The sequence below is a fragment of the Condylostylus longicornis genome, unplaced genomic scaffold (assembly GCF_029603195.1).
Source record: "Condylostylus longicornis isolate FDR11 unplaced genomic scaffold, ASM2960319v2 ptg000045l, whole genome shotgun sequence".
NCBI lineage: Eukaryota > Metazoa > Arthropoda > Insecta > Diptera > Dolichopodidae > Condylostylus > Condylostylus longicornis.
The window spans coordinates 1,471,502-1,723,242 of NW_026578014.1; the positions used below are offsets into that span (position 1 = coordinate 1,471,502).

Sequence of the window (251,741 nt, forward strand, 5' to 3'; positions counted from 1 at the left end):
AAATTTTAAGTTGCATTTTCAGAAATCAAATCAGACTTCTCGTGATTAGATTTCGTTGTCAATTAAATAAATCCGGTACTTGTAAATTATGCGTATGGATTTTCAAGTTTTCTATTTCTACATCTACATATATTGCAGTTTAAGTGAAGTACTTGTTTTACAGTTATTTATCACGTCATCTCGAAATTTCTCTACAAATACTTTATAAAATAAATACTAAAAGTGTTTTTTTTTTTAAATAATATGTCAAACTTACCGGGAATAATTTAAATAATTGAAAACGTGTAACAACTAAACCTTGATTTTTTCGATAAGTAATTGTTGGAACACTAACATTAACTAACACTTGTGAAAATAATGTTAACATAGCTGTCGTACCAGCTGCAATACCCCAATGCTTTGAAGCCGTTTCAGCTGCATGCTCAAATAATGTTAATCCAACTAAAGATACAGTTGGTACTATGGTTAATGGAGTAACAAATTTTAAAATTTTTCCAACTAATCCAGTGTATCCAATAAAAACTTGAAAGAGGGATGATACCGCTATAGCGCCTGATAGTTCTCTCATTCTAATTTGCCATAATTCTAATTTTTCATCATCATTCATTTTTGAAATTTCTTCTTCTGGTGGACATTTCCATTGTGGTAAATTTAGTATAGCTAATGTTGGTACTAAAAATGATATTGTACCTCCTTGTACAATAGGGAGTCGGCAACCCCATGTTGCCTGAAAATATGTTACAATACCTGTAACAAATATCATTGTTGATATAATAACACCACGGTTTGGGTCTTCATCTGCCATACATAGTGCTGGTGTTAAAATAAAGGGAATTGATACAATAGCACCAATCATTGTTAAATAATGCTGGAATGCTAATGGAATACTAAGATACCATGGGGGTGCGTCATTTATACCATAAAGAAGTTTAGATTCTTTTTTCGGTTCATTCTGATTATTGGAATTTACTTGAGAGTTTTGTTTATTTGAATCAACAATTTCTACGTTTTGCTTAACATCTTCCATCTGAAATCAAGAAAGTATAAATTTAGTTTCAAAATTATTCAAGAGCTTGTTTATGCTATACTTATTATTATAAGGTTAATATAGTTTTGAGTATCAAAAAAGGCATTTGTAATCTTGAAAAGTGAGCTTTCACATACATAATAACTCAACGAGTTTTTTTATAAAATTCTAGGCTACTGTGGTCGCAGTTCCTATCAGTTTATATTGAGAGTTACAAGGGTTTTTAAAAGTTTTATGAACATTTTCAGCTCGTTGAATCTGCACAAAATAACAGTCCTTTTGTAGTGCAACTATGTCGTATACGTATTTTTATTAAAGTTTTAGCAATCTGAGAAAATTTTAATGTACGGTTATGTAAAATTTGAAAGAAAACGCGAAATAAAGTTTTAAATTCAAATAAATTTAGTTGCAGCTTTATAATTAACGTACATGCAAACAAAACAATATTTTTAAGATCCTATATTAAACGGGCACATTTTTAATAAGCAATTAAGATATCATAAAAATATTTCTCAAATATAAGTTAATAAATTTTAAGTAGGCGTAAATGGAAATTTTTCACAAAAAAGTTTAAAACTTGAAAGAGAAAGCTTATACAGCATCGTACAAAAGATATTTTAAAATTATACCAACTTAATCATATCATTAATAGTATAATTGTTTTATTGGTTTGTATGATTAATATGTAAGATTAAATATGAATAAATTTATTACAGTTATGAAAAAAGGCCGCTTTTTATATAATTTGAAAAATTTTCCATTGTATTATTGAAAATTATTATAAAATAAAATTCATATTTATTTAAATGAGATATTTTTCCAAATATAAGTATACAAACATATTTTCATTAAGGTTTATTGACTTAAAAGCTGTGAAGCAAATATAGAATTAAAGAAACGAGCTTTTTGGAAATTTTGTTTATTTCGCAAATTTTAAGCAAAGTTTACGCAAAATTATGATATTTAAACTCGCAAGCAAGTATATACAACACGTCATTATGCAACTTGAAAATTAACTTCCCCTTATAATAATATTCATTAAAATGTATAAAATGCTCGTCGATATTATTTCGTTTAACATCAAATTTTGTAGTTCTTATTATTGTTTGTGCACGATTCATTACTACTTTTAAGATTTTAAGGAATCAATAAAATTTTATTTGGATACTTCATAAATAATTATTTTTGTACCAAATATATAAAGTGATTTATATAATGAGAATTAATTCATCTAATCATGTATCACCAATACCTAAAATATTTTTCAATTCTTCTTCCAACAAAAATGTTTATCATAGCAATATGTTTTAACCTTAACATACATAATATGTACGCAATGTAACTTACAAGCAGACTACTATAACTTGTTGCCGCCTTCATTTTGATGCTGTTATATTTTGCAGTATATTTTGCCGACAAAAGTATTTAAAAACTTTGAAAATCACAAATCAGTTAAAATACTTAATATTTATTTCATATTTATTTTATGAAAACATTTAAAACCCATAAGCAAAATATTTTCATAAATTTTGTTCAATTTTATGAAAATAAACTCAATCAACATAATTTTTAATAAAAATTTAAAAGAAAAAAAAAAACTCTCAATAGAGTTGAATCCTCTTATTGTTACAATTTTTAATTAATTTAAGAACCTTGACAAACGCTTGCTTAAAATAAACTAATTTTGTTAAATAATTTATTCTGTAATAGTTGCAATTTTCTTGAAGTGCTCTAATGCAATTTGATATGATAATTTTTATTGTACACTTTTAATATTTAATATTTAGACATTTATTCAATTTTACTTTATGTGCAAAATTTTCATTTTTAAAAAAATATTATAAAGAAGTTCTATATAATAGTTCTTTATCAGAACTACTATAGGAAAATATGAAGCTAATTTTATGATTTGAGTGTTATCGAAGGTTCCATTTTCACATTTTTCTAGTAACAAAAATGATGATAGTGGAAAATGTTCATATTGGTTTCACTCTGCTGGTTGGTCTGTTTATAAAACTGCAACACCAAGTTAAAAATATAAAATTTTCTGCACAAATGGATCTTAGTGAAAGTATAATTTGTATCTTTTCTTCACAATTTGTTTGTATCTCCCCTCGCCAGTATGTTATAACTTTCCAAAGTCTTGAAAAAGTAATTGTTTAACAAACAACTGCTTTAGAACCAGAGCTAGCCAGCCATGAATGCCATGTATTAAATTGTTGTTTAAATTAAAGTGAAATGTGCTATCGACTACATTTTCTAACAAGATTTCGACACAATATGTTAATAATATAAAGGCAAAAATTGAGAAATGTGAGAGTAATCATTCCAATATTACAAGTGTATGAAAAAGGTTAATTTTTTTTTGTATAAAAAAGTGAGGAAGAATTTTTTAATTATAAAAATATAATCTCATACAAAATCTCATACAAATAAAAGACTGCAAAGACAATTATTAACATGCTTTGTTTTGTAAACTTTTTTACAATAATGAACATAGAACACATTAAGTTTAAGGCGTTCGAAAGAAAGTATTACACTTTCCATTAAAAAAATTAAAAAAGCATGAACAGCAAATTTTTATTACCCTTTCAAAGCAAAAAAAAAAATTAAATTATAGACATTTTTATATTTTACTTTACAATTTATTGTAAAAATCACACCTGTTACATATATATTGTGTAAAAAAAAAAGTAAACCAATAAAAACTTAAATTAATTAGATGATTTTTTAAGTTTGAATGCTTTATTATTAGAATAAACTGCTGGCTAGAAACTATGGGATATAAAAGAGATGTGATTTTAGTACGTTTTATTTTTCGGTGAAAATCATATATTAAACCAAATTAAACAAAATTTAGGAAACTAATTTTATTAAAAATTATTTTTAAAAAATGGCAAATAAAACAATGAAAAGCTGCGCTATAATCAATGGAAGATATTGCTGATTTGAAAAACATTTTTTTATGTAAATTATTATAAACGAAATTAGTGCTGCTGCACTTATTTAGGAATAAAATTTTATATTTTAGCCTTATTTACTAAAGAATTAAGATAAGTAATAATGTTTTTTTAAATGACATTATCAATCAAAACATAATTATATCGCGCTTAATATATTTTTAAACGGTTATTTAAGAAATGAAAAATATTAAATAATAATGACAGCAAGTTTAGTTTCAATAATTGCTTATATTTACATTTTTAACACATTTCATTTTGATTCATTAAATTGTCATTTTATCGCAATTATCGTGATTTATATTGAATCAAATATTTTTATGCATACTCGTATACATATACATATAATTTTCAATATAAAAGTTTAATATAGTGATGGAAAATTTATTTCTTTAGCAATAATGTGTTATCGTTTGGATGTAATTAAATAAAATCGCAGTAGATATTTTCTTGAAGCAAATATCTACTGCAATTACTGTATTTAAAATATTTGTCAAACAAATAATGTGCACACTAAAAATTTTAGCGAGTGAATTCCAACTAGACAAATTCTAGTGACGAAATTCACGTGAATTCAAGGAAAATTAATTAGTTTTCTTGCAATTTCAATTTTTTGAATTAGAAATCTAGTATTTTACAACTAGATGCTCTAGGAAATTTATTTTGCCATAGAATTCTGGTAAACAACAATTACTGTCTAGTAATATAGAAAAACAGGAAATAGAATAGAAGTAATTTTTACTTGAAAACTCTATAAATAAATAGATTCCATTAATGCATTTGAAGCATGTTAGACGTCTAGAAAAATTAAATAGAATAAAGAGAAAAATAATAGATTCCATTTACGTACAGAACAACTAGAAATCTAGGGAGTTTTGGACGAATCTGGGCGAAAAGAACGGAATCCGATTTTATAATTTCCAGTTTGCAATTTTACAAAAATGCGAAATAGAATAGAAGCAATTTTTACTGGAAAACTATGAAAATCAATAGATTCCATTAATGCATTTGAAGCATGTCAGATGGCTAGTAAAATTAATCAGAATAAAGAGAAAAATAATAGATTCCATTTACGTACAGAATAACTAGAAATCTAGGGAGTTTTGAACGAATCTGGGTGAAAAGAACGGAATCCGATTTTATACTTTCCAGTTTGCAATTTTGCAAAAATGCGAAATAGAATAGAATTAATTTTTACTGGAAAACTGTGAAAATCAATAAATTCCATTAATGCATTTGAAGCATGTGAGATGTCTAGCAAAATTAAATAGAATAAAGAGAAAAATAATAGATTCCATTCACGTACAGAATAACTAGGAATCTAGGGAGCTTTGAGGGAGAATCTGGGCTAAAAATACAGAATTTGGATTTACACTTTCGAGTTGACATGTTTTCAGAAACGGGGAATAGAATATACATACTAGTAATTTTTGCTAGAAAACTACAAAGATAAATAGATTCCACTAATGCTCTTAAAGCATGTGAGACGTCTAGCAAAATTAAATGGAATAAACAGAATAATAATAGACTCCATCCACGGACAGGATAGCTTGACATCTAGAGAATTTTAGTCGAATCTGGAAGAAAAAGACGGAGTTCGGTTTCGTGCTTTCGATTTTTTAGCGGTTGTCCGGAGATCTAGTAAATTTAAAAGGAATCTAAACAAAACAAACCGAACTATATACTATATATTACCCATACAAAGAAACCATGCAGCATCGAAAAAAATAACACGTGGTTTTTTAAACTTTGCCTTGTAATTGATCCAATGAGCTAACTTTTAGCAAAAGTTATAAGCTCATTGGGTAAAATAAATTGTTTTGATAAAATTATAAATAGAATAATACACATTAATTAGAATTAAAATTTGATAGTACTTAGAAATATGCATGCAACTACAAAATTATTTTAAATTACATTGCAATTTCCTCTGTCCTTTTTTGATTTTTGTACGTCTTTTGGTTTTGTTTTCAATATTTTGTTAAAAATCGCGGCTTTGTACAAAAAAGATAACTTTGTCAAAAATTGCTACACATATGATTCAATTTTGCGTTTCGTAAAAACTGACATTTGTAAAAAAAATCTGTTATTACTATTGTGAAATAGCTATAGAACTATTTCTTGAACATAATAATTCATACTTTATTCATAATTAATACTTTCTTCGTTCAAATACATATTACTATAAATAGTAACTTAAAATGAACATCGAAACCCTTTTTGTCTTACTATGTTTTTTAAAGTCAAATAAAGGATTCAAACTAGTAAATGCGTCAAAATTTAGTAAAATAGAATTTAATATAAGATCTATGACTTTTCTGAAAATTTAACAAGTCTTAACATTACATTTAAATTATTTCTTGCTTCATTGCATAATTGCAAAAAAAGTTTAAATATGAAGATTATAGTTTTAAGAAATTTTGAGAAGAATGTAATATTAAATCACAAAAACAGGCTAATAGATTGGGGGATTATTAGTCGAAGCTTCATAAGGACTGAGGACTTGTTATATTTTGAGCACGATATGGACGTACATATGAACGTATATAAATACATAATATTTGTGATATTATAAATGATAACTATATAAGTCTAACTAAGAAAACTAAGAAAATATACTTATGTATATGAAAATTTGAAATTTTTGGCATTACTATTACAGCTACTTTTCATTTTAACTTTCCAAAACCAATGAAATGTGGTCACACTATTCTAATTATTCTATTTCTACATTTGTTTACGTATGGCTTTACGCTTTTTTAAAAGTGTGACCACGTGTACATTTTTTAAATTATAAATTTTACATGGAAAACTAAAAATTTCCACATTACAAAAGATTTAAATTTTCAAATTTGATTTATGTACATAAACTTTTAGTTAATAGTATGTGTATGTAATGCATTTTTATGTATATTTTACTTATGCATGTATACATAAAAATTTATACATTTTATATAAGTAATTCAAAAATTTAAACATAATATAATAAAAAATTTTTTTGAAATCTTATTATAATAATTAATTGAATATCAACTTCAGTGCATTTATACTTATTATTTATTCCCTCATACTTCGGTGCATTTATATTTGTACAAATTTAAAAATGTACAATATTTAGCTTTTAGCAAAGCTAAGTGAACAAGCACATTTGTTACCCACTAATTTAAATAAGATATTTTTGGCAATTTTTAAAAAGAAAAATGCTTAGAATATGTTTATTATTTTAGTTTTATGGTACATATTCCAGATATAAAAACATAAATTCATATAATAAAATAGTTGGGCCAGTAATTATTAACTTAGATTTGCAAAAAAATATGCTATTAATATTTTAATAATAGATTAACAAATAATATACTATTATCGTGATATGGTCACACTTTGCGCAACATGTAACAGCATGTTGAAATATTTTTCACATAAACAATACGCGCATAAAATGTACATATACAATTCTACATTATTACAATAATTAGGTAGCCATGAAATCAAAATTCAACAAAATGTATAAAATTTGTACATATACATACATACATAGTTCTGTATATTGTATTTAAAATATTTGGTTTAAATTTTACAGTTATTTAAGAACATGCTAAAAAAACAATGAACAGAAAAGTAAAATTTTTTTGATTTTCGTTTCATTTTTTTTTAAGTCCAGACGTACATATGTATGTATACCAAATAAAAAAAGTTTGATGGTGAAAAGAATAACGCAATAAAGCGTCTAAAGAAGAACACTCGATTTTGTTTTAAATCTTTCTCTTTTAAAATTTATAAATATACAAAGCTTCATATTTTTGTTAACATTTTTATGCCAAATGAGTTGCAAATTTTTTTTAACCATTTATTAAATCCCAGGTATTTTCATTAAGCATGTTCAAAAGATTTTTCTTAAATATTTATTTTCAGAAAGGTTTCTCAATTTTACTCCTTTGTTATTTAATATTTTCTTAAAACTAAAGAAATTTTCAATTTATTTTGCTTAATAATGTATATAATAATTCTTTGGATTTTATTTGTTGCATTACTCCTTGCACCACCAAGTTTTTTTTGCGCCTTAATATTATTTAAACGTATACAGCATACTAATATTAGCATAAATATAAACTTAACATATACATACATGTATATTTAAACTACAAATCTAGTAATATTTTCTAAAAAATAGTAAATATCAATAGACTTCTTGCAAATTTTAATATTTTTTAGGAGGTTCTAGCATAATTAAATGAGAAATAGTAAAATACACATGATTTCAGTTGAAATTTCAGCAAAATCGGCGAGATTTTTAAAAAATATTGAATAACGTGGCAGTATTGAACGGAACTTCGAAGAGTGAACTTTAATTGTGAGTTTAGTTAGTTGCAGTTAATGTAAATCAAAAATTAGCAACAATAAAAATAACGCAAAAAAATTAAAAAATAGTGCAAACAAATTAAAACAAGTGCAAATAAATTATAAAACAATGTAAACAATTTCAAAAGAAATAAAGAAAATTGTTACAAAAATTAAAAAACATATTTTAGAGGTACATATGTTCATATACATACATATGTATATACATCAAAGCATATATAAATACATACATACGAGTATATGCATGCTGTTTATCCGCATAAAGCATAAATATTTTATTTTTTGTAATTTTAAGGTTTGTAATTCTCAAAATATGGACGTTGGGGCTTCTTTTGTCTATTTGGTGGAAAAAGGTATTACGAGTAATAAGGATGTTGCAGAAATTTTGAGAAGTAAGCAAAATATTATTTTTAAAAAATATTAATTATTTTTTATCTTTTTTTTATTTTAACTGTAATTTTTCCGCGTCATTTTACGTACGCCCTAATCGACGTTTATATGTATGCGTGTAATTTTTTTTTTTTTATTTTAAATTTAGATTGCAAAACTGAAAACATTGATTCCTCCAGAACAAAACTTCAATCGTATAAAATATTTAATGAACGAGACATTTTAAAATCGTAGATTTGAAGTTGGATATTTAAACATATTGGATACTTACCTAACATTTCTTTCCTACAAGGGCACAGTTGTAAAAATCGCAAACTAATTTATGAGTGCTTTTTAAAAGTTGCTTTTAATTTCTAGATTGAAAATGGATTGGAGCTCTTAAAAGGTAAAAGATTTAACATTCAAGTATTGGAAAACCTTAACTTAGAACCATTTTATAGGAAGGAAACAGAATTTCTCCAATATGGTGAGTTTCGATATAAATTTAGCTAAAAAACTCAATTAACTTATTATTTTTCAATTTTTTAAGAATCTTGCTGCCAAGAAGAAATTTGAAAAAAAACTAATGTTTTGATTGCGATAAATTTAGATGATTGGGAAAAACTTGTTGCAGAGGAAGATTTAATATCCCTCGTTTTAGAAATTTATGTGAGATATAAGAACTGCTTTGTCTTTTTTTAGATTTTTTTTTTTTTAATTTAAGTAATATATTTGTTTACAGATTAATGCTAATATAAAAAATGTTTTAGATAACGAGAATAAGCAACCGTATCTCGTTTACAGATGTACTGAAAAATTTTCACGCCTGACTGAAAACATTTATTTAGTAATTGACCGAAAAATTATGGAGTGCACAAACGATTTTCTTACAGTAAACATTATCTTTTTCTTGTAATTTAAAATTTGATAAAAAAATTTTGAAGTTGTTAAATTTTTTCGAAGTTTATATATACAAAATGAAAAATGTAAAATGGTACTGTTTCGGTGTTATATTAAAAAATTATCAATTAATGTTATTTAGTGTTTGGTTATATTATAAAATTTTTATAATTTTATGTATGTAAATGTTGCAAAATGATATAGATGACAAATCATTTAAATACACCTTATAATAATATTATAACAAATACACAGAAATGTACCACTCTTTATACATATACATATTTTATCTTTAAGAAGTAGGAATGTTAATTATTTATTATTGCTTTTCTTTTTTGAAAAATATTATACCTGATTATGTATGTAGATAAATATGAATACTAATACTAAAAATGTATTATGACCAAATAATTATATATTTTTTATTATTGGTTAAATTTAGAAGTGCTGTAGCACGTTTCATATTCTTTTTCTATAAATAACCCTACTAAATAAAACAGTTTGTTTATGAAAGGATATACACGTATGCGTAGCATTGATTTCTAATTTTTTGAATTAACTTAAGTGTGCAACATGTAATACTGATATCACAACTTCAAAAATAAAAAAATGTATTTAAAAAAATATATTGCTATGTTAAATTTAAATGAAAAAACGTAAGAACATTATCATAAAACATTTTGTCAAACGCTATAAAAGTTAAAAATAAAAACCATAATTTGTTATGTAAGACACAAAAATTGTTATTTTTCTATGAAATGTCATTTATATTGCTTGAAATTTTTTGTGATGAGTTTCCTAAAATAACTTTAAAAATTTGTTATGAAATTAGAAATATTACAACTACAAAAGTTTTAACATTAGAATTTTCGAAAATTTTGGTTTAGCCAAACCGTAGTTAGGTAGGATATAAATCTGCTTAATATATCTATCCAATGCCATAGGATAGATGTATTTCACAGATTTTCTATAATTATCCTATAGAAATTGACCATCTTTTTTAATTAGAAATCTGTTCCTAATTACTAGAAACAGGTTATTTAAAAAACTGGAAATCCAAAGTTTCTCTTCAGGAAATCTATTTGAAAAAACTAGAACTATGATGAAAAATGAAATAGTTGTCTAGTTTTATTCAATAGTAATATATTGACATTTACTGGAAAGTGATTACTATTGTTATGGAAATTCTAGTCTTTATTATGGAAAATCTAGTTAAACTGCCAAGAATACCGTAAGAAATCTAAAAGATTTTCTTGCTTATTTCACTAGGCATTTTCTTAATTTCTCTAGTAATCCTCTTATTTTCACTAGAAGGTAGTCTCTCAAATTGTTGGGAATTCTAGCATTTATCATTGGAAGTCAGGTAAAACAAGCAAGTGGTTCTAGAAAAAATTAATGTGCTTTCTAGTTTTTTTTATCACTGTAACTCTGTGTGTTTTCACTCGAAATCAGGTAACTCTCATAATGGAAATTCTGGTAATTTTTCACAGGGAATCTAATTAAGTTATCTAGAATACCGCAAAAATATTGAACCGATTTTCCAGCATTTTTTATCAATATACTGTTTTTTTTCACTAGAAACTGGTTACTTAAAATACTGTTAATTCTAGTGTGCTTCATTGAAAATGCAGTTAAGTTATATGAAATACTAGTGAAAATAAAGAGATTTTCTACTAGAAATAGTTTTCGGATTCTTATTAAACGTAGTTGTCCAGATAACTAGAACTCTAGCTTTTTCAATGGCAATTCTAATTAAACCTACTAGAATATCAGTTAAATATTAAACTAGACAATCTATTGATTTTTTTTTCACTAGAAAAATCTAGGAGCGCAACTCTAGTTGTATTTTACTTGAATCTAGTTGAAAAAAATTTAGTGTGTGCTACATACAATCTTTTAAAGTTTATTTATTAATGTTGTTAATTTCGAAAAACTTTAACAGCAACGTTTTTTATTAAAGAACACTAGAATTTCTTAATATAAATAGATTTTTTTAAAAACAGCTTCTTAAACAAAACTGTAAAGAAAATATGCTTGTTGTTTTAAAACACTGACTTTCTCAACAGCTTCTTTGATAGGATAATTACCTTGATTTAGATTTTGCTTTAATAGCCTAATTTTGTGCTCCTCTTTTTCAGTCATCTTTTCAAAATTCAGTCATGAAAATATCGCAACTGAGCTTAACGCCTTGAAATAAAATGAACGGTGACTGGATTTTGTATATATATTTTTTTAATAAACGTGATGTTATACAAAAATACTCTTCTCATTAAAAATTACATTGTACGAGTATGTGTTGCTCACTCACTTTCTTCTCACCAGATGAGCAAAAAGAGATAAATCAGATTATTAATAAATATTCACAATGCTCTATGTAAATTTTAAGATTTAAAAAATGTGCTAACTCATTATTTTTTTTTGAAGACGTCAATGAAACCTAAGTATTTGTTTTTCAATCAAAATAAGTAAAACGTGTCTAAATATTATTAGATTATTTATTTCACATTTAATGATGCAAGAAAATAGTAACCTTTTCTAGATGTTGCTTGTGTCCCAAATATATGTATGTATGTAATTTAATGAAATAAAATGCATACGCGCCAAAAATTGAGCTGTAAAATCTCAATTTAAATATAAGAATACTTACATAGATACTATACAATATTATAGTATCTATGTAAGTATTCTTATATTTATAATCTATAAAAAGGTTAAAATTAAATTTAGAAATCTTCAATTTATCACAATAATTTTTTAGTTATATATTTTTTGTAAGAATTAGTGGTAGTTAATTAGATAATTAAATTATAAAAAATAAATTAGATTTTTTCTTCTGAATAATTACTACATTATATATGAGTGGAAAATACTTTTATTAATTTATAATTACATTGAATCATCTACATAACATTTTTTTTATTTAATTGAATTAAATAAGATATTCTAAAAAAATTTGAGTTTTGTAATAAAGTTATTATTTAAGAACGAACTTAGATAATTTTAGAATTAAACTATAGGAAAAAATTCTAGTTTCAAAATTAGTTTGCATAAAATGCGATTTTTATTTACAAAAAGTATATTGTTACCTTTTATAACAAAACCATTATATAACGGAAATAAATACTTGGTTGTTAATGAATCAATTTTTATTAGCGCTGAAAAGTTGATACCAAAATTGCTGAATTCCAAATCTTGCTTAAAGATTTTTTTCATTTCAAAATTTTATTCTATATTATTTTGATAAAAGTGCTACAATTTCTAAAGCATAATTTTATGGGTTCATTGCCAAACGTTTATTGCCTATTCCGAAAAGTTTAATAACTAAATGATTGTTGTTAGTGCTGAAGTTTATAACATTATCAAATTAATTAATATGAATAAAAAAATTTTTAAGCTTAATTACAATTTTTGTCAACAATTACATTTTTTATTAAATAATGAATATGTATAACAGAAAAAACCCTGTTTTATAATATTTGTTCATAAAAGTTATTTTTCAGAAAGTAAACTTTTATTTTGAAGCTATAACTTTATCATAATTTGACAGAACAGAAATCAAATATTAAGCTAAGAAGAAACCTTCAAAAATGGTCGCTTTGCGTAATTACCCTTATAAGATTTGTGTCGCATATTTACTGTCATTGGGCAATTACTCTCGCTGCGGAATTACCCTTATTGCATAATTACCAGCATTGCTATCTCTAGCCTATTCTTATACTACTACAAGAAAACTTTAAATATTCAATAATTTTAAAGGCATATAAATATATAGATACATATATGTATGTGCATGATATTTTTTATTTCGTATTGAAAGAAAATTTTCTTCCAAGCATTTTAATTATCGTCATTACGCTAGTCACACGACTTTAATAAGTGTATTTTTAACTAAATATAATTTACATTGTATACATACATATATAAATACGTATGTAAAAATATAATATAAATGCATGCCATGCTTATCATTGAAAAATCTATCTGTATCATAAATGAGTTATGCTATACGTGATCAGCTGTAATATTGTGTGCTTTACGGTTATATATACACATTTATAATGTATATGCGTTCTATGTACCTATATAATAAAATACTAAAATCAATGCAACATACATAAGTATGCATGTATTTATGTGCATTATATATACTATATGACGTTTTTATTAATATACTTTTATACTATTTATATAGATAAAAATATTGCATTGGGCTTGTATTTTCTTATTTGTTTCTCATTTTCTATAATGTTTTAAAATGCTTTATTTTTTCTCTTAAATCAATTTTCTATAACAAACGATTTAATAATAATTAACATATGTATAATATGTTAGAGGGAGAAGAAAAATTTTGTGAACAATTTATTTTTAAATGATTTGAATTAATTCAAAAAACAGATCGAAACAATATTATGATTAATAATACGATTGATTGAAGATTTGAGAATTGGGATATTAAGCTTACCATGCTGTGACAAGAAATTTGCAATGACTAATAACAAACTATCAAATTTGTTTTTGCTCAAAAATAATTTTTTTTTAATTGTTAAGCCTTTTGCAATAGAAGAGTATAGAAGCATACTTTCAATTTCAACTGTAAATATAAATATTGAGCTGGGTAAAGAAACTTAAATTAAAATACTACCGTTCTTTTAGGTGAATGACTTTTTAAGCCATTAAAATTTATAACAAAATTAAAGAAAAGTTTTCAAAATTAATTAAATTTTGGGCTAAACTTACTTTATTTGCTAAATGATATAAAACATTTAGTATAAAAACTAATAATTTAAAGTATAGGTTAGTAGTGCCTTTAACTGCTTGCATATGAGAATGTACATACAATATACATATACATACACTCTATGCAATGATTATGTTATTATATTATATTTAAAATCCAGTTGATTAATTAATGTACCGCTGATTTACATACAATGGACTACAATTGACAAGTAATAAATATGAAAAATGTTGACAAATTATAACAGTTATTGTTCGATGAAACACTACTTGTGTGCGCATATAAATCATCTAGAAACATATTTAACATTTCTGGGATTTTACAAGAAATTATTTAAAATTATTTTTATAATTAGAAAAAAAACTTATTGAAGATAATAATAAAAAAAAATTAAATGTAAAATAGCTATAGAGTTTTCATACATACATATATACAGTATAATCTAAATATGTATGTCGTGTACACAATTTGTTTAAGTGTGTATATTCAAGGGTTGAGTAAATTTTAAAACATATTCGCAAACTTATTGCTAATTTCGTAAATTTGTACTTACGAAATAATATCTTTCATACATGTATGCATCTTTAATTAATGTACGCGTTTTTATACTAGCAATGCTGCCTCGGATTATATATGAAAATTATAATAATAATTACAATTTTGATATTACTTTTATCTACTGTTATATAATTATTCAAAAAGATGAAAAAAAAATTGAAATCAATTTACTTAAAGAATAAATTAATTTAAAACTTAGAAAGCTTTAATTTTTCCGTCATATTTTACTTATAGATTGAGAAAATGAAAAAATTTCCTTAATAAATGATATATTTGATAAATTGTTCAGATAAAAATTTATACGTTAAAAGTTTTATTAATTTTCTTTGATAACATTTAGGAGAAAACTACAATAACAATAATTAAAGAAACTAATTTGCTTTCCCGTCTTTTAAAATTACGTGAATTAAAATTGAAGAAAACTCAACGGACTAATATTGGGTGCATATTCATATACATACTTATATTTAGAAAGAAACTGACTTTCTAATTCAAACCTCTTCGCTTTCGGACTGTTAAAAATAATTACAGAAATATTTAATATTTTTATACTTAAATAAATAAGGTTAGTCTATTATTATTTTCTTATGCAAAATTTGTAATTATCATAATTATGGGGAATATAATTTCGTTTATTGAGGCATTTTAAATAGCTTTAATAACAATTTTTTTTACAATATTTTTGTTAGTGGGTAGTATGACATGTTTATCATGCATCGTATAAATTAACTTTTCATTAAAAGGTTAACAGAAAAGATGAAAAATCTATATATGAATTTCGTAATTTAAGATACCCTGCAATGATTTTTGCAATTTAGATTTATAGTAGAAAGTTTATCATGTTTATTTTTTTTATTTTATTATCATATTATTAATGAATATTCATATATTTAGTTTAACTATTTTCAGAATTTATATCTAAGGAAATTAATACTAATTTAAATACAGAATTTTAATAAATATGAGTGAGTATTGACGTTATATATTTTTTATCATATTTGTAGTTTAAAAATTTAATGGATTTGCAATGGAACAATTTTGTAATTTAAAAATAGATATTAATTTAAATTAAATTATAATGTATAGTAGTTAAAAAGATATAATATTCGTAATAAATGCTTAATACTAAAGCTAATAAGGGCTTAAGTTGAATTTTATAAATTTTTACTTGAATTTTCAATTTATGACTGTAAAACACAATGTATGTATATTTATTTATATTTGAATACCTTTTGGGTATAGGAATAATAAATTTTTCATATTAATTCTACAGTTAATGCCATACTTCGGAAACTCTTACTAAAAGTCGTTGCACGTTATGGAACTGTTAAAAAGTTGAACAATTAAATAGCAAGACCAAAATTAATGTAATTAACAAGCAACTTATAAATATAATTTAATTATTATAATTAATGAATATTGTTCATACATAATCTATATACACACACATAGGCACTGTATGGATTATATTTACCTATATTAGAGTATAATATTTGGAAAAGTACTGTGTTTTTCTTACTGTGTTTGGGTTTTTCAAACTGTAATTAAAACGAATTATTTTACACTGTAAAAAGGAAATTAATAATTCATAAAGCTATTCAGATTGAATTTTAAATGAATTTTAGCATCTTTCATTAAATTCTATATTAATTTTTATTTTGTATCTGACTATTTGATATTTGAGGGACGAATAATTTTGTATTCAATATTTTGATGCAGTTTATATTGATTATACCATTACGAAAACAATTAAGTATACCAACGAAAGTTAAAATTAAGTGATGAAACACTTAAGTATACAAATGAAAGTTAACAATAACATCGAAAAGTTTAATGTATCTGGGGATCCGGAAGGTCGTCTTCGCCTGGAAGCGAAATTTTCTCTCTTGATTAGAATGAGAATGGTGTTTCTTGTATTCCGTTATAGCTACATATGGAATATGAGCTACACATGGAAACTGCGGCCTTCATTCTAAAAGTTTCTTTGCTCTAGTTGGAAGGGATAGGGGCATAAAGGACTGTATAGTAGCTTTCATTTCCTATATGACGTTGAAAATTTCAGTTGGCATTAATCCACAAATCTTTACACGTATAATTATTGATAATTTTATATATAAGAATTTTGATTGCGGGATTCAATCTTAATATTATTATGTTCAAATTTCTTGTACATTGTTAAAAAAGTATTTTATTTATAGTCTACATAATTTGAAACAAGCAAAATTAACAAGGTCTTGCTAATTTCAAAGCAAATTTTTTTTGATCTTTTGTAATATTTGCTTTGTGTTAATTGACTGCAAAAATAACTCAAATTAAAGTGTATTTTTATCGTTTGTTAAATATTTTGCTTCTATTAATAGCCTTATTGTTATTTTCCATTTGAAGCAATATTATAATATTAAAATAAACGTTTTTTGCTACAGGCAGTCATCATAAATGTGCATAGAAGGAGCTTAGAACTAAATATTGAAAGACAAATACCTTAAAAAAACAAATTTTTAAAAATTTTTTTATAGGTAATGGAATAGAATTTTGTTTTTCTGGAAATTGGAAATTGTAGAAATAGAAGCAATTATAGTGATACTTTAAAAATTAAGGCATTATTTGACTAAGTCCAATTGTTTACTTACTGGAGTTAAATTAGAAAAACAATAGTTATACTATAAGTTTATTGCAATATTTTTATGTACATAGTTGTGTACTTTTTTAGTGTTTAAATTCATGACATTATTAAAATTTTCTATTTGTTTTCTTCTATTCAATACTTACTGGTATTGTTGTTTCCGAAGAAATAACCATTTTGGAAGATTTTTTGATCACTACTTTATTCTTTGAAAATTAGTTGTGCACTATTATATAAAAAACTCTTATACTCTTTAATGTAGGTATATAATTATGTACATGTATTTAAAAAATATTATCACTTTCCAAAAATTTATTTGAAGCTATAAAATTTTTATCTATTCAAACATTAGTAGAAAACATTAAGAATATTAAAATTCAAGGACTAAAATTTTATTCATTTAGATATTATGAAAATTATTTAATTTTGCTTTACAAGTTATACTTATTTTTTTTATATAATAATTAATTAATTGGATGATGAATTTTTAAAAACTATAAATGAATTCCTGTAAATAAAACACACAATATTAATTATTATTGTATATAAAATATAATAATATATATCAATTTTCAATATAATTATAATATTTTAATTAATCCAGACATAAGATTTTGTATAATACGTAACCGTGTATACAATATGTAACCGACATAAAATTTTTCACTAAATTACTATTATTATATTAAATTAAAATTATTATAATATTTTTATAATAAAATTCTATAAATTTTTTTAAATAAGAAACTATTTTTTCTTTTACTACAATTAATTTTATTATTTAATAAACTATTAGGAATTGACATCGCTGGCAACAGTTAAAATACGACTAAAGTCATTGAAAAAAAAAAATTAAATGGAAGATTTTCCTATATAAAAAAATCTTGGCAATAAAAAACAAAAAAAAAAATCAAATTTTTTTTTTATTGTTCTTATTTTTTGTATCTTTCTTTTCGTATTACTTGTCGCTTTAACGCTTTACTTTCTAATTGTTTCATATAAAATTTAAAATGACGTTGTTATGTTATTGCTATTGTTATTTTCGTTATTATTTGCATTGATGTTTGAGTCTTTATAGAATTAAAATTCAAAGTGATTTTAAATTGAGTGAGATATTCAAAATAAATGGCCAAGAGATAATTTGCTCTAATAAATGATGTAAAAAAAATATTAAAAGGAACTGACTAGACAGTAATATTGTTAGAAGGAACATTCAAGTTTATAAAAAATGTATAACTTCTAAAATATTAATTATGTACATTCATGTTTATAATTTTTCTTTAAGGATAAATTTAATGATTGTTTTGCTTCTTTTAGTATTTATTTTATGATTTCCACAATATGAATTTCATTCTTATTATAATACAGGGAACCTTATATGTTCTAAAAACAATACATACAGTTTTTCATAAACGCAAAAATAATTAAAGAAAGAGGATAAAATTTTTATAAAAACTTTGAGTATAATTGTGATCTACCATATTGTAAAATTAATTTACACATAATTAACTTGATTTTTCACTACTTGAATTATTTTTATCTTCTCTCATCACTACTCTTGCAAATTCTTAAATATATATGCATGTGTCTATACATTATCTACTGTATTTATTTAATTATCTAATTTATTTTCTTTTTTACTGCCTGGAAGCACACTACAATCAATAGTTCACAAGTTTTTTGTTAAATATGGTTTTCAATAATCTTAACGTGCACTTTCATTATTAAAATCAATAGTGTTTTTTCGTTAGTTTTGTCAAAGTTAGAACGAATAATGAATTCAATTAAAATTTCTGGTTAATAGTTGGTTTTTTCTCGATTTTTTTTATATCAGAAATATCACGAGAATTCAGACTATATATAAATTTGAATTTCAAATTATTTGCTAATGGTGGTAAGCACTGAATAATTGAATATTTCAATAAATTTTTTCATGTGAAAATTTGTTGCTGGCTGAATTAATTTTATTAAGTTCTCTCAAATATTATTCTATTCCCTTCCACTATTGTTTCAAATATTAATTAGTTGTCAAGATTCATTACTTTGTATCATAATTGAATATTTTTTCTTCGTACTATCTTGCATAAATTTAAATTAACGTTTAATGTCGGTGTCCGAATAGCTGGTATGTTCAAAAACTTCAAAATATGTTAGTCTTGTGTTCAAAATTTCTGTCTAATATTTGGTTTATAAATGAAGGTTTGAACGTCGAATTTCAATTTGAAAAATAAGTTGGTGTAATTATGATCAAATAACTTTTACTGGAAAAATTTTTAAAAAATAATTTTTAAATTTGAATTTTGCACTTAAATATTTTGTAAACTGAAATTATAATTTACATCGATTATAAGTTATAACAAATAAGGCAATAATATTTTTCTCCTACAACTTTAAATTATTTTTTATCAAATAAAAAAACACTGTTAAAATCCAAAGTAAACTTTTGCCAAATATTCATAAATTCGTAAAAGTTAAATGCATTCAACAGGTTTTTTTTTTGCAAGATGGAGAAAGAAGAAACTCAAATAACAACCCAAACCTAAATTTAGTTTTTAGTCGCATATATCTGTCTATATTATGTACTTAATCAATTTGTATTATAGTTTCGAAAAGTACTTAAAATGTGTGAAATATTCAGAAAATTTAATAATTAATATTGTGAGAAAATTTATTTACATATAAACCATCATTGTTAAAAGGTGTATTATGTATACTTTTGAGGTTGTACAATAAAGTAAAGATATAATATTGTATAGTAAATTGAGGTTCTTATGTAAGTTCATGAGGTTCTATATGTAAAATGGGAGAAAGCACGAAAAGAAGACGTGATAGAAACCATTTTATGAAAGAAAATTCTAAAATATTAAAAGTTTTTTGCTGTTGATGTTTTATGTACATAAAAGATAAGTGTGCATCGGCACATACCCGTACATATATTCATATATCAATATTAGACCATCGAAGGAGTCAAACTTTAATTATCGAGAAAACAATGGAATTTACGGTCATTAGATCTTTTAAAAACAAAAAACAATTAGATTTTACTTTAAATGTTTACTTTTCTTATAAATTCGAAACTAAAATTTCTTCGGCAAAGTTGCAAACCATAATCTATTGTAAATCATTAAAAGGTTCATATTTGTACAAAAATATATTTTTATAATAAAAATAGATGCCTCGAACTAACAATATATAAATGTCTAAAATATCTAAGAATAACAAAAGTTATGTTGAGTAAAAACCTTTATTTTAGTTTCAAGTTCAAGGTTGATTGACATTAAATTATACAGAAGAATGATTTTTGAAAGGTATATTTAAAATTAAATATTAATTACTCTTTGTTTAAAAACCATATCCTGGGTAAAATTAGGAAAATAACTTTTATATAAAATAAATACTTGAAAAAGTTTTGGGATAATGTTTATAGTTTAGGTATATGAAACTTTTTTAGTATTTATATACTGTAAGCAAATATCCTTAAAGTAATTGTTTGAAAAAAAAAATATTTTAAACTTGAAAATTAGGAAGAAAAACACACATTCATGCTAATGTGTAATATTAATGAATTTTAGTAAAATATTCAAGGTGGGATATCACTAAATTAGAGTAAATATTTTTAATTAATATGAATAATTTAATAGATATACAACCATTTTTTTTTTAATTTGAATTAAATATAAAATTTATTACAAATTATTATTACCAAAACTTATTTAAAATTATTTAAATTTTAATAGCTCATGACAGTGACGAGTTTTGCGAGTTAATTTCAAAAACAGTAACACTCTCATTAATTTTTCTACTAAAAAATTAAGATTAAATTATTTTATTAAAATATTGGTCTAAAAATGGTAATAATCAGGCAATTAAATTGTGCTTTATTTAAATTGTTCTAGTATCTATAATAATAATCACAATTTGAATAAATTTTAAGTGTACCGGTTTAAGTGTAATTTTAATTTCATTAAAAAAATTTTCTTTTGCATTTTATTTAAAAACATTAAATTTTGGGTTAAAAATATTAATGTTTTTTTTTCGGTTCTATTTAAGACATGGAATATAAATTAGCTGACCTAATTATAAGATATCATTGTGTTAAAGTAAATTAGTATATAACATTATTTCTTCGAAAATCAATTGTACAATAGGAAAGTTACGAGCATCAAGAAAAATGCTCAATTAATGCGGTCTGGAATTTGGAAATTCAAAATGATGAATTTAAAAGAAATTTTATGCTTTCAAAATTTTTAAAAAACTCCGACTTTGTATTTTGAAATATAGAATTTATTAGGTCTTTGTCTAAATTGCTCCAATCAAATAGAAATTACACAGAATTCCTTAAGTGATGATGTAATATTATACCAATGTAAGAGTTTCTCAACATGAACACAAAATATGTATTTGTTTCTTAATTAAATTAAATGTAAGAATTATAAACACTAGCTTGACATTACAAATGTATAAATGATTTTTTTATTCATTACCATATCTAGCAGAACCTTGTAATATGCAAGAAAATATTCTTAACTTATACTTAATAATCAGTTTAAAAAGATCCTAAGAATAGAAGAAAAAAATTTAATTAACTTTTGAGTTATAATGCAAGAATTTTATTTTGTAAAACAAAAAAAAAACTCGTATAAGACCGACTGGTTGCTATAATTATTTTAAAGAAGATAAAAAATTATTATTTTCAAATGGAATAAGTACAGAAATGGCTAGCGAATATCATATAACATTCTTAATCGAGTTTTTTCTTCCCAATTATGTATTTTTAAAACTTATTATCACAGTCTATCCTTTCGGCAACATTTCCGTTTTTCGGTAAAAATTTCCCTTTTACTCAGATTTTTTTTTATTTTATTACAAAGTAATTGAAATTTTCATTTAATCGTTTCACAAGAATATGAAAAAATTCGCTTAAGACTTAAAATGATACAAGATTGTAAAATGGAAAAAAGAAAAGAAAGTAGAAAAGGGTGTTTTAATTCTCAATTAAATGTCATTAATTCTAGCTCTGTCTCATTACAGAAAAATAATATTCTTTTTATTTTAATTTTTGTTTTTCATTTTTATTTCCAGCTTATATTTCACATGAAAAATTTCTAACATTTTTCGTAATTGTTTCTTTTTCTTTCTCTTATTTCTTTTTTTGCAGCTAAATCTATTCCTTTCTTTCCCGTTTAAAATATTCTTTTTCTAGTATAAGTATTCAATTAGTTTTTTTCTCAGATATTCAACTAACCTACCGCATTGTGCAACTATATAAGCGCATTTAAATTACAATAAAAATTTTATAATAAAAAAAAAATTATAGAACTGAACAATAATAGTGATCATAGTATGTCAAAGAATTACAGAAAAATGCATGAAATAGACGTTACAATACAAGGTAGCAGTGAAATTGATAAAAATTAAAATGCACTAAAAAATTTGATAGCATTTGAAGGGTTACGAATTCCATCTAATTCAATTTTTAAAATTATAATACTTAATTGGTGAATAAAAAATGGTTTTGATTTTGCCGTGGTGTGATTCCCAAAACAACGAATCAATTAAAGAAGTTTGCTGTACTAACGAAATTCACATGGGTGCGCTAAATCAATAATTTAAGATAATTAAGGTACTGTATCGAAATTTCGTGCAATTCTTTGACTTTCATGTAGTCATTGGGCAAAAGACTAATCCATTAAGAGTAACACACTCTTGTTATTTGTGTAATTTGTAACACTCAGAAAAAGTGTTTTTATGTGTTAAATGAGTGCATGGCCCAAATTTCGTATTTTAACTGCAGCTTTTAAATGAAGTTTTTTTTGCTTTTTCCTGAAAAATAAAAAGCAATTCTATAAAGTGTTAAGATGCCGGAAGAACGTGCCGGATGTATCCTTTTAAATTACATAACTTTTTGTGGTTTTGATAATTTTCATTTTTTTTTTTCTGTATAAATTTAAGATTTTTATAAAAACTGATATTTTTTCTCATTTTAAATAATTTTTTATACTTGCGCTTATGGGAACGATTTAATTTCATATTTAAGTTTTTAGAACATAAAATATGTATAGATTATATAACAACGACAATATAATATGCTGCATTTATTTTTCTTCGCTTCTCGGTTTCTCATCAGATTACATTATGTTTTATTTTATTATATTTTATTTTTTCTTTCTGACTTGAAATCCTGCATCCTTTTTAAAATTCATATTAAATCCTGTTGTTCATTTTATTTTTTATTCTACACTTTGTCTATGAAATAATTCAAAACTATTAGAAAGTAAAGAAAGGGCTACTACATAGTGTTTATCAGAGATTAAAATTTAGCTTAAGAGAATTTTAAAGTTTGGTTTTCATCTAACTGTGTATATGTGTAAAGATAAAATTACAACGAAAAGTATGTGCAAGAAGTATGTACAATGGACTTATGCAACTTTATATTTTTATTGTTTTTCAGGTAATGCTGTATTTGTGTGTATTAAGTAAAATAAGATTTTATTTTTCATAATATAAGAACACTGCAGAAAAAAAATAATAAACATAAATTTCTCGGTTATCTTATCTCTATTTACTCCATCATGATGCATTACTTTTTTCATTTCAATTAATTGTTATTTTTTCTGAATCAGCTTGTAGCAGCTTTGATCTTGTAGCATTGATAACCAACATTAAAGATCTTGATGACTATGAGGGTTTTTGAACAAAATAACTCTAAATAAAATGCACACCGTTGCTTGACTTAATATCAATTAGCAAAAATATAGCAGCTACATGCAAGAATATAACAATAATATACTGAAGTATCAATATTTAGATACTTCAGTATATTATTTAGATTTCTCTAATTATTGCTCTACCAATGGATAAAAATTAATGAATTTGTAAAGTAAATTCTTAATGGTTTTACATAGTAAAAAATATGAAATAAATGTTTAGTAAAGATCCAGTATTGGAAGCTCACTTAATATACTAAAGCTTAAAACCTTTGGAAATATTGAATGTACATAGCATTGCAAAATCTACTTTATAAATTAAATAACTCCTTTTTTTATATATTTATATATAAAAATATTTCATCCTTATTTTATATCAGTACTTATACATTAGTAATTAGAAAAACAGTTACATAAAATATTTAAGAATCATTGGTTTTAATAATCGCTTAAAAAACATATAATCATCGGTATCTTCAAGTATATCAATATTTAAAAAAGTGTATTACAGTTATAGTTTGGAATACAATATAAATATTTGATTGTAGGTAAATATTATAACTATATAGTCCATGATATAAGTTTTTAAATTTATATTCTTAGATAGGTCATACGTATACGAGTGCATTCTATATATACACGTATCCGTTTAAGTTTTCCATTCTATACGAATTTCCGACTATTCCAAATTCACATATGGAATAATCTGGCTCTTAATATATACGATATAGCATACAACCATTAATATGTGTGAATAAGGTTTAAAGGAATTCATAGATAAATATATCTATGTGTGTATAGATAAAAAAAACCATTACATTGTATAATCGTCTAAAGAGCTGAGAAAATGATTTTGTTCTCATAAAATAAATCTGGACGAGGATTATTTTTTACTCGACAATAAATTAAGTGTATAATACTATCGTTGATTACAAACAATAGATATAGAGTAAATAATATTCTTATATAAAATATATTAGTTTAAATTCGAATTTAAATTTGGTTTTAAATTTGATAAAAATATTTAAATTTGAATATTAAAACTTTAATTAGAGTAGTAAATCATTATGATTTTAAATATTGCGAGAAATATTCTAAATTATTATATTAAGTGCACACTGTATGAACAAGCCCTACATCATATTAATTCCGTAACTTGAAGTAACTTGAGATCTTGCAAAATTGTCTTTTATTTTATTCGTTTTATAATTCATGTATCCAAAAATCTTTCGTTTGTATTACAATACAAAGGTCATGTCTTAGCTTTAATAATTTCTTTTACAAATCTTAAATTTTACTGTTTTAAAGAAGCTTCATTAAACAATATTGCTTAAATTTCAACCAATTATTATTTGTGACTGATGATTAACTTCTAAAAATAATTGAAATAGTGAACCCCTTTGTATAACAAATTTTGTTTAGGTTGAAAAAATTACATATTTTTAGGTGAAAACAAAAAAAAAGAATTTTTTTAACCCTTGTCTCTTTGGTACTATTTGTTAGTCTTGTTTTTGTTTTTTTTGTTTCTTATTTAGGTTAAAATTTTTGACCATTGCTTTGACACTTTTTAATAATAAAAAATTCGATTGAATTTTCTAACTACAATAGCCATTTTTTTCTTGCGTTCATAAAAAGAAATTGTTTTTACCATCCGTACCCAAAGATAGGTACTTAAACTATACGAAGTTCCATTTCGTTCGGTTTCCTTTTTTCCCGTAACAACCGTAACATACAAAGATACAAAAATTACAGAACTTTTCCTATTTTTGTTTTCCAATTTGTTTTCCAAATAAAAAAAATGGTTTTTCGTTTTAGTATAGATATATGTATGTATATATATGTTTTTGTGTATGTTTTTAATTTGAATAGAATACACGAAAATTCTAGAAATTTTTTAACCGGGGGAAAAAAAATCTAATCAAGACAAGAAAAGAAAGTGTACAATTTATTAGGTATTAGGCATTCTTTTCAAAAAGTAAAAAAATCTTAAAATTAAGAGTTTATCGTTCTTACTTTAGGATATTTTAAATTTCTAAAAATATTTTTAATTTTTTAATTTAAGACTAAAGTAGCTAATAAAATCTTCTTATCTATCTATGTACCTATAGTCTGTAAATAAATGATGACTGAGATTCTGCAATAAGTCATAAGTGATTGATATACAAGAGCAAAGTTTTGTTTTTATTTGGAATTATAATTATAGCAAAATTTAATAATTCCAGCTATAAAATAAGGCTTACAAATTCAATTACTAGAATATACTTAACAATAGAGTAATTTAGTATAAAATGGAATATAGGACTGTTATTGTGTAGAGTAATATAGAATTTGAACCTGTTCTTAATGCTTTTATTCCATTGATATTAACTAATGCTTTTGATGTCATTGACGTAATCACCTAAATGGCGTCACTTTTATTTAGGCGGCTAAATATTCTAATTAAATGAATATTCTAATATTCTTCATCACAGAGTAGCACCATCGGACTTATTCGTATTCAGATACTTTATTTAAGAATACCATCGCAAGTGGAACAACAATTTTGACAATAGTATCATAATGGCTGGCAGAATTTCTATATGCACGTATAAATACCAAAATTGTATAAAATGTCCAAAAAATTTAAACATAAACTTTCGACTCCTTCATCCATTTAGTCATTACTATGGGTATTATAGTGTAGTGTAGTGAAAAAAATAAAAAAGAAAAAAAAAATTAAGGTAGAGTAATTCCACTTTTTTCTTTCATTTTTGTTTGTTTGCCTCTTTTTGTGCCGAATTTTTGTTGTTGCAATTTGGTTTTTAAATAAAGTTTAACTGTATTTGTAAAAATTCAGTCAACTCCTGCTGTTGTTTTAATTAAAATGAAAGTGGAAGCTTAAAAAAAAAGTAAAAACTTTTTTCTCTTTGAATTTTTGCCTACTGTTCTCATTTTTCTTTATTTTTTTTTTGTATATTTTCTGGACCTAAAATATTATTATGTTCTCGTTGAAAATAGCTTAAAGGCTTTAATAAGGAAAACAAAAAGAAGAAGAAGGAAACAAACTTTTTTTTTTCCTGGGCTAACTTCTATTTAGAATTATAACGAACATTTCCGTTATATTATTGGTCTATCAAAATCTTCTTTCATATATGATTTTTAACTTTCTTCAAATTTTTTGCAATACATTTATAATATCAACTTAAAAATTGTGGAAATAAATACAGTCATGATCTAAAGTTTTGATTTGAAATTTAATTTTATATTTTATCATAGAATTTCAAAATTGGCGGGGTTAAAAAAAATTCGCAACCGTATTCGATTTTACCACCATAAAAATTAAGAGATAGTAGTGTAAGGGCTGAAACAAAAAATAGTTTTGAAAATATTGGGCAACTATTGCATAATTTTTTAATTTAAATTATTACATGTGTTTCGTTAACATTACATTATTATAACATATTGTTATATCTATATGTATAATATACTGCATACATACATAATTATTATAAGTATTTTAATGAAATCAGGATATTAGTTATTAAAATATGGATAATTGCAAACCACAAGTTTTCAACATAAAATTTATGTAAATATGAAACATAAGTGCATAAATTTTAAAAGCAAATCATGCATTAAAAGTATTCAACACTTCAAACAAAAAATTTAAAAAAAATTATAGTTAATTAAAATAACATTGTTAATTAGAATCTCAGAGCATTAACGTATAAACTTTTCTGTTAAGTTAAAATCAACATGTAGATGAGATCGACAGTATTATTATTATTATGTTATTGATGACTGTATGTTAAGCTGTTTATGAGACATTTATCGGATAACGCGACAAAACTTTTAAAGAGACATATATATGACTTGTTAACAAGTTTTAATATATTTTTAATATTATACAAAACCTATTTTACATTAAATCATTCAAAAAATATGCTTTATCTCATATTCTGAGTAAGCCTGCCTCATTAATGGTAATAAAAGCGTTCACACTTCACATGTACAAATATGGAACAATCTAGAGCTACCATCAGGCTAAGCTATTTTGCTTAACGAAAATTCACATGAAATGAAAGCGTAGCTAATGTGGGCAGACTCACGGTCCAACAAAGAGTAATGTATTAGTAGACTTGTGCCTTATTGATTTGTATGTCGCAAAATAAGCATAGTATCAAATTGTTTAACTTATTTAATTTTTTTTAAATTTCTTATGATTTGGAAGGATAACAATTAGGTATACATATATATATTAATAATGTAGGTTAACTATACATATTAATAGTTCAAAATTTAGTTTATTTTTAATATTTAGTATGGAGGATATATAGGGAAAAAAATCGCTTGATTGAAATAATTGTAATAAAAAGTCGGGGGGTATCTTATTATTGTTAAAGTTAACTTCGTAAAAACCTTAAAACAAAAACAGAAAAATCAAAACTTTGTTTTGCTATTGTTGTTACTGTAATTCTTTTTGTTGTAATAGGATATTGGGATGAATTACATGGTCCTAATTTAGATGTTTTCCTTGTTGCTTAGTTTATGTTCTCCTTTTTTCATGTGCTTTTTTGTTTTTTTTTTTAATTTTTAGAGGCGAAAAGTTCCAACATCGAAAATTAAATAGAGTTTTTTTTTATTGTATATTTTGTTTTTTGTTTTTTCTTATTTTTTTATGCTTTTGTATTAAAGTTTTCAAAGGCCATATTTGTATGTATGGAAAAAGTGTATAAGGATATTTTTGTATATATATGTAGGAGTGTATGTGCAATGAATTGTAATTTAAAACTAAGGGTGTTCTGAGGGATGAGATAAATACTTTATTAGAATTCGTATGCCTTTCGTTTTCCTGTTTTTGGTAAATTTTTCTTTTTTTTAATTTTCCTCAGAAATGTTTAAATTTGTCTTGTATAGGATAAAAATGTTATCCTATATATAACAAAGTTACATACGTATTAATATATGTAGGTATGTAGTTAAATAGAATTTAAAATCGAATCAATTTTAATTTTATTTTTTTTTAATTGAGTTTAAATGAAATTTAACGCTTTTTTTAGCAGAGAAATTCTAATTAAAAACTTGCATTTCATATGTATGAATGTATGTAATTGCACACTTGAAATTTCATTATAAGATCGGTTAAATTTGTTTTAGCTACATATACATGCATGCGTTGGGATTGCTACTATAGGATACGATATATACCTTTATAACGGTGTTTTTTTTAAATTAAAAAATATTAGATGGATAAGTCTTTTAAAAAAGCAAGGTTTTCCATACTTGAGGCAGCAAAAACATTCGCTTTTAAATAAATTTGTTTGCCAACAGCTACGGTTTGTTACGTTTTAAGTGTTATATTAGATTTTTGTTGTGTATATTGTGAAATCTTATTTTCGTTCTTAAAATTGGTGTATTTTCTTCAACATTTGTGAAATTAATAAATTTTTATGAGTTTAAGAGAAAATTTGCTCTTAAATAATTTGATATACTTAGTCCAATAAAATATTAGCTTAAATTTAAAAGATTAAAATTAAAACATTATTCTCTGTATTAAAACTTTTAGTTTTCTATTATATATCCATTTAGCCCTATCCATTTATTGAATATAATAATACGCATTAACATTAAAGAGACTCATTGATTTACATACACGAATGTTTAATTAATTCAATTATAATTCTAAATTGCATGAGGTCTGTAAGTATTTAGATTAACTATACTTAGTATACATAACGCTGTTTTTAGCAGGTGCAGTTTAATTCTATTTCGGTTAACTTAGTTATTATTATTTAAAATCATATTATTTATTTTTTATGTATTCAAACTCTGCAAGTAGTCCTTAAAATTAGAAAAAAGAAATATTTTTATATTTCTTCTTATGAATACATACAAATAAGAAAGCCCACTATGTATAGCTGGTGATAATATAATAAATTCTTAATTCCGAATGCATAACAAAATATATGTATGTACATATATATTTAATAATTTTTTACAATAATTTTAGGATGATGACCTTTCTTTAAAAAGTTTTGTCAACTTAAATAATAATTTTAAAAGATTTGTTTTATTAAGAAATGTTATAAAATATGTACATACATATAAAGGGACAGGCATAATACCCTTACGAATAAATTTTAATACAAAATTATAATGAAAATTTTTGTTTTCTTGTTTTTTTTTTACTTTTTTTTTTGGGGGGTAGCTATATGCTAATATTTGGAATATTATATAATATTATTTTCACTAGAAATTTGAAAATATTCCGCCAGTTTATTTAATTTTAAATTGAGTGACTTGTTTGGTAATGGGCTTCAAATGTTTCGAATGGTTATTGGACGAACACAAAATAGACATCATACGACTGAACTAAGGCATTTTCAATAACTTTGAATTAGTCTATTAAGAAGTAATAGAAATTTTTTTATTCGAAAATTAGTGAGTGCATTTATTTCTTATTTTCATAGTTTTAGTTGTAAGATTGCTGCTGTAATTAAGTTTTTGGTAAGCCCTGCAATTCTTTAATAACTGTATAAAAAAAATTTGAATATTAAATTGAGTTTATAGAATTATGTTTTAGGAACATGTCATTTATTGATTTGGAGTTGTATTAGAGAATTTATTCCAGGTTTCGCTTCAGAAATTACAGGTATTTTAGATTTGAACTGAATTTTTTTGAACCTATATAGTTAAAATATTTTCACAGGCAATCCACATTGTGGAAATATTTTAAACTTTAAATTATGGCATAAGTTAAAAACAACGATGTAAAATAAAAGTTATTTTTTCCTCTTTACTTTATAGAATTTATAATTTCATTAAAAATGTTAGCAGTTGTCCAATGTTCATGGATGGTATCATATAAATTTTGTTTTACTTAGAAAAAAAAAGGAAGAAATAAGTAAAAATAGGACAAAAATAATCACAATTTACTCTGTTTATAGTTAGGAATTATTATATTAATATTAAGAAAATATTTCCGTCATTTAATTTTTTTTTTCGTATTACACAAAAATACAACGAAATAATTTTCTTTTTTCTTAATTCTCATTCCAAGCATCACCAAAAATTCCAAATTCATTAGAATATAATAGTAAAAGAAAGAAAAAGATACGAAGGGGAAAATAAATTAAACAAAAAAGACTAACAAAAGTTTACGAAGGTTTTCAAGGAAAAAATTATATATTAAGTAAAATGAATGTTAAAATAATTTATACAATATGAAATTCTTCGTTTTTTCTACCTTTTAACTAGTCAGCAACATTTTATTTATTTTGAGACACTGAAACAGGCAAAGTATAAGTTTTGAATGCTTCAAGGATTCTAAAAAGGTATAGGTGTTGTTTTTTCTAATATTTTTTTGTTTTTAAATATGAACAATAAAAGGTGATTTTAATATTAGTATGTTCATTTAGCTATCATTTTAATTTGTGTTATAACAAAAACTAAAATGTTCCTGTACCTATACTACTAAGAATATTAAAAAATTTTCACTACAAATTTTAAAGGGTAATTACTTTGATATAAAACATTGATACTAGCAGAACTCTTTCTGTTTTTCGAAACAAAGTAGTTTGAATCATAAATTCTATAAAATATAATTATGAAAAGAACATATTTTAAATAAGACTCCCATTTTAAAATTTTTAAATATTATAAATAGTGAAATCAAAAGTATGACATATTTTATAAAAAATTATAAAATTAATTCATTGCATATATTTAGGATTGAAAATAAAACAAATAATAATGTTGATTTAAAAGCGAAATATTATTGCATATATTTTGGATGGTGGGAATAAAATTTTTATATTAAATATTGTATTTCCACATAGATGGCGCATTAAACGGATTATGGTCAAAAGAATGTATAATTTGGAATATACTGTAATATAATAATTATTATCGTATCGTAACTGGTTCAAATAAGTGTGGTTAGTAATTAAATTCATTCAATAATTCACATATCGTATATTGCTACGTTTATAAACATTACATTGAATATTGACCATTAATAAATCCCCATTTTCAATACGTATTTCAGTATTTTATAGAAAAAAAATACTTAATTTTGAAAGCGTTATAGCGATAGAAGTATTGCAAATTTTCAATTAAAATCCTTTGAAATAGTGTCAATTCGCTTGCCCCAGCGATAACTCAAAAAATAATTCAACTGTAATTCTCGTTTAATTGTGTGCTATATTTCTGGCTCTCAATTTTTTTTTCTATTTTGTGTTTTAACTTCAAAAATAAATGCAAACTATATAAATTAAATGTATTCTTGTGAATTATGTCGGTGATACTCTTTCATGTTCGGAACCATGTTTGTAAAATTTTTATTGAATAAAAAAAAGTAACTAATAAAGAAAATGAAATTATGTAGAATCAAAATAAAAAACCTGCAAATACTAAAAAAAAATAAAGCATAAACAATAAAAAAAAAATCTTCTTTTTTATGCTATAAGGAGCTCCGTTTTCCTTTATTTCATTTACTTTCTTACTAATAATACATATAAGTATACGAGTATATTATATTATATCATACATAAACAGTTATAAGAATAATATAAAATAATATTTGAAAATAAAACATAGAATTTTTTCCGATATTTTCATTTTCCACCAGAAAACCTATAATAGTTCAATTTTTTACAACTTTTTCAATTCTTTTATTACACAACAAACATTTAATATTGAAAGGATTTCTTTTATATATTCAACTAAAAACAAAAAAAAAAATACAAAGAAAAAACGGAAAAAAATATAACCAAAGAATTTATAAGTTAGCACATAAATTAAGATTTTCGAATGATTGTCTTTCTAATGAACATTTCTGATTGTGATTGATGAAAATTTCTGTATGTGCAGTTTAGTTAATAGTTTTCTGTTATACAGTGAATATGACCGAAGACTATTCGACTTTGGGTCATTGGAAAATGCAATACTAAATTCGAGCAAAATATTCTTCTCGCAGTTTTTTTCAGAAAATCATTTTCTTCTGCAATTTTCTATACGTCGTTCCATGTAAACGATAACCATGCGAAACTAGACTAAATAAATGTTTTATTAAGGTATAACACTAACTAAAAGTTTTAATTGAACTTTATCCTATTAAAAGATTTCCATATTCAATAATAAAGTGAATTGAAAATGAAAAATTCTTAACTCTTTCAAAATAATTTTCTTTATGTATTAAGGACGATCAAAACTAATGTATAAGAAAACAATCTTTGACTTATTTCACAAAATACCAAATTGGCTAATAAATATACAAAAAAAAGGAAAAAAAAAGAAAAGAAGAAATTATAAAAAAAAGAAATATTCTATTCTGTATTTTATTTTTACGAAAACAAAATGTAAAAGAATAAAAATTGAAATTGTGAAATAAAATCGCTCTTTATGTCGTAGCTATTTTTTTAGGATCTTTGATAGAATGCTCAAACGAAAGTTGTTTCTTATTTTTTTTTTTTGTGATCGGGAGTGGGGGATAAGGAGAATTAAATAAAGATAAATACGTATTCCGAAAGTATTTGCAGTTGTTTTCTAAAATTAAAGAGTTGAAAAAATTCGAAGAATAAACATTAAAGATTTGTTTTTTTAAAGATTTCATTTGAAATGGAAATTTTTCTTTTTTTTTCCAGTTGAAATTTTCAAATTATATTTCTTTTGCTTTTATAATGATTAATTAATTGACATGCTTTTCAATGAAATTCTTTGAAATTTTCTTTTTTCTTGCTCTACTTTATCTTCTTTCAGGTCTCTAATTTATCTAACCTTATTTCGAATATTGTTTTACATAATTGCTTCTCTTGAATTAATTTTATCTTGAAGAAAGTATATTATGATGAAAAATTCATAAAAGATTTTTACTTGTGCATAAATGATGAATATTTATACAATAATTTTTAAATAGAATATGTATTAAAATAATTTTATTCAAAAAAATTGGAATTGAAATTGAAATTCGCTATTTTCTAACAGAGTTTTGATTTTTTAAAATGGCCGAATTCTTCGGTATATAAAACAGTTAAATATATTTTCTTATGAGGATATTTATTTAAAATTTTTGGGACACTAAGAAGTAGGACCAGTTTAAAGAACGAAACAATCTTTATTGGAATTAATATTTACCGAATTTTACAAACTAGTTTTAAAAGCACTTAAAAAATTATTAAATGAAAATTAATTTAAGGTTATTGTGGAGCGAAAATAACAGAGTCCAGATTAGTGGTTTGTGATAATGTTATCATTTAAATGGGTCGGAAAAAAAAAAATTTTATACAAATATACGACAATACTCTAAACTTTCTAATATTATGTTTTTTTGGCCACTACATTTCCTGGTAGCTAAAACGTAAGTACAAGATGTCATAAAACTAAATTTGAGATGAAACTCTATCATGCTTTTGAAAATCATTGTAAATATATTTAGTAAAATTTTTAAAAAGCTTTTTGGTTGTAATAAAACAAATCTTTCATATTATGTCATGTAACTTAAATTGTTTAATATTATTGCAGATCTAAGTGGAAAAAGAAATAAATCATGAGGAATAATGGAATAAAAAATATAGTAACAAATTTTTGCTACTGTTATTCCCCCTTTTTTTTTAGGTTAAGTGATAGTTTATATAAGAAATGTAACTGTACTTAAAAGAAAAAGAACATCAAAATTTCATTATCATAAAAAAAAAATTTATTTTGTCACGTTTTTCACAAAAAAAAATTCTTTGACATTCAGATTACGATGAACGCGACCTTGATATTCATCACAATGCTATACTGTTTTTTTATTTATTTTTTCCTGAAAATGTTGAAAAAACATCGACGTTACAAGCATTTTGCCATTACCCTTTAGTTTATTTAAGGGTTCTACGTAAATTCATTTTAGATATAAAATGCAATAGTTTATAGAGTTTTTCTGTTATAACGAATATTTTTTTAAGAAATAAAGCAGGAAACTGTTAAGGAAGAGATAAAGGAATAACAGCGCAATAAGGAAAATAATACTAAAAAAAAGTTGTATTATGAAATAAGTATTCCGTGAAATATAAAATTATTTGTATAAATTAAAAAATAATATATATGAAATTGTTATTATTGCTTTACTAATTTAGAAAAAAAATCTTCAAAATAAAAAATGATATGTAACTGTCGAGATGATCTGCAATTTCGTTATTTCAGCATGAGCTGCGAGCTATTTCAAATGTAACCATTCTCTGATTCAGAACTTCGACTTTGAATTTGACTCTCATTCCGATTGCTTCTTAGATCCCAAAGCCAGATCCGATTTCTTCATCGAAAAATTCAAATAAATAAATTTTGTTCGATTTAATAACTTCAATAATTGTAAAATCTGAAATTTGTTATCCACATCCTTGTAATTAATAATAGAGAAAAAATGTATAATGAGCAATTTAAGTAGAAATTTCAAATAATATTATTCTCTAAGCATTTATTAGAAACCTGACTAGAATCTCTTAGAGTCATTGTATAGGTTACTTAATAGGTTTATATATTTCAAAAATTATGGAGTGAGAACAAGAGGGAGGCCCCTAATTAAAATTTATTCTGAACCACACTTCAATTATTCATAAACAATACGTTTGACACGAGATAAAAATAATTTTGAAAAATTGATCGGTAAGCCACTTTAGTTCCCATCCTCATAAAATTAATACAAACTATTTTAATTACGAATTAAATATTAACAAAATGGAATATTAAAGCAATTTTTGCAATATTTGAGACTTGTACAATAACACTAAAGAAATATTGAATTTCATCTTTTTAACTTTTGTATACCTTGTATTAAAATAATGGTTCTGCTAAGGGACAGTAAATATGTACACTGAAATTTAATATTTAATAATATTGAAATGTTCAAGTAATTATTATATTTCTGTTTTAAAAATAAAAATCTGAAAATTCTTGGGAAGAAAATTAATTATGCAGAAAAGATGTTCTTCTTCAAAATTCAATTTGAAAAGTAATGTGTAATAATGGGTACATGTCCATTAATTCAATTGTATAGCAAGCATAAATAGTTGCAATTAACAAAAAATATTATTTGAAAAAGATTTTACATATAAAATTTTACACTGAAAGTCAAAGAAATTTTTTATTATAGTTTTTAAGTAAAAATTTTTAAATTATAATAAAATTTTTCTCAGAATGCCATGGCAACTGAGCATTTTCTATTCAAAACTATAAAGCACAATTAAATAGAATTTTTTATAAGTCTTCATACTTTTGTTATTCAATGATTTCATTGTGTGAGTAGAACCTGTAGCTGATTCTAAAAAAGTATGCGTTTCAGAAACCTTTCAGTTTATATAATAGTAATAATATAAGTTATTTATTGTAATATGCACTATCATATATAGTATAATACATATACGAACAGAATATTATGTTCAACAAAATTATATTATTTGTAGTTTATTATGCAGCTAGCAAGTTGATATACGGAATTATTACCGCGTATAGTGGTACAGCATGATATAAAGCGCCTATATTTATGCCAGGTGAGATGAATATGCCAGAGTACAAAATTTATACGAAATTTCTGATAATTAAATATCAAAGCTCGAGTATACGCAGTTATTAAGAAATTGGCTGTTATGAAAATTAAAAATAAGCTGTTATAAAAATTTAGTTTAAAAATTGTGTTATAATGAGAAATAAAATATTATATAAGTTATCACGATTTCAAGTAACACATTCAAGAGGCATCGAATTACATCTTTAGTACAATACTAATTTCTGTTCACATGTAAATTGCTGGCACAGAGTCTGCAATCGAACATGTATAACCATGAAGAAATTATGAAATTATCGTTATCATCAAAAGTGCTGACGTAACGTCTACAATTTTGCACGAGACCGGAAATTAAGTTAATTTTAATTAGTATAAATACCGCTAGATTTTAAGATATCGGTTAGAATCTCGATTAAATTTAGAATCTATTTTTTAAGTAATAATTTTAATTGTGAGAAATAAATTTTATTTTTTTAAAATCGAGTGAACGCAGTTTAATAACTTATATATACATTGTTCTCTTTATATACAAAGGTAATATATGAAATATATACTTGAATTAATGCTTAAATTGTGACAACCTATAATAACTTTTGAAAAAAAAAAAACGAAAAATTAAAATTTCTGGTATTCGCTTTTTCCTATAATTTTCATTGATAAAAATAAGGTTTTTTTTTTATACAGATTGATATGGCCTTAAAAATTTTCTGTTCATTAAACCAAAAAAAAAAAAAGAATTTTTTTTTTCTAATTGATTATCGATTTGAGTCTTAATCGGTTATCCCCTAAATCATTGAATTGAGAAAAATGTAAAGCAGAACTAAAATAAAAATATGAAGGATAGGGTAATGTGAAATACCGAAATCAACTATCAAAAATTTACAGTTATGTGTGGAGGAAAGCATTCAAGCATTGAAAAATATTAATTCTCAGGAAATATATGTATGTGGGCGCACATATGTTCAAAAAGATTATTTTAAGGATATTAAAAATAACACTCTTTCTCTTTTTTTTTTTTCTTTTTTTTCTAATTTGAAATTATATGCTTAAAAGATCGAATAAATTACAATAAAATGAAGGGTTCATATAAGAAATTTAATAAATTTTTACAAAATATTGGACACAATAGATAATATACAAATTGGTCTAGTATTGTGATAATATGACTTTTTAATTTATTAATTAGCTTTCATTTTTAATAAAAATAATAGTAATTTTATGAGATAATTTAAAAATTCCGTAAACGTTTTGTAAATTGCAAACATTTTCGTCAGAGTTTTGTCAGACAATAGTGGAAGTGCTTTTATAAAAATTTTTGTAAACAAGAATAATCGAGGATAAAATTAAATAAAAAGGATTTTTTAACACAATATAGAAAAATATAATTAATGAACATCTATTAAATTATGTGAACCTAAGAAAATAACCTTAAATTCAATTAAGTTTTAAAACCAAATACAGAGTTTTTTATTTAATCTATCAACGGAAATAAAATTCTTACAAAATATAGTGTAATTAATTTAAACTTTTGGTTTCTATTCTGAAAACGCTTCTAAAACGTACTTTATAATATATGTGTATAGACCAATTCATTTAATGCAAAATTTTATTAATTTCTACATAAATTACACAATTATTTACTTATTTGCATAATATTCTTTGTATGAAAATTTCTAAATTATTATTATTGCATTTAAATATAAGACAAATATTCTTTTCTCAAAGCTGTTGTTAGGAAAATTCATATAATTTTTTATTTTAAAATAAAGAAAAAATAAATATAATTTTAAAATAATTTTTACAATATAATGTACAATTATTCTCCTTTTATTATTCAAATGAAAACTTTTTTATTGTTGAAAAACAAAAAAAAAGTTTTCATCTTTTGTCTTCCGAAAATTTTAATTTTCATAATATGAACTCACTATGTGCAATATAGTGAACACTTAACTTCATTTAACAACATTCAGAGTTCTACGATGTTAGAAAATAATAAGTTCCTTTAGAATGTTAAAAATAAAAAATAAAAACAAAGACTGGTTTTTGTATTTTGAATAACCTTCATTTTATATTTCTAGAAGTGTATACATGTGTATATAGAGTACAATATTTCCCATTGCCACATTATCAAAATAAAATCAAAATTTTCTAGAAATTATTTTAAAGGAAGAACTATATTATTAAAAGTAATTTTATAACAATGTATGTGTGTGTAATGGTACAATCGTTCCAAAAATAAATACTCTTTTCAAGTTGTTCTCTTTACAAAAAAAAAGTTTTTTTTTTTTGAATTTTATCTTTAAATAAAAATTTCCCTTTTTTGTGGTTTCTTCCTATTCTTTGTTGTATTCCGATTCTACAGAATATTGTAGTGCACTGTGGCTACTGTCATATACCTATAGTAAGTTTGTTTTATTTCAGTATTTCAATTCTACTACCACTGTGAGAACGAACTTCAATAACATAATAAAACTATATAAATTTTTTCTGAATGCAATTAGACTATATAGATTGTTATTATTAATGTAACGGTATAAGCAAATACAATACCATATAATATACTAACTATATTATGATTATTATTTTATTTCAAAAAAATTCTTACTTATGAAAACGATATTATTACAATGCACATGCAATTTACTTATGTCTATTTAAAATATTTGAACAAATGTGCGAAATGAATGATTTTTTTTCCAAGTAAATAAGTAAAGTATATAAGCAATACTTCGCTATATTCTGAAAATATGAACATTTTTTTATCTATATTAATGTTAAATAATAAAATTTGAATTTTCTTTTTTCTTTCATTTTGGTTTAGTTTAAACGGAATTGTTCTTTTCCTGTTATAATAGAAGAGTAAAAAATTTTGTTCTTCTGTTTTCGAGGAGAAATTTTTTGTTGCAATTTATATTATTATGCGCCTCGTGAGAGGCAATAAAAATATTTTTTTTTTGTTTCATTCTTCGAAAAAAACAATAAGAAGAAAAAAGAGTAAAATCGTTGAAATTTTAGAGGGCAATGTTATTCATTTTTTTTATGGTTTAGATGAAAATCTAAAAAAAAATTGTAGTAAGAATTTCAATATCAAAAAATATATTTTAAATGGCAAGTAGCCAGATAATCGAGACTAATAACTTTAAGTAGTTGTTTTATAAAGAATATATTTTATATATACTACAATTTGTAGTAGTATGTATATGTATTTGTAAATAGCGGGACTACTATTTCGGAATTCTGCACTTTTGAATACAATTATAGAACACTTGTACATGTTATAATATAATACACAATATATATTATGTCATACTACTATTATAACGCTATTGTGTTATATTATAACATTTTGTCTCTGTATCTCTTTCGGAATAAAATGCATATACATACAGATACGAGTATACTGCAGCCTAAAATTTTTATTTGATATTACGTTTTTTGGTCGTTTTCAGTGGTTTAATTGCATTATATTTAATTCAAATATTAGATAATATACAATACACACATATATGTGTGTACATAGTTGTGTAAATATTTATATTCAAAAACTTTTGTTATATTTTCGCTGTTGAAAATTTTTCACAAATGATGTATACAATTTAAATTCACTGAAATATGAACAATTTATTAAGAGAAACAGCTATGACTGAATTATTTTTGTCGGTTTTTTTTATAATACACAACAATTGTTTTACTCTAAAAATTTCTACGTATAATCTCTTATTTCTAATAAATTCAATGTTTATACGGAAATTGATGAATTTCTCACAGAATTTCATTTATAGAAATTTTTCGGCCAATAAATACAAATCTAATAGTTTTAAATTAGCCATTATTTATATGCTTAAATTTTTACATTGATGAAAATTGGAAACTTTAGAAGAGCAACTATTTTTAAGTATTTTGATCACCGAATTTTTTGAATCATTTTTATAGGGAATATTAAATGGAATATATTATACAAATTGCAGTGAATAAACTCATAAAATAGGTGATCATTATTCAACACCTTATTTGCCTTTTTCGCAAAAATTTAAGGTTCATTTGTTGAATTGGTCTTATTTCACATGAAAATTAAAGCAAATTTTAAAATTTTTCAAATTCAATTATTTAATCAAATAGAATAAAATAATTATTTATTTGTGTAAAATAATTAAATAGGAATGTGCTTATAAATTTAAAAGTGTATGTATTCTATTGTATAACTCAGTTCTGTGACTAAAAAATACTATTTTGTTTCTATAATTTTTAATATACTTTTATTTTTGTTTTAATCTATAAAACTTTTTTTTAATTACTATTAACATTATTTATACAAAGAAAGCATGTATGTTATGTACTTCATAAATTGTAGATATTATGAGAATGTATATATATATACATATATGTATATGATTAGATATGGTGGTACTTTTGAAAAAGTTTTGATTATTTTTAATTAAAAAGTCCTATATTACAATATAGTAGAAACACAAAGGAAAAGTATGGAAACCATCATTTTGGGGTGAAAAAATTTATACTAGTGATGAAAATATAAAATTAAAAATTACACTATAAAATGATCCTAAGAGCAAATTCTATACTAAATCCTTAACTTTGTTTTTTAAATACAACCAGTATGCACTGAATTTGTTTATGGTTAGGTGCATAATATACATTTAAGAAAAATCATTTCCTCTTTTATAAAATATCTGAATGTATTTCAAAAGAAATGCAAAGAAACAATAGTTTTGATGAGAAAAAGTTGCTTTAGAATTCATATTGCATATAGAAAAGGTTTCTTTTTTTTTCAATTACCTTAAGTGCTACAATATGAATGATGCGGTTATTTACTTTTAGTCAATGTTTTTAAAAAGTTTTTAAGGTTTTAAAAGTATTCTAACTTTTTAATACAGCATCCTAAATTTAAGAAATATTTATGCATATAGTTCATTTTTGAAAATTTTTATATAATTGCAGTTTGAGTTTAGAAAGTATAACACTTTGGATTTATTTTTTTTTTAGTTCTTTATAAATAATTTATCATATGTTTTTTTTTTTTGCATTTGAAAAGTTGAGAAAATTAATTTTTTTGGATTTAATAAACATTTTTTATGATTTAACTGCTAATAATTTATGATTTGGGATAAGTTTTTGTAAATGCTGCATGATCTGTCCAGCAACAAGGCTCCCAAAGCATATTGATTTCATATTTATGCCCCACTTCTAAATTTATTTTCAAACAAATTTCTATTGTACGTATTTCAGCCTGAAATGGAGCTTTTGGTCACAAGCTTACCATATTATACACCCACAACACAAACAATAATCAGTTTTCCCCAAAACAATAATTATTTTCAACAATTATATCCAAAATGATTGGAAATAATTGTTGAAATATTTTTGTATTAAATGTTTGATTTTTCTAATTGAAATTTTTAATTTAAAATTTGAAATGAAATTGTGAAATTTTTCAATATTAAATTACGTAATTTTAAACTCAAGGATTTCCAAAAATTTAAAAAAAAAAAAAATTATTTTTACTTTAAGTGCTATTTTTTTCTTCTTCAAATTTATATTTACATTTTATGTATTATATATATATATATATACATAACACATATATACTTATATGCATATTGTTGGTATGTATATGCATTTGCCCTTCTAATTTTATATATCTGTCAGTAAAGTCAATGTTCAGCACTTGTACACGTATTTTTGTGTATTAAAAAAATAAAGTATTTTCCGGAAAATTTTCGAAAATGGTTTTTTTTTTTAAATTGTACAGGTATGTGCCTACATATATATATTTTTGCTAGTTTATGTGTATTATATAACTTCTTGCATTTTATGTATATAATTTCAAATTATTAACACATTTCCATTCAAATATTTGAATAATATTATGTGGAAAAATAAATTTTTTTCTAGCGCATATATGTAAACACGTATGCACACATTGTGTATTATATATATATATATACTTATATATAGAATTTATTTATTTGTGTAATACCATAATATTTTAATTCAATTGGCCCCAATTCATCCAACCAAGTATATTTAGGAAAAGCTTTTAAATATTCTTTTTAAAGCCGACAAAAATATAATTTTTTTTTTGAATGTTGGTTCTGTACAATTATTTTACGATATTAAGGTATTTGATTTCACAAATAATATTGTTCGTATATACATATAGGTTATTGAATTTGATATAAGTTTCATTTAATATATTCATATATAAAAATACGTTCGTATTTTAAATTGCCTACTTACATGAGCTATTTATATTTCATATCTGTATATTTACGGTTTTCTTCCTGGAATATTTTGATGTAAAATATTTGAAAATTTGTTCAATAGTTCATTTTTACTTTTGTTTAAAAAAGTAAAAATTTTGGTTTTTTTGCCAAGGTAGGGGTTCGTGAAAATTTTTAAAAATTTTTGAAATATTTTGATTTTTTTGTCAAGGTAGGGGTTTCCGAAAATTTTTTAAAAGTTTCGATTTTTTTGCCAAGGTAGGCAAAAAATTAAAAATTTTTAACATTTTGCACGACCCCCTACCTTGGCAAAAAATTGAAATTTTTTTAAAATTTTGCACGACCCCCTACCTTGGCAAAAATTGAAATTTTTTTAAAATTTTGCACGACCCCCTACCTTGGCAAAAAATTGAAATTTTTTAAAAATTTGCACGACCCCCTACCTTGGCAAAAAATTGAAAATTTTTTAAAATTTTGCACGACCCCCTACCTTGGCAAAAAATTAAATTTTTTTTTAAAATTTTGCACGACCCCCTACCTTGGCAAAAAATTGAAAATTTTTTAAAATTTTGCACGACTCCGTACCTTTTCAAAAAATTGAAATTTTTTTTAAAATTTTGCACGACCCCCTACCTTGGCAAAAAATTGAAATTTTTTAAAAATTTGCACGACCCCCTACCTTGGCAAAAAATTGAAAATTTTTTAAAATTTTGCACGACCTTGGCAAAAAATTAAAATTTTTTTAAAATTTTGCACGACCCCCTACCTTGGCGAAAAATTGAAATTTTTTAAAAATTTTGCACGACCCCCTACCTTGGCAAAAAATTAAAATTTTTTTAAAATTTTTTAAAAATTTGCCCGACCTTGGCAAAAAATTTAAATTTTTTTAAAATTTTGCACGACCCCCTACCTTGGCAAAAAATTTAAATTTTTTTAAAATTTTGCACGACCCCCTACCTTGGCAAAAAATTGAATTTTTTTTTAAAATTTTGCACGACCCCCTACCTTGGCAAAAAATTGAAATTTTTTAGAAATTTGCACGACCCCCTACCTTGTCAAAAAATTGAAAATTTTTTAAAATTTTGCACGACCCCCTACCTTGGCAAAAAATTGAAAATTTTTTTAAATTTTGTACGACCCCCTACCTTGGCAAAAAATGGAAATTTTTTTAAAATTTTGCCCAACCCCCTACCTTGGCAAAAAATTTAAATTTTTTTAAAATTTTGCACGACCCCCTACCTTGGCAAAAAATTTAAATTTTTTTAAAATTTTGCACGACCCTCTACCTTGGCAAAAAATTTAAATTTTTTTAAAATTTTGCACGACCCCCTACCTTGGCAAAAAATTGAAATATTTTTAAAATTTTGCACGACCCCCTACCTTGGCAAAAAATTGAAATTTTTTTTAAAATTTTGCACGACCCCCTACCTTGGCAAAAAATTGAAATTTTTTAAAAATTTGCACGACACCCTACCTTGGCAAAAAATTGAAATTTTTTAAAAATTTGCACGACCCCCTACCTTGGCAAAAAATTGAAAATTTTTTAAAATTTTGCACGACCCCCTACCTTGGCAAAAAAATTGAAATTTTTTTAAAATTTTGCACGACCCCCTACCTTGGCAAAAAAATTGAAATTTTTTTAAAAATTTGCACGACCCCCTACCTTGGCAAAAAATTGAAAATTTTTTAAAATTTTGCACGACCCCCTACCTTGGCAAAAAAATTTAAATTTTTTTAAAATTTTGCACGACCCCCTACCTTGGCAAAAAATTAAAATTTTTTTAAAATTTTTTAAAAATTTGCCCGACCTTGGCAAAAAATTTAAATTTTTTTTTGAACGACTCCCTACCTTGGCAAAAAATTGAAATTTTTTTAAAATTTTGCCCAACTCCCTACCTTGGCAAAAAATTGAAATTTTTTTAAAATTTTGCACGACCCCCTACCTTGGCAAAAAATTGAAATTTTTTCAAAATTTTGCACGACCCCCTACCTTGGCAAAAAATTAAATTTTTTTTTAAAATTTTGCACGACTCCGTACCTTGGCAAAAAATTGAAATTTTTTTAAAATTTTGCCCAACCCCCTACCTTGGCAAGAAATTGAAATTTTTTTTAAATTTTGCACGACCCCCTACCTTGGCAAAAAATTGAAATATTTTTAAAATTTTGCACGACCCCCTACCTTGGCAAAAAAATTGATATTTTTTTTTAAATTTTGCACGACCCCCTACCTTGGCAAAAAATTGAAATTTTTTAAAAATTTGCACGACCCCCTACCTTGGCAAAAAATTGAAAATTTTTTAAAATTTTGCACGACCTTGGCAAAAAATTAAAATTTTTTTAAAATTTTGCACGACCCCCTACCTTGGCGAAAAATTGAAATTTTTTAAAAATTTTGCACGACCCCCTACCTTGGCAAAAAATTAAAATTTTTTTAAAATTTTTTAAAAATTTGCCCGACCTTGGCAAAAAATTTAAATTTTTTTAAAATTTTGCACGACCCCCTACCTTGGCAAAAAATTTAAATTTTTTTAAAATTTTGCACGACCCCCTACCTTGGCAAAAAATTGAATTTTTTTTTAAAATTTTGCACGACCCCCTACCTTGGCAAAAAATTGAAATTTTTTAGAAATTTGCACGACCCCCTACCTTGTCAAAAAATTGAAAATTTTTTAAAATTTTGCACGACCCCCTACCTTGGCAAAAAATTGAAAATTTTTTTAAATTTTGTACGACCCCCTACCTTGGCAAAAAATGGAAATTTTTTTAAAATTTTGCCCAACCCCCTACCTTGGCAAAAAATTTAAATTTTTTTAAAATTTTGCACGACCCCCTACCTTGGCAAAAAATTTAAATTTTTTTAAAATTTTGCACGACCCTCTACCTTGGCAAAAAATTTAAATTTTTTTAAAATTTTGCACGACCCCCTACCTTGGCAAAAAATTGAAATATTTTTAAAATTTTGCACGACCCTCTACCTTGGCAAAAAATTGAAATTTTTTTTAAAATTTTGCACGACCCCCTACCTTGGCAAAAAATTGAAATTTTTTAAAAATTTGCACGACACCCTACCTTGGCAAAAAATTGAAATTTTTTAAAAATTTGCACGACCCCCTACCTTGGCAAAAAATTGAAAATTTTTTAAAATTTTGCACGACCCCCTACCTTGGCAAAAAAATTGAAATTTTTTTAAAATTTTGCACGACCCCCTACCTTGGCAAAAAAATTGAAATTTTTTTAAAAATTTGCACGACCCCCTACCTTGGCAAAAAATTGAAAATTTTTTAAAATTTTGCACGAACCTCTACCTTGGCAAAAAATTCAAATTTTTTTAAAATTTTGCACGACCCCCTACCTTGGCAAAAAATTGAAATTTTTTTTAAAATTTTGCACGACCCCCTACCTTGGCAAAAAATTGAAATTTTTTAAAAATTTGCACGACCCCCTACCTTGCCAAAAAATTAAAATTTTTTTAAAATTTTTTAAAATTTTGCACGACCCCCTACCTTGGCAAAAAAATTGATATTTTTTTTTAAATTTTGCACGACCCCCTACCTTGGCAAAAAATTTAAATTTTTTAAAATTTTGCACGACCCCCTACCTTGGCAAAAAATTAAAATTTTTTTAAAATTTTTTAAAAATTTGCCCGACCTTGGCAAAAAATTTAAATTTTTTTTTGAACGACTCCCTACCTTGGCAAAAAATTGAAATTTTTTTAAAATTTTGCCCAACTCCCTACCTTGGCAAAAAATTGAAATTTTTTTAAAATTTTGCACGACCCCCTACCTTGGCAAAAAATTGAAATTTTTTCAAAATTTTGCACGACCCCCTACCTTGGCAAAAAATTAAATTTTTTTTTAAAATTTTGCACGACTCCGTACCTTGGCAAAAAATTGAAATTTTTTTAAAATTTTGCCCAACCCCCTACCTTGGCAAGAAATTGAAATTTTTTTTAAATTTTGCACGACCCCCTACCTTGGCAAAAAATTGAAATATTTTTTAAATTTTGCACGACCCCCTACCTTGGCAAAAAAATTGATATTTTTTTTTAAATTTTGCACGACCCCCTACCTTGGCAAAAAATTTAAATTTTTTAAAATTTTGCACGACCCCCTACCTTGCCAAAAAATTAAAATTTTTTTAAAATTTTTTAAAATTTTGCACGACCCCCTACCTTGGCAAAAAATTGAAATATTTTTAAAATTTTGCACGACCCCCTACCTTGGCAAAAAATTGAAATTTTTTAAAATTTTGCACGAACCTCTACCTTGGCAAAAAATTCAAATTTTTTTAAAATTTTGCACGACCCCCTACCTTGGCAAAAAATTGAAATATTTTTAAAATTTTGCACGACCCCCTACCTTGGCAAAAAATTGAAATTTTTTAAAATTTTGCACGAACCTCTACCTTGGCAAAAAATTCAAATTTTTTTAAAATTTTGCACGACCCCCTACCTTGGCAAAAAATTGAAATTTTTTTTAAAATTTTGCACGACCCCCTACCTTGGCAAAAAATTGAAATTTTTTAAAAATTTGCACGACCCCCTACCTTGCCAAAAAATTAAAATTTTTTTAAAATTTTTTAAAATTTTGCACGACCCCCTACCTTGGCAAAAAATTGAAATATTTTTAAAATTTTGCACGACCCCCTACCTTGGCAAAAAAATTGATATTTTTTTTAAATTTTGCACGACCCCCTACCTTGGCAAAAAATTGAAATTTTTTTAAAATTTTGCACGACCCCCTACCTTGGCAAAAAATTTAAATTTTTTTAAAATTTTGCACGACCCCCTACCTTGGCAAAAAATTGAAATTTTTTCAAAATTTTGCACGACCCCCTACCTTGGCAAAAAATTAAATTTTTTTTTAAAATTTTGCACGACTCCGTACCTTGGCAAAAAATTGAAATTTTTTTAAAATTTTGCCCAACCCCCTACCTTGGCAAGAAATTGAAATTTTTTTTAAATTTTGCACGACCCCCTACCTTGGCAAAAAATTGAAATATTTTTTAAATTTTGCACGACCCCCTACCTTGGCAAAAAAATTGATATTTTTTTTTAAATTTTGCACGACCCCCTACCTTGGCAAAAAATTTAAATTTTTTAAAATTTTGCACGACCCCCTACCTTGCCAAAAAATTAAAATTTTTTTAAAATTTTTTAAAATTTTGCACGACCCCCTACCTTGGCAAAAAATTGAAATATTTTTAAAATTTTGCACGACCCCCTACCTTGGCAAAAAATTGAAATTTTTTAAAATTTTGCACGAACCCCTACCTTGGCAAAAAATGGAAATTTTTTTAAAATTTTGCCCAACCCCCTACCTTGGCAAAAAATTTAAATTTTTTTAAAATTTTGCACGACCCCCTACCTTGGCAAAAAATTTAAATTTTTTTAAAATTTTGCACGACCCTCTACCTTGGCAAAAAATTTAAATTTTTTTAAAATTTTGCACGACCCCCTACCTTGGCAAAAAATTGAAATATTTTTAAAATTTTGCACGACCCTCTACCTTGGCAAAAAATTGAAATTTTTTTTAAAATTTTGCACGACCCCCTACCTTGGCAAAAAATTGAAATTTTTTAAAAATTTGCACGACACCCTACCTTGGCAAAAAATTGAAATTTTTTAAAAATTTGCACGACCCCCTACCTTGGCAAAAAATTGAAAATTTTTTAAAATTTTGCACGACCCCCTACCTTGGCAAAAAAATTGAAATTTTTTTAAAATTTTGCACGACCCCCTACCTTGGCAAAAAAATTGAAATTTTTTTAAAAATTTGCACGACCCCCTACCTTGGCAAAAAATTGAAAATTTTTTAAAATTTTGCACGACCCCCTACCTTGGCAAAAAAATTTAAATTTTTTTAAAATTTTGCACGACCCCCTACCTTGGCAAAAAATTAAAATTTTTTTAAAATTTTTTAAAAATTTGCCCGACCTTGGCAAAAAATTTAAATTTTTTTTTGAACGACTCCCTACCTTGGCAAAAAATTGAAATTTTTTTAAAATTTTGCCCAACTCCCTACCTTGGCAAAAAATTGAAATTTTTTTAAAATTTTGCACGACCCCCAACCTTGGCAAAAAATTGAAATTTTTTCAAAATTTTGCACGACCCCCTACCTTGGCAAAAAATTAAATTTTTTTTTTAAATTTTGCACGACTCCGTACCTTGGCAAAAAATTGAAATTTTTTTAAAATTTTGCCCAACCCCCTACCTTGGCAAGAAATTGAAATTTTTTTTAAATTTTGCACGACCCCCTACCTTGGCAAAAAATTGAAATATTTTTTAAATTTTGCACGACCCCCTACCTTGGCAAAAAAATTGATATTTTTTTTTAAATTTTGCACGACCCCCTACCTTGGCAAAAAATTGAAATTTTTTAAAATTTTGCACGACCCCCTACCTTGCCAAAAAATTAAAATTTTTTTAAAATTTTTTAAAATTTTGCACGACCCCCTACCTTGGCAAAAAATTGAAATATTTTTAAAATTTTGCACGACCCCCTACCTTGGCAAAAAAATTGATATTTTTTTTAAATTTTGCACGACCCCCTACCTTGGCAAAAAATTGAAATTTTTTTAAAATTTTGCACGACCCCCTACCTTGGCAAAAAATTGAAATTTTTTTTAAAATTTTGCACGACCCCCTACCTTGGCAAAAAATTGAAATTTTTTCAAAATTTTGCACGACCCCCTACCTTGGCAAAAAATTAAATTTTTTTTTAAAATTTTGCACGACCCCCTACCTTGGCAAAAAATTGAAAATTTTTTAAAATTTTGCACGACTCCGTACCTTGGCAAAAAATTGAAATTTTTTTTAAATTTTGCACGACCCCCTACCTTGGCAAAAAAATTGATATTCTTTTTAAATTTTGCACGACCCCCTACCTTGGCAAAAAATTGAAATTTTTTTAAAATTTTGCACGACCCCCTACCTTGGCAAAAAATTTAAATTTTTTGAAAATTTTGCACGACCCCCTACCTTGGCAAAAATTGAAATTTTTTTAAAATTTTGCACGACCCCATACCTTGGTAAAAATTGAAAATTTTTTAAAATTTTGCACGACCCCCTACCTTGGCAAAAAATTGAAATATTTTTAAAATTTTGCACGACCCCCTACCTTGACAAAAAATTGAAATTTTTTAAAAATTTGCACGACCCCCTACCTTGCCAAAAAATTAAAATTTTTTAAAATTTTGCACGACCCCCTACCTTGGCAAAAAATTGAAATTTTTTTTAAAATTTTGCACGACCCCCTACCTTGGCAAAAAATTGAAATTTTTTTTAAAATTTTGCACGACCCCCTACCTTGGCAAAAAATTAAAATTTTTTAAAATTTTGCACGACCCCCTACCTTGGCAAAATATTGAAATTTTTTTTAAAATTTTGCACGACCCCCTACCTTGGCAAAAAATTGAAAATTTTTTAAAATTTTGCACGACCCCCTACCTTGGCAAAAAATTGAAATATTTTTAAAATTTTGCACGACCCCCTACCTTGACAAAAAATTGAAATTTTTTAAAAATTTGCACGACCCCCTACCTTGCCAAAAAATTAAAATTTTTTAAAATTTTGCACGACCCCCTACCTTGGCAAAAAATTGAAATTTTTTTTAAAATTTTGCACGACCCCCTACCTTGGCAAAAAATTGAAATTTTTTTTAAAATTTTGCACGACCCCCTACCTTGGCAAAAAATTGAAATTTTTTTTAAAATTTGCACGACCCCCTACCTTGGCAAAAAATTGAAATTTTTTTTAAATTTTGCACGACCCCCTACCTTGGCAAAAAATTGAAATTTTTTTTAAATTTTGCACGACCCCCTACCTTGGCAAAAAATTGAAATTTTTTTTAAAATTTTGCACGACCCCCTACCTTGGAAAAAATTGAAATTTTTTAAAATTTTGCACGACCCCCTACCTTGGCAAAATATTGAAATTTTTTTTAAAATTTTGCACGACCCCCTTACCTTGGCAAAAAATTAAATTTTTTTTAAATTTTGCACGACCTACCTTGGCAAAAAATTGAAATATTTTTAAAATTTTGCACGACCCCCTACCTTGGCAAAAAAATTTATATTGTTTTTAAATTTTGCACGACCCCCTACCTTGGCAAAAAATTGAAATATTTTTAAAATTTTGCACGACCCCCTACCTTGGCAAAAAAATTGATATTTTTTTTAAATTTTGCACGACCCCCTACCTTGGCAAAAAATTGAAATTTTTTTAATATTTTGCACGGCCCTACCTTGGCAAAAAATTTAAAATTTTTTAAAATTTTGCACGACCCCCTACCTTGGCAAAAAATTGAAATATTTTTAAAATTTTGCACGACCCCCTACCTTGGCAAAAAAATTTATATTGTTTTTAAATTTTGCACGACCCCCTACCTTGGCAAAAAATTGAAATTTTTTTTAAATTTTGCACGACCCCCTACCTTGGCAAAAAATTGAAATTTTTTTTAAAATTTTGCACGACCCCCTACCTTGGCAAAAAATTGAAATTTTTTAAAAATTTGCACGACCCCCTACCTTGGCAAAAAATTGAAAATTTTTTAAAATTTTGCACGACCCCCTACCTTGGCAAAAAATTGAAATTTTTTAAAAATTTGCACGACCTTGGCAAAAAATTGAAAATTTTTTAAAATTTTGCACGACCCCCTACCTTGGCAAAAAATTGAAATTTTTTTTAAATTTTGCACGACCCCCTACCTTGGCAAAAAATTGAAATATTTTTAAAATTTTGCACGACCCCCTACCTTGGCAAAAAATTGAAATATTTTTAAAATTTTGCACGACCCCCTACCTTGGCAAAAAAATTGATATTTTTTTTAAATTTTGCACGACCCCCTACCTTGGCAAAAAATTGAAATTTTTTTAATATTTTGCACGGCCCTACCTTGGCAAAAAATTTAAAATTTTTTAAAATTTTGCACGACCCCCTACCTTGCTACCTTGGGGTTTGTGAAAATTTTTAAAAATTTTGATTTTTTTTGTCAAGGTAAGGGTCTGTGACAATTTTTAAAAATTTTAAAAAAATTTTGTTTTTTTTTGCAAAGGCAGGGGTTCGTAAAAATTTTTTAAAAATTTTGAATTTATTAACAAGAATTATTATTATAATTACCGACCGTATTGTGTAAACAATAGGTAGGTTATGTGATGGCAACAAATTTTGCATATCGAGTTTTCGGTGGGAATGCACGTCTGCATAGTAGACAAAACTAATTTGCGGGCCGATTTTACCTTTTTCACCATTTTGAAGAAAATATTCAACCAATTTACTTGAAATTTCATATATGACCTTTGCTCGACCGTCCGCGAAAATTCCTAGCTTTTGGAACAAATCAGGCATCAGCAACTGGACGTTTACTTCGGGCCAAATATACATTTTTGTGTATATAAAGAGAAATAATCAACCAATTTCATTGAAATTTAACATTTGAATTCCTCGAATTAAAACAATGAACATGTAAATTTTTCGGAAAGATCAGGCATCGGCAACCAGACGTTTACTACGGGCCAAATATACATTTTCGTGTATATAAAGAGAAATAATCAACCGATTTCATTGATATTTAATATGTGAATTCCTCGTGTTAAAACAATGAACATATAAATTTTTTGGAAAGATCAGGGCTCGAAAACTGATTTGCGGGCCGATTTTACATTTTTCACCATATCTACGGAACGAATTGATGAAATTTCTTGAAATTTGATATTTGAGTTCTGGTTGTTGCCGAAACTAACTGGCGAGCATTTCAGGGAATTCGGGTAGCATAAAGCGAAACTCTACTAAGAGCCAAATTTACATTTTTCTAGGTATGTTAACTATAAGCTTACTAATGTCCTCAAAATTGGAAAGAAGTATTTAACAGACATTTTTATAATATTTTGTAACACTTTCACTTAACTAGACAATACACATTGCGGTCGGTTATGTGCTGACCACATCAGATTTTTTTTTTTAATCTTTTGCAAAGTTTTGTGAAAATTTTTAAAAAATTTTGTTTAATTTTGTTTAGAAAATTTTAAATATAAAATATACAAAATTATACCTTATGCACTTAAAAATGGTTTTCAATTACTATTTAAATAATATTATAGATAGCAAGTTTAAATGGTAGTATTAATATATAATAGTAATAGAGGAATTTTATTTCTCTTTAACGTAAAATTATACATATTTATAAAGAAAATATGTATAATTAGAAGATATACATAAAGAAAATCTTCGAACTCGACAACTTTTCTTTGGACACGAGTTTAATGATTCGTATATACACAAAAATATAGAAGTTGTGTTAATCAGATATGCGTTTTATTAAGCACTTAAATTTTCTTCCCCATCAAACTAATTTAATATTATTCGTGGAAAAAAATAAGTGCTTCAGTTATTTTAATAACAGGAAAATTATACATATATAATATGCATATGAAATTTTTTTCCCAATTCTCTTATTGGCACAAAATAACAATTTTTAGAGGCTAAAATAATTTAGCGTTACTACTGTATATATATATATATATATATGTATATTCAAAAAGTTCGCGACAATTTTTCGAAAACTTTTATCTTTTAAGATATAATAAAAAACTTTAATCGTTTTTTTAAAATTATTTATATGAATGTTAATTTTTATTTAAAAATCACAAATAAATTAAATATGAAATGGAAATTTCATTCATTTAGATCGGAATTTTCAAATAAAATTTAAAATAGTTTTAAAAAATGTCCTTGTTAATAAACAGAATTTCCTTTCTATATCCTTTTATTTAAAAAGTATTTAATTAAAAACTTATATGTTTCTATCCCTACAATATTTTAATGACATTATAATATACATATAAAATTATAAAAGCATAACATGTTATACAAATACTTGTTATATAATTGTATAATTTATATACATACTTACATACAAACATATTCAAATATCTCCACAAAAAAGAATACGGTTTATATTATTACATTTGTAATGTTATAATTGGAACATTAAAATATACGGTATCTAGACAGTCGAATATTAAAACATTTTTGGGATTTTAGTTGCTCATATTGTATAATGTTCGGATTACATTACAAGATGAACATTTAAGAAAGAAGGAAAGTAAAAATGAAAAACATAATTTTTTTTGTGTTTTCATTTTTTTTTTTCATTTTAGAGGTTCATAAAATATTGAGGGATTTTAATGATTAGTTATTCACCATAAATGAATATATAGCGAATACACACATACACATAATTGTTATATGTATGTGTGGGTAGAAATGTTCATATAATTATAAATTAAACAATGAAAACATTCTATATAATTAACAATAAAAGGGATATAAAATAACATATAAAGATAAAATATAATATTTGAAAGATGTTAACATGAAACTTTTTGGTTTTATTAATGATTCATTCAAGACATTAATTTAAGAGCGATTAGCGTTTAAGTTTACATAATATAATATCTGAGTAATGTAATATTAAATTCATTATTCGGTAAAACATTTTAAAAAGAACACTAGCATATTTTTTATGTTTAAATTGATGTATTTTTTACCACAAAACTAATTTGGGAATAAAGATAGAAATATTTTTTAAAATATAAAAAAAATGCCAATATTTAACAACAAAGTCAATTTTTAACATATTCCAAATGAAATTTGAATGAGATTATTTTGTTAGTTTTACTCTATCTTTCCGTTTTTGCTACACAATTTAAGAGTTCAGGCAAACATGCCATTTTTATCGACCACATTGTGAATACAATAAGGTAGGTTATGTAATGGCAACAAATTTTGCATATCGAGTATGGGAACGCACTTCTCTATGGGAAAGATCATTGTTTGGATTCTGATCTGTGAGCGGATTTTACATTTTTTACCATATCTACAAAACAAATTGATGTAATTTCTTGAAATTTAATATTTGAACTCTGGTGGTTACCAGAAGTTACTAACGAACTTTTCGTATAATTTGAACGGCACATAACGAAACTCTACTAAGAGCCAAATTCACATTTTTCTAAGTATAAAAGCTTATAAGTGTCCTTAAAATTGTACGCAAGTGGTTAAACGCATTTTCTGCATAACCTTCTGGAATACTTTTACTAATCTAGACAATATATATTGCAGTCGGTCATGTGCGTATCACATCAGATTTTTTGTTTTGCAATTACTGCTTGATTGTAAAATCGTTACGTATACATCTAAACAACTAAACTGTTGCGTCAATGTAAATCGATTGCGTTAACTAAAAATTGTATTCAATTTATAAAAATTTACAAAAATTGTTTGATTCTTTAATAGCATATATGCGCATTTAAATTAAAACCTATGAAATACAAATAAGCATTTAAACAGTTGCAACTAGAAATTGCATGTCTGCTTCCACCCTTAATGTCTCTTTCAATTTTGGTTATTATTCAAATCTACCATCGTATTTTCCAGTTCGATTTACGAATAAATTTTGGGTGTAAATGTAAAAAATTAAACTCAAACCTGCACCTAAAATAAAGAAATAAAAGACAATGGTAATTAATTTTTTTATAACCTTTTTTATTACAGATCACAGCAAATAATTTTATAGCAGAAAAAACAACACTGATTTTTTGAATTTTTATTAAATTTAAATTTTAAAAACAAAAAAAAAAAAAATTAAATATTTTAAATTTTCATTTTTTATCCTTTTTTTTATTTTATTTGTTTTTCTTTTTTATGATATTAAACCGAGATAATTTGGCAAAATAATTCGATTGAATATAATTATGTATGTATAAATTAATATATTATAATAATTATGTAGAGAAGAATATATAATGAGGCTAACCAATTAGATAATATGAAATCAAATTAACCAAAAAGTGAAATGCAATCAAATTTTTAATATAATATAAAAAAAAAATAAAGTTGTATAATATTAAAAATATTTCATTAAACCTTTTAAAGACTTTTTTTAGCACATTCAATTTACATTATTCAATATTCGAGTGTTTTGATACGAAATCCAGTAAACTGCTTCCAGGGACAAAATATTAATCAAATTTATTTGTAATTGTAAACCTTCGTCTTTATGAATATTTTCCAATATTGTGTTACTATTATAATAATTATACCACAATATTAAATTCGAAATTATTCATAATTGTAATTCCAAAAACTACATAATGCATTTTAATCAATTTGATTTAGATTTTATGTAATCACATGGATTCAAAATTAAATTGCCTATTATGCAGTTTAAAAATTTATTTATTATGACTTCGATGCTTTTATTAATTTTAAAATTTTTTTGTAAATTTAAATCTTGACTTATCTTTAGTGGCGAAAATCAAATGCTACTTAAAGCAATGATTGGAGAATCCAACATTCATTCAATTTATTCAACTGACAAAATGAAATGTTTACCGACAATACTAGTTGATTTTCTAACTTTTTACAAATTGCAGCACTACAGCTGCTAGGAAATTTCGAATAATTGCTGTTTAGAATTGACAAGCTCATAAATTTTAAATGAGTTGAAAGATAAATTGAATATGCTTAGCCCATTTTATCATTTATTTCCTCCGCGTTTTTGTGTATTTTTTTTTTTTGTTTTTGTTTTAATTTCTCATTTAAATTAAAATTTCTACAGTTATATAAGCTTGACACCTTGTTTCACGTTTTTTTTGTTTATTTTTATGTTATTTGATTCTTTTTGTGTTTTTGTTTTTGTTTTTTTTTCTTTTTATATATTAAATCTTCTTACCTTTCTAATTAATTATTTTATTTTTGTTTTTTTTTTTTTCATTATTGATAAAAAATCATGCATATATAATTACGTAGCTCAAAAAAAGAAAAAAGAAACAAAAAAAAAGAAAAAAAAACATAAATGAAACAATTTTTTTTTTTTAATTATTTTTTAACCTTTATATAATTATTAAATTTTATTTAATTAACAGAAATTCATGTTAATTATAATTTTTTTAATATTTTACAAAATAGTTCATTGTTTTTTTTTTATTTATTTAATTTATTTATTTTATATTTTAAATATGTATTAAATTTTTTACACAATTTTTTTTCTGTAATTTTTTTTTTTATTTTTATTTAATTATTAATATTTAATAGTTATCCTTAATTTCCAATTACCTAAAAATTTAGGAAGTATTTTTGTATTTTTTTTTTTTAATTCTAGAAATATTTTAACAGTTTTTTTTTTTTGTATTTTTTTATGAATTTATCTTTTTTTTTTTTTAAATATTATATAAATTTTATTTTTGTATTTTTTTTTTTAATTTTTCATTAATATTATATATACAATTTTCTTTTTTGGTTTTATGTTTAAAAATTTACTTAAAAATTAGTTATACATATAGTTTTCATAATGTACACAAGATAATATATTAAATATATTATTTAATATGTTCATTATTATATATTTATTGCATTATATAAACTAAGTTTATATAAATAAAATTAAAAAAAAATATTATTTGTATGTATTATAAAATAAATTTTTAATTACAAAGTTTTTATAAAATTTTACCACTTTAGATTTGTTGCTTTATTTAATACTTGATAATATTATTAAATATGCAAAGAAATAAAATAAATAGAATACATAAAATATGAAACTACACGAAGATAAGGAGTAAATTTGAGATAAATATTAGTTAAACAAATTACAATTGATTTATTTATATGCGTTTAGCAACACAATTCTTCAAATAATTGAAACTGTCTCTAGACTAACATTACAAGCATAATGGAAGGCCTTTATGGGCACACAAGAATGTGTATTCGTAATTGCTGATCTAAATACCGAATTCCAAATGTATACAAGTGGTTAGAGTTTTTTATTTTGAAGATTAAATCTATAAAGAAGCAGCATACAAAAAAATTACCCTTTAAAAACGAAACATAATTTCTTCAAAGATATTTTTAAAAAATTAAAATTTAAAATTGCTTTAACAGAATCATTATACATGTATACAATTATCTGTTAATATTGCGGATAATCCATAACAATTGGGATATACCAATTCAATAAACCTTTTTATATTATAAAAAAGAAAATATAAATATTTCAGAAGTTTTAAGAATACTCAAAATTCATAAAAATTTTATTTCATATGTAAATAATTAAATTTACATAATATTTTATTTTTCAATTGCATGTTGACATTATTTAATTCTTTAAATTGAAATAGTTTCGAAATTTTAGACAGAGAAGAAGAATATGTATGAAAAACGTACTATGGTTACCTTTAATTGTATAAAAGAATTATTAAAATTACATACGTGTTACATTGTATTATTTGTAATTTTAAATTTATATAAGTTTAATGAAATTGGCAAGTGGCACACGTACAAAGTAATAAACTTTTATGAATTTCAATGAATCTTATTTTTTTTTCTTTTCTCATTATTTAAATATAATTAATTTTAATAATATTTATGTATTTTTATACATTTAAAATTTATTCGAAAAGAAATAATATTATTGAATTAATTATTATTCAATATGATCAAAATTTTAATATGAATATGAATATTATTGTATAACACTATTTTACATACATATTTAAATTCAATTTGAATAACAGTTCAAAACATAAAAGTATGTATATGTATACAGTAGTGAATATTCAATAAAATTCATTTCATGAATGAATTTAATTTGGAAAATAACCTTTAATTTTATTTAAAATAAAAAAGAAGCTATTTTACATGATACCATAATATTTTAAACATAGGAATTAAATCCAAAAAAATTGATGTTATACAAATGGTCTGTAAAAGGAATTTTTTTTTTGTTTGTTATTGAATGCTGAGTTTTTTAAATTAATTTTATTATAAATTATATTATAAATTTAAATTGTAATTACAAATTGTATTAATTATAATAACAATATAGTTAAGGTAGGCTCGTCACCTACCTAGTATACTCAATGACGTAAGAAACTGGTGTTCATGGTTATCTACAATAACATGGCCCAGCCTTATGTTCTTCCAAGGAGCGAAGTAGAATTAAAAAAAAAATAGTAACAACATAAATCTGGTATCAATGTAATACTAAAACTTTTCATACAAATTAAATCAAAATATATTGTTTAAATCGATGTGCCTCAAATCTTTTAGAAATCTCGGAATAGAGTTTTGTTTTGTATTATTTAGAGTGCAATATTTATTGCTATTTATCAATATTCCATACTTCTTGTGGCGAAATTTTGAAATTCTAAAATCTTACAAAACTTAGATCAGCAATTATAAATGAATAATTTAATAATTTTTTTTAAATAATTTCATTTTCTTTAAATTACTTTCAATCATCTTTATTTTTTTGAATTATTTTAAGTTTGAAATTTGCCAAAATATTGTTTTGAATTTATTTTTATTCCTAGATATATGCAATTTTTTGATTTACTTAATAAAAATTTTGTTTCTCTCATTTATTTTATAGTACACACAAATAATTATAAAAAAAAAAACAAAATAAAATAAAATAAATGATAACTGAAAACAATATTTATATTTTTTATTATATTTTTATTTATTTACATACAAATATATTTCATATAATGTGTATATACATACATATATTTTACAAGTTTAAAAAGAATTTATTACAATTGTTTTTTTTTTCGTACCTTCTTATCCTTTTTAGCAATTTTACGAATATGCTTTTTTTTTCATTAAAATCTGAACATAAAAAAAAAAATAATTAAGAAAATTATTTTGACATTTGACATATTATACATAAGAGTATATGTATGCATTTGTGTTTGTGTACAATTTAATTGATTTTATTGGATTTGTGTTTTATTTGACAATAATATTGAGATTCCCGAAAACATGTCTTACGGACAACAACAAACAATAAAACGAAAATTTTAAAAACAATTTTGGTTTTGGTATTTTTTTTTTTTTTTTTTGAGCAGTAGAAAAGATTTTATTGAGCAGCCAGCTGTCTTCTGAATGGTAGTTTTGATATTGTGATGTTTTGACTAAATTTTGTATGATCAACATGTTTGATTCTATTGCATTTGTGATGTTATTCGGATGTGTTGAAAAGATTTGTGTTGGTTGTTTTGTTAATTTCAATTTAGTTTTTTTTTTTTTTTGTATACTGTTGATGTTGAATCCATTCTTTTATTATCTTATTTATTTTTTTTCATTTTTATTTGTATAAAAATATTTATTACAATAATTATTGTATATAAATGTGTGTGAAATGATTTTCATTAATAATCACTTGGTTTTCATTTTTAAATAGATGTGTATGTTTTTTTTTTTAATTTTTTTTTTAATTATGATTGTGTAAAGTAAATAATATGTTGTAGGTGTATATGTGGTATATGCGATGGTTTATGGTATGATTAAAAATTTTTTATACGCATTCTGTTCCTGTTTTTGTGAGCGGCTCTATTGTCTGAAATTTGAAAGAAAAAATATAATATTTTAATATATTTTTTTTTTAAATTGGTATACATATACTATGCTTATATTTCAATTCTGTTATGAAAATCAATATAATATAATTATCATAAAATATTTTGTGGACTTAATTAAGATAATTTTACAAATTTAAACTATTTGCTTTTGAGTGCGATACATGTCAAAATTCATAGTAATTATAATTTTTAATACTTAATTAATATCTTATGTGATTCGCTTTACAATACAAGTGGTTTAAAATAAGTGTTCGTGTTTTCAAAGTTCTTTGTCTCTAGTAAGAATCTTGTATTATAATCGTAAAATATCGTAAAAATCTAATGTTTTATTGGAAGTAGAATATTTTTTATTGTTATTTATATTATAGAGTTCAGACTGTTTGCAAGGAGTTTTGAAAACCTGATCATTTCTATTTAAAAAATTTTATTAAAGGCACAAATGATTTTGTATGAATTGTCTTGTGTTCTACAGTAATAACATTTAACCTCATTTATGAAATAATATTCACAAAAAATTTAAGATTTTAACTAACTTTTATATGAAAAACGATAAACATTGAAAAAAATTCGTATATAATTTGTACATACAAATAAAGATCCATTTTGAAACGAAACAAAATTTTGTAAAACTTTATGTTGTATGAAAGGCTATTAATTTTAATTCATTTAATTTTCGCATTCTCTAGATCAGTATTACAACAATATTACCTCTGAGAATTACTAGTCAAATTATCCATCGTATTTTTTTTTTTTGTTTTTTCTTAAATAAAATATTCATATTTTGGGAATTTTTATATTTTATGCGTGTCTACAGAATAAATTTTTTTTTATTATTAACTTTTAAGCACATATGTGAAAGTACAAATTCATTGATTAAAAAAAGTTTCCATCTGTTGGAAAATTTCATGTTGAAGAGAATGACAATTGTAACTTTAAATATAATTTTATAATTTTGAAATAGAAATTTGCAACATTTTCAGAAATAAAGCATGACGCTGTAAATGTGAGGTTTTATCAAGTTTAATTTAAATTTGTTTCTAAAATTAGTATGAAAAGAACAAAATACTGTCCATTTACTTATGTTTTTTTAAGCCTACTTCGCTCCTGGAAGGAAAATAGAGCTGGCGCATAATATTATAGATACCCACAAAACGAGTTTCTTGTAGTATATGTAATTATAGTTATATGTAATTCATTTAAATGAATATAACCTTTGTGCACATAATTACAAACTCTAATAGAAAATGTCTATAATAAAAATTTCTTAGATTGCTGATAGTACTAAACGTTTATTTAAATCCAATTTAACAAAAAATTTGGCAACCTTGTTATGGATGCGTTTTTATATGAAATATAGATGAATATAAAAAATAACAAAACATATGCACTCTGTACGGGCTATCATTTTGTTGAGCTCATTTTGAGAAATTTTTCGAAATAAATAAAATAAAATTAAAATTATTGTTTCAATTTAGAACATCAAATTCCCTTGATCATTTTCGACATAACTCTTCAAAATATCTCAGTTGATGTAGATTTAAAAATGTCGGACTATTATTTTTTGTATATTATTATAAACAGGGTGTTACATAACATATAAACTAAAATCATTAGAATAGGGTAATTTCAAATTAATTTTTATTGAACACTTTTGATTTAATTTTAGAATAATAAGGAATTAAATTAAAAATTTTTAATATTAATCAAATTACAAAAATTAATTGAAAAAATAAATATTAATTAAACAGAAGTGTCGTCTTTATTTCTTTAACGAATTACTAAATTTTATTATTCTTTTTATATGAATAGATTTTTTTAGTATCTACTTAATATTAAAGAGTACAAAGTTTTGATTTGGCACAACTTGTATGGTTATAAGTAAGAATGTATGGAAATATACATTGTATAATCATACACGAATATGTGTGTGTATGATATATGTACTCAATATTACAAAAAAACAAAACAAATAAATTTCTTTTAAGATTTGACAAGAATACAATATTTTTCAAATTATACATACATCGTATGTACTTTTGTATATATGTATATTGGTTTCTGTTTTTGCTAATGTTATTATACATCATTTGGAATGGTTTCATGAAAAACCCCCCCTTAATAGAAAATTTCCTTTTTTTTTGGCTATTTTTTATTTTTTCTTCATTTTTATAGCCAGTTTTGTTATGTTTTTTTTCTCTCCTTTCATTTATGCGATTTTTCCTTTTATTTTGAATTATGTCTGGAAATTTGGTTTGGTATTTCATAGAATCATCATCATCAGTTAACTTGACTTAATATAAGTTTAACAACAAACAAGAAAAAAAGCTTATAACAACGCTATGTCAAAAAAAATAAGTATAAAGAAAATTTTTATATAAACGTGTAGTCATGAGAACTTTGAAGAAAAAACAGAGGCAATGTAGAATGAAATTCTCACCATCTCTTATTTAATATTGCCATCATAGATACGCAACAAATTCAAATTGCGAATTTCATCCTTCATGAATATAAAACAAAATATACAACCAAGAAAATAAAAATCATAAGAAATAGAATAAAAAAAAAAGAAAAAACAAAATGTTTTTACTAATGAAATTTTATGACTTTTGGTATTGGGATTTGAGTGGTTTATTTATACCCTGTCAGATGGCAATATATATACATACTAAAAATTCATATAATAGAAATATATAATTTATATAATAAATTACATGCATGTATGTATATATATACATACGTATTGTGCTTAAAAAAAAAAGGAAGAAAAATCGCAATAATATAAATTAGTTTCAGGAGGTTCATTTTCATTTTCTATATACATACATACATGTACTTATATGTTTTGGATACATAAACGCATCTACATATATACATATATAATTTAACTCTATTTATATACTTGCAGGAATGGTTACAGTGTTTGTTATAACTATATTGAATCCTCAAATTTACGAGTGAAATAAATATAAAAAATAAAATAAATAAAATAAAAAAAATCTAATAAAACAAAAGTGAGAAATGACAATTCATGTTTTTTTTTCTCCTTTTCTCCTTTCTTGCCCCTTTTTTTCCGAAGGAAATTAGTTAAGAATGATTTAAGATGTCAATATTAAAATAAATTTATGGCAGAAAACTCACCAACAACTTAATAAATGAATATATACAAAATATTATTATTTTCTTTTCTCTTTTTTTTGTTTTTTTTGGAAATACAAGAAGTACCTAAATTTCGAAATATAAATTACTTTTCTTTTTTACCTAAACTTATATAGTGTTAATATAAAGTCCCTAGTCAATTTAATTGCCATGTTGTTAATAAAATATATCAAGGTAATTAATAAATTCAAAGATTTTCTATATTTAACAATGTGTTCAATGAATAAGAAAAATTACATAAACTTAATAGACGCGTATGTTGGTATATATAAACTATACATACATAAATTTAATACTATAATATACGCGATGAACATGAATATTGCATACTTTAGGGCGATGTAATTTCTAATATTATCCGTTTTTTAATAATATTATCTTTAAATTATTAAAATTTTATATTCTAAAATTTTTGACTATGTACACATTATTCTTGCGTGTATATCTTTAGCATTTGAATCGGCTTTTAAAGTTTTGTCTTAATCAGAAAAAAAACCGAACATGTACCCACTCAAATCTTCAATTCTAACTTAATATTACATAATAAAATTTATTTATAACCTATACATATTTGCTTTAATTATTAAGTACTTGAATTAAAAATGCTATACTATTAATTTATTTATTATGTAATTAAAAATAATTTTGTTAGAAGAGAAATATATACACATATACTTACCATTGAAAATAAATCTATGAATTTTTTAAAAGGATATTTCTTTACCATTAGTATGTTAAATTATATAAAAGCTCGCAGCGTGTAAGTAAAATAGATTTTTTTTTTTGTCATATGTTAGCAATAATATTTTTAATAAAATTCTATGTTAAGCATTTTAATTTAATTAATTGTTAATTATACATATATATATTTTTATAAATAAAAAATTTATTTTAATTTTATTAAAAATTAATGATTATAAAATAAAATTGTTTTATTTTTTACTTTTTTTTTAATAAAGCTTTAATTGCAAATCCATCATTACCATTACAAAATGAGGCATAAAAAAAATTAAAAATTAGAATAAAGAAAAAATAATAAATTCACAAAAATTAAATTATAAGGATCTCTTGTGCCAAATAAAACGAATATAATGTTTTATGTATTTCAAAGGAGAAATTCCTTTGTTGTCTTAATTTTTTTTTTGTTTTTTTTTCGATTCCCTTATATTTTCTTTGTGTTTTTTGTTCGCTGATATAAAAATTAAAACGATATAATAAATAATTTTAATCTTTGGCCCTTATTTTAAAATTTTTATCTTTTTATTAATATTAACTTGAATTATGTATAAAAATTTTATTTTTATTGAAATTCTAGAAGAAAAATGCATCAGTTGCAGTTAATATTGTAGAAAATTATAAAATATATTATTAAGCTATCGTAATAATTGAAATGAATTTTTAATACCTTTTACCGATATTTGTAGATTTAAAAAGAGAGATTAGCAGGAGCACTTTTCGATCAAACTCATTTGGTCTGATCATATTGAAAAATGAGTATGTAATTTAATAATTGTTATTGACGTGAGAACATGAAATTATTTTAGTACGGATATTGTAATATCAGAAACTAGTTTATATAAAAAATTTTTTTATAGAATTTATTTCTGTCGAAAATTTTTTGATACAAATATTTTTAATGTAGATATAAAACATTTATGACATGAAATTATTCCAATACGATTAATGATGAATGTTTATGAACTTGTTTTTACGTTTGCTATACAACGAAGTGATTTTGTTCGAAATTTTTTGAATAATAATTATTAATTATTAAAAATTCACATACATAATTCAAGTTTTTACTCATATTTTTGTATTATTTTTTGTTAATTTATATTTTATATGTAAATATTTTGTAATATTAAATAATTTTTATAACTATTTACTTATATATTATTTAAATTATTTTTATAAATTAAGGTATTTTAAAATGAATTTTAATTTTTTTACTCTTGTTTCATTTTTTTTTTTTTTGTCTTCTTTTTTTTTTCAATTATTCACTTGTTTAATAAGTAAATTATTTATTTTAAAGTATTCTTATACGTAGTAAAATTATTATTAAATTTTTTTTTAATATTTTTGTAGCCTATGTTAAAAATTATGTTTTTTTTTGTTTTTTGGAATTTCCATATATCAATTTAATTTAATTTAATAATTATTAAATTTCTAATTAATTATATTTAGTTTAATTTATTTTTAAACAATGAATTATAATTAATATTCAATTTTCATTTTTTTTCTATATTATAATTAATTATCTGTTTTCTTTGTTTTGTTTTTTTTTTTTTTTAAATTCTATATTTATACTTTCTATATATAGTTATTATTTTTAAATTTAATTAATAAATATTTGTGGTTTGTTTTTATTTTAATTTTAATTTTTATTACAAATAAAATATTTTATTTTATTAATTTAATACTGTGCAAAAAGTCTTCTCTGTGATGAATGTCGCATTAGCTAAAAAACAAATAACAAACGTTAAAAAATAAATTGAAAACTCGGAACTATTTTAATTATTTTTAATTTGTTTTTTGACTTTTTGAAAACTTTATTTAATCGATTAAAATTTTTTTTTTTAATTAGTTCGCTGATAAGTTGAAAATGGTTGATTTTTTTTTAAATTTTTTTTGTTTTTTTTTTTTTTTCGTAAAATTCTAGGATCAATTTCGAATTTTGGTTTGTTTTTTTAAATTTTTGTAATTAAAATTTATTTACATATTAAGTGGGTTTGATTTTTTCATTAAATTTCTCTTTTTCTTTATTAAATTTTATTATTTCTTTTGTTTTTTTTTTTTTTTTGAGGGGATATACATATTTTTTATATACATCTATTAATTTTTTTTTATATAGGTTTTTTGTTTAATTAATACGAATTCGCGATTAGTCTTTGTTTTCTTAATTATAAAATAAAAATATTCTAATTTAACTTAAATGTTATAAAACATAAAATTAAATTTAATAATGCAATTTCTTATAATTATAATTATTATTATATAAGTAGCATTAAATTAATTTTTTGTTATTGTGTTAGTACAATAATTAATATACATTCAATACATAATAATTATATAAGGATAATTTATGAATAAACTTTTATTAATTATGACTAATTTTAATTATATATGTAATATATATGTAAAATTATACATAAATATGAAATAAAAATTTTTTCCAAAAAAAAAAAGAAAAAATAATAATAAAAAAGGACTAATTTAATTATAATTAAAAAAAATATATTTTCAGCTATTTAATTTTATTAAAATTATTTTCTAATAAAATAATAAAATCAATTAATTTTATTAATTGTACTGACTAGACTAATAAAAAATAATAGGTTTTCTTTTGTTAGCTTATTTTAATAATTTTTTCATATTTTTGCAATAATTTTTTAAATAAATATAAATTTTTCTTTTAAAAAATAAATTAAATAATTAAATTAAATACATATTCGTTACGCGTTAATGCTCTTACCTCATCATCAACTGTACTTGGGTACATTCGTGTTGGCATATTTTTTTCCAAACTGAATTGATCTTCAGTTGTTTTACGATAAACAGGATTATCGAAATTGATTGATGTAAGTGTTCTTCGACTGCAGTGACGATAACCGAAATATGAAAGCTAAATAGAATTCAAACAAAAATAGAAAATTAAAAATAAATTATTGACAAATTATGAAGAATCTGTTAAAAACAAGGTTATAACAGTTTAAAGTATGATGACGTCATAGAGTAATTGATTTTTTTTTTTATTTATTAAGAATTTAAAGCTTAATTTTTGAAAAATTTATTGAGTTGAGGTAAGCTTTTATAAAGTTTTAGTGTGTTCTAATTTAATTTAGCAATTAAATTAGAACACTAATTAAATCCACCTAGCGGTGGATGAAAGAAATATAGAATCTGAAGAGTTAAAAATCGAATGTTATGAAAAATATAATAGAAATTTATATTGTAATTTTTGTAATTTCTTTAAATTTTGTAAATATATTAAAATCAGTTGAGATCATGATAAAAATTACAACTTTATGTTCAATCAGGTTAAAATATTAAAAAAACACTATATCATCTTTTACAAATATAGATCATTTATTTAGACCTTAAACCTTTGTGACAATTTTATATAAAATGAATTTATAAAGTATTTCTAACAAGCTTTATTTATTTTGTTAAATTTTTATTCCTATAAAGAAATTCAATTTCCGGATTATTATGATAAGCAATTGTTATTTTCATTTTATAATGTAGATCATCTAATTTCCATTTTGTTTTAATTTCATACTCTTTGATTATGTGAACCAATAAAATTTGCATTGAAAACATTGCATATCGCCAACCAACACAATTTCGTATTCCTTTTGTAAATGGTATAAAGCTGTAAGGATTTTTATTTTTCATATTTGTACTTAAAAAATTATCAGGATTGAATTCCATTACATTCGGACCCCAAATTTTTTTGCTACGATGCAAATGAAATAAATCAAGAACAATATTAGTTCCTTCAGCTAAAAACAAACCATCTTTTAAAATCATATCTTTTCTAAGTTTACGACCAACTAATGCTACTGTCGAAATAAGACGCATTGTTTCATTTAAAACCATTTCAAGATAAGGCATTTGACGAATGTGATCATATGTTACATCGATATCATCCTCTGGGCAAATAGACATAATTTCTTCATACAATATATCCTGATATTTTGGATTCATAGCTAACAATAATAGGCAATTGTAAAATGTATAAGCTGTTGTTTCATATGCCTTTATATAATTATATTATATTAAATAAAATTAATATTACGAACTTAATTTAATAAAAACAAATATTTAATACCGCAGCAATCATTGTTCCAGCCTCAGAATGAACATCATCCCATGTAAAATCTTTATTGTTATAAAACTCATAAAGTTGATCAATTAAAATATTTCTTCGTTTAGTAATATTCTCATCTTCCATTTTAGAGTTTTTATGAACATCAAGATCGAAACCATTTTCCTTTTTGGCAAGTTTAACAAATCTTGATTTAATAGTCTTTTAATAAAAATAATGCATTAAAGCATTATCAGTTTAATTATTTGACGAAACACAATTCCAAATTACCTCATCGATAAAGCCGTAATAGTCATTTCTAAGTGCTTCAAAATTCTTTCTTATTGGATGAATTGGAAAGGTAAAATCCAAAATTGGATCAAACATTCTTTTAACAATTAAATCTTGTACACTAAATTTCTCAAAAAATAGGATCGAAATTTTAATACTATTTTTTTAATTTGATTAATTGAACAATAAAACTTACGTTCTAACCAAATTAACAAACCATAGGGTAGTTTCACTTTCAAAACTAAGTTGATCATTTCCCATTGTTGTAACTAAAAAATAAATGTAAATTCGAACCGACATTTGAATAAAAAATTTCTGTTACATTTCGAAAAGTTTGAACTTATGTTTTACTTAAAATCCCAAGTATTTAAAAAAAAAAATTGAAAATTATATTTCTGTTCAAAATACTTACTCATTGTAGTATACAAGGTACAAGTTGAAATTTCATCAAAAATGTTACATTCACCTTTTCCAACATACTTTTTAATAATTTTATTTTTAACAATTCTTCCTTGATTATTGAAAACTGGGAAAAAACTTATTAAAGTTTTATGTGTAAATGCTTTATTTATAAATTTTCGATTATGCATCCATTTCTCATCTGAATTTTGAAAATAATATTAACAAAATTATTTTATGCAAATAATTTAATTCTTTTCATTTATTAATAACTTACTTTTCGAAACAAATAATGAATCACCAAGGAAATATTTAAGTGGAATATAAGTGTCCATTTTGGATATTGCATTCTCTGAGCTTAAGATTTGTTCAATTATTTCAGGATCAACCACAAATAGATAAGGTTGTAATCCCAAGAAGAAGAAAAAACAACTTCCATATTCATTTATTAATTTTCCCATAGTGTACAAGAGTTCTAATAAAATTTCCCAATTTGAAAATGTTTAAAAAACGAATCACCATTTTTCAATTTTAACAAATAATCCTAATAAGTATTTTACCATTTTTATTTGTAAAATGTCTTGCTATACCAATAAATGGTAAACCGATAGGACCAGCAATTTTCCATGACATATAATAATATTTTCTACGACTCCACAACCAAGATATAAATATTAATCCAAATGCAGTCCAAAATATGTATGACAAATGCATTTTTTATAATTAATAATTAAAATTTTTCCGACTGTTAATATTTAAAGAACTACGTTTAACAAATGTTAAGATTATTATGAGAGTTTTAATTGCTTTTTCTTAAAAGGTAAACTTTTTAATTTGAATTTTATACACTTTTCTAGATCAAGTTAATAAAATATTATTTTCAATGACAAAAACGCGTGTACGAAAATATTTAAGAAATAAAATTTGAGTTCAGAGATCTAAATTTAATTATTTTGTTTTTTAAAAACAAAAAATTTAATTTCTGTTTTGGACCCCTTTATTAATTTTGCTTAAATTTGATTTTGCTGGTAACTACAAAATTTAGAGCAAACATTTGTACAGTTAAATGAATGAATTTTTCGGAATTCTGCTTTCTAATAAAAATGAATTTTTTAGATATTTTAGGTAAATTAATATGCAAATTATATGGGCTCTTAAATGATCCCAAAAAGAGTTTTAATATTTTCAATGTTATTAAGAGACATTTTATGAGAAAAGGTTATTCCGTTTATTTTAGAAAATTATTAATTTAAACATCTTTCCGTTCTCCATAAAAATTTTTCTTTATACCTCGAATTTTAAATTTATTAACATTAAAATTAATGGTGAAAATTAAATTAACATAAAATAGCAAGTGAAAGCCAAAATATGAAGTTTCCTTTTGCAGAAAATAATTTTTGAACTGCATAAAGGCGAGAATATCTCTACGTTTAACATATACGCAATATTTAATTTTGAAAATATATTTTGAAATTTTTATTAAAAATGAGTATTACATTTAAAATATTTCTGGTAATTCTTGGAATTATTTTTATAAGATGGTTATGGTCTCGAAGAAAATTTTATTATATGGCATATAAATTGTCGGGTCCTATTGGTTTGCCGTTCATTGGTGTTGCGAGACATTTTAAAAATAAAGAAGGTAGTTTGCGATATTTTCTGATTTTAATATCAAGTAAATTTTCTTTTATATATGTAGATATATTGGATGTTATGGGAAATTGGAAAAATATTTTTGGAGATTGTTATTTCTTTTTCTTAGGTACAAAACCATATTTTTCTTTAACTGATCCGGAAATAATTGAACAAATTTTTAATTCTCATGATGCAATACAAAGAACGGAGGATTATAATTCAACAAGAGAATTTCTGGGTGATTCTTTGTTTGTTTCAAAAAGTTAGTCTGTTTTTTTTTTTTTGCTTAATTTTTGGTATTTTAAAATGTTGACAGCGGCTTATAAACTTTTTTTTAGCTAAGAAGTGGACGCACAATCGAAAATTTATTAATAGAGCATTTACGCACAAAACTTTGTTGGGTTTATTTCCAATTTTTAACGATCAAGGGAGAATTGTAACAAATAAAATTATAAAAAAATATGTTGGCAAAGGTGAATGTTGTGTTCTTGATGAAATTTCAACTTGTACCTTGTATACTACAATGAGTAAGTAATTAATATTAATAAAAAAAATTTAAATTGTAATTAAATTGTGATTATTTCTTAGGAATAGTCAATTTATTTGAAAATTCTTAAATAATATTGTTGTGAATCTAAGAAGAAGATTGAAAAGAAAAAATTCTAACGTGTTTATTAAACTAATTTATTTTTTCGATTTTTGAATAAATAGAAACCACAATGGGAAATGAAAATGTTACTTTTGAAAGTGAGACAACCCTCTGGTTTGTTAATTTGGCAAAAACGTAAGATAATTTCAAAATAGCAATAAGTTTTCAATATTTTTTTGATTTTTCAATTATATATTCCAATTTTATATTTGTTCCAATTAAGCATTCAAAACTTGGTTGTTCAAAGGATATTTGATCCAATTTTAGATTTATTTTATCCGATTCATCCAATGAAAAAGAAATTTAATTTTCTTAAAAATGAGTTTTGGTCATTTGCAGATCAGGTTTGAATTCACTTAAGTGTTTAATAACCATACATTTTGAATTATTTAATATTTTTTCAAAAAACTTTAAGGTAATCAAAAACAGATTTGATATACTTGCAAATATAGATAGTAAATTCGATAATGTAACAAAAAGCGAAGACAATAACATTACTAAAAGACATAACATTTTCATTGATCATTTATATGAATTCTACAACAACAATGATTTCACAATGGATGATGTTAGAGCTGAGGCTGCAACAACCATGTTTGCGGTACGTATATTTTTAAGTTTACTTTTGTCATATATTGATTATAGTATTGAATTGAAAAAAAAAACATTTTTCTTATTAGGCATTTGAAACCACTTCTTATACGCTTTACAATTGCCTATTATTGTTAGCTATGAATCCAAAATATCAGGATATATTGTATGAAGAAATAATGTCAGTTTGCCCAGAAAATGATATCGATGTAACATATGATCACATTCGTCAAATGCCTTATCTTGAAATGGTTTTAAATGAAACAATGCGTGTTATTTCAACAGTAGCGTTAGTTGCCCGTGAAGTAACAAATGATATAATATTAAAAGATGGATTTTGTATTCCAAAAGGAACCAATATTGTTGTTGATTTATTTCATTTGCATCGTGATGAAAATATTTGGGGACCAGATTCACTGAAATTTAATCCAGATAATTTTTTGAAAGAAAATATTAAAAATAAAAATTCTTTTAGTTTTATACCATTTACAAAGGGAATACGAAATTGTGTTGGTTGGCGATATGCAATGTTTTCATTGGAAATTTTATTAATACATATTATCAAGAAGTTTAAAGTTAAAACAATGTGGAAATTTGAAGACCTTAAATGTATAATGTCTATAACAATTACTTATAAAAAATATCCGACATTGGAATTTATTAACAGAAACAATAAATAAGCATATGCGTATGTTTAATTATAATAACATTGTAGATTTAATTTTTTAAATGGATTAATAAAGAAAAATTTCTACATGTAAAAAAACAACAGCTCTTAATATTTCATAAACCTTACATTCGTATTTTTCCTAATGAAAAGTGATAAAAGACATTATTGTTAGCACATTTGTAAAATTTGTAAATTTTCTTTAACATATCTCGTTTGTGCGAATAGAGTCAATGAAAAATAAAAATTTTCTATAAAAAGACTACATATTTGTACTTCAATTCTTGATATTAATATGGTGTATGTGCAAATAATCTGTGAATTTAAGTGTATAAAGAGTTAAAGAACTCATGAACTAATTTATGCTCATAAATTGTTTTGAATGTTACGTTTATTATTTCACTGCTATTTTCTTATATTTTATATCGTATGCAAAGTAAACATTAAACTACACAATATTATCTTATAGGTATCTATTATTAACCCGTAGGTCACACGATTTGCCATATATATCATTGAAAACTTTAGAAAGGTTATTCTTTATTATCACATTAATGTGTAATGTATAAAAAATTTACTTGGTTATAGTTTTATTAAAAATAGTTAAATACTATTTTAATATAAGATACTAAAAATATACTTTGTTATATATCAGAATTAGTTATCAGAATTGTGCTCTGCAGTTCCTAAAATTTAATAAAGAATATTTTTAAAATACTCAAGTTATACACACTCAGCATACTTTATATTTTTAACATTATGAAAATTCCCAAATTATTCATTAAAATTGTAAAATAATTTCAAAATTATAAATGAAAAATTCATATTTAAAGCGTTTTGTAATAATTTATGTGTACACGTTGAATTTTAAGCACATAATTAAATTTACATTTAGAATTGTTCAAATACTTGAATTATAGAAAGTACGTGTAAAATGTCCACTTTAACAATTATTTTAGAACAATAAATCACGTTCTGCACACATATACAATAATATACATAAGGAGTATGTATAAAATATACATTTTATACACCATATACACATGATATTCAAATTCCCTCACAAATATTATTTAATCTAATATTATGTTGAAAGAACTTTATTTCATTTATTCAATTTAATGTTAAAATATTTACAATTACCCATACAATTACCCACTAGAGTGTAAAATTCATTGGAAAATTTAATTTCATTATAAATTGTGGAGATATATTGATTATATAATGTGTATACTTACCAATCCTAGGATTAAAAATCCGATTAATAATACGGCTATAACAACTAGTGCTACATATCCTGAATCTGGTTGTTGTGGATGTATAGTTGTACCATCAGGACGTGTACCATTTCCATTTGTATGTAATTCGGCTATTTTGTGATTTGATTAATGTTTTGTTTTTTTATTATTTTATTAGAAAAGGAAAAAAACAAGAAAAAAAATTTAATTCAATTAGTTTTTTTTTTTTTTTTCAGAAAAATTTTTTTTTTAATTTTTGATATTAGTTTTTTATACATTGTTAATAATTGATGCAAATAAGTATTTTGTGATCTAATTTCTAATTTCAAACTACGACAAATTTAGAAGATATTATGTGGAGACTTCAAATACAAAAGGAATTTCATGATACAATAATTACGTATGTAAGTACAATAGTACGATAAAATGTTCCTACGGATTAAAATTCAAACTACTCTAAATTTCAATTTTACATATAATCATACACGTTAATATATAAAGTTATGAGATTTGTACAAAATATCTATTTCATTTATGTTTATTCCATCGCAAAAACCGTCCACTTACAAAGCAAATTTTTTCTAAAACAAACCCATACTTTAATTGTTATTCATTACAGTTGCGTTATTATTTTTCATATATAGCAATGAATATGTAAATAATATATTTCAACAGCATTTATAGTTGAAGTAGATGTATGTATGTAAACAAAAAAGTGTGAATATTCAAAATAATCGTACACAAAATGTAAATATTGTAAATTATTTCAATATTATTGGGAAAACTACTTTAGACAACACAAATATGTATAACCATAAGTGCAAACAACGCAAGCTATTAATAGATGAAATTATTGAAGTTTGCAACTCAAATCTATAAGATGACTTTAGCAATTATTTTTCCACTTGTTCTTTCATTATCTATCATACTCTTCATTATCAAACTCGGTTACTAATTGGAAGAAGTATAATACTGAAATAAAATATGTAATGCAGTAAATTGATTGTTGATCAATGCAGTAATCAACATATCTCAATAAATTTGCCAGCGATCAATTTATCTGAATCCGTTGATCTCGTATAAGAAAGGATGCGATTCATTCAAAATTCATTCAAAATTATTTCTATTCTTAGTTCTCTTCTTTCAAGCATTGAAAAAGATATACCCAGGATCTATCTATTTGTTAAGCCCTTAGCTTTTTTCCATTTTTTAATTCCAAAATATAAATTAATTTTTTACATTATGTAAAATTATGACAATATTTACATTATAAAAGAAAATTTGAAATAATTTTTCAGATATATAATTAAAATGTGCCAACGCTGTATGTCATATAAAACTTTTATACAAAATATGACATACAAAACCTACACGTTTATTGAAAATTTAAAATATGTCAATTGTTTTATAAATACTTAATAAAATTTTAAAATGTATTTTTAGTCAAACAATAAATTAATTATATAGAAAAATGTTAAACAATCTATTTTATAACTTGTTAAAAAATCTACAAAAAGAAAATTCTTCAATACACGTTGTACGAAATTATTTGGATTGCATCTATATAAAAGTAAATAATGTAGTTTAATAACTTACAATGTGTTTATTGGTTTCGATATTGTGGAGTGTTTTAGATGCAATTGAAAATTTATATTAAATGTTGTATAATAACTACGACGGCATTTACACTAAATTGACAAAATTTTGTTAACTATGCTTGAACAATATATTTACTTTAAATTTACAATACTTTGCAAGTTTGAAAGGATATAAGATTTAAACTGTACTAACATTATTCTATTAGAATTAATATTAATAAATGTAAAGTATATAAAATCTAAATATCTTCATAGTTTTCCTTAATAAGTCAGAAAGGAATATGTTATGAGTATATATTAAATCTTGTTTGTTTGTTTTTTAATTCTTTCTTCAAATTAATTAATTAATTACTAGTTTTCATGAATTAAAAGTTTAAATTTGTTCTGTTGGTATAAGCCGAATCCTAACATATCTCGTCTCAAATTCGTTTAAATTTTAAAATGCAAAACAAAGAAACTGTAAACAGCTTTTTATTTAATACGAACTATTTACCCACCCATGTAAATAATTTAACCATAACGTTAATACCGCTTTCATTAATTTCTACTGTTCCCCTAAATGTAAGCAACAAAAGGACATTATGATATTAAAAACTAAATCCTTATTTTTAATGAAGGCGTTTTTGATTAATTACGAGTACAAAATAGATAAAATTTGCTGCTGCTTTGGTCAGACTTCATTAAATTTTAAAGCTCTACCTACATAATATCAGCATTTTTCAACTGACGATTTTCTTAATCTTAAAATTAACTGACGAATTTAGTGAATAATTTTTTGGAATTTATTTTTATTTATGCTATTTCATCAAATTTTATTTTTTCCTATAATTGAACTCATCAGGATTACTTTTTAAAATCAATCACTAATTTGGTGAAAAGCAAAAAACCAAAAAAAAAAAGTAACGTCAGCGATTTTTCAGCTTATAAAAGAAAAATAAGAAAATGTTTCTACATATTTATAAAATGTATAATGCCACATTTTATTTATAAATAAAAAAATATAAGAATAAATTGATTTGAAAATCAAAAATTTATATAATCTTACATGTTGTCACAATACATACATACATAATTAATATACATTTTCAGTTTACGCATATATGCGTATACTAAAGTAAATGCTGGACGTTAACCTGGTTATATCATTGTTATACATTATATATGTACATTCGTAAACATGTTTTGTTTTATTAACCTATTACTATATAGTAGTAAAAATAAATATGTATACATATATATAAATTCATATGTGACTTTCATAAATAATGTTTTTGTCTTACTAATTTTGTAAGTAATAACAGTGTTGCCATTTCAGAAAATCAAATAAAAATTTTAACCAAGAATTTTTAAGAATAATATAAAAAAAGTTTTGGTTTGGAAATCAAATTGATGAAATTATGTGATTTGTCAGGTTATTGTAAACAATTTACTATATTTTCTGACAAAAAGATTAAGAGTTACTTTACAGAAATTCATTAAAAAAAAAAAATTAGAACTGGCATTGTTATAGAAATTTGATAAAACTTTTAATTTCAAAAAAAAAAAAATGAGCTGCCAAAATTGTAAAACCTTTCTTGCTTCCGTTTTCACTCTAATCAAAGTAACGCAACAACACTAGTTGTAATTAAGCTACGTGTGCACATATACGCCCATATATAATGTAAGTTTTAGATATATAAATGTTTTTACATCTAGTATATAATTATAACAATATATGTACATAGATACATACATTATAATATGTATATGTATATTTAGAGTCATCAAATTTATTTTGTCATTTATTGGTGTTTTATTTTATTATTACATATTTTTTTTTTAAGGATATTATAATAAAAATAATAATAATAAGAATAAATGGAAAGTAAATTATTAGAGCTTTATTGTAAAAATACACATACACAAACATATTAGAAATATTACAAGTATACAAATAAAAGAATGAAATCTTATTGAATTTATATATTAAAATATAGACTTAATACAGCTATAAATAAGAAGAATTAATATCATAATATTGTTGTATATAACGTGAAAGTTATTTTTATAAAAAAAAAAATATAAAATTTATTTTCTTAATTTCGATCTATTAGTTTTGTTATATTTTGCCATATTATATTGTATTTGTACATTATTTAAAAGATTTATATAATTTAATAAGAGAAACAGAAATTCTCCTATAATTTTAAGTTGAAATTTATTTGAAAAAATGTGGGATGTAAGAAAATCAATTTGTGTTTTAATATCATAATTATTAATAAAACTTAATTTTATTCGTATATTTTAATATTACTTGATTTTTAAAATATTTTAAAATTCTGAATAGCTTAGAAGTTACAATTTTATTAATTAAAATCAATTTCGACTTTCTCATATTTTGATTCCAATTAACCAATAGCCAAATTTTGGCTCGTTAAATATAGGGCTGGATTTATTATGTTCGAATACGAAAATATAAAAGCATTTAGAGATACGTTTTTATAATTTCTGCAATTTTGCCTTATTTAATATTTTTTTTATAAACACATTTACATATAAAATGTGCACTATAATACAAACGTTCTGATATAGAATAAAAAATTTTAACTTGGAAAAAAAAAATATTTAAAATATACAAAATAAAATGTTGGTAATAAAAGCAAAATAAAACCATAATTCTGATTTTTTCCAAAGGAAACCAAAAATCGATACAAAATTTATTTAAAAAGACTATTCATTCCTGCTTTATATAGGAACATATATACATAGCACATATATATAGCATCTATAGAATTTCATTATAAAAAAACGTTGATAAAATTTTTTTTTTTTTTTCAACATTTTCCACCGAAATTTTAATAATCTATACAATAAATTTTTAAATAGAATTTAAAGCGTATTTTGTTTTTTTTTTATTCAAATTTTATTCACGTTTTAAATGTTGTAATGGTATTTCGATTCCCGAGGCTATAAAAAATTATTTGCATTTTTTCCTTTTTCAATTCTTGTAAATTACTCTAGAATGAATTTTTTTTTTATAATTTATGTATATAAAGCAAAAAAATGTAAAATATTATAAAAAAGAAAAAAAAACCTGTCGGAAAATACCGATTAAAATTGCATATTTTTAGTGTCGAATTGAAATAATTTTACGAAAAATAAAATTGTAAATTGATCACTTTTTAAAGTCAAATATGTAAAATATTTGATTTTATTGATGATGTTATAAAATTCAAAAGTGAAACTTTTTCGAATTCGGAAATTTTTTCTTACCAATTTCAAATTGAAAACTAAATTCATTTAATTATAATTATAAGAACGCATATTTTTCTAAATTGCAAGTTTTCGCCAATTTTAATAATTGGAGAATATAGTACGCATATTTGGGGTATACTTATATGTACAAAGTACGAGTACCTATGTATAATATTGTTCTTTAATATTTTCTCAAATTGTTCTATTAGATTCTTCATCTTTATACGAGTATATAATAAATAATACGATAAAACTTCTGTTATAAGAGCATTGCAATTTAAATTCTCATTTTATCTTTGCATATTAGAAACTCTTTTGATTAAAAGAAAATCAAATACAATTTATTTATTTTTCAATTCCTCTTCCTATTTTTCATTAACATTATTTAACGTTTACAATTTCTATTTCCAACGGATAATATCGTGCAATTTTTCTTACATGAACCTATACTTTAATCTTCTAGTTCAAATCTTAATAAAAATATTTAAAATAATTTGCCTATAAAAATGAAAATGTTTGTGTGTATACTTCATTTTGATTAGCTAAATAGAATCTACGAATATGATTTTCGATATGAAGAATTTACAAAATCCGTAAATTTTCAATCTCATTAGTTTTAAAGGTTAATCAAAATTATTTTCTGCCGTGAAAATGTTTTACTACTCAGATTTTTATTGTCCTTTCAACTCTTAACAAAAAAAAAAAACTGAATGAATGGTTTTCAGCTCTTATTTTTTTGGAAATCAAATAGTATAACACTTCACTGTGTATTCTCGGTTTTTTTCTTTCGTATAACTAGAAATTCATTACAGGTTTTTGCCTAAATTTATATTTTATTATTTGATTTTCACTTGAAAATTGAAAACATGTTATCATAGTTAACTTTTTTGTACTTCGGTTAGAAAAAAAAAAGAATTATTTTTCATTTATCTACTAAATTTATAGAATATTATGTATGTTTGTGTATATGTGAAAATGCAAAAGTACATGTGTATTGTGTAAACTGTAATGTATTTACATTATTCTTTTGTTTTTTTGAGTGTTTTTTTTCCTGCTCTTTCATTCTTTTAAGAGTCATTCTGGCAGAACACGACAAGCATTTTAAATACACAATATTATTCATTTGAAAAAAGGAATTTTTTTTTTATAACCAATTATTTTATATTATCTTTTTTCTACTTTATATATACACAAACATACATATATAAATTTTTTTAAGGAAATAATTTTTTTTTTTTTTGTGCTTGTTGTTGTTATTATTATTACTTTTGTATGCTACGAATTAGTGTTAATCTTTATAATTTTTGTATGTTTTTTTTTTTGTTTGGATTTTATTTGTTGTTTTGCTCTTCTTTTTCCATATTCATGCTGTCTATCTGGATAGCGGACAACCTTTTTTAATATTCTTTTGGTTTTCGGCGGCCAGTTTTTTACTCTATTGTTTTATTCTATCTTTTTGTTTTCCTAAATTTCTCTTTATTTTTCTAATTTTCCTTGTTATTTCAGTAGATATACTCTTATACTCGTATATATATACATAAATATATGTATATTTTTTGGAGGAGTTGTTATTTTGAACCGCGTACAATATATACCTACTTGCAAAATATTTCTGTTAATCTGCATGCTGGTTGTGTTTTTTATATTTTCTATTTTTTTTTCCTATTCACGTTATTGTTGTTCATGTAAATTATTCAGAGGAGTAGAAAAACATTAAAAAAAAAATTGTTTTTCCTATACCGTTAACATTATTTGTGAATACTGTTCTTTGCGAAAATCGTAGTCGAAACAAAGACATTTTGATAGACCATAGAAAAACAAACAAAAGAAAAAAAAGTATCAAGATAGAATGGTGGAATTTTAAAACAACCTTGCACAGACTTTTTGTAGGTTTTTTTTTCTGGTTTTTTATTATTTTTACATCTGTAATATTTATAGACAACAGTAAATTTTGTTTTCCTTTTGGTTTGTTAGTTAATTTCTTTTTTTTTTTTGCTTGCTTTCTGTTGGCTTTTGGTTTACCGTCATTTAACATTTATTTCAGCGAAGTTAAAAATAGAAAAGTAAAACAACGTTAAAAATAAATAAAATGAGTAGGAGAAAAAGGAAAAGCACAATGCAAGAAAAGAAAAAAAAGAAATAAGGATAATTTAAGTTTCCTTTTTTACTTTCTGCCTTTTTTTGTTTTTTGGTTTTTCAATTTTTTTTTTTTGTATCAATTTGAGATAAAAATGATAAGAAAAAATCCTTCTCTCAGAAAATAATTTACTAGTATAATTTAAAAGGATTTGCTTCTTCTTGTTTTTCTTTTTCTTATTACTTTTTATACGTATATTGTGTGTGTTTTTTTTTATATTATAGATTATTACCGCCATCATCTATTTGACATGGCAATGAAATTTTAAGAGGGAATTTTGTGCTCATTTAATTTGATTCTGCTTTGTTATACGTTTTTTTTTTTTGTTTTGTTATACTTTTTTGTTTTTTAATAGAAAGTCAAAAATTATTATTCTTAACGTGTTTTTAATTTATAAAAAGTAAGAAGAGAAAAGAAAAGTTTTTCTTTTGTTTTGTTCTCCTTTTGATAATTTTGCTTTCTTCAATCTTGTTGAACATACGAGAAATAAGATGGTATTAAATTTTATTATTTTTTTTTTCTCTTTTCTGATGAAAGATGAAAATTAAAACACTAAATAAGAAACGAAACAAAAATGAAAATAAGAGGAAAAAAAACAAGAATATCTGGTTTTATTATTTTTTAATAATTTAAACGGAAATTGAAGGATAAAACCATCTTTAGTAAAAAGCATTCTATAGAAAAAAATAATAAAAACTTTACTTCAAAAAATGTTAAAGTTGAAATTAAACGATTATGTAAAACATGTTACTTGGGTACGAAAAATCTTTATTTAGACACATATGAATAAAGATTTCCGGAAATGTATTTAAATATTCTTGAGTGATTTACTCAAATTAGTTATCATTTTGCTTTCATAAACTTGTAATTCCAAATAAATTATTGTTAAAATATAAAGTCCTATAATCTTATTTGATATTTTATTTCTTTATTATAACGAGCTTCAACACTACCCAATTTAAAAAAAATCAAATTTCTATAAGTAACTATTTCGTGTCGAATAGCTAATCTTCTAAAAACCGTCATATTAATCATAAAAAATCATAGAGATGAGGCTGTTTCTTGTTCCAGGTATTACTGGAACAGAAAAAAGCAATATGTAATTTATTACACAAATATAAAAGACAAAACAGAATAGAGTTCAAAACGCAAAACAAAAAAAATCCACGAGAATAATTTAATAATGAACTATTTTTTTTTTATTTTCATAGCCGTATGAGTGAATTTTTATAATTACCTGTTTTAAAAATAGCTTTTAAGTCTTTATTATAACTTGCTATTATACAACATTAAAATTTCATCGACAAAAGTTATGATGTAATTTGAAATTTTTATTTAACCTACAATAAAGACATAAAATTTATTTTATATGTAATATTTTAAAATTATTTCAAATTCTAATATAGAGGTCAGAACCTAGAATACTAAATTCATATAAAAGTAATGTTTACCGGTCAAGAATTCTATATAAAATTATAAAAGCATAAAGCATGAAAATTCTAGTGCTGTATATATTTAATTATATTATTTATGAATATAAAGGGCTTATTGTGTGGTATAGAAATATGATCAAGTATCTGAAAACAAAAAACTCTTTATGTTTTCATTCGTAATAATTCAAACCTACTTTTTTTTTTTTAATATTAAAGAGCTCCTTCTTTTGTATATGATGACAATATGAATTGTATAATGTAGCACTTGATTTTATATTAAACATAAAAGGAAACATAGAGTTGAAAAATCAACACAATTTATACAATGAACACTTAACCTTATTTCATTTTTCAAAATTTTTAAAATAATTTTCCTTTTATTGTAAAAATATTTGTCAAAATGTCAAAAAAATAAATCACTATAGCGTCAAATGCATTTTCTTTTAGCAAAAATAATATACAAAAGTTAAACATTTAAATATAATTTTTAAAATCTTTATATAAGAAAAAAATAAAATCTTAAAACATTTTCTTTCTCATCCCTAATTTGTTATGAGTCCTTATTGTTTTTTGTTTTGAGTTTATATTATCATTATGGTTTTTATTTTTGTAATGCTACGGGTACGATTATTTTATACAATTCAACTTTTCTGTCTTTTACGTACATAAATATTATATTTATATATATATACACAAGCTAGGATATTTGTGAAAAAAATAAAAAGGCTTTTGAACAACGAGATTCGAAATACGAAAAAGTTTTTATCACTTGCAAATGACATTGAAAAAAATAATATTTCACTCGATGAGTAAAAATCACATGTGGTTAGTCATAACTACATCAGATTTTTACTCAAAATGTATGAGTTCGTAACTTTAACACCGTGAATTTTTATATAAAAATTCAAGAAAACCGGTTGATTTATGTACATGTGCCCTATATGTGCCCAAAAGTATAAAATCGGCCCATTAAAAACTATATTTTCCGAGGCCTGACATATTGCACATGTATATTAATCTGTGGCATAGCGAAAACAAGCCCATACATAAAATTTCATCAAAATCGGTTCAGCCGATGCCGAAATACATGCCTGTACACACAATTCGACAGACAGACATCTCTCTAAAAATAGTTTATTTCCACTTCTTTACACTGTGTGTTTCCATCGAAAACACGATTTTTGAAATACGGTGTGATCACATAACCCACCTTATTGCATGCAATGCGGTCGTCAAAAAGACAACATAAATAATCAAACTTTTAATATCTAAGTAATGAAAAATTACAGATTCTTGTTTTGTAAATGTGAACTAAGTAAACAAAATGAGATGCTTTCCTCGGTATAATTTTGATATAAAGGAAAAATAAAGTTATAATTTGTATGCAAATATAATTTTGTAAATATGTAAGCAAAATTGAATTTTAAACTTCAAAGAATTATACAAATTTATATAAAAAAATTATGAATTTTTTTTCTTTCATATAGCTACTTCACTTAAAAAAGAACGAAAACGTACGAAAAATCTTAACAAGAATGGATAAAAAAAAATTAGGCACAAAAATACCAAATAAGTCGAGTACCAACTATAAATTATTGCATTCAATTAGGCGCAAAAATATTTAAATGTTAATGTCATGTAATTTTCCAATACGCAAAAGGCTGTATCTAAAGTTAAATTTAATAGCTTTCTAAACTTTTATCTATTATTTCATCCAAAAGGCCATTATGAAACTTATTAAGTTTCAGAAGAGTTATTTCTTTTATTCCAAATCAAGAATTGATTTAATTTCAAAAATTCTAAGAAAAATACGCCTAGCCGTATGCAAAAATTCAATTTTATGCTTTCATTAAAAATCACAACCTTTCATACAGGTAGCCTTGTTCTTTAGGTCAATGAAAGCATTTCGTTATTAAAGAAATAAGTGATTATTTTAAAGATTATGAAAATAATTTGGGTAAGTAAATTCATGGGAATGTTAATAATTTTTATTTTTCTAGGTACGTGCTTAAATCAACGTGCTTAAGCGTTTTTAAAATTTTATTCTTTTATAAATAAAAATTCTAGAACGAATAATAATACAAAATTTAAAACAGTGAAACCGAAGGCAACTTTATATTTTACAATTTATTTATCCATCATCAGAAACACCGAAAATTACACTAGTTAAAGAAACAGATATTTTATCTCTTTCTTTCTTTACTTTAAATTTCCATAAAGATTTTAATTTTCTTTTTTGTTTTCTTTTTTTTATATTTTTATTAAATTATGAAAGTTTTTCTTTGTTAGCTTCATTTTTACGGTTATTACAATTTTTTTTTTCATAACCATAATTCAATGGATTTTTCCAGATTAGATGAGTAAACCATCAAAAGAAAAATGGGAGGAAAAAAAATTGAAAAGTATTTAATTTTATTTGGAAAAACCAGTTCAGAAGTGAAAAAAAAAATGTAAATTAATATAAGATTCACCAATGTACAATAAATATAAATTTACAACAGAGTAAAAAAAAAAATAAAAAAAAAAGTTTTTATTTAAGATTATTAGGATTAAAATTAAATTTAAAAGAAATCTTTAAAATTTACAAGTTTGTAAGCTAATAGCATTTTGGTCCAATCTTATGGTAGCTGCCATATCACTTCAATAATAAAAATTTCTAATTAAATTCATAATTAATTTTCTAATTAAATATTAAAATTGCAATGATTTAATTTGTAAATAAATTTAACAATAATTATTTTGTGAGACTCCAATAATTATAGAATCAATATTATTCGTACGTATATTACAGGATTAATTTAATATATTCTTGTTATACTTCAATACATATGTCTTTAAATTTTAATGTTTCAATTTCAGAGAAATATTTATAACGGATGGTGTAATTTTGATTAAATTATATACACAGTATAAAAATATTATACTTGTAAGCAAACATAATTTGTTTAATAGATTCTTAGAAAGGAAATAATTACATATTGTAGATCAAAGAAACGTGTGTTTTCTTATTTAATAATAGCTACTGCTTATTTGGATAAGATAAGGATAAGCTTCAATTAATTTTGTGCAGTATATATACACTTCCATACATATATTAAATGTATATTAATAATAATTATTTTCACAATATTATTTTAGCTTTTACGAAATATGAAAAAAAAAGGATTCCATAGAAATAAATTTAACAACATACAAAATTAAAAGAAATAATAAATAAATAAACATTATGTATTTTATTATTTTCAATGTGTTAGTTGGGTAACAGTTTAGCTTTACGAGGCATACCTTCAAAAATACTGATAGAAACAAGAAGATTTTTTTTAAATATTTCAATTTTTCTTATATGACGGAAAAAAGTTTTTCATTTTCATTAAGTCACTTCGTTTAGAAGTTTTATGCTATTTGATTTCACTGAAGCATTTATATGAAGGGAATTTTGAATTTGAATTTATTGTACTATAAAAAAAAATTCACTATACTCAGCACACGATTTAAATCACTTGGTTCATTTCCATTTAATGGTCTAAAAACATTGATAAAATGTATACGAGATAGCGTTGTGAAAACAATACGATAATTAGAATGCAATAACAAGACATTCACTATTCCTGCCTAACTCATTGTAATACGAACATGTGAATAAATAAAATACTAAATTTTATTTTTATATCAAAGCAGTTCTGCTAATAAATATTTAAAACTTCGATAATATTTTATTCTAAATCTCCAAATTCTCCATTCTAGTATTCATTTAAATCATTTAAATCATATAGCGCATATAATATGGACATATTGCACTGCACACATATTATTGGTATCCATTTTTTTTCAGCATATACTTTCATAAATATAATTTTTTGAAATAATACAAAAAATACATTATTTTAAATCCTAAGGAAAACATACAAAATAAAATTAAATATATTCCTAAATAAATATTACAAATAACAAAAAATAATAAATATAATTTTTTATATTTTGTTTTGTTATTCTCCCTTTAGTCAAAAACATTTTTTTTTTTTTCGTATGTGTCCTTCAGAGTCACATTACTTTGAAAACAAGGACAAAGAACACAAAACAAACGAAACAAGAACAGAAACCAAATAATATACATGTGTGTAATGTATATGTTTATATGTATATATATATATAATAAATTTAAACCTATAAACGAAAAATCTATTTAAAGTTGGGATAAAATACAAAATAACTACAAAACATTCATTTGCCATGTTATGTTACGAAAAACAGAGAAAAATAAAAAAAAAACCTGGTATGTCTACATTTGTGTGAAAATAAAACATATTAGTATTAATATTGAAAATTTTGTCTCAAGTATACAATATTGTCCCAAAGTACAAACACACATTATAATATACTGCACATATATATAATAATACAGGAGAGTTATACGTGTTAACAGACTATACGAGTATTATTTAAGTTAATTTTTTTTGTTGTATGATTTTTATTTATTTTTTTTTTTTTTTTTTGGTATTTTCTACATAAATAATATTGAGTTTATTGTACAACCTCTAGCTTTAAGCTTTTTACAAAGCCATTTCAAATATATTTTGTCCTCATTTTGAGTAGTCCTTTTCATGTCAGTAAAATTATTTGATTGATTTTTGTTGCCATTAGCTTGATTAGACCTCTTCTTTCTACTCATTTTATACTTTATCCCATTCATTTTATTTTGTTTTTTCAATTTCATTTGTTTTCTTTTATAATATTTTTTTGGTTGTTTTATTTTTTTTAACTTATTGCTTTCTTCTTCTATTTTACGTAAAGTAGTAGTTTTATTACTTTTCCATTTATTTTCAATATGATTTTTTTTAACACCAAAATCTTTAGAATTTTTTTCTTTTATATTTTCATCAATGACATTACGGTCAAGAAATTTTAGTATATTTTTTGTATTTTTTAATACATCAATAATATTGATGTTGTTATTAGTAGTAATAGTAATAGTATTATTAATAAAAGTATCATTATTTCGAAAATTTGAAATTGGTATTGGAATATGACTAGTACTACTTGTATTTAAAGATGATGAAAATTGTATAATTGAAGTATTCGGATTTTTAAGAGAAAACTTATTATGATTATGATATTGATGATGATCATGTTGTTTAATATGAAAGTCATTATATTTATTACTATCATTATTCATATTATCATTTCTACTTTTAATATTATTATCATTATCATTAGCACCGTGACCATCATCAATATTATCAATATCATAATAATATATTACATCGTTCATGTTTCTATCATTGAATTCTTCATCATTATAATATTGTAAAGATTCATTTTGATTTTTTTTATTAGTGTAAGTAGAATTTTTACTAGAACTATTCAAAAGTGTAACAATATTATGTTTTAAGTCTGAAGATGATAATGATAATGATGATGATATTTTATTGATTTTATCATTTCTTAAAATATTTTTCACCTGTGAAGGTATCGTATAATAAATTTTTTTATCAAATTTAAATTTGAAAATATCTGAAATGATATTTTCATTTTTTTTTTTAGAAAATGAAGAACTATTAATTTTTTTAGATGATGATTGAGAATGCATTTTTGAATGTTTTATATGTAATGTATTTCTTTTGTTTGTTGGTCTGAAGGTTGAGTAATTTTTTCTTCTTTCAATTTGATACTCTTTAGAATTTTCTTTATAAAAATTATTTCTAATTTTCATTTCTGATGATACAATTTCATTCGGAATTGTGTTAGTAATCTCATTATGCTCATCAATAGTATTTTTTGCTAATTTCATCGAATTATTCAAAAAGTATTCTTTATTGAATTGAAAAGGTTTATTTTTATCATCTTTAGAATAGGATGTGCTACTACTGTTAATTAAAGGTGATATTGTATTGCTTAATGCTATAATATTTTGTAATGAGTAATAGGACAAGTTGATTCCTGTAATATTCTTATTTTTTCCTTCAATATAATTATCCTTGTAGAGAATTGAAGAATTTGAATAAATATCATAATTATTTGTTTCATTATTGAAAATTTTATCAGAATCATTAATGTAATATTTCCAAGTTTTATAAAAATTTATTGAGTAAATCCAGGAAATAAAGTTTTTTAGAAAATCTTTAATAATTTTTAAATTAAAAACTTTTCTTTGTTTATATTTTGAATGAAGTTTAGGTTGAAGTAGGTTACTATTTTGAATTATGTTTTCTATATTTTTTGTATCTGAATTAAATTGCATATTTTTAGGGAAACGGATTTCCAATTGTTCACTATTATGCTTTAAATTTATGATAGGTACGTCTTTATACTTGGAATTATGTTGATTTCTGATGAATTTCATCTCATCAAAATTTTTATTTTTAATTTTTATTTGGTTACCATGTGATACATCACTATTTTCATTTATTAAAATAGTGTGATCTGATCCACTATCATTTATTTTGTTTTTACGTTTTAAATCATAAGAATTTCCATGTAATTGTGAATTTCTTTCAAGATGATGATTTGAATTATTAGTATAGTTAGTTTTTTCGAAATGCGAAAAATTCGATATCATATTATTATTTTGATTTTGCAAGTCATTTTCTAATATAGCATTTCTTTTTTTAATATTCTTTTTAAAATCTTTTGTATTTTCATATTTGTTGTAAGAATTTCTTAAATTTTCATTATTCATAAGGTAAATATCTTCTGTTTTATCTACCTTTGATTGAATATCTTTATTTTTTAAAGGATTATATTCATCCGTTTTTACTTTTGAATTTTTTTCATCATATTTATTTATATCAATATCATAGGTAATCATATTTTCATCATTACTATTGAGTTCATTATCACTGAATATTTGTGAACAAATCGTATAAAAATATAGATCTGAATATAAATCGTAATATGGAGAGTAATAACTAGATGCCTCTGCAGTATTATTTTAAAGATGTGTTGTTATTATTATTATTATTTTTTTCGAATTTAACAACCATGTCAAAAACAATCGTGAGGAACAAACATATAAGGATTTATATGCACATGTGTATTGGTGTGTGTTCATGGAAAATTGTATGAAATGCGATAAGTAGAACAATACGTGTTTATGTGAATAATTTTAAAATACCGTTTTTTGTTCGTATTATATTTTTTTTTTGTGAAAAAGAGGTATAATAAACCAAATAAAAAGAAAACGGCATATAAAGCAGAATCGATGAAAAAAATTTACGATGCAGATGAATTGCCCAGTAAAATTTATGATGAAATGTACATGTATAAAAATAAAAAAAATAAAAAAAAAATTAAAGTAATTTACCATTAGTTTATGCGTACACATTCATACACATATATGAATTTTAAAATTTCATATGTATATGCATGAATATGCTCTTACATATAAATAATAAAATAAAATTTGGCAAAATAAATAATAATTTACAAATAAAAAAAAAAATATAAAAATTGACCAACCAAAGTGTAAATATAAATAATAAATATAAAACTTGTTTGTTTAAAAAATAAAAAAGGACGAACAAGACGAAACCAAAATATTTTTGTAAAGAAGAAATGGAATTAAATAAGGAAAATTATTTAAAGTATTTTATAATTTTATAGAAATCCTTTACCACAATTGTGGTTCCGAATCGAGTGAGTAGAGTTTTACGCTCAAATTCGTTGTGTGACAATTTAAAAATTACGGTTTCTTTATTTCACTGAATATGTATGTATTTACAATCCGCTAGAGATTACTTATTTTCGAAGCTGATAGTTGTAATTCGAAAATATTTAAACTGGTATCGGATTTGAATATTTAAATTTCATAGAGTTGTTTTTGTTATTTTAAAATGCTTGAATTTCTTATAAAAACAAACGCTCGATAAATTCATAATTTTTTTAAAAAAATTATATTAAAAAGATTTTTGGAGACTAGCAGCAAATGCTTTAACACTAGACTATAGTTATAAGCAGGAAAATCTTTCATAATGATTGATTTCACTTTTAAGTTATGCTTAAATAGCTAAAGTTTTCATTGTTATAATGAGGCATAAAATTAAGAGGAATTTCAAGAAACCAAGATATTTTCATTCATACACATATATCTCATTTATTTATTGTCATTGATAATTCTAGTTCTGCTAGAACATATAAAATAAGACATACTCTCGCGAAAATAATTTTAAAGGTAGTATTTATAGGCTGAAAACTTTCACGATATGAAACCAACTTAGCACCAACTTAGAAGTAAAAGTTATTAAACAAGTTATGAAGAAGATGTTGATACAAAAGATGTTGCAAATAGAGGAAAAACTTTGTTTTCTACGAATTTAGCAATCACACTTCAACTACATCTTTGACACTGATCTAAATATTAAATTAAATTTTTTATTCTTTATAACAAAATATGAATGTTTTGTTATTAAAAAAAAAAAAAAATTCATTTTTATTATTTTGTGTTTATTTTCTTTATTGCTTGAATACTTTTATATTTTACTCTAAAATATTATTTAAGTATAAAAATTTATTATGCATGAATTGGGAAATTAGTAATTGAGTTGAGATTTGAAATGTTGTCATATTTTATTTTTAAATTGTTTTTTTTTTCTTCTTTCTTTTCATTTTTTATGTTTATTTTTGCTATTATTTTTTTGTACTATGATTGTATGCGTTCATAAATTTACTCATGATTAATATTCATGATAGAGGGTTTAAATAAAGGTCCTTATTAATGAAATTACGGTGATATTTAAATATGATTCATGGAATAAAATTATTAAACTATGTACAGGTATATAGGTAAATATTATTATATAAGAGTTTTTATTGAAATGGACTGAGAAAAAAATTGAATTTTATATTATTATTATTCGAAATTTTAAATGAAAACCGAGGTGACAATCATAACAATTTACAAATTGTACTTACATATATAAATATACATACATTTATCATTAAATATTTTAATATGTACATAATTTATACATTTATAGATGGCAGTAAAATATTTTATAATTTTTTATTAGCACAATAATAATTATTATTCCGTATAGCGAATATGACGGTCATCAGAGAATTAATTTGAGAAAAATTTTTACATTTTTTGTGTTTTTTGATAATTTATCACTTTGTCCTTATTATAACCAGCACGTTATAGTTTTATGTTAATTTCATATTGCAAGTTTTTATTATAATTTATTAAATATACGTAAAAATTAATGTGTATGTCCGTTTTTAAAAATTTTCTTGCTCAAAACTAATGGAAAATGTAAATATCTCCGTTAGTGTTAGTTATTGAGAAGTCAAGTGCCTATTTTGTATTAATCAAGTACGCTAAAGTTATATAAGAAGAATTTATTGAAGAAAAAGATTTTGAAGAATAGAAAATTTACTAAAAAACATTATACACTACACTTATTATATACTAGAAATATTTCCAGACACCTGGTTGAAAAATTGCAAATTAGAAATTCAATTCAATTTTATGACATATTTTCTTTTTTAAAATAGCTACAACACCACCAATTTTTTTACAAAAAAAAAAAAACAAATTAAAAAGTATCAAATTAATAAACTGAAAAAAATATTCTAAATCGAAAAGTAGGAAAATATCGAAACCAAAATTTGTTTTTTTGTAGAAACATACAATGCCACTTCCTATTTCGGTCAAATATTAATACCAGTGCCAGAAATTTAAATATTTGTAATCACTATATTGTATAAATTTTGGATAGTACCTGAAAACCTTAAACCTATATAATTTATTTAAATTTTTACAATTACTACTTTTATGTTTCAAAAGATTAAATTTACATGGTTAATGTTCCATCTCAGTTGTGTTATGTATCTATTTCAAGTTTACTTAGTCATATTAGTAAACAAAATTCACCTATCTATAGGGAACAATTTCGACTTAAAAAATTCAAAACGCGTAAGGGTGGGCAATATTTTATCACAATTATGTATATGTGGAACAGGGTAAAAATTATATGATTTTCCACAATTTAAAAGACGTAAAATTGAGAAACAACGTAATTTTAATTTTGTATAACTAACTTATATTATTGAACTTTCCTCTCTTTTTTTTTTAAGTCAATCTGAAAATTTTTAAATTTTTCATTTATTCAAATCTTAAAGATTCTAAAATAAATTAAAGATTAGTAAATTCGTGACTATTGAGTATTTTTTTACTGAAGCTATTATTAAATAAAAAAAAAGAGTACTTGCAGTAAAGAGTAATTGCAGGACCTAATTCCATGATTATATTTAAAATTTATTGCGATATTTTAGTTATTTTAAGTAATTTTAATTAAAATAAATGGAAAATTACAATTAGATATTTACTAAAAGCAAGGTAGTCATAATCAAAGTTATTAAACAATTTTTTATATGAAGTGAAAGTTAGAAAATAGAATGTTGTACATTTTTTTTTTTTGGTGAATAATCCAGCACCAATTAACTCCACTTATACAGAGAATGAGTTTAGAGAGAGTAAGTATAATGAATTTTAGTTTTTAAGCTGATATTGAAAAAAAAAAATTTTTTTTTTTTTCTAGTATATTTCTTAGCGATATCATACCATTGTTAAGTTCTGTTGAAGTTTTAGTTTTATCACTTGATGTTCCTGAATTTTTATTGGCATTAGCTTGCGTCGCAGTTTTATTTGTTACCAATACATTAGGTGAAACTGTAGTTCTTCTTCGATATGGCGATATTGTTGTTGGTTTTACTAATTTCATAATATTCATTCATAACATCGTAACAAATGTATGTAAAATTTTTTTTATATTGATTTTTTTTTGTCCATTGCCAAATTTTGATTTTGATAATATTGTGTTAATGTTTTCAAAAACAAAAAAAAAAGTGTTTGTTGGAACAAAAATAAAAAAGAACAAAAATATAGTTAAAAATTTAGAAAAAAAGAAAGCCAAAACATATAATAAAATTTAATTAAAAAAAAAAATTTAAAATTAATAAACAATTTTGTTACATGAAAAGCAAACACAAAAATTTAAAATAAAAAAAAAAACCAATATTAAAAAAAAAAATTTAAAGAAAAAATAGAAAACCGACAAAGTATTAAAATAAAAATTATTTCAAAAATTATTGAACTTTTAGTTACAAAATAAAAAGTAGAAAACACTCTATGTATAGTTATGGTGTTATTTAAAGAATCAAGAAAATAAATTCCAAAAATATTTTTACACAATAAAATTTCTCGGACATATAGTAGCCCCAAAAAAACCCAAAACCTTTATTGACTTTAATATTTTATTGAATAAGTAAGAGTGTTCGTGTCCTGCTCTTATACGATTGTGTTTTTGCTCATTTGAAAATTTTAGATTTTGAAAATTTCTGTTCTAAATTCAAACTGCAAAGTTTTTGTAAGTGTTTTGTCTTTCTTTAAAATCTATAATATCAACTAGATACTCTGATATTGTTCACTGGAATATTTTTTTATTCAAATGTATTCTAAGGCATTTATCGTTTTAATGAACAAAACTACTAAATGCAACGCAAAGCAATTATTATCCACATACTCTTATAAATTTTGGAATTACATAAAAAAATATGCTTATTATGTAACAATTTTCGAATTTCCAATATTAAAAATTTTATTGTGCAAAAAATTCATACAATTTCTTATACGAAATTCTAGTAAGTTCGGAACTTTTTTTTTTGCAAGATTATCCTGTCTCATGAGAACACTTATGTTTTTTTTTTCAATAATTACAAATAAGTGACGAAAATTTTAAACGCCAATATGCAAATTTTATAAATTTTCTTTAATATTAATAAAAAAAGCAATGTTATTATAAAATCTTTAATGTAAAATCTGTGACTAACAAATTATTTGCTTTTTTTTTGATTGAAACTTAATACTGTATTTCATACTATAAAACATTCAAAAACAACAAAGAAAATAAAATGCATATAAATTTTGTATTATTTTACTTACTGTCTTCAACACACATCAGTCTATCTTCCATTAATTTTAATCCTGTTGGACATGCACAGGATATACGTGGGCTACGTTCATTTATTTTTGGTGCTGGTAGACACAAATGTGAACAATGACCATTCACTGATTGACAGTGATTTGTGCCATCTGGTTGACGATATGGATGATATACATGAATTGTCATCGGATGTTGAACCTATTTGTTAATATACGAAAAAGAAATATGTATAAAAGATGATATCAAATACCTATGTATATATAAATGAGAATTACATAAAAAAAATGTATTAAATGAAAAAGTAATTAATTAATAGAATGTAGGATAGAAATGATAATTAAATAAAATCTAATATTTATTTTAAGGTTAAATCGTAAGAATTTTCATTTTTATTTGGAAATTATTTCTTAATTTTAAATCTGATCTGTTTGCTGATTTTTGTTTGCTTATGGATTCTTGAATTTCAATTTTATTTTGAAATTTTTATAAGATTTTTTTCCCCTTAACGTAATCTTAGTAATTACAGTCTTTGGTTAAGTCCAATCAAAAAATGTTTTTTAAATATTGGATTATGAATTTTATTTCATTCTTAATTCTTAATTCTATGGTTATATTAATTAAGATTGTAATGAAATCATTACTAGCTTAAATTTCTTTAATAAAATCATTGAATATTTGTACTTTCATAGTCAGTTCCATTACCAACCTATTCAACCATTTTTACTTATTACAGGGAAAATGTAAGAAATTATTCTTAGAAATACCTACATATGTCATTATATAATATTCTAAAAAATTAATTTGGACATTTGAAGTCTAGACTAAGACCACTTTAGAAATAACATTTCTAAAAGATCAATACTGTGGTAACAAAGTGTTTTTACATTTGATACAATTCAAAAAGAAATTTATTTACTTATATTATTGAATATATTTTATATTGCAATCTTTTATTTTATAAAATTTCAGCAGAACTGTCATAAACACATATACATACTAACAAATTTTCAATTGAATTTTAAAAATTGCATTCAGACAAATATTTGGAAAAGAAAATTTTGAGAATTGTTTTTTTGTTAAGCAAAAATTTTTCAATTCTGTCTTTTCAAAAATATTAAAAATTTTTCTTGAAATAGAATATGGCATTAATGAAGAACATGTTTTCCAAGTTATTAAATTCGTAATAAATTTTCACCATACGTGATTTTCTGAGAACCTCATGTCAAACATACATTTGGGATAATTATTGAAATTCACTAACGATTATGGCATTAAAACTTCATAATTTTTCATTTAAATGATAAATCTCCTTAGATTATCCAAAAATATTTTGATATCTTTCATATGTATGTAGGTATAATATTGAATTTACGCCGGAAAACCAAAACCAAAAACATCATACTGAAATTTCAGAAAAAAACATAAATATCCTTTTGATAAATTATTCAAACATTAAGTTTTTTTACTTTTCTCCAAACACCTTTTTGCTGATAATTCACCCACATCGTATCAGTATTGCAGTCATCTCAGAGAATATGTTTAAAATTATACAAAGGTTTTGCAATAAATTTTTAATTCGCTATGTAGATTATTTTTGAGTTTCGTATCTCAACATTTTAAAACCAATAGTATTAGCGTTTAAATGGTATTTTTATTAAGTCAAAATATTTTTTTTATTTTCAAATAATAATTAAATTCAAATAACGCCTTTTATTTCGTATAATTGCAACAAGTTAATAAATTTTTATATAAATGACATTGTGTTTAACAAAAAATTTCGGATTTTTCTTTCTTTTTTTTCTGTCGGACTAAAAGGAAAATTGAAAATTTTCTAAATGACGGAAAAAAAACCACAACCATTTGTATAATTAATTTTAATTTTACCACTAAGATTAATATGATCCCTTATATTTTGTGATCCTTTTTTTCTCTCTCTTTCTCTCTGTGTTTTTAAAGTAATCTATAATGAATGCTTGTATGTAAATTTTATAACCATTTGTTGTTATACACCTTTGCATATAACGTATATCAATTTTCAATCCCACATACTTAAATAATACTTAAATTCAATATTATTTTTTCACAAAAAAAAAAAAAAAAAAACGAAAAACGGATGAAGGTCACACGCAATCAAATCATAATCAAAAATACACAAAATACAAATACAAACATAAATAAATATGAAAAAAAAAAAAGAAATCTTTTTTACCATATGAAGTGCTGTAATTGCTTCGACACCTTCACCATTAAATTTGTTTGCTTTAAATACAGTTTGTTTATCCCAATCAGTCCAATACATATAATCCTCGAATGTTGTAATTGAAAATGGATGTCTTAGTGATTCAGATGAATATAATATTAAACGTCTATCAGTACCATCATAATTACATGATGAAATCACATTTAGTTTAGCATCAACCCAATAAACACGTTTCTTAACTAAATCTAATGTTATACCATTTGGCCATTTAACATCATATGTAACAATTGCTTGACGATGTGTACCATCCATACCGGCACGTTCAATTTTTGGATTTGCACCCCAATCTGTCCAATACATCCAACTATATCAATATAGAAAAAAAAATATTATTTTCATATGCTTATATAAAAACAAAATAAATAAACAAAATATTTACTTAGTTAATAATATATTAATGCACATGTAGTTTCATTTATACATCTATATTCAAATACATACATACATATATTGAATATGTATATCTGAAGTTTGCATTAGACAAGCAATTTTAAAAAAACACGAACAAGGTAATTGGAATTGATAATATAGTTAGCTTTTTCTTTTAAGGATGAAAACAATATGGTACAACAAGGGTATTGAATTTTTTGGAAAAAAAAGATACCATGTATACATAAATAGTTAAAATAGGTCAAAAATAAACGTGTTTAGCTTACAATTCAAGATAAAGAACTGTCAAGGAATTATATACAATATTTTGTTGTCTTTTTAGGGTTATAACTTAAATATAAATGACCCAGGTTAAAAAAATATCAAGTTTTAATAATCAAAAATTTACTTTATATTTTATAAATTTAAAAACTTATTTTTTGAAGGTTTGGGAAACATAAAAAACTTAGAAAAGTTTTGTTGAGAGAAATTTAAACTTTTTATTGAAAAAGTTAAAAAAATAAATGTTTTTTTTTTTCGATGATAAAATTTATACTTTGTTACTTTGTTGAATTAAAACATTTATTATAATTTTTTCAAATAAAAATTATCACAAAATTTCGTATAAAAAATATAAGAAATTCCGACATACTAAGTGTATTTTGAGTTGCCAGCGTAAATTTTTTTAGCGTTCCATTTAACCATATATAAGACTCTATAAATAATACGTGCATCATACAAAAGAAACTAGTATGTAATTATTTATAAGATTTTTGAGGATGTAGTTACATATCTTCCGGTACATGGTTTCACAATTTTGTATAAAAAATAAATGTGAAATCTTGAATATGAAGTTTAGTTCTTAGTCCACTATAAGACGATTTTCAATTCAGTTCAAAACAATGCTTCAGTTACAAATAATATCAATTACTCTGTAGTAGTCTGGACGGTCATGTGTGAGGAATACAAGCATTAATAAAAAAGTTAAAATATATGTAGATAATATTGACGGAGTGAAATATTTTAAGGCATTTTCGATTCCCTTGAAAAAATCAAATTCAATTAAAGTGAGGGTGAAGTCACAATTAAGTTTTCTTTTGAACAATAAATATTGTTAAAATTAAACTAGCTGTTAATAATCATAATCTACAGCTTGTTTTTAAGTAGTTTAAATGATATAATCCAAACATGATTAATTTTATCTGCAATCTTTCAACGATAACTATCTGTATAATTATTATATCGTATATTTTTTTCGGTTTTTGAAAACTAAAACTAAATATTAACTTCATACAAATCATCATATGCAATAAAACATTTTGAAAACTATAATATTCAAGGTAGCAATTTTAAAGAATTTCAAAAAATCATGTGCGCTACTCCTTCAATAAGTCCTTGTAAATTCTTTATTTTTAAATTTGAATAGCTTTTTTACTATTACGTAGCATATTCCAATATAAAAGGATCATATTTTTTAAAATTATATTTTGAAGTGTTTTCAAAATTTTTTATGCATTATGTTTATCTTTTTCAAAAAAATAATATTAAAAAATAAAACAATGCAATTCTTCAAATGGAAAATTCAATTATTTTTTATAAAATTTCATAAAACTTTATTCACATATTATAAGCTCTTTGTGAAAAATCAATTTTGATATTAAATATCGTATATTTATAATATACTAAAAAAATCTGATGTGGTCAACTCATAGTCGACGGAAAAGTCAATTTTTTGTTTTGATGAAAGTATTGAACAGGATTTTGAAAATGTATTTTACACATTTTTGAATTTACATTTACATAGTTACATTCAATAACCTTAAGCTTACATGTCTAGAAAAACTAAAATTTCGTTCTTAGTAGAGGTTCACTTCCTGCTATCCGAATTCTCTGAAAAGTTAATCTATTATTTCGGAAAAGAAATTTGTCTTATTTAGTAAACCGAACTCAAATAACAAAATTCAAGAAATTCCGTCAATTGGTTTTTTATATATATGGCAAAAAATTTAAAAATTGCCCGAAATAAAGACTCAATTCCCAAGACCTGTCATACGTCAAAAGTTTATTAATCCGTGATATAACCAAAATAAACTCAGATATACATTAACATCAAAATTAATTTAATTGAAATTAAGACATGTATGCGGGCTATTTGTGCACGCGCAAATAATTTCAGAGAAACCAAAAACCTGATATCTCGCTAAAAATAGTTTATTTTCGCTTTCCTACTATGTAGAAATGCGTTTCTACAGAAAACTTGATATGGAAATTTTTTGCGCCACCACCCATAACCCCCTATTTTATGCAATGAGATCGGTAATAATATATCAAATGCATATATTTCATATTAAATATTTTAGCATATACAAAGGATTTAAAACACAGAAATCAATTAAAATTAAGTATGTCAATATAATTTATATTATATAGATACTTGTAAAATAATATTTGAATATTGTTTTTGTCTTTATTATTATGATTAACTTACCCGTCAATTGGATCTAAAGCAATTGCTCTTGGTATATCCATATCATCTTCAATAAGGACTTTACCCATATTACCATCAAAATTTATTAATTCAATTGTGCTCTTATGTGTATCTGTAAAGTAAATATGACTATAAACCCAATCAACAGCTAAACCATCAGATGTCACAGAACGATCTTTTAATACAATTGTTTTGTCATTGCCTTCATCAATAGGAGCTCTATATTAAAATATAAAATAAAATATTTTTTTTTTTTAATTTCCTCTGTTTTAGTTATGTATAGCTGAATGATAATGAATTTTTCATATTGAGTTTTTTGAATAGCTTTAACAATAAATAAAATATAAAATAATAAAAAAAAAATAAATGAATATTCAAAAACTTTAGTATTAATTATGATATTTTGTAAATTAAGATAAAAGTCAAAATCAGAATCAAAAAAAATTTTAAAATATTTTTAATACTTAAATTGATTTTTGATTGTACTTAATGTCAGTTCTATTTTAACAGAATTTATAGTACATTATTCGATTTATGGAATAAGAGACAATAAATTGTATGCTCTGTGTGTGAGAGTGTGTTTGTTTTATTTCCAGTACTTAATATATTCTTTCATGACATATCCAGAGATTTTATGTCATAGCAAATAATACTTGAATTATTCAGAATCGAAGACAAACAAAAAAAACTAAATTTCAAAAGGATTCTTTTGAAATTATTGAAATTTGCTTTTTTTTTACTGTACATTTTGTTAAAGTATTTTTCCCTATGATTACAATCAATATTTTACGTAATCAAAGTCCTTAAGAATAAATATTCTTTGATCATGAATAGAAAATTTTATGTTTTTAATTTCTCCATGGACAGAATTTATGTGCATATGTGTATTTAGTTATCTACATGAAATTATTAATTATAGGTGATATTTGAATTATCTAATAATTCTTTGCAAATATTTTTAAATAAATTCTGTAAAATAATTTATATAAATAACACAAACTAACATTAATTTTTTTAATTTTTAAATGGAATTGAGTTCAGTTTCTGCCAAAAAATTTGATTTTGTATTAAAAGATCAAAAGCTTGTTAAATTGTTAAAGGGATTGCTTAAAATCAACTTAACATTTTATAAGTTAATTTTAAAGAATCCCTTTAACAATTTGATTTGAATAAACATTATTTGAATCTTCTTTTCTAATAGACGAGAATCAACTTAAGAAAAACAATCTTAGAACCATAAATGTACAATTACAAAAATAAATTAAGAAACTGGATTTACTAATGTAATAAATTAGCAATGGATGAATTAAAAAATTTTCCTTTTTACTTATTTTAAATTAAATTTCAAAAAATTTAAAATTCAAAAGAGATTATTTTGCATTAAAATTGAAGCAAACTTTGTAAATAATTTTCATGTATGTATGTTTGTGTTTTCTTACATTCTCATTCAATAATAAATTATTTTATAAGATGAATGTATATTCATATATGTATATATATAGTATAGTATGTATGTACAGTACATAAACTTCTTTTATTAAATTTTTTGCATATAAACGTGAAAATTTATTTAATACTAAATTTACCCTTTATTTTCTACATTCATTCTTTAAAGTTATTCAATTATAAAATTTTATGTTCTTGGCTTTGTAAAACATTATATATAATTAAATTTAATTATATATATATATACACACACATACATTTTAATTAATTCGATTTTTGAACTATACAATTTATGTAGAAAGCAAGTCTACATGTTTATGAACTTTGATTTATTTTTTAATAATTAAAATTTCAGTAGTTTTCATCATAAATATGCTACAAAGTTTCTAATCTATATCAAAGGACAATTATTTGTAATAATTATGATGTGAATATGTAAATAATCAAAAAATTAATATTAATAAAATAATAATCATTCCTGCATATACGATCAGTATTCTTTGAGATTGAAAGAATTTTCCAGATGCAATTATTTAATTAACAAAATTTTAATCATAACATAATTTAATTTAATTTTTTTTTCAAAAAGAACTTACTTATATATCCTTTGAGTTGAAACATCACTCCAAAATATCATACCAGTTCTAAATACAAAATCTAATGCTGTTGCTGATTTTGTATCATTTACAATTGATGTCATTTCAGCATGATCTAATGCTATTTTACGTATATCCTGACGTCTTGCAAATAATAGTGATGCATGACCTTCAGTTGCTTTACATCTTGTATGATTACGTGGATCACGCATATAACCGGTCTCACATTCACACTTAAATGTACCAATTTCATTAATACAGATTTGAGAACATGACCCCGGTATAGAACATTCATCAATGTCAACACATGTTTTATTATTTTCAAGTTTATATCTGTAATGTTAGAAGAATATATTTGTATTAATGTACATAGAGGGTTAATAAGTGGAAAATAAATGAGAAATATAGAAAATATATACTTAAATATATAAGGAAATACCAAAGTATTTTAATCATTTTTGTTACTATCCATGTGTATGTATAAATAGAAACATTAATATATTCGAGGTATATAAAAGATTGTAAAGATAAATCTTAAATATCAAAATGAAAATGTGCTTATAATAGATAGCTTAATAATATTTTAGATATTTCTGGCTGGATACATATATATGTATATATATATATATATTTCAGTTATACGGGGGAAGAAAGAAATAAAATAAAAATGACTTAATATCTTTAAAAGGATTTTCCTTTTTTTTTTCATTTTGTTTTTCCTAATCATCATCATCATCATCATCATCATTACTTACCCTTTTTCGCAATCACAATAATATCCATTTGGTGTATCAACACATTTATGTGAGCAACCACCATTATTTTTAGAACATTCGTTAATATTACATTTATCTAACGGTTCATCTTCACCATCAGGACAATCTTTCTTTTTATCACAAACTTTTGATAGTGGTATACATAATCCAGCACCACAATCAAATTGCGTTTTTTTATCGCATGATATTGGTTTAACTATATCTGGAAAAATGAAAAATAACAGTAATTTAATATAAGGATATATGAATTCATATTTAAATATGCATATACGTGCACACACACATACTTTATTATAGAATATTTTAATGTCGTATCTACCAACATATATTTGCATAAATTTATTTATTAATGGAAAAAAATACATATCCATTTTTAAAAAGTTGTTAAATTAAAATGTGCATAATATGATATATAAATACATACGAATATTTATACATGGATGTGTGTAGTGTGGTAATGCATAACAATATTTACGTTACTTAAATGATTTTTATAGAATTATAGTCGATTTTACAGTCTAATGCTTCTTAATTTCCAAGCAATTAATTCATTATTTATTTTAATGTTATATTGGCGTATATATACGACGAAAAATGGTTAAATATTTGAACGACATAATAGTTATTACATTGTAATAAATTGCTTTCTATAGATATTACTGTTATATAAGCATGTATATATAAACCCAGGGAACAAAAGGAGATTTTCCGGTTAAAATTATTAAGTTTCAATTAATTCAAAATTTGAATTATTTGTTAAGAATAATTTTGCTTCTTTCATTGTAGCTACACGTGTATTGAGTAATAAAAATTTTAAATTAACAGGATCATAAAAGTAAATTCGTCGTTCAATCTCTAAAGTTCTAACGCAGTTTAAATTCTACACAAAAACTCTTTAAGTATTTGAAATTCTTGGAGAATAATAATTTAATATTGTTCTGCAATTGCGGAAATACATGTGTACAAATCTAAAATTTTAAGAAATAATTTATATAACTAAAAATAACAAAACCTAAGTATCAGAACTACCATTATTGATTACTTTTATCTATAAATCTATATAGATGTTCTTTAGAATACCATGTTATTTTAACAATCTTCCTTGGAAAATCCTATTACTTTAATTACAGTTTGAGATTCCAAGAATAATTAATAATTAAAATAGAATTAGTTACAGAATTAAAATGAAAGAGTTCATGGGAGTGTATAGAAAAAAATAGAATTATATTCCATTAACGATGTTAATATTTAACAAAAATAATGCATATTAAATTTTTAATTAAGAATAGTTGTAACGATTTAATTTTAAGTTCTTGGCATATTTTTTCACATTGTTTTATAAAACTTTCAATTTTCCAAGTCAAAGTTTCATGTTTTAGAAACTACACGCAAAAACGGAAAGACAACCTGGTAATGTTAATGGTTATTTCTATATACAAATTATTTGCAATTCTCTTCGCAAAAAATACCTCATATAGGTAAATAAAAATACTATCCAGGATTTCAAAAATTAAACGAAAAAAAAAAAAAAAACGAATTACAATTTTTATTTTTTATTTTTAAATACTTACGGCAATTTAATTCATCACTTTTATCAGCACAATCCGATTGGCCATTGCACATTAAATATCCTGGTATACATGTATTGTCAGCACATTGAAATTGGTCAGCTCTACATGTTACATTTAAACAGTTGGGCGCCATTTCATCATCACCATCCGGACAATCTTTTTCTCCATCGCATAACCAACTTTTATGTAAACATGTTACATGATCACGACATTGATATTCTTTGAAAACACATGGTGATGGTATAAGAGTTACATTACCACAATTCTAAAATAATACAAAATATAAAATTACATAATAACTATTACGGATGCATATGCAGATGATTAAATTGTGCTTCTATTAATAAAATAATAATATTTTTTATAAAATGTACTATGAATAATTTTAAAATATTTTATTTCAATTGCAATTTATTAAAATCCATATGATATTATACAAGTGCGAGTAGTCCTTGATTTAGTAAATTAAAATTTTGTGTAATTATTATTTTATTCAAACTATAGTGATTTACGACAAAAAGGATATTAAATGTGTCAGAGATATTGTAAAAATATATTTTTTTTTCAAATTTAATAATTTAAATTAAAAAGCTTTAATAAATGATTATTTTACTAGTTTATGAGGGGCAGAATTATTCATCAACGTTAACAGTCTATTTTTTGTGAACAATAATGGACAAATATTTTTGTTTTGTTACTCAAAAATTTTGCCATCTTAAAATCTTTAACATTTCTTAAAACACCAGCCCACTTTTATGCGATAAGTTTTAAGAAAATTAAACAAAAAATGCCGCAAATAATGTGAAAATCTTATTAAAAAAATAATTTTAATAAGACGAAAGTTTTTTCGAACGAATTTCTCTAAAAACAAATGCTTCATCCGAGCCATGTCAAGTTTTTTGTTTTTTAATTTTAAGGTTCTTTTAAAATTCTTTTGGGAAATTCTATGGAGAAAATCATTTTCATTTTAAAAATTCTTATGAAATTTTTCAAAATGTCTACCTAATTTCCTCTTAATTTCAATATAATAACATAAAATATTAAAGTTATTGTCATGGCTACATATAACATATTAAAATAAGATCATTGAAACAAACCTTAATCAAATTTTATTTTTCTTTGAAATTTTCACTAAAAACCAACTTAATATTTAAATATTGCAAATTTAAATTTCTATGTACTCTTTTGACATCATATGATATGTAAGTCACTCTATTATAATTTAACAATAAAGTTAACAAATTTCCAAATCGTTTTAACATTAAAAGAATTTTAAAGTCGGTCTAATACAATTATTAATTTACGTATTATCCTTTTTTTAAATGAAATCATTACAATTCGAAATTGGAATTTAAGATTTAAGAATACAAAATAATTGAAAGCTTAATTTACTAGAACCCTTTTGAAATTTAAGAAATTTTCCATATGATTCTTGCTGTCTTCTTTCCAAGAAATGCTGTTATGTTTTCCAAAATTAATGGACATATTTTAATTTAATTAACAAAAATTTATTAAAAAAAAAAATAGGATTTTAAAACAAAAATTTCTTATTTTAAAAAAAAATTTTTAAGTCCTGTTTAATTATGTCCTTGAACAAGTAATTAAGTAAAAAGATAAAAATTAAATTTATCAAATTGATATTTTGTATTTGAGTAAAATATGATCGTCCTTTTTTTTTGTTTTTGCAAAAAAAAATCTCATGAGAAATGAAAAAAAAGAAATGGAAAATTTTTTTCTTTATAATTTTATCCTTTTGCAATTTTATTCCGTTTTTAGTTCTTTTAAATTGCTGTGACGATGTCAATTGTTTAGTTTGACATTCTTTTACAAAATTTCAACCACAACATTTTTCCCATTTATGTTTAAGTCAGTATTAAAAAAATTTTTATGATTGACATTTGACTCTGGTAAATTATTAAAAGAAAAATTATTTTAATTAATCTTAAATCGTGTAACAATTTAGGTTTATATTATAGGAATCAATTGTTCCAATATTTCGAAGTTATAATCGTATACTCTCAAAATATTAAATGTTCGCAACACTTGTCGCTAATACTTAGTTTTTATATAATTAATTTAGGTATTCGCAGATCTATATTAATTCAAAATTACTCTTTCCATATAAGCTTTCTATACACACCTGTTTGCAGACTGAATTGCAATTTAAAAAACAAATTTATTATAGGCCTCAAAAGGTATTTGAATTATAATAATGAAATTTCCATCAAGTGAGTTATAGGTAAAATGAGTACAACATTCTAAATAAAATTATAAAATATAATCTTAATTGTTTGAAATTTTATGGTAGCTGCCCTATAGCTTTTAATCATAATCTAATATCTTAGAAAATATTTAAACTGCATTGGTCAAATTTAAAATGAAACTGTTTTGCAATCAGGGCCATTTTATATACACACAACTGTATAATACAATTATTAATTCGATTACAGAGTGCATATGTATAGACAACTCATATTCTTGTATCTTGTTTTACAACATAGAATTTAGAACATTTAGAAGGGACATTGTGAACATTATGATTTTTTTCTCCTTATTCTTAAAACCACTTAAAAAATTGGAAATAAAAGAAAAAAGAAAGAAAGGGTTTGCAATAAAGATGAGTTGGGATTTGGGTTGATTAAAAGCATAATTGATTTGATTTTTTTCTTTTTTTTTTTGAAGGACAAATTAATAATGGAAGTAAACAAAATAAAAATCTCAAAACAGGATATAAATAAGAGAAAAAAAAAGGATAAGAACTGTTTTGTATTTCTATTCTTTTTTGTACCTGTTTTATTTCCGTTTTTCTTTGTTTTTATTCTTTTTTTATGTGTATATATTGTTTTGCGACATTTCGAAATTGAATAAATGGTAAAAATGATTCAAATCGATTACTCTTTATTTTGATCCTTTTTTTATTTTTTTGTTAGAACTGAAAATGAATAGGGCAATATTTATTCCTTCCTTCTCTTTATGAGTTTAATATTTGAGTTTCGCTTTTATTCAATTTTCCATTATTTTTTCATTGTTGTTTTTTTTTTTTTGTGTTTGTTTTTATATTTTTTTTATTCCATAAATATTTCTTTCTTTATTATATTTTATTATTTAAATTCAAGGACGCTATTCATTAATTCATTTTTATATAAGGAAGATTTTATAAATATATTCATGGAATACTTTACTAGATCTATGTTTATATACAACTACGAAAATATGTCTATATTTATATATGTTTCTTGTATAAGTTTAGATAAGGTGTCACATAATATCCTGCTTCAAGTCATATAGAAGACTTGAGGAAATGTTTCGAGATTTATGAATTAATATATTGGATAATATCGAATTGCATCAATTAATATTTTTAAACGAATACTGTTAATACTCTCTCTGAAAGCTCTGTTAATACTCTATCAAGATACTATATAAATATGTGAATTCAGTATATGAAATGCACCTAATTACAATAACAATATTTAAAATTTTAAGTAGTATCTTACGAAAGAGAAAAATACTGCATAAAAGTTATAAAATAAAATTACTCAAGATTCAAGAATAACACGAGTTTCAAGAAAGTTCAGCTATAAGATATCTTAACCTATTTGAGTTATTTTTAAATGTCATTTATAAAACGCTTAAAATTTAAATCTTAAATTAGAAAAAAGCTAAAAAAAAAAAAATTGGAATGGAAAGCTTACCATCGGTCGAAAATAAATGTTTTCTCTTGCGGGGGGGCACTTTATGTGTAAATATAAAAGAATATGCTCGCGATTCTGTTTTGAGTTTTGTTTTGTTGTCGTTACGGAATTACAATATTGAATAAATTTGCTTGAAGAAAATTTTTCAATTACTAAGAGAATTTAATTTTTGTTTTTATTTTTTTTTGTTCTTCTTCTTTTATTTGCAATTTTTCCTTTTTTTTCTTATTTCTCTTATTTTATTTTTTTTTGTTATCTTCTTTTCTGTTTTTTTTTTGAAGGACAAGAATTTATTTATATAGAATATTTTCTAGAATAATAATAATTAGCATACTTTCTTGTTTTCATGGAAATTTTTCAAGTTTTGAAGTGATGTTCAAAATAAAATTTGATTTTTTAAAAAAAAAATGGTTTTTTTGTTTTTGTTTTGGAACAAGAGAATAAAAATTACTTAATTGGTAGATTTAAATGGGAAAAAAAAATTAAGAAAAATGCAATACGCGTACAGTTACAATTTTTCCTTTTCTCTAAATTGTAAATTTTGTTATATTTTTTATGAAAAAAAGGCAAACGCATACGCATAATAAAAAAGCTAATATAGACGCAGTTGCTGATAAAAACAATATAAAAGGTGTTACTCTCTATAAAGCTAAAAGGAAATTTGGAAAAATATTTCTCAAATAGCACACATATGTACACATATACGTATACGCTTATTGATATATTATTCGATTAAAATTGAAAAAAAAATACCTATGCATATTTCATGTAATTTTTAAATGACTATTTTCTTGGGTGAAGCTTTTATATATGTACATGTTCTTCAAATAAATATTACAAATACATTCCATTTCTGGTTGGCTGACATTTTAGATTTCAAACGAAATTAATAAAATTTTATCTAACTTTTTACAAATGAGTGATTGAGAATAAGATTTTTTAATTAAAATTACTAGGGCACTCATTTTCTGATATATGTATATAGGAATACACGCTATTTTGTTGTTACATATACGAAATATTCTTCTTCACTTAAATATGTCATTCATTCACAATGTTAAATGTATTTTTACGCTACGTCCTACGCGAAATATTCTTCTCTGATGTTTTCTTTCTTTATTTTTAATTAAATGATGAGCATGATATTATTTGAATAATATCACAACTTGAATAACACACAACCATAATTAAAATTAAATATTGCAGCAGTGAAGAACAGGAATTGCAAAAGAAAAAAAAAATTTTTTTAAATCTTTTGTATAAAAGTTTTTTTTTCTTATTTGATTTTCATTTCATCTTCATTTTTGATTTTTTTTTCTTATTTTGACAAAATAAATTCATAACTCAAATAAAAAAATTAAACTTAAAAGCATTCAAATAATTTAACAATGAAATCATACCGAAAAAAATTTTTCTTCCTTTCAAAATTACACACACATATTATGCTGAAGAACAAGAAAAACAAAAAACAAAAAAATGAAATTTGACTTACAAAAGGCAAAAAAAGAGAAAAGAAAAAAAAAACCTATCCAAGCTAAGGAACTCAGAACAATTGAAAGTTTAAAAAGAAATATTTACTTTAAATTTAAATGACTTTGAAAAGGTATAAAACAAAAATAAGGAAGAAAAACAAAAAGTAAAAAGAAAAAAAAACTGTAATTGAAGATTGAAAAGAGGAAACAACAGAAACAAAAAAAAAACAAGACGAATAAGTAAAGAAAAGAAAACATCCTACTTTCCACCCATAAAATAAAACTCTGAACAAAAACAAAGTTAAAACAAACCACTAGAACATATTAGAAAAATATTGATAAAAACAAAGAACAGTTGGCGGAAAAGAAAATGTCCACAAATGAAAGAAATATGGAGAAAATTAAAATAAAAGCAACAACCATTAAACATAATTTTAAAGGATCATTTTTCATTATATTTCCGTTTAGGTCTCATTTTATTTTCCTTTTAGATAGCTATGCGATAGCAAACAAAAAAATTTCAATGGGAGTAGAAGAAAATCAAAGTAATTCTAATATTGAATTAGTAAACGTATTATAAATTTTAAGTTGAAACCTAAATTTTAGAATACATTTGTAACGAAATGTTTCCAATAAATTTAGATTTTCAAAAGTTGTTTTCTTCAAAACCATAAACTTTATAAAATTTCTATAAAAGCAAAATAGTATTAAAAATTCTTCTTTCACTTGTAAGAAGGCATATTTTTAACCTACCTAATTAATAGCAATAATATCATATTGTTAAAATCATATTTTTAAAAGTCTTCTCCTAAAAATATGCAATCAGAGAACATTTTGTGATAAAGAGAATAATGAAGCTGTTTTTCATAAGTCCTTAACTTTTTAAGTGAAACTTCATACTATTAGTTCCTATCTAACAATTTTTGTTTTTGCAAACTATCAGTTCTATAAGATTATAGAACATGCGTATATATATAAGATTAAATGTAAATATTTTTAAAGGAAACACAAGTTAAAACAAGAAATTGTATCCTAAAGTTTTAATGTTCAAATATTAAATTTTTCTTTTTTAATATTTTCGCAATGTTTTGATAAATGAGTAGCAAAAATTCTTTAAACTTTACTTTTTTTCACCTATATTAATGCTTTCATACCATTACTGTACACCACCCATAAAATAATTTATTATATTATTGCATCCCTATATATTTAGATAAATTTCTAGGTAAAAATAATATGGTTGAAATAACAGAATTAAAAAAAAAGAAAAAAATAAATGATGCAAACTTTAAAATATAGAAGAGAAATGAATATGACAGAAGTGTCATAATTGGTTTAAAAAAAAAGATAAATGTCTCTTATTATTTCTTCCACACACACACACACACACAAAAAGTGTAGGGAGAGAAAGAGAAAATAAAAAATTTTTAAAGAACACGAGAAATTTTTTTTTTAAATTATTTAAATTTATGGAAAAAATAACATTTTTCTTTAATAGAAAACTTTATTCTAATCCTTTTTATAAATTTTCATGTTCTAAAGATTACAAAATTCTTTCAGAATACAGTATAAAAGAAAAAAGAAAAGAAAAAAATCAAACATTTAAAGAAAAAAATTTTTTACATAAAACAAGAATTTTTCACTTTAAAAATTGTTATGTCAAAATATTTTTCAATGCAAAATAAGTTTCAAGGTTATAAAGGTGAACATTTACAATCACTAAGTCTTAATACATTCATTTAGCATCATCTGCTTTTTAGCACTTTTCCAAGAATTTTTTGAAAAAAAGTGCTTATTAGTTTCACTCTGTCCGTCCGTCCGTTCGTCCGTGGACATCTTTACAAAACTTCTACACCATTGAAGATAGAAAGCTGAAATTTTATATGCGCATTTTCAGATCTTTACTAAAAACTTATTTCTGTAGAAGAAAATTTTTACCTATCTTCCCCTCTCTAGAAGTTGTACCCCCCCTCCCAAAAACCCTAAAAATGGCCTTTTTGAACTATTTGTTGCAATGAAACCATGAGCATTTTTCAAATTTTGCAAACGTAGAAAGGCAGTGGCTTGCTTCTCCCATCGGGACATACTATAGTTAAACTTAAAAACAAGCAAAATGGACGTTCAAATTTACTGTTATCTAAAATCCTTTTTTTCCAAATTTTTAATGTCGTTTTTCTTCTATATCCCAGCTTTTAGGTACTAATAAATAGTTTTTTTCGTTTGAGGGAAATTGTTTTTCTTATCTCCACCCCCTCTCAATTTTTCGCTTCTTGAAATTTGAAAAAATTTGAATTTTTGACGCTTTATATTTCCAAAAACGCAAGTTTTTTCAAATTTCCATAAACGCAAAAGGCTAACGATAATTTCCGTGACATTAAAACATATAACAATTTTTCTTAACTCACACAATCAACCCTTAAAATCGAGCGTTATGTTAAGCCCTCTTTAAATTAATTCTTGCTTTTTTTCAAAGACTGCATAAAACGTTCATCCTAAATATATGCAATCCTAGAAATAGCTTCGTTTATGAATGAAAATAATTTTAATATGCAATGTGCTAGGTACACATAGACTGTATTTTAAAAGCAGTATTTTCACTTGTTGAAGGGAAAAGTACTACAATACGAACCATTGGTTTGACCCTGCGAAAATTCCTTTAAATAGAATAATTTATGTAAATTCATTACAAAAATGTTAATAATTCTGTTTTTCTTGTTAAATTCAAGGTAATAATGTTTTTTTCTTATAGAATTAAAACATATTTCACTTATATTTAATATATGTAGATATTAAAAAAAAATTTATGGTTTTTATATTGATTTTTAGAATCTAGGAGATTATGATAAATACTTGAAGTACTTGAAGTTGACTTTTAATTTAAAATCATGTGGAATGGTCAAAACGAATTTACTACTGCACTAACACTATGCTTCAAATTAAATATGTCTACAAACACTTATAAATTTTAATATATAACTATAAGAATCCTTTTTGAATCCCGTTATAATTATACGCATAGTCGAATATTACTTTTTATAAATAAAGTTATAAGTAATTCTCGTGCAGAAACGTAAAATTCGTTATTACACATATACATATATATATCACATATACATATGTGTATACATACATTGTAAATATATTTATTTAAAATAAAAAGAATTAGACAATTGCCTAAAAATAGAACAGTCATAATTTCTTTCTTATAATATTAATCTATGTTTTACGTGCAAACATTAACGTATATAAATTCCGCAATTTATACGATATAGCAATAGTATATATACATATGTAAGTGTATAATGTGTAAATATATGTAATGATGATAAATCCTATTAAATCCTTTTATTATTTTTATTTCTTGAGTCCAATTTTTATGACCCATAATAAAATTATCTGTATATAGAAACCTAAGCAACATTAGAAAGAGTATATAGTAAAGTAATAAGAGAAAATACAAAAAAAAAGAAAAAAATTGAAAAAGGAATAAATTTAATCGAATCGAATTTCAAATATACAATAAATCGAATTTTCGATGACTCTAACACTTCTATTGTTTTCTAAGTTTTTTTTTTGTTATTTTTTTTTATGACTTTCATCGTTATTACTTTTATTTTGTTCATTGTTCACTTGTCTAGTTTCCAATTTGTGTGTGTGTGTGTTTTTTTTTTCATTTGTTCTGTTTTGTTTTATTTTCCTAGTGAAAATTGGACTTTTATTGGATAATAATCCTTTATGAGAATTTTCAGTTTCTTGTTAGTTTTTTTATGGTTTCTTTTTAAATTTATATCGAATCTTTTGGGAAATTTCCATTTAAAGTTCCTTATTAAACTTGCTTGCCTTATTTGTTTTTCTTCCTTTACTTTAAAATAATGATATGAATGCACTCGTACTTTTGTTCCCTGATACATTTGTTATACAAATAAATAATTAAATAGTTACATTAAAGATAATAATATTGAACTGATAAATTTATAAATTTAAATTGATTTTGTAAAACAAATTACACATTCCTAATACGAAACCATTCTTTACATAAATATTTTATCACTTTATATTCTAAAAATATTCTTATTCATATATTTATAAATATATTCTTATTTGGAAATGTATAGGAGAAATATTTGGAATTTTATGTGTGAAGCGCCCGGAATGAATAAAATCTACATTCATTTTAAATATCTTTTCACTCTTAGTTTGTACAGTTTGCAACGGTAAAGACTATGAAAGAGTACAAATATGAGAAACAACATTTTATCAATCTACAAGTGCTGAAATTTCTCCTATTTCCCATAATATTATTGTATGTAAATTATTTATCACGAATTTATTTCAAATTGAAAATTTTCATAAAATCTATACCTAAACGGATAACAAAGGAAAATAGTAATTGCCAAAAATTTCAGATGTGCAAAAATATTTTTTGAAACAGAAAAGTATTTTCTTCAAAATATAATTAAAAAACAAAAATTCAATTTTACTTACATGTTCATCTGAACCATCAGGACAATCTGGATCACCATCACATCTCCATTTCTTTGATACACAGGCACCATCAGCACATGTAAAATCTACTTTTGGATTACATTCTTGAGCGGGACAATCTTTTTCATCAGTACCATCACCGCAATCATCATCTTTATCGCAAATCCATTTACGTTGTATGCAACGACCATTGCCGCATGTAAATTCATCAGAGCGACATGTTTCATCTATTTGATAAAAAGAAATTGTAGATTAAAAACCAAACAAAAAAAAAAAAAGACAAATTCTTTTTTTCATATTAAAAAATAAATGAATTGTTTTATTCTTTTAAAAGAGAGAGAAAATTAAAAAATGATATTCATTTTGTACATGCATGCAGAACACATCAACAAAAATACATTTATGATTACATAAAAAAAAAAATAATTTACAAATTATTTACAAAAAATTATTAATTTCATGCTTTTATTTTTATGTTTTTACTTGAATGACGTCAAAATTATCAAGTCCTTTACTTTAGTGAAATTTTTTTTTTCCTCGTTTTTACCGATGTCGGAACTCACAAAAAATTTCCCTTTGTATTAAGACAAAGGAGTGGAAAAACTTTATTTTGAATGGATTTTTAAAAAGTAGAACTTAATTTTTTTTCACCTGTAGTTTTAATGTTGCAACATTGTCAAATTTCATACACATATTTCAATAGCGAAACTTTAAGAGAATTTGCTCATTTTTTGTCAGTGAATCTCGTGTTTGTGGTATTTGCTGACTACAAAAATAAATCAAATAAACCAGAACTTAAATTTTAAATCCTGTCAATTAGCTCTTAAGATAGGTCAAAAAATTTAAGCTCGGGTTCTAGTGAAAGTTCTTATTTCATGCCTTCAATACACTACATTTAAATATTAAATTTCAAGGTATTTGGATTATTAATTTCTCTATGAATCCCGATAACTAAAGTAAATTCAGGTATAAATTTTCATAAAAATTCTTCCAGCCGAACTTGAGATATTCGAATAGCTTCACAGACCGACATCTAGCTAAAAATATTTTATTTACGCTTACCTAGAACGAATATATTAAATGACATCTTTTTGCAATGCAATGGGTAATATGGTAAAATAACGGAACATCCATATGTACATATATATTACACTAAATGAAATGCGCTATTCTATTTATAATTATATTATGATATACATACACTTAGTGCGATGACATATTTTTAATGGTAACATTAAAAGTATTTTCATAAAGTTAATTTAGGAAATAATTTAAATAAGTATCTATACAGGATATACTACCTACATTTTACATTTAATTCTTCCTACATTAGGGGATGAAATTTTAAGCATAACTATCTTATATAATATTATATTAAAAAAGTTTTAGATTTTATTTTATATGATTATATTTACTGTTTTATTTCTAAATGAACTAAAAGAAGGAAATGAATCCTTTTGGTACGAATTTATTATATGGTATTCTTTTTGCCTCAAGATAACAAATATTCTATAGATTTCATTGAAAAAAAAAAATTATTTTAAGATCAAATAATGTTAATCTCTCTAAATAGAGAAAAAAACTGTAGTTTTATTTATTTTCCAAATATATACATATAGTTAATATGTATGTGCATATGTATATTAATTTACATAATACTTTACATTTTATGGGTATTTAGATTGTAATATAAACAAACAAAATAAAAAATGTCCTTTTTCTTATGTATATATAAACGCATTTATAATAACATTATTATTTAAGAAACGGTAAAATCTCATGAATATCTATTAGTATTTGTATATAAATATGTATATAAAGAAAATGGAGTTGTAATTTATCATTTTCAGCTATCATGTATAATAAGTTGATACACATATATTTAAAATTATTATTAGAACTAAGGTTGTTGCTGAGACAAAACTAGGGATAGTTTATATTAATTTTTTTTTTTATTTATTATTTATACATATTTCATTTTATCTCTTTTTCTTCTTAGTTTTTGGGTTATCAACCCTTGTCATGTTCAAATATAGAAAAGAATAAAATAATCAAAAATAAGGGGAAAACAGATAAAAGTTGAAAATTTTAAGGCTTTTAAGTACTTAACATAATATCCTTTTTTTTTTAATTTTTATTTAATATTCTCATTTCTTTATAGATAATGTTGTACGCGTATAATATACATATATTTGTAGATATGTAAAAAATTTGATTTTCTTTCAAAAGATTTTTATATTTTCACATTAAACGTGATGTATTGAAAAAGGAAGAGAATGGACAATATTTTGAATAATTCAATGATCGAAATGAAATATTAAATGAGAAAAAAAGGATTTTTTAAAATATTGGGAGAAAATTTTTAAAATATTGGGGTGCGAAATACCAACTGATTCTAATGTTGAACTATTGAAATCGTAACTGCATGACAATGTTTGGTAGTTGTAATGCAATTTGAAATTCATAAGATCAAGACATCAAAATTTCATCATCAAAAGATTTTACGTCAATTTTTTACGTCCATTTGTCTGTTCTGGACAACTCATTGTAGCGACATCATAAGGAATTTTTAAATTTTGCAGAAAAGTCGTGGTTGGCTTTTTCTATCGTAACATACCACATTATTGGAACATTAAAAAATAAAATGGTCGTTAAAATTTAGCGCTATAATATATAAAATTCGTTTTTTCCAAATTTTTTATATCGTTTTTCTCCTAGACCGCAGGTTGTTAACAGATTTTAGACACTAATAAAGAGTTAATTTCGTTAGAAAAAAATTTCCATCTCTACCTCCTCTCCAATTATCACTTTTTGAAATTCGTAAATACAAGAATATTCTACTTATAGTTAAATTTAATTCGTTTTTTAGACACATGTTTAATGCTAAAAAATAATCAATTTTGAAATAGGTTATTATTTTATATTCTCCCTTTTATTAGAAGGGTATATATTTATCATGTTTTTTTATTATTACTACATAATTTACTACATAAGTAAATTTTAATTTAAATTTAAAAACCACTTGTCATATTCATAGGCTTATACTATATTAAAGCATATTTTGGTTCTAAAATTCTATTATAAATTTCGTTTTACAAATTGTTAGATATCGAAAACAATGATTTAAATATAGAAACAAAAAAATTATTTCTATTGAAATCTTAACATCATTTTTAACACATCAATAAATTCATTGTCATTCAGAATTTCAAAATTGTTTACTTTTATGAGTATAGAATCCTGATATTGCATCAAATGAATAGATATGCTTTGTGTTCTCTTAAAAGTCATTTTACAGGGTTTTTAAATATTTAAACATTTCGAACATAAACACAACAAGAAATGTACACATAATATAATGATCACATGAAGAACTTCATAGAAAAATCTATTGATTTCATATAAATTTCAAAAATTCATCATCATAAATAATATCGAATTTTAATATTTGAATGATAACAAAAAGGACACTTTCATTATTTGAAGGAAACTTTATTAATATAACAGATTACTTTAACTACATTTTTTCTATTTTATTTCTATAATAAATTTTTCAGAGTGTCCGTATTATCAATTAAATCAAATTATTTCCATTTCAAAACTTTTCTAAAATGAAAAAAGAAATCAAAATTCTAAACTGTTATACTTATTTAAATATTAACTACGTGTTATTATCAAAATCCATTTAAAAATACTAGCTCAAAATTCAATAATTCAAAATATGACATTGTGATTTTACGAAGTGTTATACAACTAAAATCAAATATTTATTTCAAATTATGAGAGGGCTTCAAATATCCAACAAAATCAAAAGTAAATTCCTATGAAATTTCTTACAAGCGTCTATTTATATAAATATTTTCAATAATCGTATAAAAAATATAAATATAGATATTTACGTATATAACGTATTACATACGTATAACTGAAATTTGCCAATATTTAATTTTGTAAAACATTGTATCTATCACATGGAAATAAAAAATTTACCTACATAATATATAATGTGCGTATAGATTTCATACATATATTTGGTTTTTTTACTCTATCTCATTCTCTCTGGGACACTTTAAGTCATCACCTGAAGGTTAACAATTTTATATATTATCCCCTCCTTTTTATTGTTTCACATTGTTTTCTTATTGGATTTTTCCATTCCTTTTGTTTTTTTTTTATATTATGTTTAAGAATTTTTTTCTTTTCCTTTTTCTATTACTCATACATGCTCTGGAATGACAGGCTTATATTCTTAGGTATATTTGTAAGTCGTGATATTTATTTTAGTATATATACGTATACGTATAAGTGTTGTTATACAAAAAAAGTGGAGGCATGATATTGACACTTTTAAATATTTCAATTTCATTGTTCACTTTTTTTTTCTCAATATAATGTATTTTATGTATGTTAGTTGTCGTGTGTTTATATTGGAAATTTCATGTAAGGCACTTTTGATTTTATTTTTCACACGTATTTTCATTGTAATAATCTATATAAGAAAAATTTTCCATACATGCAATAATTCTATATGTATATACGTGTATTTATTTTAAGATTTAATATAAAACGTAAGATTTTTATTATTATAATAGAATGAAAGGATTTTCCAAACTAAAGAACATGCTTGATAATCGTTCAAGTATAAAAAAAACAAAAAAAAATCACAAAATTCTAATGTATACAATATTATGCGAATAGTATACTTCCAAGACATACAATATATTCTTGATTTCTTTGAGATTGAACTTCGAGAATTTCGTATTTTCGAAACGTGGGATACAATGATAACAGTTTCGTAATTTTCTTTAGATTTTATTTTTAAAGTACTACAGTGTTTAAATGAACTATATTAAAATAAAACCAACACAATAGTGTTTTCATCGTTATTGAGATTAAATGAGTACATTGCACTAGAGCAAAAAATTTCATTTAAAGCATAATTCTTACATAGTACTTATTCTAGCTATTACATAGTATTTCTTATGATTACCGAATTTTTCATTTTTCATACAAAAAGTATATGTAACTTTTAAAATAGTTTCACAGAAACAATTATTTTTCATAGCGATCCCTTAGTTTTTAAAATTTACACAGATTTACAATTTAGTATTTTCCTCGTCTCCAGTTACAACTTATTTGTCAAAACAGGCGATATATTCATAACTAATCTTTTTTCTTCAATATTTTCTTTTATTTCATTTTAAATCTATTCTAAAATTTTAAAATTAACAAAAAGGAAAATTCAAAACTGATTTAATAGCTGTGCAAACAATATTAAATTTCAGATGCCAAGTGATAAAAAGGGTTTTTTTTTTTATGCTACAAAGGATTTTAAAAATTTCCTGTGTACGCAGGAAGATACGCATTTATGAATGTAAATAAACATTCGAAAAATACAATAATGGTAAGAAAAATATATGTGCAAAAAAAACAAAAAGACAAAAAATGAAATTGGTTTCTCATTCCGACATTTTGGAAAATTTTCTTTTCCCCTTTTATTTTTTTTTATTATTTTGTTTTTGTAACCGGAGTCGAAAGCTTGGATACGAATTCAAAACTAAAAAGGAATCCAAAGAGAAAAAAAATTAAATGCTCCCATCTTACTTTATATAATCTTCCTTTTTTTGTATTATCCTTTTGTCATTTCTCTTATTGTAATATCCTATGTGACAAAATAAAAATAACAAAAGCATGTTATATATAGAAAAATAAACTTTGAAGGACAATTTAACTAAAGGATGTTTTGGTATTTTTTCTCTGATAATTTTTATCTTTTGTTTATTTTTTTTTACTGTTGAAGAGGTGAAAGCTTTTTACAAATCAAATATTAAAAAAAAAACGTTTGGATATGTATCTATTCATATTCTACGCATATATAGATAAATATTGTTTATATATGTAAATACAAGTGTTCACTTGGCTTTACAATTATGCATTATTTAATTATTATTCGATATATAAAGTTGGTATTTGAAATTCAATACAAAATCTCTTGGGGAAAAAGGAAAATCATGTAATTGCATTTAGAAAACCAAAAGCGGGAATTTCAAAGAACAGTACTTTAAAAATAGCTCATTTAAGACTCTAACTATTAATTAGCTGGAGTTTGATTATGAATATTTCTGTTTGATTTTATAAAACAATGTGATGAAATATCAATGAAAATTATTTTGATTTTTTTTTTATAAAAACACAATTAAAAACTTTGTATTAGATATCAAATAGAGTAATAGATAAATATGTAAATATGTAAATAGAATAGATAAATATGTAGAAAAATGCAAATCAAACGTAAATACGTTATTATATGTTTTATATTATAAGAAAATTAGAACAAGAGGCTTCATATGTCAAATAATAGAATAGTATATCAAACACCGAATTTAAAAGATGAGAAGACAAGAAAAATATATAATCAAAAATGAAATCAACTCTTTTAAACAACCTTCAATTGAAAAAAGTTTCCATACTGTTAAAATATAAAAAGGACTAATGTAAACTTTTAAAATTGAAAGAGACATGCATGTGTACGTATATAATACAATATACAAACATTCTGTTGTGTACGTAAGCAAAACAATAATACAAGCTCTTATCATTCTTTAGGGACAAATAAAATTTTTCCAACACATTTTATCTTTTGTCAAAGTTCTTTTTTTTTTCATTTATGTTGGCTCTTTCATTTTTTTTATTATTTATACAAAAGAAAAATTTTTCTCTTATTTTAACCCGATCAAATATGATTTGGAAAATATTTGAAGTTGCCCTATCCAACAGTGATGCTTAGAAGTTGGTTTCATGTAAATAGCAATTGCTGCTTCTTCCAAATGGAATAAATATATTCCAGATAACATTAAATAATGATAACAGTTATAAAATCAACTTATTATTAAATTTAAAATTTTCATACATGTATATCCTATAGTAGCTATGACATTAACTTTATCAAATATAATTCAATAATCAAAAATTCAATAATAAAATAATTACTTTGTGGGGTTGATTTACAAGCAATATAATTTGTCCTAATTAGAATCAGAGAAAATGAAAAAAACACAAAAAATTTTTGTTTCTTTTATCGACATTATTAAGATATTCAAAAACATATTCAAAAACAGTAATTAAATTGGTCATTTGTTATTGATTTCTCTCCCAGAGCATGTTGTGAAAATAATATGATAAAAATCAAAAGTTTCCTAATTTTAAATTAAATTTGCTATTAGACCCAATGTAGTTCTGTTAGTTATTTGAATGCTACTATGCCAAATATTCAAATATAAATAAGCCAACAAAATTGTTCAAATAACCTTCTTTCAAACAAAAATTCGTTCTCATTTTCAAGTTAATTTTTCTCTACGTTTCATTCAAAACATCTCATTAATTCAAAAACGTGGCTAATAAATTATTATGATTTGTTTTAATTTAATAATAATTCAAATTTAATAACTAATTTTAATTTTATAGTAAATTATTTAAGTATGCCTACCATTTCTAATAAAGTGCTATCCAATTTTTGTTTGTTAAATAATCTAAACAACTAACACAATCATCTACTATATAAAATATTGATAAATTTGTTTTAAAAATTTAAAAATCAATGGATCCTTTCAAAAAACAAAAAAAAAACAAAAATTGAAAAATGTGTCCTGCAACATAAGTAAATAATTTATTGTGTTAAAGAAAATTGAGCAAAAAAAAAAAAAAACAAAATAAAAACCAAAAAAAAAAGTTATTAATGGTCTTCAAATTTCCTTCCTTAATACAAAATTTTAAATCATTTAAATAAATTTTATTTTGAATATAGCATTACAGTAATATTTGATTCTCCCTCCACACAAAAGAAAATTTATATATATATATATATATATATATATATATATATAAATATGTATAGAGCTATAAATCTAAAAATTTGAGACGGTAATAATGGTTTTACATTATTAAGATTTCTAATAAATCTTTTTATATACGTTTTGGTAACAATTTAAATAATCTACCATCATTTAGTTAGAGATTTTGAAAGAAGACCTCATAAGAAAATTTATTGTCAATTTAAATAATGATTGCAGTTTATTCTGCAATTTAAATTTATTATTATTATATCCTTGTTCTTAAACAAAATTACAAGATGAAGGCTTTTATAATAATATATAATTTAAATATAATAAAATCAAAACACTAAGATAATGAACAAAATTTATAATTATATAGACAGATCAAAAATAGTGTGGAGAATTTCAAATTTAATTAACTTTAATTGGAAATCATTAAAGGATAAACAATTTTTGTATGTAATAATTTAAATAAATTAATTCTATCAACTTCAATGTTTTAAGAATATTGTAATTCAAAATATTACAATTAATTGATATTTAATCGAACTAAAAATTTTGTGAAAATGTTTCTGAACAATTCGATAATGGCGCTTCAATTCGATAAATCTTGATAGAAACCATTACAGTAGATGATTGTAATAAAACCGAATTAGTTGAGTGTAATCAAGCACATTTAGAATTTTTTATTACAAACATTGTTTAAAAAATGGTAATTTGATAATCTGTAATAACAATTCATTTAGTTTCTTCCAAAAATTTATACAATGCATTACTAAAACAGAGCAGATCAAAATCTTATAATTGACGATATCGATTTATTGAATATGAATTAAATTTAATTAATACTCACATTATGTTTGATGTGAAACAAAATAATATTCTTGATTATATTAAACCAAAAATATAAATTAATTTAGTTAAATGTAATATATAATTATATATACTAATAATAAATATATACTACTAGAAATTACTTTACGAGTATAATAAATTATTATATTTAAAGTAAAATGTTTTTAATTACAAATATAGTAAGAGAGATAGTTATTAATTTTGTTATACATATATTATGTTGAAGAATTTGAGAATTATGTTTCTAGTTTAAAATTTATCTAGAGCAGGGTTAAGAGAGCATATTATATGTAGCTATATAGATTTACATACGTATTATATTATTGGGTAATATATTGTTAGTATGTTTTAATAAAATTTAATTTTATATTAGTCACGTTTCACTGTATGACAAGCTAAGAAATAGAATGAAACTACTCGTATATGTCTTCTATATTAAATTTATGATTCAATATTAATATTTCTCGTAAATATGTACATTTAAAAATCAAAATATAATAGTTAACTAAATATCTTGGAAAATTGTGATAAACTCAAAATACTTAGCCTCTTTAATTTCTCATACAATATTTTTGGTTTTGAAGGGATATTGCTAGAGTATGTACATATACATACATCATCTTAATAATTTAATCGAAAATTTATTTTTGGTTACAAATATTCCATTTTAACATTAATGTTCTATTAATTAATAATTTTCCAAAAAAAAAAATTACTTGAAAATTTAAACCAAAATTATGACTCTATAGGGTGCAATAATTGAGAACTATGTTAATAAACTAAATTTTAAAAACCAATTTCAGTCCTCTTTACTATATACGATTTCTATTATACAATATGATCGCTTATAGTTTATACAAATTTAAGATTGAATAAATTTTAATTAGAAGACATAAAAAATATTATCACTTTCAACAACCAAAAGCGCTTATTATTGAGGTGAAAGTGAAGTGTAATTTTTCATATATGAAATTATCTTTTATATTCTAAGTACACTTTAATCTATAATTCATTTAATTACAATTTAATTAATATCGCATAGGTATTTAAAAATGAAAATATAATAAACACACGGATTGCATTTATGTGTTTGTGTAGTCTTCTATATAAATAAAACTGAATAGGTAATCATAGTGTTAAAAAAGATAATAATGGCGTACGCAATATATATATACAAATATTAACATTCATGTAAGTACATATACATACTTAATTTTCAATTAACGCTTAAAATTTAGAAAATTATACAAAAAATAAAAAAAATATTTTCATACTTTTTTCGTATAATACATAAATTTTCTATAAATGAGTAATAACTAATATATAAAATAGGTTTATGTATGTATGTATGTGCACATGTATGTTTTTATAGTTTTTAATTAATCCTTTAAAACTAAATAATAAATAGAAAACTTTTAAATAAACATCCACATATGTATGTATGTACATATTCAATTTTATTAAAATTCTAGAATTTTTTTTTTTTAGTTGAATGAGTTTCCTTGAGTTAGGTACGTACTACTAACAAAAATTAATAATTTTGTATCGCATATCGAAAAAAAAAATTTATCAAAAATTATTAAAATCATCAACGGTAAACAAATTAAAACTCAATTTTAAATGATTATTGAAAGCATGTCAGTTGGCACGTTTAGTTAAGAAGTCCGATTTTAAATTTCAAGATTTTCAGTTGAAAAATTTCGGCAACAGCTTTTGCAGCGATCATTATTCTTTGAATATTAACATGAAGCCGATAACAAAAAAGAGTAAAACAGTTGGAAAATCTTTTATTAAGGCAAAATTCGAAAATTTTATGGAAAATTATGAAATATCACAAAAAATTTCATAACATTAAAATTAATACCTCAACCTTAAACGATCTTAATCACTTACTAAAATAAAATAATCTTAATGTACAAAACATACATCCCACCCGTATTCCATTTCGGAATTATATTTTACGTATCGGAGTAGAATTTTGAGTTTCTATACCATAATTAGAATATACATACCGTTTTTAGAAAAAAATTTAAACACCATTCACGGAAATGCACAAATTGTTAGATAAATTTAGTCTTAAACTTTATGACTATACAGCAATTATTTTGTGTATTATATCATAATGATGCACATACACATACCCTATAAAATCTGACTTTATTTCTGTATTTAACCTTATACATATACGTTATAACATATAGATATGTAAGTGTGTATCTACGTATTAGACTGGATATATGTAGTTTGTTTTCAAAAGCTTTTTGCAAATTAGAGCGAGCAAAAGAAAAAAAAATTTAATCTGTACGCTCGCATGGTTTGAATATTTCTTCTTTTACCTTTGCAAATAGAAATAGGTAGAATTAATATTCTTTATTATATGTATATAGTATAGGTATACACATAAAAACCAAAAAACCACGCATCATAAAATAAAAATACAAAATGAAAGTATAGAAAAAAAAACATAGAAAATAGTTTTCAGTTTTTGAAAAAAAAAAAAAAAAAATTTCTAAAAAAAACTTTTTAACAACTTTTATAAGATAAATATGAGTAAAACAAGTAGGTAAAAAAAAAAAAAAACAAAGAAAAGAGTTGAAAATGAAAAACAAAAGTTTTTCAATCTAAAATTTGTTGTCTTATATAACAGTTATATATATCCTTAAGTATTTTTAATATTATAGTTAAGGAAAAATAAAATACACACACATATACGTATAGGTACTTCTAAATTTAATAAAACTATATTTTTTCCTCGTTAATTGCTTTTCTATACATACATAACACGCTGTATTCTATCTCACAATCACATATACACTATATAGATATTTTTCATATTGTTCAAGAGTCTAAGTTTAATTTTTTTTTTGAGTTTGAATATAGGTGACATATTACAATATTAAAGTACAAAAAAAAAAAAAACTGAGACACGTTATATATGCTTGTGTATATGCAATTATAAAAGTGTCATCATATAAAAAAGCAAGATATTATCACAGACAAACTTATGAAATCCTTTTAAGTTTTAATTTTTTATAATTATAGTGGAAAGTTAATAAAATTATAAAGTTAGAATTAATAAAATAAAAAAAAATGTGAACAAATAAAGTTGATTATTTCTTTTGTTTAATTTTATATTTCTTTTTCATTTTTTATAGTTATACTGAAATAGTTAAATTAAATAAAAAGTAAAAGTGGTAACACAAAATGATAATTAGGAGTTGGAGATGATAATAAATTTTAAAAAATTTTATTTTATTTAAGGCAAAGCACATTTTTCTTAACGAAATCACGAAATTTAATTAAAATTTAAGAAACTACATGTGTCAAATTTGTGAAACTCGTACGAATAAATGGTAAAGATATTTAGTGCTATTTTATACACACATATGTCGTAGTTGCCATATAAAAAACCCATACAATGTAAAAAAGTTTTCCCGAAAATTATGGCCGCATCATCAAATTCTTTTGTTCGAAATTTCAGTTTTGTACTCTTAATAGTTTCTGGGCTATGAACAAGCAACTTACGGAGTTGTAAGGCAGCTATCATGAGCATGAAACATATTTTTTGTACCAGAAATTTTATCAAACATTACCGCTCTAACAATATATTAGTTTGTGTAAATTTTCAAAATTATGTCATGAACAATTTCTGAGATATGCAAACTACCAGAAGGAGCCTAACAATTTCAATGACTTTGATCAAACACAATAGCCCTAATAATATACGAGTATTCGCTTGTGCGAAATTTCAATACCATAAACCTTCTATAGTTTCTTAAATATAGTCAAAAAAAATTTTGAAGTTGTATGACAGCTTCTCGAACCAGTATCGCAATCATATCCGATTTAATAAGATTCCGGTATTTACTGCTAGAAATCATTTCTAAAAATTTGTAAACACAAATTAGTTTTAGAGTTATCGTGGGGACGGACATGGTAAAATCAAGTCAGAATTCGACACTGATCAAAAAAATACAGTTAAGTCTATATCTCAGTCTATTATTTCTTAGCATCACAAACCGTAAGTAAAATTAAGTATACCCTTCGAACATACATTTGTACGGATATAAAGTTACTACACACATTGCATTTCAGACAATAAAATCCCAACACTTTAAAGTAAAAAAGAACTCTTCAATTGGAGTTATTCTCTTGGAGTTATTCTAGCATCAAATAAATGCGTTAAAATAAAAAATAATCCTTTTTTCGCTTTAAAATGAATAATTTTTCTGTAGTACATGTTGTATTGTGTTTCGCAGTAATTTACATAAATTCAAAAAAAATATGTATTTTATGTAAAATATAATTTTGAAGAAATCGCCAAGAATCACTACCAAAAATAGTGAATATTGATAACGATAAAAAAAAAAGAACCCAGTTCAAATTTAGAATTTTCAGTAAATGATTAAACTCGTGCAGTATTCGACTCCAGGATTATATGAAAGGAATAAATTATTTTCTTATGGAAGCTTAACCCTACAAATATTTTGTATTAAATTTTATTGAAAGGACTAAAATATTTATATTTCTTTTTTAAATAAAATTTATAATTGCAACAATATTGAATTTTTTGAAATTTTATTTAAATATCATTTTAAGTCAATGTGGTAGATTTAAAAACATTGTACAGGAAAAATTTTTCTAGCTTTTCATTTCTACAAATATATTCCATGATAAATATAAATAAATACTTCCAAACATACATACGAGTATTAACATACAAATAAACATTATCTATGCATTCAAATGTTTATCATGCAGAAATAAATAACGTTTTTGAAATATTTTTAAATTTATTTTTTCTTTTATAATCATAAACATTTAAATAACTTTACTCAAATATGTTTCAGATAGAAATTGCTGTGGTATGAGAATCTGTTTCTAATCGTTTGAAAAAATAAAAATTTTTTGAAAAAAAAAACAATTTTTTTAATCTAAGCAAATTCAGAGGAGCCAAACTTTTATTTGGATATGTGGCAAGTATTAGCCTGAATTCATTAAAGAAGGAGTACTACAAAAATGGTATGTAGTAGCACATTAAAAAATTAAAAGGAAGAAATAAATAATAAGATATTATAAAAATTACAATGTATACCTAAGAATCCCACGAACGAAAAATGACATTATTTTATTGAGTTTGCCAAAAAATTCTGAAGAAGAAGAAATTTACAGCCTAATCGTATATCTCACTTTTTTACTCATTTTTTATTCAGTTTCAAATCAGAATTCTCAGTATTTTCTTATAGATATTTCATTTCTCAATTTATCGACTGAACCCTTATCTATTCGTAAAGGGTTCAGATGTTTCATCTTTCAACATATCGACTGACTGTAACCCTTTCCAAAACCAAGTGAATAATTTTTGTATTCATATTAGAAAAAAACAATTTACGCAATACCAAATAATTCTTCTCACTTAGAAATTACATTATACAAGTATATGATACTCGTAGTTACTCATTTTCTTCTCACTTTCGCGAATAAAATAGCGAGATAGATGATCACACCCTTAAACCATTATCAAAAAGAAAGAATCAGTCTATAATAAGAAACAATTGAAGTGAAGTTATTCGACAGCATTTTATTTAAAAGATTAAATAATTATATTAACGTTATAATACCAAAAATCTGAACAAACCGAAAGATATTTTATTCAATACCTGCAATCTAATTTTATCTGATATCATTTTCTTGTTATCGTTATTCATGCTATGAATTACAGTATATCAAAGAATAAAAAATAAAAATAAAAAAATATATGTAATGTTAAAAACAGATTACATATCTATAGATCCATGTACATACCGACATACAATATAAGTATATATTTTCAATTCGTTTTATATTCCCTTTTTTAAATTTTTCCTTTTTATTTATTTATTCATTATTTGGTAAGGGTTACATTTTATATATGTTAAATTTTAAAATTCAGAAAATCCTTGGAAATGTTTAACTTGTAAATAATATTTCGTTTATACATAACTATGTATATATGTTATAATATATACTTTGTTTCTTTCTACACTTCAATAAATTTGGAAATAATCTTAAAACGGGCTCACATAATATACAGTTAATATAGTCAATTTAATATATTTTTCCGTTATTTACATGTATTTGGTTTTCTTAAATATTTCCTTTTTCTCTCAAATTTTGTGAATAGCATTGTTTCTCAAGAAATAATGTTATGAACCCATTTTTTCAAAAAAAAAAAATATATATATATATATATATTTAATAACAAGAAAGAGACAAATCTTAAACATATTCATGCATAAAATTTTTTGGTTTGGAAAGATATTTTTATTAACTCACTACTGAATTGGTTTCCTAAAAAGAATGAAATTCCCGTATACTTATGCATTTCTTAAATTTTCAAAAATATCTTATAATTTACTGATATTTCAAAAGCATGACATTTTTGTGGGATAAAGTTTTTGACCATTTAAAAATGTGATACGAAATTAACACTAAATTGATGTTGTGTAAATGGAAAATTTGAGAATTTTATAAAACCATGATTTTACTTTAATTGTTAGTCTTACATAATTGTAATACAAATATGTTAGACACCACTGATTTGTGGAATATTTTTATTTATAAATTAAGAGCAATACTACAATATTATGTATGTGTAATATTCTTATATACATATTATATATGTATAGAATAGAAAATTAAAAACATATAATATTTATTTGAATACCGCATTTTGTGTAAAACTCAATATAATAAATTTATGTTAAATTTCTAAATATAAAATATTAAAAAATACAAAATTCTTCATGTTGTCCTTAAATTGATATTCCGAAAAAATAAGAAACCGTTTTTCAAAATTTAAAACAAATAAAACTTTTAAAATAAAATGAAAATCTTAAGAAAGAATCCTTTATTTTATCACAGAATTTTTTTTTCGTATTTGTAACTATGACTGTAAACGGATACTAAATGGATTTCATTTTCTCATTTTTAATCAGTCTCATTAAAAAAACAAAAAAAAAGTTTTCCCTTTTTTTTTCCATTTTATTTTGAAATTTTCAAGAACAAAGATCTTTAAAAATTTTCCTTTCAAAATGGTACTTGAATTTTCGTTTTTTCTTTTCTTTTTTCCATTTTTCTTTTTTTTACTGATATAAAATATCCTTGATCTATTTATTTATTTATTTATTTTTTTTTTTACAAAACACAAAAACAAAACACATTTTGTTTATCATCCTTTAGATGTAAAAAAAAAAAAAATAAATTTTAAACAAATTTAGAATTTAGAATTTATTCTCAAATAATATTCAAAAGAGTGCTCTAAAATAATATATGTACATACATATATGTATATTATATGTATGTAATTTGAATAACACACAACTTTTATAAATTGAAACGGAAAAACAAAACAAAAAAAATTTATTTTCATACAAATATTATATTTAAAGTTACGCTTAATGCATTCTTAGAATCTGAAAAATACACCCAAATCCAAGAGATCAAATTTCGAATTAAAGTGAAATAAGGTCAATGAGTATAAGATTCATATAAAATTATTTTATAATTCTGTATTTTATTTTCGAAAAAAAAAAACAATTTTGCTTATATTGCATATGCAAAATAAATATTTTTAATGTTAATTAAAACAGTGTTGTATGCTCTCACACAAAAGCAGTATTATAATTATTCTGAATTAGTTATAAACCAAATGTAAATAAGAATATTAAAATTTTTCAAAATTTTTGATTGATGCATTTATTCACAATAAATTTCTTAAAATCATAGTCGTCCATTTTTTAATAATTTATTATTTATTTAATGAAAAGTTCAAAATATTTAACGAAGCCTATATATATGCAATTTTTTTTTTATTGAATTATAATTGGAAATATCGAATTTATTCTACCCCCTGATATTCTGTTTAATGAATATTTTTCAAATAATTCAAAAATTACCTTAAATTACTGAAGGTTACATATGAAATAAAATATATATTTTTTATATAATCACGCTTTATGCCCGTTTAGTTTTATAATTTTTACATTAACCTTTAAAATTGTAAAAAATCTAATATTTTTTTTAAATATCTAAAGTTTAAAATCGAATTACAAATAAAATGAAAATTGCATATTTAAAATTTTCAACTCAAATACCATTAAAACTGAAAATTTAATATATTGAAAAAATAAAAAGAGGCATTAACCTGGTAGCAAATCTCAAATAATATTATGTATGCATATGTAAAAAAGACAACAAAAAAAAAAAAAAAATTCTCCGAATGATTAATGTACAGGAATTTAATTTGCATAAAATTTTCGAAATTTTGTGATTCACATGTAGCTATGAATAAAAAAAAAAAAATGAAATAAGTTTGTTTTTTTTCTTTTATTGCAAATTTTCTTTATAATTTACTTTCGTTTCGTGTGTGTGTGTTGCTAAAGATCTTTATCTATTATTTTGTTTTTCCTTTTTATTCCAATATTCTTCAAAATATTATTTATATATGTATTTTATATCTTTAAAGAAGCATATATATATGTATAAAATATTTTTTTTTGTTTTATTTTCCTCCTTGAATTTTGTGTATTTTATTCTTTTATTTTTTCTTTTTTTTTATTTCCTGTATATTTTTAACATTTTATACCTTTTTTTTCTGTGTTTTTGAATTTGTTATTCATTTTAACATTCAAGAACCTTGCTTTTACATGTTTTTGATTTTTCAATTTATATACATTAAATAATATCTTCTTCTTTATGATATCCAAGTATTTACTATATATATTAATATATTGTGTTCGGATATATATTCGATCTTCCTGTTTAACATGGATACATAATATTTATACAGAAATTATATGAGTAAGAATAATAATTTTTGTCTTTCATATTATATTATGCTGTTCTCCATGGCTCATTTTATTTTATCAGCCATTTGTTTTTCTTAAACATTTTTTTTTTTATAAGGAGAACAATATAACTGAATATACAAGGAATAAAAATTTCATAGTTAAAATTCAATAAAATTTTATTATAAAAAATATTTTTTTCATTTTCATTTTTTTAAGCTCTTTATATTTCGATTTTTTTTTTTCGATGAATTTTAGTGTAAAATAAGAACGCAGAATGGATCAAAAAAAAATCGGTAAGTATATTGAACATCATTGATAGATTATTTATTCATAAATACATGCCCAGCAAACAAAAAAAAAAAAAAAACAAAAAATGTTGCAATGGTACAAAAAACAGAAAAATTTAAATATTAAGAGTTGGGAGTAAATATAAGCGAATGGTTTAAAGAGAACCTTATAGGAATCGTAACAAAAAAAAGATGATTTTGAATGAAATTGATTAATGTATATAAATATTGTTTTAAACGTATAGTTTTCAGGTTTACAACTCTTTTAATATAACGGTATTATTAAAATTTCTTTAAATTTTTAATCTTTCTTGTATTTTTTCGAGAGGATCGGCATTATTAACAAGATTTATTTCATTGTTTCATAAAAATAAAGATGAATATTATTAAAAAAAAATATTATTATAGCGTAGATACTACAAGATTTATACTTCTCATATTTTCCATTATTTTTGTGCAATGAATACACTTGCAGAAAATTAAATTTTGAAAATAAATATCTTGTTGCATATGAACCAAATTCTATGAAAAGTATAGAGAAATATTGATTTTCAAATATATTATAAGCATAAAATGTATATAAAGTACATATAAGAGATTGTCAAAAAAAATATTTCTCGCGATCTAGTTCTGGTTCGATTTTTATCTAGTTTTTATGTGTATATACAATTTTATAAATTGCGTTCTTGACATAATACCAATACAAAACCTAAGCTTCAGAATGATAGTTCATAAAATAGGAAAAATACCGAAAAAATAAACACAAAATTTAATCCTTTTTAATATTATAAATTTGCGAAATGATTAGCTTCGACTACATACACATTATGTACATTCCAATAATATTTGAATTAATTAAAAATATTTGATAGTATAATATTGCCTGGTATTTTCAAATTCTAATATTTTTCATTATATTTAAATATTGTCCAGAATTTTATTTCTGAAGTGTTAATTTACAAGGTACTTGTAATATGAAGTGACTATGATAAAATTCAAATATATTATATATATTTTGAGTTTATATTAATATAATTGTGCACTGGTGTGTTTTAATGAAATATTGCACTTATAGACATAAAAATCGAGTTCTAATATGAACAATAATATGTAATACATAGTTTACAATTATTTAATGTACAAAATCATTTAATCAGGCTTTAACAACCAAAACTTATTCTACAATTCATTTTATATACAGTGTTTGTTAAACTTTAATAGTGTAAACTATAAAATATTAGTACAGTATAGATATATACTAGTATAGTACGAACTATACATTTATATATACATAATTTACCAGAATATTTCTGTAATTATACAAGTAATATAAACGTCTATGTTTATTTTAATGAAAAATATTGAGTGAAATCTTTTTCATTTCCGTAAATGTTATATATATACATATGTATGCATATACATATATAAAATAAAATATTTATATATAAAATTGTATATAAAAGTTAAATCTGAAAAAAAAAACATGAATTTTTTTATGTGTATGTTACAGTAAAATATTTATATGTAGAAATAACAATTTTTAAAGAAAATATAACATGAAAATGTAAAAAAAAAGAAGAAAATCGCTCTTTATAAATGTCAAGAAAATGTTTCTCTCCCCTATTTGTATGTGCACTTATATGTATGTATAAGCAACCATTAGAGTCTTCTTGTATCATCTAGTCTCACAAGTGTTCTTATTCCTTAAAAAAATTTCTTTTCTATTTTATATATAACACACGAATATTGAAAATATAGGTTATGGAGCACAACAATTTTTGTCCTTTCGTTTTTTATACTTAAATTTATATAAATTTATTTATAGCATCTTATATAGTATAAGGTAATGAAATAATTTAATTGGCCAAGGAAATATTTCAATTTATTTATCTAATTTTCCGCCATTTAAAAATAAACCGAATTCCATTTTATTTAATTGAGCAAACCATTACCTTTGTTTTTTTATGAGAATATAGTTTCCGACTTAAAATTTTGATGAAACAAAAATTCTGCAACTTTTCAATTGTTTTGTTTTATTTTTTTTTTTTTTTTTTTTTTTTACTTATAGTTAGCTGTAAGTTCAAAATTTTACATATATTTTGTATGATAATGTTTTTGTAACACGGTTTTATAACATACATATCAGAGTAATACAAGACAAGGAAAATGAGTGAACTAAATATTGCGCTGACGTAAAGCAATAGAAAAAAATTAAATATGCTAAACTTTGGCCTACAATTTCATGAATGTACAAAATACAAAAAATATTTTTCAAGTTAATATTGTAGGTTATTATTATAAATTACACCATTGGCAATAATTTTTTTCAGTTCGTTTATATTTTATTCCAAAATGTACATATGTAATTTCAGGTTAACAGTATCATATAGATGAAAGTAACTAATAAATTTAAATAGGTTTCCCCAACTTGAATATCAGAACAATAGCACTAAATATTATAATATATATATATATATATAAAAGCTCTAATACTGTAAATTGTAATATTATAAGGCTGTGATAAAACTCGTACAATATATGTTTCTTTTAAAAGAAAATCACGTTGAATCAACCTCCAAATAAAGTTGGAGTAATATGGAAAAATGAATATAAAAATGGAACACTATAAAAATTCTATTATACAGTAGTAAAAACTAACCTATAAATTTCATAACATCAAAGATTTGACACTTTTTTTCAATATAAAACGTTAGGAAACCTGTTGGGATAAGAGAGCGTAATTATTATTCTTATATTTAGACTACTTTTCCTATAAAATTGGAGTTTTTCATGTACTTAAAGAGATGTAGGATATATTTAAATGAAACGCTATGTACATATAATGTAAGTAAAAAAATATATTTATATCCACAATTAAATTTCCAATATGTATTTTAAAGAATATATTTTATACTGTATATAAGTATATGCATATACTATATAATTTATACAGTAAATTTATACATGGTATAGTATTATAATCGCGCATAATTAAGAATGATTTAAAAATTCAGCTTTTCGTTATAATTAACTATGCAAATCCTATGTCAGTTGTATAAATAACCAAAAATATTTTTGTATATAATTAAGTTACATATATATACATACACCCATCATAACTATTCATATACAATTTAAAAATGTTTACCTAGCGAAGCATTTTAAGAATATTATAAAATAAATTAAATTTGGAATATTTAAATTCAAAAATAAATTATTGAATTATTAAAATATTACATAATTTACATAAAATTATAATTACAAAACAAAAAACACGAAAGCAAAACCTAAAGCAATATTACAAAAAAAAAATTGTTTTTTTGTTAATGAAAGAAATAAATTAAAAACGATTTTAAAAACAATAACGGTATAATAATAACGCTAGTGTGGTAATATTCTGAGAGAGGGATAAATTTTCAACGGTCTGCAACTAAAGCTTTTTTTTTATTTTGCTTATTTATTTATTTTTTTTTAATTAAAAATTTCGCGATTCCAAATAATTACGACAAAAAGAGCACTTTTTTTTTTATTTAAGGAAAACAGTTTATGCTTTTACATGGCATTATTTTTCCACTTTCCCTTTTTTTCAATTAATTTTCAATTAAATTAAAGACAATATAAAAAATATAAAAAAATAAAGAAAAACAAAATCCTTGGGAAGAACACAATTTATAAAAACTCGTTGATTGTTCAGTCAATGCCGAAAAAGAATTTTCAATTTAATTTTTAAAAGGAAAAAAATTTATGAAAAGGAAAGAGTTGAACTTTTTATATAAAATATTTGGAATATTTTAATTCCTTAGCAATTATATTCAGTAACCCATGAACACCTGATAATTTACAATTTTTGTATTGTTTATAAAAGATTTTTAGTTGAACTTGCCTGAAGTATGAAAGTTGTTTGCAAAAGATGGGTTTTAGTATACAATAAATACTATTTTTGTTTCCAATTACTAAAAATTGTGCAAAAATATTTTTTGATTATTTTACGAAAATTATGTTTTTATATAAAACTGAAAAGTAATAAAAATGTAATAATGAAGAAGTTTGTGGAAGAAAATTATCTCTATTAAACCATAAATTTTATTCTAAATATAACGAGCAGAAATATGACAAAAATATTTACAACTCATCCAATAAAAATTGTGTCACAATTATTAATATTATAAAATTTATTATACAAATACTTATAATTAGATACTTTTATTTTTTTTGAAAATAATTGAAACCATTCCATGGAGCATAACTGACGTTCACTAATTATACAATCACACAAAAATATAATAATGGTTTACTATTTATTTATTAGCTATTGTGAATTTCTTTTTGATTATTCTTCAAAGCAATTCATTTAAGAATAAGAAACGGAAAAAAAATTTATCCTCTTACGACATTTAATAATAAAAAAAATTTTCTAGTATAATATTGTAGGAGTAAAATGTGTATGCAAACGTGTTTCGTTGTACATATAAATAGATTAAAGGGTGGTATATTTATTTAAAAATATAAAAATACTGAATACACTTTAAATCAAGATTGTTAAGAAAATCACATTTTTGTACACGATAATTCACTTAGGTAATCATTCAAATAAATTTTCTATTAATTCTTTATTTCCTACTTTTTTTTTTTCTTTTAAAAATTTTCCACCTATTGTGAATGGTTTTGCTCTTTCCTTATTCCATCAAAAAAAAAAAAATGTAAATAAATAATAAGAAATCATTATACTCACAAGGATTAAGTTAGAATCCTTAAATTAGTATTCCATAAAAATGAGAAAAAAAAAGAAAATACAGGTGTATTTTCTTTTTCTTTTTATTATTATAATTTTCTTTGATTTTTAGAAAAAAAAATTCTTTTTGCTTTTTTTTCTATGTTGACTTCTATTCGAAAGTTGACAAATAACATCATTTTAAGTTCTCTTCCCGCTCTTATTTAAAGAAGAAATAAAAAGTAGGTTAAAAGTATTACTATACTCGTAGGATAACATAATATTTTGTTCTCATGGGTAAGTGATGTTATAAAGCTCTTCAATATAATCTCTTTAATAAATGATAATACTGTTTTGCTAGTAGGCATATAAGGGTAATTTCAATTAAGAGTTTTATATTAAAAAAACTTACAAAACTTATAAACATTTGTATATAAAACCAAAGAACCACGGACTTCTGGGAAAATATGACTGTGAAGCGATTTAAGAAAATCATAAGATTGGGCAAGAATTAGATGAGAAATTTCACCGGGATTTCGTTGGGTCAGTGCAGACTTAGCGGGCGCATCAGTATGCTAGGCCTAGTAAGTGGACACATGTGCAAACTCTGTGTGTGAGGATGGGATGACCTCAGCACACCATCTGAAGGAGTGTGATACTCTCATTCATAGGAGAAAGGAAATAGTATGGGGGGGGTTTTTGTCTTCACGGCGGCAGAGTTGCGGTTTTCCGGGCTTCAGAAGGTGCTTTAGTTCATCAGGAGCATGGGTCACAAGCGTATGTTACAGCATTCAAAAGGGAGCACACAAGTGATCCTTGCACGTGGTACGGTGTACTGTTACTCCGATTGTACAAACCTACAAATCTATAACCAAAGGAAAATTGAAATAGGAAAAATAGAAATGATTCATCATATGTAAAGGCATAAGCGATACTTAATTTTATTTAAATTATTTTATTCCTCTATCGTATTATAAACATTATTTTCAAAACAGAATATGCGTAGCTACCTACTTTGGAAAAATAAAAATATGACGAATGCGGTAAATAAATTTGGTGTGAAAAGTTGGTCTTTTAATTTTTGAATGTTGTTAAATTTGAAAGAACATTTAAAAATCACCTTGAACGCTATTTACATTGCATGCTACGTACATACATATATGCATATATATGCATGTAGTATAGCCAGAAGTGAAGGGAAATATTTGATAGCGATTATAGCGGTCGATAAGAACGGTAAATATTGTGGTTACAACAGCAAAAATTTTAAAAATGTTTTTACTTTTTTTTTGCTTTTTACCTTTACTTTTTTTTTTGTTTTTTTTTTTTACTTTTATAAGTTCAACGAAGCGTTATAGTATCTGCTTTAAAGAAAAATAAACAAAGAGTGAGTTTATATTATACAATATAGGATGATGTTCTTGTACTTTATTTAAGATCTACATGTTTAGAAATCTGTGTAAATATGTATGCTATTCTTAAGTTAGGTTTGTATATACATATGTACATATTTATATATTAAAATGCCTGATCCTAATACCAAATTTTTGGTGTTCGGATAAAAATTGTTAATAAAAAGAAAATATGTGTGCAACATTTGCTCATAAATATATTGTGAGTACATTTGTATGTATAATGTGCGTTTATTTAGAGTAATAATGTGTTATGTCAAATCTTGTATACGTATATTTATTAAATTTCCTTTTTTGAGCAAAATCTAAAAGATTACTGTCAGTTTCGCTTTATAACGTTCAAGTAAAATTAAAAGAGAGCAGTAAAAAATTTTGTTAAAAAATAAATAAAATTTTTAAAATATGCAATTTTTCTTATTACGAACTCAAAAAAAAAATAATAATAGTAAAATAATAAAAGAATGTAGACATAAGCATTAGATAGTACAAAAAGTAGAAAACAAAAAAAAAATCACACATCAAAAAATTTCATCCTGTATCAAGGAACTTTGATTTTTGTTTGTTTTTGGTTAACGTTAAAAATTCTCTTTAATTTTTAACTGAATTGTTATATTATGAAATCTGACTTATACATTTAAAAAGAGACCTGTTAAATTTAGAAAATAATGGTTAACTTGTGCTCTCAGTCTTCCTTTTATCAAAAATTTAATGAAGATCAAGTTTTTGACCAAAGGAAAGTATCACCTATTTGCGCAGAATTTTTTTTCATATTTCTTGTTTTTTGTCAAAAAACATTTTTACACTCTCTTATATTTTCTCACTTATATTACTCTTTTATCGATTTGTGAGGTGTTTCGGCCGGTTGGAATGAGGGGTGGAAAAGGAGAAATCCGGCAATACCACAACGGTCCTAAGTGGTCTATTTGTACCCTTCCGGGAGGCCACGTTAACCTAACATAAACTAACATAACCTAACCTATATTCTTTTAAACGTCGTTATTATTAAGTGTGTTCCAGTTCAACCTGGATGTTTAATCATATAATAATTTTTTATTGTTTATTATATCTGTGAACCTATGTAATTTTATACAACTGTTTCGGTGATTTATGGGTAAACAATTGAAATTTATTAATATTGTAAAAAACATGGTTAATTATTTTCAAAAGTTCTTCCTTCCAAAATTTTTATTCTTATTAAAATTAAATTCCCGTTCTTATATTTTCAATTTACATACATAGTTATAAAACTATTCTGTACAAAAGTACAGTCATAAATTTTTGCAATTTAAAAACACTTACATAATATTTTACTTAATTAAAAAAGTAAAGTTTTATTTATATTACATTTATTATAATTAGTATTAATTACAAAAATTAAAAAAAAAAAGCAGCTATTCTAAAAGTTTTATAATTATTACTAAAAAATAAAGAAAAAACCAGCACCAAAATTATAAAATATTATACAAAATTTTCTACCAAAACAAAATTCAACTACTTGATTAATATGAGAAAATACAAAAGGAAACAACAATGTTCTACTTTTGAAAGATAAGTGGTATATGAATTTTTTGCTTTGTTTTTTTTTTTTTGAAAATTAGTAAATTAAAAACTTTAAAAAAACAGACAGAAAAATAGTGTAAGCAAATGATAGAGAAATCAAAAGAAAAAAGTGTAAATTAGAGAAGGATTAACACAAAATCACAATCAATTTTAACGCTTACTGCATGTGGCTTCATCTGAGCCATCTGAACAATCTTTGCTTTGATCGCACATCCAGGCTAATGGTATACATTCACCATTGCCTGATTTACATGTAAATTCATCCGCTGAACACGCTTTTTTCCCTGTAATTATAAAAAATACATAACATTATGAATATAATTTTCTTTTATTCATTAAGCGAAAAAGGAAAATATGTGATAAAAAAGAGTAAAAAGGAAAATGTGGTAGAATGAAATTTTTCGTTTGGCAAATTTTATAAATAATATTTTGCATATTTTGAATTAAATGCATAACTTTTTAGTTTAAATCAACACTGTATGTGTAAAAAAAAGCACAAAGTATACCCCCATTAATAATGAGAACCCATTTAATTGGCTATTTTTCGAAATTGTTTTAATAAAAAATTACGACATATTCATCATTATTACAGATAACAAGATCTACGACAAACTTCTTTTTACAGCGAATTAATGCACAAAATTTTAAATTGAAAATAAGCAAGCTATTTAAATTAATTGGAATTCATTTCTCTCTGCAATTGCCACTCATTTATGACTTTAGTTTCTTTACACTTAAAAAATTTATGATCAAAGGAAATTTTACTTTTCTGTTAAATAAAAAGATTCTTTTCTTTGTTATAAATGTGTATACATATACGTACATACATACGTACGTTTATGCATTATTTTCCGGTATAAGTTTTTGTGACAATTATAAATGAAAATTATTCTTTAATTTTTTAATAATAAGAATTTTTCCAATAAAACGGTTCCGTATAATGTAAAAATATTATTTTTCAAAGGGTGTTTAATAGTAATTTATAGTTGAGAACGATTTTTATTTGTTACTCGTACATTTTTTATTAAAACATGATTTGAATACTATTTCCAATTTATATTAAACAAAAGATTGTCTCATATGACACTTACATGAATTCAAAATTAAAATTTTTTATTGTAAATTCTTCTATTATTGTTGTTTTAGAATAGAAGAAAATATTGAATAAAAAATATTTTCGCTTATGAAACTGAACTCTATTATTTTCTGGTACATTGTAAAAATTAGAGCAATGACCTGAGTTTTTTATTAAAAATTTTATTCAGATTTCATCTGTGGAATATTATGAATATGAGATAAGCGAAAAAGGAAAATGATGTCCACAAGAACCAAAATTGAACTATGTATTCCGTTTTAAACAATTTTCTGTACAATTAGAAAATTAGAGGAGCTTTGTTTTGAACAAATATACACTCAGATTATACTTATATACTTTATAGACTTATCTTAGTTACTTGGGTAACTATGCTGATTAATGCTTATACATATATAAAAACTTTAAATAATTTCATAAATTTCCAATTAAACTTAAAATTTATGCAATCAGGTTGATGCTTCTTATGCTAATCAACATTTGCAAATAAAAATCTATAGAATTTCAATAAAAAAATTAATAAAACATCTGTTCAGTCTGGTGAATAATACTAAAATTTTACATAAAATATAAAATTCTTGAATAATATTTTTCTTTTTATTTTCTCTTAGAAACGCAATAAGTCAAATGAACTTTCTCAAATTTTTAAATAACTGCTGTCGTTCTTGATTAATATTTTTTAAGAAAAAATTCGCGATTTTCATTTTATTTTTAGTCGAACGAAATTGTTTGTTTTTTCTGTTTTTTTTTTATTGCTGTTGTTGTTGTTAGGTTACGTTGCAAAATGCCTTAAGGTTCTTAATGAAAGCATGAAATAAGTAGAAGAGTGAATGAACACTTATTGTTTTTTCATCTTGACTTAACAAAAAAAAAAAATCAGAAAAGTTAAAATTTTTTGTACATACACAAATGTGAGGGGGAGGTAAGGTATTTAACAAAAGTTCATTTTGGCCTTTTATTAAGAAAGCTGTTTTTTGTTTTGTCAAGTATTTGTATAACTCCAGCGACATGTTTTTGTTCGCTTCAAATATTTCAACAAAAATAAAACGAAAAGAAAAAATTCAAAGATTAAAAGAGTTCAAGAAATGCTTATTTTGTCAAGAACAAAGAATATTTTATTTTTGTTTTGTTGTTTTTTTTTTTTTATTAAAATATTTTTACTTTATTCCTTTCTAAAAAAAAATTCTTCACATACATATTATATTCATCCTTTTTTTTTTGTTTATATGTCAGTTCAGGTTTAAAACCCTGTCAATTCACTCATCATCAAATCAGTGCTCATATAGTTCGTTGTTCATAAATTTGAATATAAAATTATACTACTACCATATTTATGGTAGTAATATATACATATATATATATATATATATATATATATATATATATAAATGGGTAGCATTCTAAATAATTGTAAAATAAAATTGAAAGGATAACAAAGATATAAAGGATTTGAAAATTTTCTCAAAAGAGACAAAAGAATTCTTTGAAAATGTATAATTTATGTATATTTGTAATGTACCAAGTAATGTAATATGTTCAATGTATGTATGTATGAATATAATATAGACAATAAATAATGTATATGTATGTATATCTAGAGATGGCGTATAGACTTTTGAATATACATAATTTATTAACTTTTATTTTTTGATTTTTAAAATGTAAAAAGAAAATAATCTCTTAATGTTATGTGTGCAAAATACACTGAGTTTATGGAATAATCGTTTCAAATTAACTTTATGGAAACATTGTTAAAATGCAATGACATATCTTTTAAATTATTGATAAATTCTATAGAGATATTTTTTAACAAATAAAAATAATTTCTTTTTTATATTCAAGAATCGAACTACGTATTCATATCAAAATAAGCTGATATTGTTAATTGAAAATAAACACTGATTTGATAGTACTATGAACAAAGGAGCCATTAATTAATTATTACTGTTTTAACAAAGTCATTAAATAAAATGTTGGGATTAATTTATTATTTTAATTGAAAAATTCAATTATTTGCTCTACAATACTCTTTCGAATACGAATAATGCACGACTTCAAAATTATAAAAAAGCTGAGTTTTCTTAACAATTCAACAATTTTACATTTTTAAGCTGAATCTGGGCTTTAACGAAATTTATCGACTGTGACGAAAATTAACTGCAACAATTAATGAATCTAAGCACAATTGAAATGTAAATGTTAAAGTTCAGAATTGTGATTAAAATAAAAAATTAAATGTAAAATTTTTTGATATAAAATGAAAATAAAGTGAAATTTTCAGAAAATTTTCAGAAAAACTCTTTAATGTTTGTGTCATACAACCTCCGGTATACAAAATTAAATTCATATTAATTTTATACTTAAATTTTTAAATTTTAAAAGAAAATATTTTTGGTTGTTTTGTTTTTTTTTAAATAAAAAAGAAAGTAATTAAATTTTTAATTAATTATTTTAATACTTAGAAAAATTTTGGTTCATAACCCCATACAACGTGTATATGGGTAGATTTATGTACATATTGATTGTTCTAATTTATTTTGCAGGTACACATTCACATAATTTATTATATCAGGTAAATAATTTATTTAGATGTATATATATATGCTATAAATATCACAAATTCAGTTTATATTTTAAGCTATAAATATTTTAAAGTATTTTTTTTTGGTGTCTTTTTTAAATAAAACCAAAATTTCTATAATTAGATTTTTATATTTAAACTTTTCAATGTTAATTCGAACACCTTTTAATATAATATTTAAATATTATAAATAATCAATACAAATACATACATATACATATATATATATATATATATATATATTACGGTAAACTCGGTTTTTCCTTTAAATTTGACTATACTTAGTTTGTTTTTCATATAAGAATACGCTTATATATGCAATGTCGAACACAAAAATTTCTGAAAAAAACTTTTTCTATGAACAAAAAACTTTTTTCGTTTCGAAATTTTAGACTTTTTTTTTTTTTATTAATATTAAATTCCAAAAGAACACTTTTTATATAAACAAAATTAAGTCCTTTATGTAATATCTGAAAAATTTTTTGTATATATATATACGTATTTTTTAATGGTACATAAGTTTTTGCCATATACGAGTATATATATAAATTTTGTTCAAAGTGTATTACCTCCTACACACTATGTGTTATTCTGGTTTCATATATATATATATATATATATTTCAATTTTTATTTCAGATAACAATAATAAAAACGTTACGCCAACAGAGTGAGAAAAAAAACCAAGGATAAAAACTGAAAATTTTTTTAAATTATCTTTGATATACAAACATATATACATGTATTTAGTTTAAACAAAGCATATTATGTGCATCAATTAAATGTAACAAGTTTAAATGTACATATTACATACATATATCGCGTTAAAATATTTTCTTTCTCACGGTTTTGTAACAATATATTGTACTTACATAATATAGAAATCAATAGCGATTGTAAAGCGCTTACATGTAACTTTAATTTGAATTGTCAAATCCAATTTATATTTCGAATATGTATAGTTCTTTTTACATTGTTAGTGAAATGTTAGGCAAAGAAATTAATTTTTTCGTTTTTTTTTTTTTGCCAGAATAAGGAAAATCACATGTTCAATATTTCTTTCTAAAACTGAATTCGAATCGAGATGTCCGATATATACAAGATTTAAATCCCCAGCAGGTGTAGAACAAAATAACCCCAACTAACCGAATACATGTTTAAGTTATATTCAAGTATTTACAACTAGCGAAAGCGTGCTTCGAACGTCGGCTTCTTATATATTGTAAAATGATAAACAGAACCGGGATAATTTGACGTTGATATGTCCAAAATTAAAAACAATAAAGACCAAATAAAAAAAAAATCATCTAATGTTATTCATGATTGGGAAAATTTTTAATATTTCATCACAAATTTCCAGAGACTTTTAAAGACTATGTGATATTGTGAGTTTCATTTGCAATTTCATTGTTTCTATGTGAAACATGTACAAATTTTTTTTCATGGAATTCATACGAAATTTGATATTTCTGTACAATCTACTATATACGTATCTACTTATAACTTATTGACCTTGTGAATTCTATGAATATTATTTTTTTAGTTCAATATTACATTTTTTTCAAATAAAATAAGTGTTTCTATCGCATATATGAAATTTAAATAGATTTTTTCTATTTTTTTGAAAAACTTTTATCGCTTAAGTTGCTATGAAAAGCTACATTCTTGTTCAAGTATTTTTCAGAAATTACTGGATAAATATAGGCAATCTAATAAACTTTAAGTATGTTACATAAATAAATGAAAAAAAAAAATTATTGCCAGTTAACTCTTTGTTTTTTTTTTTAATAAAAAAAAAAACAAAAAAAATATTTGCATCTTTTTTTATTTCCAACCCATCCAAAAAGTTATTTTAGACTTTTTATGCATACTTGCTTAACAATAATTGTGAATTCATCATCACATTTGCTGTATAAATTTTTAATTTATTTTTTGCTTACCCACGTACATGCGTACAATATATACACTGTACATACATACATATATGCAAAAATATGGTGCCCTTCAATTAAACTCAAAAGAAAGAAAAATGTCAGTTTTTTTTATTGACACTTCATGTTGCTTTTTCCCTATTTTTGAGTTAGTACAAGGTTAACTGAGCGTAATTACTTAATCAACTTTTTCGCCCTTTTTTTTGTTCTTTATTTTGTTTTCTGCTTTTTTTCTTGCGATTTATATAATGTAACCATTCTTTTGCAATTACTTTTATTTGTATGTGTCACCCATTATAAACCATTATTATGTGTACTAGTGTTTAACAAAGTAAATAATATACTGACGAATACATTAAAATTAAAAAAGTTGGTATCAAATCTGATACAATTCTTGAATTCAATAATGCAATAATAATCTTCAGAAATTTGTTATTCATTGGCTTGCTGTAATTTATTTCAATATTTCTGCAATTTGGAACTTTAGGAAATAATTGAATATTCTTAAGACTTTGAGTTTCGAATGAAGGTTTTTTAAAACAAAAAATTATTATTTTTAAGATATTAGAAAAAACTTGATAATATTTACAAGAAAGTTATAAAATACGAATAAATTATGAAAAAAAAAATTTATTACTGCTTTTTAACCCAAAATTACAACTGAATCATTTAATAATATTAAAAGCGACAACACTGATTAAAGATGAGAACAAAATAAACAAAAAAGGCGAACAAGTAAAAATTTAAAAGGGATAAAATTAGAAATTTTTTTTTCCTAGGGATTAAAAGTTCACTAATTCATCCGTGCATGAGGTTACATAAGCGAAAATCTGGTCGTTTTTTTTTCATAAAAAATTTTCTATGGATTTCATATGGATTCGAATACATGTATATATACACATTCAAATTTGTGTTTGTATGTATTTAATTATGACTGTAAAAAAACATACTCATATTGTTAATGTAATTTTCAATTTAACAATATTTTTTGTGACATTTCTCATATAATAGCTCTTCTAAAAAAAAAAGCAATTTGAAGGAGAAAAGCTACTTATAATTATGTCATTATAAGTCGAGGAGGAAAAAACCAATGTATATTATATATGTAGTTATACATTGTATTGGCGAAACGTTTAAATCACTTTACACCAAGTGAATTTTTATTATATAACAAAAAACATTAATGTTAAATAATTAAATTTAAATGTTAGTTTTTATTACTAAAAGAACAATATTCTTACACACATAAAAATTTACATACCATACGTATGTCAATAGTATATTTTTGTTACAATGAATTTGTAAAACGAGTAAATGATGTAGTTTAAAGTTAGGTTAGGGTTATTCAGTTTTTAAAAATTTTTAGTCTATATACATTTGGAATTAATAAAATGAAATAATACGAAATATGTACGTTAATTTGTATATAGGAAGGTTTTATGTTTTACATGCATATACAGTAGACGTTTTTTAAACTAATAACGAAAAGTTAAGAGAATAGCCATATTTTATTAAAGAACTTGTTAAAATTCAAATTCTTGTCAACTTGTAGCATAATTTTCTTACGCTCACGCAGCAAATTTTTCTTATTTATTTTTTGGAAGATATAAATTTTGGCGATCACATAAACATTTATTCAATTTTCGTTCTCAAAACTAAATACACATGCACACATGTATTTACACCAGCATTAAGTATTTAATTTTTCTTTAAATGTTATTTTAACCAAATAATATGAATAACAAAATTTTAAATTTTAAAATTATCATGCTTATTTCTTTAAATTTTTGTATTATCTTCCCCTTTAATTATATTAATCGTCATTTATTCTTACCGCCGCAATTGAATTCATCAGAATGATCAGTACAATCATAGGCCCGATCGCATACCCATGCAATCGGTATACATTGAGTACCATCCTTACACATAATTTCATTTTCTTTCTGTTTACATTGTTGCACTTTAAAAATTTGTTATTTAAAATAATTAAATTTTTTTTTATTATTACTACAAAAATTATAAAATTTTTAATATTATTAAAAGAGTGTTTTTGTTTTTTAAATTAGCTGCAAGAAGCTGCTAACTTACAGTTTTAAAAATACATATATATTCTACATATAATGTAAAAATTTTATACTTACTACAAAAACCACTTTCTTCATCTGAACCATCCGCACAATCACTTTCACCATCACAACGCCATTTTAATGGTATACAATTACCATTCGTGCATCTAAATTCATTTATATTACAAGTTTTTTCTGCAAATACAAAAACAAAAAAAATATGAAAATTAAAAAATTATTAAATTTATTAATTATAAAATTTATTTCTTCTGCGTAATGAAAAAGTTTATAGTTTTAAAAAAAAATTTATGTCTGAGAACATTTTACATTGAAGATAGTCTGAGATTTTCTCTCATTACGCCTTATTGATATTACGTGCAAATTTTAAAAAAGCAATAGAATTCTAAAAAAAAACAATATGACAAATTAAAAAATAGCAGAGTTATGCATGAAAAACAAAAGATTTCTCAATTACCCTGATAATTTTCATTGTATCGAGATTAGATGGAAAAAAATATTTTAATAGTGTGCACAAATTCATAGTATCTATTCCAATTTACCTTAATTGCTATAAATTAATAAATTATTGTCAAAAAAAAAAAAAATAAAACAAAAAGTTTCGAAATTCCAAAGTTCTCCCTTTGGTATGCTCTGTTCCATTTCGAGTATTTTTATTTCGAGTATAGAATAATAGTAAAAACGAAGAAAACACACATTTCAATTAATTCGTTCACATGATAAGGATAAAAACAAAAGTTTGTGATCATATAGCGAAAACTTTTTACCAATTTCGTATTTTTATAATAACCTATAAAGTAAAGGATAAACCATTTCCACTTGAACTTTGATATAGAAACGACTATGTACATACATGTATACGATAATTGTAATATCGTATTTTTATAAGTGAACGAAATAAAATATGTGTAGAACCATGTACATATAACAATAAAATGTTAAAATAACAAAAATACTTTAAAAACTTTTTTATTGAATTCAAGCAAATTCTTTAATACCTACTATTTTACATACTTATCACAAAAATTTTTATATACGTATACATAAATACACATTCATATAATATTTTATATAATATATGTTATAAAATATGTGTTTAACACAAATGATCAAAGATTTCGATCAGGTATTAAATTGAAAATTTTCCCAAAGATATAAATTAGATTCGTTTGCTGAAATTAATTATTACGATTAGATGGAATCCTTATTTATATTGTTATACATACATACAGTTATAATATATGCTCATAAAATATATTATTGTAGAAACCTAAATATTTTTTTGAAGATTTAAACTTATATTGTACTACTCGTACGTAACCTAAGAAACACAAACAAATAACTTGGATTAAGTATTTCTCATTTCAAAAAGAATTTTATTTCATATAAGTTTTTTTTTTTTTTTGCTCTAATTTATATACGTTTTAAGTTGTATTATGAAACTCTTATAGTATATGTAGTATATTTATAACCATATATGTATGTATACTGAAATATGCACATTATGTATTTACTTCACTACATATAGAACTTCACTTAAGCAGAATATGTATGATACGAGTACTTAGCTATACATAATATACATACTTCTTTGACAAAATATCTTAATTCTTAGAATGTATTGTATGAACGTATATTGTGTACATATGTATATATACATTCACCTATGCTAGGAGCGTATACTCATTTAATTCTTATAAATAAAAAGTTTTATCTAAAAAATTTGGAAAAATATAATTTTACGTTTTTGCCTAAAAGTATGCAATTATTGAAACTTTTTCATTTAAGGAAAAACAATAATGTAGAGTGGTAAACAAACCATAGTTTTAAAAAAATTCCTGTATATAATAAAAAAATTTCAAAACTAGAATAAAATAACTCATAAGATTAAAGATCTTTTATCATAATTATTATATATTTTGTTTTTAGTATGACAGTATGAAAAACAGTTGTTCTACTAGTACTTTTTGTTTTTTGAAAAAAATAAGTTAATTTCCAAAAATTTTAAATTTCACATCTGATAAAAAATTTTGTTAATATTACATTTAAAATTATTAAGAATCCTAAGAATATTTCTTTTATCTCAAATACTCTAACTTAAGTCATTTGATCTATACAAATAAGTCAGGCAATTAACGAATAATGAAATTTGAATCCGTGAAATATTGCCACAAACATTGAATAAAGTAAGTAAAATTTGAGTTTATCAAAGTCACTTCTAAATACAACTTCCAAGAGACTTGTATATTAGGTTACTAAGCTTGAAAATTGTATATATAATTAGTATTCATCATATAACATAATGTAAATACAGATTTATTTTATATAATTCAATTAATGTGCTTCTATTTTTGAAATTTAGAATGTGTAGCTAATAGAAAGATTTAATTTAATTAAAAGATATTTTTTCTTATTTCATTTACATTTTTCAAAAATGTTTGATTAAATTATTTCAGGACATTTTTAACTTTATTCACTTTGTATGTACATATATGCATTCACTTACATAACAATATTTTAGTATTTCTAAAATATATGCAACTGTGTGCTTTTGAATCTTTCAATTTTTAAATTAAATTATTTCCTTTTTTTTATGTTAAACACTTATTCCGGCATTTCTCATTTTAAATTATGATTAGCTATTGTTTGCAATTTTAAAGTTTCTAGATTAAAAAAGTGTACACATACATACATAAGTACTAAAATCTTCAAATATTATTTTGTAATTTTATTTGTGTCAATTATTTTTCAACTTTATATTTAAAATTATATACATACATACATATAACGTGCACATATGTTTTTTAATTAAATAATGTTTTTTAATAAATAAATTTAAAAATAAAAGATTTTCTTAAGTACCATGTTGAAGTTTAGGATTTCTTGTATCTAGAAGTTTTCTTTGTTCTTTCACAAATTCAATACAAATTTAATACCATTGCTTTTTAAAATTTCTAAAAATTCTGTTTCCTATACTAGTTCGATTTGAAACACTTAATATAAAAATTATCCTAACGATCACAATATTTTAATAAAATAACTACAATAATATAACTATAATTTAGTTATTGTCGTCGCTTTATTTGACTTCTATACTTATCGAAATCATAATGATTATGATTTTTACTGTAAGATACTTCATGTTTTACGACTATCCATCCTCATTTTGAATTGAAATTACACTAATTTGGTACTTTATTTAAAAAACTTAAAGCGGATAAAAAAATTAAAGCGGATAAAAAAATTAAAGCGGATAAAAAAATTAAAGCGGAAATTTTTCAGAGATGTAAATCATTCTATTTGGTATAAGTCATTTAATTGTGTAACCAATATACAATAATAATTTATTTAGCACTATTTTACGGTTCCAAACGAATGGAAGAGGAGAACTAAAAAATCATTTTGTTACTGAGAAAATATACTTTAAAATTTAAATAGTTATAAACAAAACGGGTTTTTCTCTTCCTTTCTGATTCTCCTTGTTCCGAATTTAATCAACATAAAGTACGTTATTCTTAATTGTATTTGGCATATTTTATACACAAAAATAATTTTTGTTAATCTTTACTTTTCTTTTGACAGATTTTATCTGTCAAAACCATCTATCATTGGTAAATTTAATCAGTTATAAAAACCTAAAATTTATACAAACAATTTGTATAATGGCAACTTTGCTTCTACACACCCATTTGCGATTGAAAAACTCAATTACATTTGACAAAATATTTATTTTATTATTCTACACTACAACAATAATATTTTTCAAAATTTCATATTCAGCGATAAATTTAAATGCGTTTTGAATTTTAAATGCAATATTAAATAAAAAAAAATATATAAAATTTTAAATTAAATTTAAAATTCGTGGAAATCATAAAGTTATTGTAATTCCATTATATGTTTTCCTTAATTAAAAATAATAATTCAATAACAAAATTCATTTGAAATGAGCTTAATTTTTTTTTGCTTTCATCATTTCTTTTATCCCCGAATTAAAATAATAAAAATTTACAACTTATTAAAATAAAAATAGCATATTTTGCCTGTTCCTGAATAAATTATTAAAAAAACATCATAATTATGAAAATTAAAAATAAAAAAATATTCGAAAATAATAAAAAAAACGAATTATAACAATCAAATACACAAAATTATTTAATCATATTTTTCCCTAAAAAATAAAAAATAAATTACAAAAAAAAAAAAATTAATTAAAAAACAATGTAACTAATTAGAAAATAATGAAAAAAGCAGAGAAAGGAAAATCAAATCCCATGTTATGCAAATAGATAATATGAAATAATTCAAAATAAATTCAAATTGAATTAAAAATTTGCCCAAAAGCGCAAAAAAAAAAAAAAACATATTTTTCTAATTTATTATAGAAAATTTTAATATTTTTTCATATTTTTTTTTTCTAAAAACTTTTAAATATCCTATAATAATAAAAAAAAAAAAAACAAAATATAAACCTATAGTTTTCAATTATTTTAAAGTAATCCTTACACAAGCCAATTCTCGTTACCTTGTTGTAATTTACTTAATTTTTCAAATTTTTGTAGTCTTAAAACTTGTACTGATGATCTAGCTTTATTAACTCCCTAATTTAGAAAATATGTTAAGTACCTTAATGCTCCACATGAAATGAACACTCATTGTGTGCTTAATTATACTAAAAACAATTATATATTAAATTATCAAAAGATATTGTATTCGAAATGTGAGCTTTTGACCACTAAAGGGGAAAAAATCTCATATTTTATTTATACGGCAACAATTATCGAATTGAAGGGCACAAAAATTTCACAGTTAATTTAAATATAGAAAATGATTTTTTATCCACAATACCTGCAGTGTAAGAAAACCAACACCAGCATCCTTAATATCAGACCTATGTAAATACTAGTTAAAATGTAAAAATATATAAACGAGGGAAAAAAAGATAGGAGAAAACATAATTTAGAAACCTTTAAATTCAATTAGGAAAAAAAAAAAGAGATCTGGAATTTTGAATTTCATTTTGAATATTTAAATTATTTTCAGCAAAAAAATGTAGAAAAAAGTGGAATGTACGAGTATAAAAAAAAAAAAAAGAAAAAATGTTATGTTTATTCTCATTTTCCGGAAGCCAAACATCCAAAGGGATTCAAAACGAAGAAATTGAATAAACAAGAAAATGAAGAATAAGCAAAAAAATTAAAAATAATAAAATAGGGAAATGTCCTTATTTTGTTTTTCTTTTTTGGAAAAATAAAGTATAACAAAAAAAAATCTTTTTTTTACCTTTTTTTCTATTTTTTTTTTTTTTTTTTTTTGTTTCATTCATTTCTAATGTCCATTCATTCAATAATGAATTCATCCACCCTAATAATTAAATTTTAGAATGTAATTGAAAATCAATTGGATATCATTTTGGGAGATCTGCTTTTTTCTCCATATAGCTTTTTCCTATTTTTTTATGTCCTACTATATATGTAAAATTGTTTAAAGCAACCCCCCATTTTGTAAATATTTTTATTTTTTTATTCTTTCCTTTATATTTTTGTAGATTTTTATTTTATTTTCGGTTTTTCCTTTAAATATATTTTTAAATAAATTTTAAAAAAAATCCTATAGTATATTTAACAGAAGTCGATACAATTTCTTTAGTACCCTAATATAAAATAGAAGATTTAAAGGAAATTAGAATAAAGTGAAAAGAATTAAGAAAGAAAACGGAGGAGAAAAATAGCATTTTTCTTTTAAGTTTTCATATATCCTGATTTCATCAATTCCGTAAAGTCGGAATTTACGTGAAAATAATAAGAAAATATCATAATTTTTGTTAAAGACGATTTCGTACTTTGTAATTTTAACTCTAACTAAATACGATACATTATTATATAGTTCCGTATACGTTAACATGCGTTACTTTTTTTTATAAGGGTAATGGACAATATTCTCATGTTGGCGTTACTAGGGCAATTTTTTCATGTTATAAATTAGCTATTAAAATTTTAAATATTATCCCAAATTTAATATTACTGTTCGATGTACAATACTACTATCACTAAATTATATTTTCTAACAGCAAAATAAATGGTAAATTGATATTAAGTTTTATAATAGAAAGTAAATAAGATCCTATATAATATTGTTATTATTATAAATTTGAAATTATAAAAAAATATTAAAGATATTTAAAAACATTTTCTCCCCTGTGCATTTCAAACTCCCTAATATACTATTTATTTCGTAAACATTTTTCGAATTTTATGATAACCTTCAACAATTCATAATAAAAAGATCATTGAATCATACCCGTATAAATATATTAGGTAGGAGCAATCGTTATTAATGTACTTACACATTTTAATCTTTTAAAAATGCACTTTCGTTAATATTTAATTTATTCCCAAGTTTACATAACATTAAAGAGTGATAAAATTTAAATGTAATCATTTTATAATAAATTATATTACTAAAATCATTTTAATGCAACATTTTGGTTCATTAACTTTTTGAGAAAATATTTTGCTAATATCTTGAATTAATGATGACTACAAAAAAATTTTTTTTTTGCGAAAGAAAATAATATGATTTGTAAAAGTAATGATGATTAATAGTATATATTTGTGTGTATGCGTTGTATGTAAGCATTTCTGAATATTAGTTGCATGACTAATTCTGATTTTCTATTTCAAGGATGCTGTTAATATAAGTTTTAAGGTTAAAATTATCATTCATGCAAATATTTTTGACAAGTTACTGTTATACATGTGTGTATATTTTCATATATATTTTCATATATGTGTATATATTTTCAAGGCAGTAATATATGAGAAAATTCTATCGAAAATAAATAGAAGTAAAAAATATGAAATTTATAAAGTAAAATCAATAAATTATGTATATTTTTTTCAATGACATTAAAATCCTTTTAAATTAATCATTTTCATATTGCATTAGTTTTAGTGACAAAATAAAATTTGTAACATTTTAAAGAAGATTGTATATATGTATAATTTCTAAAAGTGATTGAAAAGTTATTGTAATGCATATAGTAATCAGTAGGGTATGATTCATGGTAATAAATAAATATAATTGTTATTAGCTTATTAATTAATTACACGGTAGGCAATAAATTTATTAAAAGAATATATAATTATGTACATACGTATGTTTTGACCTATATACACAAGTATAATATGTATGTATTTATATGATGAATGTATAAAATTATCTTTAATAAGCTATAACAAATTATAAGAAAAAAGAATTTATAATTACATAATCACTCGACTCTTAAAAGCACTAAAAATGTATTAAATTTTGAATTTAAAGTACAAATTGTTATTTAACCAATATTCATTTAGAATATTTTACAATGATAAAAATTTTAATATTATAGGCCAGAATTCAAGCTATTGTAGAACAATTATGCGATTATCTAAGTACAAAATGTTTTAACTTTTGAGTCTTCATTTCTATAAAGTCAATATACATATATTAACTTGTACAACTTGGCCCTTTTTTTTAGTTAATCAGTTGTAAGAGATTAAGTATTTATAAGAAATTTGAATAAAAATGAACTCATCCTTTTGACTACTTAAAAAAACAAGTTAATATTAAAAAACAATCATCGCTTTCATATTTTGATTTAATTTATATGTCATTCATAACAAATTTATTAAGGGCAGACTAATTTCTTAAGTAAAATAAAAATAAAAAAAAAATTACTTAAATAAATAAAGAAAAAAAAATTTTTTTATTACATTTTCTTTTTGCCTACTCCTGTTATTTTGTTCTTGCTTTCTAAAACAAAATTGATAATAAAGACAGATTTTACCTTATGGCTATAAGTTTTATTTTTTTAATGGTGTTTTTTAGTCGCCACAGGTATTTTTCTTTTCCACTTATTCTCCCCTCCCCTCCTGCATTTCTCTATTTTTTTTCTATAATTTTCTTTTTATTCTCGTAAAATGATAATATTTCTATTAATATATCTAATACACTTTATTTTTCTACGTGTAGAATAAAATATCTTAATCAATATTTTCTTCTTAGTAAAGAAAAAATAAATTTTTAAGGTAAAAAGAATAAAAAAAAAAAATATTAATAATAAAGGTACAGTAAAAACAAAAGAAAAGGTAAATTCAAAGCGAATGTTAAAAAATAAAAGACATTCCAGAATGGTACACAAACCAAATACAAAAAAAAAAGAAAATATATCGTAAATTTAAGTAAAAAAAGGTAATAAACGTGATAAGAATAAAAAAAAAGTAAAGTATTTTCAAGATAAAAATGACAAAGACGCAAAAAAGGAAAAAGCCAAATGAAAAAACTAAAAAAAAGAAAAATTATAAAACAAGACAGAAAACCAAAGGAAAAACAAAATTCTTAGAATAGAAAAGAAAATTCAAGAAAAAAGAATAGAAAATATGTTTAATAAAAATTTGAACAAAAGAGGAGAAACGAAAAAATTTCAAAATGGTAGAAAACGAAAACAAAATTATGATGAAGAGAAAATAAACTGAAGAACAACGATAAAATAAAAAAGAAAAAAAAACAAAAGTATTCGTAATTTTATTTCTCTAACTCTTATGGTTAAATATTTTAAAATTCACAAAAATTAAGAGAAAATCGTGAAAATTCTTTACAAAAATAAGGGGTTTTTGGCGTTCATTCAAAGAATCGCACATGATTGTATACTGCAAATTTTATTACTATTGTTCAAGGTAATCGTAATTAGTGACAAGTTTTTGTTTGGTCTATTCAAAAGCTGTTTTATTGAATAATAAATTCTTAAAAAAAAAAAATCGTGTTTTATTTGTAAATGAAAATTTGTTTTATTTTTTATTCGCCATTATAACACTAAACAATATAAAATTGAAATGTATAAATGAATCTTTACTAAAATCTGAATTGTAATCTGAAATGTATAATTTTTTTAGAATTTTTACTAAAATAAAGTTAAATTTTCATTTATATAGTATAAATGAATTTTTCACTTAGATTTTATAAAATATTGCATACACTTAACAGTTTAATCAAAGACGAAAATTTGATTATTAATTACTTTAAATAATCTACAAACCAGAGTATATAACCATATAGTAAATTTAAAGTAAGTATATTTTGTAATTACAATTAATATGTAAGTACAATGTTCGACGTTCAAAATGTAATCAATTCAATAAATCATATTTAAATAAAAATTCGGTACAAAATACAATTGTTATATGGCATATTCTAGATGAAATAACAATTTCGCTATACTTTCTTTTTTAAAAAATGTTACGAATAGTTCTAATAAAAGAAAAGGCAAATCTACTTTCTTGGTTTTGTTCTCAAGTTATCTTCAAAATTACGTCGAATTTTTTTTTTTATACATTATATTGTTCGGTCCTTTTAAGAGACAATCATAAAAAGGTAAAATATTCTTTTATAAAAATTAAGAAAAATATTTACTTAAATTGTACGATATGATCCTTTATTTTCATTTTTTTATTTTTTTTTTTGTTCTAACTTGATTTATGAGAAGCTTTTAAAGGATAAAGTTAAAAACTGATTTAATTCAAAAATATATATATATAAAATATATATTATATATAATTTAGATGTGTTTGTATTAAAAAAATTTTTTATACTAAATTATTTACTAAATGTTAAGGTGCTTTAACACAGATAGAATAAATTTATTATAACATGAATTATTATTTACGTAGATATCCTTGAGCTCTTGTAATTTGAAAATAAAAAAAAAACATAAAATTATAAAAAGAAATGTTTTCATTTTTGTCGCCGTTAAAATTATAAAAATTTATACATATATACAAATATATATATGCTTATGTATATTTTAAATGTCTAATTTAAATATGAATGAAGATACAAAACGCTTAATGTAGGAAACACCACCATTCATAAATTTTAAATAAAAGAAGGAAAAAGAAAAAAATACTGAAGATATTATTTTTAAAATTTTTTATTCTGTCTGCTAACTTTTAACGAAAATAGTTATAATGTTTTCAAGAAGGAAATAAATATCTCAAACATGAACGTAGAAAACTTTATTACATAAAATAAAATCTAAATTATTTCATTCTACTTCCAGAGTAGAAAGAAATTGAACTGCGATATTGCTAGCATGACCTTTCTATATGAACAACTTTATATACATGACTACACAAATATTCTAAAATTTCAGAGTTAATCAAAATTTAACTGAATATTAGACGCAATATGAATCCTTAAGTTTTTCAGAAAGCACTATTTATTTGACATATTATAAATAATTTAAGGGGCGGAAAATTTGGCTCATATTAAGTATTATTAAAATAATAATCTGATGAATAAGTAGTTCATTTTATGGTCGTACATATATCGTTTTAGGAACATATATTTAAATATATAAAATGCTTATACATTCCCCAAATGGTCGTAAAATGTGCAAGAACATAAACGTTATTGAAAATCATATTTTGATTAATCAAAAATTAATTTACCAATATTAATTTTTTTTAGTACTAACATTAACTATAATTAATTTAAATAATTTTTTTTTTCATTTTTTGAATTAAAAAAACATTCTCTGGTATTTTAATAAAGTAATTTCACCCTTCAACTATTGATGTATAACACTTTTTTTTAATTATTTCAATAAAAATTTATATTTAGTTTTTGTAAAATTTATAAATAGCTATGTGTATAAATTTATCTACATACATTCACAACATTAATTTAACATAATTTTTCATTGCTAAATTAAAAATTCAAAATCTAATTTGCAATAATCATTAATTGAAATCAATTATTTAATCAATATTGTGTAAGTATATGTGAATGAAAATGTGTTTGTAATTAAAATCTATGTGTAGTAAACTAAACCTGTATAATGTGTATAATTAAGGGGCAATCTCCAAAATCACAACTGATATTTTTATAATCATAATAAAATTTTTGTATATTCTCATCTATAAGACAATATAAAGTTTATATATACAACTATATGGTCTATGAATATGGTCTGAATGAAATCTATTCGGATTTATACGATTTAATGTATTCAAATTTCTTGGTGTAAAATCATTTTCTTAAATCCGATTTAGCTTAAAAAATGATTATGTAGTTTTATTTCCATGTATAAATTTCTCGTTTCGCTACCACTACCTTGTGATCACCAGGCCATCAATAAGCGTACGATTACAGGTGACTCATCTAAGCCACCAAGTTCTCTTGAGGAATCTACCTAAATTCCCCGATGATAATTTTCGATATCTTGTCCAGCCCCGTCACTAAGCTCTGCTCCGCATTACTAGTCTGATCCCGCCCAGAGACGGACACTCGCAAATATAATTAAAAAATGGTCTCCTTTTTGACGTTTTGTTGAATTATGCTACCGAAAATGGCCAGTGTACCGTGTGGACTGCCATCAGGCATGAAATGTCGCAGAGCCCATGCGATTCCCAAAGGATATATTTCCAAAGATGACATCTTTCTTGCCGTCGCACATGTGTACAGCGCTTTCTACCTGCGGTCGGCGCATGTAAATAGTGTCTATATATATATTCGCTTTTACTGTGTTAATGGGAACAAAAATCCGTTTCACCAAGGAAATGTCCCTGAGCTCCACCTAGTCAGCTCACCTGCCCGTTCATTTCCTGCTATTGTATGGGGTTGCTCGGGATCCAAAGAAGTGTTACACTAACACACATGTTAGACTAACTCAAACACTTAATTCCAGGATATTCTGTTGTTTCCTTCGGTACAATCAAAAATGAAAATTAATTACCATTTCTCAAAAACTACTAAACCTTTCCGTTGAAAAGTTGAAAGGTATTTTATATGCAGTGCCACCACTAAAAATTATTTATTAATTAGTTCAAAAGCTCGTTCCATAATTAATCTAATATTGCGACAGTTTAGAATCCTTTTAAAATTATAACAGATTCTTTTTTTTCATCATGTAGAAATATGATCGCTGATTACAATTTAAACAAAAAATCAACTATGTAATTATGTAACACGTTGTTAACACAAAAATATTGTATACATAGATGCTAGTTTTATGCATAAAATTACAATATAATTTTTTAAAATTTTATTTTAAAAACTATTAAAAAAAAAAAAGCAATTAAGCCTTTGTATTTACATCACAAAATTATAAAATGTAAAATGAGCGAACGATCAAAAGAAGCAATTTTTAGTTTTATACGTGAAAAGAAAAAAAATTTATAATGTATAATAAAATTTTACGAAGGATAACCTTGTTCAAAAAAAAAAAAATTGTTTTTTCAATTAAAAATCCTTTCATTTAATAAATTAATATGCCTTTTCATCTTTCGCTTCTTTTCATTATATATTTTTATATAATATACGAGTATCTACTATATATAACCGAATGTTGTATAAAAAGAAGCTAATGGAAATTCAATTATTAACTAATTTAATTTAATTAAAAAAAAAAAACTTTTAAAAAGGAAGAACTTTTCAATTTCTAATTCTAATGGAACACTTAAATTTCCAATATCCTTGTGAAGTTTTTATAATATTATTGGTATATAGCTATTCATTAATTTATTATTGTTTTTCTACTCCTTTATGCCTACAAAGTTATAATAGAACTATAATAATTATGTACAAAAACTTTTTACTTCATATTTGAATGCTTCATAAATTAATGATGTTTGATAAGTGGTGCGATTAAATTTAATTAACAATAATGTGAATTAATTTAGTGTGTAATATGAGTCAATAATTATAAATAGTTATTAATTGTACTTTAATTGCATATTATGTGGTAAAAAACCAGTACTATACATACAATATTATATAAAATTAATAATAATTCATACTCACTTTGATTTTACTTAAAAATATTTGTTTTTAGTTGGATTTAATTCACAAAATCTTATCACAAACAGCCTTTTGCTAAAATAATATTAATTCTAACTTTCTATATTAGTACAATATTAAACAGTATACAGTTTAAGTACATATACCCCGCGATCTAATTAAAATATTTTCCGTAGCACAATTTTTTTTTAATTAATTTTATTAAAATAGAAATTTTTATTTTTAAACAATGACTATAATTATTTAATTATGTAAAAAAAAAAATTAAAATGTAATCTAAAATTAAAAGCTTTCCAACAATATTACTTACTTAAATGTGCGTATGTATAGCATACTTAACGACATAAAATAACTATAGGAAATCTTATTAAAAGATCACTATATATAGTTATTTGATAATAATTATTATATACTATCGGTACATATAAAAATCATGACCCAATTTAATATTAATGTTATACTAAAAGTAAACAACATCAAACGTTTTACGATGCTTACTCTCTTAATTATATGAACTACCTACTGCTTTTTTAAAAGTAATGTAGTAATGTTCTCCTTTTCAAATATTTTTACATCAATATAATGTACATGTATCTATGAACTTAGTATACATATACATGTACTATAATATGTATATTTTTAAATCACATGATTTTAACCATTATTATATGAATTTTATGAAGGCAAACGGTGAAAATTTTAAGATTTCTTCAAATTCTGAGTAGTAGGTACATATTTAGTCGTGTTTCTTTAATTAAGTGGCTATATAATATTTTATTATTGTCTAAAATTCAGAGGTTTGAAATCGAAAGAAAAATTAAAAATATTTCAAAAAAAATAATTAAATATTTTTTGTACCTTTTTACATAAAACAGTGCAGTAATTATTTGAAGCTTCTGAAAAAAAAAAATTTTTGAACCCAACACATTTTTAATTTTTTTCTTAAAGAAAAGGATAAACGATGTGCATTTTCATATACATATATAATAAGACATTGAATTTCTGCTGTTTTAACAACAGTATAAAGCGACCATGTTAAATCATGATATATAATGAATTCCAATGGTCCGGTCCGCAAAATTCCAGTTAAAATACTCTGTTATAAATTTGGTTTCTTTTTTGTTGTTTTTTCTTTTTGTTACCTATAAAATTTTAAAAACATAAAATTTTAATGGATTTCTTTTTTATGTTGAGTTTTTTTTCGGAAACGATATAAGATATTGCTATAACATTTATACATTAAACAAAAAAAAAACATTTGTTTTCATATTGAATGTAAGCAGAAAAAAAAAATTTATATTATACAACAAGAGAGAATAGAAATTTATTGAAAATTTAAATAATTTAAATGAAGACTAAAAAAGGATCTCCTTTAAACACAATATAAATTGTAAAAAAAAAAGGATTTAAAAATAAAAATCACAGAAAAACAAAATAACAATCAAAATATAAATATGACATTAGGTTAATACAATTTATTTATTTTTATGTTTTTTGTACTTTTAAGGATTTCTTATGTACATGCAAATACATATTTACTTTTACAATTTGTTATAAATATACAAGAAAAGGACAAAGTTTAAATGTTCTTAAAATAATGTACTAGAATAAAAGCTCAATAATTCTTTTACTTTATATGTTACATTGTACAAGTCTAATAAAAGAATATAAAAAAATAGAATACATTGGAATTTATGTCGGATTTTTAATATAAGAACTATAAGAAGAATGAGGGTGTTATTGTCCGTACAGTTCCCAGAGTTATAAGCTTTACAATAGTATATGTATATGAAAAACACATTTTGAGTTATTTGATCTGTAAGAGTTTATATTCATAGTTCAATTTCACAACCCAATTATTAAATTGGATTCAAAATCAAAATTTTTTCCTCCAATAAAGTATTTTCATTTACTCCATTGTATAGTATTTTTGTTTCCATATGTAACAACGAAAGAAATTGATTTTAATGCTACCGTTTCGAATTCCTTCTATAACATACCAGGAACAAAGCAATTGTGTTCTAAATGAGATTAAACAAGAATTTTTGAATATTTCATTGGTCAGTTGCAATTCTAAAATTTTCCATATAAAAAAAATTTTCTTCTTTTTTTGAATTTCGTATGATATTTTTCAGAATAGGGTTTTTAAAGTTAATCAGTATACAAATCGGTTTTATACACATTAAATCCAATATTTTTTTTTTCAATAAATCCAAAATGACTTCAAATATTTTCAAAATGCTTTTGAACTTTAATAACGAGAAATCCAAAATTCTATTGTGATGTGAGTCAAAATCCTTATTTAAAATATTTTTCAACAAAAATTAAAAAAATTTATTATAATCATGTAAAAAAACAGAAACAGCAAACACGATTTCAAAACAAGAACAAAAAATTAAAAATAAAACGAAAAAATTTACTGTTAAAAAGGTCGTTAAATTCTTTTAAGAGCAAATCATTGTCCTTTCCATTTTTATTCTCTTATTTTTTTTTTTATTCTTTGGTCATTGGGAAATAATTCATTTCCTTTTTTGTTATTCTGCTCATATTCTTTTGTGGTGATTTCTTTTTTTTTATATTTAAATTCTACATATATACATATATAAATTGTACAGCCTTTAGATTTGTAAATATTTCAAAATATTGTCGAAATATTATTAAATATACAATTACATACTTTTTTTATATACACATACATTATATATATATTTAAAATACATATGTTTGCTTACAATTGCATGTACAAAATCGTAAAATAAAAAACTGAAAAATATTTAAGGATATGGAATTTCTGATATGGAAAATAGGTCTATTGGGCAAAATTAAAAGAGAGATATTTTTATTTTTTTCATTTTTTTTTTCTTTTATGTATTCCTTTTTTTGCTGTTTTTAACTTTATTTGTTAAATATTTATATGTAACTAAGATTTCTTAAGTACAATAAATATTATACATACTTGCATTTATATAAATATATGTGCATATATATGTGTATAGTTTTATTACTTAAGTCCAAGATGTATGCACAGTATATTTATCTCTAGAGATTTAATGAAAGCATTTAAAACACAGAAAATGAAAATTGAGCTTCTTTTCTGTAATATAAAATATATGTACATATGTACATACTTTTATACACAAATAATAAAATGTATATATAAATATATATATATATATACATGCATTTTAATATTATATAAATACATAGGTGCTTTTATATAATTATATATTCAATATTTTCATACGATGATATGATGATGAAAAGAAATGGTCCTTATAAATGGTTGAGAACTATTTTAAGGATACTTTATAATAATATTTTGAGTGTGTAATGATATTAATTTAAAAAATAATAGATAATAAGAACTTTTGATGTTCTTTTCTAAAAACAAAAAAACAAAGAGATTTCAAGATATGAAAATCGAGTAAAATACAATATTGATTACCAGATTTATTAAATTTTTATAAAAGTACTTATGTATTGGAGTTGTCTGATTTATGAAATGAATTTTTTTTATGAAAACTAATTACAGATCGTCATTGCGTTATACATTATTCTGCTAGATATTTTAAATTGGAATAATACTTTATTGTAAATTAAATAATATTAAAAAATATATTTGTAATTTAGTAAGCAATTACTATTATCTCATATTTTGTGTGTTTTAAGGAACGTGGATAGTAAATTAGTAATAGAGAAGAACAGAAAACTCAATTATGATCAACATTAATTTTAAACCTTTAAAATCTTTTTGTGAATAATAATTTTTAGTTTAAATCAAAATTGTCGCACTTATGAATATTTAAAAATTTCGTTTATTTTCTTTCAAAAATTTTATTGTACACCCACTTATACAATAAAAATATCTCAATATCGCAATAAGCATCTGTTAGACTATCCATTTATCTAATATGCCTTTATTTTAAGAAACCATTGTCTTTCGTGATAGAACCAGAAAATGAATTAAAAGAAATTAAAAAATTTGTACACAGAAATCCCTAGTTTGATGAAATTTCACTATATTGAGCAAGGTATTTTTGATAAATTTCAAAAATTTTATAAAAAAAATCAATAAAAAACCTTATACAAATGTGCGAACTGTAATATGTATAATAGTTTATACACAATTAATTTTAATTTAAAAGCATTTTATTTGAAATTCCTTATTTTTCTGAAAATTAAAATCAATTAGTAAATTTAAATTTATTATATTGAATCAAGTAATAGAATGTTTATGGCAAGCCTAATTTATAAAAATTTATTTTATTCTTCTACATACACCAATATTTATATTAATATTATTATTATATATATATATATATATATATATATATATATATATATATATATATATATATATATATATATATATATATATATAGGTAAAAATACACTTATATTTTACAAAGTAATTTAAAAAGTAAAAGAAAAAAGAAAATGACCTGGAAATTATTTTATAGTGAGAGTACCCTTAATCGGATTTAATCGAGCATTTTATATTTTCCTATTAATAAATAAACATACATACATTCATATATATACATTTTATGTTTTTATTAAATAACTATATTGTGAATATATAGATATTTTTTATAGGCATTCTATATAATAAAATACGAAAAGAAAATATTGAATAATATTAAAGAGAATGAAAACAAAAAAGAAAAGTACACACGTACACAAAAATACAAAAAATTATTAGATACGATAATTGCTTTATAGATGTTGAGTCCTTAACATTTTAAATGAATGTGTAAAAGAGATGGAATATTTTTTTTTTATATAATGCAAACAAATATACGCATATGCATATTTATAAATATATATATATATATATATATATATATGTATGTATGAATAAATATGCAAAAATAAACAAAAAAAAAAATTGAGGGAAAATTTATAAATATTATTTTTTTTTTATTTCATTTTTTTCAATATTTGAAAATTTAGTTATAAAATTTAATGAATATATTTATTGAAATTTTTACATAATATTATATTTTTTACATATCTACACTCAATATAAATATTTGTGCATATATTTGTACATCCAATTTATGTACATATACATATATCATCCTTTGTGCAAATAAACACATATTATGCGAAAATTTCTAAATCATTTGCCATGTTAGAGAGGCTTTCATATTGCAATAATAAAGTTATGACCTTTGCATGAAAAAAAAAAACAAAACCCATTAAAATTCAAACAATGAAATATTTGAAAAGCAAAAAAAAAAAATTTTTTTAAATAAATAGGTTTTTTTTTTTTAATTTTTATTGTTATATCTCTGTAGGTATACAAAAAATATTAAACAATTTAAATTTAATTTTTCTGAAAGCTTTTTTCTTATATTTGAATTAATAATATTAGTGTGTTAATTTAATGTTCAAATGAATAAATGATGCAAAATTAAAAATAGGATAAAAGAATTTCTTAACAAAAAAAAAAATTGATTATTAGATCATAAAGAGAAATTTTTCAAAAATAAAAACCAAATAAATTTGATAAATATTTTTAAATATTTTAATTGCCTACTTTTGGGGGCTTTCATTTGTGGGGAAAATAGTTTAAATCTCTAGGCAACCAGGTGTAATTTAAATCAAAATTTTAATTTATTTATCGTATTTGAAAGTCATTAATGTTTCTATGGCTATTAATTATTTATTTCATTTTATGTACCATACTTAAAAATTTCAATACTTGAAGTAGTGATTCAGAAGCAAGCCATTCTAAATCATAAACAATAAAATACTTATTGTTGAATACTTGAAAATAAAATTTTAAATAACTGTATGTTGCAGTTAATTTATAGAAAATATCTTAAAAAATAATATTATATAATCTGAAGAGAATTTATTTATTTATAGGCTAACATTAAAATTTTCATGAGGCTAACATTTTCTACAACTTGTACTTTAAAGTGCAGTCTAACAAACTTAAGAAGCTTAAAAAACAATTATTATTGCCCCATTATCTTTAAAATACTCGCAATTTAAAGCCTAGATGTTTTCCTGTTTACAAAAAAACAAAAAACTCAGTAAATGAGAAAAAAATTGAATTCGGAAGGATCCAAGTAAAATGCTAAAATAATTACATAAATTTTTTAAACAAGCAATTTTATTATTTACGTTTCTTAAGTGTACTTTTGGATGTGGTAATTGAATATATATACATACATATAAATTAATTAATTATTTATAATTAATTTTAATAATTTTATGAAAAATTTTACACATAAATTATAAATATATATTAGTGAGTGTGAAAATAAATAATTTATTTTAATAAATTTAGTTTAATGATTTTAGATTATGTATAATAATATTATTTTTAATATTTAATAGTATTATGTAGATATATTATTATTAAATATGAGTAGGCATATATTATTAAAATATATATACATATATTTATGAACAAAATAATTTTAAACCCATATGAATAATAAATATGAATATGATTTTTTTTTCAAAGTCTCATTGCTCAACATTAATCCCTTTTTGGAGTTATATTATTATGAATATTTAAATTTTAATTAAAAATTGCTGTAAGTATTTATGTATGTGCAAATATATATGTTAAGAAGCAAAATAAATAAAAAATAAATAATTTAAATAAGGATTATTTAGAATTAAGAAATAGTGAGTTAAGTACTTTTATTGTGTATCAATCTAAATAGAAAATATATGTATGTATATATAAATAAATATCTAAAATATTGTAAGTATGTATATAAAAATATGAGTAAATGTATAATTTACATGATTACGCTTAATGCAGCAGTCACTTAAAGATAATTTTCATATAATAAAAAATATAATTATTATTGAGTACTTTCGAATCAAACAGGACGATGAGTACTCCACGCTAAGGGAAATAAGGGCTGGTGTGCCTTAAGGCAATATTCTGGGTCCTATATTGTACGTGTTTTATACTGGCGATTTGCTAGATTTCGATTGTGCAACAACATTTGCCGACGATACAGTAATACTGGCAGTAGAATTTAATGTTGAAGAATCAACAAAAAAATTACAAGAAGCGCAAGCAACAATATAAGTAAATTGACAAATACATCAAAAATAAAGTTAAATGAAAGTGAATCAGTGCATGTGAATTTCGCGAACAAAAAATTTAGTAAACCCACCACAATCGAATTCGAATGGTGCTAAAGTATCAATCCAAAACACAGTGATGTCAAAATCAGATGGAAAGAATATGTAAAAAAGAAAATAATAGAATTATAAAACAAATATAGACAATGGCTCCTAGGTCGTTGATCTAGATTGGTAACTTACAATAAAGTGTTGATATATAACCAAATGGAAAGGCCTGTATGGAAGTATGGCTTGCAGCATTGAAGTTGTGCCAAATAAAGACTTATCAAACAAATGCAAACTTTCCAAACACGTTTCTTTGTAATTTGATGGGTGGTCCCTGGTATATGCGGGTTGTGGGATTTTATGACCATCCAGGTGCGTTTTAAATTGGAATAATGGACCTCACTATTGATAGATCTAACGAGAGTTTGGGTTCCTCTTATTATTATTAAGGGTTTATTATACACTTTAACACGTATGTATACTAAAAATTTGTTTAAATACACCAACATTTTAAATTTAAAGATAAAATCAATTTAATTAAAATAAAACTTTTTTCGTATTCCTTTAGAAAAAACAAATTACGAATAATATGAATATTTGTCTATAATAAATGCGTGCATAGTTTATAAATTTTAAAAACTTTAATATTATGTCAATATTAAATAATATTATTTGACAATTTGATATTTTTCCGAAATAAATAAATGATTCAGATCAGAAGAATAACTATTCAATTCAATATAGGCATTTGGGTAACACACAAAACCAAAAATTTATTTCATATTTAATGACACGTAGTAAACGCAATATTAAAAGGATGAAAATAATTATTGAAACGGGCAGAAAAAAAATATTAAAAAACCAATTTTAAAGGGAAACAATTGTGGCTTTAGTATTTAATATTGCACATTATATACTTATGTTACTTATGTGCTAGTAAATTTATCAAAAACACATAAAAACTTTGGTGTCATGCTAAAAAGTTGTAATATATCATAAAATTTCTATAAAAAACTTATAAATAAAATTTTTTAAAAATACGAACGATGTATGGGAACATTGGGAAAAAAACAGTTCGAATTGGAATATCTTTTTTTAGATCAGAATTAGTTCGATCTTTGAAAATTGTTATTTTCTTAAAATCCTAATAATATGAGAAAATCATAAGCTTATGAGAAAAAATTAATCACCTTGGTATGAAATTTAAAACTGTACTTATTAGGTAAAAATTTTCGTAGAAAAAATTCTGTGTCCTCGAATTCTTACAGTTGTTAAGTTCTGCTTTTATATTTAAAACTGACTGTATTTAAAAATAAATAATCAAGTAATAAAATAATATAGCTCATATTTTAAATACAATACCAAATACTGTTGCTTTCAACTTCTTTTCATAGAGACTGCTTGTACATACCTGAAAACAGAAAAAAAAATTTCATTTAAATTTATTTCTATTTTATATGAAATTTAATTATAAATATAATGAAAGTTTCAGTAATTTTCAGTAAATATACAAAACAAAATTAGTTAATTCTATTTTTATTGATTGATCTTCCGATTTACAAAATAATAATTTTTAATACGTTTGATACTAGTGTGCGTACCTACGAGGCAATTGCCTGTAGTTATAAAACTGCCAATAAAATTATTTTAATTCAGAAATTGAATTAACTATAAAATTTTCTATTTATCTTCACAATTATTATTTGCAAGTTCTATATGCATGTAACAGACATTAACAAAAATAAAATTTTCATTTCATGTGTACACATATTTATGTACATCATAGATTTAATTGATTTCGGGCTATAAACTGTGTTTTCCTTATTTATATATTGTATTTCTATTTTTAAACCAATTTGCGGACAACCACTGAAATAACATTGTTCTGAAAATTTATAAATAACTACTCTATATATTAATATCTGAAATTTAAATAAATTATTAAAGAATATTTATTATTTGACTACTGAATATTTTTCCGATTATCATACCGTTCAGGCAAAATCTTGAAACCTGATTTGAACAACAAAGTATACATACATGCATATATGTATGTACTAATTTTGATTCCTTTTTCTCCTGAACGAGGTAAATTTTCCGCTTTAAAATCATTGCAAAATAATAAAATGCGGACAATTAACAGAATGTGACAATAATTTTTAATTAAACAATTGATTTTTTTGTATTTTCGAGAAACGAGAATTATTTTGTGTTTTTAACCAAAATTTGGTACCTCTTTTGTTGTAAAATTTACAAATGAATAATTTTGATCCTTAAAAATAGCGTATAAAAATATAGTTTTTTTTTATTTCTTTTTTTCTTATTTTATATGCATTGTACATGGACATTATGCAGGATAACATACAGGTCACGGACAACAAATAATTAAGCGAATATTACATTGAATATAACCTAACGCTGATTTTTTTTTGCTATTGTTTTATTTTTAGTAAAAATAAAACAGAAACTAATTAAAAAAAATTAACATACCTAAAAAAACTTTCCTAATTAAAATGACAAAGAGAAAAAAAAAAGAATCTCTTTCAGCAAATTTGTATAAATATGTAAGTATGTATATAAATATATTATTTTGTATTCAATAAGATGGAAGCAGAGACAAACTCAAGTATGGTATTTGACCTTCTTCTCCTGTATAAATGTATGTACATCATCAAAGAGAATAAGTCTCAATGACAAAAGAGAATTTAAAAAAAAAAAAATAATTACAAATACACGGAATCATAAGTCATCATTTAAAATGTGGTGGTTTTTAGAGCACATTTCAGTGAAATTCTAGATAATAGAATCAATCTTAGAAGATTCGAAGACCTCGATGTTTTTTTTTTAATATTTTCATTGTATTGTACTATTTATTACTACTGATTTACTAGTGTGCAAAAGAACAAAATCTGTTCCGTAGCTTAAATTTTATACCTAGTTCTGTGTTTTAAACTAAATATAGTCTCAGATACTATAAAGATATATATGTATAACATAATTTAAATAAGAAATTTTTAAAAATTGAGCAATTTTATTACAGCTTTCAAAATATATGTGAGTACAAATTTTTAAAATATAAATTAAAAATAAACGAAAGGGCAGTGAAAAAACATATTCAAGTAGATTTTATTATTTCTTATTCCAAATATCTGTTTTAAATTAAAGAATAATCAAAACAAAATGAAAAGATGAACAACTAATTTTCTTTTATAATTTAATTTTACAGTTCTTAAAAGTAAATTTTATTTACATGAATAAAAAATGTGTAAGTGTAAATGTTTTGGTAAGCACATTTCTCTTAGAATACACAATAGAGTCCCAGCAATACAATCAAATAGAATTCCATTAACTTGAAATCAATTGATCTCACTTTGTAAATATAATAGTTACAAAACGATTCATTACATTTTCCATAAAATTATTTTGAAATCATTAAAACAAATATAGAATATTTTACAATATGAAAGTAATTATTATAAAATTACAATAACAATTTCAAAAATAACTAAATAAAAATGATTTTTAAATATACATACACATGTTCATATTAAATTAAATAAAATGTTAAAATGAACATTGATTTCATTACAAATAGTAAAATTTAATTAAATTGAAAAATAAATGTTAATTTGTTATGTAGAATTAGTTCCTATGTTATGAAGAAAATTTTACAAAAATTTTTATTTGCTTGTTAGTTTTACATAGTTATATAATATAAACCAAAATGGACTGTAACAGTATGCCAAGCAAAATTGAAATTCTAATATACAAAAAATAATTGATAACTATCATTTATAAAACGCGAAACATTTTCTTAAATTTATTCAGAGAAACTGGGTATTTTTTGATGTTCAATTTTTAATATCACTTAAGAAGCAAATAATTTCTGTATAGAAAATTGTCACCATAAATTTGCTTTGTGAGGAAAATTTAAAGGAGTGAGGAAAATTTTTCAATATTTATACAAAAACATAAGTATAGAATAGGAAAATTATGAAAATGATTCTTGATTTTCCATATCAAAACCCTAATTGGTACTAAGAAAAATATTCAAAAAAAATTTTACTCCCATAACATGCTAAATAAAACTATTAAAATTAAAAATGTCAAAGTTTCCCTCATGTAATATAAATTTAGCGCAATTGTAATATTAGAATTTAAAAGAATTTATAAATGAATTTCTTTCATATAGTCACATTCCAGTTCACATTGTACTTACTGTAATATATGTACATTTATTGTGGATTTCGTAATATTTATTACAAAACAACGTAACATGAGATTTGGAAAAAATTTAATTATGACAAAAATTATTAATGGAAATTGGGTCAAAAATCAAATTATGAGTTTTCATTTTTCTAATCTAATGTGTTTTTTTTTAATTAAACCATTTTAGAAATTCAAATAATCAAATGAAATTATTTACATGAATAACAAATTTGTACATTATGCTTCTCTTAAATTGAATTTTTTAATTCATTCTATCACATTTATTCAAGTATTAATTTTGTTTATTCTCTTATGATTTTAAATAAAATTTTTGAATTAATAAAATTATCACTTTAATACTATCTCGAATGTAGATAAGAAAAAATAATGTTTTACAAAAGTTATACGAATTTCATTTCAAAACTTGCAATTTTCATAAAATAGTTATTACTGCCAAAAAATTTACACTTTTTCAAATTTAAATTAAAAATGAATTTTACTTATTTAATATAAAAGTTGCATCACAAACCATGAACATTAAATTTATTTCCATTTTGACTCTTATTTAATTATCAGCTAAAAATGTTTTACTTGCAAATATTCGTATGCGGTATTCAAAAAATTTAACTAAATACTGAAATACTAAAAGAAATTTTTATAAATTTAATTTTATTTAAAGCAATAACCTTTCGTAATTATATACTGTCCTCCTAATAAAATTTATATTTTGGTAAAAACCTACACATAAAGAATATTTTCTACGTCAATTTACAAAAAAAAAAAAAATTATAAAAGATATCCTTCTTTTTTTGCTCATCAATTATGTGTGGGTAAAACGTGGGTAAATAGATACATTATTTTGATTAGATAGAAATTTTTTAATTTTTTCAAACATCAGCAAAATCAATTCACAGTTTATAAAATTTTACGGTTCAGAACTAATTCTTGAACATTTTCATCTTAATTCGAGAGAATTTCGGTTGTTTATAAAAAATAATCATTAAGTTGGTCGTCATAAGTTTCTAAACACTAATTTCCATTTAATATTACTATACAATTTTTGAACAATAGAAAATTTTTAAAATTAATTTTTTTGTGATATTTCTAAAAATCCGTTTGATTCACAATAAAGATTTAAATTTTAAAAATAAGAGGCTAAATTGTCATAAATTTCGGAAAATTATCCAATTAATTTCACTTATTTTGTTACTACTAATTCATAAAAATTTTCTTCATAATTTATATTTTTTTTCCAAAGCACATACATATGCACATAATATTAATATATTTATTTTGACAAATTCATTTTGTGCGACTAAGTGTTCTTAATTAAATAAATAGCTTTTAAAGTAAAAAAAAAAAATTTTTTTTTAATTTTTCCAACAATGTCTCATTGTTTTTTCTTTTTCTTATTAATGTATATTTATTTTCTTATTTCATCATAAAGCTGAAATTTTTTGGCATTTATATATTAGTATGATCACCGGATGCTTCACTAAAATTATGTGTCTTTACATATACCAAAAGTATGGTGTACATTTCTATAACACATAATATATAATTCACTTTTATAAGAAAAACATCACACAACTTAATTAAATAAATCATATTTTCGTGCAAATATCTTTTCTTTCATTCTTCTTCATATTTATTAATCTATAATAAAAACAAAAATATACATATTCATACATAGCTACTATATACAAGCTTTTATACCCACATAATATTTTTTTTAACGCAGTCAATATTTTTATATTATATTATTGCATACCACTAGGATTAAATACTCGTATATATCATATTATTATTTTTCTTTGTACAATATTTTTTAGCGATATTATTTTGTTATGTTCAAGTATTTATAAAACAAAATGCTATACTTGTATAAAGAATTATTTATTAAAATAAATATATCTTATTACAAAAGCAAATTGTACTATATACATAAATATATAAGAGTTATAAAACCATATATGAGTAGATATATTTATAATTAATAAACATAATATAGCGAATTCAATTTTGCAGGAGTTGTCAAAAACAAAAAGAATAAGAAAATAATATACATATGTTTATATCTAAAGATTTGTATGGATGTGTATGGATGTATGTACTCGTTCGTACTGTATTACTTATTTTATTCCCCTTTGTTATTGTGTTTTTTGTTTTTTTTTTTTTTTTGCTGTACTGCTTTTATAATATTATTACAGCTTTATGTAAGTGTGAGCAGCATTTTATGTTATTTATTTCTAAATATTAATTATGAGCATTGGTTTATGATAATCATAAGATAAATATCTAAAAATGATTTATATCTCTGTTATCTATAACATCCATGATATGTTCATACGTACATACATATTTGTATTTAATATTTTATTCGTATAATTAATGTGTATGTATGTAATCCTATTTGTATTGTATATTACTTATACTATATTTATATTATGTAAGTCACTGGCAAATTATGTCGTTAAAATTCTTAGAATTTTATTATTTTCTGAAATTACATATTTAAATAAATATAAATATATAATTTAATCAACATTAAGGAAAAAAGCGAGCCTATTTATTTTGAAACAGAAAATCTAAATTCTTATTTCTCCCGCTGGTGGAGAAATATTTAAAGCACAATCTGGTTGCGAGTTTATGATGTATGTAAATAACTATATTTACTAAATCTTATATAAGAAAAAAATCCAATTATGCTATATGCAATATATTTGCTTACACATACTATGTATAGTTATCCTAACTACATCATAATCTTAATATTAAACAATAAGTTCTAATTTCACAATGATCAATTTCAATAAAGTAATGCTTTACATTGAATTCCATAAAATTGCCAATATTTAAGATAAACATTTTGCCAGTAACATGCATAAAATTACTTATTATTATTTTTATACCACACGTTATAATATACACCCATATTTTTATTATTATAAAAGAATGAACAATTTATTAAATACACTATATTTCTTTTTATCTTTTGTTTCGCTCTTAATCTAAGGATATTTATCAAAGATTATGCAAAAACAAACACATGTTGTTATACGTTTAATATCTTTAAAAATAATTTTACTGAATAATTTAAAGATTTTATTTATAAAGTTTTCCATTGCAGTACAGCAGTAAGTTTTTTTTTTATTCCATCTTGTTATGACAGAATGTTATTAGGAATAATAATGGCAAGTGGGTGATGAAATAATTAAAAAATATCATTCGTAAATAATCTACATATAAGATTAAAGCTTTGAATTAAGAACAAAATCTTGATTTACAATTATTTAAAAATAAAATAGCTTTCATATCTGTAAATCTATAAATAAAATTTGAATTCTATCTCACAAATCAGCACATTTTTAAATTAACTTTTAATTCATATTTTTAATTTAAATATTTTTTGAATTACATAAAATCGTGAAAATGTTACGTGGGCTCCCAAAATTTTTTTTTTGATTTTTGAGAATTTTAAAAAAATATAGAATAATTTTAATTGAAATCTTAATTATTTTAGAACTCAAACCGCTTTTAAATTTGAAATTCAAATACGAATTGCTGTGATAATCGTTTGTAACAGGTTCCAATTACAAGGGCTACAATTTTTGCATAAACCAATAAATTTACTCAAATCACTTAAAAGTACAATCCCATATAATATTACAGAGAACAGACTAACACAATTTGAACTTAAATAGACTGAAATAAAAAAAAATAATCTCATTACTATTGTGTTGTTTTATTAAAATTTTTGAATTAATATTTCTATGAATATCTATTTTAAGAATACTATTTCTATATAAAATCATAATTTCTATCATATATTTCAAAATCTTGTTCCACAACGTACTTGTATATAAATCAACTTTTACCAACGCCATATCAAATCATTTTAGTCGAAAATTCGTTTTGTCTCCATAATATTATAGTATGAAAAATTCCTTATATAATATATACGTAATCTTTCTTCTTTTAATAAGTAAATATTATGTAATATACGTGTTATATTTTATATGACAATATATTTAACACCTCTTCTTGCTGACATATACTTGTTTAAAAGTTTTTGTTTGAACAGTGAAAATTTTCCGATAAAGCAAAGTCGTTATAAGTCAATTCATAATAATGAACTTAAAATGGTTTTAAGAAAATTTTGATAATTTTACGTATATGTAAGTAGGTATCGTATATATATATATACATACATAATATAGGTATACATAATAAAGTATGCATATACATATATCTTATATAGGTATTGATCATTGATGTTAATATTTTCGGAAATAAGTATATAAAATTTTTATGTGAGAGTAGAGTGTAACATCTTAACAAAGTATATTATGTATAACAGTTTTTGCTTCGATAATTGTCAATAGACAATTCAATTCCAATAGGAAACAAAGTTCATATATACTTGAGAATGTTGTAAGATATTTTTTTTAACTTTCATTTTTAATACTAAAATTTCACTAGAAATTTTTAAATTCCGGACTTGAAAGTTTTGCAGAAAATTAAGTATTTCATAGTTTTGTTAATGTGAATATTAACAAACAAAGTTGTTAATAGGATTGCATAGGAAAACAAAAGAAATTTTTTAATAATTCTCTAAAATTAATCTTTTATACAAATATAAACTTTATTAAATAATGCCTGTATTTTACAAACACACTGTCATTTAAAAATTTAATATCTTAATAAAATTTAATCCTTGATTTTTAACTTTTAATTTTAATTTATAATCCCCGTTAACGCAACATTTTTCTGCTTTTATTCCTTAAAATTTCTATTTAATACTTTCGACTTTATGTTCTATGTTATATTAGCACCACGATATTTCACTTTGAAATTTAATCTTTCACCGATTATACAAGTTGAATAACTATATTAAAAATAATATTTGTGTTATGGTAAAACATGGAAATTGTGATTTTTGCTTCGGATATTTTATTATATAAGGAAAATTATTTTTTTAACAAAAAAAACACGTTCCTACTTCATACACTCCTATATTCAAAATTTTTCAATCTACAAGTTTAGTGTACAATGGATGAAAAAAAAATAATTCTCTAAACAAAATTTAATATATTTTTTATAACCCTCTTATCTATTATTTTAGCGGTTTTTTCTCTTAACGTATACATACTATATACATACATCTATTTCAAATATTAAAATCAGGTATAATTTTTAAAATGAGTTGGAGAAGTTTATACATAATAATATTCTTTGTAGAAGAAGAAAACCAAAAAATTTCAGGTTGCTTAAATTATTTTGGCGTAGTTTTTTTTTTATTATTCTCTATAAATGAAGATTTTTTGTTGTTTATACTCGTACTTCTATTTTTATTTATTATTCTATTGAAAATATAAATTTTCTAAAAAGTTATAAAAAGAGGTCAAAAATGAAAATTTTTTCAAAGTTTTAAAAGTTAAATTTAGAATGGTTTTTGTCATAATATATACACACATACACTTATGTATATAAAATTAAGCATAAAATTATACACAACTAACGATTTTCCAAAATTTACTGAAAATTTTATTTCCGTAAACTTGCCAGTTTAAGAGAAAACATCCCTGACAATAATTAAAAAATAATTTTTTTTTGTGTTGCAAAATATATAGAATGTATCAGCGTAGATAACGGTTAAATATTGTGGAAATAAATATAAATATACGCGATATAAAAATTTAACCATTAAAAAATTGAAAAGTGTCAGTCTATGGTTTTGTATTTGTCTCAAATATCAAAAGCTTTTGACATCAAAATATTATCAGATGCATTAGGTGTAGCGCATTAACAAAGCAAATGTGTAATACAATATATAAGGGTGAAGTTGTATGTTTCATATAACAGTTTTAAAATTTAATGCACTTATAAATTTTTTCAGAAATATTTTTAAACTTTTTTTTGTTAGACTGAAAAATATTTAAATTCTTTTAAAAAATAGAGTAAAATTACCAAAATCTAAAATTTATAAAATGGAGTAGGTAATCGAATTTTCACTTATCATATTTCACTTATCATTAATGTGGTGATGTAGTATATTGGAAGAGCAAAGTTAATATAGCAGAATCACTTCCGCCATCTTATCCTACACTACATAAATTCAAAATAAAAACCATAATAAGCTTAAAAACACATTCATTCAGAATAGAATTGAGATTCAGATTGTTAAAATTTTACGTTAATCTAAAAGAAAACGAGTCGAATCTTATTAAATTAAAAATGTACACTTAACTAACTAAATTTTATTTTATATTAAAAGAAATAAACCGAATTCATGGAAGATATATAAATATACATAAATATACATATTATAGAAGTATAATAAATTTTACTGAAAGTAATTTTAAAAAGTAATTTTATATTTATACGTTAGTTAGCATAGAACAAAATTCTAGTATACAGGTTTATTACCTTTTCTCGTTGATAATATGAAAATTTATTTTTGCTTCTAAATCGCTTCAATGGTTTTTTATTCTATTCCGAAACGTTTTGGAATTTAATATCAAAAGTTTAACTTAAATAAGTATGTTGTATTTATGTATGAATAAATAAAAGTATTTTGTAAGACAACATGTGACTAAATAAGAAAATTGAACTTTACCCAGATTAACCTAGAAATGAAAAGTTTAAGGATTTTTTTTTTTATTTTTTTTGTGTGATTTTTTATTCTTTTTTCTACATACAATACAACCTTGTGGTTTTAAAAGCAATTTTCCGCAGTAATAGCGTATAGCATTTTTCTACATAAAAATTATATTGTTTTTTTTTTTTGTTTTTTGGTTTATTTTATTTTTTTAAAGGATAATTTACTCTGTTACAAACTATATATTGTTTGCTCATAGTATATATTGCACCATTATTTTAAATTTCAAAACTTAAGATTTAAACTCTTCGTTATTTAGATTTATGCGGTATGCAATTAAGTATATATATGCATAGATATAGATAAATGTATGATGTTTTATTTGATTACATATCACTTGTGACTTGAATTATATATGTACATGAATAAAATGTACATATACTACTAAAAACAATTTTGATTTTATAGTAGAATATGTACTATACTAAACAGCTTATCTTTGCTCTGTTGTACGCGTTTATAGAATTGTAAATAACGGTTTGTATTGCCCATACAGTGAACATCAAAAATTCTTTTATGGAAATGAAAATTTCAGAATTACTAAAATAACTTCATTTAATTACAAAATCACTTTAATATACCCGTTATTTATAATTAAATTTCAATATAATAGTAATAAAATCATATACAAAATATGCATTTACTATATACGAGTATGTGCCATATATCAGATTATATAAAAAAATATATAGAATATATAATCATACTTCTGCCTTTTCAAAAAAATAACTAAGGTATACATGTATATACTTAATACATACTTAGTGTAAAGTATGTAAAGAGAATACACAAAATATAACAATGTAAATAGTATGAAAGTTTAATACTAATAGCCCAAAATTACTAACACAATTCCCATTCTCTCAAATACATTGCGTTTTTATTGTATTAAAAACTATATTCAACTATATTCATGTACATACTCGTATAACTGCTTCTTATATATACATATATACATTAAAAAAATTTTTTATTATGATCGAAGCAAATAATGTGAATAATAAATAATAGAAAAATTTTGGGATAATATATTGAAAATTACCACAAAACCTGGATTATCTAATTTTCTGATTATGTACTATTACAAGTGCAATATATATATAGAAAATTCTAGTATAAATACAGTAGAGCCTCTATATAAGAAACAATCCCTAAGTTTTATAGTATGTATATATAAAATATTTTATAAAATTTTATGAAAAAATTCTACAATTTCCAGAATATTATTTTATATATTGTGAGTTTTACAAAAAAATTATTTTCGTTTTTTTAAATTATGCAGTCAATGAATTGTTTTAAAATAATTTTTATAACAATTATTCAAATATTATAAAAATAACTATTGGTTATATAACAATTAAAGTATCATTCATAAAATCTAGATAGTTATTGCATACCATTATAAAATTTACATAGGTGTATCATATAGATAGAGTAGTTACATATTAATATTGTAATTAGATGTACCTCCTAAACATATGCAATTTTCAGTATCAATTCAAAATTCTATTAATTTCACTACTACAACCATAATTGTGCAATATAATACGCAAAATATGAAAAACTATAGGGCACAATTTCAATAATTTTAGATTATGTACAAAAATATTTGATCTTTAAGGAAAAAAGAACTATTTTAATTTTAATTTATTTGATACGAAAATAAAGTTTTAAAATAAATTGTAATTAAATTTTTGATGGTAATTTACTTATAAAAATGATAAATTACTTTTGAGTTTATAATGTTGCATGATTTTTTTTAAGGATTTCCTTTAAAATTTTGGATGAAATAGTTTTTCTCTCAAAAGTTGAAGAGAAATTAAATTCCTTAAAAGATTTCCATTTAAGAAGGAATTCTTATTTTGATTAAGATGTTTATGTGGTAAAGATTTATAACATTCATTAATTAAATATGAATTCATTATGAGCAAAAAACCAAGAAACAAGAGAGAAAGAAAATTTTTTAATTCCCTTAATTTAAGCTAAAAAAAAAAATTTTTATAAATATTTCTATTTACATAATACCATAAAAATTAAACTTAATATTTTCACATAAGAATCACAATGAACCGCCATTCCTATGGTGGAATTCAATTCAACAATATTTAAAAAACAAAAACAAAAAAAAATCTAATTAAAATTTGTTTAAATATTCATTATTAAACCCAGTAGAGAAAAAAGAATGCCAAAAATAAAAAAAAAATAAGAGACAAAAACAAACATAAATTGTTTATCTAAAAGGAAAACAAACTATTATCCTTTCAAAATGAAATTGCTTTTTTTTTTGTTCTTATTCTTTCATCACAAGATGGTTTCCATTTAAAATTCTAAATATTTATATAAAATTACGTAATTATATTATAGTTATATTCATAATAACCAACCATTAATTTACCTTTAAAATTTCTTTGGAAAATTTTATTTTTTTAATTTAAAAATTTTATTTTTCATTTGCTTTACTTGTTTTCATTCTGTTTCTTTCTTCCTTTTTGCTCCTTTAAATACGTTCCTTTATGGCAGTATGTATATATATATAGAGGAGAATTTTTTATAACACAGATGCCTTTCAACTTTAACAATAAACAATGAAAATTATAAGCCTTAACTGTCGTGTTTTTTTCCCTTTGTTTGTAAGAAAGTGTATGTGAAATATTAATTGTTTCACTTTGCCACAACATAACCGTTAATAATATTTATAACCAGCTATTTGGTTAGTAGTCTCTTTAATGTTATACTATGATATTTGAAGAAGCAAATAAAAAACAAATATTGTATAAATACGTATACATTTTACATACGTATATAAACAATTATGGTTTGTCAAGCAAATATTACGAATATCGATATTACTATACATATAGTATGCAACTAAATTTTTAACGGCAATTTTAATTTCGTAAAATCTTAAAAGAAAGCATCGTCACATATTAACACTTTTAAAGTACTGGCTTGGAAAGTTTTAAAATTTTATTAAAATAACATTAATATCAACGTTATATGATAAGGAAAACTTTGGTGGTATGAAGAACAAAAAAAAAAATTTACAAATATTTCCATAATAACTAAATTAAATTTAAATATTATTTTTGCCATTTGAGGCTGGTGTAAAAATTACTGTTATACTTAGAATTTGGTGTTATATTACTATAAAATATTGTTGAAATCATAATCCAATAGGGAAATTTATTCGCGGTAATCATTTATTGTATGACTTGGCAACTGGCTACAATAAGTCAAAAATGGCTGCGGTGGCTTGGGGGGATGCTCCTGTCCCACTCGGTTCCCTTGGAATCTACAATGACTTCGCAATAACATTTGAAAGATCCTGTATATGGGCTCACCTAGCATTGCAATACATAATAAACTATAAATATTCAAAGTATGTATTTATGTAATATATTATATATTTAAGTATAAAAATTCCGGCTTTAATTAGAACCATAACGATTTTTGAATTTTCACCACCATCTTTGTATACTTTTTTTTTTCCAAATTATTTACGGCTTTCTCATTGTTTCGACTCCTTAAGATAATTTCAATTCAAGTGGTAGCAAATCTGATTTACCTCTCCCTTTCTCTATATTCCACTCTCTCACTTTCTTGTGCAAATTTATTTTTGATGGTCTTTTTTATTTTTAAATATAAATAAAATCTGTAAAGAGGGAAGGATATAGATTTCTCGCGAAAAAATGTTAAAATAGTATATATAAAGAAGAAAGAGACAGAATATCGTTTAAATTCCAAATTTTTCTTCTTTCAAACAAAAAATAAAATAAAAAAGAATTAAACAAACGTGGATAGAAAAAAAAGGCTGCCTGGTTTTAACCACAGCAATAAAAGAGAAATTTTTATGCTATATAGAAGAGAAGCAGGTACAAATGAAATTTGTTGTGGTTTTTAACGCTTCAACGATACTTTAGAAAGCAAAACAGAATACCTTCTTACCTACATGTATATATAAAATAAAAATAAAATCACAGTCTGTGAAAGATCATCACAAAATGTTATAAAATTAATTCGCCTTTTTGACCTTTTTTCATCAGAAGTATATATACAAGTAGATATACAAAAATGGTTTTTATGTGAAAAGGTATATAATATATTTAAAAAAAAAAAAATAAACTTTTTAAGGAAAATTTTAATGATTATACAAAAAAGACAAATTTAAAAGTAAAAGCAGTAAAAACAACAAAAAAAAAATTAAAACATTTTCAAAATATTAACTTGAAAAATTTTCGGAAGTTTTCCGATTGACAAATCTCTCTAAATTGTTCTTGTAAGTACAATAAAAGAACAAAATTAAATAGAACATGCTTTTTAATTAAAGGTGGTAAATATTTTTAAAACGTGATATACCTACATATTATATACATTTGTAGATATTATAAAGTGTTTGTTTCCATACTGGGAAAATTCAAATAAACATCTACACCATTACTTTATTTGTATTGTATAAAGAAAATGCTCGCTATTAAAAATATTATTACCCAAACTTGATGATTGGTAAATGAGTTTGAATTTTTACTATAAGGTATAATATACACTTCAAATTTTTTATTGATATTTTACTTTTGTATAAAAGTATACGTAGCAAAGCTGTAAGAAGAAGAGTTTTATAATCAATTGGTTTTTTTTCCAAGAATTATTTTTAATATTGGAACAACAAACGAAAAACGATTCTTGAACTGTAAATTTTATTACTTTCATAATTTTTTTTAAATTTAGAACATTTCTAATTTGAATCTTAGAACTTAAACTTGGATAAAATGGCAAATATCCAATCAGTAAAATTACTTGAATTTTAAAAATATATGCGCGGCAATCAATAAAATATTTTAAAATTTAAAAAAAAAAAATTCAATTTTTACAAAAACAATTTTAAATATTGTGCGATGTATGTGAGATTGAAATTGAAATCCAACTGTTATACTTATGTACAATATTTCATATAATTAACCAAATTTAAAAAATTTCAATTTGAACAATTTGATATTTTTTTTTATTTAATTATTTATTTGTAATTTGAGATATATTTTTTTTTATAGAAAACCTGTTGCAAAATGAAAATATAAAAAAATATTTAAATTACAGCTTGCAGTTTAATTTTGATATGAAAATAATCAAAGTATTTAATTTACTACAATTATAGTTTTATTTTACAAGTTAACCTTAAACATGCATATAGAACATTATAAAATTGCAATGTAAAAGCTTTATATAAATAAAAAATTTCTATGAAACAAAATATTTCTAAAGAAATAATTATAAATTAAAAAAAAAAAGTAGAAAATATGATATAATCATAAAACAACATTAACAAGTTATTCAAATATAAGTGTCTTATTGTGAAGGCAACACATGTATTTCACGTTACATTTATGATTCCAATATATTACTCATACAATTTTCCACTTATGCTTGTTTGCGTTGTCGATTTACAAGATGCAGTTATAAATGAGTATATTTAAATTTTCCAAAGTATATAGCATTATTAACAAAAAATTTTATTGTATCGAGATTTATTTATAAGTAATATACAATAGTTAGATACTAAAAGTTCTCTTAAGATAACGCTCTTAGTTTCATTTTTTTAACAATAATATACTTTTAAATTTAACTTATATTTTAGTGCCATATGTTTAGGACAAGGTTTTAGGAAAGTGTGATTATGAAATCTTCGTTATAAACCAAACAGCGTCAAGTAGTTATTGAACTTTATGTTCAAAAATTTTTTAAATATACGAATACCTTATAAGGCTACCGAAAATAATAAAATTTTACTCATTTACCATAAAAAAAAATCCATACAAATTGAATTAATATCAAATTATCATAGGCTGCGAAGCGAAGCGTTAGAGGACAAATTATGTATGCTTTTTAATTTTAGTAGTGTTATATGAAAACATCTTTATTAAAATATTTTTAAAGCTGATTTTTTAAAAAAATACTTTCTTACTTTATGCTTTCTTAAGCTTTATAAATTATGACTATGTCATATGCACACATATGTATAAATACAAAAAATATATTCGATTTTTGCCAACCGCTCGGATATATTTTGCTTACGCATGTTGATTAAACTGAGAAAATCCAGAAAGAACCATACACATGTTATACTGATAAAGTTTATTGTGTTTTAAGACCTAGTTGCATTCTTGAATAAAAACAAAAGCTAAAAAATTATTAATGTTGGTAGATAAAGAAACAATGATCTTAATAAATAAAATAATTTTTCACTGATAATAATTACAATTATCACAATAATTTAGACCTTAACATTTATTTATTACGGTATTTACAGAAGGTTAATGATATTCGGAAATTTATTTTTAAAATAAGTATATATAAAGAATAATATAAAATTTGAAGATGATGACTCATACTTAACTGTAATTTTATTTCAGTTCAGTTCAGTCCGGCTAGACAAAATTTCTGAACCAAAATCTAATACAAATGAGTAACAAGTAAAGCATAAATAAATTAATATTTTATCTCCATCCCCATATATAGAAAATAAATTTAGTAGACATACAATCAATTCGATATAAAATTAGTTACAAGATACTATATTTCCTTTACACCCTACACCATAAATTTGAGACAACTAAACAAACTGTTCTACTTTATTGTAACATAAATATAATGCATATTTTTCTTATCGTTCGGAATCTTGATTGCCTTTCTTTAAGAAAATTTTGTTGCATTTTGAATTAAATATTATATGTACCTACAATAATTAAGAAAATTTTTAAGAATTTACTCTAAAATTAAATTATTTGTAAAATTTATTTTAATGGTTAAAGAACCTAAAAATAAAGGCAAACATTTAATTCCCATTGTTAATTAAAACCAATAATAATTTGAAAATAAAATCAACAAATTAACACCTTCTCAGTTTCATCTTATATACAAAAAAATATTTGTAATCACAGAATTTTCTTCTTTTGAAAAATTTTTAAGCCTAATTTTCATTTTCATATAAAAAATAGATAAAAATAATTTAGTTCACTTGTAAATTGAAAATAATTATAATATTTTTTTTTAAATTATATTTTATTTGATTATTATTACTAAATTAATTTTTATTATTATTCCAATTTCAGTCATTACTCTTATTTTATTTTTAAATTGAAATTCATTAAATAAAAAATTTCAAAATTTTGGTTTTTAGGGTTGTGGTTAATGGTATTCACGTAATGTCAATTAAATTAAATATAGTGGTGGTAATTATTTCTGATTTGCTTTTATTTTTTGAATCTTTTTCAACTCTGTTGAAATATTGATGTTGTAATACTAAAATTTAATTGTTCTAAAATTTTAATATTGAAGTCTACAATTCTTTTAAATACGAAATATTTGTACATGTACCTAAACGAATGAACATTGAAAATTTTTGTATTGATTTGCCATTTTCTCATCATCCATAAAATTTATTACAATAACTTTAGTTATGAACAATGCGTTTTAAACTGTATAACACTTTCAAATAAACGAAAATTGTATTGAAGTATTAAAATTTTCGACCGAAGAAACTCTTTTTTTTTTTCAAAATTACAACGTAAGATGATTTGATAAAAGTTAATAATTCAAAAGCTAATGGAATTTTTTTGGTCACCTAATAATATGTTGGGATTCAAATGATATTTATTGTTCTTTTTCAGAAGGAAAGGTTTTTAAAAATCATTTTAAAAAATTTAAATATTTTTTTCTCTTTTAAAAATACTCAATGCGTTCATTTATTGCTCACTTGTGCACGTACAAATCTTCGAAATAAAATCCCAAATTCTTCAACAAATGAAATTTCATTATCCTGTGGATTTAAATGAATTGATATAGGTTTTATATGTATATATCGTATAAACACAATATTACAACGATTCTTTTAATATAGTCATTCAATTTCAATGATGAAAAAACCACAAAACATTAACGTTTTTTTAAATTTCCCAATTATTGTAATTTTTATTCTCTTTAATTATATCAAAAAAAAAAAAATATAAAAAATCATCCTAATTATTAATGTTTCAATTATTTTTATGTTCATTTTTTATTTTTTATGATCTACAATTAAAATGAGAAATTGTACTAAAAAAAAAAAACAAGAATGAAGAAGCAATTTGAAGATGAAGATTTGCATAAAAAATTTTATATTTAACTTTTGCTTCCTTATTTAAAAACAATAGAAGGATAATTAAGAATTCAATTGTGTTATTATAATGTTTATGTTCATTTCATCATCCTCATAAAACAGAGAACCACCATCAAATGCATTTTTATGATCTTTATTTAAATAAAAAATTCAGATTCAATTTAATTTAATTTTTGAAACAATTCTGGATTCGAAATTTGCTTAAGAAAGTAAAAAAAAAATTTATGTTGATGACATTACGAATTTCTTTTAGTTCATTGTAAATAAGGAAAGTCAATCCGCGTTAACAATAATTTATTTATTCATACTTAATTTTTTATATACTTTATATAACAATTTTACTATGGTACTGGTATGCATATTGCTTTAAAGCTGCTGAGTCATTCAAAAGTTTTTCAAAAAAAGATATTCGTATCAATATGGCAATTAATTGCAGTTTGCAATCATTCAGGTTTTATTTCACTTTCCTTCTACATTTTTTAATTATTGCTCTTGGAATTCGCCCACTTATGCGCCTTCATTAAAAAAATAAACACAATGATAATATAAAAATTAAATTTTATTCGAAGCAAGAGGATAAAGTTAAGAATATGAAGTGTTCCAGAGAAAACAATATTTTACGAAAAACTGAAAGTCCTCAATGAAATTTTGTGAAAATATTTTGATTTAGAAGAAAATTTTAATTTCCCAAAATGATTATTCGGTTTCCTTGACTTGATAATTTTGTCTTCATAATTACTTATAATAAGAGTTGTAAAAAATTTCATTTCTTTCATTCACAATTAAAAATTTTACTAGATGTTACATATTTTCTTCTTGCCAGAATTACAGGTCGTTTGCAAATCATTTTGAGGAAGGAGCTATACGCAAATTCATGCGTTAAGCTAGAAAAAAGACAAACTTCAGAAAAAAAATGTAATTCATAATATATTATGTAAAAATGAATGTGCACATATGTGTCATATATAAATTCTACTTCAGACCAGTATTCACCAACCTACGCAGTAACCAGTTATTAAACATTTACTTGGAACTTCGCGTATATTTTTAACTTACTTAAATTTTATTCAGAGAAATTTACAATGTTACAATTTATACTTAGCTTATAAACAACTTTAGAAATGTTATTCAGTTCTTGCGAATAGTTGACTAACTTATCCCATAGTTTCTCCACCAACATTTCTTCATCATTTGTCCCTTGATTTTAATACAAAATGTTTTTATAATTTTTCATCTTCATTATAATTTTATAATAAAGCAAAAAAAAAAAAAAATTAACGTAAAATGCTTTATGAAAACCGCTAAAAGCAATCAATTAATTATCGAAGATTTATGCAATATTTTATAAATTTACAATATAGTTTTAAAATGAATGCTTTGAAATTAATTTCCAATTCAAATTTTAATTAGTTTTTTAAAGTCGATCAACATTTATGGTTATCTTAGAATATATATATATATACATGTATATATATAGAAATAGCTTCTTTCTAACTATATAATTTAATTACTTTTTCAAGTAGTTTAAGAATTTTTAAGTTTTCTCAATTAAATTTTTATAAACTTCTCATTTATCTTATGATAATGATATTTTATTGAATGAACTATTCAATTTTCAATCAGCTCTAGTTTTTGTTTTAAGTGAAAATTCTGAATGAAAATTAATTTATATATTTTTTTGTAAAACTTACCATAAAAATTTAATAAAATTATTTACTGCAGACGTCCGATATTTTCGATTTACCATTACTTGGTTCAGATCAAAAATTTATAAGTATGGTGTAAAATAAAAAATTAAAAAAACCCTTGATTTGAAAAATTGAAATCATATATTTTTTTTTCTTAAACCTAGGCTATTTCCTATTCAAAGTCATTATTTAATTCATAAGTTATCACAGCAAATGGCCAAGAAACACAATTTGTACAAGAAGAAATTTTCTAATCGCCTTTCTTGTATTAAAAAACAAATTTTGAACAAATCTTTTACACACCACTCACACCAGGGCCCCTCAGACACCAAAATGACTTTTAGAGTATTTTTTGGATATTTTCGCGAAGAGATACTTACGGTCCAACTTCTTATCGTAGAGTAATAATAAAAAAAAATTTGCATACATGTACTTCTCGACTTGTTTACACTAACTTTGAAAGAAAAATCAATAATTTAAATCTGTTGGCGTCTGCCAGATCCTAGTGTGAGTATCTCGGGTTAAATACCTATAGTAACATTTTTAATTTAATAAAACTGGCAAAAGAAAATGTAATCAAAACGTTTATATATACATATAAATATCTTTTATTTTAATTTGATGGAACAATATTATAATAAAAACTATATTCCCACGACCTTTGTATATGTACATATATATATACATTATATTTAAGACCATGAAGCTCTTAGAAAGGATTCTTTCTTTTTACAAATCTCAAAAAACAATATACATATTGTACTTATAAAGTACTTTCTACAATAATATTAAAATATTTTCTATAAATGTATTTGCATACATTAATGTAATTTAGTCATTTACTTTTATAAAATGTGCTAACTGTATACAAATTTGTTACTATTACAATATCTTGAATGTATTGGTATACAATTATACATTAAACTGTATATACATATTTAGATGATAAATATTTTTACGGTCAAACTAATATTAATTGAATTCTATTCCTTTCATGTTAGTTCCTCAAGATATTTTCCTTTGATCTACACACTTATTGGATTACTGAAATAATAAAATTATATAAAGAAAAAACTACTTCAATCAAAATTAAATTAGATCGTGTAGAAAATTCTTTTGTATTTGAAAAGATTTTCTTATGAACCCAAGAAAGTGAATTTTTTATACCAAAAAGAAAAAAAAAATAATTTTAACAATAAATAAAATTTAATTTAAATTAAAGAAGGAAAAATGAAAAAAAAAAATATTAACCTCTATAATTACACTATTCACTTTGATGTTATGTTCTTAAACCTAATCGACTTAATATGAAACCTTGACAATATTCTCTTTAAAAATTTAATAATTTTGAAAATATATGAAGAATGTGAAATTAAAAATATTTTATATGCATACATACATACTTAATATTTCAAACGAAATATTTTTGAAATTTTTTTTTGTTCCACGTTATACAAAAATTAATTAAAAATTTTCAATTATTAAATCGAAAATTTCAAATTAATTATATAAAATATTATTGTGCTACTGATGATGATATAAGTTATAGCTTAAAATAACACCATACACCAGTACCAACATTATAATTTTGACAATTAGAAATTTTACATCAGTTCAATATAAAATATTTTCGATTAATCAAAGTATTGTTTAAAATTTAAATAATTTTAATCAAATTACAGATTTTAAATAATAAATTTATAATAATAATTTTTTAAATTACAAGTAAGTATTAATGACAATTTTGTAAATAAATTATTGGAATTTTTTTTTTCCATTTTGATTTTTAAAAATTTCAATTAAAAAGGTTTTTTTTTTTCATCTGCATACAAACTTCTTTGATACATAATTCAACATAATTATAATTGTAATATTATCAGTTTCATATACTCGTACTAAAAAAAAAAACAAAAACTTTAAATTATTGTAATTAAAATATTGTAATTGATAATATTTTTTCCGTTGCATATACATATGTACTGTATGTATTTATATTTTACTCGTGTATAACACTTTAAATCACCTATAATAACACCAATATTCAAAATAATTTTAATTAGGAATTCATTATAATTTTCTATGATAATAATTAATAATATAGAAAACAATTTATAATAAATGAAAAGCTATTTATATTGAAAATAAATAAGAAAAAAAATCGATGTGATCAGCGCATAACCGACCACAATAGTTGAGCGAAAGCGTTACAGAAGATTATGAAAATGCGTTTTAAACACTTCTTTACAAAATTAAGGACATTAGTAAGCTTTTAGTTAACATTCCTCAAAAAACGTAAATTTGGTTTTTAGTAAAGTTTCGCTTTGTGCCATTCGAATTCCCTGAAAAGTTCACCAGTTAGTTTCGGTAACAACCAGAACTTAACTATAATCCGTTCCGTAAATATATGGGAAAAATGTGAAATTGGCCTGCAGCTTCGTTTCTAATATTTCAATATTTCGAAAAAATTTGTAGATTCATTTACATCTAGAATTTAAATATTAAACTTTAAGGAATTTGATAAATAATTTCTCTTTATACACGCGAAAATGTAAAATCGGCCCGCAAAAATGTTCAGATCCGGAGGTTGATCAATCCATGCCATAGTCAAAATATACTCACATATAAAATTTCACCAAAATTGATTCAATCGAACTTAAAATACACGTGTACACACACAGACCGACAGATCAACGTCTATCTAAAAATAGTTTTTACGCTTCCTCACTATGGAGGAGTGCGTTCAAACCTGAAACTCAAAATCCGAAATTTCTTGTTATCACATAGCCTCTGTTATTGTATACAACGCGGTCGGATGCAGAAATATTTTTAAAATCGGTTATAAACACAATTAAATCAGGTTACATCGGAACTTGTTCTTTAGGTGTAATTTAAAAAATTTGAAGCGATTCAGGCGATTTTTAATAATTTTAATAATTATTTTTAGGTTTTATGTTTTTCTATTGACAACCAATTCCGTCTTATATGCATTAGTATTTTAAAGCTTAACCAATGTTAACTATGCATACCGACTTACTTACAAATTAACACAGATTGATATGTATTTGTACGATATTCATTGCGTATGTTGTGTATACGGATCTAATGTTGCCATAAATTATTAACATTCATAAATTAAAAACATAATTTTTATTATAGGTATGTATATAATTATAAATAATAGAAATTTTGCATGACTTCTACATATATGAAAGATTTATACATACATACAAACACACATGCATGATATAAAATACATATGTATATGCATATTAATTCAATTATAATGCTTGTACTATAGTAATATTTCTTGTGTTTATATGTGCACATATACTTATTGTATATCTATATATATATATATATATATATATATATATATATATACTTATGCATACATATATAAATGAAATAAATTTAAACTGGATGTGAAGAAAATTTTAAATCATTTAACAGAAATAAAAAATATTTTTTCCTTTGCTCTTTGCTCATTCTTAATAGATTTTATGTATTAATGTAAACAAAAATTATTGGTATCCCCATTAGAAGGATCTTTAAAATAGAAAACTTTCATCATCAGTAAAATTAAGGGCTGAGGCAAACATGCAATTTTTAGTTTTGCAATTGCTGCTTAACTGTAGAATCGTTACGAGTACATCTAACCAACTAAACTGTTGCGTCAATTCAAATCGAAAGCGTTGAATAAAAATTGTAAAAAAAATATAAACTGTTTGATCGTCTAATTGCATGACACCATACAGTTACATGTGCGCTCGCTTGAATATAAACCTGTAGAATACAAATGAGCAATCGAACGGTTGCAAAACTAAAAATTGCATGTCTATCTGAGAGGCCCTAATATATTTATTTGTTGTCAATTACACGACTATGTCGATTTAATTAATTTATTAATAAAGTTTCCGCGGTCATAAAATTTTGGTTGGTAAAAACGTATAGACATTATAGATATTTAAAGTTAAAGTATAGCTTTTATTCAAATATCATATTTTTATACCCTGCACTTCGTGAAGGGTATATTAACTTTGGTATGGAGTTTGTAACTACTTGAAGGATTCATCTGCGGTATGGACATATATATATATTCTTGCTCAGCGTAAAATTCTGCGTCGATTTAGACATGTCCGTCCGTCCGTCCGTCCGTCCGTCCGTCCGATCGCACGATAACTCAAAAACGAATAATGCTATCGACACCAAACTTTCACAAGTTTTTTCTTTTATGCCAAGGACGAACCCTATTGTTATTGGACTAATTCGGACAACGGGTTCGGGTAGCTGCCATACAACTCAAAGAGTTTATTTTAAATATTTCGAAAACTAATAAAGCTATAAATATAAAATTTTGTATACATGTGTCCAATTACATTTTACACATGCTCTAAAAATTATAATGGGATAGCTGCACCGGTTCGGGTGGCTGCCATACAACTCCAATAGCAAATTTTTTATATTCGGCAAAATAATAAAGTCAGATTCATGAAACTTGGCAGTCATGTGTCCAATTATAGGTCAAATATATTTCTGAAGTTTTAGAAGAATTGCTTGACAGGTTCGGGTACCTGCCATACAACTCCAGAAGCTAATTTTAAATATTTGGAAAAATAATAAAGTCAGATTCATGAAACTTGGCAGTTGTGTGTCCGATTGTAGATCAGACATATTTGTGAAGTTTTATTGGAATTGCTTGACAGGTTCGGGTACTTGCCATGCAAGTCTAAAAGCTTATTTTAAATATTTGGAAAAATAATAAAGTCAGATTCATGAAACTTGACAGTCGGATGTCCAATAATAGGTCAGACATATCCGTGAAGTTTCTATAGAATGTCTTCACGTGTTCGAGTAATTGCTACACAATAACGAAAGGTGCAGGGTATAATTCAATCGGTTTATACCGACTGAAACGTTTTTACTTGTTTTATAATTTCATTTTGTATAACACTTTTTTTTATTCGAAAACGTTAGTGGTCCTAATAAAATTTAGGATTAATTCTATTTGCTTAAAAAATATTATTACACGGCAATTTTTATTTTACAATAATCTATTATTAGTGATACAAGTTGTCTTATAATTTCGTCTTTCTCTTATCCATAGAGGTACATACATACATTTATACATATACATATTATTTGTTATTTTTTTCTTTGCTGTTTATTATTTTTATCCTGTTTTAAACAAGTTTTATATTATTTGTAAATGTTTTCATTTTATTAATATGCGTAATATGTATCCGAATCTAAAACAAAAATTATAACGGAAAAAATACAGTTATATAACATTAAAGAAATAGGATTTATGTATGTATAAAAGAAAATAAAGGAATAAAAATTATAAAAAACATTCATAATGAGCAAAAATGTTAAAAAGATACAAGAAGAATAATAAAGACAAGAAGAAACATAAATGTATTATCTTATTTTTAAGGAAGTATATATACAAACAAATTTGTGTTATACGGAAAACATATATGTGTGTATGCATATGTAAGTATAAAAGTATTACATAATGTACATTATATTGTATAAAATTTTGTAAGAAGGGTAAGAAATACAGATTTCATCAGGATGATAAATTAAGGTAAATGAGTAGCAGTTGGTTGTACATATTTATGTATACACACACATATATTATTATATTCATGCACATTGAACATACACACGACGCGCATACAATAATATACTTATATAATAAATGGATATGTAAGCTGATATAAATAGGAGCCATGATTATACAAATTTATTTTACAATGGCATTTAAGTGGATAAAAGTTTTCCCTTATTTTTTTTTTCTTTTCGTTCAAGTTTAAAATAGGTATTACTGGAATATTGGGTTGCCATACTTAATTTTTTTTTTAATCTGAGTAATTAACTTAAATTTAAATTTAAATTAAAATAAGCATTAAACATTTTTATGCCTTTTTCCCTGTGGATTTCCTACAATCAGGAATTAATGAAAATCAAGTTGAAAAAACTAGCAAATGAACAGCAAATTTTAAAACAAACAAAAGTCATACGACTAATTTTGTGTAGTTATACTGCACTTACATAATATTAAATGAAACATATACTATTTAATTAATTTGTATATAAAAGTGTATGATACAAACTTTTCATTAATTGTATGATTGATATACAATGCATAAGTTGTTACTAGAATTGACCAATGTTAACAATTTTTATATTAAAAGTATAAAAAGTAATTATTTATTTTATATAATTTTAATATCAATACCAACAATTAATTCTTGCTATGTAATTTAAGTGTTATAATATTGTATATACAAATTATAGAAGAATTAAAATTTTTCAATTTAATACAAACTTAAATAATCCAATTAATTTAAATTGTTGTATTTAAATTACCTTACTTTGCAAGAATTTATTTAAAAACTATAAATTGTATCTTGTGACAACGTACAAGATACATACATATACATATATGCATATGCAAGAAACATTATGTTTTGTTGTATTAACAATTGATTATTGACGCACTACAATTATACGTGCTAATTTGAATCATATAGATAATTGTTATACACAATTATAGTAATTTTTGATATACGTAACAAGTCTTTTGCGCATTTAAAAAGTATAATAGGTGGAAAATAAATATAGGGTTACTCAAATTGCTATATTTATAGATAAATAGTTATGTATGCTAAGTTTTAACTTGAATTTTTTAGTCATTCCTTTATACTTTTCAAACTAAGTAAACGTTCTGGAGAACACAAGAATTCTTATTTAGTCATTTAAACACACGAAGTTTTATTTTCAAATACTTAGATTTTGAATTTGTTTTAATTTATATACGTACACATACCGAAGCCTCTGTATTCTCTTTTTAAGTCTCTATTCCAACCTAATAACAGAAATCTAATATGGCTGCTACATTCTCATAAAATAAATTGATGGCTTAATGACAAAGCTATGGTAAGCCTAACAAATATTAGAGACATTAAGTCAGTATTAGGTTTTTATATTGCGTATGCGGCTTTCGCATGTATGATAATAACGCGTGTTTTGATTGTATAATACAAAAACAAAAAATTAAAGAAAAAAAAAGGAGAATGGAAATAAAAAATGAAAATAAAAGATAAAAAAAATAAAAAAAAAGGAAGAAAGTTTTGAAACCATAAAGTTAAATTTTATGTAATATATGGAAATGCTTTTTAATTTATGATACGTGAGTGAATTGGGAATTTTCTTGGTCTCACAATAAACTCATATAATATATAAAATTTATATGAAAGAAAAAAAAATACACGGTAAGAGATGGCAAAAAAATCCTAAATTTCATGACATTTCTTTCTCTTATTTAACGCTTTTTTTATTCTTTTCATTCTTTTTTTTTACCTAAAAAATTAATTCTATACTTAGACTTTTGATTTCTTTACTTATACCGTATAATATATAGGTACTTGTTGTTTTAGCAGACAAGTTATTTGTCCGTAGAGGTTTTCATAAACAAAAAACATTCTCATATTTGGTAATAAATTAAATTATCGCAAAATGTAAAACAAATTTTGTTTTTGATTTATTTAACAGTTTTCTAATTTAACATTTTTCCATTTTAAATATTTGAGAATATTACACAATGAAAATTAAACGCTTAATTTTTTGTGGTTATAATGAGTTGCACACAGTACGGAAAATATTTTGAAATTATACCTATGTCAATTTCCTTATACCTATGTCAATTTCCTTCCAAAATGCAACAAAAAGAAAAGTATTAGACCGATTTTTTTAAAAATATAAGTAATTAGGTAAAATTTCAGCTTCCAATTTTAGAGGGTATAGAATCAATTTTTCCAAAAAGACGGACGCCAGATTGAGTTCATACACAATAATCTACAATTTTACTTTGTAAATTGCTTACACATTTATGAAATTTTCGTGTAAAATATAATTAACATGTTTACTATAAGCAATAATCATCCTAATTATACAATAAGTTAAAATAAACAAAGATTTTTTTTAATAATACATACATATGTGTTTTGTACGTAACAATAACTTGGTGAAATCTCATAACTATATATGCATATTTCAGTAAATGTAATTAATTTATTTTACAACAAATTTTTACGTCTAATTTTATGACTACATTAATGTATAAGTTTCTCTTAAATATAACATTAATTTGACAAATGTGCTGCAAATTAAAAATATATGTATACATGCATGTATGTATGAAGCATTATTTATTTTACATAATTTTTTTGTTAATTCTCAAGTTTAATCTATTGTGATAAGGATAATAAAAAATTTTAATATAAAAATAATAAAAATAACAATATTTTTTTTATTTTTCATTTCATTCGAGAATATGCAAAACAAAAATTAAGAAGCAAAATATTATTTTTACTAATCCTCGCGTATTGAACCACACATTATGGTTACATAAAACTTTTCATTTGAGAATTTGTGTGTTTTAAATTTGAGAAAATTAAAACCAATTTTAGAAGGATATTCGAAATTAACCGCTGCGTTTATAACGTCCGAAACAAAGACATGTATAAGTTTTCGATCAGAATCGAATTCTGAGTCGATTTAACTAAATAGCTATGTATATGGCAACTCTAAAAGTAATTAAGTCATATGATACATCAACTAGTTCAAAAACGAGGCTAAAAATTACAAATTAAGTATTCAGATTTGGTGTAAAAAAATTTGATGTTAAATAAGGCAAATACATATTTCCGAAAACAGTTTTTCCGGGCAACTTTAGAGATAATTTGTGCATATATTGAAAAATATAAGGACTACAATAAATTTTACGAGAAATGTCTTTTACGGAAAAGCTTCAAAAATAATTTACTAAAATTATACCTGTACCGTATTTTATATTTCAGCACAATATTTCTACTAAAATATCAACACTAATCTCTATATGAGAACCCTCGTTAACTAGCATATCATTGAAAAATGCTTGCATGGGCATCACAGACACATTCCACTCTAACTTTTCTCGATTTTATTTGGTTTTGTTGAATATTTTAAATAAATGCATATTTCTCAAAATATATTAGTATTTAAAATAAATCAGTTAACTTAAATATGAAAAAATGTAAAAAATTTTTAAATTTCAAAAGTCATTACAACTAATAGAGCAAAAAAATTGCTGTTAAACATTATTTAATTACATATAATTAAAATTTCTACAATTATTATCAATGTATTTCACTAGATCACCTTAATATTGTATTACATTGTTAACTACTATATCAAAATTCTTCTAAAGCTATAAATCATAGCATTTTGAAACTTTTTTTTATAACTACAACTATGTATGGAGTAAATTTTATGCTTATTAAACTGATTATTTTTATTATGCTTATTAAACTGATATTATTTTGAAGTTAGCTTTAAAATATACGTACTCATAAGGCAATTAAATTGCGGGTCGTATGAAGCAAAGATGATGGAACCACTATGGTCCTGAATTTATGCAAGATGCCAAAAACTTAGTTGATAGGATAAATATTTCGATGCCAGTAAAGAGAATTGAATTTTTAAAACTTTAAGTTTATTATGAATACAAAAATTCATTGGAATGTTTCGAAGTTTCCAGAAACAAAAATTACTTTTTAAAAAAATTAAAATTTAACAAGAGAATAAAAATTTCGTCTTCAACTTTTAAAATTATTTGGTATGACAGTGGTTTAAACTGCACGATATGAAACGAATGTTATATTCAAAATGCTATATGGATACATAAAACTTACGTTTACTTTTTATATAACATATAGTAATAACCATTAGTATGTATGCTTGTAACGTATACATAAATCGCAGAATAAAATCTTTTTAAGTATCTCTTCACTTTTGCAAATATTTGAGAAGCTTAAAATGAGATTTTCACGTGAAACAATTGACAATTTACGGGTACAATCCATCACATTTTGCTATTTTTTTTTATACACACTAATTTAGAAATTTTCAAACAATCTTACAAAATATGAGAAATTCACAAATTTGTTTTTTGATATGAAGGATGAACTTTCGTAAATGATAATACAATAAATAATCTCGCAGTCAAGATGAACAAAAAAAAACTATAATGTGCATAAGCCATAACTTTATTCTCGTTCATTGGTTTGACAAAACTGTTCTGCAGCATTGTGAAAACGCTTTATGAATAACTTTTTTAAACTTCTTTAAAATTGAGAAACCCATCTCAAAAAATTATATTAGACTCCTATATGTTCAGACTCCTACAACTCCGTTAGTTAATTTCGACAAGAAAGCCTTTTTATTAAAAGCCTTCAAATGTAAGATAGCATGGAAATTAGATCCTAATTTTTCACATAGTAGAGGTTAAATTTGCGGAACCTTTAATTTTTCAGCAAGCTTTTTAATTAGTATTCCTTTGAGAATCATTGCCCATACGAAAAAATGAAAAAACGTTGGTTTTCCTCATACGTATAAATATTGTCAAAAAAATTATAATAACATAACAAGAACTATCAGACAGTCATCTAATTGTATTTTTACTGCATTTCCATTGAAAGTGGACCTGCGAATACCTGCATGTACATAGTTATTGAAAAAAGGCGCAATAACAAAATTAAGCGAATTTTTTTGAAATCTTAAAATTTAAAACTTTCCTGTTTTTTTCTGCTGAATATGCTATATGTATGTATATGTATGTTACGCCCTGTTTGTACGTTATATAATAATAAGTATATAAAATCTTTATACGTACTATGTACTTAAATTTTTGAATACATTTAACTTTGTTTATTTTATAGTTATCTATAATATTTAAATTTCATTCTATCTTGAATTGTTGATTTTTTTAATTCCCAAAAACTTCCTCTATTGTTCAAAATATTTAAGTGAACTACCTGTATTTTCATAATGAATAAAATCTTTAAACTCTTTCATAAAATCTCAAATACATATATATGTATAGGTAAAATGTTCATAGTTTCATAGTTCGTCGTTAAAATTTTTAAAAATAAAAGTAAAACATAAGAAATAAAAAAAGTACTAAAAATAAAGTTTTTTAATTAATGCACCGGTATGTTTTTAAGTTTTGTAGAGTAAATACTTTATAGCATAACTAAAATCTTCCTTTTTCAAATCACAGCAAATTGTTCCGTAAAATTAAGAATTACTTTATAAAATTTGCTCTGAAGTAACAATTTAAATTTATAAATTTAAATACTATAAAAATGTTCATTTGCTAAGGATTTTCGCGTTATACGATATTTATTGCGAAAAATACTTCAAGCGCTATAAGTAAGTACTAGAAAATTATTTTCACATTTTTTTTATTTGAATAATTACAAATATACATTGTAGTATTTGCAGTATAGTTATACTCGTATTTTATTTAAATATTAAAAATATACTTGAGTTTTGAATTGACTCAAGAACTTTCTAAATAGTAAAGAGTTTTTATGTACGATTACTATTTATAATTTCTAAGCGTTATTCCATTAACCACAAAACCTATTTCTGGAAACGCAGTTCCACTAACTACAAACAATGATTTTTTACATTCTCTACTATTAAAAAAACTGGAACTACAATAATTGCTAAAAATGCAAATTTATGCTCAAAACACTTTTACTTACTCTAATTTAATAAATGCCGTTTTTATGCTCTCTTATAAACATAGAATAAACAATACATAAAAATTCTCTTTAACAAAGTAGCAACTAATTTCATCCATTAATTCTCAATTATTATTAAAATCATTACCTACCACAACTACATAATAATTTTTGTTTTTCTCAATAATATTTGCTTTTATGTTTTAAACAATTAAATTGTACATAAAATTATGCTTTATAAAAAGTGTTCGATCTGGATAATTTCGTAGTTTAACTTTGAATTTGTTCCAACTAACATAAAAAAAAAAAGATTTAAAACTAATTTATAAATCGTTTCAAAAGAAATATTACTTAAATAAATTAAATTCTTTGAAAAAATAAACGAAAATTAGTGCCTACATTGTATTAATTTAAAAATATATTAAAATAAATTAAAATGAATACAACCTCAATAATTTTTTTCGGAATAATTATATTTTTATGGTTGTTCTGGTTGTGGAGGAGACGAAAATATTATTATATGGCATATAGTTTACCAGGACCAGTAGGATTACCAATTATAGGAAGTGGATTAAATTTCATAGATACATCAAGTAAGAGAAAAATTAAATTTTAATTATCTAAACATTTTTTTTTTCGAATAGATTATTTTTGAAATTATTTGAATAACAAAAATTATTATTAAGTTTGATTAGATAAAATTTATTTGAAAATTCAAAAAATTTGGAAGAGTAGAAATTTATTTGATAATAGAAACAAGAATAATAGAAACCAAGATAATAGAAACAAGGAGATTTAAAATCCTAGAAAAAAAAATTTTTAACAAATTTTAAGGAAATAGTATAAATCTTCATAGAGCATTCATTTCACATATGTAAAATTGGAAACGTTGATGGGATATCGATCGTAATAAAACACAATAAATAGAATGACGTAAAACTATATATATATTTATTCAATAGAAAAAATAAATTTTTGTAACAATTTTTTGACCCCCTTTCAGTAGTCTCGCGACCCCTTGGGTATCGCGACCCACAGTTTAAAAAGTCCTGATTTAGCTCATAATTTAATTTAAAATAATTTACTTATAGCTTGATGATTATGAAAAGTGTGAGACAGGCGATTCTACCTAAACACTAATTAATTTTGATGTTTTTTTCTTATTTTCACGCATTATAAAACTGTTACTCAACATAAGAAACTACCTGAAATATAATTAAATTTTCAATGATCGCCTAATTCGGCATAGGTTTAAATTACCAAAAATTGTTATTTTGTACATATTAAAAATTTTTGCAACTACTTTTGATTTGCACCTATTTCGAAACAACTGGTTTGACAAAAAACATAAATACCGATCATAGTTACAATTTCCAGTTAAACGATGTATTGGACAATTAAAACTCCAGTTAAAACAGTCGTAAAATTACGAAAAATTTCTGAACATATAAAACGCAAAACGGAGAATTTGCTTATATATGTATTTCATTTTTTTCTTAACTCGTATTAAGCGGCTTGTTTATGTGACCACTGAAATGATCTAGATCTATTTATTTCCAAATTATTGATCAGCTCACGACCTACATTAAGATACATATATATACATATATGTAATCTATGAGTTTGTCTAATAACTGGAAAGCTTTTACATAAAAAATTATAATTTTATTTATTCTTGACTTCAAATGCTCAAATTCTTGATTTTCTTGAATTTTAATAGTTTAAGGTTAAAATAAATGTAAACTAGTTCACATAAACTTTATGACATACATACCCATATTGTAAAGTTAAGCTGTATAAAAAAGTTTCATATAAAAAAAGCTTAATAAAAATAATTAAAAATAAAAAGATTAAAAATTTTAAAAAAAATATATTATATAAATCCTGAAAATATGCAATATTTAATTAAGTGTAGATTATATTTAGTCAATTTATTTATACTACATACGTATATGTATAGAATTTTGCAATAATATTTATATTTTATGGAAACTTATATTTTGAAAAAAATTATTATTATTTTTTTTGTTTAATAAAACTTTTACAAGATTTTCTCATGCTGTATTCTTCATATATACTATATATACATATATAATTTATATTCATGCTTGTAGATATGATCGCCGCGAGTTATTATCCCACCTTGCTCTATAAATAGATTTCAAAATCAATAACTTTTACATATAAGTATATAACACCTTGATAGCAATAATAATCAAATTAACTAAAGAAATTGAAAGTTTATTTATTCATATATATATTTAAATATATATATATATATATATATATATGGTGGCATTTATTTTAATAGTTGAAAATGTTTTAATATTTTATTTCTGAATTAATTTTGAAAAGGTTATTTTAAATTAAGAGCAATTCAACCTAGAATTGGATTTTAAAAATAATATCGAAATATAATATGTAGCTGTTTACAATAATAATTTATTATGTGGGAATATAATTAACCGTTATTCTAAATTTTACCAATATAAATTGATTAGTAAATTATATCCTAAAAGAAAAATTTGAAATATGTAAGAATATAGTGTTAACTTCTAAGCAGTCAATAACAGAATTTAGAATTTTAAAGTACAATCCAAACTTAAAATTTTTAAATTCTTTAGCTTTAGATATTAAACCTTGCAACTCTCGCTTTTTATAAAAAAAAAAAAACTTTATAACTTTGAAATTTATTTTTAGAAGTCTTATATTATCTCATGCAAGGAACTGAAAAATATGGACACTTATGGACAGGTTTTCTTGGACTTAAACCATGTATTTTAACTTCAGATCCGGAAGTAATTGAAGAAATTTTCACAAATGAACTTTTTGTTGATAAAATGGATATTTACAATGTCATTAACGATTTTTTAAAAGAAGGACTTTTCACTTCCAAATGTAAGACTATACATTAAAAATTAAAAATATTAATAGTAACTACAAATATTAATTGCTTAGATTTTTAGAAAGTTGGTTTAGCAAATTATTTTGCAGTTACTAAAATAAAAATAAAAATTTCAATTTAATTTTTTTTTTTATTTTCTTTAAATTCTTATTAAATTTTTTTCTTAAATTTAAGATGATAAATGGATTGTTGCACGAAAGCATATAAATAAAGCATTCGCACATAAAATTCTACTTGATTTTTTTCCAATTTTTAATCAAAAAGGTAGAGAACTTTCCGATGCTTTTGAAAGTTTAGCAGGAAAAGGGGAAATCGATATTTATGGATATATACATAAACTTCAATTGGACACAGCTTGCAGTAAGTAAACAACTATTTATTATTTATTAAAAGCAATTTATTAACCTAACATATTCTATTTTTGAAATAATTTTTAGTAACAACAATGGGACAAGAAACGAATTTTTTAAGAGGCAGCAATCCTGAGTTATTAAGTTCATATGAATTGTAAGTACGCATGTTTTGAACGATTTAATTGCATTATGTCCAACTAATTTTCTAAAATTTATGAATTAAAACAAAATATTAGTGGATTTCGGATGTTCGTCAAATAGAGATTTCATTATATACTAAATGCATTGTCAGCTAATTTAATAAATTAATCACCCAATTTAGTTAAATAAATTTTAATTAAGTGTTTAATCATATAATTTTAAAAATTCATTTAATGATGCATAAAAAATTTTAATTAAATATTTTTCGTTCTTTTAATTACAGTTTAATAGAAATTACATCAAATAGAATATTTAATCCATTTTTAACAAACAGTTTCGTATTTAAATATTTATATCCAAAGAAGAAGAAATTTGATCATTGTATGCGTGTCATGCAAAAGAATACTCTAAAAGTAAGTATGAATTAAAAGCTTCTACAATATAAATAATAATTGTATAGAGTAACATAGCGTACAGAGTGAAATTTAATGACACAGGAAAAACCAAATATAATGAGCTCATTTTAATAAAACGTTTTAAGTTGCATTGCAACTTCTAATTTTTCGTTATTTCATATTTTTATTAGAAATTATTATTTATTATAGAACACAATTATTATCATATAAGTTTTAGTAAAGTAATTTCTAATTTTAAATTTGAAAAAAAAATATACATATATTAAAGTTTATCGAGAAAAAAATTGAAGATATCAAGAGAGCACAAGAGGAAAATACGAAGGAAAATAGTTCACCAGAAGATGATTTTAATATTACCAAATCCAAATCGATTTTTATTGATATAATGGTAAGGGAATATTTGGCCGGAAATTTTACATGGGAAGAATTGCAGCATGAAGTAAATACAATGATAGCAGCTGTAAGTCAATTAATTGTTTTTTTTTTCCAAACTAAATTTTTTGCATTTTGAAATCGAACATTAATTATTGATAAACTATTAAAATAATTTTAGGCTTATGAAACTACAACAAATGTTTTATATATGGCACTTCTTCATTTGGCCATGTATCCTCAATGTCAAGATAAATTATATGAAGAAATAATATCAGTTACATCAGAAGATGACACTTTTATTACATATGACGATGTTCAACAATTAGTTTATACAGAATTAGTTATGAATGAAACAATGCGTTTAATAAGTCCAGTTCCATTAATTGGACGTAATGCAATTAAAGATGTTCGATTAAAAAATAATTTATTAATACCGAAAGATACAAATATTGTTATCAATTTACTGAGTTTACATCGTAGAAATGATATATGGGGTCCAAATGCTGATCGCATATTTAATCCAGAAAATTTTTTAAAAGAAAATCTCGTTAATAAACATCCATATTCATTTGTACCATTTACAAAAGGTATAAGAAATTGTATTGGATGGCGATATGCAATATTTTCTTTTAAAATAATGTTAGCAATAATTATAAAACGTTTTAAAGTTAGTACAACATTTAAATATGATGATTTAGTATATAAAGAACAAATTATTACAAAATTTAAAGTAAATCCTAAAATAAGTTTAACATTAAGAAAAAATGTTTAAAATATCACGAAGGAAAAATTCTGTAACTGTAATCTAAAATAAGGTATAGATGGTAAACCAAGATTTGGTTTTATTTTTGTTTTTTAGTTTTTTAAATATCTTTCAAAATTTTCGATTTTCTGTAAAATTTTTTTTCAACGTTCTAAGGAACAAATTTTGTTCGCAGCATTTATTTAACTTTACTTTTAACATCCGGTCTAATTATACAATAACATCTACTACATATTCAAAATAAAATTTCGTCAAATTTGCATAAACATTTTTAAGTAAAAAGTAGTTTAATCAATTTATAAATTGATACTAATATCGTATATTATAAAAAAAATATCTTATTATACAATTTATTGAATTATAAATATTATATTAAAAATAATAGCTTATAATTAAAATATTTCAAAAGAAACTATACTTTGAACTTCTCATTATGCATTATAATTATTATAGTGTTATAAATGTATTGTTATATAGGAATAAAGTCCAATAAAACTTGTTTTAATTATTCTGGTTTTTTAACTTGCAATATGCACTAATTAAAAATTAGAAATATATGTGTACCTTCAGCATAATTGTTTTTTTGTTATATAATAGTTGTAAAAAATACTAAAAGAACTTTGTGTAACTTATATAAATATATGCGCAAGGTCTACGAGAAAATCATAATTTTATATATAATAAGTGTATAATTAGAAAATGTTTTCCTTTATATTTAATACCAATAAAATAATAATATATCATTGTAATACAGTTGAATAATTATACTAAACGCACATTATAATTTTTTATATTATAATTCACAATTATATATTATAACTACATTTATATACATATATAACTACATTTATGTTGTATAACAATTATATCATAACTGCAATTTACTGTGAACGCATTTTGAATTTACATAATTTTCAAATATCAATAATAATAAAAATATGTAGGAATATGTATATGGTAAGGTGATGCAATAATCATTGCCCCAATATAATATGTACCGTTTGAATAGTCGATTACTCATTTCCAGTTTGTTTTAAGTAGAAAATTTCAAATTCCGGAGGTTTGCACAAAAAATTTGTCAAAAAAATGCGTATTCATTTTTCAATAAATTACTAGTACAACTTCCTTTTCAAAAAATTGGTTGTATCCTATTCAAATAAGGTTGATCAATGACCTGAAGAAGTTTAAAACGTGTATACTTTTTTCCTCTATTACATGGTCGAAAATGATTAACTCTCAATGATTTATTGCTTTGCAATCGTGTAAGTCAACAATATAAATATTCAACCTAATCCCATAGAGGATTCACAAAAATTCACATAAGTAAATTTATCACTATTCACAACATCACATGCTTGAAGTGTTATAAAAATTATTAAAATTTTGTAATACATGCGCAATTTATTTGAAAATAATTAACCTATATCACGCATATTAAATGAAATCCGGTCAAACATCTATTGTACTACATTCTAGTTGTTTCAGCAGTCTAATCTTGACAAGATAAAAATTAATAAAAAATTACAATATAAATCAATCCAAACTAATATGAAAAAGGAAAAAAAAGTGTATCATATTGGAATATAAGTTAAACGTGAAACATCAAAGCATTTACTTTTTATAAAATATAATTGTGAATTAATTAAATCAACCAATATTAGAAATTAACTTTGAACTACATATGTTACTTGAATTTATATTACTTACGTGAATTATAACAAATAGTGTATTTTCTTTAAAAACAAGTAACTTGTCTATTTAGCTCATACAAGAGATTAATTAAAAATATGTAAGTTTCCTGTTCTTATTGGAATAATTAATATTTCCAACGAAATGTTTTACGTAACAAAGGTTACGTAAAAACAGAATGGTTAAAAATATGAACAAAATGAAAATAACTGGAATTTCTTCACAGCTTTTGATGTTTAAAGGGTCTTATAAGAAGAAGTACAAAGTTATAAATAAAATTACCGTATTCTACTAATATTCAACACTTAATATTGGAAAAAGAAATCAGGAGAACCAAACAATATAACATATTTCATGATGAAACAGAACAGCACCGTTCAACCAGAAATAATTCGTGTGGGGTTCTCAAAATGGTTTGCCGTGGTGTTTTGGTGGTCGCGGTGAATTATTTTCGGGGAACCTTGCGGTAATAATGTGCTATTGTCACACCGGAAAAAACATTTTGTACACAATTTATACAAAATATTAATAGAATATTTGCTTGTTTTTATTCAACTGACTGCAAACAATTCAGGTTGTCATTAATTAATGAAAATATTTTTATTGATTCGTGTAAACTGCTCTTAAGGTTGTTGACAAGATAAAATGACATAATACCTCAGCAAAAAATGCACAAAATTCAATGTTTTTTATATTAACCTAATAATTATTTATGCAAAATTATACCAGTGACTATTGGTTTGAATTTTAGTCTACGTGAATATTTAAAGCTTTATGATTGTGTTTTAATTATAATTGCGTTTAGATTATTATTCAACGACATTTGCAATGTATGTGCCTGGCGAAGCATTAATTTCCATCCATCTTTTACTTAAAAGAAGAACCAACACAATTTGCCCCAAAATACTACACTTTAAAGGGAAAACTTTTATTCAAACGATGTCAAACTTGTTTTTTATACTCTTTTTAAAATAATTTTTTAAATTTGCAAAGTCATTATTATTCGTTTTAAAGTATTGTTCATAGGGCATTATAAGCTTACCTTTGCATTTATAACACTGCGATATAAAACGTTACTTTTATGGCTAAAGAGTCACGAGATAAAGTAGTGGAAGATACAAGCGAAGTCTGTTTGCACTAAGCTGCAGGAATGCTGCAAGACACTGTTTCACTAGTAAAATATTAAGAGACAGAACATTGTCTCGTCGGGTATCTGTTGTGATGGTCAGACCAATTGTAGTAATGAAGAACATGCGTCACAACTATCAACCTTCTAAAGTACCTAATAATGCAGATACCAAATATTGTTGCTCGATATATTTCATATTGTGAAACTTTTCTATAATTAAATTTCTAAGAAATGTTGAAAGTACTTATAAGAATGCTTTAAATCTTGAATTAAACCTACAATAATTCACAGGTCAAATAGTTAGAAAACCTGTTAACATTTTTATAATTCTATATACTCGTGTATTGAACTTTTTTCATAGTAACTTCTTTTTTTCTTGTATATGTAAATTCCCTGTTTTCGCATCGTTACACAATTTTATTGCGTTTAGAATGTATAATTGATCATACACGTTTGCATTAACACGTTAAAAACAAGTAAAATGACATATTTATGAATTAATAAGTGAAATAACTTTGTGATTTAATGAATTTCTTCTCTTTAATTATTATTATAATTATACAAATTAAAAAAAAAACCTTTATTCGACAGCAACCTTTATTAGCAGCTTACGAAACTTTTTTTAATAAACTGTCTGTTGAAACTAAACTTTATTGATCCACTTATTTTCCTTTAGATATAAAGTCACATTTCTGAATAATGCACTACACATATGCGTATAATAATAAAATTCTGCAAAGTAATTTGAATGAAATTTATTATTAAACTTGTATATCAGAATTTTGCAATTGGCAACTCTAATTTTTAATTTTCTGTATACTTAAAACTTGTCTTATACTGCATTGAATGAACTTAAAGCTTTTATTTTAATAACTCATTGATTCACAATAGATATAAATTCACGATTTCATATTATTCTCTTCTGCACAAAATTGAATTAAATTTGCTCTTAAGATTTTATTGTTTATGTTTATATTTTTTTGCACAAACAAAAAAAAAAAGAAAACATAACAAAAATAACGTGAAAAATAAATAGAAAAATTCTACCCCATATATAAATTTTCAGGTGCAAATTTAAAATAAGTTAGTTTAATCTTTGCTTCATTAAGAACAACATAAAAAAAGGAATAAGGTTAACTTTAAAAAAAAAAGTGAAAATCAAAAAAATTGGAAATAAAAAATTTTAATTTAAATCTTAGATTTTTTTTTTTTAATTTTGTGTTGTTCTTACAAAATGTTCATCGCTTTAGTTTTATTTCTTGCAATTCTTGTAATCGCTTGGTTACACTGGGTATGGGATAGACGCCGATTTTATAAAGCAAAAAAAGAAGTAGGCGGACCATTTGAATTTCCAATTATTGGTAGTGGATTAAATTTTATTGATCAATCAAGTGAGTCGAAAATTTTAATAAGTGAACGTAATTTTTTCTTATAAAGCATATAAATTAAAAGTTAAATTTGAAAAATGAGATTTATCTAAAAAGAGCATTTACGATACCTTAATGTGAATATAAATTCGTTATAAAAATTAAATTACAATTTGAAAAATTTTATCGAATAAATTTAAATCAACAATAAGAAAGCAAAAAGAAAAATTTAAGTTTGAAATTTAAAAATAAAAATAAAATATTTTCCAAAGAAAAAATTAAAAATTTTACGATATTAAATTCAATGAAAAAAATTAATTAAAATTTAGGCAGAAGTGTATGTGATTTCCTTTTAATAATGGCATATAAAAGTAAATGAGAAAAAACTGTGGTCAAATTTAAAAAAATTTATTAATAAAATGGTTTTAAAAATATTTTAAATAAATACGTTCTTAAAATTTTGTTCAATGATCCAAAAAAACTATTAATAACAAGAAAAATTTTAAAATAAAAGCTTTTTAACGAATTTAAAATTGAGATTTAATCAATGTAACTAATTTCGATTAAATATTTGTGTTGATTTGTGATATTTTTAAATTCAATTATTTATTTGTTTTTCATTACGATTAAAATTAAATTACGTTAATGACCCAAAATATTTTAATAACATAAATTAAAAGTGTATTGAAAAATTAAAACGAATGAATATGGCTTTGGAAAAATATTAAAAAAAAATTTTATATTTGGAAAGAAGAAAACACTGACACTAGAATAAATGTGTATATATACATATATATATATATATATATGTATATAAATCTATAAGTTTCTGCGAAAGCAGTATATCTCATAGATATTATTATTTTAAATTGATTATATCACATATTCAATAGAAATTTTGCTAAATTTTGTCAATTCATTCATAATAATGGCCGTATTCTGTATTGCAAAGAAAACAAAAATTGCATACTTTGACGATTTATCACGCACACCGCATGGTATCTTTAAAATATTTACAATGTTACGCACTCCAAATTGATGCGTTTACGCAATTTTAAAAAAATTATTGATATGCTTTGTTAAATATCGGAAATAATTATTGGCAGTATGCATTAAAAATATTTAAATTAAAAATTGACTAATGTTTGACATTTTGCGTAGAATTAAAAACTCTAGAATTTAATTTGAGGATTGTAACAAAGAATTTTATAAAAACTATGTCTTATAATCAAAATGTTTTGAATATTTGCGTTGCAATCGTATTAAAATAATCCGAAAATTACAAATATTGAAACTAGTTAAATTTAGATTTTGTATTTTATTTCAGCACTACCTACACCAATTTTTTTAACAACTTGTGATGTAATATCACGTATAATAGAATGTGGAGTTGTGCTTTAATGTTATTACAAATGCAGTGACATATTATTTTTTTACCTTCAAATTAAAAGTTAATAATAGTTAAAAACGTGCGTGTACAACAATATTTTAGCAACCGTAGAAAGATTATATTAAATCTAGAAGTTGCAGTTCTTGAATTAGCTTTTTTCATTATTATTTATTGAATTTTTACTAATTGATTAGCTGAATACATGTATACATAAATTAAATAAGAAATGAAATTTATTCTGATATATCACAAATATCATAATTATTATAAAGTTATACGGAAATCAAATAAGTACAAATATAATGAAAAATAAATTTTTTGAAGAAAATATAATATTTAAACATATTTATGATAGAAAACATATTTTCTGAATCTTGAACTAAATTTAACCCTTTAATTGATATGATAACTTATTCCTTGAATATTCTTATAGTATTAATTTCCACATTTCCAACTTGAAGGATTATTTGATTGAAGATTTTTGATTAAAGAGTTTTGATCAAAATTTTTGCAATTAAAATAGTTCTTGTAGGTGCTAGTAATTCGGTCATAATAAACATAAAGTTGGTTTCTATAACGTAAAAAATTTGTAGTTTAGGCCAAAGTGTAATATTATTTTTGAAAGAAATTGGATCGATATTAATTACACGCTTAAATTTATAATATACACCCTGTTATAATTAGAAGAAATATTTAACTTTAGTGGAATTTATTTCTTTTTTTAGAACCTTTATATTTTCTAAATGGTTTACACAAGATATATGGTCATACATATTTTGGTTTTCTTGGCTTAAAACCATGTTTTATAACATGCGATCCTAAAATTATAGAAGAAGTTTTTACAAATGAAAATTTAGTTAACAAAATGGATATATACAATGTTATTAATGACTTTGCTTACAATGGACTTTTTACATCTGAACGTAAGAATTTATATAATATAAATATTATACATACTAAAACTATAATTCCATTTTATTCATTTGTTATATTAATTTTAATATTTTAGGTAAAAAATGGCAACATTCACGAAAACATATAAATAAAGCATTTACAAATAAGGTTCTATTAAGTTTCTATAATATATTTAATAAACAGGCGTTAGAACTTTGTAATATTCTTGAACAACATGTAGGAAAAGGTGAAATAGATTTATATACATATATTGAAAGAGTTCAATTGGATACAGCATGTTGTAAGTGAATATTATTTGAAAATACGAAATTTTATTTTAATAAATTAAAATTAATTAATATTATAATTAGTAACAACAATGGGTCAAGAAACTAATTTTATTAGAGGCGAAAATAATGAACTTCTGGAAGCTTATACAGAGTAAGTTGTCTATAACATATGTAGTTTAAATAATAATATTTCAAAACAAATTGTGACGACATATAAGTATATCACTACATGTCGTACATATATATCATTTAAATGACGGAACATTTTTTAGTAATTTAATAAACTGCTCATCACAAAAAAATTTCTATACTTTTTATTCAAAATATTTAATCATATATTTTACACAAATACTTAAAAGCATTGGAACTTAAATTTTTGATATGTGTCAGTGCTATTCTACATGTACGGTATATTTCTGTCATACTCTTTATTATGTAATCACACGTAATCTTTATCGCATTGAATTCTATACTTACTCGAGTGCATTGCATACAGGGAAGCTTTGTGATGGCACCAAATTTTGAGGGCCGGTTCTACATTTTTGATCGTTTTTAAGAAATTATTCGACAAATTTTCTTGAAATTTTTTACATAAGCTTCGCTTGACAATGCGAGAAACCAAAGTCACTCTTCTGAAATTGCTAAATTAGAAGATAGACATTGCGGTTTGTTATATATTGGCCATATAAAAATTTTTATATTTATATTTTGAAAACAAAAACATGTCATCCATTAAATTAAGTTAACCCTTTGCCAATTCCATTATTTCATTAATTTTCCAAAAATTGTTTTATATTTTAGCCTTATTCGTTTCCTAGGAAGGAGAATATTTAACCCGTTGTTAACCAATAATTTTATATTTAGTTACTTCTATGGAAAAAAACGACAATACGATAAATCACTTAATATTATCAAATCAAACACTTTAGGGGTAAGCTTATTTTTAATTATTTAAAATTAGTATGCCTTTATTAGAAATTTATTTACCATTCATATGCTATTAATATAACTAAATAGTTTAATATTGAAAATATCTTCGCTCTTTATGATCTACCATAAATTGTATGTAGAACAAAGGCAGCTTCCAAATAATGTATTCTTTATACTTTACAGTTTATTGAAAAAAAATATTTGGAAATTAAAAAAGCTCAAGAAGATGGTTCTAATAAAGATCAAGATAGTTCACCAGAAGATGAAATGAATATTACAAAATCAAAATCAATTTTTATTGATATTATGGTAAGAGAATATATGGCGGGAAATTTCACCTGGAAAGAGTTACAGGCGGAGGCTGACACAATGATTATAGCAGTAAGAATCTTTTTCCAAAGATATTGAAAAAAAACAATAATAATTTTAATATTTAATCATTTTAGGCTTACGAAACTACAACAAATGTACTTTACATAACATTATATTTACTTTCAATTTACCCGGAATATCAAGATAAATTATATGAAGAAATAATATCGGTAACAACTGCTGAAGATATATCTATAACACCTGAACATGTTCGATTACTTACTTATATGGATATGATAATGAATGAAACAATGCGTTTAATTAGTCCAGTTCCAATAGTTGGACGTGATGCAACTGAAAATGTAAAATTGGGTAAATATAATGTACCAAAAGGTACAAATATTATTATTGATGTATTTAGTTTACATCATTGCGAGGAAATATGGGGTCCAAATGCAAATCATGTATTCAATCCTGATAATTTTTTAAAAGAAAATCTCGTTAATAAACATCCATATTCATTTGTACCATTTACAAAAGGTATTAGAAATTGTATTGGATGGCGTTATGCCACCATTTCATATAAAATAATGTTGTCAATTATTTTAAAAAAATATAAAGTTAGTTCAACATTTAAATTTAAAGATTTAAGATATACTGAACAGATTGTACTTAAATTTGAAGAAAATCCTAAAATAAGTTTTGAATTAAGAAAAAATAAGACAATTTCATAAAATTTTTAAATTATTTTAATTTTATTTAGAAGATATTTTGGAATTAAAAAATTTCGACTTTCATGTTATTGTGGTATAGGAAATTGGCAATAAAAAATATTTTTAATTAACATTCTATAAGAAAAATTGTCATTAATTATGTAATAGTATTATTAAATTGTAATATAAAACAAAAATTAGTCAGATTATAATAAGAGATGAAAGAAATAATATTATTTTAAAATTATTTTGTTTTAATTGTTTTAAAACTGGTCAAATATTTAAAGAGCGTTATGATGCTTTAGATGATTAATTTGTTTCAAATGTTGTATGAATCTTAGGGTTTTCCCCAAATATATTTTTTGCTTTTGTGTTAAATTTCAATATTATAAATAATAATAATGAAAAATTTTACAACAAAATTGAAAAGCTATGAAAAATCGAGAGATTTCGATATGATTTAAGGATTTTTATATAAAAATTTTGTAAATAGCTTATTGAAATAATTGAAAATGTAGTAGCATACTATGAAAATGGACATAAAAGTTATAGAAGACTTATTGACTTCATTTTTAAGAAATTTACTTTAATTTATACAAATTAAAATTAATTCATTTAATAGAAGGCATAAATATATTTTTATTCAAATACGAAGATCAATAAATTTTTGTTATAATTTTATTCATTTCATATCGAAATTTACCTTTGTCAATCTAAACAAATTTTGTCAATTTATGAAAAGGGTTTCTAATATTTTGTCACATTTAACAAAAAAATTTGTAATAAGGCTTCATATATGTGAGATAAATAATTTTATACATATTATGCTTTATATACCAAGAAATTAGATAAAATTGCGAAAAATACAATTAAAATCATTTTTCTTAATCTAATGTAAATTGCCTTCATAACACCTGTGAAGGTCGATTCATATTTACATATTATATATATTTGTGTATATAAAGGCGGCTAAATAATTTTATTTATATTATACGATCGTGATGAGAACATACTTACTATATTTGCAGAAAATTTAAAATCTGTTCAAAACACGTGCTGCGAGTATGTACAATATCTCATATACTAATATATTATTATAAATTTAAAATATTTCAATACTGTGTTTGGAAATTAATACGAGTATTATTAAAACTTTAGCAACATAATGAAATTTCTGTTAAGAAAATATTAATTATAATTTGCATTTTCAAACAAATATGAAGACTAGTATATACAAATGAAATCTATAAATAAAATTTAATTTCTGCTTATTTTTTTTTTATTTTACTTTAATTAAATTTATTAAGAAATTCTTATTCACTAATATAAAAGTTATTTCCTTTTTTAATATAATTAAAGTAGTAGGTATATAGAATATTTTAATTTATTCCTCAGCAACCAAGTAAATTTATTTTACATACATACATATGCATGTAAATTATTGTATAGTTAATAAAAGCTAGTTAAATTGCATTAAATCATCTAAAATGTACTACTTATTTTCCATTATTTAATTTTCTTGGAAATTATTCAATATAAATTTATGTATATTTGTGGTTTTGAAGCTTTATAATGTCATTTAAGAAAGATTTCATAATAATATATGTACATATATGTATAAAAGCATCGAATATATTTACATATACAGTTACATATGCTAAAGAACATTTATTTTATTCTATAAGACATAAATAAATTTATATAATGTGTACATGTGAATATAACATATATGATATATGTCTTCTTGTTTAAGCTTTAATAATGTATTGAATTTGTACACGTTTTTCATTTAATAAAAAGCCGGCAATTTAATTTAAATGAAAATTAGTAAATCTAATAATATTTTCTATTTAAATAAAATTTTATTGATATTTTCATGGAAAAAAATGCTTTTATTTTTTATTTATTTCTAATGTTTACTTCAACTACTTACAAAATTGTAATAAATTAATAAGCAATAATATAACTATAATTAACTAATATAAGAATACCTAAGCAATACATACTTACAAAGAATTATAAAAATCAATGAATAAACTCTTATAATTTTATTTCAAACAGTTATTGTGCCTATGATTTTTTAGAAAAGCAAAGATTTAATCGAAGAATCTTCTCACACCATAAGGTTTTTTGAGAATATATACTAGTACAAGAATGTGACATCATTGTACAACATAGTCAGATTTATTATAAAATGTTATATATATTTAAATATATTATAAAACTTACAGATTACTTAATCTTCAATTTGATTCGAATTCAAAACGCTTACCTGAAAAATAAAAGTAAAAATATATTTTTATATAAAAATTAAATTTTTATGTTAAGAAAAAAATGTTAGAAATTTAATAAGCAACATGATATTATGTTTGCATGTATATATGTATTTATATTACATTTAACTAGGATAGAAAAAATGATATTGATTCAACACATTAGAATTTCAAATTCGTAATCAAAAGTCAAAAAAAAATTTTTTTTGTTTTACTTGCATATAAGTAGTTCACACTTGAGGTAATAATCTGTGACGTCCAAATTGCAGATAAAACGTAAACTTTGCAAAGTCATATGATTCAAATTGCAAACTGAAGAAGAAAACAACGTTAACTGTTCCAAGAAGTTTAATAAACGTCAAATAAAATCAAGAATATAAAGCAAATCCCGCAATCTAATAAATTTAGTATAGCTCTACTTAGTGTACTGTTAAGACATCAAGACATGTTGTACAGCTGATTTTTATAATATTAAAATTTTTAAAATGTGATTTTTGGCAATTGACGTTTACTTATAGTGACCAAAAATATTAAAACGACATTTTTTTCCCAAATAATTTTTTTTACAACGTACATTTGGGTAACATAAATTTGTATATTAATGCTGGAAAAAAAAATTTTGTTTTGAGACGTTGCTGATGTCACCGAATTTCGCAGTCTTGTGAATGAATCTTGAATAAATAACAAGATATTTAAATAAATAACTAATTTCATAATTTCATTAATAATTCATTTTCAATATTATAATTGAAAAATATTTTATTATATTTCATTCATAATAAAATTTTTATTAAAAATTATATAGAAGATATTTAATAGATTTTTGTTTGCTTTAATTCGAAGTTGTTCTTTTCGAAAATTTTGACATGGCCTCTTTAAAATATAAAATAATTTTTGTCGTCTCTTATGAGTATTTTCATAACGTATACATATTATAGTTTATAGTGTTATACAGAAGACAATATTGTCGCTTTACACAACGAACAACTGCACAACGAACAATTACACAACGAACAATTACACAACGAACAACTTTTTTTGAGAGGCGCTTGTGAGTAATAAGTTTTTTAATTTAAAATAGCATCGGTACTCAAAAAAAGAGTTCTATTGTTTAACTAAAAGGATTGTCTTCTGTATATCACTGTAAGCAATTTACATAACGGTTTTTCGCAATTTTCATTGTTAATGATTTTTTCTTTGAGTAGGCGCGTTTTCACATATTGTTTGGCTTTTACACTAAAAGCATCTCAAATAATTGATTTTAAAATAGTAGGCAACCATGTCCTCAAGTGTAAAAGCTACAACTCTCAGTCATTAAAATTCTTTTTTTTTCACGTTTCTATTCCATTTACTGTATAGGTATTTTAGGTATAGCTATACCATACTTTTTCCATGAATATGTGAATGCAAATTTTTTTTTTTATATTCCGATTTTATTTTATTATGATGCTTTTAAAATTATATACGTATATACATTTACACACGTATATGGTGTAGTGTAGAGGATATTTCATTAGCATATAAATTAAAGAAAAACTGACAACAAAAAAAAAAAACAATGAAAACCAACAAGAATGTCATTTCGTTCCTTTAAATATGAGGATAAAAAAAATTATTTTACAATGCCAGAAATGATGAAATTATTAAAGAAAAATACAAAAAAAATTTTTTGTTTGTTTTTTTTTTATAAATGTAAACAAACACCTCACCAATAAAAGTTTCGATTTTTACCATTTTATATCCCTTCAGAATATATGAGCTTTTGCTCTTTGCTCAAATTTAATATCCACATACATATATATTTTTATATTCACATACATTTTTATTATAAATTTATATATGTACATAATAATGTGAGTAAAATATCGACACACTTTTATATATAAATTATTGTGAATCTTTTGTAAATGTATTTGAAAATGAAAAGGATTTGTTTGATATCCTTTCGTCATTTTGGTATTTAGATGATATCTTTTTGTTTGCTCTTCTATTCTTTTATTAATTTTCATAAAACAGAGAAAATTATCATTCAAAGTCTATTTGAGAAATAAAAGAAATAAATACAAAATCGTGAATTGAAATTTTATAAAATTATACCGTAAAAAGAATGAAATTTCTGCAAAAAATTTTATCGTAAATAAATGCGCCTACAAAGTTTCCATAATTAATAAATTTGTACTATTATTTAGCATTTACTACAATAGACTAATACACACATTGTATATAGGATTATCGTACGTATTTTCATATGCATAAAATAGATGATTTCTGTTGTGGAGATTGATTTTTAACGGATCAGGCGGTATTTGTTAAATTTTCAAATCGAATTGGTTTTCAATGAGATTCAAGCGAGAATAAAGCGCACAAAACGCTTATAAACATTATCAATAATTAAGGTGTAAATAATACACCCAAAGAAGGTGTTCGTTTTGAGTAATTCGCCTGTGTGGAACAGTAGAAGACGGTGTCTCATCTCCTTTACGCATTTCTGGCTTTGGCAGAAAAAGACGGAAATGCCTTAGATCAGTTTTGTTTTTACGGACTCCGGATCTAGCGAATGTAAATGTCAGTGGCTTTAATCAGTTTCTAAAAAATTCGGGTTGGTTCTCATGAAGCTAGGGGAATTTTGTGGATCCGGCGGTATCACAACGTGGCCTATGTGTATCTTCTGCACATCTGTAGTAACATCGATTGTATATAGCTTCAAAAAAAAATATTTAGCTATATAGCTACAAAAAAACAACACCCATTAAAATAATATAAGTATAATTATTGTGTGAATACGATACATCTATCTATTTACTTATACTTATATCGGATTATTACGTATCATTTTGTCAAAAAATAATGTTTACTGTTAAATTTATACCATACTTATTCGGCTAGTTTTCACACGTATTCAACATAAAAAATTCAAAATCTTCATTTTAAGCAAAGAATTAACATTTTTTTTTTTTGTAATGTAGACATACATTCATATATACGCAAAAATTGTATTTAATACAATATTATTTTTGCTGATATTTATTTATACAGCAGCCACTTAAAGGTCATCAAATCTTAAATTTACATACCCGTATAAACTTACATATAATATGTAACTATATTATTGTATTTAATATGTTTATGTAATACATATTATATACAATATTACTTATATAATGAGAGAAGCAACTATAATATACATATAATATAGTTTAAATATTACATTTTTATTTTAGTCGCATTATCAAGGATAGTGATCTGTATCATATGAATATAATGTTGTAATTTTAGTAAAATAGATGATAATGTATTTGAGTGAAAACACCGAACGAATATTAAATAAGCTATACACAAAGAACAATGAAAATAGAAACTACAAAAAAAAGGTAAATTTAATATTCTATTTTGCAAATATTACAAAGTAGTTTTTAAAAAAAAAAAAAAAAGTAGAAAAAAGACGACAAAGTGGTCCACACCCAAGGGTTTATAGAAGATTTCTCAGCTAAATACGCTTTAATTTTACACAAACTAATTTCATTTTACACATTACATTTTCATTTATGGTAACACCATTATTGATGAAAATATCTAAAATAAAAGCCATCACGTTTATTTAAAAAAAAAGTATCTTTAATCATATAGAATAAAATGGGAATACGTGCGAAAATGGCCCAAAAAATAAACGCATTAATCCAATAAAATCTTTCAAATGTTGTATAGACACTAAAATTAGAATTTAATAATTGATTTATTATATTAGTATAAAATAATACAATGTAAGTAAAAGGTAAAATTTTTGCTTAATAACAGTAGTTTGAGAAACTCCTTTAAATTTGCTTGAATCAACTATGTTTTTTAATAAAAATTCTAAATGGGTAAAATTGGGTTCTGCTCCCTTTTAATTTTATTTTTTTGTCTAAAAAAAAATCTAACATGATCGTCGCAATTTTTATTAAGAAACACAAGACTTATCAAAAATGGAAATATTTTCATATACGCTATTAACTTGTATGTACTGTTAAAGTTAGAATCGTTGCGAGCATTGTCGTATTATAGGAAACGTTTAATAAATTTCTTTTGTTTTCTTAATGATCATTTGAATATTTTTGCCTTTTTAATTTTATTCTTTTACGACTTTCTTAGAATTTAAATTAACAAAGTTTCCGTTTTAATATTTTTGTACTGTAAAACCATAAAAATAAGGATAACTAATCGCTTTTATGCATACATTCATACAAAATATCAAACAAATTATAATGGAATGAATATTTTTTCATTTGCTAAATTTTTTAATTATGAAAATTGTAAAAGCTAAAAACATCGAATCTGTCTGTCAATACCGTGAATATTCAATCAACTTTAAAAAGTGTGTGTTTTACTTTTACTACTTAAGAAATAGTTGATAAATTGTTAATTCACATGAACCCAGAAGAATGGTGACTTGTGTAACTTTTGAAATTAATTGTTATCTTGTTCCCAGAATTTATTTCTATGAAAGATTTCTATAATATTTTTCACCCTCCTCCGTTCGGTTTTTGTCATTTTTAAGAAATACCAAAATTTTAAATTTATTTCTTTGAAAATTCATACTCAAATTTCTTATAGAAAAACATTAAATAACGGTAAATGTACTCTTATGGGGAAAACGCAATGAAATATTTTATATGATCTAATTTGCTATGGTTTGTTTTAGTTTTGTTCTTCTCCTAAATATATGCAATTATTACAATATATTTTATAGGATATTAAAAGAAAATTGTATTTAAATATATTGCATTTAAATATATTGCATATTTCCCACTTGGGAATGTTAATATTTTGAATAATTTCATAAATGTTAATTTCTATCTAAAAATTAATTTTAATTTTCATATAAAATTTTTTTATTATTTTTTTTTTATATACAAGTTTTATTTCTTTTACCTTGGTTTGATGTCGCTGATAAACTAACAATACTTTGTGCTAATATTATTCCTTGTACCATTAATATCATCCACCATAAAGAATATTGTAAATTCGCCATTTTGTCAATAATAAAATTTTTATATTTGTTTTTTTTTTCTTATAATTTAATTAAAGTTGACAAAATAAATATATTTTTTTCAAATTATTTTATAATACTAAGAAATTCGTCTGAATTTCAAGAAGGTAAACAACAAAAAAAAAAGCAGAACTAAATAAGATTTATTAAAAATTTTTCCAATCTTTTTATTTATTTTAAATACCTATATAATATTTAATAATTATCACTTAATTATTGTTAATTGAATTAATAAAAGAATATTTTTAGAATGATATTTTTAATCTCAATTAGGTTTTATTCATTTTCAATAAATATTTTCAATGAATTTTTATTTTAAAATATTTTTTATATATTATTTATAATTTAATATTACAGTACTTATTTTTCATTAATAAATCACTTGAAATTCATTAATTTTAATTCTAAAATGTTAAGTACTTTTGAACATTACTAAAATTATTAATGTAATCAATTACTATTATTTTCGTTTATACATTATTATATGGCCATAAATTAAAAGAAAAATTAATTAAATAATTTGTTTAAGATTTATTCTTTAAATGCATGTATGCAATTATAGTGTTGACCCAAAATAATATAAAATATGAATTGAATTCAAAAAATGTTAAGTTCACTTTCTCTTAAAATGAAATATTTGCAATCTCTTGTTATTACTTGCAAAAATTATAATTATCTCTTGTCCTTTGTTTAAAAATTTATGAAAAAAAGGAAAACCAAAAATACTGTACAAATGCTATGTGTATATGAATGGTTTTATTTTACGTATATATTGATATTTATGTAGAATACTGAAGTATATAACAAGGTTATGTACTACTTAAATTTTTTACACTATGTTTTATTTAAGCTCCTATTCATTGTTTTGTTTTTTCTTTCTCTCTTTCAAATTTCTTTCGATATTTAAACTTTTCATATATTTATTTTTTTAAATGCTTGTAATGAAATAAGAACGTTTTTTTACACAGTTCTAAATTTTATTAAATTGCATTTGAAATTAAACTTTTTCTTTCATTTTCTATAAATATAAATGTTATGTTATATATATACTATATTTGTCTTATAAATATGTCAGACGTTTATTATTGTTATTTATTTTATCCCAATGAGAATGCTTAAGAATATTATATTACAATACTAATATATAAAAAACAAAAAAAAAAAACAAACTGAAACAAGAAAAAAACACACAAACACATTAGAATGAAATTCTATTATGAAAAATATTGATAAATTATATATGTATATGTATATATATATATATAGAAGAGGATAATTCGATCAATACTATGATGACGATTATTTAGTTATTTATTGAATTTACGTATGCTATTTGTATATAATTAAATTGGTAAAATGGTTCTACACAAAAAATTGCAATATGGAATTGAAATATTTTATTAAATATAAAAAATGATAAATGTCTAGCACCATTACAAGCTATATAATTAGCTTTAAAATTCTTGTTTTTTTAAGATAAGTTTCAATTTTTATAAATTTATTGAGTATATTATATACGTATATACACGTATATGACGAACATATCTGCGAATTTTACGAAAAATTTTCTATAATATTGAAACTTCTTAATTCTCTGTACCAAAAATTCCGAAATTTCACTGTATGTTATTTTTAGTTAAGTATAGTACAGACATATATATATGTGTATATATCTTTAATAAAAAAATTACAAACATTCTTTATTAAAAACAAATTGAATATAAAAAATTAAATGTAATTTAATGTAATTATTTAAACATGAATAGTCAATAGGTTTTCTTATTGACTAATTATAAATTAATAGAAAATTTATTAATAATTCAATTAATAATTTAAAATTATTAACTATTATTGTAAAATGAATTTTTGAAATTTTTGTTTTTAATATATTTTCATTATTAAAAAAAAATCAGTAACCATCAGTAACCAAAAAATCATATCAGTAACCAAAAAAAAATATTTTAATATAATTTGATTTTAAATTGAGAACAGAAATATTAAATCAAAATTAACAATTATAATTTTTGGATTAAATTTGAATGTATCTCATATTTATGTATGTACACCTTCCCTATTGTAAATTCACTAAATATTTAATTTAGAATCAGATTTCTAACTTATTAAATGTATACATAGAACATGTTACACAGTTAATAGTTAATCCTGTTTATGTACTTACTATTATATTACAATAATATAGAAAAATAAAAACTTATTTTTCTATTACGTTATAATACGCAATTGTATATGGAAAAATTCTTGTTTTTATTTGAAAATATTTACAGAACAAAAAAAAAACAAAATTTTTGTATGAATGGAATCAATAAACAAAATAAAATAAGAGAAGAACAAAATATGAGAAGAAATTATGACGAAAAAAGAAATTGTTTTCGATTTAATTGATTAGTCCACATATTTTTTTTTTTTTTTTTTTTGTATTACAAAAAATTTTTATTAAAAATTTATAATTAACATGTAAAATTTTTAATTTTATTTTCAGTGTCTGTTTTTTTAAAATTTATTCACACTTAATATTTTATGATAAAAAAAAAATATCATCCATATGGTATGCAATTTTTTCTTTTACTCGTATTTCTTATATGAATTTTTATTTATCTGAAAAATATCAATTTTTAGTATCATATAGTTTTAGTTCACTCACGATTTATTAAAGTTTCACATGTTTTTTCAAAATTTCAGACATTAATTTTTTAATTTAAAATTAATTAAATTTTAAAATTTATATTTAATAATATTTTAATTTTTTTTCTCCCCTTTTAAAAATGTATATATATATATTTTTTTTCTTCTTCTATATACTCAATACATTATTTTTTTTCGTTCTTTCTAACACACTAACAGAAAGGATAAATTTTTGCAAAAAATATAAATAAAAAATAAAAAAAAAAAAAAATCAATTGAATTTTTTTTTCAAAACACCATAGAATAAACTTTTGTTTGTCAAATTAACTATCTATAGCTATTCTCCTTTTGTTTTTGGTTTTTTATTTTTCTCTTGTGGTATATAACTCAAATATAATAACTAGTTAAAATTCCGGGGTGTGTTTTTATTGCAAAAATTTGACGTTTCGAAAAATTTAATTTATTTTCTAAATTTTTTTTAACACAATTATTTATTTGCATTAATTAGCACAACTAAAATCATTAAAAATATATTTTATATTTTTTTTCATACTCTTTTTTCCAGAGAAAAAAAAAAAAGGAAAAAATTTTTATTTAATTTCCATATAAAATATTCCTGTTTCTATTTATTTTTTTTTGAACAAAAAAAATATATATTTTTTTTTTAAATTTATTTAATTTGTCTCTTTATAGAAAATTTCACGTCCGTTTCAATGGAAAGTTGAGAGGAAACTAACAAGAAAAAAAAAACAAAATATCTTTAAAATTCATAATTTTGATCTCTCACCAGAGTTTCTTTTTAAATCTCGTTGTTAAAGTTTTGTTGTTGTTTTCATTTATTTTTCCATATTATTTTACTTCTTTTTCAGTTTCCCATCCATTCAAGTACATTGTACTCATATACACATACAAATACATATACATATATGTATGCATAATCACGTATAAAAGTTAGAATTTGTTATTGTTGTGATATTTTTTTTTTTGTTTTCTTTCTCTAATATAACAGTGAAGAAAAATGATTGTGCTTTTCATTTTTATTAAATTTTTCTTTTGTGATAATTTTTATTTTTCGATTATTTACACTACAAATCTACTTTTACAGTTATTTATGCTGATTTACAAAAAATATATATAATAAAAAACTTTGATTTCAGGGATGCTCCCCTTTTTTTGTGTGTTATACGTAAATAAATCTGTGTGTTTTTGTTGACCATATTTTCTATTACATCTGTTAAAATAATTAGTTTTTTTACAGATTTATTTTTATTCATGAAATGATACACTCAATACATATGTAGATATTTAATTAATACCTACATATATTCATATGTACATATAAACATGTGTAATCGAATTTATTATGCATGATATCACAAATTCCATTTATAAATTATTTTGTATGCAAACTATTTACGAATGTGTATTGTACGAGTAATTAAGTAGTTCTTCATAAGTTGAAGCAAAAATACAAAATTTTGATATTATTAAAAAAAAAACTGTTTTTAATAACAAAACAAAATAAAATTTTAGGAAAAATATCCTTTATGTGTATAACCGTACTAAGTCGCCATCCTAAATTATATTAAAAATTTTATAATAACACATAATTACATGCTTCTCAAAATTCAAAAATAAATAGTTAAAAGAGAAACAAATAACTTTTTTCTGGATTTATATTAAAGAAAAAACTGCATTTTCGTCAACAAACTTTATTTACGCCTACCAATGCATATGTATGTATGTATGTCTACATATTATATTCCTAAATATTTTATTATAAATATAATAATTACCTGTTAAGCACTGTTAATACATTCTGAAAAGATAATGGTAACAAATAATACTAATAATGCTATTTTTAACAGTTGATGTAATATATTTTCCCTTATATAACAGTTTTAATACAAATTACAGTTAATAATAAACGATATAAGCTTTTTTTTTTAGCAAATAAATTTTAATCTTTCGTTTCGTGAAAAATTTGAATTTTTACCAATTTAGAGAAAAATTTTTAATGTAGTATATAATTTTCTGAATTCCAAAACAGCTTTCATTAAGTATATACTGAATAAATTGTATAACAGTTTGTTTATATTTTGTATAACAGTATATGCATATGTATGTAAATGTGTATATACTTATACATATCTTAAATTTACTAAATGTAGAAAGGTATAAATTTATTATTTTCAACAATCACATATTACATATATAACAGATTACATAAAACATATTATAGTTTTGTTTATGTATAAAAGTTACAATAAAAAAGATGAGCAAAACCAAAATTATAAATAAAAAGAAAAATATATTATGAAAGAGATAAATAAAACCGGTCCATTTTTATCTCAGACGTATGAGTAACATAATTTTCTGTTAAAAACTCTTTTATAATAGAAGAAGAGATTTTCCTGGAATGTTAATTTCCAATTCCAATGCTATAAAAATGAGAAAAAAATCGAATAAATTTTGAGAGCTTTTCTTTTTCTTTTGTATCCTTTTTATTCGAAAATAGAGAGTGATTCCTTATTTTCAATTTTTTTTTTGGATGTTATTTGATGCTTTGAAAATTCAATTTTTTTCTCTAGTTAAGCGCAAGTTCTTTCCAATGATATAGAGTTGAGATTATTTTAGGATTTTTTGGTAAAGATATTTTATCTTTATTTCAATAATAATTTTTAATTTGTTATGTGCACATTTTCATTGTTAGTACTAAAATTTTTTTTTCTAAATTTGCAATGAAATAATATTTACCAAATATTTATACAAAATAATATATTCCAAATAAATTAGGATAAAAATCATTGAACTTTTGTTTAGCACATAATTTTTGTTATAATGTAAACAAATTTCTCAATAGTAAAACTACATAATGTAGATACCAACTAAAATATAATTTAATTGAAATGACAAAGGTTATTATATTTCGTTTTAAATTGAGAGCACAAATTACTCGTATATTGTAAATCTATTATACAGAAATTAAACAGATATATAAAAATATAATGAAGCACACATTGCGGTTTATTGAGGTTATGTTTTGTCTATAATTCAAAATTGTGAGTAATTATTATTTTTGATTTTGTAAACAAAAAATTTATTAACGCTTTATTGCTGTGTCTATTTAGGTTATTTCATATTTTAGAATGTTAGAATGAAAAATAGTTAAAATTAATTTTCTTTTTTTTTGTATGAAATATAAAATTGAGAGTAGTCTGTACAACAAAAAAAAAATTTGTACTCATTCAAAACTCATGTATTAAAATTTTGGGCAAAATAAACACAAATAGGTATAGTTAACATAGAAAATATTGTGTTTGTAGGAGGTTATAAATTACGATATGAAATTTTAAAATTATTCCCATTAAAATTATCCACATTATTTTTACAAAACTTTTACATATACGCCTACCAACACAAATAAATTCATAAAATCGCAGTATAAGAAACTAAGGCCCTTAGCACTTAGCTAAATTCTTTGTTATTTTTTTATTTATAGTATGTATAATGTATATTACTTTCTTAAATTGAAAAATTTTGGTAGAAATTTAATTTAATATGCTCGTATTTTTAACACAAATATTCCAGATATAATGTTATACACATATACATAATATATTACAATAAAAGCATATCAATTTCCTTAAAAATTAAAAAAAAAAATTTCAATATTAGTAATATTAAATTTTAATTAGTTATAATTGTTATTCTTTGAATTTTTTTTTTTAAATAATAAACAATATATTTAATTAACATAGGCCTGAAGTCACGTTTTACAATAATAAGAAACCAATTATAAAGCTAACCTTGATATACAAAAATATCAAATTATATGTAAATTTTTATACAACAACACAATGTTATACTATATAATATACTGTAAGCATAAGATATCAATGTTTTATTTTATGCTTTAATAGCAATTTTAAAAATGTTCCGAAAATAAAAAACGAGGCGTTTTATTTTACATAATATGTAGTTTTATTACTTGTCAATATCTTAACAGTAAACATTTCTTTCCCGTTATAATGAAATGTTATACATACTTCACTGTTATAATATGAATTGTTATACAGAATATTGATATTTTTGGGGGAAGAATTACACTTAAATTTTTGGTTTTGTATATAAATTTCTTTTTTTTTCTCTTTTTTAATTGGTTGAAAAAAATTAGTTAATCAGTAAAAGTAATTACCTAAAAAATTACCAAAACAATTAATTTCCAAACCATATACCATTATTTTCAAAATTTAGCTCCCTAAATTCAATTTAATTCCTTATTTTAATTAATTATTAAGTATTATTATACCAAGATTATAATTATGTACAAAACTGACGACTCTTCAATAATTACAATTTTGTTGCAGTGACCTCAATCTTTAAGTTCACTAAAGCACAATAACCTTTTACCCCAATAAAATAATAAAGTTACTTACTTGATTTTTAAACCGATAACATTTGTGAGGGCTTTTGAACTTAAATGTTGCAATTATGATTGGTCAATGATATTTTTTCATGATTAATCCGAAATTTAATAATTCTTTTAAATTTTAAATTAAATTGTTAACTTTGTTTTCTTCTAACAAGAAAGTTAAATTTTTATTCACATTTTGTGAATTAACGAATTTTATTCATATTTTGTGTAGTACGAAAAGAGTAAATATTTTGTAAAAATATTTAAAAATTAATAATTTTCTACTTTCGTATTATTATAAAAAATATTATAAGAAAAAAATTTAAGTGATAAGAATATAATCTTCCCTTTTTTAATTAATTTAAACAAAACCCACCCGGGAAAATTATACAATATTCATATACATACAAAATATACCTCTTGTGATTTTTCGAATAAAAAATTTAATTTTATTAAAAATTATCAAATTTCAATACTTTTTGATTCTAAAAAAATTTAGTATATAACTGAGAATATATATACATATATATATATACTCAACACTATATGAAACAAACATACACTATAGAGTTCATATATATGAAAAAAATAATGCTAATAGCAATATAATGAGCTTATAAAATGCCAAGCAAAAGTGTATAAGAGATTCAAATTTTGTTTAAATTTGATTTTTGAAACTAAGTTTAATGTTTATTTCTAAAACGATACATAATATACACATGCACATTACATTCATACATACAATATAAATTTTTGGTAGGGAAAAACACAACATCCAATTAAAAAATTCAATGAACATCGAATACCTCTGTTATTATAGTGTATATTTACACGATAAAGATCTTATTCTCATGATATCAAGACAAATTGTAATAAATTGTAAGTTTTTACATACTAAGCGTATAACAATATTATATTGTTACTGAACTCTATCAGTATAACTATTCGTACGTATAACAGTCGCTAATGCACAAAAAAAACGAGTAAACGAAAACAGAATAAAGTAAAAACCAGTTAAAATTGTATTATTAATGATTACCAGTCAAAAAAAAAAAATATAAATAAAGAAAAAACACAAAATTGCACTATAATCGATAACGATTTCAATGCTTCCATATGGCTGATGTAATTTATCAACGTAGATTGCAACAGTTATTTCAGTGCAATGACATTACATAATTACACAAGCGTATACACATATTATGCAGTTTTTTTTTTCTTTTAGTACATTTAAAGTTAAATATATTAGATGCTTGACTTTTAATTTATCAAAAAATATTTGTATCCCTTTTCTCATCAAAAATTATTTAGTAAGTGGTATATTCGCGTCTAGTATATGCTTTTGTACAGAAGAAGGCTACCGACATCATTATATGCCAACGAAATTAATAACAATTTATTTATTGGACCTTTACAATACAAATTTTTTGTACAAAATACTTTAAAACCAACAATACTGATTTACTGTTATGCGAAAGATATTAAAAACGATAATAATGTAATTATTTTTAATAATACATACTTTTTTTAACAACAAAAACAATTATACGAAATTAAACAAAGGATTGCTTTAATGCTGATAATACGAGGCTTGGATGAATGATGCAATTTTTGTATAAAATTTTAAAGATTGAAAATTTCAATTCTATAAAGTGAATGCAATTCACGTTTTTTTTGTTTTATTGCTTTTATATTAAATTGAATTGCTTTGTTTTATCTCTTCCTATTATCAAACTAAATATTATGCTTCATATTTTATGTCACAAGTAATTTAATGCAAACTATAATACAAGTAAATTAATGCAAACAACAATAATAAAATTATCCTACATGTTTAAAATTTTTAAGCCTTTTTTAAGAAAATTCTTGTTTTAATTATAAAATATGAAAATTATAACTTTTACTTAACACTTATGGGCATAATTATATGCTAACATTAAAGTATAAGCTCAGAAATTAATTGGAAAATATGCAACAAAAATTATAGAGAAAACAAAATTCTTATGATTAATATTAGAATTCTTAAATTATTACAAACTATGAAACGTGATATAGACACTTAAATCACATCTATATAATATTATATATAAGTGTTATAATAAAAAAAAACATTTATAAAGACTTTAATCAAGACATAATTATTTATAATAAGTACATTTTGTTTTTCATATATTTTTTTTAATAATCTGTTCATACTGACACGTGATGAAAATATCAGTGATTTCGATTTCATATACCATATACATACGAGTAATATTTCCCTCATACATTTAATTATAAGTTAAGAAAGCAGCATTTATTGTATAAAAATTATTTATCTGCATTAACTTATTAAAGATTTAATAAGAAAAATTATATCATAGACCAGAACCATTAAGGAGGATATCAGGAAAATCCAGTCATGAGTCTGAACTAAAGTTAAAGTCGTGTGAAGCGATGCGGGGCTCTTTGCAGAGTTGGAACGAATCAAACTGTATTGAGTATCAGAACATAATGTGGTTCAATAGTATAAAACCTTATTAGTTACCCTTAATAAACGACATTAAGTTGATAATCTAAAGTTGTAAAGGCATCAAATTTAATTAAGTTTCTCAAAATTGACATGAAATTTATTAAACACAATTCAATTGTGTCTAAGATTAAATACGAAAAATCATTTAATTATAAGCAAATATATACATTATATGTGATATATATGACTTCTAAGCTTACAATTATGAGTATATATTATATGTATGTAAGTACATATAATATAATTTATATTGTCAATATTATAGATGAAATTAAATGAAGTATATACACACATAAATCTCTCCAACTCTACCTAAATGGAAAAAGTTTTCTAAAAAAGTATGCTGTCACTTTCACGTCTAATTTTAAACATATTTTTTTTTCTTCTCATTCTACAATACCCCTTTTGCATATACGTAATATACTTATATATACTCGTATGAACAGTATATATTGCACAAATATTGCTATATGTATATATGAAAATGATTTACTAGTTTTATAAATGTTGTTATACCATATATTATAAAATTGAGTACAAGTTAATTTTACTTTCTGCATACTGCACAAGTTAAGAAAAAAAAGTCTAATGCAACCTGAATTGGATGCAGTTTTTATTGTCATAAATTACGATAAAATATTAAAATATAGACAGCAGAGCAAAAAAAAAAAGATCTTTGACAAGTTTGACAAGTTTTTGTTGATATATATATATTTTTTTTGGTTCTTTAATTTCTATTTTCTATGTACGTATATATGTATACCTATTTTAAATATTAAAATGTCTACCAATAACTAATATAAACTAATATTATACAACTATAATCATACTACACAATAACATTATGTACATATCTACACAATGTCTAAACATACATACTTACATATATTAGGTCTCGAAGTAGTTTATTATTAAATGTTTTACAGTTGATTTATTTTACACCAATTATGGGTAGGTAACACTGTCTGATGCAATTTTGTGATATCGAAAAAAAAAAATACAAATAAGAGCAAAACAACAACATAACCAAAGGCAAAACTAATTAAAATCAAAAGTTAACTTTTATTCGAAGTCACTTCATAAGTTTCATTTAATTATATTAAACATACATATATACATACAAACAGTAAAACCCACGTAATTAGAACCCTCAAAAAAGACCAAAATCTGGTTAAGAATGCAAAACAATTTCGCATTTTCTATATAAACACAAACATAGTATAAGAACTTGAGAAAACAAAATTAGAAATTGCCGGTTTTAAAAACCATTTATAATAAAATATTTCACTTTTGAAACAATCGCGACATCTATATTTCTGTTCCGAATTCAAAATATGAATAAAATTTGGTTTTCAAAAACATTTTTCTGTAGTTCATTTGTAATGAACATAAAATTTAAAAGCCGGACCTGTTAAATGCAATTATATAGAAATTATGAGGTGATCCACTTAATTACAAAAATCGCTTAAATGCAATATTTTTTTTTTAAATTTTAGTTTTGAAATTATACGGGTTCGACTGTATGTGCTAGACTAATAAATTTATATGCTAGGGTAATATTATTCACTTTAAAAAACAGTAAGTGTATAGCGGACAAAGGATATTATTAACCTCTGGTAGTCACATACATATGCACCTAATATGTTTGTACGTATGTATGTATATGTATGTATATGATGCTACAAATGAATTTCTTTATTATGGACGTTTATTGCTTAAAATATTATTACCACAAAAGTATATAACATTGTATGAATGCACACATATCTTCTGCACCTAGAATATACATGTGAGCATACTGTTATATAATATACAATATTATATATTTTTATGTCATAAATATGCACAGTTTTAGAATTTCAATATTAATAAAATCAAAATGAAAATGATTTTTATTTACCTACAAGCAAAAACATGCTATATGAAGAGGAAAAATGTGGTTGAATAAAATAAAATTAAAATTTCAATAGTGAAATTTTCACAATATTTTGTAGGACATTCGCATTGAATTCATAAAAACGTACACATAAGTAGCTATGTATATCAGGTCTGTGGTTTCTAATTAGTTTATAATAATTTTTGGAATTTCAATCAACATTCAGATAGAATATGAGTCAATATGAGATAAAATTCAAAAATACAAACTATAAAAATTCTTGAAAACGAGAAATAGAAATTTCCGGCAGCATTAAATTTATACCTGATTCAGTAAAAGAAAATGAATTTTAAACTAACAATTGTAAAAAAGTAATTAAGTATACGACTTTAATGTACTTATTGAAAACCCTAGAAGCTAGTGTGCTAAAACTTTTCTTTCATAAAATTATTCTAAAACTTTTCCTTTGTAAAATTTAATAAAAATCATTTTATATTTACATGCATTATTCTTAGCGCCGTTGCACTACATAAACTGGTAACACTGTCAAAACAATTTTCTTACTATATATGTAATGAATTTTTAATGAGTTTCCTCTTGTTGCATTCTGTGGTTACACATGAAGTATAAGCAACTCAAATAAATATAAAACCACCAATTTTAAGTTATATTATGTACAATGTTCTTTTATATTCAATCATGAATGCGATCATACATAAGAACATACACATACATACATATGTATGTTGTCAAAACTTTCAGTTCAATATAAAACAACCAAAAAATTTTGAAATGCAGCAAAATCTTTAGTGTTCTAAGTAACTTTTCTTTGTTTTTGCGAAAGACTTGCGAAAAATCTTTATAATACAACGCAAGTCTGAATGGTCGTAATTGTTTCCGAATTATTTTCAAGGGTACGACATTGTTTTCTTTCTTGCTGTTTTCATTTAATAACAAAACACTCTATTATGTGGGCTTAGAAACAACAAACTATTATGTGGGCTCGGAAATAGCATTGTACGAAAAATGTTTGTACAATGCAACTGAAACAATTTTTTTTTTAAAAACGCCATTAATTTTATCAAAAATATTACAAAACAAAAAAATTAAGATGCTTGCAAAATATGCAAAATTTATAGTACACTTGAAGAACGCGTCCGTCACAATGCTTTTTATACCCTACATTTTAGTGAATGGCATATTGGTATGAAGGGCAATTGGTATATACTTTTATGAAGAGCATATTGAACCACTTGAAAAAAACGTCATTCATCTGCAGTATGAAGATATTCATAATATACTTTACTCAGCATAGAAAATTCAGCATTGATTTAGTCATATCAATCCATTAATCTAAACGATGGTACTGTAACTCAAAAGAGAATACAACAAACATCAAACTTTCGGAAATTTATTGTTTTATAACAAAATCGACCGCTATCGTAATGGGACGAATTGGAACTTCAATTCGAAATTGTAATGGAATGACTGTACTGATTCGGTAATTTTAAATATTCGGTTAAATTTAAACATGCAATTTAATAGTCCTGTGTTAAATAATATTCGAATAGAGATCTAACCATAGACATATAGAGACCTAAAACCCTAATTTTAAATTTTTAAAATTAGTTTTTATACTCAGATTTTCGAAATGTATAGGGTATAATTAGGTTGGTTAAGATTGACTGAAACGTTTTCACTTGTTGTTTTTTTCCTGTTTTATGACAATTTTGCTTCATTATTTCATCAGAATTTCTATAATTTAAAAACTATATAAAATTCGATCTATCATTATGTTGTCAGTTTTTGTTACCTAAAAACCTATTTTTAAAAACATTTTTTATTTCACTCAATTCTATTTTTATAGATAAAGAATTTTTTTTTTTATTTTTTCTTTAAAACAAAAAAAAAAAACTATTTCTAAACCTGACCTTTTGTTTTAAGATGCGAAGCAATTGCGCCTCGTAACGTGGTGTTATCAATATTATTATTTATGTTAGCTCTTTTTACATAAAATCATCATAAGGGCACAAAAATATTATGCACGTATACTTATTGCAAACATATACATATATAACACTAAATACATACTTTACAATGAAAAAAATCAAGACGTAGCTCTTCATAAATAATAAATTACGTAGAATTTAATTTTTTAATTCATAAATGCGCGAAAAAATATTATTTTAGTTAATGGACATTGGACATAATAAATAACGATGATAAGAAAAATTCATTTATAATATTAGCGAATATTATAATGAACGCAATATAAGAAAACTTATTTTGATTTCATACATACGTACATACATATAACATATGTATTATAAACTAAAGGAACATAAGCTATACGTATTATGTACTTTTATACTCTATTTCCATTATACACAATACTATTTATTTATATAAAAAAAATTGGGGTTAATAAGAGATTCTGATAAGAATTTTATGAAAAAAAATTTTTATATTCTGGGATTTTTCGGGCCGTTTGTGACTAACGGGATTTTTTGTTCTCTTAAATATAATTACTTATTTGTACATATATATGTACATATGTACATAAAATTTAATAAATAATTTTAATAGATTTATTTTTGTTTTATTTCTTAAAAGAATTATTGAACTTGCAATAATTTGCATTTCTCTTCAATTAATTTAATTTATATGTATATACGTTCAAACACACATGTGTTTGTGTATATCATATTTTATTTAAGTTAATTGATAACGTTACTTAAGATTACAAATGTAATGCGGAAATAAAATTTATTTGAGTATTTGCCGACGTCAAATTTTTGATTTTTTCAAAAGAGGTTTTCAGATTTATGTTTAAAATTTTTGGAATTTTGTGTTACGAGGGCAAATAAATTAATAATCGTGTTCTTATTTATAATGGCAGTGAGATTTTATTAAGTATTTTCTAAAATCATCATTTTTGCGAAACTCAAATGCAAGGTTTTCATATTTTTATTTTCAAAAATGGAATGTCAATAGAATACCTTTATGGTATGGTATGGTTATTCTAATACAGCTAGGATTGAAATACTTAAATATATTAAAAAAAATTACATGAATTTTCAGAAACTAGAGTTGAAGTCGAAAATTCGGATATTCCCAGTCGGCATTAGCACTATAATCAAATTAAGAGCTTGAAAAAAGCTTGAACATGAGAACGATCAATTTTTGGTGGCTTTTTGTAATTTTTTTAAGATTTCAAAATTTGATTTAGAACTTGAGCATTATTTACCGAATTACTTCAAATTTTCTACATAAAATTCTTAATTTTTAAGACTAACCTTAAGTATCATGATAAAATATATTACAATACTGAATTACTTTCCCTTTTTTATTTAAAAGTTTCGATTCAATACACTAGTAATACTAGTGGAATCGCCTTAGAAACGTTTCGCTATTTATTTTTCATTCAAAATAATTAATTTTTGCGCATTTTTGCAATAAGTTCCTAGTTTAAATCTAAATTTATAATCAAATTTCTATATATAGAAGGGTTAAAATTAAAATACTTATTAACTCATAACTCATTTAAAATTTTACGATTTTTTCATTGACATTTTATGAAATTACCATCTTTTTAAAACGGAATTGATAAATGAAATGAAATTTATGCACAATTTAGTTCAATAATATTAAAACTATATATACTAAAAACAAGGGAAAATAATTTCAGGTCATTGTAAAAACCTTGAAATCATTTTTTATATGCAATTATATAATCTAAAATATACAAGCTATGTATACCTAAACTTATTTATATTTTGCATGTGATGTGATATTGAAAGTAAAATTTTAAAAAATATGTATGTATGTATGTAAGCATGTAAATATGTATGGTTATTCAGAAGGGAAAAAAGCTTTATACAAAAATTTTTATTACATGAATAACTACGCATTAGTAAAATGTAAATTTCACAGGAAAAAAAACATAGAATTGGAATGTGATATCAAAAATTACAACAAAGTTTATAAAGGATTTCAATTAGCTATATTATATTAAATAAAATTCATTTGAAAAATTAATTAATATTAAATTAAAACCACTTTTCAAATTAATCAATTTCCGATTGCAATATCTTTCAAGCACAGAAATTCACGCACTTAGCTTCAGAAATGCATAATAAATCAAACACGTTAAAAATATAATTAATCGTAGCTAAACAAATAACTGAATATACAATTATAACAAAATTTAGAAAATATAGGAGGCTAGAAATAGAATTTTGTAGCTTGAAATAATTGACCTGAAATTTACTTGCTTAAGATTTTCACTACTAATATTATAAATTATTGCGTTTAATGTTATACCAATTTTGAAGCTGAAATCTACAAAGAAAATCCATCAGATTTTGAAATTTGAGAACGGTATTTCGTCTTACGAGTGAACGTAATGGAAGAAATAAATGCTTATGGAAAATATTTGATCTCATTCACAATACAATAATTTTTTTATGTACATATATAAATTTTCTCTTTCTTATGTTTTCTCCAAATCAAAATTCAACATTAACAGAAAATGTCATCTTAATGTCAACGACTCTATATATGTATATATAATGATGAGTATTTTTTGACTTTTCACAATATTTAATATTATTGTGATGTTGACCGGAAACATTTAAGTACAATACTTAATTGACATTTTTTACAGTAAATTTAAAAATTTATATACAATATATTTTTAATTTCTTTATTCCTTTTCTTTATTATTTACTTTTATTTTTGTTTTTTTTTTTTCTTAATTTTACTCTTGTCATAATTGCTTTTATCTATAGAACTCAATATTGTATAAAAGGACAAAAGGAATAAGAAAAAAATCTTTAAGATTTTTGAGACTTTCTTCATTTTCTCTCTCTTTCTCACTCTCTCTCTCTCTCTCTTTTTCTGTGAATAAATTTCGTAAACAAACAACTTTATATTTTTCCTTAAGAGGCAAAGACCTTTTTATTATCAATAACTAAGATTTAATTTTTGTCCAAACAATTAGGGAGAATATTTTTATTTTATTTTTCTTTCTTTTTTATTTTTTTTTTTTTTAAATATTAAAACACTGTTGTATAAAAGCTTTTCACTTGATCCTTTTTTTTGTTTTTTTTTTTTTATTTTGTTTTCGTATTCTTTGATTTGAAAGGGCGAATATTCTCAATTATCAAATAATAAAAAAGGAAAAAAACAAAATATACATATAAACCCCTTTATTTGTTTGTAAAACTTTGAAATTCCAAACATTAAAATTCAAATAAGAACCCTTAAAAAAAAAGGACAAAATTATAAAAAATTTATTAAAAATAGAGAGAAGAACAAAAGCATTAAAAAAAAAACTTTTATTTCTGATTTTTAATGATTTTATATTTTTGGTACCCGATAATGTAGGTGTTGGAATTATTTTTATTTTCTTCATTGACACAAAATTTTTCCCTTGATATTTTCATATTCTATAATATTATGGATTTGTTATACACGTGTATAAGACACATTGTTTAATTTGAAAATTTGATATTTTTTATAGTAATCATGATAATACTTTATCAATTATTCAAAAATATCCTTAGGAAACTGTTTTTTTAAATACCAAATCAATAAATTACAAAAAAAAAAAAAACAAAAAATTTAATTAAAAAACCAAAATTTGCAATTCAATACTAAGTAAATTTACATTATAATTGGGAAAATTTTCAAATTTCATAATTTTAATTCAAAATTGAAAAATAAATTAGAAAGTGATTGATTTAACTAATATAAAAATTTGTACCGCATTATAGGCATTTGTACCACTCAAATTTGTAGCACTTATTTACTACGTGCTTCTGTGTATGACAATAAAATTGTTCATATTCTGTAAAACTACTTTTTCATTATAACAACTAATGAAACTTTAATTGTTTTACAAGTATTACTAAATTAATTAAACTTCCATTACATAACCTACCTTCGTGTTTATTATTCGGTCAGTCAAAATATCTGATCATATTATGGTGAAAATACAAGATTATTTAAATTCATTCGACACTACAACTATACAATTTGATCCTATTAATAATAAATTTTTAATTAATGATTTTTAATTAAGAAAGTTGGATTTTAAAATATTGTAAAAAAAATTTTGATTAGAAAAACTCCATGCTGCATCAAATCCAAAACTGCCTCAATTATTTTTACCGTGTAAGAAAAATGATTTTTGAAACACAGATTTTCACCTTAATTTTATGACAAAATACAAAATTTAATTAAAAATTAAATCAAGTATTGAAAATATATTCAAATTTGTAAAATGTAATATTCAAATTTTAATTTTTACCTTAACCAAATTACATTGACAAAATTATAATTATGCAAAAACTAACAAAAAAAAAAAATGCATTTTTTTAATCCAACATTGCAAAAATTTAAATTTTTCTAATTATTACAATGTCATTACATAACGATATGACAACTTTTTGTTTTTTATTTTTTTTTTTCACACATTTATTTTAGTCTATGCTGAGCATATCCTCAAAAGAAAAAAACACTCTTGTTTATATTATGATCCACTTCTTTTTTGAATATAATTTAAATTTTAATAATTTTTTAAAATAATCTTACATTTTTATTTTTATTTTAGTTTATTTATGTATAAGACATATGTTTCATCATTATTTTATTGTTGCATAATATTCATAAGTTTTGTTGACATTGCTGAAATTTTCATAGTTTTTTTACCTAGTTACTGCAACTCATATATGACATTGATTTAAAAAAAAAAATGCAAAAAGAAAATTCATTTTTCTTCTTTATCCGTATGATGTTTGTATATATAGAGAATAATTGTGAGCTTGTAATATGATTTTTTCTATCCAGGATACTATATAAAATATTATTCATTAAAATTCAAATATAAGAATAATAATGACACTGTATATCCTTCAAGTGTTGTCACAAGATATTTTTATCCTTCATCAAAAAGGATTTATGCAATTTTTCTGTGTTGACAGGATTATAAATTTGCGGTTTTTTTTTTCTTTTGTTTTTATATAATGTATTGTTATTGTGTTGTCTTTGTTTTTCAATTCGTGGTTAAGACTAAATAGCCAAAAACATACTTTCCTCTATACCGTTGTTATTATCATTTTATTTTAGTTCATTATGTAGTAATAATCTACTACAATATTAAGTTGTAATTATTACAAAATTTTTTATGCTATTGAAAATTTACAAAGTGTAATGAAATACATTTCCCAGCTTATTGGAATTTGTATAACAATAATTATTGAAGAATATACGAGTAAAACCAAAATGTGTATAAAGATTTCAGTGGGGAAGTATGGCAGATATGAAAAAAAATTCTTATAGATTTTGATTGTTGATATTTTAAATTTTTAATAACATTTTTTATTAAGACTCTATTAATTCATTTTTTACACATCAAGTCCTATAGAATACAATTTGTGTTCGTTTTAAAATTAAATACTTCACAAAACATGACGTTGGTTTGTTCATCAATCATTATCATCAATTAATTCTTCAACAATAATGTTCTTAAATATCGTAATTAAAATTGAATCACCTAAATGTATGCAATTATTTAAGAAAAATATCGTATTTCCTGTTTTGTTATTTTAAATTTTTATTCACAATTTTGCTCTAAAATAAAAGACCAACGTTTTTTTTTTTGGTTGAATTTCAAAGTTTAAAGTAAAAAATTTTTTTATTAAATATTTTTAATCGTATCGCATGAACTAAAATTTTAAATGAATCTTATTATAAAAAACGGGATAGCAAATTATGTGTTGTTATTAAAATACTTTCAGTTATGGGCTTCTCTTACAAAAACATTCTCATTATATGATGAAGATTATTATAATGCCATAAAAAATAGGAACAGTCACCATAAATACATAAATAAAAGGTTTTGATTGAAATATGAGTACATAATATGAACTAAAATAATAAAAATTAATAAAAATAAAATAAATTTATCCTTGTTATTTTGATACAATATTTTCGACGATATTCTCGAGGATATGAAAGAATTTAAAAAAAAATTGCTATAATGAAATAGGATTATTTTTTTCGTAAAAGAAAATATTAAGCATTTTATTACAAAAGAGTATTTAAATATCACAATATTTTCGATACATATTGCATTATGATTTCCCAACTGGGTTTCGAGAATTTGAAAATTTTCCAAAAATATTTGTACAATTAAAAATTATTGTACAATTAAAAAATATAAAAACAACATAAATTTAATACCAGCTGTTAATAGTATAACAACAATTTATTGTCATAATATAAATCTCGCCTATTATCTCATTCTAGTGATTCTAAATATGAAATAATACTCTAATTTTAATTTAGAAAGTAAAGAATTAAAACATCACTCAAAATTGGGACGCTTAATTGAAAGCGTTCAATCTTAAATGATACGCATACCTACTACAAATCCAAATTTTGTGACTGTAAACAAATTAAGAAAATCTCTCAGTTTAAAGTAGTATAAAAATGACGAATTAAATTTTGAAACCGACTGCAAATTACATTAAAGAAATATAATTTGATCAAAAAACTTCTTATTATTACATAATTATAATACAAGTTCACAACCTGTGACAATATATTGACTTTGTGACAATATATTGATTTTAATTCAATTTATAAGAAAACTTTCAAAAAAATCACTGTTATGATTTAATGATTTCCTCATGTTTATACTACATATTTTTGAGCTCATATATGTAGATATATTTAATTTTATTTTTTTATTGTATTTATGAATTAATTTTCAGAAATTTTATCTTATAGACTACAAAATATTCTACTATATATTTAATATACTTTTATATATATAGTCAATAACTCAGAAACTCAATATTATTTATATTCTCGCATATAGTAAATTATAAGCTATCATATTAGCCCATATCTTTAGATGTCTGTCCTTTATCATTTTGACATATAATTCTTTTTTGTTTCTTGTTATTTTCTTGGTGAAATGAGAAAAAATAGGGTATAAAAAAAAAACGATTCAATGGATTTGTACATGTATATGTATATATATGGTCTAAGGAAGTATTTATCTATTCGCAGCCCTAATTTTAAATACACGTCCTATTTGCATATCAGTTGTTTCGATTCTTTTGTTGAATCTATTATATGAGTACGTATACTTTTGTAAAATAAATTTAAGATTTAATACTTTTTAGATTTATATTGAATTTTTAGAAGTTGTACGAGTTTTACTTAAATTAAATTTTGAGAAACTTAAATTTGAGATGATTTTACTTAGAGACAGGTACTGATAAAATAATGTCAGTTTGGATTATAAATATACAACTATGATAATCATCCTATATTATTATATGTACATACATATTTTATGTGATGAACTGATTGATTGTTCTCATTCATTATTGTGTATTATAATTTTCTATATTATGGAAAAATTGCATACTTTTAGGATAATATTATTAAAATAAAACATTTATTCAAATCCTGCAATAGTGTAATGAAATTTTATAAATTACAATGTGTGTATGTAACTTATCCGTTTGAATAAAAATTTCAACAAATAATTTTTTTTACAATAATTTTCTTTTAGTTGTTTTTATAATTTTGATTAAAAATATTTTCTTAATAGTTCGTACATATGTACATATATATGCGTACATTTTTTTACTATTATTCAAAAAAATTTAAAATGTTAGAATGCATGAATTAAGATCATTGACTAAAGTACGCCTCTGAAATATTAAAATACATAAAAATGGAAATTCAATATACCAGAAAATATATAAAAATTAAAAAAAAGTACCAAAATTACAAAATTCAAAAACAAAACCTGCACTATACTGAAATAATTTTCCCATAAACAAAAGTGAAAATATCTAAAGAAAAATCATTTTAAAATTCTCTTGGACCAATACATTTATATTACACATTTCAATATTATTAGAATTTCTGCATTGTACATACATATAACATTATGTTATAAAAATTGGCAAAGTATTCTATGGACATGATTTTTTTTACTATATTTCTAAGGAAAATTTTTTAGAGAACCCTATACAAAAAACAAAAATATTTTCTTTTATTATTAAAAAAAAAATACCTAAATGAATTGGAAAAATTATGAAAATTTAAAGAAGAAAATTTTATTGCAAATTAAATGAGGTATAAATTCTATTTAAATCTTAGGAATATTTTACTATAAGGAACTTACGTAATTTTGAATTTTTTTGTTCATAAGAGCTGTACAGAATTAGATTCAATAAAATTTATTTATGTTTTTTAATTTTTTGATTTTCAATTGTATATTTAATATTCTATATCAAAATTCCATAATTATTATAATTACAAAAATATATTCATTCATAAATAAAGTATAGAATTAGTTCCATACCAAATAAATTTATGACAAACCACTACTCTTTTTAGATGTAGAGCGCATAAATGTACTAAAATACTTATGTGTAAAGATGTAAAAAAGAAAAATAAATCGTAGTAAATAAAGTAAAATATAAAAGGGCTGATAAATCTGTAAAAGTTAAGTAAAAAATTGAATTTACGCTTAAAAACAAGAATAGGAAGAAGAAAAACAAACAAAAAAGGGTGATTTGTATTTAATTCCATTTTGTTTTTCCTGTTAGGACTTTATTCCTATAAGTGTGTTATACGCAAGCATGTTATTTAAAAAGAAAAAAAAAACAAAAACTAAAAGGGTAAATACACAAAATTTACTTTATTCCTTACAATATTACAAGATTTTCTTTTGTTATAATAGATATTTTGTTTTACTTTTGATTTTTATTTTAACATATAACATAATAATAACGGTCAATGATGAAATAAACAGTTAGTTATGGTTAAATTTTCTTTTCTTTTCTTTGGACACAAAATCTATATATATGGGTGCGAGTATTTCAAGAAAAAATTATTCTCTTAAGTCAGTTTTCTTGAAAAATTCTACATATTTTACTTTTGGTACGTTTTTGAAAAATACTTTCAAATGAAAAGAATTTTTTTTTGTTGTGTTTTTTGAAGTCAAAAATTTATTGAATACTTATACATTATACTTATGATATTTCTAAAGTAAAAGAAAATCTTTTATTCTTATTATTATTTATTTTATTAAGGTTGTCCCAAATATGTCATAAACAGATTATACTAAATTATATTATACATAGCTAGTAAGTTAAATTTTATAACACATACAGAAACGAATAAAATGTGATGTGATCAGCATATAAGCTATTGCAATATATATTGTCTATTGTACTTAAAGAGTTGCAAAATTTAACAAAAATGCGTTTTAAACACTTCCTTGAAATTTTGTGAACATTAGTAAGCTCTTAGTTAGCATTCTTCGAAAAATGTAAATTTTTCTCATAGTAGAGTTTCATTTTATGCCATTCGAATTAACTGAAAAGTTCGGCATTAAATTTAAAATTCAAAATGTCAAATGTCACAAATCAACTGTAATCTGTCAAATGTCAATTGTCAAATGTTAGCTGTCATCTGCCAAATGTAAAGTGACACTTGCCAAATGACACCTGTCAAATGCCAACTGACACTTGCCAAATGTCAAATATCAACTATCACCAGCCAACTGTCACTTTTCAAATGCCACTGTCACTCGTCAATCGCCAAGCATCAAATATTATATGCCAAACATTTGCTTTGTGTCATTCAAATTTACTGAAAAATTCACCATTTAGGTTTGGTATCAAACACAGCCCAAATATTAAATTTTATAATAACATTCAGTTCCCTAGACCCTGATATATCTCAAAAGTTGATCAACCTGTGGCATAGACGAAATAAACTCACATATGAAATTTCATGAAAATCAGTTTAACGCAACATAAGATAGACGAATGCATACACAAACCGACATGGCCGACATCTCTCTAAAAACAATTTATCTAGACGTTCCAAAAGTTTATTTATGGAGAAGTGCGTTTCTATAAAATTCGACATCCGAAATTTGGTGCTATCACATAGCCTCCCTTATTGTACGCAATGCGATCGGTAATGAAATAAATCTACTTTCAAAAATGCTTCCTTCATAACATTATTCTTAATGACAATAACGATATAATTTTATTTCTATAAATATTATAAAAAAGCGAAAGAGCTATTTTTCTTATTATATTACACACAAAATATACAAAAATATATTTTAATATTATTAATCATAAATTAAAAATTCTAATGTAAAATAAGGGTCATCTTGTTTTAATATCTGCTTAAGTCATTTAGAAATAAAAAAGAAGAAAAAAAAATGGTTTTAAATGTTCAGCAAAAAAAAAAAAAAATTTAATGTTAATTACAATTTGTTCATACTATACAAGCAATAAGAATGGTAAAAGATGGTCAAAAGTATAAGGTACATGGGTAATAATCCAAGGATTATTTGAGACGGAAATGGTACCTAAACAATATGAGATATTATATACTAAATTAAAATAATTTCCTCTCATTTGATTTGTTAATTTTTTTTATATGAATTGCTTTATTTATTTTGTTCTATAAATTTTATGTTATCATAAATTTGTTCTACAAAAATAAAATTTTATTAAAATTATTGTAATTTCTCAAAAATATTCAAAATTACTGTAACAATATCACGTAAAATTAATTGTGAAGAACTATTCTCTAATTTAGTAGAGTAAAAAATCACGTTGTCTAACTATACAATATACCCGTCCAATATGCTTATAAGCCAACTGCTTTTACAAAAATTTACTAGGATTAAAGCCATATTGTAACTTTATTAAATGAAATTTATTCAAAGCACACAATATTTCAGTTATGCTTAAAAAAAGTCCCCAGAAAACAAATAACTTATTCCTATTCAAATTGAATTAGAATTTATACAATTGCATCTACTTTCGCTAGACGAAATTTAATAAATCTTTGTTATGAAAATAACAAGATTTATAAAAATAATCAAAGTTAATCAACAATTCCTTGATAATTCAGTGGCTTCAACCACAAACGACTTAAGTCTGTTTTAGTGATTTCGAGATAAATGCATTTTAAACTTTAAATTTAATTTTGAAAAAAGTTATGAAGTTTTTTGAGCAAATTTTTTTTTGATCGAAAGATAATTAAATAAAGTTGGGTCAAACCAATGGTTTGTATCGTAGCACTTTTCCCTTCAACAAGTGAAAATTCTGCTTTTAAATACAGTCTATGCATACCCATCACACTATTAAAACTATTTTCATTCATATATAAAACTATTTCTAGGATTGCCTATATTTAGGATGACGCATATATGCAGTCTTTGAAATAAAGCAAAAATTAATACAAAAAGGGGTTAACATAATGCTCGATTTTAAGGGTTAATTGTGTGAGTTAAGAAAAATAATTATATTTTTTAGTTTCATGGAATTTACCGTTAGCTTTTTGCGTTTATAAAAATTTGAAAAAACTTGCGGTTTCGGAAATATAAGGTGTCAAAAGTTCAAATTTTACAAATTTCAAGAGGCGATAACTAGAAAGGGGGTGGAGATGGAAAAAAAATTTTCTTCTAACGAAATGAACTATTTGTTAATGTCTAAAAGCCCCTAAAATTTCAAAGCTCTACATTATGGGGTCTAAAAGAAAAACGAGATCAAAAATTTGGAAAAAAAGAACTTTAGATAACAGTAAATTTGAACGGCCATTTTGGTTTTCTAAAGTTTAACTATAGTATACCGCGCTAGGGGAAGCAAGTCGCTGCCTTTCTGCGTTTGAAAAATTTCAAAAATGCTTATGGTTTCATTGCAACAAATATTTAAAAAAGGCCATTTTTAGGGTTTTGGAGGGGTATAACTTCTAGAGGGGGGGAGATAGGTAAAAATTTTGTTCTACGGAAATAAGTTTCTAGTGAAGATCTATGTACGTGTGAAATTTCAGCTTTCTATCTTCAAGGGTGTAGAAGTTTTGTAAACAAAAAAAGTGTCCACGGACGGACGGACGGACGGACGGACGGACGGACGGACGGACGGACGGACGGACAGAGTGAAACTAATAAGCACTTTTTTCAAAAAATTTTTTGGAAAAGTGCTAAAAAGGAAGCGATTAACTTATAATCTGAAGTAAAACAACTAATAGTATTCTCATAATTGTGAAAAAAGAAAGATAAGCGGTTATACAAAATTTATAAAAAGCACTTTGCAAAGCATATCTCGAGTTAGGCGATTTGTGAAAAATTACTTTTGCATTTTCGTCAAACTTAAGTCGACTTAAGCTGTTGTTGCAAAACTGAAAATATGGTTTTAGGTGACTTAAGTTATATTGAAAAGGGAAGAAATATATGTATTATTTTTACGTTATTTGATTTTTCACTCTTTTTCCAAATCATTGTCATAAAAAACATAAATTGAGGTAAAAAATGAATAAACTTCAAATAAAAATTTTTTCTAAAAGTTTAAAAATAATTTTTTCATTAAATTTAAGAAAGGTGACAGTATCTTTTATTCTCTCTCGGATTCTCCAACTAAATATGGATGAGTATCTGCTAAATCTCCAGTCTTAATCGTTTTGTAAAATTTATATAATTTTTACATTATTTAACAATTTCCAATATAAGCACATTTAAAAACAATAATAAAAAACTGTCTTTGTAAAAAATACTTCCTTCGAAATAACAAAAATATCATAAATATTTGAAAATCGAAGAAATTTGATCTCACGGAAATAAGTAATAAAAAGTATAACAAAATATTGTTATTCCCAGATGTACCAGTTTTATTTATTGAAAACTCTTGCAAATTATAATAGTTTGAATATCCTAACAAAATGTGTTTTACTAGTGTATAATAAAAGTGTTGCTTTGTAATACAATAATTAAAATAAAAACTCTTGTTAAACACAAAAATTTGGTCTTCCTAATAACATGTGTTTTACAAGGGCGTAATAAAACAACACTTTGTTTAATAATACAATTAGACCACAAAGGCAAAACAATCTACCATCAGGTAGCTAGCCACGTGTCATTTTAACATGGGAACTCCGTCAATTGAAAAAAACATTTGTCGCAGGTAAATCACGAAATGACCTACAAGATTATTATTGTTAAATAAAAAAATTCAAATCTTAAACATGCAATATTTGGGTAATTAGAGCATTAATAATGCAGGTAACTTGTGTACATGTTTTATATTTTGGGTTAAAAAAAACTATCTTCCTTGTCACTGAATGTAAGATTTAATTTTAACTATAGTGAACAAGTTTTAAATCATGGACATAAAGTACCTACACTATATATCACATAAAATAATATGTTAAGCGTTATAAAATATTTTTTATTATAAAAAACTAAAAAATATTCTATACTGATCATGTATTATTTCGAACACTAAACGCTTAACTTCGATGTATTGTTCTTATTTGCACGCGTTATAAAAACCTAACTCGACATAAGAAGCCTTTTGGAATATAATTGCATTTGCAATAATCGCCTAACTCGAGATGAGTTTAAACAACCAACAATAATTATTTTACACAAATCGCTTATGTCGAGTTAGTATTTAAAAAAATTCAAAATTAATTTTACAACAAAAGCTTAACTCGAGATAAGCGGTTGTAAAAATTCATACAAATAAAAAAAAATGTCACTAATTTCGATTTGCAACAATAGCCTATCTCGAGATAAGTGGTTTGTCAAAAACATAAAAAAGATGTTTTCTGCTCCTAACTCGAAATAGGCGGTTAGTGCAAGTGCACATAGTTGCCATTTCGAGTTAGGTCATGTGTGAATTCGATAATAACTCCGGCTACAACAGTCGTAGAACCACCAAATTTTGTGAGCATATGAAACTCAAAACGGAGAATTCGCTGGTAAACATATCTCATTTTCGTCTTAACTCGAGTTAGGCGGTTTGTGTTTGAGGCCACTGAATTATTGGCATAGGAGCAAGAAAACTTATAAATTCTATATTGAAAAATCAACTATTAAATTGTTATGAAATTAAATTTTTTTAATTTAAAAATTCAGAATGCATGCTTTACACAATTTAAAACATGTAATCTTAAAACAATGAAAAAAAAAACTAATAAACAAGCTCAATTTAAATTTTCTACAAAAACAAAAAAAACAAAAAGTTTACCCTTGTCTAACAAAAATAAATTGTTTCGACAATTTTATGTGTGACCTTAAATAAATAAAAAAATTTTTTTAGCACAGACCTTTCTTTTTAGCATTCACGGTGATTATTCTCACATAAAAATTGTCTTTAAAAACCAATTCACATTTTTAAAACTACACGTAATCTTTTTTCAAAAGCACGAAATTCAATATTATAGGATAAAAAAAAAAAAAAAACAAAAAAAAACAAAATTAAAAAGAAGAAAATTCAAAATGTGTAAAATCATTTTCCTCTCCAGTTTCACTTTATATTTGCTCAATAGTTAAATTTTAACTTAATTTTTTTATTTTCTTTTTTTTTTAACATTATTTTTTAAAAATTTAATTGGATTTTAGTAAGCACAAGTCTATCTATATGTGTACAAAATATTTTACAGGATAACATGCGTTTTCTACGACTACAAGATTTACTGATAGAAAATTTAATATGAAATTGGACCTTTGAATTGAAAAAATAGAGGAAAAAAAATAGCCTCTGAAAATAAAAACTTCTCTTCCATATTATAGACATGAAATGATCCTTAAAAAAGTCACACGCATCATCTGTAAAAACGCTTTTATTATTTTTTTTTTTCCTATTTTTTTTTTTTTTTGTTTTCTCAATTTACTATTCTGAATGTGTCTCTACAACTGCTACAAAAATAAAACAAAAATGAAAGGAGAACATCCTTCATTTTTATCATTTTTATTTTTATATTCTCCTGTATTTTACACTCAAATGTTGTGACTATTTGTGATAACCTTTACATATGCATGTTTTTGCATATATGTGGGAGTAGTATGTTTTGCCTATTCAATATAAATAGTATAGTGCATTTTGTATGAATGTTTAGTTTAAAGGTATACCCTGATAATTCAATTACTCAATTAATCTTTAATATCGATCATTTGACATTGTTATATTTCAAACTATACGAATAAAATATTAAAATTTAAGGCGCACTACTTGTACGCTATAAAAGCAAATTTGAAAATCATTTAATACTATAGAAAAACATCCTTTTTTTAATTGAAAATTTATGCTTAGTTTGATTATGTTTAAAACAAATTATGTTAAAGAGAGTTACAAAAGTTTCACATCAAACTAAAAGTGTAATTTTTACATTTAAAATAGACGAATGTTTTAAAATTCAAAGTGAAATCTTTAGTATAACAGTTATAGTTACACAAATAGTTAATTGCAAAAATTTTTTTTACACGTAATCACTTGGACGCAACTCTCTAAATTGTGATTTTTTTTTCATACTGATAAGCAATTTATTTGTAGAACATAAAATTCACCAATAAAATAAAATTCTACAATATAGAACTAATTCATCTTAATCATTAAAAATTTGGTATCCAAATGTTAACAAAAAAAAAAAAATAAAAGCAAATAAAAATATAAGCAAAAAAATAAATAAAATAAAAATATCCTACTCAACCTATAATTCCCTTAAGATGGAAAAATTAATTTCTTACATAATTTTAACAAAAAAGGATTATCATAAATTTACTATTTATGATCCTTATGTTCACAACAAATTTTCTTTTCTTTTTACTATCTGTATACCTATAGGTTCGGAAAAATGAAAACGGTAGCTACGCATAAATCAATTTTTTTTTCTCGGAGAAAATAAAATTTATAGGATTTCATTTCAATATATAGTTATAGCACGCAATAATTAATAAAAATTTCTTATTTAATTCTTATACTCGTATATTCACAATTACGTATACTATGTATTATGTACATATTTACAACTACATACACTCTTTGCTTAATTTATGTTACTATAGAAATTGATTTTAGAAGTATACGTACTAAGTACACATAATTCCATTTAATTATGATATAAAATAGAAATAATTTTTATATCATTAGAACTTAAATTGTTATTATATGAGAGTTTCAATGTAATTTAGTGCGTTTCTTGTAATTCAAGATTTCGAAAATGCAGTTTGTATGACCGCTTTTCTGTTGCATGACGTTGTTTCATGAATTTTTAAAAGCATTTCTAAAATTATTACAATTAAAAGTAAAATTAATTGAGAATTTCAATTGAATGGAATAAATTTAATTGAATGAATTTTTGCTTACCGATCGAAAAGAAAGTCAGTGAGTGTGCCGTGCCGAAAGAGAAAAAATTGAGAGAGTATATATTTGTCTAATTTAACTTTCGAGTGACAAAGTCAATTGATAATTTGAGAAAAAGTGCGAAAATTTAATTGAAAAAGAAAAGAGTAATTCAATTCAGAAAATTTTCACATCCAAACTTATTCATTCAAGTTTAAGGTTTATCTATAATTGTTTAATATCTCAATTTTAAATAAATCTAACCATAAACCATTTACTTCAAGTTAAACTCTTTTATTTTTTAATTTTTAATGGTGTTATATAATTCCTAATTCTCTTAAATTTCTTAAACTAAGCCTATTCAATATTTTTAAATTCTTTAGAAAACATTAAAATAATTTTAATTTTTTTTAATTATTTTCCATTTTTTGTCCTTTTTTTTTTGTTTTTCTTCTTGTTATTAATTTGCCTCCCTCTCTTTACAATTTTAGCACAATATTTTCAACATTACATTCAATTACATAAAAAAAAAGCAATTAAATTAAATTTTTGAAAATACACAAAAAAAAATACTATGACAATAAATTCTTGTATCTATATGTAAGTATTAAATACATTGTACTAGAACCCCATTATAAAGAATACGAGTATATATACAAAAAAGTAAAGAACAATATTCTAAAATTTTAATCAATTCTTATAATATTGCAAAGTCCTCTAATAAATTTCAATACGATACTAATCTTTGATTTCAAAATTGGACAATAAAAATAATATTGAAAATTATCTTATGTTAAATTTTATACCCCGACATAAATTTAGAGCAGATTGCGTACCGATTATTTTCAAATATTTTCTTAAAACTTCTTATATACTTATTTATTTACTTATTTTATTTATTTATTTTTTTCTCTCTTTTACCTATAAACAAAGTTAAATCGAAGAAAATGTTGTTAATGCAATCATACACAATCCACTTATTGTTATAACAGTAATTGTTAAAGTTTATTTTTTTAACTGTTACACGTCATTTAAAAAATTTAATATCTATGTTTAATTTTCTTCTCAATATGAAGGCAGTAATTGAGCTTCTAAATATATAGAAACAGGATGAAAATTTTACCGTTTTATTGTTACCTCGCAATAAAACTTATTTCGCTATTAGAGTCCAAATAGTTGACAACTGACCTAGATGTACTTGAATTTATTTCAAGAGTTACTGTAACTAATACTTATTTTTGAATTTAGTAAGTTGATATGAATATGATACTAATTTCTGTTATACTAATCTTTCACATAAAAAAGATGCAAACGTTATGTGTGCATGCCTCAGTACCGCTCATAATATCTTTTGCAATCATATTTTGGGTTCACAATCTTTAAGTTTTGAAAATATAAAAACTAAAAAAGAGAGAAAAAAAAAACGTTTATTTTTGTAATCGATTGTAACAAAATACTAACATTAATGTAGGTCGCATTAGGATAACATCAAAAAAAATTTAATATGAAAATCCTTTTTTTTTTATATTTATGAATTTTAGTATTTAACTGTTTTAAGTTCACGAACAAATATTCGAAATGCTAATGTGTTAATACTAAAGGAGTCTTAATGAAGTCGTGGAACAAAATATGTTTTGTAATGCTCTAATGATTGTAATAAAAAAATTGGTAACATAGTATTTTTATTTTACAAATTTTGGTCTATAATTAATGCAAGGAAGTTTGAAACCGCACTAATATTTCAATTGACTGAGACCATTACGTATTACGCTTAATTCCAAACTTTGATTTAATGCAGTTGAAGTAGTAGTAGCTCAGTGGTAGTATCAGTTAATCGAATTTGCCTTCAGTTTATGAGCAGCCAATAAATACAACATGAAAATATTGAACACTACGAGATCACCTCTTGCTATAAAAGATTTTAAGTAAAACTAATTCTTAATATTTGAATATTTTTAATAATCCCAATGAAAGAAGGGCTTCATTAAATTTAGGCACGCAAAATGTTCTTTTATAGAAAAATTTTCATATTCGAAAAATTTTTATTAAACTTCTCTTTCATTGATAAACTTTTACCGAAATATTTTTGACAATTGCCTCTAATAAAAATCGATTTTATTTTGGTCCTTATTTTGATTCTCTTTTTCCTTTTTATTTTTATTTTTTTTTTTTTTGTTGATTTCTTGTTCCTTTTTCTGTCCTCTATTATTTTTTCCACAATGAAATCATAGTTATAATATTTTGCGATAAGGAAACAGAAGTTCTAATAAATTTTTAGTTAAATTCAATTGTTTAGGGAACATTAATTTCAAGAAAGAAAAGGCAAAAAAAAAAAAATATTGTTCCTATTTCGTAGTAGATATTTTCTTTGATAATTTCAAATTTATAC

General features: G+C 23.1%; 5 protein-coding genes and 1 long non-coding RNA gene across 12 annotated transcripts in view; 3 read left to right on the forward strand and 3 right to left on the reverse strand.

Annotated features, from left to right (window-relative positions):
* The window catches only part of LOC129610595 (solute carrier family 23 member 1), a 23,523-nt gene extending 5,664 nt beyond the window's left edge, over positions 1–17,859 (reverse strand). The window contains exons 1-2 of one of the 2 annotated variants that reach the window (XM_055523208.1): positions 17,681–17,859; positions 257–1,027 (exon numbers count right to left, since the gene is read on the reverse strand). In XM_055523208.1, the coding sequence (XP_055379183.1) occupies positions 257–1,027; positions 17,681–17,710 (801 nt within the window). In that variant the 5' untranslated portion in view covers positions 17,711–17,859. Of the gene's footprint in view, positions 1–256; positions 1,028–2,374; positions 2,682–17,680 lie in introns of those variants that run through there. The other variant, XM_055523207.1, reaches the window with a different exon arrangement.
* LOC129610596 (uncharacterized) lies at positions 8,215–9,105 on the forward strand. Its single transcript, XR_008697099.1, has 3 exons — positions 8,215–8,518; positions 8,642–8,738; positions 8,885–9,105. It is a non-coding gene; the product is annotated as an uncharacterized LOC129610596 (long non-coding RNA).
* Positions 17,860–57,324: 39,465 nt separating the features above from the next.
* LOC129610626 (very low-density lipoprotein receptor-like) lies at positions 57,325–219,864 on the reverse strand. Of its 6 annotated transcripts, none has more exons than XR_008697100.1 (16): positions 219,602–219,864; positions 146,587–146,706; positions 146,280–146,405; positions 113,354–113,580; positions 103,702–103,966; positions 102,110–102,332; positions 101,355–101,687; positions 99,313–99,531; positions 96,405–96,759; positions 94,195–94,393; positions 92,815–92,964; positions 86,790–89,171; positions 73,855–73,985; positions 67,050–67,199; positions 64,257–66,035; positions 57,325–60,399 (listed from the first exon to the last, which is right to left on the reverse strand). XR_008697100.1 is itself a non-coding variant. In XM_055523256.1 (16 exons), exons 1-16 carry the CDS (start codon positions 219,699–219,701, stop codon positions 60,358–60,360), a joined length of 5,142 nt encoding a protein of 1,713 aa, XP_055379231.1. In that variant the 5' UTR covers positions 219,702–219,860; the 3' UTR covers positions 57,331–60,357. The 6 variants fall into 6 exon arrangements, 4 of the variants coding, with proteins under 4 accessions (XP_055379228.1, XP_055379231.1, XP_055379230.1 ...); XR_008697101.1 differs by lacking the exon at positions 146,280–146,405 and adding an exon at positions 139,003–139,125 and having other exon boundaries at positions 57,326–60,399; positions 219,602–219,860; XM_055523256.1 differs by lacking the exon at positions 64,257–66,035 and adding an exon at positions 139,003–139,125 and having other exon boundaries at positions 57,331–60,399; positions 146,283–146,405; positions 219,602–219,860.
* LOC129610631 (probable cytochrome P450 313a4) lies at positions 67,710–68,420 on the reverse strand. The gene has a single exon (XM_055523261.1). The coding sequence runs from the start codon at positions 68,282–68,284 to the stop codon at positions 67,736–67,738; it is 549 nt and encodes a 182-aa protein (XP_055379236.1). The 5' UTR covers positions 68,285–68,420; the 3' UTR covers positions 67,710–67,735.
* On the forward strand, positions 199,047–204,214 carry LOC129610628 (probable cytochrome P450 313a4). The gene is made up of 7 exons (XM_055523258.1): positions 199,047–199,346; positions 201,454–201,651; positions 201,833–202,018; positions 202,096–202,165; positions 202,436–202,565; positions 202,837–203,028; positions 203,122–204,214. Exons 1-7 carry the CDS (start codon positions 199,190–199,192, stop codon positions 203,713–203,715), a joined length of 1,527 nt encoding a protein of 508 aa, XP_055379233.1. The 5' UTR covers positions 199,047–199,189; the 3' UTR covers positions 203,716–204,214.
* LOC129610627 (probable cytochrome P450 313a4) lies at positions 207,649–212,705 on the forward strand. The gene is made up of 7 exons (XM_055523257.1): positions 207,649–207,915; positions 210,007–210,204; positions 210,291–210,476; positions 210,547–210,616; positions 211,267–211,396; positions 211,579–211,776; positions 211,842–212,705. Exons 1-7 carry the CDS (start codon positions 207,759–207,761, stop codon positions 212,439–212,441), a joined length of 1,539 nt encoding a protein of 512 aa, XP_055379232.1. The 5' UTR covers positions 207,649–207,758; the 3' UTR covers positions 212,442–212,705.
* Positions 219,865–251,741: the final 31,877 nt, after the last annotated feature.

Bases quoted from the DNA above. Each gene is read 5' to 3' on its own strand.
- LOC129610631 (XM_055523261.1), bottom strand. From the start codon at position 68,284: ATGAATCCAAAATATCAGGATATATTGTATGAAGAAATTATGTCTATT.
- LOC129610627 (XM_055523257.1), top strand. From the start codon at position 207,759: ATGTTCATCGCTTTAGTTTTATTTCTTGCAATTCTTGTAATCGCTTGG. The intron at 211,397-211,578 runs GTAAGCTTATTT...TATACTTTACAG, and splicing joins TCAAATCAAACACTTTAGGG to TTTATTGAAAAAAAATATTT. The intron at 211,777-211,841 runs GTAAGAATCTTT...TAATCATTTTAG, and splicing joins CTGACACAATGATTATAGCA to GCTTACGAAACTACAACAAA.
- LOC129610626 (XM_055523256.1), bottom strand. From the start codon at position 219,701: ATGGCGAATTTACAATATTCTTTATGGTGGATGATATTAATGGTACAA. The intron at 139,126-146,282 runs GCGGTAAGAATA...TTATAATTACAG, and splicing joins TTCTGATGAATTCAATTGCG to GGAAAAAAGCGTGTTCAGCG. The intron at 92,965-94,194 runs GTAAGTAAAATA...TTATGAAATTAG, and splicing joins ACTGATGTGTGTTGAAGACA to TAAAACCAACAACAATATCG.
- LOC129610628 (XM_055523258.1), top strand. From the start codon at position 199,190: ATGAATACAACCTCAATAATTTTTTTCGGAATAATTATATTTTTATGG. The intron at 201,652-201,832 runs GTAAGACTATAC...CTTAAATTTAAG, and splicing joins AGGACTTTTCACTTCCAAAT to ATGATAAATGGATTGTTGCA. The intron at 202,019-202,095 runs GTAAGTAAACAA...AATAATTTTTAG, and splicing joins TCAATTGGACACAGCTTGCA to TAACAACAATGGGACAAGAA.